We start from the raw sequence: 288,358 nt of genomic DNA on the forward strand, positions 1-288,358 counted from the left end.
CGGTTTCCGCTTCTTCAAATAAAATAATGTAAACAAAAATAAACATAAACATATCTAGAATTGCAGATTTTTGGTCACTTCATATACCTTAAAAAATTTTATAAAGTGGTAAAAAAAGTCAGATAATGGTGCAAAAAAATGAGCCTGCATACAGAAAAGTTATAGAGGTCAAAAAAGGACAATTTTAAGCACACAAATTTTCATGCAAAAAGTTTTCATTTTTTTTTATAAAAGAAAACAAAACCTATAATAATTAAGTATCATTGTAATCGTTATGAACCTACAGAATAAAGATAATGGGGGAGAGTTATCAAAACCTGTCCATAGAAAAAGTTGCTGAGTTGTCTATAGCAACCAATCAGATTGCTCCTTAATTTTTCACGGGCCTATTTTTTCTTTTGTAAAATCTCTGTGCACAGTGGAGGAGATTTATCAAAACCTGCGTAGAGGAAGAGTGGGGCAGTCACCCATAGCCACCAATTAGATAGCTTTTTTCATTTCCCAGCCCTTATTAATAAACAACCGCAGCCTGTGCCACTAGTAACCCGACACTGCTGCCTTCTCGCAATCTCAATGAGTTGACACATTAATTCATACGTGTTTTGCTTTTGGGCTTCTGCAAACGAATACCTTTTTGAGCAGCAAAATTAAGTGCTTCCATCTATTGTCATAAAGTGTTAAAACACTTCCTTTGGAGCCCCAACACAGTCGTAGGACACCAGTCAGCTTATCCTACCCTGAGCCATCAATTACTGGCCAAGTACAAAGACCTCTTATAAGACACATGCTACGGAAGAACCAACTTCTTATTGTCCATTGTTTGTTTTCCACTTTATCAAGTGACAACACCATGGTTCCTAAATATATTTTCTGCTTGAAATTGTGATCAAAAAATATTGTTATATGTTATGTATTTTTTGTTGGTATGATAAAGGTTCATATTTTTGTGTACTGTAAACAATACCTTTGGTTAAATGAAAAGAAGAAAGACTTCACAAGGAATAGCAGGACTGGAGCGGCGCTGACTGGAACCACCACATCAGAAGCAGTAAAACGATTCTTATTTCCCACATATGAATGGTTCCATCAGGCATCCAGTCCCACTATTCCTTGTGAAGTCTTTCTTGTTTTTGTGCATTACCTGTGCAGGACGGCTGCAGACCAGATTACATTTGCCTCTACACGCGATTGGCATTGTTTTGTCTGTGGTCACACAACCAATTGTGGTAAGCTGCATCCAACATTTTCCGCACCACTTTCCATGTGTTGTTACACTATGGAGTGCCTTTGTTTTCTTTTTTAGATTCCTTTTTTAGTTAGATGAAGCCCCCAGTGTCCTGCTGCTGGAACCTCCAGGGTTCAGTTTTAATCTGCGGAGGAGCCTAGAAGCAAATGTTAATTTACCATGAACCGGCACAGGAGAGATGAAGGATAACCCAGTCCTTATTGGAATCAATGTATTGTCTATGTTATCCATTAATGTGCTAGGATCTCCAGACTAATATATATTTTCTACAGCCACTTTCTCTGCCCTGCTTAATAGATCAAGGACCTAAATAAATGACCACCTCTATATAGAAAGGATCTGTGGTTTGAATTTGCAAAAAAAAAAAAGAAAAAAAAAAGAAAGGATCTGTGGGGCCATGTTTCTAACCCATTTTTATTATTGTGTTGGTATGCCCCCTGGTGTTCAAGATACAGGGCTTTTACTATTTGGTTGACTATCTGCACTTTTCCCTGAATAGTCAGATGGGTGTAAACTTAATTAAAAAAATTTGTGTAAATCATCTGCCACACAGGTCCTGCAGAGTTCCTGTCTGAAACGTGAGTGTTACAAGGAGGAGCTCTGCAAATTGATAAATCAGCTTGTGGGAAAAATTAAAGTATTAATTGTCATGTAGTGATAAAAAGTTCTGCTTATTTTTGGCTAAGTAGTCATACTGGCAGTCATAACCATTGACTGACAGTTATCTGTGATATAGTAACATGGTTTGTAAGGTTGAAAAAAAGACATCACAACATCATGGGGCAGAGAGTACCATAGTCTCACCGCTCTTTCAGTAAAGAATCTCTGTCTGTGATGATGGTGAAACCTTCTTTCCTCTAGATATAGAGGATGTCCCCTTGTCATGGTTACCGGCCTGTTACGCCGAGCGCTCCGGGTCCCTGCTCCTCCCCGGAGCGCTCACGGCGTCTCTCTCCCTGCAGCGCCCCGGTCAGACCCGCTGACCGGGAGCGCTGCACTGACATTGCCGGCGGGGATGCGATTCGCATAGCGGGACGCGCCCGCTCACGAATCGCATCCCAAGTCACTTACCCGTCCCGGTCCCCGGCTGTCATGTGCTGGCGCGCGCGGCTCCGCTCTCTAGGGCGCGCGCGCGCCAGTTCTCTGGGTGCCTGGCCCAATTAGCCTGATTAGCTTCCACCTGCTCCCTGGCTATATCACCTCACTTCCCCTGCACTCCCTTGCCGGATCTTGTTGCCTTGTGCCAGTGAAAGCGTTTAGTGTTGTCCAAAGCCTGAGTTACCAGATCTCCTGCTTTCCATATTGACTACGAACCTTGCCGCCTGCCCCGACCTTCTGCTACGTCTGACCTTGCCTCTGCCTAGTCCTTCTGTCCCACGCCTTCTCAGCAGTCAGCGAGGTTGAGCCATTGCTAGTGGATACGACCTGGTTGCTACTGCCGCAGCAAGACCATCCCGCTTTGCGGCGGGCTCTGGTGAACACCAGTAGCCTCTTAGAACCGGTCCACCAGCACGGTCCACGCCAATCCCTCGCTGACACAGTAGATTCACAACCTGTAAGCCGAATCGTGACACGGCCTGTGTATATAGTGTACATATGGAAATAGCTGTCAATCACTGAGCAAGACCGCCCAGGTGACTACTTATCCCAGAATGGTAGTTAGAGTAGCCGTATTAGTACAGTGATGTAGATGCAAAAAATTGGAATTGGACTAACAGTATTTTTTGTAATGACAGGCTGTTGGGTGTTCCCTCTTTGTCAAGTCAAATTAGCCCAGAATGAGTAGAGATATACATGAATAAATTACAAGAAATAATGGTTTTCACACAAAACTATATATCAATCTACTCTGCTCCTCCGGCTCTTTAACATTCTGCCTACCAACTGGACTGTATTTTTGATGTGACAGGTTCCCTATAACTGTATGGTGGCCCCAAAAGATTGTAACACGCAGGATAGGTAGCAATCATTGTAAGGCTTCTAATGATTACAGTTGGGTTGTTGGATGACCTTAAATGACTATATTCTTAGTCTCTAGTCACACTATTATTCTCTGTATTAAATTTGGCAACATTTATATAGTCAAAATCAACCTATTGTTATTCTAGGCATGTGGTTAGTTTTCTTTTATGATAGACGCAAATCTAGACCACACAGATAGTCTGGTCAATATAATCATGCCATCAAAATCTATAAGATTTCACAGGCCGGATGATAGAAATTGATCTTCAAGGCCAACATCTGGCCTGCTATTCCCCAACTTTGTCATGTGCCTCCCGAATTTTGAAACACATTATTCTGAGAATATTTCAACACCAAAGTCCCTCAGAAATATCTAATTCCCCACCCAGGAGACAATGCCAATGCCAGCCCCCCATTCCTTACCGTCTTTACTGTCACATCTATCCCCCACCACGTCCTCATAACACAAGACTCATTGACAAGGCCTCACATCAAAGCACACACAGCCCCATAATAAAAAGTTCACAAAAGTTCAAGTCTGACGTAGCGGAGATGGAGTAAGACTGGAGCACAAGTTAAAATATGAGGCCAAGTTCTGAGCTGGCCCTCGAATTCCTCCTCCATATAATACCATACTTTCAGCTGTCAGGAGAGGGAGAGCTGAACAGGTCACTGTGATGAATGGAAAGGATTATGGGACACCCAGAAATAATGAACTGTCAATTAGAATCTGGGCCTAACGTCAGAAAAAAGCAGATAAACTGTTGGTGGATTTTGCCTCCCCTGAGTGAACACAATACCTCTTATTGTGAACACAGAGAAGCTCAAAATTTCAGAATTTGAGAGAAAAAGAGATCTCACAGTGAATGACTCTAAAAAACAAAGCTGGGTTATAATGAGGATAAGCCGGGTCTATTGCAAGCGTCTGGTGTGTATAGAGATGTTACCAGCTTTACAAAGGTCTTTAGGTTGCTGCTTGACTTTAGAAGAAAAAAATCCCCTTAATTATCCCTGCGGACACCGGCCGACCTACTCTATGGGATTTTCTTCACCAAGAAATTATAGGATCCATTTCTACACCCAAACACTCATTACAGTGGGACTGACATAGTTACAAACCGCAGGGTCTAGTTGAATATGAGAGATGTTGGAAGATCCTTCAGTTGTAATTCTGCTATCTACATTAGAGATAATTCTTTCCAGATTAGAGTTACCTCCTTAAACCCCTAGAAAGAAGCAGATTTAATAAAGATAAAGGTGCGCCCAGCCGGAAGTGCACTATTGTATGACTTGAGTCTACCAGAGCAGAGCACGGTCCTCTACAAATTCATTGCCTAATGCCTTAAAATGGTATATGGACAGGGGTGGTCCTCATGAGACACCTGGAAAGAGAGTTTTTAAAAAACTTTTAGGCCACCTTTATTTAAAAAAAGTGAAACTCATTATTTATCACTGAAAACATAAAGGGAACAAGACTGCCATCCTGTCTTAGAAGAGAAAATGGACCCGGTGTTACGCCGAGCGCTCCGGGTCCCCGCTCCTCCCCGGAGCGCTCGCTTCTCTCTCGCTACCGCAGCGCTCCGGGCAGCTCCACTGACCCGGTGCGCTGCGATACCGTCTCCAGCCGGGATGCGATTCGCGATGCGGGTAGCGCCCGCTCGCGATGCGCATCCCGGCTCCCGTACCTGACTCGCTCTCCGTCTGTCCTGTCCCGGCGCGCGCGGCCCCGCTCCCTAGGGCGCGCGCGCGCCGGGTCTCTGCGATTTAAAGGGCCACTGCGCCGCTGATTGGCGCAGTGGTTCCAATTAGTGTGTTCACCTGTGCACTCCCTATTTATACCCCACTTCCCCTTCACTCCCTCGCCGGATCTTGTTGCCATTGTGCCAGTGAAAGCGTTTCCTTGTGTGTTCCTAGCCTGTGTTCCAGACCTCCTGCCGTTGCCCCCGACTACGATCCTTGCTGCCTGCCCCGACCTTCTGCTACGTCCGACCTTGCTTCTGTCTACTCCCTTGTACCGCGCCTATCTTCAGCAGTCAGAGAGGTTGAGCCGTTGCTAGTGGATACGACCTGGTCACTACCGCCGCAGCAAGACCATCCCGCTTTGCGGCGGGCTCTGGTGAAAACCAGTAGTGACTTAGAACCGATCCACTAGCACGGTCCACGCCAATCCCTCTCTGGCACAGAGGATCCACTACCTGCCAGCCGGCATCGTGACAGTAGATCCGGCCATGGATCCCGCTGAAGTTCCTCTGCCAGTTGTCGCCGACCTCACCACGGTGGTCGCCCAGCAGTCACAACAGATAGCGCAACAAGGCCAACAGCTGTCTCAACTGACCGTGATGCTACAGCAGCTACTACCACAGCTTCAGCAATCATCTCCTCCGCCAGCTCCTGCACCTCCTCCGCAGCGAGTGGCCGCTTCTGGTCTACGACTATCCTTGCCGGATAAATTTGATGGGGACTCTAAATTCTGCCGTGGCTTTCTTTCCCAATGTTCCCTGCACTTGGAGATGATGTCGGACCAGTTTCCTACTGAAAGGTCTAAGGTGGCTTTCGTAGTCAGCCTTCTGTCTGGAAAAGCTCTGTCTTGGGCCACACCGCTCTGGGACCGCAATGACCCCGTCACTGCCTCTATACACTCCTTCTTCTCGGAAATTCGAAGTGTCTTTGAGGAACCTGCCCGAGCCTCTTCTGCTGAGACTGCCCTGTTGAACCTGGTCCAGGGTAATTCTTCCGTTGGCGAGTACGCCGTACAATTCCGTACTCTTGCTTCAGAATTATCCTGGAATAATGAGGCCCTCTGCGCGACCTTTAAAAAAGGCCTATCCAGCAACATTAAAGATGTTCTGGCCGCACGAGAAATCCCTGCTAACCTACATGAACTCATCCATCTTGCCACTCGCATTGACATGCGTTTTTCCGAAAGGCGTCAGGAGCTCCGCCAGGATATGGACTTTGTTCGCACAAGGCGTTTTTTCTCCCCGGCTCCTCTCTCCTCTGGTCCCCTGCAATCCGTTCCTGTGCCTCCCGCCGTGGAGGCTATGCAGGTCGACCGGTCTCGCCTGACACCTCAAGAGAGGACACGACGCCGCATGGAGAATCTCTGCCTGTACTGTGCCAGTACCGAACACTTCCTGAAGGATTGTCCTATCCGTCCTCCCCGCCTGGAAAGACGTACGCTGACTCCGCACAAAGGTGAAACAGTCCTTGATGTCTACTCTGCTTCTCCACGTCTTACTGTGCCTGTGCGGATATCTGCCTCTGCCTTCTCCTTCTCTACTATGGCCTTCTTGGATTCCGGATCTGCAGGAAATTTTATTTTGGCCTCTCTCGTCAACAGGTTCAACATCCCAGTGACCAGTCTCGCCAGACCCCTCTACATCAATTGTGTAAACAATGAAAGATTGGACTGTACCATACGTTTCCGCACGGAGCCCCTTCTAATGTGCATCGGACCTCATCACGAGAAGATTGAATTTTTGGTCCTCCCCAATTGCACTTCCGAAATCCTCCTTGGACTACCCTGGCTTCAACTCCATTCCCCAACCCTGGATTGGTCCACTGGGGAGATCAAGAGTTGGGGGCCCTCTTGTTTCAAGGACTGCCTAAAACCGGTTCCCAGTACCCCTTGCCGTGACTCTGTGGTTCCCCCTGTAACCGGTCTCCCTAAGGCCTATATGGACTTTGCGGATGTTTTTTGCAAAAAACAAGCTGAGACTCTACCTCCTCACAGGCCTTATGATTGTCCTATTGACCTCCTCCCGGGCACTACTCCACCCCGGGGCAGAATCTATCCTCTGTCCGCCCCAGAGACTCTTGCTATGTCGGAGTACATCCAGGAAAATTTAAAAAAAAGGCTTTATCCGTAAATCCTCCTCTCCTGCCGGAGCCGGATTTTTCTTTGTGTCCAAAAAAGATGGCTCTCTACGTCCTTGCATTGACTACCGCGGTCTTAATAAAATCACGGTAAAAAACCGCTACCCCCTACCCCTCATCTCTGAACTCTTTGATCGCCTCCAAGGTGCCCACATCTTTACCAAACTGGACTTAAGAGGTGCTTATAATCTCATCCGCATCAGAGAGGGGGATGAATGGAAAACGGCATTTAACACTAGAGATGGACACTTTGAGTATCTGGTCATGCCCTTTGGCCTGTGCAACGCCCCTGCCGTCTTCCAAGACTTTGTTAATGAAATTTTTCGTGATCTCTTATACTCCTGTGTTGTTGTATATCTGGACGATATCCTGATTTTTTCTGCCAATCTAGAAGAACACCGCCAGCATGTCCGTATGGTTCTTCAGAGACTTCGTGACAATCAACTTTATGCCAAGATAGAGAAATGTCTGTTTGAATGCCAATCTCTTCCTTTCCTAGGATACTTGGTCTCTGGCCAGGGACTACAAATGGATCCAGACAAACTCTCTGCCGTCTTAGATTGGCCACGCCCCTCCGGACTCCGTGCTATCCAACGTTTTTTGGGGTTCGCCAATTATTACAGGCAATTTATTCCACATTTTTCTACCGTTGTGGCCCCTATCGTGGCTTTAACCAAAAAAAATGCCAATCCCAAGTCTTGGCCTCCTCAAGCGGAAGACGCCTTTAAACGGCTCAAGTCTGCCTTTTCTTCGGCTCCCGTGCTCTCCAGACCTGACCCATCTAAACCCTTCCTATTGGAGGTTGATGCCTCCTCTGTAGGAGCTGGAGCGGTCCTTCTACAAAAAAATTCTTCCGGGCATGCTGTTACTTGTGGTTTTTTTTCTAGGACCTTCTCTCCGGCGGAGAGGAACTACTCCATCGGGGATCGAGAGCTTCTAGCCATTAAATTAGCACTTGAGGAATGGAGGCATCTGCTGGAGGGATCAAGATTTCCAGTTATTATTTACACCGATCACAAGAACCTCTCCTATCTCCAGTCTGCCCAACGGCTGAATCCTCGCCAGGCCAGGTGGTCTCTGTTCTTTGCCCGATTTAATTTTGAAATTCACTTTCGGCCTGCCGATAAGAACATTAGGGCCGATGCTCTCTCTCGTTCCTCGGATGCCTCGGAAGTTGAACTCTCTCCGCAACACATCATTCCTCCTGACTGCCTGATTTCCACTTCTCCAGCCTCCATCAGGCAAACTCCTCCAGGAAAGACCTTCGTCTCTCCACGCCAACGCCTCGGAATCCTCAAATGGGGTCACTCCTCCCATCTCGCAGGTCATGCAGGCATCAAGAAATCTGTGCAACTCATCTCTCGCTTCTATTGGTGGCCGACTCTGGAGACGGATGTCGTGGACTTTGTGCGAGCCTGCACTGTCTGTGCCCGGGATAAGACTCCTCGCCAGAAGCCCGCTGGTTTTCTTCATCCTCTGCCTGTCCCCGAACAGCCTTGGTCTCTGATTGGTATGGATTTTATTACAGACCTACCCCCATCCCGTGGCAACACTGTTGTTTGGGTGGTCGTTGATCGATTCTCCAAGATGGCACATTTCATCCCTCTTCCTGGTCTTCCTTCAGCGCCTCAGTTGGCTAAACAATTTTTTGTACACATTTTTCGTCTTCACGGGTTGCCCACACAGATAGTCTCGGATAGAGGCGTCCAATTCGTGTCAAAATTCTGGAGGGCTCTCTGTAAACAACTCAAGATTAAATTAAACTTTTCTTCTGCATATCATCCTCAATCCAATGGACAAGTAGAAAGAATTAACCAGGTCTTGGGTGATTATTTACGACATTTTGTTTCCTCCCGCCAGGATGATTGGGCAGATCTTCTACCATGGGCCGAATTCTCGTATAACTTTAGAGTCTCTGAATCTTCCTCCAAATCCCCATTTTTCGTGGTGTACGGCCGTCACCCTCTTCCCCCCTCCCTACTCCCTTGCCCTCTGGTTTGCCCGCTGTAGATGAAGTGACTCGTGATCTTTCCACCATATGGAAAGAGACCCAAGATTCTCTTTTACAGGCTTCATCTCGCATGAAAAAGTTTGCCGATAAGAAAAGAAGAGCTCCCCCCATTTTTGCTCCCGGAGACAAGGTATGGCTCTCCGCTAAATATGTCCGCTTTCGTGTCCCCAGTTACAAACTGGGTCCACGCTATCTTGGTCCTTTCAAAGTCTTGTGCCAAATTAATCCTGTCTCTTACAAACTTCTTCTTCCTCCTTCTCTCCGTATTCCTAATGCCTTTCATGTCTCTCTTCTTAAACCACTCATCATCAACCGTTTCTCTCCCAAATTAGTTTCTCCCACTCCTGTCTCCGGTTCTTCTGACGTCTTCTCAGTGAAAGAGATACTGGCCTCCAAGACGGTCAGAGGAAAAAGGTTCTTTTTGGTGGATTGGGAGGGCTGTGGACCTGAAGAGAGATCCTGGGAACCTGAGGACAACATCCTAGACAAAAGTCTGCTCCTCAGGTTCTCAGGCTCTAAGAAGAGGGGGAGACCCAAGGGGGGGGGTACTGTTACGCTGAGCGCTCCGGGTCCCCGCTCCTCACCGGAGCGCTCGCTTCTCTCTCGCTACCGCAGCGCTCCGGGCAGCTCCACTGACCCGGTGCGCTGCGATACCGTCTCCAGCCGGGATGCGATTCGCGATGCGGGTAGCGCCCGCTCGCGATGCGCATCCCGGCTCCCGTACCTGACTCGCTCTCCGTCTGTCCTGTCCCGGCGCGCGCGGCCCCGCTCCCTAGGGCGCGCGCGCGCCGGGTCTCTGCGATTTAAAGGGCCACTGCGCCGCTGATTGGCGCAGTGGTTCCAATTAGTGTGTTCACCTGTGCACTCCCTATTTATACCCCACTTCCCCTTCACTCCCTCGCCGGATCTTGTTGCCATTGTGCCAGTGAAAGCGTTTCCTTGTGTGTTCCTAGCCTGTGTTCCAGACCTCCTGCCGTAGCCCCCGACTACGATCCTTGCTGCCTGCCCCGACCTTCTGCTACGTCCGACCTTGCTTCTGTCTACTCCCTTGTACCGCGCCTATCTTCAGCAGTCAGAGAGGTTGAGCCGTTGCTAGTGGATACGACCTGGTCACTACCGCCGCAGCAAGACCATCCCGCTTTGCGGCGGGCTCTGGTGAAAACCAGTAGTGACTTAGAACCGATCCACTAGCACGGTCCACGCCAATCCCTCTCTGGCACAGAGGATCCACTACCTGCCAGCCGGCATCGTGACAGTAGATCCGGCCATGGATCCCGCTGAAGTTCCTCTGCCAGTTGTCGCCGACCTCACCACGGTGGTCGCCCAGCAGTCACAACAGATAGCGCAACAAGGCCAACAGCTGTCTCAACTGACCGTGATGCTACAGCAGCTACTACCACAGCTTCAGCAATCATCTCCTCCGCCAGCTCCTGCACCTCCTCCGCAGCGAGTGGCCGCTTCTGGTCTACGACTATCCTTGCCGGATAAATTTGATGGGGACTCTAAATTCTGCCGTGGCTTTCTTTCCCAATGTTCCCTGCACTTGGAGATGATGTCGGACCAGTTTCCTACTGAAAGGTCTAAGGTGGCTTTCGTAGTCAGCCTTCTGTCTGGAAAAGCTCTGTCTTGGGCCACACCGCTCTGGGACCGCAATGACCCCGTCACTGCCTCTATACACTCCTTCTTCTCGGAAATTCGAAGTGTCTTTGAGGAACCTGCCCGAGCCTCTTCTGCTGAGACTGCCCTGTTGAACCTGGTCCAGGGTAATTCTTCCGTTGGCGAGTACGCCGTACAATTCCGTACTCTTGCTTCAGAATTATCCTGGAATAATGAGGCCCTCTGCGCGACCTTTAAAAAAGGCCTATCCAGCAACATTAAAGATGTTCTGGCCGCACGAGAAATCCCTGCTAACCTACATGAACTCATCCATCTTGCCACTCGCATTGACATGCGTTTTTCCGAAAGGCGTCAGGAGCTCCGCCAGGATATGGACTTTGTTCGCACAAGGCGTTTTTTCTCCCCGGCTCCTCTCTCCTCTGGTCCCCTGCAATCCGTTCCTGTGCCTCCCGCCGTGGAGGCTATGCAGGTCGACCGGTCTCGCCTGACACCTCAAGAGAGGACACGACGCCGCATGGAGAATCTCTGCCTGTACTGTGCCAGTACCGAACACTTCCTGAAGGATTGTCCTATCCGTCCTCCCCGCCTGGAAAGACGTACGCTGACTCCGCACAAAGGTGAAACAGTCCTTGATGTCTACTCTGCTTCTCCACGTCTTACTGTGCCTGTGCGGATATCTGCCTCTGCCTTCTCCTTCTCTACTATGGCCTTCTTGGATTCCGGATCTGCAGGAAATTTTATTTTGGCCTCTCTCGTCAACAGGTTCAACATCCCAGTGACCAGTCTCGCCAGACCCCTCTACATCAATTGTGTAAACAATGAAAGATTGGACTGTACCATACGTTTCCGCACGGAGCCCCTTCTAATGTGCATCGGACCTCATCACGAGAAGATTGAATTTTTGGTCCTCCCCAATTGCACTTCCGAAATCCTCCTTGGACTACCCTGGCTTCAACTCCATTCCCCAACCCTGGATTGGTCCACTGGGGAGATCAAGAGTTGGGGGCCCTCTTGTTTCAAGGACTGCCTAAAACCGGTTCCCAGTACCCCTTGCCGTGACTCTGTGGTTCCCCCTGTAACCGGTCTCCCTAAGGCCTATATGGACTTTGCGGATGTTTTTTGCAAAAAACAAGCTGAGACTCTACCTCCTCACAGGCCTTATGATTGTCCTATTGACCTCCTCCCGGGCACTACTCCACCCCGGGGCAGAATCTATCCTCTGTCCGCCCCAGAGACTCTTGCTATGTCGGAGTACATCCAGGAAAATTTAAAAAAAGGCTTTATCCGTAAATCCTCCTCTCCTGCCGGAGCCGGATTTTTCTTTGTGTCCAAAAAAGATGGCTCTCTACGTCCTTGCATTGACTACCGCGGTCTTAATAAAATCACGGTAAAAAACCGCTACCCCCTACCCCTCATCTCTGAACTCTTTGATCGCCTCCAAGGTGCCCACATCTTTACCAAACTGGACTTAAGAGGTGCTTATAATCTCATCCGCATCAGAGAGGGGGATGAATGGAAAACGGCATTTAACACTAGAGATGGACACTTTGAGTATCTGGTCATGCCCTTTGGCCTGTGCAACGCCCCTGCCGTCTTCCAAGACTTTGTTAATGAAATTTTTCGTGATCTCTTATACTCCTGTGTTGTTGTATATCTGGACGATATCCTGATTTTTTCTGCCAATCTAGAAGAACACCGCCAGCATGTCCGTATGGTTCTTCAGAGACTTCGTGACAATCAACTTTATGCCAAGATAGAGAAATGTCTGTTTGAATGCCAATCTCTTCCTTTCCTAGGATACTTGGTCTCTGGCCAGGGACTACAAATGGATCCAGACAAACTCTCTGCCGTCTTAGATTGGCCACGCCCCTCCGGACTCCGTGCTATCCAACGTTTTTTGGGGTTCGCCAATTATTACAGGCAATTTATTCCACATTTTTCTACCGTTGTGGCCCCTATCGTGGCTTTAACCAAAAAAAATGCCAATCCCAAGTCTTGGCCTCCTCAAGCGGAAGACGCCTTTAAACGGCTCAAGTCTGCCTTTTCTTCGGCTCCCGTGCTCTCCAGACCTGACCCATCTAAACCCTTCCTATTGGAGGTTGATGCCTCCTCTGTAGGAGCTGGAGCGGTCCTTCTACAAAAAAATTCTTCCGGGCATGCTGTTACTTGTGGTTTTTTTTCTAGGACCTTCTCTCCGGCGGAGAGGAACTACTCCATCGGGGATCGAGAGCTTCTAGCCATTAAATTAGCACTTGAGGAATGGAGGCATCTGCTGGAGGGATCAAGATTTCCAGTTATTATTTACACCGATCACAAGAACCTCTCCTATCTCCAGTCTGCCCAACGGCTGAATCCTCGCCAGGCCAGGTGGTCTCTGTTCTTTGCCCGATTTAATTTTGAAATTCACTTTCGGCCTGCCGATAAGAACATTAGGGCCGATGCTCTCTCTCGTTCCTCGGATGCCTCGGAAGTTGAACTCTCTCCGCAACACATCATTCCTCCTGACTGCCTGATTTCCACTTCTCCAGCCTCCATCAGGCAAACTCCTCCAGGAAAGACCTTCGTCTCTCCACGCCAACGCCTCGGAATCCTCAAATGGGGTCACTCCTCCCATCTCGCAGGTCATGCAGGCATCAAGAAATCTGTGCAACTCATCTCTCGCTTCTATTGGTGGCCGACTCTGGAGACGGATGTCGTGGACTTTGTGCGAGCCTGCACTGTCTGTGCCCGGGATAAGACTCCTCGCCAGAAGCCCGCTGGTTTTCTTCATCCTCTGCCTGTCCCCGAACAGCCTTGGTCTCTGATTGGTATGGATTTTATTACAGACCTACCCCCATCCCGTGGCAACACTGTTGTTTGGGTGGTCGTTGATCGATTCTCCAAGATGGCACATTTCATCCCTCTTCCTGGTCTTCCTTCAGCGCCTCAGTTGGCTAAACAATTTTTTGTACACATTTTTCGTCTTCACGGGTTGCCCACACAGATAGTCTCGGATAGAGGCGTCCAATTCGTGTCAAAATTCTGGAGGGCTCTCTGTAAACAACTCAAGATTAAATTAAACTTTTCTTCTGCATATCATCCTCAATCCAATGGACAAGTAGAAAGAATTAACCAGGTCTTGGGTGATTATTTACGACATTTTGTTTCCTCCCGCCAGGATGATTGGGCAGATCTTCTACCATGGGCCGAATTCTCGTATAACTTTAGAGTCTCTGAATCTTCCTCCAAATCCCCATTTTTCGTGGTGTACGGCCGTCACCCTCTTCCCCCCTCCCTACTCCCTTGCCCTCTGGTTTGCCCGCTGTAGATGAAGTGACTCGTGATCTTTCCACCATATGGAAAGAGACCCAAGATTCTCTTTTACAGGCTTCATCTCGCATGAAAAAGTTTGCCGATAAGAAAAGAAGAGCTCCCCCCATTTTTGCTCCCGGAGACAAGGTATGGCTCTCCGCTAAATATGTCCGCTTTCGTGTCCCCAGTTACAAACTGGGTCCACGCTATCTTGGTCCTTTCAAAGTCTTGTGCCAAATTAATCCTGTCTCTTACAAACTTCTTCTTCCTCCTTCTCTCCGTATTCCTAATGCCTTTCATGTCTCTCTTCTTAAACCACTCATCATCAACCGTTTCTCTCCCAAATTAGTTTCTCCCACTCCTGTCTCCGGTTCTTCTGACGTCTTCTCAGTGAAAGAGATACTGGCCTCCAAGACGGTCAGAGGAAAAAGGTTCTTTTTGGTGGATTGGGAGGGCTGTGGACCTGAAGAGAGATCCTGGGAACCTGAGGACAACATCCTAGACAAAAGTCTGCTCCTCAGGTTCTCAGGCTCTAAGAAGAGGGGGAGACCCAAGGGGGGGGGTACTGTTACGCTGAGCGCTCCGGGTCCCCGCTCCTCACCGGAGCGCTCGCTTCTCTCTCGCTACCGCAGCGCTCCGGGCAGCTCCACTGACCCGGTGCGCTGCGATACCGTCTCCAGCCGGGATGCGATTCGCGATGCGGGTAGCGCCCGCTCGCGATGCGCATCCCGGCTCCCGTACCTGACTCGCTCTCCGTCTGTCCTGTCCCGGCGCGCGCGGCCCCGCTCCCTAGGGCGCGCGCGCGCCGGGTCTCTGCGATTTAAAGGGCCACTGCGCCGCTGATTGGCGCAGTGGTTCCAATTAGTGTGTTCACCTGTGCACTCCCTATTTATACCCCACTTCCCCTTCACTCCCTCGCCGGATCTTGTTGCCATTGTGCCAGTGAAAGCGTTTCCTTGTGTGTTCCTAGCCTGTGTTCCAGACCTCCTGCCGTAGCCCCCGACTACGATCCTTGCTGCCTGCCCCGACCTTCTGCTACGTCCGACCTTGCTTCTGTCTACTCCCTTGTACCGCGCCTATCTTCAGCAGTCAGAGAGGTTGAGCCGTTGCTAGTGGATACGACCTGGTCACTACCGCCGCAGCAAGACCATCCCGCTTTGCGGCGGGCTCTGGTGAAAACCAGTAGTGACTTAGAACCGATCCACTAGCACGGTCCACGCCAATCCCTCTCTGGCACAGAGGATCCACTACCTGCCAGCCGGCATCGTGACAGTAGATCCGGCCATGGATCCCGCTGAAGTTCCTCTGCCAGTTGTCGCCGACCTCACCACGGTGGTCGCCCAGCAGTCACAACAGATAGCGCAACAAGGCCAACAGCTGTCTCAACTGACCGTGATGCTACAGCAGCTACTACCACAGCTTCAGCAATCATCTCCTCCGCCAGCTCCTGCACCTCCTCCGCAGCGAGTGGCCGCTTCTGGTCTACGACTATCCTTGCCGGATAAATTTGATGGGGACTCTAAATTCTGCCGTGGCTTTCTTTCCCAATGTTCCCTGCACTTGGAGATGATGTCGGACCAGTTTCCTACTGAAAGGTCTAAGGTGGCTTTCGTAGTCAGCCTTCTGTCTGGAAAAGCTCTGTCTTGGGCCACACCGCTCTGGGACCGCAATGACCCCGTCACTGCCTCTATACACTCCTTCTTCTCGGAAATTCGAAGTGTCTTTGAGGAACCTGCCCGAGCCTCTTCTGCTGAGACTGCCCTGTTGAACCTGGTCCAGGGTAATTCTTCCGTTGGCGAGTACGCCGTACAATTCCGTACTCTTGCTTCAGAATTATCCTGGAATAATGAGGCCCTCTGCGCGACCTTTAAAAAAGGCCTATCCAGCAACATTAAAGATGTTCTGGCCGCACGAGAAATCCCTGCTAACCTACATGAACTCATCCATCTTGCCACTCGCATTGACATGCGTTTTTCCGAAAGGCGTCAGGAGCTCCGCCAGGATATGGACTTTGTTCGCACAAGGCGTTTTTTCTCCCCGGCTCCTCTCTCCTCTGGTCCCCTGCAATCCGTTCCTGTGCCTCCCGCCGTGGAGGCTATGCAGGTCGACCGGTCTCGCCTGACACCTCAAGAGAGGACACGACGCCGCATGGAGAATCTCTGCCTATACTGTGCCAGTACCGAACACTTCCTGAAGGATTGTCCTATCCGTCCTCCCCGCCTGGAAAGACGTACGCTGACTCCGCACAAAGGTGAAACAGTCCTTGATGTCTACTCTGCTTCTCCACGTCTTACTGTGCCTGTGCGGATATCTGCCTCTGCCTTCTCCTTCTCTACTATGGCCTTCTTGGATTCCGGATCTGCAGGAAATTTTATTTTGGCCTCTCTCGTCAACAGGTTCAACATCCCAGTGACCAGTCTCGCCAGACCCCTCTACATCAATTGTGTAAACAATGAAAGATTGGACTGTACCATACGTTTCCGCACGGAGCCCCTTCTAATGTGCATCGGACCTCATCACGAGAAGATTGAATTTTTGGTCCTCCCCAATTGCACTTCCGAAATCCTCCTTGGACTACCCTGGCTTCAACTCCATTCCCCAACCCTGGATTGGTCCACTGGGGAGATCAAGAGTTGGGGGCCCTCTTGTTTCAAGGACTGCCTAAAACCGGTTCCCAGTACCCCTTGCCGTGACTCTGTGGTTCCCCCTGTAACCGGTCTCCCTAAGGCCTATATGGACTTTGCGGATGTTTTTTGCAAAAAACAAGCTGAGACTCTACCTCCTCACAGGCCTTATGATTGTCCTATTGACCTCCTCCCGGGCACTACTCCACCCCGGGGCAGAATCTATCCTCTGTCCGCCCCAGAGACTCTTGCTATGTCGGAGTACATCCAGGAAAATTTAAAAAAAGGCTTTATCCGTAAATCCTCCTCTCCTGCCGGAGCCGGATTTTTCTTTGTGTCCAAAAAAGATGGCTCTCTACGTCCTTGCATTGACTACCGCGGTCTTAATAAAATCACGGTAAAAAACCGCTACCCCCTACCCCTCATCTCTGAACTCTTTGATCGCCTCCAAGGTGCCCACATCTTTACCAAACTGGACTTAAGAGGTGCTTATAATCTCATCCGCATCAGAGAGGGGGATGAATGGAAAACGGCATTTAACACTAGAGATGGACACTTTGAGTATCTGGTCATGCCCTTTGGCCTGTGCAACGCCCCTGCCGTCTTCCAAGACTTTGTTAATGAAATTTTTCGTGATCTCTTATACTCCTGTGTTGTTGTATATCTGGACGATATCCTGATTTTTTCTGCCAATCTAGAAGAACACCGCCAGCATGTCCGTATGGTTCTTCAGAGACTTCGTGACAATCAACTTTATGCCAAGATAGAGAAATGTCTGTTTGAATGCCAATCTCTTCCTTTCCTAGGATACTTGGTCTCTGGCCAGGGACTACAAATGGATCCAGACAAACTCTCTGCCGTCTTAGATTGGCCACGCCCCTCCGGACTCCGTGCTATCCAACGTTTTTTGGGGTTCGCCAATTATTACAGGCAATTTATTCCACATTTTTCTACCGTTGTGGCCCCTATCGTGGCTTTAACCAAAAAAAATGCCAATCCCAAGTCTTGGCCTCCTCAAGCGGAAGACGCCTTTAAACGGCTCAAGTCTGCCTTTTCTTCGGCTCCCGTGCTCTCCAGACCTGACCCATCTAAACCCTTCCTATTGGAGGTTGATGCCTCCTCTGTAGGAGCTGGAGCGGTCCTTCTACAAAAAAATTCTTCCGGGCATGCTGTTACTTGTGGTTTTTTTTCTAGGACCTTCTCTCCGGCGGAGAGGAACTACTCCATCGGGGATCGAGAGCTTCTAGCCATTAAATTAGCACTTGAGGAATGGAGGCATCTGCTGGAGGGATCAAGATTTCCAGTTATTATTTACACCGATCACAAGAACCTCTCCTATCTCCAGTCTGCCCAACGGCTGAATCCTCGCCAGGCCAGGTGGTCTCTGTTCTTTGCCCGATTTAATTTTGAAATTCACTTTCGGCCTGCCGATAAGAACATTAGGGCCGATGCTCTCTCTCGTTCCTCGGATGCCTCGGAAGTTGAACTCTCTCCGCAACACATCATTCCTCCTGACTGCCTGATTTCCACTTCTCCAGCCTCCATCAGGCAAACTCCTCCAGGAAAGACCTTCGTCTCTCCACGCCAACGCCTCGGAATCCTCAAATGGGGTCACTCCTCCCATCTCGCAGGTCATGCAGGCATCAAGAAATCTGTGCAACTCATCTCTCGCTTCTATTGGTGGCCGACTCTGGAGACGGATGTCGTGGACTTTGTGCGAGCCTGCACTGTCTGTGCCCGGGATAAGACTCCTCGCCAGAAGCCCGCTGGTTTTCTTCATCCTCTGCCTGTCCCCGAACAGCCTTGGTCTCTGATTGGTATGGATTTTATTACAGACCTACCCCCATCCCGTGGCAACACTGTTGTTTGGGTGGTCGTTGATCGATTCTCCAAGATGGCACATTTCATCCCTCTTCCTGGTCTTCCTTCAGCGCCTCAGTTGGCTAAACAATTTTTTGTACACATTTTTCGTCTTCACGGGTTGCCCACACAGATAGTCTCGGATAGAGGCGTCCAATTCGTGTCAAAATTCTGGAGGGCTCTCTGTAAACAACTCAAGATTAAATTAAACTTTTCTTCTGCATATCATCCTCAATCCAATGGACAAGTAGAAAGAATTAACCAGGTCTTGGGTGATTATTTACGACATTTTGTTTCCTCCCGCCAGGATGATTGGGCAGATCTTCTACCATGGGCCGAATTCTCGTATAACTTTAGAGTCTCTGAATCTTCCTCCAAATCCCCATTTTTCGTGGTGTACGGCCGTCACCCTCTTCCCCCCTCCCTACTCCCTTGCCCTCTGGTTTGCCCGCTGTAGATGAAGTGACTCGTGATCTTTCCACCATATGGAAAGAGACCCAAGATTCTCTTTTACAGGCTTCATCTCGCATGAAAAAGTTTGCCGATAAGAAAAGAAGAGCTCCCCCCATTTTTGCTCCCGGAGACAAGGTATGGCTCTCCGCTAAATATGTCCGCTTTCGTGTCCCCAGTTACAAACTGGGTCCACGCTATCTTGGTCCTTTCAAAGTCTTGTGCCAAATTAATCCTGTCTCTTACAAACTTCTTCTTCCTCCTTCTCTCCGTATTCCTAATGCCTTTCATGTCTCTCTTCTTAAACCACTCATCATCAACCGTTTCTCTCCCAAATTAGTTTCTCCCACTCCTGTCTCCGGTTCTTCTGACGTCTTCTCAGTGAAAGAGATACTGGCCTCCAAGACGGTCAGAGGAAAAAGGTTCTTTTTGGTGGATTGGGAGGGCTGTGGACCTGAAGAGAGATCCTGGGAACCTGAGGACAACATCCTAGACAAAAGTCTGCTCCTCAGGTTCTCAGGCTCTAAGAAGAGGGGGAGACCCAAGGGGGGGGGGGTACTGTTACGCTGAGCGCTCCGGGTCCCCGCTCCTCACCGGAGCGCTCGCTTCTCTCTCGCTACCGCAGCGCTCCGGGCAGCTCCACTGACCCGGTGCGCTGCGATACCGTCTCCAGCCGGGATGCGATTCGCGATGCGGGTAGCGCCCGCTCGCGATGCGCATCCCGGCTCCCGTACCTGACTCGCTCTCCGTCTGTCCTGTCCCGGCGCGCGCGGCCCCGCTCCCTAGGGCGCGCGCGCGCCGGGTCTCTGCGATTTAAAGGGCCACTGCGCCGCTGATTGGCGCAGTGGTTCCAATTAGTGTGTTCACCTGTGCACTCCCTATTTATACCCCACTTCCCCTTCACTCCCTCGCCGGATCTTGTTGCCATTGTGCCAGTGAAAGCGTTTCCTTGTGTGTTCCTAGCCTGTGTTCCAGACCTCCTGCCGTTGCCCCCGACTACGATCCTTGCTGCCTGCCCCGACCTTCTGCTACGTCCGACCTTGCTTCTGTCTACTCCCTTGTACCGCGCCTATCTTCAGCAGTCAGAGAGGTTGAGCCGTTGCTAGTGGATACGACCTGGTCACTACCGCCGCAGCAAGACCATCCCGCTTTGCGGCGGGCTCTGGTGAAAACCAGTAGTGACTTAGAACTGATCCACTAGCACGGTCCACGCCAATCCCTCTCTGGCACAGAGGATCCACTACCTGCCAGCCGGCATCGTGACACCCGGGCACTCTATTCTACACATCATTGCTTTCATGTGTACATGCTTTTACAGAGAAGACCCGCACTCTTTGGGAAGGACCAGGGTCTGTTACTTGATACCTCACTTATTCATATACCTGCTGTGGTTGTTGTTCCTGAGCCCAAAACCTACTTAGATTGCACCTTTTTTGCAAATGAGGTTTTTTTCCTTTTTTTTCCCCCTCTTCTTTCTTAATGGGGTACTCTGCCGGGAAACATCTTATCCCTTATCCAAAGGATAGGGGATAAGATGCCTAATCCCAGGGGTCCTGCCGCTGGGAACTCGGCTCCGTGCAGGATAACTGGCGACCACAGCCGCCACGCCCCCTCCCTTCATGTCTATGGAAGGAGGCGTGAGGGCTATGTACTAGCCGCCAATCCCCTTCCCATAGACATGACTGGAGGGGGCGTGATGTGACATCATAAACAAGGAAGCTGCTGGCCCAGAGATTGCAGGGGTCCCCAGCGGCAGGACCTCCGTGATCAGACATCTTATCCCCTATCCTTTGGATAGGGGATAAGGTGTTTTCCGGCGGAGTACCCCTTTAATGTATCAAACTAAGTGTGCATGCACACAGCAGAGTCTGTATGGCATTATACAGAGCTTGTATGGCATTTTAGCATGAAGCGATACTGTATAATGCATTATTATATTAGCTATTGAGCAAATTCTTTCTTATGAATAGAGAGTACAATTGAACATACCACATTTTTCTGTCAATTTGTATGGAATCCCATGGGCAAAAAATTAAAAAAAAAAAAAAAAATACTGTATTTCTTCAGATTAAATGGAAGGCATACAGAGGTACAGTTTCTGCTACAGTGTAGTACAGCCATGTGTATGAGCTATAGGGTTCAGTCCTGTTTGATATAGGCTTTCAAGGGCACCTATGGTTAATTCATCACAATGACACCTGTCACGTGGCGGATCAGCAAGTGAACAGTCAGCTTGTGAAAGCAGAAAAAATGGAAGTAAAAGGCACTGAGGGACCTTAAAAATGCCTACAGGTGAAGACTGGTAGATGACTGGGTCACAGCATCACCAAAATGGCAGGTCTTGGGGTGTGTTCCCAGTGTGCATTGGTTAGCACCTTCTCAAAGTGGTCAAAGGGAGAACAATCAGTAAACTGCTGAGAAGATCAAGGGCACCCGTGGCATATTGATGTGCATGGAAGACGTACATTGGCCTGTTTTGTCTAATTGAGTACCTGGCCCACACGGGATGTCTTTAGTGGAGTATATACAGTATCTCAATGGGTTGGAGCTGTGTTGGCAGCATCATGGTGACCTCCATCATTTTAGACAGGTGGTTTTAATGTTATGGCTGATTGGTGCATATTCACAATATCCCCAGACCCCAGACATCATATCAAAGATTATAGTTAAAAAATTGTAATCATAAATAAAAGTCCCCTAGTGAAGCTTAAAAATAAAAAAAATACTTAAACTTGTTGCAACATTTGCTGCATATGACAAGTGCTGCTTGTGTACTACAGCTGGCTGATCAATAGCAACTGCACCATCTAGAAGGTTAGACACAAGGTGGCACCCACCATCACCCAATCGTGCCCGCTGATGTGATTGGAGTGTCATTGGGCTGTCATGGCTGTCAGAGGTTTAGTGCAGGCCTTCAGACCCCTCATGATTATATGTTCAACAGGAAAGTACAGTAGGGATTCAGGAAAATGACAGTACACTGCAATACATTAGTATTGCAGTGTACTGTACAAGTGCTTGATCGTATTTTCAAGCCTCCTAGGGGAGTAAAGTAGAAGGACACGACAAAATGTCTGAACCTTTAAAATATAACATATATCCTGCACAATAAATGCCATCAGAGAAATCGTACCTAGTGACAGAATTGTTGTCTTTTAGTCTCCTTGCCTTTGTAAAAACATGGATTCCGAAAAGCGATCAAAGCCACATCTAGCCTAAAAGGCTTTGATAAAATCTATATAATAAATTAGCCCGTTACACAATTAATATTTGTAAAAAAAAAATAAAAAATATGGCAACACAAAGCAAATTTTTTTTATTTTGTTTGTTTGATTTTTATTTTTTTTTATCCCCTAGAAGACTTATCGGGACTATGAAGCCAGCGCAGGAGCTGCAGGAGCTTCATAGACATTGGGTCCCGCCTGCTTTTAGTAATCGGGGACCCACCACTAATGGTGGCGGACATCAGTGATTATGGCCGCAATTAACCCTTCAGATGCCTTGAGCAATACTGATCTAAAGCACAAGGAGGCTTTGAGAGACTTATCAGACCACCCGCGGCATGATCACAGGGGTCAAATGAGTCAAGATGGCGGCCGGACTCACCAGCTCCACGCCTTCTGGCATTCCATAGAAGTAGATCAAATTAAAAAGTTTTAATAAATGTGAATAAGCCCCTCCCCCAACGAAAAATGAGACCCCCCTTTTTTCATTTTACAAAAATTTTTTTTTAAATTTCTAAACATATTTGGTCGCAGAAATTTCCAAACTATTAATATATAATATTAATGATCCTAAACTGTGAACAGCATAAACATAAAAAAAAAAAATACCAAAGTCTAAAATTTAGGGTTTTCTTTTCAATGTCCTGTCAAAAATATTTTTGGGTTGCACCATATTTTTTGGGGGGTAAAATGAAAGGTGTCATTACAAAGTACAATTGGTCCTGCAAATAACAAGCTCTCATATGGGTCTGTATGGATGGAAAAATATGAGTTATGGCTCTTAGGAGGCGAGGAGAAAAAAATAAAAACACAAAAATGAGAAGTGTCCTCAAGGTAAAAATGGGTTGTGTCTTTAACCCCTTAAGGAAGCAGCCCTTTTTCACCTTAAGGACTGAGCCCTTTTTCGCAATTCTGACCACCGTCACTTTACAAATTAATAACGCGAAAACACTTTTACCGAATATTCTGATTCTGAGATTGTTTTTTCGTGACATATTCTACTTTATTTTGGTGGTAAATTTTCGGCGTTAATTGCATCCTTTTTTGGTGAAAAATCCCAAAATTTCATGAAAATTTTGAAAATTTTTCATTTTTCTAACTTTGAAGCGCTCTACTTGTAAGGAAAATGGATATTCACAATAAATTTTATTTTTCTTCACAAATACAATATGTCCACTTTATGTTGGCATCATAAAATGGACATACTTTTGCTTTTTGAAAAAATTAGAGGGCTTCAAAGTAGAGCAGCAATTTTCAAAAATGTCATGAAAATTGCTAAATCTGAAGGGACAGATGTTACAGAACTACAACTCCCAGCATGCCTGGGCAGTCGAGGCATGCTGAGAGTTGTAGTTTGGCAACATCTGGAGGGCTACTGTTTGGGCACCACTGTAACAGTGGTCTCCAAACTGTGACCCTCCAGATGTTGCAAAACTACAACTCCCAGCATGCCCAGACAGCCTTTGGCTCTCTGGGCATGCTGGGAGTTGCAGTTTGGCCCCCCTAGTGGTTGCCACAGTAAAGATCGATTTACTTTCACTTTCAATCCCCCCCCCCCCCCCCACTGTCGATTCCCTACCTGATCAGGATCCTGCAGGCTCCAGCGAAGATCCCAGGTCCCCAGGCATCTTCTCCTGCAGGTACGGCCTCCATCTTCTTCCCAGAGCCCCTCGACATCCAGGGGCGGGCAGAACGTGGGGTTGCCATGGCAACCCCCTGTCCTGCGCTGCCATTGGTCACAACTCCGTTCTGAGTAATGGCAGGGGATAGGAGTAGATCGCAAAGCGATCTCACTCCAATCCTTTAGGCTGATCGGGGGTGTTGCTGACAACTCCGATCAGCCCTATTTTCCGGGTGATCGGGTCACCAGAGACCCGATCAGCCCGGAATTGGAGAAAATTGCATGTCTGAATTGACATGCGATTTTCTCTGATCGCCGACATGGGGGGGTCTCAGGACCCCCCTGGGCGATGTGCCAGGGTGCCTGCTGAATGTTTTCAGCAGGCATCCGGCTCCGGTCCCCAACCGGCTAGCGGTGGGGACCGGATTTCCCACGGGCGTATGGATACGCCCTCGGTCCTTAATCCCTTAAGGACCAAGGACGTACTGGTACATCCTTGGACCTGCTCTCCTGATATAACGCGGGGTTACACAGTAACCCCGCGTCATATCACGGCGGGCCCGGCGTCATAGTGAAGCCGGGTCCCGCCTCTAATAGCTCGCAGCGCCGATCGCGGCGCCGCGCGCTATTAACCCTAAAGCCGCGCGCTCAGAGCTCAACCGCACGGCTAAAAGTGAGAGTTGCCGGCTAGCTCAGTCGGGCTGTTCGGGATAGCCGCGGCTAATCGCGGCATCCCGAACAGCTGACAGGACAGCGGGAGGGCCCCTACCTGCCTCCTCGCTGTCCGATCGCCGAATGACTGCTCAGTGCCTGAGATCCAGGCCTGAGCAGTCATGCGGCAGAATCGTTGATCACTGGTTTCTTATGAGAAACCAGTGATCAATGATGAAAATCAGTGTGTGCAGTGTTATAGGTCCCCCCCCCCCCCCCCCCCCCCAAAAAAAAATAAGTAATTATTTGGTCCATAATTATTGTGGAAATCAGATTAAGTGCAAGGAACTTCTTTTTGGACGTTTTTTTTGGCACAGATTTTGGACATTTTGGGAATGTACACATCAAAAAAAAAAGATCTTGTTGTAGCCCACAAATGTCTGAAGAACATTTCATAAATAAATAAATAAATCATTATAAAAAGATAAAAAATGGTCCAATTAACAGAAAAAAAGTCCGAAACTCTTTTTGTGTTTACAAAAGGACTGAAAAAACATCCAAAATTCTCTGTGTGCATAAAGCTAAGGCAAGGAAAAAAAGATGTATGCAAAAAAAAAAAAAACTATTTACCGTATATACTCGAGTATAGGCCGAGTTTTTCAGCACGATTTTTCGTGCTGAAAACACCCCCCTCGGCTTATACTCGAGTGAACTCCCCCACCCGCAGTGGTCTTCAACCTGCGGACCTCCAGAGGTTTCAAAACTACAACTCACAGCAAGCCCGGGCAGCCATCGGCTGTCCGGGCTTGCTGGGAGTTGTAGTTTTGAAACCTCCGGAGGTCCGCAGGTTGAAGACCACTGCGGCCTTCAACATCATCCAGCCCCCTCTCACCCCCTTTAGTTCTGAGTACTCACCTCCGCTCGGCGCTGGTCCGGTCCTGCAGGACTGTCCGGTGAGGAGGTGGTCCGGTGGGATACTGGTTCCGGGCTGCTATCTTCACCGGGGAGGCCTCTTCTAAGCGCTTCGGGCCCGGCCTCAGAATAGTCACGTTGCCGTGACAACGACGCAGAGGTGCGTTCATTGCCAACGTAATTCTGGGTCATTGCCAAGGCAACGGCTCTATTCCGGGCGGAAGCGCGGAGAAGAGGCGCCCCCGGTGAAGATAGCAGCCCGGACCACCTCCCCACCGGACCACCTCCCCACCGGACCACCTCCTCACCGGACCACCTCCTCACCGGACCACCTCCTCACCGGACCACCTCCTCACCGGACAGCCCTGCAGGACCGGACCAGCGCCGAGCGGAGGTGAGTACTCAGAACTAAAGGGGGTGAGAGGGGGGCTGGATGATGTTGAAGGCCGCAGTGGTCTTCAACCTGCGGACCTCCGGAGGTTTCAAAACTACAACTCCCAGCAAGCCCGGATAGCCGATGGCTGCCCGGGCTTGCTGGGAGTTGTAGTTTTGAAACCTCTGGAGGTCCGCAGGTTGAAGACCACTGAGGGCGAATGATGAGAAGAGGATGATGAAGGGGGGGTGTGGGGATGATGAAGGGGGGGGTGTGGGATGATAAGGGGATGATGAAGGGGGGATGTGTGGGATGATAAGGGGATGATGAAGGGGGGATGTGTGGGATGATAAGGGGATGATGAAGGGGGGATGTGTGGGATGATAAGGGGATGATGAAGGGGGGATGTGTGGGATGATAAGGGGATGATGAAGGGGGGATGTGTGGGATGATAAGGGGATGATGAAGGGGGGATGTGTGGGATGATAAGGGGATGATGAAGGGGGGATGTGTGGGATGATGACAAGGGGATGATGATGAGGATGTTAATGACGGGTCTGGATGATGACAGGGGGGGATGAGGTATTTCCCACCCTAGGCTTATACTCGAGTCAATAACTTTTCCTGGGATTTTGGGTTAAAATTAGGGGTCTCGGCTTATACTCGGGTCGGCTTATACTCGAGTATATACGGTAACCGAAAAGTAAATAAATAAATTATGAAAAATGAATTTGTAAAAAAATAAACAAGTAAACAAAAACAATAAAGACAAAAATAAACAAATAAAAAAATAAAGACAAACGTTTACAGTAAATATGGCACCCATTTAGTGATAGAACACATACAATGGAGTATATATATATATATATATATATATATATATAATTACCTTTAAATTCCAAAACATCACTGCTAATCCCTCTACATTTAGACTTATAGTTGTGAAATGTTTTGTATCCTATTATTCGTCCTCTCATAATAAAGATCTGATGACCCACGATCTACATTATCGTCGTCCCTTCACTGTCAACCTCACTTTTTGTCATGTTTTGGTATTGTTGTATTTTTCTCCTTTATTTCTTTTGCCAAAACAAAAGTTTTGCACACCAACAAAAAACAAGAGACCCCCCCCCCCCTTCTTCCTCTTAATTGTCATGCGGGCTTTGAGGAGAATCTGCAAAATTTCTCTCTTTTTGTTTCCTTTTTTGTACATGTTGAATGGGGCCCTTTCACCTCGTGGACAGGAAAAAGGTTTTCATTGTGAAGGTCTTGACATAGCTGACAGGCTCCGGCCTACAGGACCGTCAAAGAGAAAGCTGCAAGTCCAGCAGAAAAAGGCATCCAAGACTGACCAAAGCACAAACCCCCCTCAGGGGGTCACAGAAATACTGGGAAAGAGGCCTCCAGGTTTGTGTAACATATACAAACAATTCCTAAGAATTTCCTTCACAGCTTCATTATTTTCACAATGTTCCCAAAATATGGGCTCTTTAAGTGGTTTGCCTGTCTAATATTTATAGCATGGATAAGCTATTTCTTTTCTGGGATCCCTACTGATTCTTAGGCTAAGTTTCTACTCGTTTTTTTTTGTTTGTTTTTTAAACGCCTATTCTGCCGCACGGCTTTTTTTCGCCCAAAATTGCTGCGGCCAGATGTTAGCTGTAAATCAATGAGAAACCGCAAAATTCTTATTCCACTTGGCGTTTTTCGCTTTGGCGTTTTTTTTTTTTTTTTAATCCTTTTGGCGTTTTTTCACTCTTTTTTGGCGTTTTTCAGCTCCTTTGGATTTGTTGGTCAAAATCTTAGCGTTTTTTCCCATAAAAGTCTATGGGAGTGAAAAAAATGCCAAGAAAAAGGATATGTGGGTTTTAACTCTGGCGTTTTTGCAGGTGTTTTTTATTCTTTGTTTGATCCAAAAAAGTGATGGAGATACCTTTTTTAATCAAATTTCGTAGGGTACCATTAAAAAAAAGGATACAGTAGTGAAAAAAATAAATCTAACAAAATGTATCTTTTTTATAACAACATTTTTATTCATTTTTAAAACAGGGATCAATTTATGTGGGCGGGTGGGGACCTAAAAATATAGCCGACAATAATAAAAATGTAGTGTGTGTGTTTTTCACTTTTTTCCTTTATTTTTTAAATTTTTTTTTTTAGGTAGTACTACTACTCCCAGCATGGAACAAACTGTTTCATGATGGGAGTAGTAGTACCTGTACTAATTGACAGATCGCCCGTTGCGATCCTCCTGTATAATGTATAGATGCAGCGGACGCTCTTCTATGGTCCCCTGCACTGCTGTATATATACACGTATTCATACTTCCCGTAGAGAGCTGTGATTGGCCAGATGGTTCCAGCCAATCACAACTCTCTGTGGGAAATATGAATAGGTGTATATATACATCAGTGCAGGGGACCATAGAAGAGCGGCCGCATCTATACATTATACAGGAGGATCACAGCGGATGTTAGGAGTGACGTTCGCTGTGATCTTTCCTTAACTGCAGGTACTACTACTCCCAACATGGAGCACACTCTGTTCCATGCTTGGAGCTGTAGTACCTGCATTAATAGACAGATCGCAGTGGGTGTCAGAAGTTACACTCGCTGCGATCTGTCTATTAATGCAGGTACTACAGCTCCCATCATGGAGCAGAGTGTGCTCCATGTTGGGAGTAGTAGTACCTGCAGGTAAGAACAGATCACAGCGGGTATCACTATTGACACCCACTGCGAGCGTCCTTTCTATTGCAGAGATGGAGCTGCTTTCTCCTGCGCTCGCATCTCTACACCATACTCCGGCCGGCCACTCACTCATTCATATTTCCCTCAGAGAGCAGTGATTGGCTGGATAGCTTTATTATGCTTGTTTTCCTTTAATGTTTACGATTTTTTACGAAACTTGGAGACAGTTTCTTCAAACTGGTTTACCTCCATATGTGTCCTAAACGTCCATTATTGCTGCTTTATCTCAGATGGACACGTGAAGATGGGACTCGATGAAAACTGTTGCCAACTGTCTTGTTTTCTTTGTTTTACTGTTCCTTTGTACTATTTGATTCTGTCTAATTTGCTGACACAATCTTTTGTGTCATTGTTTTCTCTCTTTGTTGGAAAATCTTTAAAACCTGTTTACAAAAATAAACAATTATTTTAAGAAAATAAATAATAATTAAAATTTTGTTATAAAATATATACATTTTGTTAAATAAAATGTTTTCTATCACTTCTGCATCCTTTTTAATTTTTTTTTTTTTTTTGGTATCCAACAACTTTTGGGTACCAAAAAAACTGCCAAGGTGCAATTTCCACACAAATGAAAAAACGCCAGACGCAGGAAATTGCACTGTCGTTTTTAAGTAGAAACTTAGCCTAAGATGTCTTGTCCCCTGCTCCTGGTGGACAACTTAGAGACCTTATTCTTGACTCCCCAACCTTATGCTCAGTAAGACAGTCCTGGATTCTTGGCAATATTCTTGAATGCAACACATCTGTGATTCTATCTGGCATAGAAAAGGATGCCTACATTTACATTGCTGCTATTTGGTTGATTCTTGTAAGTTCCTGGTAGAGGAGCCCAATGTGTGGTGTCCCAGTACAGGATGTTGTCCTGTTGGCTAAATGTTGCCTCAGGCACCTCTGTTTCACTGTTCTAGGCCAACTACTCTAAGGTGTTCTGTTGTTATGTAATGTGTTTTTATGCTATGTTGTAATCAATTATGTGACTGTTGCTTTAAGGAAGCCTTGCAGAGTGACCCAGGTGACCCTGATGCCCCAATGGGAGCCCCCTAACTTTGTCCTTTATATAGAGTAAGGGAGGGGAGCTGTTCAGACTGGGTTCAGTCAGGAGTTGTTGTTGGAGAGAGGAATCTCGGAGTTGGAGAGCTGAGAAACAGTGTGGAGAAGTGTGAGGAAGTCTGAGGAGAAACCTAAAACCTACAGCCATGCCATTCTCAGGAAAGACCCATCGCTAAGGTGAAGCTCAAGCCTGGAGGTAAGCACAATGCTCTGGGGGAAAAAAGACTTAACAACATTCCTGTCTCAGTAAAGATAGTTTTCCGTTACCTCACATCGGGTTCATTATTGTCCCCACGCTTGGTTCAGGAGAGCTATCTCAACCTCAGAACGTGGAGGTTAACGTTACCCTGGCGTCACAACTGTGTATTACATTATTCACCCTGTAGACACCACAAAAGGACAACGGCAGTGCTACATGTTTAACTGCCATTATTTTTATTACTACTGCTTACAATATAGGCCCTCATTTACTATTCTAAACCTGACTTGTTTTGTTGGTTTTTTTGGCGCATCTTTGTCTGCGACATGTCGTAGACATCGTGCGCCAGTCTGCGACACGATGCGACATTTTTTCCCGACGGACCCGATGTGGATTCTCCCAAACCCGAAAAAGGGGCGTAACCCGACATTTCTGAGCTTTCTTACGTATTTATAAAGGTTTCCAACCCGAATTTGTTGAATTGTTGTGGATTTTTTCCCGACAACTCAGAGGAGTTGGAAACCAAAACCAACAAAGACCACGTGCGACAAACAGGATGCGACATAATAATAAATACCAGGGGAAAAAAAGCAGTCGGGTAAGAAAGCAAGATAGACTTAGACTTAGTGGTGTACCCCAAGGTTCTGTACTGGGACCGCTGTTGTTTAATTTATTTATCAATGATATAGAGGATGGTATTAACAGCTCTTTTTCTATCTTTGCAGATGACACCAAGCTTTGTAGCACGGTACAGTCTATAGAGGATGTGCATAAGTTACAAGATGACTTGGATAGACTAAGTGTCTGGGCATCCACTTGGCAAATGAGGTTCAATGTGGATAAATGTAAAGTTATGCATCTGGGTACTAATAACCTGCATGCATCGTATGTCTTAGGGGGGATTAAACTGGCAGAGTCACTGGTAGAGAAGGATCTGGGTGACTTGTAGATCACAGACTACAGAATAGCATGCAATGTCAGGCTGCTGCTTCCAAAGCCGGCAGGATATTGTCATGTATCAAAAGAGGCATGGACTCAAGGGACAGGGACATAATACTCCCCCTTTATAAAGCATTGGTACGGCCTCACCTGGAATACGCTGTTCAGTTTTGGGCACCTGTCCATAAAAGGGACACTGCGGAGTTGGAAAGGGTGCAGAGACGCGCGACTAAACTAATATGGGGCATGGAACATCTTAGCTATGAGGAGCGATTAAAGGAGTTACAATTGTTTAGTCTTGAGAAGAGACGTTTAAGGGGGGATATGATAAACGTATATAAGTATATTAATGGACCATACACAAAATATGGAGAAAAACTGTTCCAGGTTAAACCCCCCCAAAGGACGAGGGGGCACTCCCTCCGTCTGGAGAAGAAAAAGTTTAGTCTCAAGGGGCGACACGCCTTCTTTACCGTGAGGAGTGTGAATTTATGGAACGGTCTACCTCAGGAACTGGTCACAGCAGGAACAATTAACAGCTTTAAAACAGGATTAGATACATTCCTGGAACAAAATAACATTAATGCTTATGAAGAAATATAAAATCCCATCCCTTCCCCAATATCGCGCCACACCCCTACCCCTTAATTCCCTGGTTGAACTTGATGGACATATGTCTTTTTTCGACCGTACTAACTATGACTTACAACCCGATTTTCTAAGTAAATGAGGGCCATTATGTGTATGTGGGAAGTCCTTCTATATTATTTATAGCAGGAGAGTGGATATACCGTATTTTTCGCCGTATAAGACGCACTTTTTCTTCCCCAAAACTGGGGGGAAAAAGTCAGTGCATCTTATACGGCGAATACACCCCCTATCGCGGTGGTCCCTGCGGCCATCAACGGCCGGGACCCGCGGCTAATACAGGACATCACCGATCGCGGTGATGCCCTGTATTAACCCTTCAGACGCGGCGCTCAAAGCTGACTGCCGCGTCTGAAGGGAAAGTGACACTAACCCGGCTGCTCTGTCGGGCTGTTCGGGACCGCCGCAATTTCACCCGAACAGCCCGACTGAATAGCCGGGTTAGTGCTTACAGGACACCAGGGGGGACCTTACCTGCCTCCTCGGTGTGTTCTCCGTTCAGGGATCCCCTGTATGGCCGTTGCTCTCCTTCCTCGTCATCACGTCGTCGCGTACATGCGTTGGCGTGCGTAACGACGTGATGGCGGCGACGGAGAGCGAGGATACCCGGCCGGCAGCAGAAACATTCCGGAGCGACGGGGACACGGCGACAGCGATGGAGCGACATCCAGGGCAGCAGTGACGGGTCCGGAGCGGCGGGGACACGTGAGTATTACCTCCTCCTGCAGTGGTCTTCAATCTGCGGACCTCCAGATGTTGCAAAACTACAACTCCCAGCATGCCCGGACAGCCAACGGCTGTCCGGGCATGCTGGGAGTTGTAGTTTTGCAACATCTGGAGGTCCGCAGGTTGAAGACCACTATTGGGTTCAAAATCTTTCTTTTTTTAGATCTTGCCCCTAAAAATTGGGTGCGTCTTATACGCCGGTGCGTCCTATAGGACGAAAAATACGGTATTCTGCAAGAACATTGCTTAAAGGATGACGGTGGGACATGTGCCCTTGGTGTTGACATCTCTGACTTGGCCAGGGTATTTAGACACAAGTAAAATTTACCTCAACTGATAAACGGCTAATAACTATGAACTGAGGGAAACAGTTTTAGGTAGCTCTTTTGGTTCCCTAACAATGTACTTAAGGTGTCTTTCTATGGATTCATATCTACTGTAATATTGGAATGAAAAGAGTATAAAAAGTATTCAGTACGCCTAGTTCAGGAATTGACATGGATGTTACACTATGTCTATCTACAGCACCTCTCAATTAAAGATATGATTACATGGGAATAAGATCTAGGAGAAGATTTAGAGCCTGTCCCTCAAGTTACAATATTAATTGGTTCCAGGACGACCATTGTATGTTGAAACCATTGTATGTTGAGACCAGAACTCTATGGAAACCTGGTAATCGGTTCTAAAGGCACCAAAATGTCATCCAAAAATAGGAAAAAGTGAGGATTAAAGAAAAATAAGTAGATAACTAATATAGATAAAGCAAATCCTTACATATAAAAGTAAGAAAGATCTGCTGGGAGCTGTAATAGCTGTCTATTTCAGTGTTTCCCAAGCATGGAGCCTCCAGCTGTTGCAAAACTACAACTCCCAGCATGCCCGGACAGCCATGTCCGGGCATGCTGGGAGTTGTAGTTTTGCAACAGCTGGGGGCACCCTGATTGGGAAACACTGGTCTATGTAGAGGACAGAAGCTTCTTCAGGGTCCTGTACAGAACATGCAATGTCCTAAAAAAAGTTACATGGAGTTGCCCTCACCTTGTGTCCAAAGGAGCAGCTAATCCTGGTACAGATAAAGTGTACAGAACATGTAATACCTCCCTGTACTGTAGGGGGCGCTACCAGACACCAGTCAGTGCATACGCTTCAGTAATACAGGTAAAGAGTACAGAACATGTAATACCTCCCTGTACTGTAGGGGGAGCTACCAGACACACTTTAGTAATACAGGTAAAGAGTACAGAACATGTAATACCTCCCTGTACTGTAGGGGGCGCTACCAGACACCAGTGAGTGCATACACTTCAGGAATACAGGTGTTTTACCAGTAAATTGCCCATTCTGATTGGTCAGTTCTTCCGGCCATTGACACGTTTCACAGATCTGGACTGTCCGTAGCATTGTATGTTGAGTCTGGTTTCAAGTTACAACAGTCCAGAAAAGACCATTGTATGTTGAAACTATTGTATGCTGAGGCCATTGTAAGTTGGGGGATCACTGTATATGATTTCAAAAACAAATCAAAAACACTATACTGTATTTTTTTATGACTAGTGTTTTCTTTTCCTTCTTTATCCTTTTAGTCTGAGGTGGAAGTTAACAAGAGTGGGGGTTAATAAGAGTGGGGGTTAACAAGAGTGGGGGTTAACAAGAGTGGGGGTTAATAAGAGTGGGGGTTAACAAGAGTGGGGGTTAATAAGAGTGGGGGTTAACAAGAGTGGGGGTTAATAAGAGTGGGGGTTAATAAGAGTGGGGGTTAACAAGAGTGGGGGTTAACAAGAATGGGGGTTAATAAGAGTGGGGGTTAACAAGAGTGGGGGTTAATAAGAGTGGGGGTTAACAAGAGTGGGGGTTAATAAGAATGGGGGTTAATAAGAGTGGGGGTTAATAAGAGTGGGGGTTAACAAGAGTGGGGGTTAACAAGAGTGGGGGTTAATAAGAGTGGGGGTTAACAAGAGTGTGGGTTAATAAGAATGGGGGTTAATAAGAGTGGGGGTTAACATGAGTGGGGGTTAATAAGAGTGGGGGTTAATAAGAGTGGGGGTTAACAAGAGTGGGGGTTAATAAGAATGGGGGTTAATAAGAGTGGGGGTTAACATGAGTGGGGGTTAATAAGAGTGGGGGTTAATAAGAGTGGGGTTTAATAAGTGTGGGGGTTAACAAGAGTGGGGGTTAATAAGAGTGGGGGTTAATAAGAGTGGGGGTTAACAAGAGTGGGGGTTAATAAGAGTGGGGGTTAATAAGAATGGGGGTTAATAAGAGTGGGGGTTAATAAGAGTGGGGGTTAACAAGAGTGGGGGTTAATAAGAGTGGGGGTTAATAAGAGTGGGGGTTTAGGGATGAAGGGTGTAGGCCCAGCTGCATCCATTGGGGGAGATTTATCAAAACCTGTGCAGAGGAACAGTGGTGCAGTTGCCCATAGCAACCAATCTGATTGCTTCTTTCATTTTCCACAGGCCTCTAAAGAGGCCTGTGGAAAATGAAAGAAGCAATCTGATTGGTTGCTATGGACAACTACACCCACTCTTCCTCTGCACAGGTTTTGATAAATCTCCCCCATTGTGTGTAAAGACTAATGTTTGCCTGTCTGTCCCTGCACCTTTCCTGCATCATGCTCACTGTGTTCGTTTGTGAAGCTGTTCCCACAATAATGTCCGATTGTTAAACCCTCCCTTGTGGCTTATAATGGGGAGCAGGTAAGTCATAGCCCATGCCAGACAACAGGGTGTCACATGCCATCAGCGTGACCAATAGATTCAGTCATTTCACACTCGTGTGTCGTAACAAGCTGTCTTCTCTGCAACTTATTTGACAAACCTGTAAATGGGACGTCTGCTTTTGTTAGATGGGTCTCTTCTAAAATAAGCTCGTTATATGTAGTCGGGAAGGAATTTTTACCTCTAGTATGAGGGTTTTTTGCCTTCCTCTGGATCAACTCAACTCAGTAGGGACTCATTAGGGATATAGGTTGAACTTGATGGACCTTATGAACTACCGTATTTTTCACGTATAAGACGCACTTTTTCTTCCCCAAAGTCGGTGCGTCTTATACGGCGAATACACCCCTATTGCGGCGGTCCCTGCGGCAATCAACGGCCGGGACCCGCGGCTAATACAGGACATCACCGATCGCGGTGATGCCCTGTATTAACCCTTCAGACGCGGCGATCAAAGCTGACCGCCGCGTCTGAAGGGAAAGTGACACTAACCCGGCTGTTCAGTCGGGCTGTTCAGGACCGCCGCGATTTCACCGCTGAAATGGAGCGACATCCAGGGCAGCAGTGACGGGTCCGGAGCGGCGGGGACACGTGAGTATTACCTCCTCCTGCAGTGGTCTTCAACCTGCGGACCTCCAGATGTTGCAAAACTACAACTCCCAGCATGCCCGGACAGCCAACGGCTGTCCGGGCATGCTGGGAGTTGTAGTTTTGCAACATCTGGAGGTCCGCAGGTTGAAGACCACTATTGGGTTCAAAATCTTTCTTTTTTTAGATCTTGCCCCTAAAAATTGGGTGCGTCTTATACGCCGGTGCGTCCTATAGGACGAAAAATACGGTATTCTGCAAGAACATTGCTTAAAGGATGACGGTGGGACATGTGCCCTTGGTGTTGACATCTCTGACTTGGCCAGGGTATTTAGACACAAGTAAAATTTACCTCAACTGATAAACGGCTAATAACTATGAACTGAGGGAAACAGTTTTAGGTAGCTCTTTTGGTTCCCTAACAATGTACTTAAGGTGTCTTTCTATGGATTCATATCTACTGTAATATTGGAATGAAAAGAGTATAAAAAGTATTCAGTACGCCTAGTTCAGGAATTGACATGGATGTTACACTATGTCTATCTACAGCACCTCTCAATTAAAGATATGATTACATGGGAATAAGATCTAGGAGAAGATTTAGAGCCTGTCCCTCAAGTTACAATATTAATTGGTTCCAGGACGACCATTGTATGTTGAAACCATTGTATGTTGAGACCAGAACTCTATGGAAACCTGGTAATCGGTTCTAAAGGCACCAAAATGTCATCCAAAAATAGGAAAAAGTGAGGATTAAAGAAAAATAAGTAGATAACTAATATAGATAAAGCAAATCCTTACATATAAAAGTAAGAAAGATCTGCTGGGAGCTGTAATAGCTGTCTATTTCAGTGTTTCCCAAGCATGGAGCCTCCAGCTGTTGCAAAACTACAACTCCCAGCATGCCCGGACAGCCATGTCCGGGCATGCTGGGAGTTGTAGTTTTGCAACAGCTGGGGGCACCCTGATTGGGAAACACTGGTCTATGTAGAGGACAGAAGCTTCTTCAGGGTCCTGTACAGAACATGCAATGTCCTAAAAAAAGTTACATGGAGTTGCCCTCACCTTGTGTCCAAAGGAGCAGCTAATCCTGGTACAGATAAAGTGTACAGAACATGTAATACCTCCCTGTACTGTAGGGGGCGCTACCAGACACCAGTCAGTGCATACGCTTCAGTAATACAGGTAAAGAGTACAGAACATGTAATACCTCCCTGTACTGTAGGGGGAGCTACCAGACACACTTCAGTAATACAGGTAAAGAGTACAGAACATGTAATACCTCCCTGTACTGTAGGGGGCGCTACCAGACACCAGTGAGTGCATACACTTCAGGAATACAGGTGTTTTACCAGTAAATTGCCCATTCTGATTGGTCAGTTCTTCCGGCCATTGACACGTTTCACAGATCTGGACTGTCCGTAGCATTGTATGTTGAGTCTGGTTTCAAGTTACAACAGTCCAGAAAAGACCATTGTATGTTGAAACTATTGTATGCTGAGGCCATTGTAAGTTGGGGGATCACTGTATATGATTTCAAAAACAAATCAAAAACACTATACTGTATTTTTTTATGACTAGTGTTTTCTTTTCCTTCTTTATCCTTTTAGTCTGAGGTGGAAGTTAACAAGAGTGGGGGTTAATAAGAGTGGGGGTTAACAAGAGTGGGGGTTAACAAGAGTGGGGGTTAATAAGAGTGGGGGTTAATAAGAGTGGGGGTTAACAAGAGTGGGGGTTAACAAGAGTGGGGGTTAATAAGAGTGGGGGTTAATAAGAGTGGGGGTTAACAAGAGTGGGGGTTAACAAGAATGGGGGTTAATAAGAGTGGGGGTTAACAAGAGTGGGGGTTAATAAGAGTGGGGGTTAACAAGAGTGGGGGTTAATAAGAATGGGGGTTAATAAGAGTGGGGGTTAATAAGAGTGGGGGTTAACAAGAGTGGGGGTTAACAAGAGTGGGGGTTAATAAGAGTGGGGGTTAACAAGAGTGGGGGTTAATAAGAATGGGGGTTAATAAGAGTGGGGGTTAACATGAGTGGGGGTTAATAAGAGTGGGGGTTAATAAGAGTGGGGGTTAACAAGAGTGGGGGTTAATAAGAATGGGGGTTAATAAGAGTGGGGGTTAACATGAGTGGGGGTTAATAAGAGTGGGGGTTAATAAGAGTGGGGATTAATAAGTGTGGGGGTTAACAAGAGTGGGGGTTAATAAGAGTGGGGGTTAATAAGAGTGGGGGTTAACAAGAGTGGGGGTTAATAAGAGTGGGGGTTAATAAGAATGGGGGTTAATAAGAGTGGGGGTTAATAAGAGTGGGGGTTAACAAGAGTGGGGGTTAATAAGAGTGGGGGTTAATAAGAGTGGGGGTTTAGGGATGAAGGGGGTAGGCCCAGCTGCATCCATTGGGGGAGATTTATCAAAACCTGTGCAGAGGAACAGTGGTGCAGTTGCCCATAGCAACCAATCTGATTGCTTCTTTCATTTTCCACAGGCCTCTAAAGAGGCCTGTGGAAAATGAAAGAAGCAATCTGATTGGTTGCTATGGACAACTACACCCACTCTTCCTCTGCACAGGTTTTGATAAATCTCCCCCATTGTGTGTAAAGACTAATGTTTGCCTGTCTGTCCCTGCACCTTTCCTGCATCATGCTCACTGTGTTCGTTTGTGAAGCTGTTCCCACAATAATGTCCGATTGTTAAACCCTCCCTTGTGGCTTATAATGGGGAGCAGGTAAGTCATAGCCCATGCCAGACAACAGGGTGTCACATGCCATCAGCGTGACCAATAGATTCAGTCATTTCACACTCGTGTGTCGTAACAAGCTGTCTTCTCTGCAACTTATTTGACAAACCTGTAAATGGGACGTCTGCTTTTGTTAGATGGGTCTCTTCTAAAATAAGCTCGTTATATGTAGTCGGGAAGGAATTTTTACCTCTAGTATGAGGGTTTTTTGCCTTCCTCTGGATCAACTCAACTCAGTAGGGACTCATTAGGGATATAGGTTGAACTTGATGGACCTTATGAACTACCGTATTTTTCACGTATAAGACACACTTTTTCTTCCCCAAAGTCGGTGCGTCTTATACGGCGAATACACCCCTATTGCGGCGGTCCCTGCGGCCATCAACGGCCGGGACCCGCGGCTAATACAGGACATCACCGATCGCGGTGATGCCCTGTATTAACCCTTCAGACGCGGCGATCAAAGCTGACCGCCGCGTCTGAAGGGAAAGTGACACTAACCCGGCTGTTCAGTCGGGCTGTTCAGGACCGCCGCGATTTCACCGCGGTGGTCCCGAACAGCCCGACTGAATAGCCGGGTTAGTGCTTACAGGACACCGGTGGGGACCTTATCTGCCTCCTCGGTGTCTTCTCCGTTCAGGGATCTCCTGTATGGCCGGCGCTCTCCTTCCTCGTCATCACGTCGTCGCGTACATGCGTCGGCGTGCGTAACGACGTGATGGCGGCGACGGAGAGCGAGGATACCTGGCCGGCAGCAGAGACGTTCCGGAGCGACGGGGACGCGGCGACAGCGATGGAGCGACATCCAGGGCAGCGGTGACGGGTCCGGAGCGGCGGGGGACACGTGAGTATTACCTCCTCCTGCAGTGGTCTTCAACCTGCGGACCTCCAGATGTTGCAAAACTACAACTCCCAGCATGCCCGGACAGCCAACGGCTGTCCGGGCATGCTGGGAGTTGTAGTTTTGCAACATCTGGAGGTCCGCAGGTTGAAGACCACTATTGGGTTCAGAATCTTTATTTTTTTTAGATTTTGCACCTATAAATTGGGTGCGTCTTATACGCCGATGCGTCCTATAGGGTGAAAAATATGGGTATGTTACTGTGTTACAGTATAGGTTACATACAGTAGATGAAAAGGCTGTATATTAATGGCTATGTGACCTTGCAGTGTCCCACTGGGAGACCTGCAAAGCCTGTTGCTTGGGTGTTGCACAGTAATTGAATTGTTTTATATATGTTCGTACTTTTATACTGTTTTGGGAGAAACTTACCCATGCCCAGCCTCTGTCTCTGGCCCAGGGGAAAATTAAGTTAAAGGGGTACTCCGGTGAAAACCTTTTTTCCTTTAAATCAACTGGTGGCAGAAAGTTAAACATATTTGTAAATTACTTCTATTAAAAAAGTCTTAATCCTTCCAGTACTTAATGGCTGCTGAATGCTACAGAGGAAATTCCTTTCTTTTTGGAACACTGATGACATCACAAACACAGTGCTCTCTGCTGACATCTCTGTCCATTTTAGTAACCATGCATAGCAGATATATGCTAAGGGCAGCATGGTGGCTCAGTGGTTAGCACTGCTGCCTTGCAGTGCTGGGGACTTGGGTTCAAATCCCACTAAGGACAACAATAAATGAAGTGTTATTATTATTACAATAATGTCAGGAGAGAGAACTGTGCTCGTGATGTCATCAGAGAGCATTCCAAAAAGAAAAGAATGTCCTCTGTAGTATTCAGCAGCTAATAAGTACAGGAAGGATTAAGATTTTTTAATAGAAGTAATTTACAAATACCGTATATACTCGAGTATAGGCCGAGTTTTTCAGCACGATTTTTCATGCTGAAAACACCCCCCTCGGCTTATACTCGAGTGAACTCCCCCACCCGCAGTGGTCTTCAACCTGCGGACCTCCAGAGGTTTCAAAACTACAACTCACAGCAAGCCCGGGCAGCCATCGGCTGTCCGGGCTTGCTGGGAGTTGTAGTTTTGAAACCTCCGGAGGTCCGCAGGTTGAAGACCACTGCGGCCTTCAACATCATCCAGCCCCCTCTCACCCCCTTTAGTTCTGAGTACTCACCTCCGCTCGGCGCTGGTCCGGTCCTGCAGGACTGTCCGGTGAGGAGGTGGTCCGGTGGGATACTGGTTCCGGGCTGCTATCTTCACCGGGGAGGCCTCTTCTAAGCGCTTCGGGCCCGGCCTCAGAATAGTCACGTTGCCGTGACAACGACGCAGAGGTGCGTTCATTGCCAACGTAATTCTGCGTCATTGCCAAGGCAACGGCTCTATTCCGGGCCGGAAGCGCGGAGAAGAGGCGCCCCCGGTGAAGATAGCAGCCCGGACCACCTCCCCACCGGACCACCTCCTCACCGGACCACCTCCTCACCGGACCACCTCCTCACCGGACAGCCCTGCAGGACCGGACCAGCGCCGAGCGGAGGTGAGTACTCAGAACTAAAGGGGGTGAGAGGGGGGCTAGATGATGTTGAAGGCCGCAGTGGTCTTCAACCTGCGGACCTCCGGAGGTTTCAAAACTACAACTCCCAGCAAGCCCGGACAGCCGATGGCTGCCCGGGCTTGCTGGGAGTTGTAGTTTTGAAACCTCCGGAGGTCCGCAGGTTGAAGACCACTGAGGGCGAATGATGAGAAGAGGATGATGAAGGGGGGGTGTGGGATGATAAGGGGATGATGAAGGGGGGATGTGTGGGATGATAAGGGGATGATGAAGGGGGGATGTGTGGGATGATAAGGGGATGATGAAGGGGGGATGTGTGGGATGATAAGGGGATGATGAAGGGGGGATGTGTGGGATGATAAGGGGATGATGAAGGGGGGATGTGTGGGATGATAAGGGGATGATGAAGGGGGGATGTGTGGGATGATAAGGGGATGATGAAGGGGGGATGTGTGGGATGATGACAAGGGGATGATGATGAGGATGTTAATGACGGGTCTGGATGATGACAGGGGGGGATGAGGTATTTCCCACCCTAGGCTTATACTCGAGTCAATAACTTTTCCTGGGATTTTGGGTTAAAATTAGGGGTCTCGGCTTATACTCGGGTCGGCTTATACTCGAGTATATACGGTATGTTTAACTTTCTGCCACCAGTTGATTTAAAAGAAAAAAGGTTTTCACCGGAGTACCCCTTTAAGTTAAATCTAACGGAGACTCTCAAGCTGAGAAGATTTGTTACGCTCAGTGCAGCCTCTTCTTGGGTAAGAACCTACAGAGCTATTCTAGGGTAGAGAGGAGAAGTGGGAGGAGCTACCTAATTTCCCTCCCTCTGTAAGTTCTCCTTATAACCAAGATTGTTTGGGGTTGTTATATCTCATATAGCTCCTGCATCTTAACCTGGTCATCTTATTCTGGACCCTCCAGTTTTTTTGGGGAGAAAAATCGGGAGCAACATGACTAAATCTCATTATACTTAAAGAGTGGTTGATGAGTGGAACAAACTTCCAGCAGATGTGGCTGGTAAATCCACAGTAACTCAATTTGAACATGACTAAAATAAACATATTTATCCTAAGATTAATAAAATGAAAAGGAAATAATAAATAATACAATATTCTATGCTTCTATGTTAAAAAAAATAGGGGGATTTTTATCAAAAGCTGTTGGGAGAAAGAGAGGCGCAGTTGCCCATTGCAGCCAATCAGATTGCTTTTTTCATTTTTATAAAGCCCTATGAAAAAGGATAGAAGCGATCTGATTGGTTGCTATGGAAAACTGCACCACTATCCCTCTGCACAGGTTCTGATAAATCTCCCCAGTGGAGTGGAGAAGAGAAAGAAAGTTAAAGTGGTATTCCAGGCAAAAACTTTTTTTTATATATCAACTGGCTCCGGAAAGTTAAACAGATTTGTAAATTACTTCTATTAAAAAATCTTAATCCTTCCAATAGTTATTAGCTTCTGAAGTTTTCTGTCTAACTGCTCAATGATGATGTCACGTCCCGGGAGCTGTGCATGATGGGAGAATATCCCCATAGGAGCTGGACAGCTCCCGGGACGTGAGTCATCAGAGAGCAGTTAGACAGAAAACAGCAACTCAACTTCAGAAGCTAATAACTATTGGAAGGATTAAGATTTTTTAATAGAAGTAAATTACAAATCTGTTTAACTTTCCGGAGCCAGTTGATATATATAAAAAAGTTTTTGCCTGGAATACCCCTTTAAGACAACCTAAGCCAGGCTGCATCATTGGATTTTTGATCCAGCAGCCAGAGTTCATCAGACCCTAATCCCCCACCCCCCCCCCCCGTTTACATTGCAGGGGTCCATTGTGCACCACTGACCGGCTAACCGGCATCTAACATTTTTTATTTTGGATGCCATGATCTGCATTGATCAAGGATTCTAAAGGGTTAATGACGGGCAGCAGCGGAATCTGTGTTGGAGCAAATCCCCATAGCAAACCTATCCTGCTCTGGACAGTTTCTGATATGGACAGAGGTGTCAGCAGAGAGCAATGTGGTAAGACAGAAAAAAAATATTTAAAAAGTAAATGACTTTCTCTGTGGTATACAGCAGCTGATAATTTTAAAATAAATGTAATTTACAAATCTGTTTAACTTTCTGGCACCAGTTGATTTGAAAAAGAAATGTTTTCCACCAGAGTACCCCTTTAAGTGCTTCACTGCCTAACTCACATTCATCTCCGGCTTTTCTGGACTTCCTCATTGACTTATAATGGGACTGCAGGATCAGTATACAATAAGTAATGTTATATTTGTACAAATGCGAAGGCAGAAAGGAAAAAAGAGGGGCGCTCTCTGTGATGGTGGTCTAAGGAAGAGATGGATCCAGCTCACCACCTCATCTTGGGTGTCACCGTGGTCCGCTGGAGTGTTTCAGCAAAGCAAGCAAGACCCTATAAGGGGTATAGGGTGAGTGGGATATGTGCTGCGTGCGGCTCACTTTCCCCTTTCCGTATCTCAAAGGGTACGGAAATGTAGATGCAAAATGGGCAGAGAAAAGGGGGGGAATTGGGTGGAGCGCTTCTGTTAGTGAAGGACGGGACTCAACAGCCACAGTTGCACTGGACAAGAATTTATTAGAATAGAAAATATTGGACAACGCGTTTCGGTGCCAACATGTGCCTTCCTCAGGTCCACAAAGATCAAATAAGCGCGTCCTGGTGATGTTTGCTGTGCAGTGGTGGCATGCCTGTACAAAGTAACTCCACCAGCAGAAGAATGAGCGGGCTCAAACTGTGCAACATTAGGTAATCTTTTAATCTGTTGCTAAATGCAACAGCGTTGCTGGATACTTCTGGCAGTCACCATTCTGTACTTATGATAGATAGAAAATAATGTTTCCTTATAACAATTAGAATATGAAGAAGAGAGCCCTTGTGTAAGGTCTGAGTGGCAAAGCTGAAGAGAGTTGCACTTTATTATATTGCAAAGTAGCCGCTGTGTTTATTGCACCAACGTGTTATTTTCTAATGTACTGTACAGGAATGTGTATATTATTGGATTGTTTGATCTTTTCCTGTCTATTTGACTTAGGCCGGGTTCACACTGCGTAATCTCCGGATGGACAAAATCCGGCTGCAGCTTCCGAGTGTGGGCAGCGCAATGTTTGGAATTTTTCGAGGGGATTTTCCAGGAGGAAAGTCCACCTCAAAAACTCTGCTGTGTGCACTGTACAGCGGAATCCCATTGCCAAATATGTGACTCTGCTGTACTGGAATTTCAAGACAGAATTCTACTCGGAAATTCTGTATTGTGAACCTTGCCTTAGAGTTCTACAACAAGCCAGAAGTATCAACACAAATGGGGAGATTTATCAAAACCTGTGCAGAGGAAAAGCTGACCAGTTGCCCATAGCAACCAATCAGATCGCTTCTTTTATTTTTCAGAGGCCTTTTTTAAAATAAAATAAGATTGGTTGTTATGGGCAACTGGTCAACTTTTCCTCTGCACAGGTTTTGATTAATCTCCAAAGTCTTACCCTATTGGTAAAAGAATGATATGCAGATTAGCTGTTTTCCAGAAAAAATGCATGCTCTCTGGTGCCACATTTTGAAGGTGAAACTCATGCCTGACTTCTTTAAGAAGCCTTACAACATGACTGTGAAGTTATATAGCCAGGTCACAATCTTTCCCAAAATAAAATATGGTGTCCCGGTACAGGACCTGGTCCTGTCCCTGTCTAAAGTCCCCTCAGCCAGAGTCCCTTCATTCCCATAGGGCTCTCCTGCAGGGCTTACCCCTGGTCACCTCATATAAATTGTATAATATATATATATATATATATATATAATATAAATGTATAGGATATATATGTATGGGACCTGGGTAGGGTCACGTGATCAATTATAATGGTTGTATAGATATTTAGGACCTTTCGGGGTCACGCGATGTACAGTTGTAATGTATAATTGCTTAAGGACCTTCCTGGGTCATGTGATGTACCCAGAGTTCACTGGGTTCAGGACTTACAGGTTTGCTGAGCTTATTCCAGCCCCTTATTATATAAAGTGCTGTAGCCACAAAATTTTCTCTCTCGTTCCTGCACTACATAACCAAGCATATCTCAGCAGAAATCTCAAGTCATCTAGGCCAAAGCCACTAAACCGTGAGTTACAAAGCTCAATCTATCAAATCCTGTGTGACTACTACCAGCTAAAATATTATAATTAGTAGCACAGTGGCCTGCATCAAAGCTCATTGCTTCAGAGTCCCAGCAAGACCTGTGAGGAACCTGCATTCCGGTTACCTCTTAAGAGACTGTTATGTATAGAGACTGCTGCATAAAATTTTCAAGTAAAGTTCTTCAGTTTATTCATAAAGTCTGCTGTGGACATTCCATTATTTTCCCTGCCGTTTTTGGGACGGTTGGCGGTACGACCATTAACACTAAGGAAACCTCACCCTGGCGTCACGACATCTAAGGGTTAATACCACCAGACCCTGCAATTACATCACCGCAACACCCCAGACACCACAACTCTCTTGGTTCACCACAAAAAGTTACCTGTAGACAGCTGCAGATGGAAGTGCATCTAAAAAAGTGTAAACGGGCCACATGAAAAAAGTGAATGAGGATGTGGTCCATAGCGAGCCCTTCTTTGAAAAGGAGAGAGGCCTCCTCTAGCCATTCCCTTGTCATCCGAGCCAAAAGATTCCTGCGAGGGTCAAGGATTGATGTTTGCCCTTCTTCGCTGAAGCTTGGGGGAGCCAACATGGTCCCAGCATCAACCTGAGCCTTCCAAAGTGTTAACTGGAGAGCCAAACTGGTTTGCTTCCCTCAAAATAGACCCAGGGTTGCAGAGAGGTAAAGAACCTATTGGCCACACACACCTTGTGAGCAGGGTAGCAAAGCCTTTATCATGGGAGTGAAATATAAAACAAGCAAAAGACGCTTCCTGTGTGACGCCTTCCAGTGAAAGACGGAAACGATAGGTGAGCCAAGCACTGACTTACCTGTTGTGCAATTACCAGCCCAACACGTACAAAGACAGACCAGAGGCTGCAGCAACCTCCTCACCACGCTCCAGGCGTGGGAAAATGCATATGACTCCAAACTCCACCAACAATGAGGATCCAAAGTGCGCTGCAGCACCACAGATAGAGGGTACAATACTGGACAAGGTGGTTTATTTTCTTAAAAGTGATAAAACATGCACAACGCCAAGCGGAAATTCAGAAGTGTGAACGGGTGTGCGGAATCCCATAGAAGTCTATGGGCTTTAATTTGAGGCGGAATTCCACAAGCGGAAATTCTGCCGTCTGAATAGACCCTTAGGGTACGTTCACAGGCGCGGATTTTCAGTGGATTTTACGCTGCAGATACGCTGGTGAAGGCCTGCTCTATGCTGGCTTTACATGTGCCTGCTCGTAGTGGCAGTACGCCGCTACCAGCAGGCACACTGCGATGTGCGAGTCGCAGTATACTCGCACATCGCGGGAGCTCTCTGCCTAGCTCAGAGCAGGGAGAGCGGCCGCGATGTGCGAGTACGCCGCGCACATCGCTGCAGTGTGTCTGCTCATAGCGGCGTATTGCCGCTACCAGCAGGCAAATGTAAAGCCAGCATAGAGTGGGGCCTTCACCAGCGGATCCCCAGCTAAATACGCAGCGAAAATCCGCGCGTGTGAACGTACCCTTAGGCTGGGTTCACCCTGAAAATCTCCTGCCGGAATTCCTTCAGCACTCGGCTCCATTAGACAGCAATGTTCTGACTGAATTTTTAGATCAGAATTTTCGGACATAAATTCCACCCAGAAAATTCTGAAGTGCGAATGGGTTAACGGAAAACCCATTTCACTCGCATTTTACCATCAGGTAGCGTGATCTGCAAACAAAATTTAGAAGTAGAATTCCATTCAGAAATTCCGTAGTGTGAACCCGGCCAGTAAGTAACGTAATTTAGCCCCCCTAATTCAGACACTTTCCTCACTTACATATCCTGGAGTGACTTGGCGGATGTCATATAATATAACTCTGTAGACTGGAATTGCGTCATTGCCTTCATGCTGACAGGAACCAGGAAGGAGGGCCCGCTTACACTAAGGGCCACGCTTCTCTAAGGGCCACTATGCAGTTGCAGTAAAAGTGCTGTTATCCTGGGTTCAACTAACGCCCAGGCATGTGTCCGACAGAGATCAGACTGTGGTCCCCCCGCGATAGAACATGTTGCTGCTATATGAATAATGGGATATAGTTCCCTATATTCTAGCCCCGGCCTCCATCCCCACACAGGCGTTCCAGTTTTGCGCCTGCCCAGTGTATTTGTTTGTGTAATTGAAGGTTCTTTTGTGTGTGTGGGAATGTGTTTATATCTCTGCCTTTCTCAGCAGGAGCCTCAGCCAGAGACTCATTTAGTGCGGCCATAAATCTGTCCCAGTGTTAAGCTGAAACTCCAGTAGATGCTTGTTTAACACTGGGAGCCGAGAGGAGTTTAGTAAAGCTAACAACTGCAACAGATGAAGATCAAGGCAAATGGCTGCCCTGATCTCATTCCCAGACACACAAGTTAATAGGGTTAATGGGCGATCATTACTTAGGAAACAGTTAAATGAGTTCTTCCGCCAGTCCCATATTTCTTTACCAAGTTACGGGAAATGCTGAAACTTTTATTTCCAGTCCAGTAGTTGCAGAGATTAATGTAAAACTCCACCAGACCCCATCAAACTGATGGAAATAACTTAGCAATGAATCCTGGGACCAACACCTGGGCTACATGAAGTGTCGAGCTTTGTTGGTGCCACTTCTTTACCATGTGGTTATATTCTGAATAAAGACGACTAAGGACGGTGGCAAAATGGGCACTTTTACAAGGCCTCCAAGGTCTGGACCCCCCACCAGGGACCAACCTGAGTGTGGAGCATGTAAACCATTACTGACTTGTAATACCACAGACTATACCATTAAAGGGGTACTCCGCCCATAGACATCTTATCCCCTAACCAATGGATTGGCGGTGCCCCCGCGTTCTCCCTGCTGCACCTGGAGTTTGTTTAGAACGTTGGGTGCAGCACCGGAGGCTCGTGACGTCACAACCACACCCCCTCAATGCAAGTCTAAGGGAGCCGTCACGCCCCCTCCCATAGACTTGCATTGAGGGGGGCATGGCCGTGACGTCAAGAGCGGGGCATGGCCATGACATCATGAGCCTCCGCCCCGCATCGCCAGTCATCCGGCACGGAATGAAGTTCACTCAGTGCACCGGATATCTGGGGTGCCACAGCCGAGATTGTGGGGGTCCCCAGCGGCAGGACCCCCGCGATCAGACATCTTACCCTATCGTTTGGACCCCTTTAACCCTCAATGTTTAGGCATTGTATGGCTATTTCATTTAGGCAGTGAATGGTAGTATGTAGGCAATGTATGGAAGAAATATTTGGCATATTATGGCAGAATTTGGATTCATACACTAGGGTAATTTTATATGTATCTAGGGGTGGGAGGTTTTCAATTGCTGTCGCTGTGATGTTCCTCCACTAGTAATAATTTCTATAAGTTGAACCATATAAAGCTGGCACATTTGGGAGCTCCTGTGGCAGTCACTTATGGGGCTTCTGTGGCCACCAATGTTATGGATACATCAATGGTTAGCACTTATGGGGACATATGTGGGATTTATGGGCGCTTTTGTAAAAGGATCCTATGGGAGCATCTGTCTATGTAATTTATGCCCCTGTCTGTTAACTATGGAGCGCCTGGGTCAGGGTACAAGCTCAGACAGCAGAAGACGAGCATATGAGACACAGCCACGATGTGAATGAAAACCATGTGGACATATTCTTCTGTACGCTTTTCTTATTGAATGTTAATGGCCATGTGTGTTTGTAGGCTGTCTACCAGCCAGATAAGTTTGCAGGTAAATAGCAGATTTACATGCCTTGCCATGAAACCATTACCAAGCAATAAAAGAAAACCTTGTCAAGCATTGAACACAGCACCACACCTTTCCTCAGGCTGTATTTGGTATTGAAGAGGCACTGTCATTGTGTAAAACTTTTTATATTTTGTAGTACTACTGATAAGATGACTTCTTTAAATATACATTTATTAAAAAATATATCAATTTTACAAAAAAAATTTAAAATTCAAATAGCTGCCACTAGGGGTCATCTGTCTTTATGCAGACAGACTACTCTGTATTTTGCAGCATACTGAATACCGGCTGTAAAGTGTGTTGGTATCCAGAATAGGAGATCACCATTGCACCACTGCAGCCTTCAGCTGTTCCTAAACTACAACTCCCATGATAGGAGTTGTAGCTTTGCAACAGCTGGAGGTAAAATCTTTGTAAAACTAGGTTCACACTGCGGAATCTCCGGGCAGAAAAGTTCCGCCCGGAGATTCCGAGTGCGGCCAGGACCGACAGAATCAGTTGGCGCTAGGACCTCGCAGACACTGCAGTCTCCAATACACTGCAATGTGTTCCGCGAGTATTTCCGCCTGAAGAATGAGCAACGCCATTCTTCAGGCGGAAAGTTCCAAGCAGATTTTCCGTTCACAAATTCCGCTTCACAAATTCCGAGGTGTGAATTTGTGAACGGAAGCCCATTCAATACTCTATGCATTTTAGTAAGCGGAATTTCTGCCTGCAATTTCAAAGCGGAATTGCAGGCGGAAATTCCGTAGTGTGAACCTAGCCTTAGAGCTGTGTATTCTCCAGCTGTGTGTCTCCAGCTCTTGCAAAACTACAGACAAAGGATGTGTGGGCATGCTGGGAGTTGTAGTTTTGCAACAGCTAAAGGCAATACTGCTCTAACACAGTGCTTTACAAACACTGCAGCTCCAGCTGTTGCAAAACTGCAACTCCCAGCATGCTTGAACAGCCAAACATAGTGACTGCTATGTTGATTAGCATCCAACTTTACTAGGAACAGATAGAAAATGTATGCATAAAAACTACTGTGCAGTGATTTGCAGACTACCAGGCCGCTCCCAGACTCAGAGCAGATGAGCCATCACAGTGAGGGAGAGAGATGGACACGCCTCCTCCATAAGCCAAGAAGACAAAGCAAGTGAGCAACATTTAAATGCTATTTGTTAGGGATATATAGGTCCCAGACACATACAAATTATATGTACAGGATCAGGATTAGGTACTGAATAACATATAATTTTTTTTTTTTTTTTGCACTATGGCAGGAATGCTTTAAGCTTAGCTTCCTTCACTTCAATGGATCTGAGCTGCAATACCATACACAAACTGAGGGCAAGAGTGGCACTATTTCTGGAAGAAAGCAGCCATGTTTTTTTTTTATCCTGTATAACTTGTTTAAAGTTAATGTATCACCTTTATTTTCTTTTTTCTTTACTTATTTTTTTTCGTACGGATCATATTCAGATACTAAAAGATGTTCTTTTTTTCTAATGTTTTTCTATTTTCAATTTTTTTTATTACTTTATTTAATTTTAAGTCAAAGGCTGTCCGGGCATGCTGGGAGTTGTAGTTTTGCAACAGCTGGGGCCACCCTGCTTGGAAAACACTGGTCTATGTAGAGGACAGTACACATAATGTCCCAAAAAAGTAATAGAGTCCCCCTCACCTGGTGTCCAAAGGAGCAGGTAACCCTGGTACAGGTAATGTGTACAGAACATGTAATACCTCCCTGTACTGTAGGGGGCGCTACCAGACACCAGTCAGTGCATGCACTTCAGTAAGACAGGGGTTTTACAAGTAAAATATCCATTCTGATTGGTCGGTTCTTCCAGCCATTGACACGTTTCACAGATCTGGACTGTCTGTACATTGTATGTTGAGTCTGGTTTCAACTTACGATGGTCCAGAAAAGACCATTGCATGTTGAAACTATTGTATGTTGAGGCCATTGTAAGTTGAGGGATCACTGTATTACACATTAAATCGAGCATCACAGGGGCTTAGTGGTTAGCACTGTTGCCTTGCAGCACCAGGGTCCTTGGTTCAATTCCCACCAAGGACAACATCTGCAAAGAGTTTGGATGTTCTCTCTGTATTTGTGTGGGGTTCTTTCAACACATACTGATCTTTTTAGATTGTGAGCCCCAATGGGGACAGGGACTAGTATGAGTGTACAGCGCTGTGGAATCTGTGTGCGCTATATAAATAAATAGTTATTATTAATGGTACTAGGTTCGAATCCCACCAAGGACAACATCTGCAATGAGTTTGTGTGTGCTGCTCTTGTTTGTGTGGGTTTCTCCCGCACTCCAAAAACAAACTATAAATTTAGATTGTCAGCCCCATAGGGACAGGAAATAATTTAAAGGGATACTCTGGTGAAAAACGTATTTTTTTTTTTTTTTTTTTTTTAAATCAACTGGTGCCAGAAAGTTAAACAGATTTGTAAATGACTTCTATTAAAAAAAATCTTAATCCTTACTGTACTTATTAGCTGCTGAATACTACAGTGGAAATTCTTTTCCATTTAAAACACAGAGCTCTCTGCTGACATCACGAGCACAGTGCTCTCTGCTGACATCTCTGTCCATTTTTAGAAACTGTCCAGGGTAAAAGGAAATCCCCATAGCAAACATATGCTGTTCTGGGCAGTTCCTAAAATGGACAGAGATGTCAGCAGAGAGCACTGTGTTTATGATGTCAACAGACAGCTCTGTGTTTCAAAAAGAAAAGAATTTCCGCTGTAGTATTCAGCAGCTAATAAGTACAAGAAGGATTAAGATTTTTTAATAGAAGTCATTTACAAATCTGTTTAACTTTCTGGCACCAGTTGATTTAAAAAATAAAAAAAAATAGTTTTTCACCGGAGTACCACTTTAAGTGTACAGCGCTTCATAATCTGTGTGGGCTATAGTTGTATAGTTTCTAAGGTTGAAAAAAAGACAAGCGTTCAACCTAATGTTGATCCAGAGGAAGCCCCCCCCCCCCCCACGAGGCTGATGCCAATTGCCCCATGACAAAAAAAATTTCCTTTCCAACTCCAAATATCCAAACAGAGGGGTGAGGGCCCTGCTAGCGATATCTTTAGAGATGAGCGAACTTACAGTAAATTCGATTCGTCACGATCTTCTCGGCTCGGCAGTTGATGACTTATCCTGCATAAATTAGTTCAGCTTTCAGGTGCTCTGGTGGGCTGGAAAAGGTGGATACTAGGGATGTAAGAAAAAATCGATTCTCGCGATAATCGCGATTTTTCATTTGCCGATACAGAATCGATTCAAAATATTTTTGAATCGATTCTTTTAGGGATGTGGAATTTTTAATAAAACGCACTTTTCTTACCTGCCAACGAGCCCGCGGAGCTCCGGTACAGGTGTTCGGTCTCCGGGCTGTATTCTTCTTACTTCCTGTTAGTCCGGCACGTCACATGGAGCTTCAGCCTATCACTGGCCGCAGAGATGTCCCGCCTCCGCTGGTGATAGGCTGAAGCTCCATGTGACGTGCCGGACTAACAGAAAGTAAGAAGAATACAGCACGGGGACCGAACACCTGTACCGGACTGTACCGGAGCTCCGCGGGCTCGTTGGCAGGTAAGATAAAGTGCGTTTTATTTTATTTTGCAGCCCGGACGGGATAACATGAGAAAAGTGAGCACCGGAGTACTAGATCGCCGCTGTCAAAGCTGACAGCGGCGTCTATTGGGATCTATGAATGCTCCCAGGTGGGCGATATATCGCGATGTATTGTCACCTAGACGGTATCGCGATATATCGCGATATATCGAATCGCCACACTGGTATCGCGATTCGAATCGAATCGCCAAATTCTTGGCGATTCACACCCCTAGTGGATACAGTCCTAGGAGACTCTTTCCTAGGACTGTATCCACCTTTTTCCAGCCCACCGGAGCACCGGAAAGCTGAACTCATTTACGCAGGAAAAGTCATCAACTGCCGAGCCGAGAAGTTCGTGACGAATCGAATTTACTGTAAGTTCGCTCATCTCTAGATATTTTACAGACTACAATGGCCTGTCCTAATCCCCAGAAAATCCCTGTAGCATGGCACAAAAAAAAAAAAAAAATGGCGATCAGTTTGTGTCGGCCCCCTTGGGCCTCTATCAGTTACAGACCACTGGCATTTGTCTAGGAGGGGATACAGACAACAGGAAGGTTATTTCATCCTCCCGCCTGCTGACTGTCACCGCTACCTCATTGCTCAGCCTGTAATGATACCTTAGACAGCCCCTCTTTTCATCACCCTCTTTCCCGCGACACTTTGGTTTTTCCCCGCATCCACCTGTAGAATTCCACTACCTGCAGATCTAATCTAATCTTGTCCTGGGCCTGAAAAACTCTTTCCATAAAATAAACTACTTGACACAGATAAGGAAGAGTAGGGAGACATGTTTAGAAAACCTGTGACCGGCATCTGACCCCTTTTCCCTCACCCTCCCACCAATGGAGGGGAACAGCTGGGGGTCAGTGGGGTCAAGCCGCTGCTGCAGCCTTCCTCAAAAATAATTTCTCCTGCCAGAAAGTATCAAAGTGCCGGGCATAGTGACCCTGCAAGGCGCTCCCTCCTAGTGAATAGCTGTAATGTTTGCACTGCGGTGAAGGTCACCTGAGGTTAATATAGTATTAACATGTGTGCTACAAATGTTCATTAAGTGCTTAAACAACTGAGCGAAAAAAAATCTTCCGAATTTTTTACTTGGGGTAGAGGAAAATCATAGCAGGCCTCAAAAGCGTACAGTCCGCTGTTGTACGATGAAGAATTCCAAAGCCCCTTTTATTAGTATCTATTGCCCATTATCCCTATGGAGCCGACATATTCCGCGGAGCAGTACACAAAAGACTCACAATAGAATTTTACTGGTCGGGTTCAATGAAGCCAATTGACCTAAGAATGTTTTTTGTACTCTACAAAGCGGAAAAAAGCGGGGCTCAACCCCTTACCAATATCGGGTGAGCGGGTGCTGCCTGAGCGCTGAGAAGCAAATTCAACCCAAAAAATATAAACAAAGGACAACACTAAATTAAGCGCACACCGTCGGTGTGCGCTTAATTTAGTGTTGTCCTTTGCTTATATTTTTGTTATTTTTGTAGGAGGAGGGATGAAATACCCAAAAGTATATTTAAAAAAAAAAAATGTAGGAAAGTAAAGAACAACTTGAGGGTGCGTTCACACGCTTTTTGTTTTTGCGGGTTTTCCGCTGCGTATTTGAAAGTGGGTGGGCTCTTCTCGGCTGCCCGTAGCAGATTTTCCGTGGCGGAATTTACACTGCGGAAAATCCGCCGCAGTCCCTACTGACTTCAATAGGGCTTGCGGCGGATTTTCCGCAGCGTAAATTCTTCCGTGGAAAATCTGCCGAGAAGAGCCCGCGCCCTTTCAAATACGCAGCGGAAAACCGGCAAAAACAAAGAGCGTGTGAACGCACCCTTAAAGAGATATTGGACTTTGGGCCTAGGCTTAAAGGGATACTCCGGAGGAAAACTTTATTTATTTATTTTTTTTTTTTTAATCAACTGGTGGCAGAAAGTTAAACAGATTTGTAAATGACTTCTATTAAAAAAAAATCTTAATCCTTCCAGTACCTATTAGCTGCTGAATACTACAGAGGAAGCTCTTTTCTTTTTGGAACACAGAGCTGTCTGCTGACATCATGAGCACAGTGCTCTCTGCTGACATCTCTGTCCATTTTAGGAACTGTCCAGAGCAGGATATGTTTTCTATGGGGATTTTCTCCTACTTTGGATAGTTCTTAAAATGGACAGAGGTGTCATCAGAGAGCACTGTGGTCATGATGTCAGCACAGAGCTCTGCGTTCCAAAAAGAAAAGAATTTCCTCTGTAGTATTCAGAAGCTAATAAGTACTGGAAGGATTAAGATTTTTTTTAATAGAAGTAATTTACAAATCTGTTTAACTTTCTGGCACCAGTTGATTAAAAAATGTTTTTCCCCACCGGAGTACCCCTTTAAAGGAGTTCTGTAATGTAAAATAACTTATCCCCTATACAAAGGATAGGGGACCCCGCGCGATCTCCTAAACTGGGCCCTGGCAGTTTGCTGGAAGGACATGTGCCGACCCCCGTACGGAGCGCTGGCCAACACGCCATAGAGATACATGGTGGCGGTGTGTCAGCCACGGCTTTCTGCTTGGGTCAGAAAGGCCGCTTCCGGCAGACTGCTGTGGCCTCGTTCAGGAGATCACAGGGGGTTCCAGTGCTTGTACCCCCCAGGATCTACAACTTATCCCCTATCCTTTGTATAGGGGATAAGTTATTTTTTGCCGCACTACTCCTTTAAGCAGGCCATACACATTAGACGAAAGTCGACCAAACCTGCCCATTTAGAGGGAACAAGTTGACCATCCAATGGGTATTTGGGGCTTTCCAGTTCTCCCTCGATGGAATATGTCTGGCGAGAGAAGGAGCAGTAGGATTTTAACATGTCTGATCTTTGTATTTTTGGGGGATACACCACCACAGGAGTCTGGCAGTGGCGACCTTCTATTTAGAGACCCTCCTTGGGTGTGCAACATGATATTCTGTGTTGTAGACAACAGAGACATAACTTGAAGCATCTGGACGTCGACGCACGATCTCCAGCCGGGCCCTCCATCTGACACGTCATTTATATTCCTGCCATCTTCATGTGTGGAAGAAAGACCTTTGGGCCACTGGGTTCTGTTGTCAAAGGCCGGTTTCATTGTAACCGATACAAGTCCCGGCATGACCCAGTTTCTGCATGACCCAAATTGACAGCTGTCAGTTCAGACCATCAGGTCAGAATTTGCTTCCATTATATGCACACAAAAGTGCGCATGTCAGACGCTTGTGGAAAACCGGCCTGAGGCTGGAATTCCACTGAGGTTTTTTGTTTTTGCAAAAACGCTGTAAAAAACACCAATTTTCCCGCACTGCCTTTTTTCTGTGAAAAAAACGCAGCGTCCAGATGTTAGCTGCAAGTAAATAGTAAGCTGCAAAATGCCAGATCCACTTGGCGTTTTTCAGTTTGGCTTTTTTTTTAATCCTTTTGGCGTTTTTCAGCAATTTTGGGCTCAGAGGCCGGTTTTTCAAAACGCCCGACAAAACCTAGTTTGGCGTTTTTTCAGGCGTTTTTTATTCTTTTTTGGACTTTAGCATTCTAAAAAAGTGATGGAGATACCTTTTTTTTTTTTTAATAAAAATTTCGTAGGGTATCATTAAAAAAAATTATAAAAAAAGATACAGTAGTGATGGAAAAAATTGTATTTAACGAAATTTATCTTTTTTATTACGACATTTCTTATAAATTTTTAAACAGGGATCAATTTCTGTGGGGGGGCAGGGCACTAAAAATGTAGCCGACAATAATAAAAATGTAGTGTGTGAGTGTTTCACTTTTTCCCCCAAAATTTTTTAGGTAGTACTACTACTCCCAGCATGGAACACACTGTTCCATGATGGGAGTAGTAGTACCTGTACTAATAGAAAGATCCTTCTGTATCATTTATATCAGCACTCTGGGCGGGAAATATGATGTTCTATTCACATCACTGGTCGGAGTACAGAGCAGAGATGGGAGCGCTGTATAGAGCCGCTCCACATCTCTGCTATATTATGGACGATCGCATCGGGTGTCACGACTGACACCCGGGGTGATATTTCTATTATAACAGGTACTACTTACTACTCCCAGCATGGAACAGTGTGTTCCATGCTGGGAGTAGTAGTACTACATAAAAAAAAATTTACAAAAATTTAAAAAAATAAGTTAAAAACACACAAACACTTTATAAAAAAATTATTATAGTTTAGTTATAAAAAAAAATAAAAAAAAACATTTAGTTAAATACATTTTTTTACATCCCTACTGCATCCATTTTTTTTTTTTGGTACCCAACTAATTTTGTACAAAAAACGCCAAAGGGGCCAAAAAAGGCTAATTCCACACACAGGTAAAAATGCAAGGAAAAACGCCAGAAAACAGTGGCAGTTTTTCTGGCGTTTTTAAGCACAAAACGCAGGGCAAAAACCTCAGTGTAATTCTAGCCTGAGAGTGGGTTCACACCTTGTTTATGTCTCCTTTTACTGTTTCCGCTACAGTACATTTAATTTAGCTGTATGCAAGATTGTAGTCAACTGGGCTATTGTGTATACCCAAAAAAATGTATATGTTATGATCCGTTTTTTTACATAATGTAAGTCAGTGGGAATCGGATGATGCGGTATGGCATTCAGCAGCATCAGTTTTTAGCATCTGTTAATGTTGAATCTCTTTCCTATAAAACACATACTGTACGTTACCATTATGACCTGGATGCTGCTTTGTATTCAGATTATTGACATGAGTTGTCAGCTTATGTGTATATTTATGGGCAGTGTTAGAGGAGTACTCCGACTGTTTGACCCCCCCCCCCCCCCGCAATCACTGGGACGGGACCCCTGCGCTCTCAATGAGGAGCGTGTGTCGTTAACCCCTTAAGTCCCTGGTTGAACTTGATGGACATATGTCTTTTTTCGACCGTACTAACTATGTAACTATGTAACTATGTAACTATGTAAGGACTGAGCCCTTTTTCACCTTAAGGACTCGGCCATTTTTTGCAAATCTGACCACTGTCACTTTAAACATTAATAACTCTGGAATGCTTTTAGTTATCATTCTGATTCCGAGATTGTTTTTTCGTGACATATTCTACTTTAACGTAGTGGTAATTTTTGGTAACTTGCATCCTTTCTTGGTGAAAAATCCCAAAATTTGATGAAAAATTTGAAAATTTTGCATTTTTCTAACTTTGAAGCTCTCTGCTTGTAAGGAAAATGGATATTCCAAATAATTTTTTTTTTATTCACATATCCAATATGTCTACTTTATATTTGCAACATACAATTGATGAGTTTTTACTTTTGGAAGACACCAGAGGGCTTCAAAGTTCCGCAGCAATTTTCAAATTTTTCACAAAATTTTGAAACTCGCTTTTTTTCAGGGACCAGTTCAGGTTTGAAGTGGATTTGAAGGGTCTTCATATTAGAAATACCCCATAAATGACCCATTATAAAAACTGCACCCCCGAAAGTATTCAAAATGACATTCAGTAAGCGTTTTAACCCTTTACGGGTTTCACAGGAATAGCAGCAAAGTGAAGGAGAAAATTCACAATCTTCATTTTTTACACTCGCATGTTCTTGTAGACCCAATTTTTGAATTTTTGCAAGGGGTAAAAAGGAGAAAATGTTTACTTGTATTTGAAACCCAATTTTTCTCGAGTAAGCACATACCTCATATGTCTATGTAAAGTGTTCGGCGGGCGCAGTAGAGGGCTCAGAAGGGAAGGAGCGTCAAATGGTTTTTGGGGGGCATGTCACCTTTAGGAAGCCCCTATGGTGCCAGAACAGCAAAAACCCCCACATGGCATACCATTTTGGAAACTAGACCCCTCGGGGAACGTAACAAGGGGTAATGTGAACCTTAATACCCCACAGGTGATTCACGACTTTTGCATATGTAAAAAAAAAAAAAATTTTTTTTACCTAAAATGCTTGGTTTCCCTAAAGTTTTACATTTTTAAAAAGGGTAATAGCAGAAAATACCCCCCAAAATTTGAAGCCCAATTTCTCCCGATTCAGAAAACACCCCATATGGGGGTGAAAAGTGCTCTGCTGGCGCACTACAGGTCTCAGAAGAGAAGGAGTCACATTTGGCTTTTTTGAAGGAAATTTTGCTCTGGGGGCATGCCGCATTTAGGAAGCCCCTATGGTGCCAGGACAGCAAAAAAAAAACACATGGCATACCATTTTGGAAACTAGACCCCTCAGGGAACGTAACAAGGGGTAAAGTGAACCTTAATACTCTACAGGTGTTTCACGACTTTTGCATATGTAAAAAAAAATAAAAAGATGTACCTAAAATGCTTGGTTTCCCCAAAAATTTACATTTATACAAAGGGTTAAAGCAGAAAATACCCCCCAAAATTTGAAGCCCAATTTCTCCCGATTCAGAAAACACCCCATATGGGGGTGAGAAGTGCTCTGCTGGCGCACTACAGGTCTCAGAAGAGAAGGAGTCACATTTGGCTTTTTGAAAGCAAATTTTGCTCTGGGGGCATGCCGCATTTAGGAAGCCCCTATGGTGCCAGGACCGCAAAAAAAGCCCACATGGCATACCATTTTGGAAACTAGAGCCCTTGGGGAATGTAACAAGGGGTTAAGTGAACCTTAATACCCCACAGGCGTTTCACGACTATTGCATATGTAAAAAAAATAAAAAAATTTTACCTAAAATGCTTCTTTTCCCAAAAACTTTAAATTTTTAAAAAGGGTAAAAGCAGAAAATACCCCCCAAAATTTGAAGCCCAATTTCTCCCGAGTACGGCGATACCCCATATGTGACCCTTAACTGTTGCCTTGAAATACGACAGGGCTCCAAATTGAGAGCGCCATGCGCATTTGAGGCCTAAATTAGGGATTGCATAGGGGTGGACATAGGGGTATTCTACGCCAGTGATTCCCAAACAGGGTGCCTCCAGCTGTTGCAAAACTCCCAGCATGCCTGGACAGTCAACGGCTGTCCGACAATACTGGGAGTTGTTGTTTTGCAACAGCTGGAGGCTCCGTTTTGGAAACAGTGGCGTACCAGACGCTTTAATTTTTATTGGGGAGGGGAGGGGGGCTGTGTAGGGGTATGTGTATATGTAGTGTTTTTTTACTTTTTATTTTATTTTTTGTGGTAGTGTAGTGTAGTGTTTTTAGGGTACAGTCACATGGTCGGGGGGTTCACAGTAGTTTCTCGCTGGCAGTTTGAGCTGTTGCAGAAAATTTGCTGCAGCTCAAACTTGCAGCCCGATACTTACTGTAAGCCTCCGCCCATGTGAGTGTACCCTGTACATTCACATTGGGGGGGACATCCAGCTGTTGCAAAACTACAACTCCCAGCATGCGCTGACAGACTGTACATGCTGAGAGTTTTAGTTTTGCAACAGCTGTAGGCACACTGGTTATGTATCACGGAATTTGTGACCTTACTCAGTGTTTCAAAACCAGTGTGCCTCCAGCTGTTGCAAAACTACAACTCCCAGCATGTACGGTGCATGGTGTAAGGTGACTGCTGGGAGTTGTAGTTTGCAACAGCTGGAGGCACACCGGTCGTGAAACACTGAGTTAGGTAAAAAAAAAACTCTAAATTTCACAACCAGTGTGCCTTCAGCTGTTGCAAAACTACAACTCTCAGCAGTCACCGACAGCCAACGGGCATGCTGGGAGTTGTAGTTATGCAACCAGCAGATGCACCACTACAACTCCCAGCATGCACTTTAGCTGTTTGTGCAAGCTGGGAGTTGTAGTTATACAACAGCTGAAGGTACACTTTTCCATAGAAAAAATGTGCCTGCAGCTGTTGCAAAACCATAAGTCCCAGCATGCCCATAAGGGAATGCTGGGAGTTGTGGTGGTCTGCCTCCTGCTGTTACATAACTACAGCTCCCAGCATGCCCTTTTTGCATGCTGGGAGCTGTTGCTAAGCAACAGCAGGAGGCTGTAACTCACCTCCTGCTGCTGCTTCATCACAGGACTGTCCCTCGCCGCCGCCGTCGCTCCTGGGGCCCCGATCCCAACATTGACGCCGGGGATCGGGGTCCCCAGCACCCGGGGTGCACGTCCCGCACCCGCTCACGTCCTCCGGAAGAGGGGCGGAGCGGGTGCGGGAGTGACACCCGCAGCAGGCGCCCTGATTGGTCGGCCGGTAATCCGGCCGACGAATCAGGGCGATCGTGAGGTGGCACCAGTGCCACCTCACCCCTGCAGGCTCTGGCTGTTCGGGGCCGTCAGAGACGGCCCCGAACAGCCAGTAATTCCGGGTCACCGGGTCACTGGAGACCCGATTGACCCGGAATCGCCGCAGATCGCTGGACTGAATTGTCCAGCGATCTGCGGCGATCGCCGACATGGGGGGGCATAATGACCCCCCTGGGCGATATGCCGGGATGCCTGCTGAACGATTTCAGCAGGCATCCGGCTCCGGTCCCCAACCGGCTAGCGGTGGGGACCGGAATTCCCACGGGCGTATGGATACGCCCTGCGTCCTTAAGGACTCGGGATGCAGGGCGTATCCATACGCCCTGCGTCCTTAAGAGGTTAAAGGGGTACTCCGGTGGAAAACTTTTTTTTTTTAAATCAACTGGTGCCAGAAAGTTAAACAGATTTGTAAATTACTTCTATTAAAAAATCTTAATCCTTTCAGTACTTATTAGCTGCTGAATACTACAGAGGAAAATATTTTCTTTTTGGAACACAGAGCTCTCTTAATCACGAGCACAGTGCTCTCTGATGACACCTCTGTCCATTTTAAGAACTGTCCAGAGTAGGAGAAAATCCCCATAGCAAACATATGCTGCTCTGGGCAGTTCCTAAAATGGACAGATGTGTCAGCAGAGAGCACTGTGCTCATGGTGTCAGCAGAGAGCTCTGTGTTCCAAAAAGAAAATAATTTCCTCTGTAGTATTCAGCAGCTAATAAGTACTGGAAGGATTAGGATTTTTTAATAGAAGTAATTTACAAATCTGTTCAACTTTCTGGCACCAGTTGATTTAAAGAAAAAAAAAGTTTTCCACCGGAGTACCCCTTTAATTCTGTGGCAGGGCCCAGTACCCAGTACTGTACTCAGGTCCGGTGATCGCAGGGGAGGGCCCCAGCGCTCAGATCAGCTAAGTTTGTAGTTTTTATCGTCGGAGATCTCCTTTAAATCCAAAAGCATCACAATAACATTGTGCTTTTATTTTTCTTCCTAGTATCTTTACGTCTTTAGTAAAATGGAGAAAGGAATGCACTCGCACATTGTGCCCCCATGATAAGGTGATGGATTGCTTGAAAAAAACCTAAGCACGCTGAGTAATTTCTGTGGAGAGTGAATGGACTGACATTCTGCATGTCATTGATGGTCACCGAGATGCTCAAACAAGTCTTCACTAAGATCATTCCTGACCATGAGAGTAAAATTGTCACATGGCACATGTATGTCGGCACACTGTCAAAATCGGATGATGACATATTGTATAATGTGCACGGGTTCCACTGACCTTAAAGGGATACTCCACTGGAAAAAAAAAATGTTTAAATCAACTGGTGCCAGAAAGTTAAACAGATTTGTAAATTACTTCTATTAAAAAATCTTAATCCTTCCAGTACTTATCAGCTGCTATATACTACAGAGGAAGTTCTTTTCTTTTTGAATTTCCTTTCTCCCTGACCACCGTGCTCTCTGCTGACCCCTCTGTCCATGTCAGGAACTGTCCAGAGTAGGAGCAAATCCCCATAGCAAACCTATCCTGCTCTTCCTCTGTAGTATACAGCAGCTGATAAGTACTGGAAGGATTACGATTTATTAATAGAAGAAATTTTCAAATCTGTTTAACTTTCTGGCACCAGTTGACTTAAAAAAATAATTTTTCCCAGGGGAGTACCCCTTCAATGGCTCAAATGTCGTCAACTGGGGGGCTACATATGGCTTATTTCCTGCACATAAACGTTTATTTACTTGGACTCAAAAGTGCAGACTGATAAAATACCCATATACGTGCGGGAACTAAACTGAATGTAGTCATTAGGGGTGTGAATCGGCAAGAATTTGACGATACGATACGTATCGCGATACACGTATGACGATATATCCCGATATATCCCGATTCTGTTTATGTGACGATATATATCGCGATATATCCCGATTCTGTCTCAAAAACTGTATATTGTGATTTTTACACACGCAGTGATACCAAATATGTTTATTTTTATTATGTTTACATGTTTTTATATATGAATAGGGGGTGATTTGAACTTTTAAGATGGAAGGGGTTAATGTGTGTCTTTTACACTTTTATAAAAAGTATGTTTACATGTTTTTATATATGAATAGGGGGTGATTTGAACTTTTAATATGGAAGGGGTTAATGTGTGTCTTTTACACTTTTATAAAAAATGTTTTATTTTTTTTACACTTTATTAGACATATAGGAGGAATCATTAGATTTCTCAGACAGATGAATAGAGTTCTATTGAACTTCATTGATCTGTGATCCATTGATAGAGCCTGGTCCAGCCAGGATCTATCAATGACAGAGCCACGGGACAGCAGGAAGCAGAGGTAAGTCCTCCGGCTACCTCCATAGTGGATCGCCCGCCCGCGATCGCGCTGCGGAGGGGCGATCCACCCCACTAGCCCACCAGGGAGCATTTGCAGGTCCCTTTGGATGCTGCTGTCAGCTTTGACAGCGGCGATCTAAAGGGTTAATAGCCAGCCGGGGGGATCGCCGCATGCTGGTGTGGTAGCCCTTGGGGGGGGGGGGGGGTGTATGGTAGTTGGGGTGTGGTTTCGGTAGATGATGGGTTAAGGTTAACCCTATAGTTCGTGACGCCAGGCTGAGGGCTAGTATGCTGAGGTAATTCTCCGGCCTATCGCCGCCCTTCCCAGTAACGATAGGTGCATGTAATAAAATGACTGAAGGTCCACAAAGTAGTTGAACTTGAACTTGGATAACTTTACTTAAATGCTTGCACGAGCAGGAAAAATTCACCTGCCTGGCGCCCGGAACTGCATGTCCTGGGCATCGGGAGATACGAATTCCACATTTTGAGTAGATTTTTTTCTTCCACCCCTAGTAGACTACGTTTGGATCGTTAAAGTCAATGGGTCCATGCCTATCCGCCCTTGAGTTTGCCGACCTTTATGTGATGCCACCTGTTGTGTGATGCTTTCTCCTGAGCTGGTATATCTAAGCCATTTATGATAGATAGCTGGTGTATCTATGTCTATCATGTCTGGTGTATCCAAGCCTGTCAGGTCTTATTGGGATTCTGAGCAGGTATCACTATGCCTGTCCTTTGTTATACTGTCTGCTGAGCTGCAGTGTCTTAGTCTATGACTAACCTGCGGACCTCCAGATGTTGCAAAACTACAACTCCCAGCATGCCCGGACAGCCAACGGCTGTCCGGGCATGCTGGGAGTTGTAGTTTTGCAACATCTGGAGGTCCACCAGTTGGAGACCACTGCTTTATGATGTCTGCTGAGAGTTAGAGCAAAGACTATGATATGTCTTCCTATAGTGGTGTATCTAAGCCTCTCATGTGTGATACCATAGGTGTCTGTGTATTATTTCTGCTCTATGAAGTATACTTGTTTTCTTTTCCTAAATACAGAGCCCACTGTCATAGTCCTAAGTGGAGTAAGTGGCTTCTCAGGGGTCAGATGCTTCACACAGATAACATGGCCAAGAGAACGTGTATTGTAGCCAAAGATGGGAGAAGCCCTCTGCCCTGTATACACCTCCTGCCGGGTGTCGCTTTCATTGTGTTTCCTTAGACAGTAATTACATGACACCTATTCTTGACAACACCTTACTATCCTAACAAGTTTTCTAGTCATATGCTAAGTGACTTACCCCCCTGACCAAGGTGACCCTTGAAGAGACTGCAGTGAAAGGGCTATGTAATGACACACATAAGTGGCTTCCCACCTTGGGGGGTATTTTTTTTTCACTGTTTCCATGCAAACTTGTACAGGTAACATGGCTGGGTGTATACCATATAAACATTATCTGTATACTGGCCTATTAAAGTAATAAACTAGTCATGTGTGGTGTCCCGGTACAGGACATTTCCTTTCCCTTTTGTCTGGAGTCCCTCCATGCTAATGGGCTCTCCTGAAGGGCTAACCCCTAGTCGCCTCTCAATATGTCAATATGTTGATATGCAATGTACAGTGACCTAAGATGGCCCCGACAGACGATAATTTCAACATACGATGCTTTTGTATGTCGGGGCCATCGCATAAACTGCTATCCGGCAGCGCAGACTGCTTCAGTTGCCGCCGGATAGCTGTTTACGGTGCCCCGTGTGCTCCGGTGATGGTCTCCTACCTGTCCTCGGGGCTCCGGAGCGTCATCTTCGGGATTCCCTGCATCGCCGGCGCTCTCCTTCATCGTCATCACGTCGCCGCACATGCTGTCCCGTCATCCAATAGGAGTGGCATGTGTAGTGACGTGATGGCGGCGACGGAGAGCGAGGATCCCGGGGAAGCAGAGACGTGCGGCATCAGCGATGGAGGGTGACAACCAGGGCAGTGGTGACAAGTGGTGATGGTCCGGAATGGCGGGGACAGGTGAGTACAACTTCCTATTCTTTTCATTGCACGGATCCCTCAACATACGATGGTTTCAACAAACGATGGTTCATTTGGAACGGATTATCATCGTATGTTGAGGGACCACTGTATATATTTATTCATTTAATTCAGATAGGATACCTCTGTATAGGACCTTAGAGGTCATGTGCCTTTAATTAATGTTATGCTATGGTTCAAGAACCTTTGGGTCATGTGATATACCCAGAGTTCCAGAGGTCAGGACTGACAGGTTCTGCTGACCAATGAGCTTTGTCCCGTCCCCTTAGTATATAAGGGGCTGCAGCCACTAGATTCTCTCTCTTGGCTCTTCTCTTCCTGCTGGATTATCAGAGAAAGCACAACTCATATCTCATCATCAATTCAAGCTAGGCCTGAAGCCTTATCTTCCGCAGCAACTAAAACGTGAGACATCCAGCTCAAAACTACTAAAATCCTGTGTGACTACTGCAACTCAATTATCATAAAATTAGTAGCACAGTGGCTAGCAAACCAAAGCTCATTGTATTCAGAAGTCCCAGCAAACCTGTGAGGAACCCGAACTACAGTCCTCTGTACAAAGACTGTTCCGTTATCTGCAGTTGCATAAAATATGCAGTAACGTTTATTCCGGTTTCAACAATTATCTGCTGTGGACATTCAATTATTTCTCCCTACCGTTTCTGGGCGGTTGGCGGTAGGACCATTTATCTAAGGAAATCGCATCCTGGTGTCACAACAGTTAAGGGTTAAATACCAACAGAACCTACACTATTACCTGCACCACCTAGATACCACACATGTACTTGCAATAGGGTGCTATGAGACCACTCCTGGGTCAGGTGTGTGTGCAGGGGAGAGTTCTTAAAGGCGTCAGTTTCTTTTGTCGGCGCTAGGACCGCATGTGACTCCGCCTTTTCATAGACGGTTATTCATTCCGTGCAGAACGTGTTCATTTTTTGTGCGGACACAGAAAATGGAATTTCTGTGCCGGAAACACCTGGCACAGAAATTCGACCGTGTGCACAGTGCAGAAGAATCCCTTTTAATTCAACGGGACTCTGCTGCAGTCCGATTCCAATGCAGAATCCAGCATGGAAATTCCAACGTGTGAACATGGGCTTAGAAAGCAATGCTACAACCTGTGGAGGCTGGCAATGGCTTAGGCTATGTTCACACTCCAGAAATTCTGCAGGGAAAATCTCTGTGCGGACATTCTGCAGACCTGCGGGTGCCGGCATAACATAGACATAGACGGCAATGCATTTTGAGCAGAGTCCACTGAAAGGATGGACATGTACATTCATTCCGCGGAAACCAGAATTGAAATTTCCGTTTCTGGCATGGAAATGAGTGCACAGTGCAGCAGAATCCCATTGAAATCAATTGGACTCTGCTGCTGCGGACTTTAATGGGCCAAGTTGGTTCAGCCAAGTGTTCATGTGTTACGAATGGAGAAAGGAGAGTAAGGCTATGCTCACATGTTAGGATTTTCATGCGGAATTCTGACATGTGAACATAGCCTTACTCTCCTTTCCCCATTCGTAACACATGAACACTTGGCTGAACCAACCTTGCCTATTAAAGGGGTACTCCGCCCCTGGCATCTTATCCCCTATCCAAAGGATAGGGAATAAGATGTTAGATCGCCAGATCGCCGCGGTCCTGCTATTGGGGACCCCGGGGATCGCCGCTGCGGCACCCCGCCATCATTACTGCACAGAGCGAGTTCACTCTGCACGTAATGATGGGCAATACAGGGGACGGAGCAGCGTGACGTCATGGCTCCGCCCCTCATGACATCACGGCTCATCCCCTTAATGCAAGTCTATGGCAGTGGGCGTGATGACCGCCACGCCCCCTCCCATAGACTTGTATTGACGGGGGCGGGCCGTGACATCACGAGGGGCGGAGCCGTGACGTAACGATGCTCCGGCCCCTGTATTGCCCATCATTACGTGCAGAGCGATCTCGCTCTGCGCAGTAATGATAGTGGGGTGCTGCAGCAGCGATCCCCGGGGTCCCCAGCAGCAGGACCCCGGCAATCTGACATCTTATCCCCTATCCTTTGGATAGGGGATAAGATGTCTAGAGGCGGAGTACCCCTTTAAAGTCAAAAACTAAAATACCTGCAAAAGGGGTTTTTGAAGCTGCTCCTGGGTCAGGTGTGCGTGTGGGGGAAGAGGTCTTAAGGAATGTCCCATACACATGGGATACCTGTTTGCTGAATGTAATAGGAGGGATCAGGAGAGACATTAGGCATCCAAATAAACATTTACATCCAAATGCACTCTGAGGCCACGTTCAGATGGGGAAACTTATGCCGAATTTAACTGTCTATTGACTTAAATTAATTGAATTTTCGCGTAGTAAATTCCGCATTCCACATTCCGCAAAATTTAAAGACTTGTCAATTTTGCGGAGTTGTGGGCAGAATCCCATTGAGCTCAATGGGGCTTGAATTTTTTGCAGAATTCTGGGGGTTATTTGTCATTGTGTTCTATTGCTTTGTTTGCTCTACATTTGCGAATTTTGCGTTTTCTTTGCGTTTATTTTTCCAAGTTCTAATTTTGACATTTTGGTGTTGCTAGAACATTTTTTTAAGTGACAGATGCAGTGGTCACAAATTTATTGTCTGCGTGTTTTAGATTTTTGCGCAGATTTTGCCGCAACTGGCGCAAAAAAAGCCGCAAATCTAGACCACCTCCCGACCAGGTCTAAAAAAGATTACTACTCCTGTCTGTTTGCAAATAAAAAATCATCAGGGAGAGGAAGAGGGAGAGGGAGTTAAAAATTAAAAAAAAACATGCAAATGAAAAGTAAAGCAGTTGTCCATATGAAACAATCAGACATATTTTTTTTAGGTACAAAAAGGGAATGGTAAAGATGTAAGAAACAATAAGATTGTTAGCATTGGCCAAAATCTAACAGTTTAATGTGCCCAAGTAAAAAAAAAAATATCCGACAAATGGATGATAACAAAATAAAAAAAAGTGAAAGGGGGGATATGATAAACGTATATAAGTATATTAATGGCCCATACAAAAAATATGGAGAAAAACTGTTCCAGGTTAAACCCCCACCCAAAGGACGAGGGGGCACTCCCTCCGTCTGGAGAAGAAAAGGTTTAGTCTCAAGGGGTGACACGCCTTCTTTACCATAAGAACTGTGAACTTATGGAACAGTCTACCTCAGGAACTGGTCACAGCAGGAAAATTTAATAGCTTTAAAACAGGGTTAGATACATTCCTGGAACAAAATAACATTAATGCTTATGAAGAAATATAAAATCCCATCCCTTCCCCAATATCGCGCCACACCCCACCCTTCAATTCCCTGGTTGAACTTGATGGACATATGTCTTTTTTCAACCGTACTAACTATGTAACTATGAGTAAAATAATAATAATAATAATAAATATATATATATATATATATATATATATACATATAGTGACCCCCCGACCTACGATGGCCCCGACATACGATAATTTCAACATGCGATGGCCTCTCATCGCATGTTGAAGGCAGCATCAACATACAATGCTTTTGTATGTCGGGGCCATTGCATAAACGGCTATCCGGCAGCGCACTGCTTCAGCTGCTGCCAGATAGCCATTTATGGTGTCCCGTGTGGTCCGCTGACGATCACTTACCTGTCCTCAGGGCTCCGGAGCGTCCTCTTCACGATCCCCTCCATCGCTGGCGGCGTGCATAGTGACGTGATGGCGGCAACGGAGAGCAAGGATCCCGGGAAAGCAGAGACGTCTGGAGCGTCGGGGACACCACAGGGACACGGCGACAGCGATGGAGGGCGACATCCAGGGCAACGGTGACGGGTCCGGAGCGGCGGGGACAGGTGCGCACAGCTTCCTATACTTTACATTGCACTGATCCCTCAACATACGATGGTTTCAACAAACGATGGTCCATTTGGAATGGTTTACCATCGTATGTTGAGGGACCACTGTATATACAGTGATCCCCCGACCTGCGATGGGCCCGACATATGATAATTTCAACACACGATGGCCTCTCAGAGGCCATCGCATGTTGAAGGCAGCATCAACATATGATGCTTTTGTATGTCGGGGCCATCGCATAAACGGCTATCCGGCAGCGCAGACTGCTGCAGCAGCCGCCGGATAGCCGTTTAAGGTGCCCCGTGTGGTCCAGTGATGGCCACTCACCTGTCCCCGGCTCTCTGGACCGTCCTCTTCGGGCTCCGCTGCATCGCCGGTGCTCTCCTTCGTCGTCATCACGTTGCCGCTAATGTTTGAGTTACCATTAGTCAGCTTCTTTTTCTGTCAATACAGTCTATAGGATATAGTCTAGATAAAGAAATGCATTTTATGCTTTTTCCTTAATGGACCTATTTCTACTAATTTGGTTGGATTATTTCCAGATGAACGGGATCATTTGTACCTACTTTAGTTGCAATACTATGTTTTTCCACTTCACACTGCAAGAATCCCCCCCCCCCTCTCCCCACTATAATATGAATGTAATTTTACATACATATATTAAAAAATGTCTCATTTAGGATGACTTTTTCGTACACATAATCTACATTATTTCCAGAAAATTGGAGGTGTACCCTTGTCCCTTTTTACATATCTCCTCCCCAAAAAAAGTGCAAGTATGGCCCCATATTCAATGGGCAATTCTAAAAGCAGTATCCATTGGTCCAGTGGTGGAAAGATATATGTAGGGGGCATGGTAGTGCCCTCTCCCTGACCTATAGCTAGTGTTGAGCGGCATAGGCCATATTCGAATTCGCGAATATTCGCCAATATTTGGACGAATATTCGTCATATATTCGTGAATATTCGCATATTCGTAATACCCTCGTTTTATTTTCGCATATTCGCGAATAAAATTCCCATTGCGAATATTCGCGAGCAACACTACCTATAGCATTGATACGATCTGCCCATGTATACCTGGTCTGACTAATAAATCAGTCAAAATCTAGAACTGCCATAGCATATAATATACAAAGAATAGAAAATGAGAGAACAATGGGCCAGTAATGGTAACAATCTTCAAATTTCTCGAAGAACCTAAAAGTGATATTTTCTTCCACTTGTACTGTATCTGAAACCATTTTTAAATGATAGAATTTTACTTTAAGTTGACTTTCTTTTTTTTATTCTTTTTCTATTTCTTTTGTGTGTTTTTATAATTACAACCTTAAATTTTTGCTTTGAAAGTTTTGCTACTTGGACGACTCGGGGGCAGGTTTCTTGCCCTGGTTGTCAACGAGAAGATAGTATGATGATGTCTATTATTCAGGTATTATTACACTGTTATTCATACAAATCCCTCTCTGGCCTGCAGCTGTAGTCCATGAGGATGAATAAGGAAGGTATAACATGGAGCGTTGTGCCGAATCCTGCTCCTTATCTCGCCATCAGCACAGAAACATCTCTGTGATTCCTAAGTGGGCTATTAAACAGAAATGTGTGCAACTACGTGGCCCCAACGCTTGACCTGCTTAACTTGATTTTTATTACTCTGAAGCCAAATCAGCCATAATTGGCTGACTCACACAGCCCTGGGGTCTCTGCGGAAGATCAGACACAAGGAAAGGCTGCTTCATTCTCTACTATTGTCAATGCAATGGAGTGCCCCTGGGTCAGGCAATTAAGACTAGGCAAATACGGGCACCATGATCACCCGTCCTGTGATAATGAAAGATATATAAAATTATATATATATATATATATACATATATATACCATATTTTTCGCCGTATAAGACGCACTTTTTCTTCCCCAAAACGGGGGGGGGGAAAGTCGGTGCGTCTTATACAGCGAATACACCCCCTATCGCGGCGGTCCCTGCGGCCATCAACGGCCGGGACCCGCGGCTAATACAGGACATCACCGATCGCGGTGATGCCCTGTATTAACCCTTCAGACGCGGCGATCAAAGCTGACCGCCGCGTCTGAAGGGAAAGGGACACTAACCCGGCTGTTCAGTCGGGCTGTTCGGGACCGCCGCGATTTCACCACCAACTGAATAGCCGGGTTAGTGCTTACAGGACTCCGGGAGGGACCTTACCTGCCTCCTCGGTGTCTTCTCATTTCAGGGATCCCCTGTTTGGCCGGCGCTCTCCTTCCTCGTCATCACGTCGTCGCGTACGTGCGTCGGCGTGCGTAACGACGTGATGGCGGCGATGGAGAGCGAGGATACCCGGCCGGCAGCAGAGACGTTCCGGAGTGACGGGGACACGGCGACAGCGATGTAGCGACATCCAGGGCAGCAGTGACGGGTCCGGAGCGGCGGGGACACGTGAGTATTACCTCCTATGTAGTGGTCTTCAATCTGCGGACCTCCAGATGTTGCAAAACTACAACTCCCAGCATGCCCGGACAGCCGTTGGCTGTCCGGGCATGCTGGGAGTTGTAGTTTTGCAACATCTGGAGGTCCGCAGGTTGAAGACCACTTTTGGGTTCAAAATCTTTATTTTTTTAGATTTTGCACCTATAAATTGGGTGCGTGTTATACGCCGGTGCGTCCTATAGGGCAAAAAATACGGTATATATGAAAAAGTTGGTGGACATGACAGTGCAATGTTTTTTTGTTTTTTTCAGTTGCAAATCTTTGTTTTGCGTTAGAAGTTTTTTGGGAAAATGTTTTTGTTGTGATCCTTTTATTCTATTGAGCATGATGATTAAAACTGTATGGAATAAAGCTATGTTCATATCTTGTTTTTTTTCTGTAGTCACTGGGAGTATTCCACCAGGTAAGCCTCCAAAATATGCCTTGTACAGGCCACAATATTGCGTAATTTAAAGCGAGCCCTTTACCTATTGTGTGTCTGTGCCATTATGTAGCATTATCTAGGTTTGCTTTTTATAGTCATTTTAGCTTGGATCAGCGTGGGAGCCAATAGACCTGTTGGATGGTATGTAGGGAGTACTCCCACTGTATAGCACCAGCATACCTAAAAAAACAAACAAACAAACACAATGTAGACAAAGCCTTAGGTTTTTAGGCTTGTTTCATTCCTTCATTTCTTATGAATGGTAATTTTGATTGTGGCCGACGGGATGAGGTTAACTTGTCCAAACCTTAAAGGGAATCGGTCACTAGCATCACCCATGCTAACCTGCTGGTACAGGGTAATAATGCGGGTGATATGGATTCCAGTTCTGTTTACCTTTTCATCCTACGTGGCCCCATTCACGAGTTATGACCATAAATCCAAATATGTAAATGAAGTGCTCTGGTTTATTGGGGGGGGGGGGGTGTTTCCAGCCCCTTGTTGCACTCTTCTGCCCACCCCGCTTGGCCCTGTGCAACACCCCATTCATAAATATTCATGACTCTGATCTTTGTTCTATAAAGGGAATATGCAACTCCAGATCTGCAGCGCCCACTCATGTCACGTGATATCACGACCACATGAATCCTTATCCTTTATCAGTCCGTTAGCCACATTCTCTTCAATCCTCCACTGCTGACCTTCAACCTCACTGGTCAGGAGTCACTGAGGAGCAGAGATCTCTACAACACAACAGCAGTCACAACCAGGACTTGCTCTCCATTTGCTACATACTGGAGGTGTATGATCACAATCATGGGACCATTATATGTGGGGGCTGAGCACTGCAGTGCAGGATAGAAGAGAGTGTCATTGAAGAACCTGTGATGATAGTGATCATGTGATAGAAGTGGTGGGCAAAAGAGTGCATCAAGGGAAAGGGACCACATTGGAAAAAAGCCATTGGAATCAGCGTCACCCACACTATTACCCTCTACCAGCAGGTTAGTGCCGGTAACGCTGGTGACAGATTCCCTTTAAGATAGGACATCAATTTCAGATTGGTAATCTAGTTATTAAAAACGTATTCCCTATCAACAGAACAAGAGATTGGTGTCTGATCATGAGTGGTCTGACCGCTGGGACCCCCTGCAATCTCCGGAACAGGGCCCATCTCTTACCGCTTAGAGTTCTTTCCCCCACCTTTCGAGATGTAGTAGTCCTGGCAGTGATGGGCCGCTCAGGCAATTACCTGAGTAGCCCATCACTGCCAACACCAGTTTGTTTCAGAAGGGTGGGGGGGCCGGAGTACTCAGTGATAATAGACTGACCCTGTTCTGGCGATTGCCAGGGGTCCCAGTGTTTGAACCCCGGCAATCAGACAGTTATGCCCTATACTTTGGATAGGGGATATGCTTTTAATAACTGGATTACCCATTAAAGCGGAGCCACCATATATATATATATATATATATATATATATATATTAGTTAGAAGTAGTCGTATTAGTCCAGTGATGCAAAAAGCGAAATCATCGGTAGTTGCAGTATCTTGTAATACCTTTTTTAATTGGACTAAGGGAGGAATCCCGAAAGCTTGTCTCTACATAATCTTGTTAGTCCAATTAAAAAAGGTATTACAAGATACTGCAACTACCGATGATTTTGCTATATATATATATATATATATATATATATATATATGTTGTTTACTACTTTTTTAGTCCCCCTAGGGACACATTGCCACTACTTGTACAGTACACTCCAGTTCCAGTGTCCTGTCTTTCTGTTCCTGCAGTCACCATTAAACACTGCATCTAGAGAGTTAAATGACTGGGGTCAGAGGTCCCATGCCAAGTGTCAGCCAATGAAAACAGCCTGCAACTGCCATGTATGGAGCTGAAATCATACTGAGCCCACTATATACTTCCTCAGCCTTCATATGTAGCAAATGTCACTAAGAGGTTGACTAAAAAATCATGGGTCCCAGACCAAACTGCATTTAGACCCCTACATACACACACCAGGCATTTAAATTAATTTAGACATCAAATCCGATCAAAAGATCCCTGTCTTCCTTACACACTACTCCAGTGGCTCTCCTCTCTCAGACTACTTTTAATGGTCCCTTTTTTCTCCACAAACTGGACTCTTTGCCATCTTTGCTCACAAATATCCCCCAATAGTAAGAGAGTACCTCTCTTATAGACTGTCCCCTCTGCCTCCCTTCTCACAGACTACCCCAAGGTAAACCCTCCCCCAAAAACTGGCCTTCCTGCCCCTCTCTGGGCCCTCTCTTACAGACGAACCCTTATGCCACGAAGACTTTCCATGGATGCATCTTTCCGTGTGTTGTGTTACCACTAAAGAGTAAAGTTAACCATGGTTAACAAACTTGTGAAGATCCTCATCAGCAATTTTGGTAATTTCTGAATGAGAACGTGAGTACCAGAGAGCATAGATACCAGCTTATTCATCTGCAATGCACAGTGCTTACGCACCTAAAGATTGCCAAATTAAGCAAAGCTGCTATAAAAGGGACAGTGACCAAATCTCTATTCTTTTGCCTCCAAAGTTGTAACCAACAAAGCTGTATTCAAGCATTAAAGGGGTATTTCGGGCAAAAACATTTCATCCCCTATCCAAAGGATAGGGGGTAAGATGTCTGATCGCGGGGGGCCCGCTGCTGAGACCTCCCGCGATCTCCCTGCAGCACCTGCATTCCATTCGGGTGCTAAATCTCCAGTTTCGGAAACCTCCGGGTTTCCGGGACTGGGGACGTGACGTCACGTCACGCCCCCTCAATTCATGTCTATGTCTCCCATAGACATGAATGGAGGGGGTGTGGCGTGACGTCCCCAGTCCCGGAAACCCAGAGGTTTCCGAAACTGAAGATTCAGCACCCGAATAGAAAGAGGGTGCTGTAGGGTGATCACGGGGGGTCTCAGCAGCGGCCCCCGAACCCCCCCCCCCCCCCCCCCCCGCGATCAGACATCTTATTTAGGGGATAAAATGTTTTTGCCCGGAACACCCCTTTAAAGTTTACAAAAGGTTAAAAGTAGTTTAATGGATTCCTATAGTTTAGAGGTCTTATTCCTTCACTGACAAAAGAAAAGTTGTGGGTTACAGAAAAACATCGGGTTATTACGACTCCTACAGGGCCTGTTAGAACTTCGTCAAATAGCCTTCCTGATGTACCTTTACGCAAAATTTTTGTAAAAATCTGTGTTTTTTTCAGTGATACAGCACAATTTGTGGCAAAAGTGCAAGAGGATGGCCTTGCCCAGCCCCCCAAAATGGACCTATTATAATCAAACACTAGCTCATCAAATGAATAGATGCAGTACCAGACACAACCACTACTAAAAGCAGTAGGCAGGTGCTAATAATTGGTCATCTATTCATCTGATACTAATAGGTCAGTTTTTGTTTGTAGAAGTTACCAGAAATTTGACCAAAATTTCCCATGTGGGAAAATCTAATTTTTACAATATTTAAATGTGTAGGGTATGAGTATTGGGTACATTGGCTAGTTATTTTTTTTATATATATATATATATATATATATATATATATATATATATATATGTCTATGGCTACTTGTTATCTTATTTTTAACACTATATTCCCTCTCTGATTACGAAGATACATATTGAGTTTCATTGTTCATTGCATAGTATTGTTTCAGTTATAATGCAACAGACAGATGTACTTACATCACATACCTCTACACTCCACAGAAGCTTTAAATATACACAGTTTACAAAACACATTTTAATATACTGTCCAGACTTATACCCCCCATTGAGTCACTTACCTCCCCCCATACCCAAAAACAGACAATGATGCAGCCCGCAGCCAGTGGTTCTGTTGGAATTTAGTTCTCTTTTATGGAATGTGGATTGGGGGAGGCGACATGACCCAGCATGTCATATAAAGGGCACAAAAGGTTATGACCTTTGGGTAAGGAGGGGGAGAGGAGACACAAGAAGTCCTGTTGTTTCACTTTTCCAGGAGTAGTGTCCTTCTTCAGGCTTGCTCATCATGTGATCTGTATTATAGGGGGCAGCAGGCTAGGGAGGGGCTGAAACTTTAAACAGCAGTTTTCAAAGTCATAAAAAGGTGTATTTACAGGAGACAGGACCAGGCTAGCACTTATAAAATGGATCGTAACTTTCCAAGGAAGGCTGGAGGACAAACCTTAATGAGTGGACATTACAAAGCCCTGGACACAAGACGTCTGTTAGGGTTAGCTAGTAATTTGGCATCAATGCTCATGTTAGGGTGAGGAAAGTCAAATGTAGCTGCTAGAACCATTAATGTAAATAAAGTGTGCAGTTCATTCCTTACAAGCTCTTTACCCCTCCCTTGTGAGACACTGATCTACTGAGACAGGTCTTAACTGGCCATAGACATGATGGATTTTTGCGACCCTTGGCCAGCCCTTTTAGCTATATTCTATGTTACCAAAACAGAAGAATACCATTAATTTAAACCAGATAGGACAATTTTATTTGACATTTTTTGTTTAACATTTTTTGAAAAAAAAAAAAAAACACTAAGTTGGGTTTCTCTCTGTGTCCTGTTTCACTTTTTCAGCCATCTAAACTTGTCTTTCTGCCATCATCTTATCTTTGAGTTCCATCGACTTCCCACTCATTGGAGATGACTGCTGTAATACACACACAATTTTTAATAGCCATAAGGTTTTATTAGGTCATGACCTTTATATCAAAATCTAAGGGCAATGGGGCAAATTGATGAAAACTAAAAGAAAAAACGTCTTTAAAAATCCTTCTTAGAACCCCCACCTACCAGGTTCTATTTATAATATTAGTGTCTACGTATGTTGTGTAAGGACCTGTTGGCCCCTTTAGGCACCAGGGCCTGGATGAGATCTATACTGCAACGCCACCTACAGTTATGTCCCTGTTAGGTGTCATTTGATTGTGGCATGTTATTGTTTTATCCCTGATCTGAACCTTAGGGGCAATATGGAGTAGGTCCAAATTAGGGCATCTTCCATTTCCTTAAAGACAGCTACCATTCCATTTATTATGTATTACTGTGACACTAACGTGGTAAATTTGAGTAGCCGTATTAGTCCAGTGATGCAGATGCAGATTTGCTTTGGACTTGATAAATGGAGGAATCCCAAAAACTTGTCTCTACAAAATTCTGTTTGTCCAATAAAAAAGGTATTACAAGATACTGCAACATTTTTTGATTTGCATCTGTGACACTAACAGAAGATCATTTGTATAGCTTTCTCCTAATTAAGGGTTAATTGACTATGAGAATCTGCTTTGCCCTGACTGAGGATCTAGTATGTAAGTACTTGATGTCAGGGTCTTACTTTCCTGTACACCAGTAAGGAATGATAAGAGCCATGTAGGGAATCCACATGAGGCACATTATCTTTTTTTTCTGTGACATTTCCTCAATTACAAACTATAGAAATGATCCCTGAAAGTATAGTCCTTACCTTATCTTATCTGGGAGAGATGAAGCGGTGTCTGCTCTCTCTACAGAAGGGTCATGCTCTTAAAGCTTTTAAGGACCAACATTTTGGGCAATAGATCTTGTAGAGTACTTTTGGTTAAAGGGGTCTCAGCAATTGACTCTTTCATCAAACCACTTGTACACCTGCTGAAGCAGCTCTTACAAACAATATGCCTTGTAGACATGGTCAGGCATTTATCAAGTGATTTAGTTAATTTTTTTTAACTAAAAATGTCGCACCTGCGCGATTTTTCGTGCAACATTTTGACTGGAAAGCGAGAACAGCAAGTTTTCCAAAACTTAACTACGTAGTAATAATTTTAAAATGGACTACGGGTAGTCAGGTATTTATTAACTGCGACAGTCGCAACTGCGCAAAAAAAAGTCGCAACAAGGTTAAAAATTGACAAAATTTACTCCAGCTCAAACATGGAGCAGAAAAAGTTACTACCAAAGTAAAAAAGGAAAAATTGCTTACCTGAAAGAAAATTATCAACAGGCTGAAACCGGTTGATAAATATGTCACACATAAGCAAAAAAAAATTAAGAAAAAATTACTAAAAAAAGGAATACATAAGCAAACATTGATAAATGTCCCTCATGGTGTCTACTGACGGTTTGTATTTTTTCAGAAGTTAAGTCAGTTGCAATGGCATCGAAAGGATGGCAGTCATAAGTAGGGGTGTAGCTAGGGGATGAGACATAGCTAAAAAGTCACTGTACTTTAAACAGGGTATTTCCAAGATAAAGAGAGAAAACAGGCTACATCGCAAGTCATGTCATGACCACAGTTCAGGGGGGAAAGATTGACTTAAAAAAGCTCTTTCTAGCACAAAATTGGTGTGAAATGGTCATAGGTGTTACGCCGAGCGCTCCGGGTCCCTGCTCCTCCCCGGAGCTCTTGCGGCGTTCTCCTCTCTGCAGCGCCCCGGTCAGACCCGCTGACCGGGAGCGCTGCACTGTCACTGCCGGCAGGGATGCGATCCGAGTAGCGGGACGCGCCCGCGGGTCGCATCCCAATCTACGCACCTGTCCCGTTCCCCAGCTGTCACGTCCTGCCGGCTCCGCTCTCTAGGGCGCGCGCGCCGGCTCTCTAAGATTTAAAGGGCCAGTGCACCACTAATTGATGCCTGGCCCAATCAGTGTCTATTAGCTTCCCTGCTCCACCTGTATATAAACCCACTTCCCCTTCCTGTCCTTGCCGGATCTTGTTGCCTCAGTGCCTAATGAAAGCGTTTTGTGAGTGCCCTTACCAGTGTTACCAGACCTTCTGCCGTTGCCCTTGACTACGAACCTTGCTGCCTGCCCCGACCTTCTGCTACGTCTGACCTCGCCTCTGTCTTGTCCTTGTGTACCGCGCCTGTCTCAGCAGTCAGTGAGGTTGAGCCGCTACCGGTGGACATGACCTGGTTGCTACCGCCGCAGCAAGACCATCCCGCTTTGCGGCGGGCTCTGGTGAAAACCAGTAGCAACTTAGAACCGGTCCACACCAATCCCTCTCTGACACAGAGGATCCACCATCAGCCTGCCGAATCCAGACAATAGGCTGTCTCATCCTTTGGCTTTGGCAGCACAATTAAATGTACTTAAAGAGATTATCTGTCTAAAATGTTTTATTTAAGAAAGAGATTCACCTAGTTTCTCTGCTGCCACAGTCCTTTTTGAGTCTCAAGTGCCAGCAGCTTTGGGTAGCCATACACCTGAGACTTTGATTGACACAACATGACCACTGAAAGTCCTGTGGCATCATTTATATGGCCAAAAAAAACTTAACACAGTAAATTTGCGCGCAGGGTAAAGTGATCAGCTGAATGCAGCTTAGCCAAACACAGTTTTTTGCAGTTGGCCGAAAAAATCCAGCACAGCGGATCAGACTGGCAGACATCTTGTCTGCCATCGGCTAAGGTGAAACATCAATAGTGTATTATTTGCATGATGGTTGAGAAAAAGGGCCAAAATACACCATTTTGACTGACCCTTATTTTGGATATATGGCCAGCCTTTAAATTAAAGAGCTGGGTAATACCTGGTTCCTTGGCTTATCAACCTTCAATGGAGATCAGTGGAGCAGATTTGTCAGGGTGTCCATAATTATCAGATTACTCAGATGTTCTTTTTATGTCATATTTGTCATTCTGTTCTTGGATTAGGAGAAATCGAGAGGCTTTGTAGGACTTAAACCTCATCCTTATGAGTTGTATTTAATCACTTATTGTAAAACTAAACAGAAAAAAAAATTAAAAAGTATTCATCTACTCTTGTAACCTAGATAAAGAATGTTGAAGGGATTTATAAATGGTCAAAGACTAAAGGCCAAAAACTCGATTTTTTTCTATATAGATCAATAGAAATGGCCAATTATCAAAGACAAAGGGAATGATATATATGACTCCGAAATAAAGGTGAGTACAGAATTACAATTACGAAGTGACCTCTTCATAAATTCTTTATCTTCCTGGGAAGACGAAACCCTTATCTAGCGATGTCATTGGAGGATGCATTGTCTGCACAGACACACCCGTCTTGAGATATGAATGTTTTTTGGGCAATTCCTACAAGTCACAGTAAGCTGTCTTGAAAAATGACCTGTTTCCTTGTCACCCTGAGGTTAATTGTAAGGTAGAAATATTGCATAGTCCTGCGTCACAGAGCTGGTTTTGTCAGTGCTCTCAATGACCTTCAAGGATATGCCCAACCTCCACACACACACATTTTGTTTATTTTGGCAGTTTTCTGTTAGTTGCAAAAGTCAACATGTCTCCCAGACGCCCCTCACTCGGTCTGACCATTCCAGCACCAAACTGTCCCTAAAAACTCTGTCTGGTCTGACACATTCTCCACATGAGGAATGGAGTCTACATGTAAAAAATAACAGCTGTAATGCAAACATTTGTACCACTATAATAAGACGTCATGGCGTCACGTGTGACTGAGCTCCAGAATTCAGCCTTATGCTCTGCTGTTTATACAAGCAGCATGGACGACCATATGGAGACCACAGCAAATGGTTTTTCATGCCCTTAAGATAAAGTTATAGCCTCTCTGCTTCTCCATACCTCACAGTTTCCAGCCTTTTGGCATCTATTATGGTATTTTGCCATCAACCTTTTCAACCTAGGCCTGCTGTTTTTTACATCAATTATGTGGTGAACCAATATTTAGTGACATCACTAGTTCTGCGTGATGCAACTATTGAAGAGTTACCCCCCCCCCCCCCCCACAAAAAAAAATAAAAAATAAGAAAAAAAAACAACAACCATACATGGTGGTTGTCTTCATTTGGTCCATGGAAGAGCGTGACACATCGTATGCCAAATATTGGGCTCTATTTTTTTATATGGTGCTCTGATTTTTTTTCCTGATGTTGTTCATTCCCTTTTAAAAAATTTTAAGTCTTCATTTTGCATCATTCCCTTATGGGAGACAGTTATAAGCTTGGGATTTGGCTTTATATGTGACAAACTTGCGTCAGATTTCTCAAGCACACGTGTAAAATTTGTCACATTCTAGAAGAATAATCTAAAAGTGAAAATTAAACTTTTTATACATGTTACCCAGTCTATGTGGTTCCTCCTTCTTTTTCGGGAACTCAATATTTCTACCATTCTCCCAAAAGTGGAAAGTATTTTTGTGAACACATCTAATAGATATCCTCTAGTTTTTCACTTACATTATTCATCAAATTTATGGCAATTGCATAATTATTTGATTGTTTACTTATTTGTCTGTTTAGTTATTTATTAAAGGGGTACTCCGCTGCTCAGCATTTGGGACAAACTGTTCCGAACGCTGAAGCCGGCGCCGGGAGCTTGTGATGTCATAGTCCTGCCCCCTCACACCGTCACGTCCCACCCCTCAATGCAAGTCTATGGGAGGGGGCGTGACAGCTGCCACGCCCCCTCCCATAGACTTATAGACTTACATTAAGGGGCGGGGCATGATGTCATGAGGGGGCGGGGCTATGACATCATGAGCTCCCAGCGCCGGCTCCAGCATTCGGAACAGTTTGTTCCAAATGCTGAGCAGCGGAGTACCCCTTTAATTCATTATTTATTTATTTATTTATTTTTGTAGCATCTTAAGTGGCCTTTCCCATTTCAACACCTATGGCATATCAACAAGGTATGTGATAAATGTCTTATAGATGCGGGTCCTCACGTCCTAGACCCACACCTTATCTGCTTGTGGTGACTGGAAGTGGTCAAAAACTCTCATTGACTTTAATGGGAGTTTTCTAAAGAGCGAAGCAATACTGTTTATCTAATTCAGAAGTTACAAAAACAGTGTAGCTCACAATACTAGTTTTTGGAGGCCATAAATGTCTCAGATGGGAATACCATTTTTTAAGGTCTGATAAAAGAAATACTAGTTTCTGTTTGCAAAAATAAAATTATTTTTATTTTTGCAACCAGAAGCTAGTACTCCTTCTTACATGGAAACTAGTAATTGTTATAATTTCATATAATTATATATATATATATATATATATATATATATATATATATATATATATATATATCTAAACGGGATGAGTATTTAACTCAGGGCGAGTTCACCACTCCTGGTGTGACGGAGCTTTCAAGGGCCACTCTGGGTAGGGGAATATGCAAATCAGCTCATTACATCACCTTTTCAGGTGATGTTCCCTGGTATCAGCTTAGCTCCAGTTACGGAATATAAAAAGCTAATTGGGATTAATGCCAAACCAGAACTCTCTCTCCAGAAGGATAGAGGGACCCATCTGCAGACAGCTGTTTCGGGGTTCTTGCCCCTCTTCAGTACAGAGCAGGGTGATCTGGCTTGGCTGAACTCATCCCGTTTAGTTGGTCTAAGGCCCCTCATCTCAGCCAAGCCAGATCACCCTGCTCTGTACTGACGAGGGGCAAGAACCCCGAAACAGCTGTCTGCAGATGGGTCCCTCTTTCCTTCTGGAGAGAGAGTTCTGGTTTGGCATTAATCCTGATAAGCTTTTTATATTCTGTAACTGGAGCTAAGCTGATACCAGGGAACATCACCTGAAAAGGTGATGTAATGAGCTGATTTGCATATTACCCTATATATATATATATTTTTTTTTATTCATATTTGTTTTTTCAGTTAAAACATGAAAATATAAAAATAATTGTGATTCCTTTCTTACTATAGCACCATTTAACTTACTGTTTGAAATGCTGTATCTATTTACATGCTTCATTTCGTGCTACATTTTTTTTATGCGATTACATGCCATTTAATAGTAACCCTTACACTCACGCATTGTTTTTACATGGTTTACATGGTGTGATAATTCCCTTGATTTGCAAGGGATTTACATGTTGATGTCAGGGGATGAAATAAGAGCCGAGTTTATCAGAGAGAAGACGACTTCTTTGTATGTTGTGACAGAATTCAGATCATTACATAAACACTCTGGAAGCTCTTAGAAGTATGGATCAGCGGTGAATTTATAATAACACAGGCCCTGGGTGATATTCTTCCATGTCTTTTCACTTACAACTTGGGTATTTATATCTACTGTCCAATAGGGGTCACTTCTTTCTCTACAAAAATATATTGCCAGAAAATATTTAAGAATATTCTAATAGTAACATTGGTTAGATGTCAATCAAACGTGAAAGAGCTACACTCAAGAGGCCTTAAATGCTGTGAACTCTATAAATCATACATTCTGAATTCTTTTCATTAAAGTTTTTATTAAATTTTGACTTTCAATATAGTCATATAAATAAAGAAAAAAAATTTGTTCATTACATAATAAGAGTGGAATAATTCGAACCCCCACTTTGTCCCCCTCAACCCCACTCTAGGTCTCCGAGAAAAAAACAAGAAATTAGATTGTAAATTATGTAACTGCCACTAGTTCTTCTTACCATTTTTAGGATATATTTGTCAATCTCTTAATTTCTCTATTAGTTTTTATCATAAAAAAGAATTAATATAATGCACCAACAAATAGGACATATGTCACGCTTCGGCTGGCAGGAGGTGGATCCTCTGTGCCAGAGAGGGATTGGCGTGGACCGTGCTAGTGGACCGGTTCTAAGTTACTACTGGTTTTCACCAGAGCCCGCCGCAAAGCGGGATGGTCTTGCAGCGGCGGTAGTAACCAGGTCGTATCCACTAGCAACGGCTCAACCTCTCTGACTGCTGAAGATAGGCGCGGTACAAGGGAGTAGACAAGAGCAAGGTCGGACGTAGCAGAAGGTCGGGGCAGGCAGCAAGGATCGTAGTCAGGGGCAACGGCAGGAGGTCTGGAACACAGGCTAGGAACACACAAGGGAACGCTTTCACTGGCACGATGGCAACAAGATCCGGCGAGGGAGTGCAGGGGAAGTGAGGTATACATAGGGAGTGCACAGGTGAACACACTAATTAGACCAACTGCGCCAATCAGCGGCGCAGTGGCCCTTTAAATCGCAGAGACCCGGCGCACGCGTGCCCTAGGGAGCGGGGCCGCGCGCGCCGGGACAGGACCGACGGAGAGCGAGTCAGGTACGGGAGCCGGGGTGCGCATCGCGAGCGGGCGCCACCCGCATCGCGAATCGCATCCCGGCTGGGGGCGGTATCGCAGCGCACCCGGTCAGTAGATCTGACCGGGGCGCTGCAGTAGCGAGGATGTTGCGAGCGCTCCGGGGAGGAGCGGGGACCCGGAGCGCTCGGCGTAACAGTACCCCCCCCCTTGGGTCTCCCCCTCTTCTTGGAGCCTGAGAACCTGAGGACCAGACTTTTGTCTAGGATGTTGTCCTCAGGTTCCCAGGATCTCTCTTCAGGTCCACAGCCCTCCCAATCAACCAAAAATAATTTTTTCCCTCTGACCGTCTTGGAGGCCAGTATCTCCTTCACGGAGAAGATGTCAGAAGAACCGGAAACAGGAGTGGGAGAAACAAGTTTGGGAGAGAAACGGTTGATGATGAGTGGTTTAAAGAGAGAGACATGAAAGGCATTGGGAATACGAAGAGAAGGAGGAAGAAGAAGTTTGTAAGAGACAGGATTAATTTGGCACAAGACTTTGAAAGGACCAAGATAGCGTGGTCCCAGTTTGTAACTGGGGACACGAAAGCGGACATATTTAGCGGAGAGCCATACCTTGTCTCCGGGAGCAAAAATGGGGGGAGCTCTTCTTTTCTTATCGGCAAACTTTTTCATGCGAGATGAAGCCTGTAAAAGAGAATTTTGGGTCTCTTTCCATATGGTGGAAAGATCACGAGTCACTTCATCCACAGCGGGCAAACCAGAGGGCAAGGGAATACGGAGGGGGGGAAGAGGGTGACGGCCGTACACCACGAAAAATGGGGATTTAGCAGAAGATTCAGAGACTCTGAAGTTGTACGAGAATTCGGCCCATGGTAGAAGATCTGCCCAGTCATCCTGGCGGGAGGAAACAAAATGCCGTAAATAGTCACCCAGGACCTGGTTAATTCTTTCTACTTGCCCATTGGATTGAGGATGATAAGCAGAAGAGAAGTTTAATTTAATCTTGAGTTGTTTACAGAGAGCCCTCCAGAATTTTGACACGAATTGGACGCCTCTATCCGAGACGATCTGCGTGGGCAAACCGTGAAGACGAAAAATGTGTACAAAAAATTGTTTTGCCAACTGAGGCGCTGAAGGAAGACCAGGAAGAGGAATAAAATGTGCCATCTTGGAAAATCGATCAACGACCACCCAAACAACAGTGTTGCCACGGGATGGGGGTAGGTCTGTAATAAAGTCCATACCAATCAGAGACCAAGGCTGTTCGGGGACAGGCAGAGGATGAAGGAGACCAGCAGGCTTCTGGCGAGGAGTCTTATCCCGGGCACAGACAGTACAGGCCCGCACAAAATCAACAACATCCGTCTCCAGAGTCGGCCACCAATAGAAACGAGAGATGAGTTGCAAGGACTTTTTGATGCCCGCATGGCCTGCGAGGTGGGAGGAGTGACCCCATTTAAGAATCCCGAGACGTTGGCGTGGAGAAACGAAGGTCTTCCCTGGAGGAGTTTGCCTGATGGAGGCTGGAGAAGTGGAGATCAGACAGTCAGGAGGAATGATGTGTTGCGGAGAGACCTCTACTTCCGAGGCATCCGAGGAACGAGAGAGAGCATCGGCCCTAATGTTCTTGTCGGCAGGGCGAAAATGAATTTCAAAGTTAAAACGGGCAAAGAACAACGACCACCTGGCCTGGCGAGGATTCAGCCGTTGGGCAGACTGGAGATAGGAGAGATTCTTGTGATCGGTGTAAATGATAACTGAAAATTTTGATCCCTCCAGCAGATGCCTCCATTCCTCAAGTGCCAATTTAATGGCCAGTAGTTCTCGATCCCCGATGGAGTAGTTCCTCTCCGCCGGAGAGAAGGTCCTAGAAAAAAAACCACAAGTAACAGCATGCCCGGAAGAATTTTTTTGTAGAAGGACCGCTCCAGCTCCCACTGAGGAGGCATCAACCTCCAATAGGAAGGGTTTAGATGGGTCAGGTCTGGAGAGCACGGGAGCAGAAGAAAAGGCAGACTTGAGATGTTTAAATGCGTCTTCCGCTTGGGGAGACCAGGACTTAGGATTGGCATTCTTCTTGGTTAAAGCCACGATAGGAGCCACAATAGTGGAAAAATGTGGAATAAATTGTCTGTAATAATTGGCGAACCCCAAAAAACGTTGGATAGCACGGAGTCCGGAGGGGCGTGGCCAATCTAAGACGGCAGAGAGTTTATCTGGGTCCATTTGTAGTCCCTGGCCAGAGACCAAGTATCCTAGGAAAGGAAGAGATTGACATTCAAACAGACATTTCTCCATTTTGGCATACAGTTGATTGTCTCGAAGTCTCTGAAGAACCATGCGGACATGCTGGCGATGTTCTTCTAAGTTGGCAGAAAAAATCAGAATATCGTCCAGATACACAACAACACAGGAATATAAGAGATCACGAAAAATTTCATTAACAAAGTCTTGGAAGACGACAGGGGCGTTGCACAGGCCAAAGGGCATGACCAGATACACAAAGTGTCCATCTCTGGTGTTAAATGCAGTTTTCCATTCGTCCCCCTCCCTGATGCGGATGAGATTATAAGCACCTCTTAAGTCCAGTTTGGTAAAGATGTGGGCACCTTGAAGGCGATCAAAGAGTTCTGAGATAAGAGGTAGGGGGTAGCGGTTCTTTACCGTGATTTTATTAAGTCTGCGGTAATCAATACAAGGACGTAGGGAGCCATCTTTTTTGGACACAAAGAAAAATCCAGCTCCGGCAGGAGAGGAGGATTTGCGGATAAACCCCTTTTTTAAATTTTCCTGGATGTATTCAGACATAGCAAGAGTCTCTGGGGCGGACAGAGGATAAACTCTGCCCCGGGGTGGAGTAGTGCCCGGGAGGAGGTCAATAGGACAGTCATAAGGCCTGTGAGGAGGTAAAGTCTCAGCTTGCTTTTTGCAAAATACGTCAGCATAGTCCATATAAGCCTTAGGGAGACCGGTTACAGGGGGAACCACAGGGTCACGGCAGGGAGTACTGGGAACCGGTTTAAGACAGTCCTTGAAACAAGAAGTACCCCAGCTCTTGATCTCTCCTGTGGACCAATCAAGGGTTGGGGAATGGCGTTGAAGCCACGGTAGTCCAAGGAGAATTTCGGAAGTGCAATTGGGGAGGACCAAAAACTCAATTTTTTCGTGATGAGGTCCGATGCACATTAGGAGGGGCTCCGTGCGGTAACGCACGGTACAGTCCAATCTTTCATTGTTAACACAATTGATGTAGAGGGGTCTGGCGAGACTGGTCACCGGGATGTTGAACCTGTTGATGAGAGAGGCCAAAATAAAATTTCCTGCAGATCCGGAATCCAAGAAGGCCATAGTAGAGAAGGAGAAGGTAGAGGCAGATATCCGCACAGGCACAGTAAGGCGTGGAGAAGCAGAGTTGACATCAAGAACTGTCTCACTTTTGTGCGGAGTCAGCGTACGTCTTTCCAGGCGGGGAGGACGGATAGGACAATCCTTCAGGAAGTGTTCGGTACCGACACAGTACAGGCAAAGATTCTCCATGCGGCGTCGTGTCCTCTCTTGAGGTGTCAAGCGAGACCGGTCAACTTGCATAGCCTCCACGGCGGGAGGCACAGGAACGGATTGCAGAGGACCAGAGGAGAGAGGAGCCGGGGAGAAAAAACGCCTCGTGCGAACAAAGTCCATATCCTGGCGGAGCTCCTGACGCCTTTCGGAAAAACGCATGTCAATGCGAGTGGCTAGATGAATGAGTTCATGCAGGTTAGCAGGAATTTCTCGTGCGGCCAGAACATCTTTAATGTTGCTGGATAGGCCTTTTTTAAAGGTCGGGCAGAGGGCCTCATTATTCCAGGATAATTCGGAAGCAAGAGTACGGAATTGGATGGCGTACTCGCCAACGGAAGAATTACCCTGGACCAGGTTCAGCAGGGCAGTCTCAGCAGAAGAGGCTCGGGCAGGTTCCTCAAAGACACTTCGAATTTCCGAGAAGAAGGAGTGTACAGAGGCAGTGACGGGGTCATTGCGGTCCCAGAGCGGTGTGGCCCATGACAGAGCTTTCCCAGACAGAAGGCTGACTACGAAAGCCACCTTAGACCTTTCAGTAGGAAACTGGTCCGACATCATCTCCAAGTGCAGGGAACATTGTGAAAGAAAGCCACGGCAAAACTTAGAGTCCCCATCAAATTTATCCGGCAAGGATAGTCGTAGGCCGGAAGCGGCCACTCGCTGCGGAGGAGGTGCAGGAGCTGGCGGAGGAGATGATTGCTGAAGCTGTGGTAGTAGCTGCTGTAGCATCACGGTCAGTTGAGACAGCTGGTGGCCTTGTTGCGCTATCTGTTGCGACTGCTGGGCGACCACCGTGGTGAGGTCGGCGATAACTGGCAGTGGAACTTCAGCGGGATCCATGGCCGGATCTACTGTCACGCTTCGGCTGGCAGGAGGTGGATCCTCTGTGCCAGAGAGGGATTGGCGTGGACCGTGCTAGTGGACTGGTTCTAAGTTACTACTGGTTTTCACCAGAGCCCGCCGCAAAGCGGGATGGTCTTGCAGCGGCGGTAGTAACCAGGTCGTATCCACTAGCAACGGCTCAACCTCTCTGACTGCTGAAGATAGGCACGGTACAAGGGAGTAGACAAGAGCAAGGTCGGACGTAGCAGAAGGTCGGGGCAGGCAGCAAGGATCGTAGTCAGGGGCAACGGCAGGAGGTCTGGAACACAGGCTAGGAACACACAAGGGAACGCTTTCACTGGCACGATGGCAACAAGATCCGGCGAGGGAGTGCAGGGGAAGTGAGGTATACATAGGGAGTGCACAGGTGAACACACTAATTAGACCAACTGCGCCAATCAGCGGCGCAGTGGCCCTTTAAATCGCAGAGACCCGGCGCGCGCGTGCCCTAGGGAGCGGGGCCGCGCGCGCCGGGACAGGACCGACGGAGAGCGAGTCAGGTACGGGAGCCGGGGTGCACATCGCGAGCGGGCGCCACCCGCATCGCGAATCGCATCCCGGCTGGGGGCGGTATCGCAGCGCACCCGGTCAGTAGATCTGACCGGGGCGCTGCAGTAGCGAGGATGTTGCGAGCGCTCCGGGGAGGAGCGGGGACCCGGAGCGCTCGGCGTAACAACATACAAGTCACAGTTCCGACAAATAAATGTCATAAATTGGAAATCAACAAACATTCCCTTATATTAAATTAGTCCTCAGGGGACATACCAGAGAATATATATCACAGGTGCCATTTGCACTGGAAGTTGCCGATAATCTATGAGCCACAAGGCCTTCCATAATGTAAATATGGTGAATATTCCCTAATATTTCCTCTATAGGTGGAATAGTAATAGTTTTCCCATAATTTAGCTATTGCTGTAAGGCAACAATACGATTTTAAATACCGGAACAGACAGAGTATCTAAAGTTAAAATAAAAGTGCAACTTCAGAGCTCCATGGTATAGAGAACCCATTGATAGAAGTTAGTATAGTATTGTACAACAAAAATAGAGAAACATAGCTGCACAACCACCATTTGTATTTTGATTTTGATCTAATGGTTTCTCAGCATAACTTTGAAAACTAGGTTAGGTTAGTATACATTTTCATCAAAAACTACAAGCCCACTCGCCACTTTAAGGCCACCTAGTCAGAGTGGTCCCTAATCTAACACTGGCGTGGTGCCGGACGGCGACCACTGTCTCCGAGACACCAAGCCCACAGGGGGAATGACCCAGTGGCCAGGCAGCCCAACTGCTGCCCGACCAAGCCCCTGGCTCCGTAAGTATAGTATTCATTTCTGGCCAAAACTGATGGGCATTTTCACTATTTGTAATTAAACAGGAAAATAAGGAAAGGGAAATTGAGAGGAATATCAAGACGTATTTGTCAATATCCCATAGTGGGACCAGTTACCTGAAGAAAAAATGGAAGAAGAAAGAGGAAAAAGATGGGAGGAAGAAGAAAAATAATGGAGAAGGAGGGGAATGGCAGACAAGAGCCTTGTAGGAGCCAAATGGCCCCACCCCCTAACATACTCTGTGGATTATAATGTGGAGCTGGTATGGACGATCACTTACATTCTAATCCACTTAACTGTGGAATCCAGGACACGTTCCCTGAATCCCCAGGCCAGAGAGCATCACCCTAAACTGTATACACACATATGCATACAGTTGAGAGCTGTTGGTGTAGACCACAGACAACTTCAGGCTTCGACCTACAATGAAAACAGAGCCTGAAGTCACTCATAATCAACACCTTCACCAGAGTGGCTGCTGCCCTGCATGGGAGTGGAGGTAAGTATGATTTTTTTTGTCTTTATTATTTCAGCAGGAAGGAGAGACTGATTGCATACCGGGTGTAGGGAGCAACCTACTTAGTAGAAAAAAATTGCCTACCTACTAGGAAACTGCTAGCCTACTGGGAAGCAACCTGCCTACTGTGGAAGACCTGCATACTAGGAAAACTGTCCAAAATATGCCCCGGGCCCATGGGACTATAGTTATCCCGGTGGTGTAGTCTTAAAAAAACAAGATATTGCTGGCATCCACACCATCATTGCTCCTGGCTACCATTGAGTCATGGACTTATATGTCATACAGTGCCTCTGGCAACATTAATAGTGTTCAACCAATATAAAGCCTTAGCCAAGATTCATGGAATGCTTTAGAGGCAATCACTAAACATTTAAGTTGCATATAATTATTTTTTTTGCAAAGATATTATGTAGGGGTCAAGTTGGTGAGAGGCAGTTTTGTTATGAAATTTTAATTATATGAACAGTTGCACAAAATTAGTTTTTTGTGATAACGTCTTGGAGTTGGGTGAGTGCAAAATGCTTATGAGGAGAGGGCATTCGGTCTAGAAGACGACATGACAAAATCATTAAGACCATAATCTTGAGTCTTCTAAAAGTGAGTACTGTGAAGAGCTAAGTGGGGAAGAAATTTTGGTAATGATAGGGAGCATAAGTCCTGTGAGGTCTATCAAAGAGCCACCCATTCCCAGCAGAAGTAGTGGCCAAAATATGACATATAGTCTTGAAGCGATCAGATGTGTTAGAGGTGGCGGGAGACCATGTGCATTTGTAATACTGAATTTATAATTTACCTCTGCACCCTCTATAGCTATGCCATCTCTTTCTGACATATATCAGTTATATAAAATTACAGCTGTTATAGTAAAATAGTTTAAAGGAGATGTCCGGTGCTCACTTTTCTTATTGTATCCGTTCCGGGCTGCAAAAAAAAAAAAAAAAAGCTTTCTCTTGCCTGCCTACGCTCCCCCGGAGCTCCGGTACAGGCATTCGGTCCCCGGGCTGTATTCTTCTTACTTCCTGTTAGCCCGGCACGTCACACGGAGCTTCAGCCTATCACTGGCCGAGGCGGGACATCGCTGCGGCTGGTGATAGGTTGAAGCTCCGTGTGACGTGCCGGGCTAACAGGAAGTAAGAAGAATACAGCCCGGGGACCGAATGCCTGTACTGGAGCTCCGGGGGAGCGTAGGCAGGCAAGAGAAAATTTGTTTTCTTTTATTTTTCAGCCCGGAACGGATAAAATAAGAAAAGTGAGCACCGGACATCTCCTTTAATATAAAAAAATATTTGGAAAACAAGTAAAAAAATTATGTATTTCAATTTGTTTATAGAAAATATTCGACACAAAACTCCAAATCTTCTCAATGATGTTTAATAAATGTTATGATATTTATAGGACACAAATGATTTTTCACAGAGAATGCCTTATAACTCCCGTTCAAGTCCCGTTGGACAGCTGGTACATCAACGATCAAGGTGGCAGCCATTAGAATGACATTTAAAAAAAAATAATCTTTAAAAGCTAACTTTGAATATTTCACACACCCTATCTTAGCCTTGTTTTTTCAGTGGAAGAACATGACCTCATTGATGAAAGGCATGAGGGCACAGTACAAGTAAAACATTAACACAAAGATGGACACAACACTCTAAATGGTTTAAGGAACAGAAGATTTTTTTTATTTACAATGAGTCATTTGGAAACAAAAAAGAGTACACCCAATAGTTAAAATTTATTAACATTAAATCTGTTCCAACAAAATAAACACTTTTGGATTGTGTGAAAATTTACGACGGTGTATTCTTCAGAACAGTTACATGGAAGGACACCAATAAAACATCCATCTCTTATATAAACACATTAATACTGGGTCAGGAAATTAGGATGCCAAGTGGGGGGGTGGGGGGGGGGGCTATAAATATTACAAGAAACACTTTTATTTCTTAGAATTGTAACCTTTGTGTAACTAATATAACTTTGCAATGAACTTTATTCAATTTGTTCTTGTTGTATTTAATAAACAATAAATAATATTAAATTAACTATTGTAGGATCATAGTTTAATTTGTAAATTAAAAAATTTACAAATTAATTTGTAAACTTCTATTTAAAAATCTTAATCCTCCCAGTACTTATCAGCTTTTGTATGCCACAGAGGAAGTTGTCTAGTTATTTTCTGTCTGACCACAATGCTCTCTGCTGCCACCTCTGTCCATGTCAGGAACTGTCCAGAGCAGGGGCAAATCCCCATAGTAAACCCCTCCTGCTCTGGACAGTTCCTGACATGGACAGAGGTGTCAGCAGAGAGCACTGTGGTCAGACATAAAAGAACTATACAACTTGGAGCATGCAGCAGCTGATAGGTACTGGAAGGATTAAGATTTTTAAATAGAAGTCATTTACAAATCTCGTACTTTTTGGCACGAGTTGAAAATTTTTTTTCCACCAGAGTACCCCTTTAAGTTAGCCATACGCTTTCTATAGCTTTCAGCCAAATACCTGTTCCTCTGACAGTCCTTACAAGCTCCCCATTCACATGTGCGCTCAGTTCAGCCAAGCATGCAGGTGTTGTCAATAGGGAGAGGGGAGACAGCTGCTGCTAGACACCTCAGGTGGGGGCTTATTTTCACTTAGAACACATGGATCAAGTGTCCAAATTAAACATTCTTTCCCCTAACACCATATGTCAGGGGAGAGTTGGGATACCCCTATACACATAAGATTGTGGGTTTCACGGAAGTCAGCTGACCTAAGTCTGATATGTATGGGCACCTTCAGGACAGCCGAACTTGGACAAAAAACTAATAGTGAATTGTAAGAGACCTGAACTTATGTACTCATAGATCAGTCATCTATGTTGGAAGATCCTTAGCTCTTGGTACTAAGAGGTAATGTTAGGCCCTAGAGTAGAATTTGCCCATTTTGTCAGCAAGAGAAAGTCAAGGGCCAATCTGTGTATACGTGGTGAGTAGGGATGAGTGAATCGAATCAGCCAGCCACCCCTGTGATGTCACGGCCCTATATAATTGTGGCCAGTCACTTCAGCCTTTTATTGCAGAGAGAGATAGAGAGGGACAGACAGCGCTGTGTGTTGCACAGAAAAGCATTTTTACAGCAGCGATTCATCTCCCAGTCACATCAGCGTTCTGTTGCAGAGAGAGAGAGGGACAAAGAGCAGTGTGTGTTGCACAGAAAAGCATTTTATCAGCAGCGATTCACCTCCCAGTCACTACAGCGTTCTATTGCAGAGAGCAACAGAGAGCAGTGAGTTGCACAGAAAAGCTTTTTTACAGCAGTAATTCACCCCAAGCCCAAATCCAGCCTAGAAGCACTGATGGGGAAGGGAGTGAGACTGAGAGAGAAAGTGCAATTTTGGGTGTAGTACATAAGAGCCTTGATACTTTGTAAGGCCAGGTAAAAATACAGACCTGCTGGTGTTGTAGACAAATACTGTTTTAAGTGTACTGGAGTGCATTGTCCTCCCCTCATGAGTGCATACCCCATACGTACATCTAAGTGGTGTACAATTTTGTTCCTGTTAAAGTCTTAAGGGCCTTGATACTGTGAAAGGCAAGGTAAAAATACACACCTGCTGGTGTTGTAGACAAATACTGTTTTAAGCGTAATGGAGCGCATTGTCCTCCCCTCATAAGTGCATACCACATACGTACATCTAAGTGGTGTACTATTTTGTTCCTGTTAAAGTCTTAAGCGCCAAGATACTGTGAAAGGCCAGCAGAGTACACACCTGCAGGTGTGGTAGACAAATACTGTTTTGAGCATACTGAAGCGCATTGTCCTCCCCTCAGAAGTGCATACCACATACGTACATCTAAGTGGTGTACTATTTTGTTCCTGTTAAAGTCTTAAGGGCCTAAATACTGTGAAAGGCCAGCCAAAAGTACACACCTGCTGGTGCGGTAGACAAATACTGTTTTAAGCGTAGTGCAGCGTATTGTACTCCCCTCACTACAGAGACATCCTACGTAGTCAGTTCGCACTTGGGAGACGGGTGTAGAAGGGGCTTCATCATCATAATCATCATCATCAGGAGAACAGGGTTGCACGTTGCCTGTGAGGCTGCAGCTGAGCCAGCAAGGTGGTAGCATGGTTGGCAGTGAGCATGGTGGCGGAAGTGGAAAGTCTGGAGCCAAGCGTGCCCGAGGTAGACCACCTGCATTGCGGCAGCCTGGAACAGGGGTTCCTGGAGTCGGTGGCAGTAGCAGTAAATCAGTGCGGACTGTTGATGGGAAAATCAGCTACTCGGCGGTGTGGCAGTTTTTCATAAAGCATCCGGAGGATGTTAATCTGGCCACATGCAAGATGTGTCAGCAGAAGGTGAAACATGGCCAGGGTCCAAATGTTGGCACCACGGCCCTGCGTCAACATATGCAGCGTCACCATAAAGCGGCCTGGGAGAACCGTGGCTCCGATGTGGTGGTCCAGCCTGCTGCATTGCCCAGTGGCACACCGCTCCTTATTTCAGCCAGCCAAAGCTCCACCACCTCAGCACATGCATCAATCTGGTTGTCAAGCGGTTCCTGAAGTGTTCCCCCATCTGCAAGACATCCTAACAATGGGAAGGAAATGTTGCATGCACTTTAGCCACTAGTACACGGCAAAGCACACCCTCCTTGAGCTGCAGCATCAGAACGGAATCCCCCAACATAGTCTGATTTGCGTTGGAATTCCACCCTCCATGTGTTGGACCAACTATACGAACAGAGAAAAGCTATCACCGATTTCTTGATGATCCAATGTCAACCAGTGGCAGCTCATACGTGACACCTGCCGTTTGCTCAGGCCCTTTGGGGAAGCCACATTATTAGTCAGTCACCCGGATTATGGGATGAACGACGTCATTCCACTGCTTCATCTACTACAACACATGTTGGAAACGATGGCTGGTCAGGGCACTGGAGACGTGGCGCCTACATCTCACGGCCACATGAGCCCTGTGGGGGCTGAACTGGAGGAGGAGGAAGAGGGGGCGTTGCACAGTGGAGCACAGTTTAGGTTTCACGAGATGGGTGGTTTTTCTAATCATCTGACAGGAGAGGAGGAGCAGGCGCAGCTAGAGGAGCTACAGAGTTATGAGGAAAGTGAGACAGACACACCGTGGCAGTATGCAGTGAAGATGGAGGCAGGGAGTCCCTCCGAGTCACTTGCACAAATGGCACGATGCATGCTCAGTTGATTGGGTAGTGACCGCCGAATTTTCACCATTCGGCAGCGGGATGACTTCTGGCTCTCCACCTTATTGGACCCTCGCTACCGGCACAAAATGGGGGCCTTCTTTACACCCACTGAGAGGGAGGGCAAACTGACCTACTACAGAGACATCCTACGTAGTCAGTTGGCCGATGTCATCCTCTCACAGGTCTAACTCAGGGGGCCCTCTGCACTCACCTTCCACTGCCATGGCTGCTGGGGAGGGGTGGGGTGGCAGGAGCAGTACCAGCTCCATCAGCAGCAGCCTGAGTCTACAGTCGATGATGAGTAGCTTTCTTCACCCACATAGTTAAGCAACTCATCAGCAGCATGTAGACCTGGAGCAGGACCTGAACCAGCAGATGGTGGCATACCTTGACTTGACCAAGAAAACACACCTTTAAGATCCGCTTGACTTCTGGGCAGCCAAACTTGATTTGTAGCTGCAACTAGCAGAGTTTGCCCTGGAAAAGCTGTCCTGCCTGGCCAGTAGTTTGCCATCAGAGCTGGTATTTAGTGCAGCGGGGGCCATAGTAACCCCAAGGAGAACTCGTCTGTCCACGGAAAATGGGGAGAGACTGACCTTTGTGACGATGAATCAGGCATGGATCAGCCAGGATTTCCACATTCCAATGCCTGATGCATCAGAGCAGATTGACCATGGTGCCACACCAAATCTTCACAAATATGTATAGTGCTAAACATATTTAAGGTGCTTCTCCCCAGTTACAGACATTCCTCTGCATCAGACCACAAGTAAGTATTAAGGATATGCATTATGTAAAACGTAACTTTTAATAATATTCTTAGGATAAAATATATGTAGCCAAACATTTTTTGAAATCAAACAAAAAGGAAAGGTGTGCAAAAAACACCTTGTGCCACCTACACCACCAAGTATTGATGTGATGCAAAGACCATTGTAACCAGTGAGGGTAAAAACTTCCCCTGTAAGGCCCTACTCTCGCCTTATTAATTCCCTTCTTGGTAAGTGTTACTCGCCCTAAAAAGGGCGGCCCCACACAGGAACCTCTCCCTATTTCCACTTACAAACACTGCCATTTCCCAGGGTTTTTAGGTGGAAATAGAGATTGGTTCCTGTGTGGGGCCGTCCTTTTTAAGACGGGTAACACTTTCCTTGAAAAGGTGGAGCCGCCCTTTTTAGGGTGAGTAACACTTGCCAAGGAGGGAATTAATAGGGCAAGAGTAGTGCCTTACAGGGGAAGTTTTTAACCCCACCTGTTACAATGAACAATACATTGTTCCCTTTAGCCTTTTTTTGAGGAAAGTGTTACTCGTTTTAAAGAGGACGGCCCCACACAGGAACCAATCCTTATTTTCACCTAAAAATCCTGGGAAATGGCAGTGCTTGTAGGTGGAAATAGGGAGAGGTTCCTGTGTGGGGCTGCCCTTTTTAGGGCGAGTAGGGCCTTACAGGGGAAGTTATTACCCCCACCGGATACAATGGACCATACATTGTTCCCACCTTTTAGAGGTCTTTGCATCACATCAATAATTGGTGGTGTAGGTGGCACATGGTGTCTTTTGTACACCTTTCCTTTTGTTTGGTTTAAAAAAAAAATTTGGGTCCATATATTTTATCCTAAGCACATTACTAAAAGTAAATTTTTACGTAATGCTTATCCTCAATACTTACTTGTCCACACTAACTCTTTTACAAAAGAGACCATCTTCTTCTGCTTACCTGCCTCAACTACTATTCTGATCCTGCAACCCGCCTGATGCCACACATCTGATGCCAAGTTCTCCTTTTTTCACCCACCTTCGTCACCGGTAACTTGTATTGCCACCCACCGCACCACTCTGTCACCGGGTCACTTTCAGGACTCCTGATGCTGCTGCTGCCACCTCCAGGCTGTCTAATTCTGCCACCATATGTTCTCTTCATGCTGATGTCAGCTCCAAGCTGCCTCATACTGCCTCCATATGTTTTCCTCATGATGCTGCCCCCTCCAGGCTGTGTCATTCAGCCACTATATGGTCTCCTCATGCTTCCAACTCCAGGTTGTGTCATTCAGCCACTATGTGGTCTCATCATGCTGCTGCCAACTCCAGGCTGTGTCATTCAGCCACTATATGTTCTCCTCATACTGCCGCCACCTCCACGCTGTGTAAATCAGCTACTATGTGGTCTCCTCATGTTGCTGCCACATCCATCCACGCTGTGTCATTCAGCCACTATGTGGTCTCCTCATGCTGCCGCCAACTCCAGGCTGTGTCATTCAGCCACTATATGCTGCCGTCAACTCCAGGCTGTGTCATTCAGCCACTATATGGTCTCCTCATGCTTTCGCCACCTCCGCACTGTGTCATTCGGGCCTCTATATGTTCTTCTCATGCTTCTGCCCCCTCCAGGCTGTGTCATTCAGCCATTATATGTTCTCATCATGCTGCCGCAAACTCCAGGCTGAGTAATTCAGCCACTATATGCTGCTGCAATTCCAGGCTGTGTCTCCTCATACTGATGCCCCCTCCAGGCTGTGTCATTGCGCCGCTCTGCGACAGTAATTCTAATAGTGACGCCTCTGATCTGCATGTCATACTGAATAACAGTATTATCTCACTAACCCAGCACACACCCTGTGCAAGTTAAAGCAAGGCAAAGTGTTCTACACCCCTATTGAGGCTTTCTGTAGGACAGAAATAGCCATTTTTAATAGCAATTTGCCACAAATAAATTAGGACAGAAAAAATCGTCTGAATCTAATTTTTCTAAAATTTGCTCATTTCTAGTGGTGAGTAACAACTTTATATTTAATCAGCTTTGTTCAAGACCAGTGAAATAAATGGGTTGTTGTTAAAAGACCCAGATTGTTGGGTAAGAGTGGGCAAACCAGGTGTATCCTGTGCATGTACCAATAAAGCAGGAAATAGTAGATTTAAGATGGCAGGACTTTCTAGTGCTATCTACAAGGATAGAACAACATGTCTAGTTTAGGACCTAGCTGTAAAACTACAACATGTAGGATGGGTGTCCAGCTACTGCTACTGTGTGTGTCCTTGTTCCACATAATATCTATCTGCATAACAAATACTTTACTGTCATTTTAATGTGAAACAATTCTAATTATCAGACTATTTTTGGATTGTGAAATGCCACTCTCGTTTCAACTTGTTTCCCAAGACCTCATAGCTTCACTGGCAACCATCCATACGTTTCGAGGGACAATTTTAGAACTGTTGTTTGAAGTTGGCAGGTAGGCACAAAAGTGAAATACAATGTAGCAAAATGTTAGAGATTCGAGTGGTGGAAAATGTTGGCAAAGGCAGGGTAGCAGCTGGAACCCAAATTTTTTGGCTGGTATTTATACCGTAAGGGATTTGTTTTGATAATGACGTTAAAATCTGTAATGGGCATTAACTGAGTGTGTAGGCTGGAGAAACAGGCTAAAGAAAAGAAGAGAAGAATAGTAAAAACTATTAAGTATGTAAGTGGAGAAAACTTTACTCAAAGAATCTGTCCAAAAAGATGAAGAAGTTTACCCTAGGTACCAGGCTGAAGAAAGGTCAACTTTACACTAGAAGCCCAGAAAGGTCTCAACTTTGATGATCCTTACTTTATTATACATTGCTCCAGTCCAAAACTTCAAAACACACACACACACACACATATATATATATATATATATATATATATATGATAGCATGTAGACACCAAAAATGATACGTCCTAGCAGAGTGATAGACCTAGGTTTGTAAGGGTATTGTCTAAATGATGAGCAATCCAAAGAACCTTTGAGTAGAACCAGAGTTTGGTCAGAACTTTGATAAAAGTTCGGCTTGGCTAGAACTTGAACTTCAGGCGGTTTAGTTTGGAAGAACCGTTTAAAATAACTTCATTCACATGGCAGAAAGGGGAAGAGGGAAGAAAGCAGGAAAGAGCAATAAGGGTGATGTCAGAGCCACAGAGTCTATAAGCACAAAGCTTCAGCAGCCATTTCAGAGATAGCAGATGTTAGGTGAAGATCTCTGTGAGGGACTCTAAGCAACACAAACCAGAAGTAGGAGTGTTCTGCATATGTTCCGTCAGTGCAAACTCTGTTTAAATTCTTTTTCGCTCTACACTTATTGTAAGAGCAGTGCATAGAGGGTTTTATGTCAATTTTGTGCACTTTCTAGTATGCCAAACTTGTTGCTTTGCCCCAAAATAGGAATCACTTTTACAGCTTGTAAAAAGTCACTTCACTTTCCAGACACAAACCCTGTTTCTACTCCCAAAAAGGCATACATTTTGTTTTGGACTACATGAAAAAAGCCATTGTTTCCTTTGATACATCTGTGTGCATATCAACACCGGCAGGCATCTGCCTCCAAATGGGAATTTTTGACCAAAAACATAAGTTTTTTTTTCTAGTGTAGTGCGTTATTATTCAACCTGTTAGTTACCACCAGGTACCATTTTTACCCATAGCCATGCATGATTCTGTAACTTTGAAACTAACTTTACGTGACAGCTTAGAACTGCATAGATACATTCCTAGGTGGCTTTATGGTGTTATATAGGGCTTTTAGGGTTCAATGTAATACAAACATTTTTGGCTGTTGGTAAAGTACAGATTCTGACAGAACTAGTTTAGTCAGAAGCAGAACTAGTTTAGTCAGAACCAGAACTTTTTACCAGCGTTCGGTAAACTGGCAAAACATGTACGTCCTGTGCTTGTTAAGAGACCTTAAAACAAGCTCAAGACCTGAGCTTGCTTCATTCGCACAATGAGTACCGGCTGATTTTACCAGCCAGCACTCACCGTTATTAGCCCTTTGGATGCTGTACTAAATGCATCTAAAGCCGGCCATTTCAGTGTATTCTTTTGCTCCCCAGCCGCAGCGCGGGTGTTTAAATGGAGTCCAGAGTGCCCCCCCCCTTTACTTCCTGATCATCTGCTCTTCTTATACAGTCTGCCTAAAACCAGACTGTATAAGCAGAGCACTGATATCACTGCTATACAATAGCATAGCACTGAACAGTAAAAGCAATCTAATGATTGCTTGGACTAGTCCCCTTCGATGACTTAAAAAGTGTAAAAAAATAAATGTTATTAAAAGTATAAATATCAAATGTTTACTAGTTGCCCTTCCTTGGTCCACTTTTGGTACCCCAAAAGAACAGCCATTTTGAAGACGTCAAAGTCACTCAGATCCATACGTTTTTCCATTTTGTTGTGTTTCTCCACATGTGAAGTAGCTAACAGCAGAGAGTTGTGTGCAGTCTAAGTCAATAACACGAATGTATAGATTGATTATAAGTACTTGTTTCTGCATAGTTACCTGTCACTAACACTATGCTGACAACAATGAGACAGTTACTATGCAGCCGAAGGGAATGAATGATGACTTTATGTCTAAATTTAGGTCTTCCAGCAAGATACAATGACATCTGATGACATCCATATAGAAGTCTTTTTCTTTATATACAGATCCCTCTGAGAGAGAAAGAGAGAAGCTCGTAGTTTTGATGTTCTGCCTTCCTGAGAAGACAGCAAAAGGTAAGTGATGGTCTGTTGGGGGCATTTATAATAGACCCAGGTGATACAGTAGTATAAAGATTTGTGATATTGGGCCCAAATGCCAACCTACGGTATGCTTTGTGACCGTATGCTGGGCTGTCTGTTAATTTAAATACACATTGAACCAGCTGTAGCAAAACTACAACTCCCATCATGCCCAGACAGCCAAAGGCTGTCTGGGAATGATGGGAGTTGTAGTTTTGCAACAACTGGAGAGCCGAGGATTGGTGAACAATGACGTAGGGGATGAAAAAACTTTACATGGCGGGAATATTCCTCCAGCGCCTAATTCCGCTGCAGCAGAGTCCCATTGATTTCAATGAGATTGTGCTGCAATGTGCACAAGGCGGAAATCCCGATTCCAGCATCCACAGAAAGAATAGACATGTCTATTTTTTTCTGCAGATTCCGCTTATAGAGGAGCGGTCCTAGCACCTGCCGGAACATTCACATGTGCAGAATGTCCGCTCGTGGTTACATGAGGCTGCGTTCACATCACAATTTCTCCATCCGACTTGAGTATACGATTTTATAACTAAAAATTGTATAAAATCGTATATAAGTCGGATCCATGGACCTCCATCAAAAAATCGGATTCATTACACACATCCGATTTGATCTGCATCCGATTTCACACGATTTTTGTTCGGGTCTGAAATCGGGTTTGACCACGATTTCAGACCTGAACAAAAATCGGGTGAAATCGGATGCAGATCAAATCGGATGTGTGTAATGAATCCGATTTTTTGATGGAGGTCCATGGATCCGACTTTATATACGATTTCATACGATTTTAAGTTGTAAAATCGTGTACTCAAGTCGGAGGGAGAAATCGTGATGTGAATGCAGCCTAAAACCTAAGTCTGCACAAAAGTGTGACTTTTTGTTTCTGTTCAATGGCGGGACCATTACCAAATGGCTGCAGAGGGTGTCACTTCTTGTTGTAAATTAAAAGGAGTACACCACTGACCAGCGTTCTGAACATTTAGTTCCGAACACTGTGTGTGAGCTGCGGGGGTTGGCCGTCACGCCCCCTCCCATAGACTTGTATTGGGGTGTGTGGCCTGACATCACTGGGGGGCATGGCCGACCCCCGCAGCGCACACACAGTGTTCGGAACTAATGTTCAGAATGCTGGTCAGTGGAGTACCTCTCCTTTCTTTCGGAGTCTTCACCCAGCCTTGACAACATTGGCCTTTCATTGCCATAGATATTTTCTGTCGCATGCAAAGATTTTATTAAAGGGGTTATCCAGGAAAAAAAGTTTTTTTATATATATATCAACTGGCTCCAGAAAGTTAAACAGATTTGTAAATTACTTCTATTAAAAAATCTTATTCCTTTCATTACTTATGAGCTTCTGAAGTTAAGGTTGTTCTTTTCTGTCTAAGTGCTCTCTGATGACACGTGTCTCGGGAACCTCCCAGTTTAGAAGCAAATTCCCATAGCAAACCTCTTCTAAACTGGGCTGTTCCAGAGACAGGTGTCATCAGAGAGCACTTAGACAGAAAAGAACAACCTTAACTTCAGAAGCTCATAAGTACTGAAAGGATTAAGATTTTTTAATAGAAGTAATTTACAAATCTGTTTAACTTTCTGGAGCCAGTTGATATATATAAAAAAGTTTTTTCCTGGAATACCCCTTTAATGTCTTCTTCTTCAGCATAAAAAAAAATGGAAAAATGGAGAGCCATGAGAGATTTGTCATTGCCTCTAACTCTATGTCTGACAGTGGGGGTGAAGACAAGATTTTATAATTACACAGGGCAGTTCACAAAAAGGCTAGGCTGTTCCGCAGCAGCCAAGTATGTAACTCTACAAGCTCCGAAAGTTCATTTTATTACAAGTCTCATTTGTTGCTTGTCATTTGTTTCTGGTCCCAAGTAATAAAGGAGCATTTCCACCCATTATTTAATGACACAAGAGGGTAGTAGTCAGTATCTGTGTGTAAATATAGAAGAGAGTTTATAATGAAATAAGAAAAATACTCTAGGCTATAATACTTTGGGGCAGGCTGCACAAAAAATAAGTAAATTATAAAACTTCCCATTTGGGTCTGACAGTTATAACCTTTAAGAGAACATACTGTTCCCCAGTACGTATCTGGTCCCTGGGCTTAAAAATGTTATCCAGAATAGAAAAAAAGCGAATTTCTTCCAAAAATAGCACCACAACTGTCCTCAACATGGCTCCATTCACCTCAATGAAACTGAGATGCAATACCACACACAACCCGAGGACAAGTGTGGCACGGTTTAACCCCTTAATGACCAAACCCATTTTAACCTTAAGGACCAGGCCAATTTTATTTTTGCGTTTTCGTTTTTTCCCTCTTGCCTTCTGAAATCCATAATTCTTTTATATTTCCATCTACAGACCCATATAATGGCTTTTTTTTTTGCGAGGCCAATTGTACTTTGTAATGAAACCTCTCATTTTGCCATAAAATGTACGGCGAACCCAAAAAAAAATTTTTTAGGGAGGAAATTTTAATTGAAACCACAATTTTGCACATTTGGAAGGTTTCGTTTTCACACTGTACACTTTACGGTAAAAATGACATGTATTTTTTATTCTGTGGGTCAATACGTTTAAAATGATACCCATGGCTAGATACTTTTATATTTTTGAACCGCTTAAAAAATATCTATAACTTTTTGCACAAAATCAGTAATCTAAAATTGCCCTATTTTTACCACCTATAACTTTTTCATTTTTCCGTATAAAGGGCGATATGAGGGCTCCTTTTTTGCACCGTCATCTGTACTTTTTATTGATATCACATTTAAAACATAAAACTTTTAGATAATTTTTTTAACAAAATGGGACAGAAAAAGCATTTTTACGTTTACGCTGTTCTCCGTACGGGATCATTAACATTATATTTTGATAGTTTGGACATTTACGCATGTGGCGATACCAAATATGTTTATTTTAAAAAAATTACGCTTTTTGGGGGTAAAATGGGAAAAACTGACAATTTTTATTTTTATTGGGGGAGGAGATTTTTCACTTTTTTTTTTACTTTTAATTTTTACATTTTTCAACTTTTTTTTAAACACTTTTTATGTCCCCATAGGGGACTATCTATAGTAATCATTTGATTGCTAATAATGTTTAGTGCTATGCATAGGACATAGCACTGATTAGCGTTATCAGTGAACGTCTGTTCTGGTCTGCTCGATCTAAGAGATGCCGGGAGACGGACGGAGGCAGGTGAGGGGACCTCCGTCCGCCATTACAGATGATCGGATCGCCGGGGCAGCGCTGTGGCCGATCCGATCATCTATTTTAACATGCGTATTGCCGCTGATGCCGTGATCTATAATGATCACAGAATCTGAGGGGTTAATGGCGGACATCCGCACGATCGCAGATGTTGGCCATTACCGGCGGATCCCCAGCTGCTAATAGCAGCTGGAACCTGCCGTGTATGATGCAAACACCGTTCCGATGCTCGCGGTCATACACAGGGCGTAAATGTACGTCCTAGTGCACAAAGTACCGCCAAACCAGGATGTACATTTGCGTCCGTGGTCGTTAAGGGGTTAAAAAAATATTTGCTTGGTTTTTCAAATTTTGAATAACCCTTTTAATGAAAAGTCTAAACTGCTGGGTCCCCATGGAAGTGTTTTAATGTAGGATGGATTCACCCATTCTGATGTTTATTTTTAAGAGGATCTCTCAGTTCTTCTGACGTGTTTTGTAAAAAACTAACATGTTATCTCTATTCTGTGGGGCGATACAATTAAAATGATACCCATTTACATGTACTGTACTTTCTATTACTTTCTATTACTGTACTGCTTTTATTTGCACTGCAACCTGTAATTTTTATTGGTACCACCTTTGCACCTTTATGACCTTTTGATCTTTTTATTCTATTTTTTTCTGGGATCTAATGTGACCAAAAATCACCAATTTTGGACTTTAAAACTTAAAAAAAAAAAAAAAAATGTTTTATGTTTACACCAATCAACCGCAGGATCATAGATTCTGCTCTGACATTTTTATTTATTTAAATAAACTATTGACGCGTTTCGGAAACTTTCGATTTTCGAAAGTTTCCGAAACGCGTCGATAGTTTTGTGGACTCTTCGTGCCCCCATAGTGACACCACTATCAGTTACTCACAACATCGAGCTACTTACCACGAGGACGGAAGCTGGTTGAGACGCTACCGGACGGAGCGTTCTCCCGCTATCCCTGTTTGAGGACCATCACCCCGAGAAAGTGACGTCCCCGATCAGCAACGGACATCAGGTACCTATTTCTATCAGAACGCTAATATTTTACCTGAGCGGGAGGCAACTAGGAACCTCTTTTTTATTACAATTTGCAGCGCTGGAGCACCCTCAAAACGGGCCCACTGTGGAAAAACGTCTTCATCTTGTACTCCCAGAAAGTGCCGCAATACAATTACATTCTCCAGTAATATAAAGCATATTCCATTTTAGGTACTTGAGTGGCTATTACCCATTTCATTATTTATAATAACCACTCGTTCACTTATTAAAAAATCTTTTTGTGTTCACATTCCAGAGGACCACTGCTCCAGTCCAATACCATACTACTAATTGCAATGTAGGACACTGTTCCATTCAGTCCTTTTTTCCATCTAACTACTGCTATTTTTCCTAGCGCGTACTCCTATTTTCTCTAGATTTGGAAATCACTTCTATTAAAAATCTTAATCCTTCCGGTACATATCAGCTGCCGTGTGCTCCAGAGGAAGTTCTTTTCTTTTTGAATTTCTTTTCTGTCTGACCACAGTGCTCTCTGCTGACACCTCTGTCCATGTCAGGAATTGTCCAGAGCAGGAGAGGTTTGCTATGGGGATTTGCTCCTGCTCTGGACAGTTCCTGACATGGACAGAGGTGTCAGAAGAGAGCACTGTGTTCAGACTGAAAAGAACAACTTAACTTCCTGTGTAGAATACAGCAGCTGATAAGTACTGGAAGGATTAAGATTTTTAAATGGAAGTCATTTACAAATCTGAATAACTTTCTGGATCCAGTTGATTTTAAAAAATTGTTTTCCACTGGAGTACCTCTTTAAGGAATCAGTCGGCTGATACTGGAGTTTCTCCGTCCTACCTGTTCGTACAGAAGTGCTGCTGTCAATCAAAGTTGTCCTAAAGGTGGGACGCATACAACTACTGTATATGTATAGGCCATTTTGCACTCTTACTGACAGCATCCATGCTAAGGGGTTAAATAGCTTGTCCATCTAAAACAGTTGTCCATCTAGAAGAGTGCAAAACTACAACTCCCAGCATGCCCAGACAGCCAATGGCTGTCTGGGCATGCTGGGATTTGTAGTTTGGCACCAGCTGGAGGTCCACAGTTAACTATGGTCTTGCTTAATCCTACAAAGCTAGGCCCAATGAAAGGAGTTGGTCCTTAGTGGACAATTCTTCCAATTCTCTCTTCGTAAAATGCTATTGAATATGTTTTCCCCTTACAAATAATAGTACAACAGCCTCCCCTGAGACTTCTGCCTGGGTTTGCACTTTTTTTTCTATCTTTTATTACTTTGTTCTTTCCCTTTCTCTCTACACTCCTATGTTTTCTCTTTTCGAGCTTTTTTGTATCCTATGGGATATCTTATTATTTTACACCTATTTCATGCATTATTTATTACCCCTGCGCCTACTATAGAATTCAGATCCATGGCTTGTGAATGAATGAATTGTTTATTATAAGTTACTTCTACTTTACCATATTTTCTTTTATTATCTTTTTCCCCCCCCAGTATATTAATTTGTTACATGCTGTTTTATAGCGACAGGTTTCTGTCGTAGAATATGTATGTATTCTCTTACAAATCTTCAAACAACAACTGAAGCAAACATAAATAAATAAATGAATTAATTAATTAATAAATAAATAAGCAAATAATAAACAAATAAAATAAATACATAATAAATAAATGGTATGTAGATTTAGACCCAGCTCTCTACCTCCAACACCATGCGCACGGACTGGCGTGGGCACCGACAAAAGCACAGATAGAAGAAATGGGAATGTCCAGCGCCAAATGAATCCAACGGAGCACTTTATTGATTAAATACCTCATTAGAGGTACAGGTGACGCGTTTCGGCTCGTGCAATGAGTCTTAGTCATACCATTTTAATCAATAAAGTGCTCCGTTGGATTCATTTGGCGCTGGACATTCCAATTTCTTCTATAATAAATAAATAAACAATTACATCCATAAATTAATTAATAAAAAAAAATAATAAACAAAGAACATAAATAAATACATAATAAATAAATAAACAAATAAATAAATGATGAATAAACAAATACATACATAAATAAATAAATAAACAAAGAAAAATAAATAAATACATAATAAATAAACAAATAAATAATGAATAAATAAATACATAATAAATAAATTAATTCATAATGAATAATTAAATATTTATTAAATAAATAATAAACAAACAAATAAATATTAAACACAATATAAAAAAAATGCAATAATTATATAATAACAAAATAAATAAATACATAATAAATAAATAAATTAATTAATAATAAATAATTAAATCATGGGCAGGTATTACATTAGGACTACAGAAACAGGGTGACCGGCGCTATCTACTGTATAAATATCCCATAATAAATAATTTAATATTTAGTAAATAAATAATAAACAAACAAATAAATACTAAACACAATATAAAAAAATGAAATAATTATATAAATTAAAAATAAATAAATACATAATAAATAAATGAATTAATAATAAATAATGAAATCATGGGCAGGTATTACATTAGGACTACAGAAACAGGGTGACCGGTGCTATCTACAATATAAATATCCCATAATAAATAATTAAATATTTATTAAATAAATAATAAACAAACAAATAAATACTAAACACAATATAAAAAAATGCACTAATTATATAAATAAAAAAATACATAATAAATAAATTAAATTAATTAATAATAAATAATTAAATCATGGGCAGGTATTATATTAGGACTACAGAAACAGGGTGACCGGCGCTATCTACAGTATAAATATCCCATAATAAATAATTAAATATTTATTAAACAAATAATAAACAAACAAATAAATACTAAACACAATATAAAAAATACAATAATGATATAAATAAAAAATAAATAAATACATAATAAATAAATAAATTAATTAATAATAAATAATTAAATCATGGGCAGGTATTATATTAGGACTACAGAAACAGGGTGACCGGCGCTATCTACAGTATAAATATCCCATAATAAATAATTAAATATTTATTAAATAAATAATAAACAAACAAATAAATACTAAACACAATATAAAAAAATGCAATAATTATGTAAATAAAAAATAAATAAATACATAATAAATAAAAAAATAATTAATAATAAATAATTAAATCATGGGCAGGTATTATATTAGGACTACAGAAACAGGGTGACCGGCGCTACCTACAATATAAATATCCCAAGCAGCCTTCCCAATCTCCTTGTAAAACGCTGCATCACACCGAAGGATGTTTAATTTAAAAAAAAACAATTGCTACTTTCACGCAAAGTGTCACAGCACATTTGATAATGTATCTTCAACATTACGTGACCTTTGAACTTTGTGAAAAAAAATTCCTGCCCCATCTAAGCCATTTTGTAGAAGCTGCATGAAGGAATGAGAGATCCACCATCAGAGCATATCCACATCCCCCTGCAGCTGTGTTTTTCTTTCCGTTCATCAGGAGGGATTAGAAATCTCAGCTCACGGAGCATTGCTTCCAAAGTGAAAGGGCAAAAGTTACCCCAGCCTCAAAACACAGGTGTGCAAATCCTTGACAACCGCATCGGCTGGAGACACACTCGCCCACAGCCCTACAAGAGTGACCAGGATTTTCTTAGAGGGTATAAAGTGACCATTGGTATTAGGTTATCTTTGGGATTAAAGAAGCCGAAAAGTATTCTACTGTTTATAAAATACCATAAAAGCTTCTTTTTAGTTTTTTACTTTTTAATCACTGGCCATAAATGAGCAGGTGTAGTACGTTTGTATGTACGTTTGTAGTACGTTTGTATGTCAGTTGAATAGCTTTTTAAAAAATAAAACTAAAAACATAAGTTGTTTATAGTTATTTTTTTATTTCTTTGGTAGTCCAAATTATTTTAATGTATTTAATATTTTATTATGAATTATTATTATTATGTTATACCTTTATTTTAAATATTTAGCATATTTTTATACAAATTTTTTTTAAACTGCTAAATTCATATGTATTTGTTACTTTTTGCTATTAGTTTCATTTATAGTGCTTTTCTTTCAGTCTCTTTACTTTACTTCATTAACCCCTTAAGGACCCATTTTGGCCTTAAAGACAATTTAATTTTTACGTTTTCATTTTTTCCTCCTCGCCTTCTAAAAATCATAACTCTTTTATATTTTCATCCACAGACTAGTATGAGGGCTTGTTTTTTGCGCGACCAGTTGTCCTTTGTAATGACATAACTCATTATATCATAAAATGTATGGCGCAACCAAAAAACACTATTTTTGTGGGGAAATTAAAAAGAAAAACGCAATTTTGCTAATTTTGGAAGGTTTTGTTTTCACACCGTACAATTTACGGTAAAAATGACATGTGTTCTTTATTCTTAGGGTCAATACGATTAAAATGATACCCATTATTACATACTTTTCTATTATTGTTGTGCTTAAAAAAAATCACAAACTTTTTAACCAAATTAGTACGTTTATAATCCCTTTATTTTGATGACCTCTAACTTTTTTATTTTTCCGTATAAGCGGCGGTATGAGGCCTCATTTTTTGCGCCATGATCTGTACTTTTTTTTGATACCACATTTGCATATAAAAAACTTTTAATACATTTTTTATAATTTTTTTTTTAAATAAAATGTAAAAAAAGTAGCAATTTTGAACTTTTTTTTTTTTACGTTCACGCCGTTCACCGTACGGGATCATTAACATTTTATTTTAATATTTCGGACATTTACGCACGCGGTATTACCAAATATGTCTATAAAATTTATTTTTTACGCTTTTTGGGGGTAAAATAGGAAAAAACGGACGTTTTACTTTTTTATTGGGGGAGAGAATTTTTCACTTTTTTTTTACTTTGAAATTTTTTTACATTTTTTTTACACTTGAATAGTCCCCATAGGGGACTATTCATAGCAATACCATGATTGCTAATACTGATCTGTTCTATGTATAGGACATAGAACAGATGAGTGTTATCGGCGATCTTCTGCTCTGTTCTGCTCGATCTCAGACCAGAGCAGAAGACGGCGGGAGCCGGAAGGCGGAAGGTGAGGGGACCTCCGTGCGTCATTATGAATGATCGGATCCCCGCAGCAGCGCTGCGGGCAATCCAGTCATTCATTGAAATCGCGCACTGCCACAGATGCCGGGATCTGTTTTGATCCCGGCACCTGAGGGGTTAATGGCGGACGCCCGCGAGATCGCGGGCGTCGGCCATTGCCGGCGGGTCCCTGGCTGCGATCAGCAGCCGGGATCAGCCGCGCATGACACGGGCATCGCTCCGATGCCCGCAGTTATGCACAGGACGTAAATGTACGTCCTGGTGCGTTAAGTACCAACACACCAGGACGTACATTTACGTCCTGCGTCCTTAAGGGGTTAAAGGGGTTATCCAGGAAAAAAAACACTTTTATATATATATATCAACTGGCTCCAGAAAGTTAAACAATTTTGTCAATTACTTCTATTAAAAAATCTTAATCCTTTCAGAATTTATGAGCTGCTGAAGTTGAGTTGTTCTTTGAAGTGCTCTCTGATGACACCTGTCTCGGGAACTGTCCAGAGTAGAAGCAAATCCCCATAGCAAACCTATTCTCCTCTGTGCAGTTCCCGAGACAGACAGAGATGTCAGCAGAGAGCACTGTTGTCAGACAGAAAAGAACAACTCAACTTCAGCAGCTAATAATTCTAAGAAGGATTAAGATTTTTTAATAGAAGTAATTTACAGATCTGTTTAACTTTCTGGAGCCAGTTGATACATAAAAAAACTATTTTTTCCTGGAATACCCCTTTAATCTAAATTTTTTTTTTCTCTTAACCAAAGACATCCAGTGAAGTCTCAAAAACAAGCACAGGCAACCTCCGGCACTGCAGATGATTTGGACTTTATCTCCTTTGATGCTCTTACAGCCAAAATGATGCCAAAAGCATCATGAGAAATGCAGCCCAAAATATCTAAGGTTACCCATGCCTGCTCTAAAACAAACACATTTTTTTAGAAGGAAAAAAAAAAAAAACCTTTAGGCCTCGTTGACAGAGCGGAATTTCCGAGTGTAATCCGGTGAAAAAAATTTGGCTCAAAAATGTTGTTGCAGCAGAGTCCTGTTGTTTGCAATGAGATTCTGTGCATAGTGCCCATGATGGAAACATCTGCCATGAAAATTACGATTATGCATAGTTACTGATTTCTTTGAAAAGACCACCCTTTTAGAAGATCACTTTTAAATGCTGATTTGGTGGTCTTTTTGGAAAGGTTTCACTGTATTTATTAAAGGGGTACTTCTATTAAAAAAATCTTAATCCTTCCAGTATTTATTAGCTGCTGAATACTACAGAAGAAATTCCTTTCTTTTTGGAACACAGAGCTCTCTGCTGACATCACGAGCACAGTGCTCTCTGCTGACATCTCTGTCCATTTTAAGAAATTGCCTGATGAAGCTGGTTATCCAGCGAAACGCGTTGCATGCCGGGTAAATAAACCATTTTACCTTTGAAGTCCTGTGCGCTGCCTCTATCCTGGTTTGTTCCCTGGAGGGATCCGCTTAATTTCTTCATTTTAAGAACTGTCCAGAGTAGGAGAAAATCCCCAAAGCAAACATATGCTGCTCTAGACAGTTCCTAAATGGACAGAGATGTCAGCAGAGAGCACTGTGCTCGTGATGTCAGCAGAGAGCTCTGTGTTAAAAAATAATAATAATTTCCTCTGTAGTATTCAGCAGCTAATAAGTACTGGAAGGATTAAGATTGTTTAATAGAAGTAATTTACAAATCTGTTTAACTTCCTGGCACCAGTTGATTTAAAAAAAAAAAGTTTTCCACCGGAGTACCCCTAAAGAAGCAGCATGTGGGGGTTGGCATGTCTATAGATTCCATAGTCATACATAGGAGCCATTCTGCCTCTGCTAGGGTATTTAGGCTGCTAGGTCAGCAAACTAAATCTCTGGGTGAAGGGAAGCTTAGCAATTTAAGCAGTGCTTCCCATCCAGGGTGCCTTCAGCTGTTGCAAAACTACAACTCCCAGCATGCCCGGACAGCCAAAGGCTGTCTGGGTATGCTGGGAGTTGTAGTTTTGCAACAGCTTGAGGCACCCTGGTTGGGAAACACTGTATTAAAGGTTGTTTATTGTTACTGATACAGTACCAATCATATCAACAGTTTTGCATATTAAGGTGAAAACACATGATGCATTGGAGTTAGCCATATGAAGTATATACTTCTGAAATGTCGCTGTTAAAGGGGTACTCCGGTGGAAAACTTTTTTTTTTTTTTAAATCAACTGGTGCCAGAAAGTTAAACAGATTTGTAAATGACTTCTATTAAATCCTTCCAGTACTTATTAGCTGCTGAATACTACAGAAGAAATTCTTTTCTTTTTGGAACACAGAGCTCTCTGCTGAATCACGAGCACAGTGCTCTCTGCTGACATCTCTGTCCATTTTAAGAACTGTCCAGAGTAGGAGAAAATCCCCATAGAAAATATTTGCTGCTCTGGACAGTTCCTAAAATGGACAGAGATGTCAGCAGAGAGCACTGTGCTCGTGATGTCAGCAGAGAGCACTGTGTTCCAGAAAGAAAATAATTTCCTCTGCAGTATTCAGCAGCAAATAAGTACTGGAAGGATTAAGATTTTTTAATAGAAGTCATTTACAAATCTCAGGGCAAGGAGAAGATGTGATATTCGGCACTGCTCCTACTGGCTAGACTGGATTGTACGGCGGGCGTGTGACTAGGACAAACCAATAGAGATGTGGTGGTGCTCTGACGTAGTAGCAAAGTTCATATCTTCAATACAGTAGAGAATAGAATAACATCGGCACTCACCGGTCTTCTCTTTAAAAAGGCTTCTTTATTAATACGTACTCACAACATGAAATGCAGTAAGGGAGAGGGACCCGTGCAGGGAGGGGGGTAAGTAATAGGCAACAGACTCTGTTTCACTCGTTACACAAGCTTCATCCGGCCATGGTCGGATGAAGCTCGTGTAACGAGTGAAACAGAGTCTGTTGCCTACTACTTACCCCCCCTGCACGGGTCCCTCTCCCTTACTGCATTTCATGTTGTGAGTATGTATTAATAAAGAAGCCTTTTTAAAGAGAAGACCGGTGAGTGCCGATGTTATTCTATTCTCTACATCATTTACAAATCTGTTTAACTTTCTGGCACCAGTTGATTTAAAAAAAAAAAAAAAAGTTTTCCACCGGAGTACCCCTTTAACCTGCAAGCTTTTGTTATTGATCAATAAAAGTTGAATTGCTACAATAATTGCTAAATTAAGTTATGGCTAACTGCATCACAACCGCATTGTGTGTTTTTATGATGAAAATGAGGCCAAAAGAAAATAATGAATCCAGTACTGGATATTAAAACATAAATATCAGTTTTTTTCCAGCTGTACTGGGGGAGATTTATCAAAATCTGCGCAGAGGAAAAGTTGAACAGTTGCCCATAGCAACCAATCAGATTGCTTATTTAATTTTAAAAAGGTCTCTGAAAAATAAAAGATGCTGATTGGTTGCTATGGGCAACTGCACTACTCACACAGGTTTTGATAAATCTCCCCATATATCCTCAGACACCAAGGTTTGTGATGTGTGAGAAGGCAGGAAAAATATTATTAATGGGGTATCCAGGATTATTTTTTTATTTGACTATGCTACAGGGGCTGTAAAGTTAGTGTAGTTCATAATATAATGCCTGTGTGGTGGCCCAGTACGGGAGTTGTTACCCCGTACCCTTGCTGTCCTGTCAGGCAGCCTCCCTGCAGTGTCCCCTGGGCCCCGCTGCATCTGTTCTACTGTAATTGTAAATTATCCCCTATGTAATGTATATAAGAATGTTGTATCTTTAGGACAGGTTAACATGTGATCATCACTTGTCACGTGAGTTGTCATGTGATTGTTACCCAGGAGGTATCAGTGACCAGGTGACCTAAGGGTGACCAATGGGACCCCACCAGAGGAGTCTGGGAGGAGTCTCTTCTCTCTCTCTTAGTTCCTGAATCTTTGCTGAAGTGCAGTCGAGCCTAAGAGTCTGGAGTCATAGGAGCCTCAAGTCAAGTCTGCAGCCACAAGCTACAAGTCTACAAGATAAAGTCACAGCTTAGTCTGTCCCCAGTCAAGTCAAGTCAGTCACTGTCATCTATTGTCAAGTCAATGTGGCCGGCACTAAATTGTCCAAAACCACTGCAAGTCCCAGCAAGCCCTTAAGGTCTCTGAAGTCAATGGTCACTTCCGTGGGCCCAGCTACACTGTATAGACTGTACCATCTGTCACTCCGTAAAGCTACTGTTGTCCGTAACTTGGCGTCGGAGTCATTATTGTCCCCGTGCCCAGCCTAGGATCCGGCAGAATACCTTCGGGTGGTATTGAGTATAAACCACGTCCTGGCGTCACAAATACAAAGGGTTAATGCAATCTGCCCCTAGGGTAATTCCATTTGCCCTGCATCTCACACCCCATACCACATCTGTACCTGTGCTTAATGGGGATCTTGCAATTCTTCTGGAATTTTTGCCCCTACACTTATTTTTAGCAGTATACAAAATGACTGTCATCTCAGGATTTCCCAGGTTGCAGTGTGGCTTGAGATATTTCCTTACTGGTTAGGTGTTCAGAGGGAGCCTTTCTTTGCTTTAATGGGTGGATTGACTGCTGGGTGGGAGATCATTTTGCATGAATTTGCAACAACTGGAGGCATCAGAAAACACTGGTCTATTGCATTGAAGGCAGCACAGGTGTGTTTCAATAGGTGGGATGATGTGTGGAGGAAGAAAAATGAAGTTTTTTATGACAAGAGTCCATCAAGTTCAACCTATAACCCTAATGAGTCCCTACAGAGTTGATATTGATCTAGAATCCATAACCTGTAATGTTATTATTCTCCAAAAATGCTTCCAGACCCCTTTTAAATTCTTTTACAGAGTTCACCATGACCACCTCCTCTGGCAGAGAGTTCCATAGTCTCACTGCTCTTACAGTAAAGAACCCCCGTCTGTGCTGGTGTAGAAATCTTCTTTCCTCTAGACGTAGAGGATGCCCCCTTGTTATAGATACAGTCCTGTGTATAAATAAATCATTCCCGTCTTTGAACCCTCTCCAGGTCCACTATATCTTTCTTGTACACTGGTGCCCAGTACTGTACACAGTATTCTATGTGTGGTCTGACCAGTACTGTACACAGTATTTTATGTGTGGTCTGACTAGTGATTTGTACAGCGGTAGAATTATTTCCTTTCATAGGCATCTATGCCCCTATTGATGCACCCCATGATTTTATTTGCCTTGGCAGCAGCTGCCCGACACTGGTCACTACAGCTAAATTTACTATTAACTAAGACCTCTAAGTCCTTTTCCATGTCAGTCGTCCCAAGCGTTCTCCCATTTAATACATAATCCCAGCCCGGATTTTTCCTCCCCATGTGCATTACCTTACATTTATCAGTGTGGAACCTCATCTGCCACTTCCCAGCCTAAACCTTCAACCTATCCAGATCCATTTGTAACAGTGCACTGTCCTCTATTGTGTTTACCACTTTACAGAGTTTAGTATCCTCTGCAAAGATTGCTACTTTACTAATCAACCCTTCTACAAGGTCATTAATAAATATATATAATAGAACAGGACCCAAGACTGACCCCTGTGGTCCCCAATAGTAACAGTCACCCAATCAGAATAAGTACCATTAATAACCCCCCTCTGTTTCCTATCACTGAGCCAGTTACTTACCCACTTACACACATTCTCCCCCAGCCCAATCCTTCTCATTTTATGCACCAACCTTTTTTGTGGCACCGTATCAAATGCTTTGGAAAAATCCAGATATACAACATCCAGCAATTGCCCCTGGTCCAGTCTGGAGCTCACCTCCTCATAGAAGCTGATCAGGTTAGTTTGACAGGACCGATCCCTCATAAAGCCATGCTGATACAGGGTCATACATTTATTTTTATCAATATACTCCAAAATAGCATCTCTTAGAAAACCCTCAAACAATTTACATACAAAGGAGGTTAAACTAACAGGTCTATAATTCCCGGGGTCACCTTTTGACCCCTTTTTAAATATTGGCACCACATTTGCCATGCGCCAGTCCTGCTGAACAGTCCCTGTTACTATAGAGTCGCTGAATATTAAAAATAGGGATCTGTCTATTACATTACTTAATTCCTTTAGAACACGTGGGTGAATGCCATCTGGACCTGGTGATTTGTCTATTTTGATTTTTTGTAGGCGGCACTGTACTTCTTCCTGGGTTAGAGAGGTGACCTGTACTGGGGAGTTTACCTTATCTCGCTGTATTTCACCTGGCATTTCATTTTCCTCAGTGAATACAGTGGAGAAGAATTTGTTTAATATATTTGCCTTTTCCTGATCCCCGTTTATAATTTCTTCCTCATCACTTTCATTTTTAACCTCTTTGCTATTTATATAGTTAAAAAACATTTTGGTGTTAGTTTTACTCTCTTTGGCAATGAGTCTTTCTGTCTCTATTTTTGCAGCTTTTATCTGTTTTCTTTACATATTTTACATTTTCTTTATAGCTTTTTAATGCTGCTTCACTACTTTAGTAGTTTAAATGCTTTATTTTTGTCATTTATTGCCCCCTTAACATATTAATTCATCCATATTGGTTTTCTTTTATTTCTGACCCTTTTATTCCCAAAAGGTATATGCATCTTACAGTGAGAATTTAAGATATTTTTAAAAGTATCTCATTTAGTGTCAGTGTTCTTGTTTTTGAGGACATTATCCCAATTTATATTGTTAAGGGCTTCTCTGAGTTGATCAAACTTTGCCTTCCTAAAGTTCAATGTTTTTGTGGCCCCTCGCAAGATTCCCTTATTGAAGAACAAGTTATGATGTATTATATTATGGTCACTATTTCCTAAGTGTCCTTCAACTTGCACATTAGTTACTCTGTCAGGTCTGTTGGTTAATATTAAGTCTAGTAGGGCGCCCCCTCTGGCCGGGCCCTGCACCATTTGGGACAGATAATTGTCTTTAGCTATAGTCAGAAACCTGTTTCCTTTATGAGATTCACATGTCTCAGTCTCCCAATTTATATCAGGATAGTTAAAGTCCCCCATTATTATCATCTCATTCTGATTTGCTGCCTTGTTTATTTGCCACAGTAATTGATCTTCTGCCTCTTCCATTATGTTTGGTGGCTTATAACAAACCCCTACCAGAATTTTTTATTTTTTTATCTCCATATATTTCTACCCATAATGACTCCACATTATCATTTCCCTCCTATATATCCTCCAGCAGTGCCGCCTTCAGACTCGATTTCACATAAAGACAAACTCCTCCCCCTTTCCGTTTTGTCCAATCATTCCTGAATAGACAATAACCCTGTATGTTGACCGCCCAGTCACAGGTATCGTCCAACCAAGTCTCTATTATACCCACTATGTCATAATCCTCCTCAGACATCAACCACTCCAGTTCATCAGTTTTATTGGACAGACTTCTGGCATTAGTCAACATGCAATTTAATGGTGTATGTATTTTCTTCCTATGAAGCCTATCCCTATTAACTATTCTAACCTCTCCCTCCGCTCCACCCCCAGGTACATTCATAAGTCCCCCCTCTCTATCTACACCATCTTCCCCCTCTATGTTGTAGGTTCCCTCTCCCCCAGTCCCTAGTTTAAAAACTCCTCCACCCTTCTAGCCATCTTCTCCCCAAGCACAGCTGCACCCTCCCCATTGAGGTGCAGACCGTCCCTACGGTAGAGCCGGTATCCGACCGCGAAGTCGGCCCAGTTCTCCATGAACCCAAACCCCTCCTTCCTTCACCAGCTTCTGAGCAACTTGTTTACCTCCCTAATCTCCCGCTCCCTCTCTGGTGTGGCTCGTGGTACAGGTAATATTTCAGAAAATATTACCTTGGAGATCCTTGCCTTAAGCTTGCGGCCTAAGTCCCTGAAATAATTTTTAAGGACACTCCACCTACCTCTTACTTTGTCATTGGTGACAATATATACCATGACTGCTGGGTCCTCTGAAAGCCCCACCCAACAACCTGTCAACCCGATTCGCGATGTGCCGAACTTGAGCGCCAGGAAGACAACACACTGTTCAGCGATCCTGGTCTTTGTGACAGATCGCCCTTTCGGTACCCCTAATAATTGAGTCCCCCCACTACCAGTACCTGTCTGGCCTGCCCTGCACTTCTCCCTCCCTCCTTACTACATTGTGTCATGTTTTTAAGATTTAAATAAAGATTAGAAGTTTTTAAGTCGGAGCCAAGCTGTGCTGGACATTTTACCTTATTTCTGCATTCCATATGATGGCTGTCCACATCAACCTGTGCCACTATGGATGTGAGCTGATTTAGACTTTTCTTTTCGTGAATAGAATTGTAGTCTGATTTATAAGTATAAAGTATAGCTAAATATTTTTATTTACACTGGTTGATATGTATAAGGTCATAAGGCACAGCTATAGAGTAAAATCACCTTAGAAATTTTGTTTGGTGGCACGATGACACATACACCCCAACCAGACACTGAATATGAGAATATGAAATATCTTCTGGAGGCCGCCTGCCTAAAGTATCTATTTGTGTAGACAATTTCCAAGACTTCCATGGCTGTGCTCCTTACAGGAGCCATGTTTTGTAATAATATCCCCCATCAGTATAACCTTTGCTTTATTTTAAGTTCCCAAATCTCTTGGAATTAAATGGGGTTGAAGCCAGCAGTTTCGGAGGGTTCACCTGAGAGCCACATTTTCTTGAATGAATAATGATCACTCAGTCTCTCTATCCAGATTATAAATCACCAGGAAAAGCCTGAGGAATCTCTGACCTTAAGAGAAGGATTTCACTCTAGATAAACGTAATGAATTTTACCTAAAAGGGATCCAAAACAAATTTATGTGACTGGTGAGCCCCTTGGCTCTGCTTGCAGTGAATAATGGAGGTTGGAGTGAAAGATTTTATGGGCAATTATAAGAAACAGCTTATTTACAGTCCCCTTTGACCAACCGCACAGCTTAAAAGGGTCCGAGAGATGAGTGTGTCTAGGCATTGCAGCCAGACTGTACTGAGGACCCTTCCTGTATGTGTCATCTTCTGAAACCCCACGCACCTCCTCTCACTGAGTCCCAGGAGGCTGCTGCACTGCGAATTTATGTAGTCTAATGAATATCATCATTTATGTCCATATCGCTAACATATGCCATGGTCATATGTGGATAATGTCCATCATTCAGCTTCCTGTGCTGTCCTGTACTCTAACATAGTGAACCCAGCAAGTATAGTTGAGCTATAGTTGAAATTTCCCAAAATTGGTGTATTATTAACTAGCAATGTTCACAACAAATGCAGCTCTGTATCCCCCCCCCAAAAAAAAAAACCATAAAAAATGCATGTGGCCAGTGATTCAGAATTCTGAAACTTTTAAAATACATTCCAGATGAGTGTCATACACCACTTTTCAGGGCAATCTAGATTCAGATCGAATTAGATGGAATCAAATCTGATGCACAATTCTAACAAACCGTACCCTAAATAAATTTATGGGCAAGACAAAGGTAATAACCAATAAAAAGCGCAAGGTCAGGATTAATCAGGAATAAGGGTCAGAGACACCAGGAAAGGTGATGTAGAAAGGGTATAAACTGGGGGACAAGTAATTGGGGGAAAAAAGTATGGGAACTTACCCAAGATTTCCAGCCATGCCCATACCCAACACCCTCAACCACACTTAAGCACACCCACTATGGATGGCATGGGCTCAGCTACACCCACACACTAAAATTTACAGACAGGGGTATAGCTATAGGGGGGGGACAGAGGTAGCAGTCAAACTGGGGTCCTGGTGCCTAAGAGGGCCCCAAAGCACATCTGCCCAATAAGAGACCAGTATTATGATTGGCACATAGGGCCCTGTTGCAGATTTTGCTTCAGGGCCCACAAGCTACAATTTACACCTCTGTTTATAGAACATGGAGTCCACTCTTTGGCACTGAGGGGTTAAAAAAGGAAAAAAAAAACTTTTCTTATAATGATAGCCAATGGTGGATAGAGGCTACTTTACTCTGCTTATGGTGGTACATGTTAAGGGCGTACAAATGGGATGTCTCTTAACCTCTTAAGGACGCAAGGCGTATGGATACGCCCTGCATTCCGAGTCCTTAAGGACGCAGGTCGTATCCATACGCCGGTGGGAATTCCGGTCCCCACCGCTAACCGGTTGGGGACCGGAGCCGGATGCCTGCTGAAATCATTCAGCAGGCACCCTGGCACATCGCCCAGGGGGGTCCTGAGACCCCCCCATGTCGGCGATCGGAGAAAATCGCATGTCAATTCAGACATGCGATTTTCTCCAATTCCGGGCTGATCGGTTCTCTGGTGACCCGATCACCCGGAAAATAGGGCTGATCGGAGTTGTCAGCAACAACCCCGATCAGCCTAAAGGATTGGAGTGAGATCGCAAAGCTGAGATCTACTCCTATCCCCTGCCATTACTCAATGGCAGCGCAGGACAGGGGGTTGCCATGGCAACCCCCCGTTCTGCCCGCCCCTGGATGTCGAGGGGCTCTAGGAAGAAGATGGAGGCCGTACCTGCAGAAGATGCCTGGGGACCTGGGATCTTCGCTAGAGCCTGCAGGATCCTGATCAGGTAGGGAATCGACAGTGGGGGGGGAATTGAAAGTGAAAGTAAATCGATCTTTACTGTGGCAACCACTAGGGGGGCCAAACTGCAACTCCCAGCATGCCCAGAGAGCCAAAGGCTGTCTGGGCATGCTGGGAGTTGTAGTTTTGCAACATCTGGAGGGTCACAGTTTGGAGACCACTGTTACAGTGGTGCCCAAACAGTAGCCCTCCAGATGTTGCCAAACTACAACTCTCAGCATGCCTCGACTGCCCAGGCATGCTGGGAGTTGTAGTTCTGTAACATCTGTCCCTTCAGATTTAGCAATTTTCATGACATTTTTGGAAATTGCTGCTCTACTTTGAAGCCCTCTAATTTTTTCAAAAAGCAAAAGTATGTCCATTTTATGATGCCAACATAAAGTGGTCATATTGTATTTGTGAAGAAAAATAAAATTTATTTGGAATATCCATTTTCCTTACAATTAGAGAGCTTCAAAGTTAGAAAAATGCGAAATTTTCAAAATTTTCATGAAATTTTGGGATTTTTCACCAAAAAAGGATGCAAGTAACGCCAAAAATTTACCACCAAAATAAAGTAGAATATGTCACGAAAAAACAATCTCAGAATCAGAACATTCGGTAAAAGCGTTTTAGCATTATTCATGTAAAGTGACGGTGGTCAGAATTGCGAAAAAGGGCTCAGTCCTTAAGGTGAAAAAGGGCTGCGTCCTTAAGGGGTTAATGTGTACCTTTGACCTAAGCAGATGCACTACGTGTGACCTTACTCTTAGGCTATGTTCACACGGCTATGTTTACATGGTGTAAATTCTGCTATTCCTGTAAAATTCGGTTCTGCAAAGCTTTCTGCGGAATCCTTGAAGTTTTGCGGAATTTGAGCAGAATTTCGTCAGAGTTTCTGTGTGCTCAAAACACAGAATTCTGCTGAAATTCAAAGCCCCATTGAATTCAATGGGATTCCACCCATAATTCTGCGGTGGAAATTCTGCCATGTGAATGGTATAGTAGAATCCCCATTCAATTCAATGTGCAGTAAACTTTTTGGAATTTCCAAGCTGAATTTTCCAGCCAAATTCCACACAGACATTTTGTCGTGTGAACAAACCCTTAGTAGTAAATAAGTGAATAATCTTGCAGCCACATAAGGCTATGTTTACAAGGTGGAATTCTGCACAGAAATTCTATTGTGCAAACATAGCCTTAGGGTCTATTCAAACGGCAGAATTTCCACTTGCGGAATTCCGCCTCAAATTAGAGCCCATAGACTTATATGGGATATCGCAGTCACATTCAAACTTCTGAATTTCTGCCTGTGGAATTCCGCAAGCGGAAATTCAGAAGTCTGAATGGGAGTGTGGAATCCCATAGAAGTCTATGGACTTTAATTTGAGGTGGAATTCCGCAAGCGGAAATTCTGTCGTGTGAATAGACCTTTATGGTACTGTGGTATGGCTGCAGGGTTTGAGGTGCAGGGCAGATGTTGTTACCCTAGGGGCAAATGGTATTAACCCCTTGTGTTCGTGATGCCAGGGCATGGTTTAGCCTTAATCACCCGAAGGTATACCGCTGTATCCTGGGCTAGGCACGGGGGAATGAAGACATGGACACCAAGTTATGGAGAACGGTAGCTTTACTGAGGGTAGACAGTTGTTTCAGTCTAGGCAGTACAGCCAGGGCCCAAGGAGGTGACCAGTGACACAGAGACCTCGCAGGTTTGCTGGGACTTGTAGTAGACAGGAGAATTTAGTGCAGGCCACGCTGAGTAGACAGAAGACTTGACTTAACTGACAGGATGGTGACTTCAGCTTACTTGCACTTGACTTGAGGCTGCAAGACTGGACTTGAGGCCTCCACTGCTCCGGACACACACTATAGGCACGACTTGACCTCAGCAAAGACTTGGAGCAAAAGAGAAAGAGGCTAGCTCCTCCCAGGACTTATATGGGGGGGAGCCCATTGGTCACCTTTGGGGTCAGCTGGTCACTAGTACCTCCTGGGTAACAATCACGTGGTAAAATACACAATATAATACATAATCTATTTACATGGGGGGGAGCAACTGCAGGGGGCCCTGTGGACACTTAGGAACACTGTCTGACAGGGCAGGGAAGGTACAAGGAAAAACCATACTGTACTGGGCCACCACAAACTCCCCCTCTTAATTACAGTCGCCCTTGACGCCCAGTCCTGGAGGGCGGAGGACCGAAGTGACTACTGGGGCCAGTGACAGTTCCTGGAGCATTTTTGCCCAATGTATTTTCCAGGTCTGATGAGGAACGACAAGGAGTCCATGTAGCATGGTTAATGTCTATACATGCTCTAAATGGGTGTGGAGATTTTTGACCTTGTAATTCTCTCCTGGACACTTCTGCATCAACAATACACATAACAACTTGACAAGACATGTCGGATTGGGCTGCCAGAAGCTATCTACCCAATGCCTTGGCTACTGGGGTCCCTTGGTTTGACACACTTCCCCCCAGAAATCTATGCATAGACTTTAAACATAAGGTTACATTTACATTTGGTTACCTCTGTCACCGCACGTGTGTTGTGGAGCCATCAGGAATACCTTCTGGCTAGAAAAGTATCCTGCACACTGGGACAGGAGAAAACAATAGACATACTCGCTATAGACATGGGTGGACTGGAAAATATACAAGGCTACAGTCCTAATCTAGACATGGACATTGGACTACACTAATTTAGTAATAGTGTATTGACTATACTGGACTATGTGTGGTACATAACTTGACTGTGATGCTGGAGAGATTGGTGACTGAGTTGGTGGTCTGGAAACTGGTGTATAAACCGGAGCCAATGGTGAAAGGACTGGAGATGGAGTAGAAATCAATGTTTTCTGAACCGGCGCCGATGCTAGTGAAACACAGAAGACTGCAGGCTGACTTGGGGAAAACATAGGAAAGTCCATAGATGGATGAATCCCCTCTCCTGGGACATACTCTCTTGCAGGTCTGACAGCTGGAGGAGATGGTGCAGGGAGCACTGGCAAATTTTATTTTAGACACAGTTTGATTCGGTTGCAATTAACAACTTGCGGCACATACCCAGGCTTTTGTACTTCATAAACATCAGAATCTGGATAGGGTATGGCTGTCACCGTATACGGTTCCATCTCCCAGATTGAGTCTAATTTATGGGTTCTCAGAAACTTCTGCAGCCACACTTTAGCGCCCAATTGAAGTGGTTTAGCAGAAGCATGAAGGTTATAATCTTCCTGTTGCCTCGCCCATCTTCTTGCCGACAATTTCTTAGGCTTCTTGGATTCTTCTCTGTTGGTCAGAGACCCACTCCAGGGAGGCTTGCGGAGAGTGGTTGAACAGAGCTTGGAGCCCAAATGTTCTGTCTTTAGGAGGCTGTCCATGGTGCCCCATCATCAAATAAAAAGGGGTGTACCCTGTAGAACAGTGGACTGTGTTATTATAAATCTCCAATAGTTCAGGCAGCAGTCGGGGCCACTCTACTTGTCGTGACACAGAAGCTGCTTGCAACATGTGGATAAAGACTTGGTTGATGCGCTCACAGAGCCCGTTCCCCTGGATGTAATTAACACAGTTCTTGGAAGAGTTGGGCCTTGAAGGTCGTTCCATGGTCCATTAGGACAGACTTTGGACATCCAAGGGTTTTCGCCCAATTGGAGTAGAACATCTGGGCCGCTTTCTTGGCTGTGAGTTCTTTAACCAGTACAACGACAACCCATTTGGAGTAGTGATCCACCATAGTGAGAGCATAAGTGTACCCAGACCGGGTAGGAAACAACTTGACATGGTCTAGCGCTACCAACTGGTTAGGCCTTTCACTCTGGATGGGATGGAGGGGTGCTCTGGCGTCCTTGCTGCACATTCACTGCACCATTTCTCAATGTTGCTCCGCATTCCGATCCAGTAGAATCTGCTCCGGACAGTAGCTCCTGTCTTTTGGACTCCAAAGTGTTGTGAATGATCATGGTATGCGTAGAGGATCATCGCCACGTCTCTTCGAGGAACTAGAATCTGATGAAGTCGATCACCAGAGACCGGATCCAAAGAATTTCGGTATAACAGTCCCTTGTGCAGAAACAACCGCGTCCTCTGTCACCACAGACGTTTCAGGTCATAATCACACTGGGCCCGGCGTAGACGGTTTGGTACCTTTTTTGCCAGCAGGTAGTCCAACAGATCCCCCATGATTCGACTTTCATCTTGAATAGTCTTCCACATGTATAGGTCTTCTTGGACCTTTTTCAGACCTGGGTTCACAATCCCTGGGGGCAGTCACAACATTTTGATTCACGAACCGTTGATAAAATGGGGCCATCTCCACATCTTCCCACATGTCTTCGACAGGGGGTTCTTCGTTGGGGGTCATCTGAGACAGTACATCAGCATTGACATTCGACTTGCCGCTTCTGTACTTGATGGTAAAACTATAATTGGCTAATCTTGAAGCCCAAAGTTGTTCAATGGCACCCAACTTGGCGGTGTACAGGTGGACCAACGGGTTATTATCCGTGTAGACAGTTAATGGCGTGGCAGCCAAGTAGTCTTTGAACTTTTTAGTCACGGCCCATACCAAAGCGAGAAGTTCTAATTTGAATGAGCTGTAGTTTGCATCGTTCTTCTTGGCTCCTCGCAGGTTATGGTGGCATAGGCAACTACCCGCTCCTGTCCTTCCTCAGCTTGGGACAGGACGGCTCCCAGACCTTATAAGCTGGCTTTGATATACAGCCAGAATGGCTGACTGTAGTCTGGATAAGCCAGGGTGGGTGGTTCTGTCAGCAAACGTTTAAGAGCTCAGAACGCTGTCTCTTGCTCTTCGGCCCATTCGACAGGTAGTCTTCCATTCTAGTCCTCCTTTGCCATACCCCGTAAGAGAGCTGTGAGGGGTTCTGCAATCTGGGCGAAGTGGGGAATGAAGCAGCGGTAGTAGCCAGAAAATCACAAGAAGCTCCTGACATCTTTCACTGTGCGCAGAGTAGACCAGTTCTTGACAACTTCCACCTTTTCAGGATTGGGCTGGACTCCCTCGGTGCTGACAACATGATCCAGGTACCGTACCTGAGGTTTAAGCAAGTGACACTGGGACGGCTTGATCTTCAGCCCATGCTTGATCAGGACTTGGAAAACCTCTGACAGATGACTGAGGTGCTCCTGGTAGGACTTGGAATACACAATGACATCGTCCAGATACAATAGGACACTTTGAAATTTCAGATGGCCCAGGCATCTTTCCATCAAACATTGGAATGTAGCAGGGGCATTACATAGCACAAAAGGCATACTTTTAAACTTGAATAGTCCTGTGGGTGTCACGAAGGCAGTCTTCTCCCAATCTTCCATGGCCATGGGCACTTGTTAATATCCGCTGGTTAAGTCCAGGAGGGACAAGTAAGCAGCAGACCCGAGGGTTGGGAGCGACTCCTTAATCCTTGGCAGAGGATAAGCGTCTTTATTAGTGTTGAGCGGCATAGGCCATATTCGAATTCGCGAATATTCGCGAATATATGGACGAATATTCGTCATATATTCGCAAATATTCGCATATTCGTAATATTTTCGTTTTATTTTCGCATATGCGAAAATTTGCGTATACGAAAATTACCATATGCAAAAATTTGCACATACAAAATTAGTATAAGCAAATATTCGCGTATGCGAATATTAGCATATGCAAATTTTCGCGTATGCGAAAATTCGCACACCAGTCTCACACAGTAGTACTAGAGCCTTCTTTACACCACACAAGCTGGAAGCAGAGAGGGATGATCACTGTGATGTGTACTGTGAAAAAAATAAATAAATAAATAAACGAATATTCGTAATTACGAATATATAGCGCTATATTCGCGAATATTCGCGAATTTGCGAATATGCGATATTCGAAAATAAAATTCGCATTGCGAATATTCGCGAGCAACACTAGTCTTTATGTGTGACATTGTTCAGTAGTCGACACAGAAGTGGATGATTCTGTCTTTTTTCTTGACCAGGACAAGCGGCGCCACCCAGGGACTCTGACTTTCTTGAATGATGTCTGCCTCTTTCATGTTGGCCAGCATCTTCTTGACAGTTTGATACATGCCTGGGGCGACCGGGCGGTGTCTTTCCTTGATAGGTGGGCTGTCGCCTGTGAGGATTTGGAGTTGAATCATGGACGTATGCCCGAAATCTGTGGTGTGTTTGCTAAAAGCTTCATGGTACCTTTTGGCTACATTGATGACTCCCTTGACTTGGTCCCTGGGGGTAGTGCCGTACCCAACTTGGAGTTGTGCCCACCAGGGCTCGGGAGGACTCAGACTGGATCCTTCGGCCACTTGGGCTGCACACTGTTGGGCCACCATACGTTCTATCCTTTGACTCTATGAGATACAACTGGGCTACCTGGGTTAGCATCAGACAGGTTGACTAACTGGACAGGAACTCTCCCTTTGGTAACGGGGACAAGGTTTCTCGCAGCTCGAACAAGAGGGTGGTCTTCTAGTTGTAGAGGCTCAAGCAGGCTTGGTAGTCTCTATTCTTGACTCCGGAGCGTGCATGACACAAGATGATAGTCTCTTTGTTGGGTTGCAAGGTCACCGACCTGATGTCTTGTACTCTGACTCTGCAGATTTCACCTTGCTTGTTGGCAAACTTCCGAACCTTTATGTGGTGCTGCGCAGCCCGCTGGCCTGAAGGGGACATATGGGGAAGAGAAGCATGCAAAGCATCTACTATTTCCACAAAACAGTTTTTCATGATGTTCATCCCCTATATATACTCAGCAGTCCCCTTATCTGTCACATTAGTTACAATCACTCCCTGCCCGCTAAATACATGCTCTCCCAACTGAATGGTTGGCTCCCAGTATCCATGTCTGGGGACTGGTTGCCCATTACTCACAACTACTCTGAAGTTAACATCACACAATAAACTAGCATCCCAATATTGCTGGAAAATGTTTTTAGGTATGGTAGACACTTGTCCATTGGTACATCCTCTACAATAATTTTTACATAGGGGCAGGAGGCGATATAAAGTGAGAGTCCTGATTTAGTTCCTTCTGGGATTGGACCTGATGACTGTTTTCCTGAGGGCCAGTCCGCGACCTCAGGGGAAATCCATTTAAATCTCAACTCTGCATTTTCCAATATCTGGGTTTATTACAATGGTTACAAAAGGGTCTCTGAGTCCCAGGAGGTCTACTAGGTGGAGGGTTGCAAGGATTGAAATTGCAAAAAAGTAGGGAGCAAGGGTAGGTTTTCGATGCAGGGGCAGTTCACGCTTAGGTGGAGTGGACCGGGTATGAAGTTCCTTCACAGCCTTAGTCAGTTGTTCAATATCCTGCTTAACACTCTGTAGATCCAAGGCTGCAGTGAGGGGCAAAGCAGGTGACACTAGGGTGGGGGCTGGTGATGGTGGTAGTATAGGTCTAGCTACCACCCGTAGTGGTTCTTGGACACGTGGACAAGCTCCCTCTAACTCAGTCCCAAACTCAATCATTTGGATAGCCAGTCTCTTGAAAGCAGGGTATGACATGTTGGCGTTTTGGACTGCTAACATTCTCAACTGAGCTTTGTCCCATTTTTTATGAGCCCCATCAACAAATATGTCTACCACCTGGCTTCTATCCCTTTTCATACATGGAGAATGTGACTCAAATACCGGGTACAGCCCATCAAAGATCTGCTCTACAGTTGCCTTCTTGGAGGCTGGCCAGATAAGGACTTCCTCTAAAGCTGGTCCTTGTAGTTGTCCTGTGAGCAATTGCACCTGTTGATTAGGATGGAAAGAGTAAAAGACAAACAAACTCTGGATCCTTTCTTTGAAATCCCTCACAGTAAAGGGGTCTCCTTTGTAGGTAGGGAAGACAGGGTTCCCCATAAATACCGGTTATTGACGTGGACTGCAGGCAAAACTTGCAACAGTCCGTCCGCTGGGGCAGGTGATGATCCCGCTGCTGGAGATGGAGGGGCACTGTCGCCCAGTTGATCTGGAGAGCTGGGTTCTGACATCTGGTTGGATTTTGAGTGTGCTGTCGCTTTAAGAAGAATTAGGTGCTGTCCCCTTTAAGAAAAAAGTTCTGAAGCGGCTTTAACTTGGCTAGCGGGGGTACTGTAATGGATGCCCTCTCTATTTTGCAGGCACTCGGTAGTAATTCGTCTTGGACACTGGAGGTTATTGCTGAAAACTACCCGCATCAGAGACTTGCTGCTGATATTCATTGGTGTGGGCAGAGTCTGCACTGCAGTGGGTGCTTGATAGAAGACAGTGGAGCCGGGCGCAGATGCCGAAACCTCCAATATTGCTGCACCCAGGGAACTTCCTGTTTTGGTCCGGTCAACAAAGTCTTCCCCTGTGCAACACAAGGCAGCTCTTTGTCTCCTCCTCGCTGTGCTGAAGAGACATCACCGCTGGGGACTGATGGGGTGGAGCTGTGACCACTCGCGCGCACGGGAAACACTGGACCGAATTAAACCTTTCAGGTACCGACTCTTAATACTCCACAGTAGCAAACAACAGTCTTTCTTCACTTCCCCCTCTATTTCATGAGCGCCTCAGGTAAAACACTTTCCACTGACAGAGTCCCCTACACTTTCTGGCACAAACTATAAACACATCGGCATGCGATTCTTGCAGACAATACTGGACACAGTTCAGACTGGGGGGAGGACTTGTGGCATAAGGCACAGACCCGTATCCTGTTTGTGACGCCAATAGATGTGGTATGGTGGCAGGGTGTGAGGTGCAGGACAGATGTTGTTACCCTAGGGGCAGACGGTATTAACCCCTTGTGTTTGCAATGTCAGGGCAGGGTTTAGCCTTAACCACCTGAAGGTATACCGCTGGATCCTGGGCTAGGCATGGGGGCAATGAAGACACTGACGCCAAGTTATGGACAACGGTAGCTTTACTGAGGGTAGACAGTTGTTACAGTCTAGGCAGTACAGCCAGGGCCCAAGGAGGTGACCAGTGACACAGAGACCTCAAAGGTTTGCTGTAGACAGGAGAATTTAGTGCAGGCCACACTGAGTAGACAGAAGACTTGACTTGATTGACAGGACAGTGACTTCAGCTTACTTGCACATGACTTGAGGCTGCAGGACTTGATTTGTGGCTGCAGAACTTGACTTGAGGCCTCCACTACTCTGGACACACACTATAATCACGACTTCACCTCAGCAAAGACTTGGAGCAAAAGAGAAAGAGGCTAGCTCCTCCCAGGACTTATATGGGGGAGTCTAGCAGGGAGCCCATAGGTCACCTTTGGGGTCAGCTGGTCACTAGTACCTCCTGGGTAACAATCACATGGTACCTTTATTAAAGGTACAATACACAATATAATACATAACCTATTTACATGGGGGGGGGGAACAATTGCATGGGGCACTGGGGACACTGAGGGCCACTGCCTGACAGGGCAGGGAAGGTATGGGGAAACACCATCCCGTATCGGGCCACCACAGTACCTTAAGCAGATTTCCCTGTGGTAATCCACCTTGCTAAAAGAGTTGCCTATGAAGATGTCTAGTTTAGAAACTCCATTTTGGAATACTCCATTAGGAATGTTGAGTTAATAAGAAGCCCCCCATTCAGAACCCTCATCTGTTGGCTAGAGGAGAAAAAAAACATCTCTTGCTATGAAGAAGCCACCAAGCCCTTTGCATTGCTCATTCAGCAAATGGATATCTATGTATATATATAAATATATGTATATATATATATATATATATATATATATGTGTGTGTATATATATATATATATATATATATATATATATGTAGGTGAAGGCAAGAAAATAACTTAACACAATACTCTCCTATTACAAAATAGTGATGAGCGGCAGGAGCCATATTTGAATTTGCGATATTTCACAAATATATAGACAAATATTCTTCCTATGTTCGCGAAATTCACATATTAGCATATTCGTTCCCTTTTTTCCAAGCAAAAAACGTAATGAAATTTGTATGGTGCGCATGCACGATTATATCTTTCAACTAACACTATACCCTACACTAAAACCTATCTGCTAAACTAACCTACCCTATCTAACACTAACTATCAATTCAGTATATAATTTGATTTGCTTTTTAAAACAAAAAAAGCACAGCACCGTACAGACAGTGTTCAATCTCCTCTCACAACCACATGAAACTGCAAAAAACGCTGCTGGAAGAATCTTATATAGTGAGGGGGTCGGCAACTTTCCTATTGGTTGCTAGGGATGTTGGATCTCTGACAACGGTATTTGCATCCTTCTCATTGGCCCACAAGCTGAAAGAAGGGAGGGATCAGTGTCCTCTGGAAGTGCCGATATTTGCAAATATTTCCTTATTCACATATACGAAATATTCGCGCTCCACACCAACTCACACAGTAAATAATATTGGAGCCTTCTTTGGACCACAAGTTGGAAGCAGGGAGGGATGATCACTTTTTTTTACACAGTACACATCATTGTTGTGATGTGTACTGTGAAGAAAAAAAACGAATATTCATCATTACGAATATATAGTACTATATTCTAAATATTCGTGAAATTTCAGTGCCGTTATTTGCGGAAAAAATTAGCATTTCGAATATTCGCGCTCAACACTATTACAAAAGAGATTGCCCACATTGTGCCACATCTGCACGGCACAACACCTGCTTTGCATTCCTGAGATTAATGATTTGACGCTAACCAGAAGAGTAATATCAGTCACATTCTTCCCTACACTTACTTCTGGATTATAGAAAATAGATTGTATTTTATTAGCTCTGCAGTAATAATTTCTGTGAATACTATTTCTGGTTAACACCTTTGTATTATCTATTCATCTCCAGATTGTTTCTAGTTCATTCACCATTTCGGCTTTCAGAAGCTTCAATGTCCAGATAATGAGAAGAGCATTATTCTAAAATAGAATATGCTCAGTGGTTGTATTAAAGGGTACACTGGAGATACAGTTTGTCTTATAATGAATTCAAAGCATACTTACCTTCCCTCATCCTCTACAGCAACCGTTCTGACAGTTTGTGCTGCTCACCTCAGTTCCACGCTTCCTGTGCCACGACCCTACAGGATATGACAGCTCAGCCAATCACTGGTTGCGCTGTGTAACCTTCCTTCAGGGTCAACCTATCAGAGGAAGTGGGAACCAGTGGACCAGCAGGGACCAGAAGCCTTCAGAACGATAGCTGTGGGGGAATTGGGAAGGTAAGTATGATTTTCTTCATTTTTGAAGCACCCTGAATCCATTCCATTTTTTTTTAATCATTAGAATTCCCCTTTAAAAAAGACCTGTGGCCAACCCAAAAATGTAATAGTTTAGAACATCCTAATCACACTATTTTCATGGGGTGTGAATGTTGTACATTGAAGGGGCATGTATGCATAATACACACCCCCTGACTGTAAAATCCCACCCATCACCTATTAGTCACTACCATTACTAAAAGTTTCTACCCATCTGACTAATTCCCCAATTGTCAGACAAACTATAACTTTTGAACTATGAACTTGCTTTCCTGTTGTGCTTGATTTTAGGCAATAAACAGTATTTTGTCTCTATAATGTTGTCTATAGTATTTTTCAGTTATCATATTTGCCATGTGATCTATACAATCAGAGGCAATAGCGAAGGTTTTTATCTAAATATTAGGGTTAATTTGTGGTCTTGGGTAGTTAAGGGTTTATTGTAAGAATTTCTGGTTGTTTCGAGCAGTGACGTGGTTAGTGTCAGTATAATTGGTGGTCTAAGGCAGTAAGAAGGCTCATTCAGTATCCCTGGTGGTCTATGGTGTGAAAATAAGGATCCCTGGTATCCGGTGCAGTGAAATGGTTAGTTTTAAGATCCTTGGTGCAGGGCAGTGAATTAGGGGTGTTGCCCTGGTTGGACCTCTTCCATTGGTTCAGGGGTCACTCACTTTTCTATGGTCCAGTGTTGCCCTGGCTGTTTTTTTATGATTACAGAGATGATATAGTCGCCATTTTCTGGGCTGGGATAGCTTCGGAGCTGCTTTGCTACACAACCATGCAGCTTAGAGGGAATAGTGATTGGTCATTCAGCTTAGCCCCATATCTGGCGGGTATATATTATTCTACATTATAGTTGACTTCACTATTCTATATGGAGGAATCCAGAAAAAGGTGGGATGTTTTTTTTTTAACATGGCAACCTATAGGCAATATATTCCCCTTTCTGCCTATATGATAGCATTTAGATGGCATCCCCTAACATATACCTCCAACATACATGTGCATGCACCTTAACTAGCCCAATATGTGTAAAGCGGGAACTGATATTAGTCATTGTTTTATTGTCATTGTAAATGCTGCAAAATGAGTGATCGCTATAAGCAACAGAAAAGAAATAAATAGATGAATAAATAAATGGCGACCAATTATCAAGCCTAATCGGAGACAGAGCATTCTGCATTGTTGTGGTGTATTGGACTTTCCAAAGACTAATTTGGAATTTTCTGCACAATTTCTGGGTAAGGCAGAATTCACACTGCATTTTGTGTTTACATTTCCATTGTATTACTATTATTGTTATTTTATTTTGCTGTATAGAATAGTTTAGTACTCTGCACTACTTTTGTCCACCAAACGTATATGGTGTAATGTGTGTTTTTGTTTTTTGTTCTTTATAATGTAAATGAATGGAAAACAGATCCTGCTGTATTCCATACAGCAGAATTCATTTTTTAGCATTCCATTAATTAATTATTGTTATTTTTAAATGTATAAAATGAATAAATTAAACTTAAAACACAAACACAGCGTGGACCGAGCTTTACTGTGATCATTAATATTCTTTGTAGAATATTCAGAGGCTTTTCAGAGTACGCAGAGCCCTGAGCATTTCCGGGAGAGCCTTTCCGAAGCATTTTATTGCATATTATCATTTATCAAGAATATTGCGCAGTGGTCTTTTAGTATTTTATGTGTTTTTTTTTCCACATGTTTGCTGAGCATTTCTGGTGCTTAATTTCAGGGTACACCAAACCTTTCCTTCTGAGGTTCTTGAATTCTTGCACCGTTTCTTGTTGCTTTCGCTCTGCATTGTGGTTATACCCTCCCTCTTTTATTCTTGTGTTCTTTATTATTTATTTATTTATTTTATGCTTCCAATCCAACTGTTCATTTGAGAGAAAGCCCCCTAGCAGGTGAGTGGAGAAAACAAGGCAGCATGACTTAGCCACTGTCAGTAACCAAGCCCCCCATAGCCTTCCAGCCCCCTGTATCCGTGAGCCAATAAGTGCAGCAGTATGAGGCTCATCCCAGCTCCCTGTGAAGTCATAGCACAGCCCCATATCTGCCCTGATTAGGAGATCTCCATGGACACAGTGTAAATGGGACTTACTGACAGAGTTCACTGCAGCCCAGGGACATCACACTCACAGGAGGCTCTGGAGGAGGGAAGGGGCCGGGTCTTACCAAGAGGCAAAATCTGTGTCACTTTTCAAACTTCTTTCAAGCTATTCATTAGCCTGGTGTGCAAGCTGTGGCAGCATTGTCTTCTATGGGGGACAGTCAGCATTTCTGAATAAGTGACTACGGCTCATCTATCCGTACACTCAGAAGCGAGCGGATTGCACGTAAGTAGCCGCACTTCTTCCCCATGTGTCTTTATCCATCCTTTATCTGTCAAAATGGAAACTTTGCCATTTCTCTTCTTGACAAATTTTAAGAAATTTGTTTAAAAATTTTTTTTAATTAAAAATCTCACTTCTCATTGTTCAGCGCTGTAGAATAAGTGGTGCTGTATCAACCGTGATCAATGCTATACTAATGGAATTTCTTTTGCATTGCATGTTTTTGTACAGAATTTCTGAAAATGATTTGTTTTAGCAATTTTTTAAACATTTTTTTTCTGTCTCTATTGTAGGTGGTAAGAAGCCAAGTTTTCCTTGCAGTCAGTCCCGTACACAGATTGTTGTAGGCACACATGGACATTAGTGCTGTGAGTGCATGACTAATCTCTCCCTCCCTGGAAGGAGGATCTGAAAGCACACTCAGTCTTCCTGTTTTCTTGGAGGGATATCTGGACTCTGGACACAGTGTGGGGCAGCTTGCATTTGGATCAGAGGGGGATATATACATCTATATCTTCCTAACACAACAAGGCTGCCCCTCTAAGCCCTCTTCTCTTTCATTTGCAAGTGGACTGGTTAACTCTGCAGACTTTCACGTTTGCCCTACCAGCCTGTGTCGGCGCTGCTGATTGTGGGAGCTGTGGATCTCAGCTTTTGATACAGTATTATGGCCATGGTGGTTAATCCTTGGCAGGAAGACATCCCAGGGGTGGGAGCCTCTCAGGTGAGCAATCCACCTGGGCTGTGCAATCAAGATCCTGGGGGCACACCTCAAACGCCAAGCACGCCTAAAGGAGTCGTCCCAGGTCAGGACCCTGTTCATTCAGGGGACAAAGGAGTTCCCAATGTGGACTGTATGGTGTGTGGGGACAAATCGAGTGGCAAGCACTATGGTCAGTTTACCTGTGAAGGGTGCAAGAGCTTCTTCAAGAGATCAGTGAGAAGGAACCTCACCTACACTTGTAGGGGTAACAGAGACTGTCCTATAGACCAGCATCATAGGAACCAGTGCCAGTACTGTCGCCTAAAGAAGTGCCTGAAAGTTGGCATGAGGAGAGAAGGTGAGTCCTAATATAGGCCGGGTGGGGCCATACTGGGTTAAGGCAATTACTCACTTTCTGGAGAACCTTATGATGAAGTCCAGTGTTTTAGTTTTTTTTATCTAGAGAACCAATATTGGGTAATTGTTTTATGTTTGTTTGGGGGAAATGAATGTTGCTGGTATTTTTCTTAAAATATTTTTTAGTAGGGTTGATTTTTTTAATGGAAATATTTCTGTAGTACTCAACAGAAAACGAAAAAAGTCCGAAATATGTTGTGGGTACCTAAAAAGAAAAAAAAAACTTACATTTAAAAAAAATGCTATATTTAACTATCCGCCAGTATAGTCACCAATGTATTTCAAGTATTATAAGCAAATTTAAAAAGATGCAAATATTTCACTTCAGCAAACTATACTCAATAAGGGCAACCAACATGGACCCAAAGGGGGGCATGTGGACTTACATTAAAAAATTCAAAAACATATTCATAATTCATATATATTACCCGGTTAGTTTATATTCTTGGTCTGAAAAAGAAAGTATTAATATTTTAAGATTTGTTCACCATAGATGTACCAAAGCTGCGGAAATTTCATAAAAGACGCATCGAGGTTAACGTACTGTATATAACAGACATATAGTGTTATGTTGTTGTGTATATATTTATAACAATTGTTTATGGCTTTATTGGATACATTTTTCTTTCCTTTAACTTAACATGTGTTCAATCATTGCCATGTAAAAAAATCCGTGTTATTCAGTGTTGTGGTTCCATTGATTAGAGATATCTACAAAGACATTTAAATAAAAGAATATTTTCTAAACGTTCTATTAAATATAATGGTGCACAATAAGTCAGCAATGAAGGCACAAAAAAAGAGCCTAAAACAAGTTCTACAATAAATAAATAAACTTCAGGTTAAGTTTAGTGGCTCTGGGCTCATTATAACACTTTTTCTGTTATGAATGTGGACTGTCAGGATTTAAAGTGGTAGTTTATGTAAAAAAATCCCATAAGAGGAATAACCTGGTCTGGCAACATTCCTATAGAGCTTATCAGAACTGATACATGTACACAGAGATAAGCACAAACACACACAAAGAGGCTTGTGTTGCATAACCTGAGCCTCATTAACATGCATTTATATTTTTAGTGTCGTCTATAAATCTGCACCACAACCAGAAGAAATGGATTGTGGTTGTTATGTCATAGAAAGCATCTGACCCATGGGAAATCTCAACTATCCCTGTCCATTTACTTTCCCTCAATATATCTCAACAGAGATATTTATCTTAGAGTTGTTCTTAAGTAAATCTAATCATAGCAGTAAAGGTGTAATGTTTATGGTGAAAAATGGGGGATATGGATAGAAGGCATGGATGTTGTGTTTAGATTTGTAAAGTATAATCCTATTATTTTGTCACCAATGTTGTGTTGGCTTGTTAGGAGGTAGATATATAAATAGTAGATGAAGGAGTACATATAAGACAGAAATATAATTAGGTATTTAAAAGGACATGAAATAGAACAATATGAAATAGATAGTTCATGTATACTAGATAGATAGGAAATAGATAAATAGAGATATAGAAAGATCAATTTTATATAAATGTGCGACAGATAGATAGATAGACAGATAGGAGATAGGTAGATATATATATATATATATATATATATATATATATAATATAGATTATATATGATATAGATAGATAGACAGATATATATGAGATAGATAGATATGAGATAGATATGAGATAGATAGATATGAGATAGATAGATAGATGTGAGATAGATAGATAGATAGATAGGAGATAGATAGATAGATAGGAGATAGATAGATAGATAGATAGATAGGTAGATGAGATAGACAGATAGATATATATGAGATAGATAGATATGAGATAGACAGATATATATGAGATAGATAGATAGATAGATATGAGAGAGAAAGAGAAGTTAGTCAAACAACACATAGTTATAATAAATATACATTAAATATAAATTGATCATTCAGAAAAAAGATAGATAAAAATAATAGATAAATGTTGATTGACAGATAGATAGATAAATAGATATATATGAGATAGATATAAGACAATAGATAGATATATAGGAGATAGATATGAGATAGATATGAGATAGATAGATAGATATGAGAAAGATAGATAGATAGATAGATAGATAGATATGAGATAGATAGATAGATAGATAGATAGATAGGTAGATGAGCTAGACAGATAGATATATATGAGATAGATAGATATGAGATAGACAGATAGATATATATGAGATAGATAGATAGATATGAGAGAGAAAGAGAAGTTAGTCAAACAACACATAGTTATAATAAATATACATTAAATATAAATTGATCATTCAGAAAAAAGATAGATGAAAATAATAGATAAATGTTGATTGACAGATAGATAGATAAATAGATATATATGAGATAGATATAAGACAATAGATAGATAGATATATAGGAGATAGATAGATATGAGATAGATATGAGATAGATAGATAGATATGAGAAAGATAGATAGATAGATAGATATGAGATAGATAGATATGAGATAGATAGATAGGTAGATGAGCTAGACAGATAGATATATATGAGATAGATAGATATGAGATAGACAGATAGATATATATGAGATAGATAGATAGATAGATAGATATGAGAGAGAAAGAGAAGTTAGTCAAACAACACATAGTTATAATAAATATACATTAAATATAAATTGATCATTCAGAAAAAAGATAGATAAAAATAATAGATAAATGTTGATTGACAGATAGATGGATAAATAGATATATATGAGATAGATATAAGACAATAGATAGATAGATATGAGATAGATAGATATGAGATAGAGAGATATGAGATAGAGAGAAAGATATGAATAATAGATGTGTTCTTAATGCATTTAAAACAACACTCCTTCCCCGCTTCCCATGCTTGTTCTACAAATAGTCCAAAGTATATTTATCTGTATTCAGACTGACAGCTGTTGCAGCTACTGAATTTCCATCAACATGCAGTAAAGCAGTATTGTGCTTCAGGAGGTGCTGGAACTTATGAATAAGTCATGTACACATCTAATGTAACATGTGTCTTGTGTGATTCTACATGAGAAGCCTGATCATTGTTAGAGATCTCTTATCTGGGAATCTCTCCATGTACCTCAGGTCCTCATTGGATCTTAGAGGATTTCCTCAATTCATTTTATATTGAAATGCAGAATAAAAATAATTTCTACATGAGTCATGAATACATTAATTTCCTAACCAAAACCATCCAGATTCCATTTTACTTGCTCTGTATGATATGTCTTTATTAAAATTATGTTGTGTAGTAATATATAATAATAATATCATAGTAAAAAAAATATTATTTTTATAGTATGAATTGAAACAAGGCAAATCTATACTCATATGTATATAATTTTTAAATATACTTGTTAACAAAAGTCTTAATAATCGTTAGTAAAGAAATAATAATAATACTACATATATATATGTATATATATATATATATATATATATATATATATATAGATATAGATAGATAGATATACAATCTTTATAGGAATAAGGATAACTACTTATTTAACCATGTGATTGATCATACTTCCAAAGATAAAAAAAAAAAAAAAATTCTTAACTATGGACTTACTTTTTTATTATGTTCTTAGTAATTTTATTTTTATTTTATATATTATAACATTTTCAGTTATACTGGGGGCGTTTTTTTAAATGCCCATTACATTAGGTGATATCTCCTTTTGACATATCTTAAACAAATATATAAATATATATATATATATATATATATATATATATGTGTGTGTGTGTTACAAAATGTTATTAAAATTAGTCTATCTGTAATCATTTCTTAATACTTTCTACAACATAGGTTTTGTTGAATATATCCTCTTAATTCACCATCTTACAGTTGTATTGGAATAATGTGATGTTTCTCTTTACCATCTCTGTTGTGTCGTATAGAATTTTTAAAAGGGTTTCATTTTAACCTCTATCTCTGGATTAAAAATTTAAAATTTAACCAAAAACTACTAGTTTACAAGGGGTATTGATTTTTACAACTTAAAATGATATATTTATTCTTACTTTGGCTAAAAAGTTGTTGGCATGTTGATATTTCAGGACTATACCTTTAATTGTTGCAAAATCAAAAATAAAATTAAATGATAATCTGAACTAATACATCGACCATCTACATTACACTCCATGGTTATTTTTAACTCAAAACAAACAATGGGACACAAGCTCTTGCCAGAATGACCACCTACATCTTAGCCAGTATGAAAGTTCTTGATAAAATAAAAGTTCCCTGGGAAATTTGGCTTTTTAAAAGCTCTCCCATTTCTGCTGCCAAGACACTATCTTAAAATCAAAGGCAAAGACAAAAGTGGGAGTGATTTACTATTGAGAACTCTCTCCTGTGATCCAACACGACCCATTGATGATGTGTTTACAAAATTGAGATTAAGCATCTGGAAGCATCGACAAACATCCACTAAAATTTCAAGTAATTGATGTCTCTTGTGTCACGCTGCGTCTTTGTGCTACAGAACCAAAAACATCATTAATTTAAAATATAATTTTATTATTATCATTTTTTCTATAAAAGGAGATACTGCTTCCAGAAAAGAAATAAGAAAAAATATAAAACTAAGTTAGTTAAAAATTGGAAATATTTTCTGTGTAGATTCAGTTAATAACATATAAAAAAAAAAAACACTCTTTGATACACTCTTTTTGGTAAATGGTTTCAGGTATTTGTAACATTTAGCTAAAAAAAAAAAAAAATGTTTTAGAAAGTGTTTTTTTTTCCCCAAAAAAGGGTTAACGATCCCTGTCATCTGATCCTGACTCAAAACACCTCCAATCCACAAAGGGTTAATGAGCCATGTAATCCGATCCTTACTCTAAACACCTTGCACAATGTTAGAAAGGTCAACCCTTCACAGGACACTGGCATGTCGAGAAAGTATGTTGATTGACAAGCTTTAAAAAAAAAAAAACACAGGTACACTTTTTTTTTAGACAGTTTTGTAACTTTTTTCACTTACGTTTTTGCCTGCGGTAAAATTCTTTTCATCTTACTGTGTCATTAAAATGGCAAAGTTACCAGAGGTGATCGACTCTATTTGCTGAAAGTCTTAAATTTCTCGAGACGAGCAATGTTTAATTTTGAAAGAAAGACAATGATCGAGCGATGAAAGATCAGTCATTGTGAATATTCTACACATGACAAATAGATATATATATACGACTCCAATTCAGCTGTCAAGCAACAAACACCTTTTTAAAGATGATATATTCTAGAGAACTTTAAGCACAAAAATTCGGAAAATTGTTTCACTGTAAACTATATAAACTATATACTACCTAGAACATTTTTAAAAAATCTAATTTTTAAAAATATTTGTTGATCCATTTTAACAGGGACAATATTTTCATTGATTCATGTAGAATTTAATTTAAAACTAGATTAAATTGGACACAATTAGGTCCTTGATTTCTATTTTATGAAGTTTTTTTGGTTTTAATGTGTTCATACGGGTTACCCATACCCCAGATATATTTTATACAAAAAATTATTCTCTAAAAAGTTACTTGAAGTTGTATCTTAGGGCGTGAATTAGATTGTAAGCTTAGCTAGAGCAGAGACCGATGTAATGAAAATACTTACATTAATAACTATTACGGTAAGTACCAGGTACTATACTGGTTATAAGTAGATGGTCGATTATAATCATACAAGGTCAACTAAAACATGCTAAAAAATTTTACAGAAAAGAACCACTGATATAGTTTAATCAAGCTATATACTCATATCTCCTTTAAGTCCCCTCCAGCCCACCCACCCGTACTAAGAAGAAGCTTTTAGAATATGTCAACAGAAGAATGTAGCATTAGATTTTCTGTGTAGAATCCAACAATTGTACCAAGCTTAGCTCGGCTTCTTTCTAAAGAGCTTGTCAAAATGGCACAATGGAAACTACAGTACGTATCAAAATTCCTGAGCAGCAAGAGATGAGGAAATTGCTCTTGTATAAAAACAACAGTTATGGGATGATTTTTTTTCCCCCTTTGGCATTTTTAGAGCTAATGTCTCAATTTAGTAGATTAAGGCCTTTAATAGTAATGATTATAATGTCATTTTATTGTAGGAGTTAAATCTAGACATGATTCTGACAGCTCGACCAAATTTGAATATATTCACCTTATCCACTAGCAAAATTTAAAACATATAACAAAATAATATCTATATATTATTATTATTATTATTTTTTTACCAAGGTGGAAATATTCTCTAAAAGTAGCAATTATTTTTATTTATGCACATGCAAAATCTGTGTTGGCCAAAGAGTATATTCAGATGCAGTGGTTCCTTCCTGTTGTGAAATGTATCATCTGTGTTATCTTTATATCTATATATAAATATATACTCTTTCAATTTTATGTAAGGAATATGTATATATTGCAATCCACAAACGGATTGTGATGTTTTAGTCCCATGATAAGGAAACCTTCCTCAGACATGGATTTCCATTCGGATGTTCTTGGAAGTTGCAGGCTATGCTATATGTGCTGCTTGGTACCGTGCGGCATAGCCTGCAACTTCTGAGTACTTATGAATCTGTATCTGAGGAGGTTCCACTATCTTATGACCAAAACGTCACATATCTTTATTGATTGCAATGGAAATAATGTAATATATATATATGTTTGAGGAAGAATATTTCTACTCCTACATTTAAAAACAGCTGCTATATGTATATATATATATATATATATATATATATATATATATATATCAGACTACAAGATGTATGTATATATATATATATATATATATATATATATATATATATATATATATGTTAGGGTCCATTTTAATGTTCACATAACTTTAGAGTTCTTACGATGTTCAGAAGTGCTTCATAGTTCCCATTCTCCTCTAGTACTACCATCCAAAAGTGTATAAGAAGCCAATTAGAGATGGTTTTACTGTAAACAATTACAGATATAAAGGAGTTGAAATGAGTATTAATAACTCTGATATAGTGCTTTGTTCTCAACAAGTGTTCCAATAGCCAAAAATATCAGAAAACCTAATATGTCTATGATCAGCTCCAGCTTTTGGACTAAATGCTCCAAAAACACCTGTCTCAGATGACCATATGTCAAAATGACTTTGCAACATGTTGGAAAGCCATTTCCAGAGACATCTGCTCATTTCATCAGTCAAAAGCGTCTGTTTTCACCTTTGTACCATTGCAATTATCTATACTGTTTTTAGAGTCTTTCTCTAATTTCATGAAAAAACATATATATGCAACGTTTACAGGCAAACCCGTCACACCAGATAATTACAAAGAAAGTCTTGAGACTGAAAACTTTGGCTTCCGCTGGACTTTGTGTCGAAATCAATAAGTGCTCATAAGTTTACACAAGTTTGTGTACCTGACATTTACAGACAAATTTAGGGGTCATTGCTATGAGTAGGTAGGGCTACTTTTGCCCTCCCTTTTTAACTAGCTCAGGGCTAGATAGCAGCTACTGCCACATAATATTTCTTGCCAGCTGGCATTGTTCTTTATTGATCCCATTGGCCATCATTCAGCAGCCCCACTACTCTTATATACACAATATTGTATTAGTTAGACATAGTTTAGTCTTATCTTCTTCCTCATGTCTTTGTGTTACAAATGTTAAGATTTATGGTACACCTATCGCTGAAAAAAAAATTATCAAAAATAATTTGGGCTCCAAAAAGTATGGAGGCCAAGGAATAACTTGAAACTCATTGATGCCTATGTAAATGTTGCCCTTGCTTAGGTTCCATATATAATGTTGGTGTGTTCTCGTTGCAGAGGGTCTCTGAGCCAACACTGGTGCAGGGACCTGGCTGTGACTGCATCTGTGTTACAGAATTTAGATTTTTCAATGCTGTTGCTACATGACATAGATGGGTTATAGTGAGACTATTCTGCTATTGCAACATATTTAGTTGAACTTCTAGGCAATGCTGTTTGTATCCCCATCATGTGGGAACTTAATTTCAGTCAGACGCCAGTAACTCCCAAAGAAGTTTGAATAATGCCCCATGTTGAATAAGACCATGTTGACATAGGAAGGACCTTCGGGTCTTACAGCTGATGGAGAGTTTAGAGGTAGGACTTAATATGACCTAACCTCCGTAAAACCAGTTTAATCTCATGAGAATCCAAGTTTCTCATATCAATTCTTGTTTTACAAAGCAAAAATAGAACTCTTGTAGTTTTAGATGTCATCAATTATGGGCCAGTCCTGCGCTAGTCAGACTTCTTCTGGGTGTGGTGGGTCTATCCCATGGGAAACTAAAACTGCTAACATAACAATGCATCCAAAAGAATAGGCTTACATATGAGCAGCTTGACGGAAAAAAATTCCATTCCATGATAATTTGATTTTATCGATACTTCTAATTTAGAAAGTATCAAAAACATTGGCGATTCAATCACCTTCTGCTAATGTTTCCATCAGTAGTTAATTCTCTTGCACCAAAGCATAGCAGCTAATAGGTTAAACCATTAAACCATTTGCCAACATCTCATCAGCTCACTGAGTGTCTAATATATTCAGGTCACCTGACCTTTGCGGAAAATTACCATTTTACATCAGAGGAAAGGCCTGATTTTCACTGAAAATAAGCTTCCAGAGAGGTAGAACCTGGCTGTTATATACTAAGGGTGACACAAGTGATTATTACCACCATTATGCATATAATGCTGACATATTATGCTGCATAATACAGATCATTCAGTAATTCCTGTCACACAGGAGCTTACAATCTACGCACAGATTGTGATACTGCGGCAGAACTCCCATAATCCTCTATCAATGGAATTATCTTAAGTGCATATTATCAAATATTCTTACAGAACTAAATCAAAATAGCTTCCAGAAAATAAATGTTTAATTTTAATTTCCTTATATTTGTGTCAGGAAATCTAGATGTATAGAGGTAAATTGAATTCAAAGGAAAGGGCTTTTTTTGTCTAGACACAGCACCACTCTCTTGTAAGGGCTGTGATTGGTTATACCCATCCCTGGTAATACCCTAGTATTACCCGTCTCAGCCATAACGAAAAGTGGCACTGTGTCTGGGAAAAAATTTCCTTTTCCATCTAATCTCATACAACTCCTTCGAAAAGAATAAGAATTTCCAAGATAAGAATATTGTTGGCCTATCCTAAGATTAGGCTACCAATATCAGATCTGTTGGGAGTCAACTATGAATGGGACAAGGCTACAATATCATGCACTGCCGCTTGGCATACAAGGAAATGGTCTGTGTAAAGGAAAAAGAGGCCATTGCATTCCCCCAAGTGTGCACGTTTTCTTTTAAAGCTGATCAGCAGGGTACCACGAGTTGGTCTATCTGATCCTGAGGATAGGCCATCAATATACTTATAGTGGAAAGCCCCTTTAATTTCCCTGCAGTGGTGATCAGTCTTTGAAGCAAGGAGTTACTATCTTCTCTACCCTGTAGCGTGTCTTGTATGTATACTCTTTAAAGGCCATAACTTCAACTAGTGCTGTCAACCTAAGGCATTAAATAGCTATGCCCTACAATAATCTAGCCAAAACTAAGCAACAGATTAAAGCAATGAATATAATTCCTGTTATATCAAATCATAACTGCACAATGATGGAACACTTGAGCAGATTGCTTACCCCATGGGTATAAACATGGCTGGTTGTACTGAAGGTCCACATGCACCTACATTACAATAGACAGCCATGGTGGTGGCTCCCCATTTTCTACATAACACTAGAGGAGGGTGGGCGGAAAACTATAATTTAAAAAAGAAAAAAGATTTCAAAAAAGTGCGTTGCCTTTGAATTGAAGAGAGAGCTGTAAACGGAATGAGTTAATTACCATTAATTTCACAGCGACCCGGGCCATTTCTCTCCAGGTCCCCTCGCCTGTTATGACACGTTGTAGAATTATGATCAATTCTCCTCTGTAATTAAATGGTCCAGCAGATGTGGCTACTGCACTTAAAACCAAGTGGCCATTATTGTAATGGTTTAACCTCGCACTATAAACAGCGCAATTTAAAAAAAAATTTTTGTTTCTTATTCAAACCGTAAAGATGATCTTATTCTCCTCGGAGACAGCAGTATGCCCGTAGTATATTGGTCCCTTCAGGAGACATGGGGGCTCTCGCATTTAAGAGACAATAAGCGGGTGCGTGAAGAAGACAGAGACAGGGCTATCTGGAGGGGCCTATTAGATAATGCAGAAATGTTTATCAAGATGAAAGAGATAAAAAAAAAACATTACATTTATGGGGGTTCTATATATGCATAGGCATGGCGCGGAGGTCAGAAAAGGGGCTCTAAGTTAAGCAGTACTTACGTTGGGTGCTTATGTCTAGCTATAATATTAATCCAATTTATCAGAAAAAAAAAGAAAAGAAAAAAAAAGCTCTTTAAAAAGGGAACATTTTAAAATGTGCAGAATTTTTTTTCTTTTATTAAAGACATATTGAAAGACGGCATGGGGTGATGTTTTTTCAGCCTGTTTTTCTTTTTCTGTGTTCCCACATCTGGCAGCTGCACTTTCTTTTCCATTTCAATTTTTGTACCTTTTTCTTTGCCTTAGGTAAAACAAAATCATAATGGCAAGAAATTGCTAAATTTGTTTATTTTCCATATATATCTATATATATATATATATATATATATACATATATATACAGATGAAACTCGGAAAATTTGAATATCGTGCAAAAGTTTTTTTTTTTCAGTATTGCAACTCGTCTGCAGAAGGAAGCATGAAGTGCTCCAAAATTTTCACCTGTATATATATATATATATATATATATATATATATATATATATAGTTTTTGTACACTTTGTAAGCATAGTCTACAATGGGAGCATAAAGGAGATACGCTCCCTTGTACCCAAAAAAGAAATGTATCCTGCAGTCTTTTGTTGGAGGTATATTTTGGGGACATTCTACCATCATCTATGGCCCCGTTCACACCTGAGTTTCATATTATTGTATTTGCGCTAAGGAACCACTTCTAGTTTTGACTTTAAAAATAGAAGTCAAATTCAGACAGAATAAGCAAGTATGAATAAGGCCTTATGGAGCCTTACAGAAACTGCATTAAACTAGCTTGGCCTAAAAAGTTCACTTACCATTAAGTGTTTTTTTTTTCAGTTTTTTTTTTTGTACAACTTAACTTATCAAAAAAAGAATAAAATAAATAAATACAATTTAACCTAATCCACTGAAGTAAAAAGGGATTTGTCTTTATAAATACGGTCCTAAGCATATTTAATTGTAAAGAGATGTGAAATATGTTGGCTCTGTATAAAGATTATTATTACACTGTTAAGCTAATTTTAGTATTTGTTTTACCTTGGTCACAATTATCCTTTTTGATGGAATTGTTATTTTTTTTAATTGTCTATATTTATGTGAACGCTTATGACATACTTCATTTATTTCCTTGTGGGATACTATCATCATTATTATATAATTATTCCCTTTATTATAATTATATTTATATTATATTATTTTCAATTTTTTGGTTTTGTAAATGATGGGACTCCCCCTAGTGGTGTTCCAAAGCACTGTCCCCTCTGAAATAAAATTTAAAAAAAGTACCGTAACTATTAAAAGATTCCAGAGCACTTGCTTCTTTCAAGCTAAATTCAACCAATTTAGGTAAAAATCCCTGTAATACTTGTCATGGTCACCTACAGTCACCTACATCTGAGATTAAACTCAGTATAATTTTTTTTCATTATTTTTGAAGGAAATTTTTTATTTGTGCCAACAATCCTCACACCTTTATTTTTTCCCCATCTTTGGGGAAAGCAGATATTGTTTCCTGTCACAGGATTTCATGGCTTTGGTAGGTCATGTGAATACGGTTCAGTTGGTATTTCAAGCCTATAGCTATGAACTTAGTTCAACTTGAGGGTTTATAGGCTGGTTATGAAATGTGCCCTTTCCGTGCCCCGGTGAGATTTAGCATAGGTTAATTTAAACATGTGAAGGTTATGGATTACAGTCAGAACGTAAAAATCAAGGATTCCATTTGTAGAATGTGTAACTTTTTGTTCCGTTCCACTAAAGCTTTGTAGGCTTCATACATTTATCGATCCTTCATGCAGAACTCGAATAGTAATACATACTTTATCCTCTCTTTGTAGCAGTCCAGCGTGGCAGAATGTCGCACCCCCAGACCAGCCCTGGCCAGTATGCTCTGAACAACGTTGATCCTTACAATGGTCACTCTTACTTAACGGGATTCATCTCCTTGCTCCTCCGTGCAGAACCATACCCAACATCTCGATATAGTGCCCAGTGCCTACAGCCCAACAACATCATGGGAATCGAGAACATCTGTGAATTGGCTGCCCGTCTGCTCTTCAGTGCCATTGAGTGGGCCAAGAACATTCCCTTCTTTCCCGACTTCCAGCTCTCTGACCAAGTCTCACTTCTTCGCATGACTTGGAGTGAGCTTTTCGTTCTCAATGCTGCTCAGTGTTCCATGCCTCTTCATGTGGCGCCATTGCTAGCGGCAGCCGGCCTCCATGCCTCTCCCATGTCTGCTGATCGAGTTGTGGCTTTCATGGACCATATCCGAGTCTTTCAAGAACAGGTGGAAAAGTTGAAGGCACTTCATGTTGATTCTGCTGAGTACTCCTGCCTGAAAGCTATTGCATTGTTTACACCTGGTGAGTAATATTTATTGCAAGTATCTTTTTCTTCTTCAGGTTATGCCCACGAGGCTTTAAGAAGCTAAAGGCTTGTTCAAATGGCAATGTGCTTACGTGGCATGTATATAATGGCAAACTGTCAAAATGGGATGCCGATAAATATGTGCACAGGCAGACACAGGCTCAAATGGTCTGAGTGCAGTCAACTAGCGACCCAGATTAAATATTGTGGCTTTTTTCACCATATTTAAAGGGGTACTCTGTTGGAAAACATTTTTTTTTAATCAACTGGTGCCAGAAAGTTAAACAGATTTGTAAATTACCTCTATAAAAAAAACTTTACCATTCCAGTACTTATTAGCAGCTGTATGCTACAGAGGAAATTCTTTTCTTTTTGAATTTCTCTTTTGTCTTGTCCACAGTGATCTCTGCTGACACCTGATGCCCGTATCAGGAACTGTCCAGAGCAGGAGAAAACCCTGATAGCAAACCTATGCTGCTCTGGACTGTTCCTGACATGGACAGAGGTGTCAGCAGAGAGCACTGTGGACAAGACAAAAAAGTGTAGAATACAGCTGCTAATAAGCATGCTCTGTAGCATACAGCTGCTAATAAGTACTGAAAGGATTAAGATTTTAGAATAGAAGTAATTTACAAATCTGTTTAACTTTTGGTCACCAGTTCATTTAAAAAAAAATAAAAAATTCCACCGGAGTACCCCTTTAAGGCTAAAGGCTATGTTCACATGGCAGAATCTCTGCACTGAATTCTACATGAAAATTCTGCATTCCTCCATGGAATTCCTGCTGCAGAAATTCTGCTGTGTGAATGGGACAGCGGAATCTCATTGAAGTGTATTGGCTATAAATTCATGCAGAATTCAGTGCAGAAATTCTGCCATCTGAAACCGGCCTTACTCATTTGGTCATGTCTGGGGAAAATTGTGGCACACCAATAGAAGATGGCACATTGAACTTCAATCGGATTTAAACAAACCATTAACAGCAAAAATTATAATACAGAATGAAAAACCACAGTCATTTTCCTTATTTACACAATTCTGTTGGATTTCCCCGGTCACTTTAAGATTTGTGAAAAAGGCTTTAACATAATCAGGTTAAAATGTAAACGAAAACCTAAGGATCCATTCACACTATGGATTTTTCTAGCTAAATTCTGCAAGGGATTTTTTAGGCAGAATTCTGCTATGGAATTCCACTTGGAATATACGGTGCAGCAGCCTTTCATTGTTCTCAATGGGATTCTGCTGCACCATTCACACTACGGAATTTCTGTTTGGACGTTTTTCCTCGATAATTCCAGACTCCACTAACTGAATGAGCATGTTTATTCCTTCGATGAAATCTGCTCTGAAATACATTGCCGTCTATTCACACAGCGCATTTCCAAATGAGGCAAAATCTCCAGATAGAACCCGCTTGAAATATCTCCAGGTGGAGATTCCGTAGTGTGAATGAGCTCTTAGATTTATGATGCCGCTTGCAAGGTCCTGTTTATGGAAAGTTGCCTTGAGTTTTATAACAATAAGGCTGGGTTCACACTGCAGAATTTTCTGGGCAGAATTTCTGCCAGAGATCGAGCCGGCGGCGCTCGGACTGAGCAGACTGCATTGCCGTCCCCATAGACTGCAATGCATTTCTGGGTGGATCTTTTGGGAGACCTGCTCAGAAATGCATTGACATCTGTGGGGACGGCAATGCAGTCCGTGCGGTCCTAGTGCCGCCGTCTTGATCTCCGGCGGAAATTCTGCCCAGAAATTCCACAGTGTGAACCTAGCCTAACAGCTCGAGGTACCCTGGTTGGGAAACACATAGGCTTAACTGACTCCCAGATGATATCTGGCCACAGTGTTTTGACCCCCCCCCTCTCGATTCTACCCTTATAGACGTAATGATTTCACATTTTGTATGACAGGCTTAGTTGTCATCACTTTAGATTATAGTTGTTCCATTTATTTTACCAAATCAATCTGATATCTGTTTATTTATTTATTTTTGTTTAGTTTTTTTTTTTTTTTTAGCTTTTTTTAATATCAGGAACCTTTGTAAAGTTTATAGTAAATATTTAAATCTAAGTTATTTATTAAATGATATAGCTATCCTTCATGAGTAGCACAAACTGCATCCCTTTGGGATCTTTATTTATGGGGCATACAACGGAGCCGGGAGGAAAAGAAGCTTTGGACAACTAGGGGTAAACAAATGAGTTGGAAAATTGTTTTTTAGTATAGTAAAGATCTAAATCTATGTTACTTAGGGTGGGTTCACACCACGTTTTTTCAATACAGTTTTTTTTCAGGTTTTTGATAAAAAAAACGGATTCCTCAAAACCTGACTAAACTGTATCAAAACGCGTGTACAAAGTTTTATCTGTATACGGTTTGAAAAGTGATGTCCGGTTGCATCCGTTTTTTAAGAAAAAAAAACGCATGCGTTTTGAACTTTTCACTCCATTATGAATAAAGTTTCACTTGTTTGATTGAAATTCCAAGAAAAAAAACTGTGCAAAGTCAAAAACCGTATGGAACCGTACGCACATACAGTTCTGTACAGTTTCCATTGACTCCCATGTTAAAAAAAAAACGTATACGGGTCAATACGGTTTTTCACCTGGACCAAGAACCGTGGTAGGCCATGGTTTTCTGTCCAGAAAAAAAAAAGTAAAAAAACGTGTGGTGTGAAAAACGGAGACAACCGTATGCAATATGCATACGGTTTTGAATGGAAAGTCTATGGCCACGGTTTTCTGTACAGTTGCATACGGTTTAAAAAAAAAAAAAAAAACTATCCAAAAACTGCATAGAAAATCGTGGTGTGAACCCACCCTTAAATGGGCACTGTCACCTTTTTTTTTTTTTATGTTGTAGTACTACAACATATCTCTAATATAGTTTCATAATTTTTTTATTTTACATTTGAAAACTGGCCACTAGGGGTCTCCCGCCGGCCGGGCAATTGGTCCTAATTCAGTCAGCCTGCGCTCGCTCCCTGCCTGTCAATCAGACAGGCGGGAGCGAGCTCTGAGAACACAGAGGATGCGCGCATTGGCTCGCACGCCGGCCCCGCCTACCAGCATACACACGCCGCTGCTGCTAGGTCCTGCACTCTACTCCTGCACTTGGGTATGTCTTTTTTGGGATGGGGGGGGAACGGGTTGCGCGGCGGGGTTCATTGGTGCAATTAAGACCTCATTTGCATTTTGCAAGATTGGGCTATAACCCGGAAGCAGCTGAACAATTAGGATAAGAAATACATCACTTTACTCAGGAACACCCGCAATTACCACCGGTATATTCAGGTTAGCGGGGTTGATCCATCTGCCCATTCCCCTTTAAATAATGTATCGATTCCTTAAGGGAACCACAAAGTGGATATCATTGGGTTATCATTTTTCAGTTGCATGGCTTCTAGAACATTGGCCCAAGTTCAGAAAACTCAGCACAGGTTTCAGCCAATAAGCTGTCCACTTTCCCCAGACCAACTTGAGATATCGTACTTGCCAGTATCTGATTGGTTGTTTGCTATTTTAGAACACATTTGACCCTTGTACTATGTGCGCTAACAGGTTCTTAAAAACTGAACTGACCCTGGTATGTCTGGGAGCCCACACGCATTGCATTATGGGAGGCAAGTGAGCAATTGGTGACAACTGTGATGGCGGAGAAGGCATGTGAGATGTTTCACCTGTTCTGACCTTTCAAAACCCTAGAGTAAATATTGTGCTTCGTTTTTATTGGCTACAATAAATGACCAAGCACAAGATAAAAAAAAAGCCAAGCCGGCCTAGTACGTGGAATGTGGGGCCTGCGGTTTAGGGGCTCCGGGGACGTTTCTTGCCCTATGGTGTCAGTGTGAGCGCAAGTCTCCCGTGTCATGTTGGAGACAACAATGTCAGTAACTGATGCTGAACCGCAAGGGTAACAATCAGTGCGGATGATTTATTATAGGCAAGGAGGCTGCTGGCAGAGAAGGGTGCCTACCAGGTCACATGTATAATGTCAGGCCCCCATATAGCGGCCCCTTAGTGACATTTCTAGTTGACCTTCAGAGCTCCCAGTGATCATAGCTGAGACGCTCAGTCTTGACGGGTGTCACTGCTAAATCAGCCGTGCCCACCTGCTACCCTTGCACAAGTGCCGGGCAATTGCAGGCATAGCTTAACCTTCCACCATTTTTTTTTTTTTTTGTTAACCCTTTCCGAACCAGACACGTCTTACCCAGTTGTTTTATGTTTTGTTTAGTCTGTTGACTTTCCAAAGAAGATTATATTCCTGAGAAGAAGTGTAACCATATTCCTTCTGACCCCGTAATTCCTGAACGATCACACTTGATACCGGAATTGATGAAAATATGTTTTCTTACAGGAAATCTTACCTCGTAGTTACACCCATGGGTGAATCAGCTTGAATGTCTCAAGTGGAACTCACACACGATTTGCTCATTTTGAATGGGGGTGTTTTAACCCTGGACACCCTAAACAACATTACAGAGATTATTGTGGCTACATAAAATCATAACAACTACGTAAAAAAAAAAAGAGACAGCCCTGTGTATTTTATTTCCCAATCCAATGCAGTCTACTGTCTCTCTGTCTCTCTACCATAAAGCTCGGGGGGGTATAGGTCTCGTTTCTTTGGTATACAAACAACACTTTTTGCTTTATGTCAATATCAGATACACCAAATTTATCATATTGATGTATGATCTGTGATGAACTAAGTCATTTTTTTTTGTTCAAATGACGTTTCCTTCTTCTGAATTTCTAAGCCACCCATTGAGTTAACTGAGATTTTGCAAAACCTATGCGGCTTTTTCAAAAAGGTTGCAAATAATAACTGTCTCTAAAATTGTTACTTGTGCTAAGTCACAGTCAGAAAGAAAAACTAGTACCGTATTTTTCGCCCTATAGGACGCACCGGCGTATAAGACGCACCCAATTTATAGGTGCAAAATCTAAAAAAATAAAGATTTTGAACCCAATAGTGGTCTTCAACCTGCGGACCTCCAGATGTTGCAAAACTACAACTCCCAGCGTGCCCGGACAGCCGTTGTGCAACATCTGGTGGTCCGCAGATTGAAGACCACTGCATAGGAGGTAATACTCACGTGTCCCCGCCGCTCCGGACCCGTCACCGCTGCCCTGCATGTCGCTCCATCGCTGTCGCCGTTTCCCCGTCGCTCCAGAACGTCTCTGCTGCCGACCGGGTATCCTCGCTCTCCGTCGCCGCCATCACGTCGTTACGCACGCCGATGCACGTACGCGACGACGTGATGATGTGGAAGGAGAGCGCCGGCCATACAGGGGATCCCTGAACGGAGAAGACACCGAGGAGGCAGGTAAGGTCCCTCCCGGTGTCCTGTAAGCACTAACCCGGCTATTCAGTCGGGCTGTTCGCGACCGCCGCAGTGAAATCGCAGTGGTCCCGAACAGCCCGACTGAACAGCCGGGTTAGTGTCACTTTCCCTTCAGACGCAGCGGTCAGCTTTGATCGCCGCGTCTGAAGGGTTAATACAGGGCATCACCGCGACCGGTGATGTCCTGTATTAGCCGCGGTCTCCCGGCCGTTGATGGCCGCAGGGACCGCCGCAATAGGGGTGTATTCGCCGTATAAAACGCACCAACTTTTTCCCCCCAGAAAAAGTGCGTCTTATACGGCGAAAAATACGTGTAAGTGAAAATGTGCCCACAAATGGCGTGAATGCAGAATACATATGCCAAAAAGAAAATGGTTATGAAATAATGGTGCCAGTTAACATAAGATATTGACACAAGTACAATGATAAAATTCCCCTTATGGTTCTACCATGGTGGATGAGGCAGCAGGGAAAAAGGGGTCTCCCTACGTCAAATAGATACTTTTGAAATATTATTTTAGGGCATTGTTATCATATGTTCACATGGGCAAAAATTGTGCCAAAAAACACACCAAAAATGCCCAAACGTTTTCCATTTCTCTATTGATGGAGAATGTTCAAAAAAACATGATTTAAAATAAAATTTTAACTTTTTCATAGTTAAAGGAGTACTCCGCCCCTAGACATCTTATCCCTTATCCAAAGGATAGGGGATAAGATGTCTGACTGCAGAGGTCCCACCCTGGGGACTGCCACGATCTCCCTGCAGCACCCCAGACATCCGGTGCACGGAACGAACATTGCTCCATGCCGGATGACTGGCGATGCGGGGCTGAGGCTCGTGATGTCACAGCCCCACCCCCTCAATGCAAGTCTATGGGAGGGGGCATCACGGCCGTCACGCCCCCTCCCATAGACTTGCATTGAGGGGGCTTAGCCATGATGTTACGAGCCTCTGGCGCTGCAGCCGATACTCTAAACCAACGTTGGGTGCAGCAGGAAGATTGCGGGGGTCCCCAGCGGCAGGACCCTACGATCAGACATCTTATCCCCTATCCTTTGGATAGGGGATAAGATGTCTAGGGGCGGAGTACCCCTTTAAGCTCACATTGAGCCTGAAAAGCCACATAAAAACCTCAAAACATCAAAATTGGGTCCAGAAACGGCACAGAAAACTCCCCACTGATTTTGTGGTGTCTCTTTTAGAGCCATGTATCCCGTGTAAACATACACTTAGCGAACTTTGTGAAAAGAGGACTTGCTAGAGAAAGATGGCAAAGGTCGACCTCTAGATCTTCATTTATGGGGGATTGATAAATGTACTGACCATAGGCATACGATAGAGAAGGGATTGATAGATGCTTCCGGACTCCTGGGGGTCAAAAAAAAAATGAGTTGGACAAAAAGAATCCAGGGTGAGATAGTGAGTCCTCTTTATGTATGAAGAGCTTTCACTAGAACATCAAAGATCTCTTCTCCTATCATAACTTCAGATGAAGGTCCTCTGCTGGAGCGGATCTGAAGGGTCACTCTTCCTGCTAACAATGAGACATATAAGCCCCCCTGTCATCTTACAGATGGGGAAGGGTGATGAAGTCAGTGGTTGAACCTCCTTGTAAGTGTTATCCCTCAATCAACACCGGTGCTGTGGAAACTATGATTTGTGGCTACAGCCTGACATCTGTCAACACAGCCGGTTCCGTGTGCGCTTTCTTAAGACATTAATGAGGTCAGGAGTCAATTAATAAACATATGTGACACATGCGATCTGCCCGTCTGCATTAATAATTCTGCTACTATACTATAGGCCATATTAAACACATGCAAGTATGTAACGCATTCCTCCCCACTAAAGGGCTAAACGCTGTAATCTTTATGCCAAGGACATTGCTCTTTCTGTATAGACTTTGTGAATGCCGAACTGTAAATGCCACATAGGACATTGACTTTGGAGTGCCATTGTTACTAACATTTCTGTGAGATGACTATGACGCAGCTTAGCACCTGTAGATTAGTCTGTGATTCCACCTCCAGCAAATCATTAACCAGGATCCATGCTGCTCACCTAAGGCAGCACTCCGACATACATATTAATATCTTCTGTTCAATGTGGGATTTTTATTTCATCTCTACTTTATATGGAATGAATGAGGCTTGTAGTCTAACAGGGGCCACATGCAGGAACACAGAAATGCAGTACAGTCTATGGTCTTAATTTACACCTTATCTTAGATATGATTAATATCTTTGATCCATAGTAAGTTTGCCTATTGTGCAGCCCATTCTCAGCCCATTCCCATTCTCCATAATCTTAATGGGGTTGTCAAGTTTAGAAAACATGTTTTTATATACCCTTTTTGGGAATTCTGAGTTATTATTGGAAGTTCCCATGTTCAGAATTTCCATCTTTCGCCAAGGGTAGACCGTAGTTATATTGAGGACCTGACCTGGCCTGCATTATAGAGACGACCCACTGCTTTCAATGGACACCATGTGATGTCTAATTCCCCTCCAGTGGTGCTGCAGTACAATTTGACACTAATGCTGGCCATACTTATTTCATAGCTGTCGAAACGAATGAGCATTCTATTTCTTGTGAACATTTTGCATATACATGCATGTCTGGTTCAGCTGAGTGGGTCTAAATAGAAGGCAAGCTGCTACTAGACCGTGTTCCTCTAGAACTAACGGAAAGGGTGTATTTAAATCTAACCATTTAAAGGGGTTCTCCAGCCATTTAAAGGGGTATTCCAGGAAAAACCTTTATATATATATATATATATATATATATATATATATATATATCAACTGGCTCCAGAAAGTTAAACAGATTTGTAAATTACTTCTATTAAAAAATCTTAATCCTTTCAGTACTTATGAGCTTCTGAAGTTAAGGTTGTTCTTTTCTGTCTAAATCCTCTCTGATGACACGTGTCTCGGGAAACGCCCAGTTTAGAAGCAAATCCCCATAGCAAACCTCTTCTAAACTGGGAGTTTCCCGAGACAGGTGTCATCAGAGAGGATTTAGACAGAAAAGAACAACCTTAACTTCAGAAGCTCATAAGTACTGAAATGATTAAGATTTTTTAATAGAAGTAATTTACAAATCTCTTTAACTTTCTGGAGCCAGTTGATATATATATATAAAAAGTTTTTTCCTGGAATACCCCTTTAAATCAACTGGCATCAGTAAATTATAGATTTGTAAATTACTTCTATTAAAAAAATATTAATCCTTCCAGTACTTATCAGTTGCTATATGCTCCACAGGAAGTTGAGTTGTTCTTTTCTGTCTGACCACAGTGCTCTCTGCTGAAACCTCTGTCCATGTCAGGAACTGTCTGGAGTAGAAGGGGTTTGCTCTGGGGATTTGCTCCTACTCTGGACAGTTCCTGACATGGAAAGAGGTGTCAGCAGAGAGCACTGTGGTCAGAAAGAAAAGAACAACTCAACTTCCTCTGTAATATACAGCAGCTGATAGGTACTGGAAGGATTAAGATTTTTCAGTAGAAGTAATTTACAAATCTAACAAGATATATAAGAAAGAAGTGGGTGGGCACTGCTAGACAACCACTATGCAGACATCTCAATCAATGCTCACGGTTGTATGGCTGGATATGGTGCTGGACATGCACAGGAGGCAGTCCTGAATATACTATAGCGAAGAGAAGGAAAATATGTCCGCACTCACCACGCCGTAAACAACGAATATGCTTTATTGAAGTCTTCAGAATTCCATATAAAAGCAGTATCAAAAACACCCGGGTGCAGGGAGGGGGAGCTGCTCCTGGCAAGGAGACTGGGAGCGGCTGTCAGGAACAACAGCACCGTTTTGCGTTATCCACGCATCTTCCGGTTCCAGGAACCGGAAGATGCGTGGATAACGCAAAACGGTGCTAGTTGGAGCTAGTTGATATGAATTTTTTAGAGGGCATTTTGTGATCAGCTCATTGTCATGGGACCCTTTTTTCAAAAATATTCTGCAAAACCCATTAAACAGGTTGTCCGTCCACCATTACAAGTTATCCCCTATACACAGAATATGGATAATTATATGATTGGGGGGGGGGGGGGGGGGGGTAACTGCTATTTGACATTGATCTCAACTGATTGTTACAATGTTGTTACAAAATATAAGACAAGGTTTATCCAGGAACACTTTGAATAGTGCCCTTATTGGCCAAACTGGCCAGGTGAGGGTTACAATAATTATTGGCTTTTACATGTGCTTGTTTTATGTTGACCGAATATTGCATCATTGTTTGTGATGGAAAATTCATAATATTTAATGATGTCCTGTTGTTTTTATAGATGCAGTGGGATTGTCTGATATTGGCCATGTGGAAAGCATTCAGGAGAAATCCCAATGTGCCCTAGAAGAGTATGTTCGAAACCAGTATCCTACCCAGCCGACGCGGTTTGGTCGCCTTCTACTCCGCCTGCCATCATTGCGTATTGTCTCAGCACCAGTTATAGAACAACTCTTCTTTGTGCGTCTAGTTGGAAAGACACCCATTGAGACTCTTATTCGGGACATGCTCTTGTCTGGCTCCAGCTTTAACTGGCCTTACATGTCTATGCAGTAAAGAGGTTCTTTCGAAACCCTTGGACTTCTAATGTCCGATGAACCAGTTTGCTTTCCACCAACCACTTTGGCCAATGATTCCAGAAGACCATGGAGCCAAAAATTGTGTTGGTTTACCAGAATTGGTTTGACATTCAGTAGGACATACACTGCTATTCCTGAAGGATTACAGCTTTTGTATCATCATTTCATACTTACTGTCAACATTTAAGGGCCCAATTGGTGGGTTTCACTCATATCAACAAAAACTAAGAAACAAGTCATGTTCCTCAAGATGATCAGTGTCAATTTATGTCTTTATATGATCATTGGAACATCTTGGAAACACAATGGCTCCATTCAGACCATGTTGTCCATGGTAAATATTTGCGCCCGTTACTCGACCTGGTCCAGAAAGGGTTCTGCCAAGAGGATGTGCACTTTTTTTTATAAGAGTTTGCAGACTTTTTGAAAACATTCAATGTTTGACAAGTTGAGAACTGGTCCATCTATAGACTTTATTGAAACGATTAAAAAACAAAAGACTATAACAAATTTACACTTGTAAGATATCTACGTGATGTCAAAGACTGGCTAGCACTGCAATCCACAACATAAAGCACTGAAGAAGCCTTGGCCCCTGTAGGGATGTTTATCAAGAGACTATTTATAATAGGAAAAATGGGGACTGCCTGCTTTTTTCAATAAATTTATGTGTATATTCCCGCCCTTATCCCCCCCCCCCCTCCTTCCTCTTTGTTTTTCCCTATATAAGTATGTTTGTAAGATATTTTTGGTGTGTGAATTGTGGTATTTTTTGGTAACCTGGCGGCAAAATCTTGTTTATTTTGCTGGTTGATCTGGCTAATTATTAAATACAGTATCAATTATTAATTTGGAGTATTTGTGTTATTTTAGTTTTTTCTAATACCTAATGCTAAATTTAGGATTCAACTACAACTCAGTGGCTAGAAGGACAAATACATAGATTTACAGATACAGAGACATAGATTGAAACTTGTGGGTGCCAATACATTATAGTTCTGGCGTCCTCATATAAAGGCCGAGGGACCTTTTAGGCCCTCGTCAAACCACAAAGTCAAAGTGGGACTTCAAGCTCTGCACCCTATATAGTTAAATACTTGTGCAGATATATCAATTGGTAGAAATAAAATTATGTAGATGTATAATAAATTACAGATAAGGCCGGGTTCATACAAACTGAATCTTAGGACAGAATTCTGTCTGAGCAGTAGGCGCTAGGACCATGGGGACTGCATTGCCATCCCCATAGACTGATTATAGAGCGGCAATGCAGTCCAAGTGGTCCTAGCACCGACTGCTGTCAGCACAGGCATACTGATTACTGGACATCTTCTCATTCCCCGATGAGGTGACAACAAATTTTTAAACCACCTTTTCCACCACACTTTCCAAAAGACATCAAGTTTGACCTCTAGCAAAATGGGACAAGGGCTGTCAATGAAAGACAGGCAAGACCAGAAGTCACCCCAAAGCAAACCCATACAACTGTTAAATTAACTATACATTGCAGCATATTGTCCAAAAATGTCACATATTACTAATACAGCTACAAAATAAGCAACCATTGGGACATCAGTGAAATTGATATGTCATGGAACAGTACACCCGGACGCCGCTTCAGCGCAGTGGAGTCCTGATATCAGCGGGGAGCAGAGGGAGATGATGAGGGAGAACATGAATATTCATAAGTCGGGCGGTGCTTTGGGCTGGGCGGTGGTTACATCACAGTGCCAGATCAAGGCAGTAACTCCGCCTGTGCCAGTTAGCAGCTAGTTTAGAAGTAAGAAGATAACGGGCAAACGGCACGGCAGATCCAGGAATGGTAAGCATCAAACTGATCAGCGTCCCCGCACTAACAGCCAGTACCACTGGTTAGTGCGGGGGGAGCAAGCTGACAGTTTTCCTTTCAAGTCAGTTGTAAAAAAAATGGTCCAGTTCTAGTCCTAGTTCATTGGACAGTAGGTCGCCTTTGGAACATGAATAGCTGAAGTTAAATATCTCATAAAGAGCTGATCATACTATGTACACAGGTAAACCTAACCCACGCTCACCATAAAAATAAGTCATGAGTGAACTGTGTACTTTGCGTAAAAGAATCCTTATACAGATCAGAACCTCATATAGGATTCCAAGTCATAGGTTGCCATAGGGAGTGCAGAAGGAGCGCAGCTACCTTGCCCCTATTTTTAGTTGAATGTTATGAATCCATTCATAAACAACATTCTGTATTATTGGTAAACCATACAAAGTATGATAGGTTACTATGACAGCCATTAAAAATGTACATATGGATACAATGTTATATGCTCTAAAAGGCTTCATCACACAAGCATATAGATGTTCGGTTACGACAGCAATGTATAGAAAAAAGAAATAGGGGTGCTATGTAAGTGCTTTGCTTGTCAGCAAATATACCTGGCAGTGTTGTGCTACAGGCATAACACTGTTGATAGCATGTACTTATCGTAAGACCTCATGGCAGCCAGTATCTAAAACCAAACTCCAAGTGGGGACATGGGTTCACAGCAGGCACAATGGGGGAATTCTGGATCATATGGATTCTCTCCCCTATTCTACCTTCAGTAATGACTGGGTTTCTTATCTATAAATGGTCTACTTAAAAGGGATACTCCATTGGAAACATCTTATCCCCTATCCAAAGGGGGCGATCTCCGAGCCATCTGTGGTGGTGTCCGGAGCATAGAAGCTTGCAGCTTCTGCGTTCGTGACGCCACGCCATGCCCCCTTCATTCATGTCTATGGGAGGTGGCGTGACAGGAAGTACAAAGCCGTCACGCTTCCTCCCATACAGGCTTGCATCGCCAGTCATCAGGCACGTAGCGGAGTTTGCTCCCTGCACCGAATGAAGGGGTGCCACAGCAGAGGGACCCCGGAGATCTAACATCTTATCCCCTATCCTTTGTATAGGGCATAAGATGTTTTCAACGGTGTTACCTGTAAGGGCTACAGGTGAGCAACACTAGAATAACAACATTGATATCTGGATAATAATCAAGGATTTAATTGTTCATATATCACAGAATGCAAGGGTAAGCTGCACTACTACCTCTCAACACAGGGAACAACATAGAAAAATAATCATATTGGAAATGGGACCTAGGGAATGATGTTTATACTTAGAAACTTATAGGTCATTCATGCTCCACTGGGGATCTGGGAAAAAGGATATACAAAGGTGGCACCATAGAGCTTCTTTGTATTTCCTACATTGCAAATTAGAAGACCGGGTTACTTTTAGATATTCCCGGACTCACAAATGTTATTAATGTCTCAGATTTATAGATCTTTTAAGTAGAAATAACTACTGTTTGATAGTTTTACAAAAGATCTTTTGTTCATGAAATATGTTTTGTTTAGGAATGATCTTTCATTGAAAGGACATTACAAGTAAGATTATTTTCCCTTCACCGAGTAGCTTTAAAAATGTATTGTCCGTCTGAAGGACTATAATGGCCGTAAAGGACTATACTATGTATGGTTAAAGGGGTAGTCCAGTGGTGAAAAACGTATCCCCTATCCTAAGGATAGGGGATGAGTTGCAGATCGCGGGGGGTCCGACTGCTGGGACCCCCTGCGATCTCTCTGTACGGGGGCCAGGCTCTCCGGCCAGATAGCGGTTGTCGACCCCCGCACGAAGCGGCGGCTGACACACCCCCTCAATACATCTCTATGGCAGAGCCGGAGATTGCCGAAGGCAGTGCTCCGGCTCTGCCATAGAGTTGTATTGAGGGGGCGTGTTGGCCGCCGCTTCGTGCGGGGGTCGACACGCCCCCTTCGCGCGGGCTGTCGGGGCCCCGTACAGGAGATCGCGGGGGGCCCCAGCGGTCGGACCCCCCACGATCTGCAACTTATTCCCTATCCTTAGGATAGGGGATAAGTTGTTCACCACTTGTTCACTACTGGACTACTCCTTTAAGACACCAAATCGATAGTTCACCAAACTATTTTTTGTTCCCTCATTGGTTGTATGGTTACCTTTGGTGGGTGCAGATGGTGGCAATGGGAACCAGAGGTCTTAGATCTGTAGTGCAGGGTATTATACCTGTGATCAGTAGGCCCAGTCTATTCCCATAGTGGGACAATAAAGTAGAAATAAAAAAATAAAACAAAAAAAGTAACAAAACACAATAAATAAAAATAATAAATAAATAAAATAAAAATAGCCTTAGCATATGTTGGTAATTTTTTTTAAAACAAAAAAACTGTTTTGGGCAGTTTTTAAAACAAGGCGATTCATTTGGGTTTATCATATACAGGCCAGCCTCTAAAAATCCACTTCAGAACTGAACTAGTCCCTAAAATTTTCTTGACAATTTGGAAGATTATTAAATTTAGATGCTCTCTTTCTAGAGATTTTCTAATTTTCTAAAAGGAACAAATAATGCTTAAAAGGGTACTCCAGTGGAATATATATATATATTTTTTTATCAACTGGTGCGAGAAAGTTAAACAGATTTGTAAATTACCGTATTTTTTGCCGTATAAGACCCACTTTTTCATCCCCAAAACTGGGGGGGAAAAGTCGGTGCGTCTTATACGGCGAATACACCCCTATCGCGGTGGTCCCTGCGGCCATCAACGGCTGGGACCCGCGGCTAAGACAGGACATCACCGATATTGGTGATGCTCTGTATTAACTCTTCAGACGCGGCGATCAAAGCTGACCGCCGCGTCTGAAGGGAAAGTGACACTAACCTGGCTGTTCAGTCGGGCTGTTCGGGACCGCCGCGATTTCACCGCGGCGGTCCCGAACAGCTCGACTGAATAGCCGGGTTAGTGCTTACAGGACACCGGTGGGGACCTTACCTGCCTCCTCGGTGTCTCCGTTCAGGGATCCCCTGTATGGCCGGTGCTCTCCTTCCTCGTCATCGCGTACGTGCGTCGGCGTGCGTAACGACGTAATGGTGGCGATGGAGAGCGAGGATACCCGGCTGGCAGCAGAGACGTTCCGGAGCGACGGGGACACGGCGACAGCGATGGAGCGACATCCAGGGCAGCGGTGACGGGTCCGGTGCGGCGGGGACACGTGAGTATTACCTCCTATGCAGTGGTCTTCAATCTGCGGACCTCCAGATGTTGCAAAAATACAACTCCCAGCATGCCCGGACAGCCAACGGCTGTCTGGGCATGCTGGGAGTTGTAGTTTTGCAACATCTGGAGGTCCGCAGGTTGAAGACCACTATTGGGTTCAAAATCTTTATTTTTTTAGATTTTGCACCTATAAATTGGGTGCGTCTTATACGCCGGAGCGTCCTATAGGACGAAAAATACGGTACTTCTTTTTAAAAATCGTAATCCTTCCAGTAGTTATCAGTTGCTGTATACTACAGAGGAAGTGAAGTAGAATGACTTCTTCTTTTCTTTTTTATCCCCTTAACCCCTTAAGGACTCAGGGTTTTTCGGTTTTTGCACTTTCGTTTTTTCCTCCTCATCTTTTAAAAATCATGACCCTTTCAATTTTGCACCTAAAAATTCATATGATGGCTTATTTTTTGCACCACCAATTCTACTTTGCAGTGACATCAATCATTTTACCCAAAAATCTACAGCGAAACGGGGAAAAAAAATCATTGAGCGACGAAATTGAAGCTAAAACGCCATTTTGTAACTTTTGGGGGCTTCCGTTTCTATGCAGTACATTTTTCAGTAAAAATGACACCTGATCTTTATTCTGTAGGTTCATACGATTAAAATGATCCCCTACTTATATAGGTTTCATTTTGTCGCACTTCTGGAAAAAATCATAACTACATGCACGGAAATGTATACGTTTAAAATTGTCATCTTCTGACCCCTATAACTTTTTTATTTTTCCGCGTATGGGGCGGTATGTGGACTCATTTTTTGCGCCGTGATCTGACGTTTTTAGTGGTACCATTTTTGTACTGATCGGACTCTTTTTATCACTTTTTATTCATTTTTTCATGATATAAAAAAGTGACCAAAAATATGCTATTTTGGACTTTGGAATTTTTTTGCGCGTACGCCATTGACCGTGCGGTTTAATTAATGATATATTTTTATAATTCTGACATTTCCGCATGCGGCGATACCACATATGTTTATTTTTATTACACAGTTTTTTTTTTATGAGAAAAGGGGGGTGATTCAAACTTTTATTAGAGATGGGGTTAAATGATCTTTTTTAACTTTTTTCCCACTTTTTTGGGGCCATGTTATAGCTCCCATAGGGGACTTTAACACTGCACACACTCATCTTTTACATTGATCATTGTTATCTCATAGGATAACATAGATCAATGATTCTGCCGCTTGACTGCTCATGCCTGGAGGCAGGTAAGGGGACCCTCCTTGTGTCCTACAGCTGTTTGGGATGCCACGATTTCACAGCGGTGGTCCCGTACAGCCCACTGGGCTATCCGGGGGTAGATAAGTTTCTCTTTAGATGTGGCGATCAACTTTTGATGCCGCGTCTAAAGGGTTAGTAGCACGCGGCACCGCGATCAGTGCCACGCTTTATTAGCCACGGGTCCCGCCTGTTGTCCAGGCCCGACCCTCCATGACGTGGGGCCACCCCGTGGCCCCTCTTTATAGAAAGGGAGTGGACTCAGGGCGTACAGGTACGACCTTGTTCCTTAACAGGTTAAGTTATTTTCTGTTGACCACAGTGCTCTCAGCTGACACCTCTGTCCATGTGAGGAACTGTCCAGAGCAGGATAAAATCCCCATAGCAAACTTCTCCTGCTCTAGACAGTTCCTGACATGGACAGAGGTGTCAGCAGAGAGCACTGTGGTCAGACAGAGAATAAATTCAAAAATAAAATAACTTCCTCTGTATTGTATAGCAGCTAAGTACTGGAAGGATTAAGATTTTTAAATAGAAGTAATTTACAAATCTCTTTAACTCTCTGGCACCAGTTGATAAAAAAAAAAAAAATTTCCACCGAAGTAACACTTTAAGAAATGATGTCAACATAAAGTAGATAGATTGTTAATGTTAATAAATAACTAGTTCATGTGACATGACTATCTTTCGTACAATCACGATTTCTAATTTTACAAAAAATGCTGAATGCATTAACAAATATTTACCACTAACATAAAGTACAATATGTCATAAAAAAAAACTCTCTCTGAATAATTTAGATAGGAAAATGTGTTATAAAATTATAACCACATAAATTTACTTGTGTCCGATTTTAAAGAGAGGGCTCTGGGTGTTAGGGCAAAAACTGGCAGCGACAGCAAGGGGTTAAGGTGGGATTTTTTTTTTCCGTGAAACTATTGCACAAGTTTAATAAAAAAAACAATCTGATTTAAAATAAAAAAGAATAGAAGCTGTCCGTGTATGACATTTTCAGGCCACAATTGGACGAAGTAACTTTTATCCACTGGCAATCTTTTGGGAAAGTATATAACCAGAATTTTCCAAAAAAGATCATTGGTCCACAGTGTCATTGATCATATATAGCCTGGGTTCTCAACCTGGGGTACGCGTACCCTTAGGGGTACGCCAGGGGATGCTTCGGGGTACGCGAAATCGCTGACAAATATCGGCCATGCACTGGCCAGTATTTGGAAGCTCATAGCCGCGGCAGCTCACTGTACAGTAGCGCGGCCTGAGCTGCGGCTACTGTAAGTGCGTGGTTGCCGGGGAGATGTGTGACCTCCCCTGAAGTTGCGCGGAGTTGCCACACAGCATAGGAGGACGTCACACGTCAGTGCGGCCCCACCAAACGGGATGCGCTGCGTGAAGGAGCACCTAACAGGTGACCGCACGACGCCAGGTAAAAAAAAAAAGTTAAAAACAACTGTATGGGACGGAGGGGGGACTGTATGGGATAGAGGAGGGATGTATGGGATGGAGCACAAGACATTAAGATGGAAATGGGGCAAAATGTAAAATGTAATGCCTTGTGCTTTATTACTCCCCACCCCCCCCCCCCACCCCCCTCCGCCATTATCCCTCTCCCCTTCCATCTTAATCCCCTTGCACCATTCCCTCTCCCTCTGATCCCCTTTTGCCATATCGGATAATAATGGCACAAGGGGATTAAGATGGATGGGGGGGGGGGGGGTGATTATTCCCCCCTCAATCTTAATCCCCTTGTGCCATTATTCACCCTCCATCTTAATCCCCTTTGCCATTATTCCCCCTCCCTCTGATCCCCTTTTGGCATTTTTCCCCCCTCCAACTTTATCCCCTTGTGCTATTATTATCCAATATGGCAAAAGGGGATCAAAGGGAGGGGGAATAATGGCACAAGGGGATTAAGATGAAGGGGGGAATAATGGCAAAGGGGATCAGAGGGAGGGGGGAATTGTCAACCCCCTCCCTCCATATTAATCCCCTTGTGTCATTATTCCCCCCTCCTTCATATTAATCCCCTTATGTGATTTCCCCTCCCTCCCTCTGATCCCCTTTTGCCATCCCTCCATCTTAATCCCCTTGTGCTATTATTATCAGATATGGTTAAAGGGTTATCAGAGGAAGGGGGAATAGTGCAAGGGGATTAAGATGGAAGTGGGAAAATGGCGCAAGAGGATCAGAGTGAGGGAGGAATAATGGCACAAGAGATTAGGTTGATTATCCTCCACCCCCTCCATCTTAATCCCCTTTTGCCATATTGGATAATAATAGCACAAGGGGATTAAGATGGAGGGACAATGCATTAGTATAAAGGTAAGAACACACCTTTTGTCCGTAGGTACCCCTCGCGTGCAAGTTCAGCGTGAGGGAGTACCCGCGGACATACTTTCAGGCCTTGGGGGTACGGTCGCCGAAAAGGTTGAGAACCACTGATATATAGGATGTTTGAAAAACTTTAAAGATAGGTTCACACATTGTAAAAATGTTTAAAAACATATTTTTTTATGTAATAATAAGCTTTATGAAAGTCTTTGGAAGAGCAGCCATTTATGCATACATATGATCAAAAAATAATAATATAATTCCATTGATAAAGAAAACACAAACAGAAAATAGAGCGCTCCATTGTGTGGTACCTTTTATTAAGGCGGGTAATGGCTGAAACCAAAACAAACTCACCTATCTGAGTTGTGCAATTGTGGATGTAACTTACATTAAGCAGGTTGATAAATTATAGATCCCACCAAGCTTCTACTTCTCCCCAAATGCTCCATGCATATTCAGAATCCAATTACGCCACAATTCTTCTCAGGGATAAATGGGTGCTGCCAGAAATATTCATAAGACCAACAGGATAAAATGTAATACTTGTGCACACGTTTCCAGGCCAGTACGACCCCTTCATCAGGTATGAAAGACCTGAATCGTCCCAGAAATGCATCATATGTGAATAAAAAATATTCCATTTTATCCTGTTGGTCACATGAATACTGCTGTCAGGGACAGTTTCTCTCTAAGGAGGAGTATGGAGGTTTTGGAATCTGAATAATTCCAATGTTGGAATTGTGGACCTTTTTTTTTTAAACATTGTCTATGCTGCCATTCACTTTTCCATAGATTTTACTACAATAAAGGGATATATCAGGGAACTAATCCGGTTATTTACATGTCCTCGACGTGTACTGGCCCCCACCTTCCTGAATGGATGCAAATACCGACCTGCTCAGCCGGTCACCTGCCGTAGCTTTGTCCCGCTTCAGTCGATGATTGGCTACGCAGGCCGTCATCTAGAAAGCTAGGGGCCAGAGGGCCCTGAGAACGTGTAAGTAGCCAGGGCCCCGTACAGAAGATTGCAGGACATCGCAACATTTGCACCCCCCCCCCCCCCGTGATCAGAAACTTATCCTTTATCCTGTGAAAGTTTAGTTTCATGTAGTACCCCTTTATGTAAAAATGTGCTCCTTGAGAGTCTATGGAAAAGTGACTGTAAGTGTTTTTTATACCTATTTTACAGCCGTAGTTTTCATGTAGTTTTACAATGTGTGAACCCAGCCTAACAGCCAATATGGACTAAAATGAATTGTTGACCAGATAATCTTTCGTTCAACAGTTGTTCAAAAATCTATGTACTTCTATCTTATGTGTATGACCACTAATAGGAAGGATCGTCTAAATATTTGTTTCAACACGGGGGAAACTGGCTGTGAGATAATGGTTTGCACAGAAAAGACTGTCTATTGGGTAATGGTCATCATGAAATAAGGACTCTCCACAAGATACCAGTTCTATCATCGTTACGATTGCCCTTCAGGTACTGAAGTCATTATCTATGAGGTAGGACTTAACCTTCAGGTGACGGTTTTGTTCGGCTTCATTTTTCTGGGTCTGGACACGAGTAATGTGGCTCTGTAGAGTGACTATGTTGTAATGGTTCTACTGGATTTCTAATTATGTCCTTTACACAAGGCTCCGTACTTGCATCGTTTCCTACGTTCTACCATCTTCAATGGATTTCTTGTATGGACAAGAGGTTGATCAGGAATGAAATAACAATAACGAATTGGTGGAAAGGAATATTGGATTGGACTCCTGAGCACAGGACATTAAGAGTTAATTTATATAGCAGCATGGAAATGTTTCTGGCACCCACTCTTCTCCTGGTATATGTTAACATACGTTTTAGTCAGAATTTATTGTCATAGACAGAAGGTGCATAAAATGACTCCAGTGACAGAATGGACAGAAGAAGAGGAGGGGAGGGTTGAGGGAGGTGTGAAAGGTCCTTATTAGTGAAATGGACCGAGTGGAGGTCATTGGTGAACTAACCCCATCGTTTAATTGGGGATATGCTTGCAACAGCCATGTGAATGGGCCCCATATGCATACAGAGAGGTTAGCATCAGTGAGGCTGGTGTCACTGGGTCATCCTTATGTGTGATCAGTCTGAGGAGGGTGGAGTGGGACTCAAGGAGCCTGGGTGGACTTGTTTGGTTGCTAGGAGACGGTAGCGCTAAGTGGTCTCACTCTGGGCAAAGAGATGACCTTGATGTAGTCCTCCTGTCAGGTGCAGAAAGACTAGTTTGATTCACTGACACGTTGCCAAATGAGGTCCCATCGTCTCTGGGAAAGGGTGTCTAGAAGGGGAGGAACACAGGAGAAATCACAGAAAAAAATTCAATTAAAAAATAATATATATATATATGTATATTTAAATGCATACATTGACATATAATTTACTATTATACTTTTTAATTACCGTATTTTTCGCCCTATAGGACGCACCGGCGTATAAGACGCACCCTATTTTTTGGTGCAAAATCTAGAAAATTAAAGATTTTGAACCCAATAGTGGTCTTCAACCTGCGGACCTCCAGATGTTGCAAAACTACAACTCCCAGCATGCCCGGACAGCCGTTGGCTGTCCGGGCATGCTGGGAGTTGTAGTTTTTCAACATCTGGAGGTCTGCAGGTTGAAGACCACTGCATAGGAGGTAATACTCACGTGTCCCCGCCGCTCCGGACCCGTCACCGCTGCCCTGGATGTCGCTCCATCGCTGTCGCCGTGTCCCCGTCGCTCCGGAACGTCTCTGCTGCCGGACGGGTATCCTCGCTCTCCGTCGCCGTCATCACGTCATTACGCACGCCGACGCACGTACGCGACGACGTGATGACGAGGAAGGAGAGCGCCGGCCATACAGGGGATCCCTGAACGGAGAAGACACCGAGGAGGCAGGTAAGGTCCCTCACGGTGTCCTGTAAGCACTAACCCGGCTATTCAGTCGGCTGTTCGGGACCGCCGCAGTGAAATCGCGGCAGTCCCGAACAGCCCGACTGAACAGCCGGGTTAGTGTCACTTTCCCTTCAGACGCGGCGGTCAGCTTTGATCGCCGCGTCTGAAGGGTTAATACAGGGCATCACCGCGATCGGTGATGTCCTGTATTAGCCACGGGACCCGGCCGTTGATGGCCGCAGGGACCACCGCGATAGGGGTGTATTCGCCGTATAAGACGCACCGGCTTTTCCCCCCCAGTTTTGGGGAAGAAAAAGTGCGTCTTATACGGCGAAAAATACGGTATATTAGAATACTATAATTATATTACAATTATTGTATAATATGTTGTAGAAAAATTCATTCATTAATTACATGCACACACACACACATATATATATATATATATATATACATATGTATATATACATACATATATATATATATATATATACAGCAAAAGGTTTTCTTTCTCGACAGTTTCAAAAATCTCCCCTAGTGATCTATTATATTATTATTATTTTTATTATTATTATCTTGTGTGATTTGAACCAGCCAAAAATGCTGTGTCAATAATGGCATCCACAGAAATCTGCTTAAACAGCAGGGAACATATTCAAAAACCTGTGTCATTTATGTTACAGTAAATTTATTCTCACTATTTTCCCCCCATTTTTCCTTTTTATCATTTCATGACAATATTAATAATTTTGGCACCAATTTAACATCCCAAAAATAAATGCATGAAAATGCATGAGATTGTGGAAGGGTCCAGAAGTAGAGTTAAGTGTACTTTTTAAAAGTTCGGCTTGGCACTGCTAGGGTCATCTAGAAATGTATTATAATGATTTTCTAATCTTTTTTTTTTTTTTTTTTATGATTTTGTATGCTTTTTAGCACTAAAATAAAGGTGTTAAATGGGCACTGTCAGAGCCAAAAACTAAATTAAAAATGAAAGCCCTTTTGTAATATGGTTGTTTAACATGTTTTGAATATTTAATATACAAAAAATTGCTCCTGAAAATCCCACCACTAGGGGTCCCCATACCTACTGGGACACTTACCAGTCCTGCAGCAGCATCAGGCTTGTCTATGAGTCATGGACAAGAGATGACTCATGGACAAGGCTACATGAGCAGACACACCAATCACCTCCCACCACCACAAGGAGGGACACGCCCCCTTCCCCTGAGAGGATTTCTAACACTGTGAGCTAATGAAAAGAGGGATTTTTATAATAAATATAGGTGATAGAGACATAAAAATTACATGATCAGGGTTAGGCATTGAGTAACACGTTATTATTTTTTGGTGTAATCTGAAGGTATGGTTTAAAATGCGCTTGGAGGCATTGGAAGATGCAAGGCTTTTTCCAAGCGTTTAAAAAATTCTCCCTTTTTGGGAGTAGCAACAGGTTTTGAGTCTGGCAAGTTAAGACGCCATGGATTTTTTAATGCATTAGTTGCCTGTTAATTGCCTAAAGGCCTTGGAGTCAACAAGGTGGTGTTTGCACCACCAACAACTTGGTCAGGTGCAAATTAAAGCGCACTACAACAGGGTGACTGGGCGAATACTGTTGTCCGTATGACATAGATTCCCCAATAGATAACTGACGGGATAGAGAAGGAGGACACAACACTGATGAGGACAAGACCGAGAATACGCTACCTGTGGACCAGGCCTGGCTGCTAGACAGATGACAGGGGTCTGGAGCAGCAGCAGCAGGGGCTAGGCTTTCTTCACATTGTGGGGCATCTTGACTGTCCCACGCGGCCTTGTGATGCTGTCTATGTAGACAAACTGTATATCATTCCTATACTCGTACCCTAGCCACGGCTTACAGCGACATAGTTCCATGTTTTCTGCATCTGGTAAGGTAGAATACAATATTCACACAACACAATACCAGACAGCGATTTTGGTCATTTCCCATGAGAACACAGCAAAAGCATGTGTGGTACCATGACAGTACTGCAAAACAGCAAAGCCTCCAGTTCAAATGAAGCCACACCAGATGACATGTTTGGACCCCATTTAAAGGAGTACTCTAGCAAAAGTTAACTTATGCCCTATCCACAAGATCCAGCGGTTCCAGCGATCTCCGGGACAGGACCCTGGTTCTCTCACTGAGGAGCGCGTGTCATCTACTGGTAGACGGCATTTGCACCATTCATTTCTATGAGATGCCCGTGTGCTGCGCTCAGGTCTTTTCGGCATTCCCATGGAAATTATTAGAGGGTGTGCCATCTGCAACACGCACTCCTGACTGAGCGCCGGGTCTTGTCCCAGAGATCGCGAGTGGCCCCAGTGGTCGGATCCCCTGCGATCAGCTACTTATCCCCTGTGGATTGGGGATAAGTTCATGTATATACCGTATACATGAATTGTCATCCTCAGTGTATACAGTATATACCATATACATGAATTGTCATCCTCAGTGTATATATATATATATATATATATATATATACAACATACATGAATTGTCATCCTCAGTGTATACATTATATACAATATACATGAATTGTCATCCTCAGTGTATACAGTATATACAATATACATGAATGTTCATCCTCAGTGTATATATACAACATACATGAATGGTCATCCTCAGTGTATACAGTATATACAACATACATGAATGGTCATCCTCAGTGAATAAAGTATATACAATATACATGAATGGTCATCCTCAGTGTATATATACAACATACATGAATGGTCATCCTCAGTGTATACAGTATATACAATATACATGAATGGTCATCCTCAGTGTATACAGTATACACAATATACATGAATGTTCATCCTCAGAGTATACAGTATATACAATATACATGAATAGTCATCCTCAGTGTATATATACAACATACATGAATGGTCATCCTCAGTGTATACAGTATATACAATATACATGAATGTTCATCCTCAGTGTATACAGTATATACAATATACATGAATGGTCATCCTCAGTTTATACAGTATATACAATATACATGAATGGTCATCCGCAGTGTATACAGTATATACAACATACATGAATGGTCATCCTCAGTGTATACAGTATATACAACATACATGAATGGTCATCCTCAGTCTATACAATATACATGAATGGTCATCCTCAGTGTATACAGTATATACAATATACATGAATGGTCATCCTCAGTCTATACAATATACATGAATTGTCATCCTCAGTGTATACATAATATACATGAATGGTCATCCTCAGTGTATACAGTATATACAATATACATGAATTGTCATCCTCAGTGTATACATAATATACATGAATTGTCATCCTTAGTGTATATATACAACATACATGAATTGTCATCCTGGGTGTATACATAATATACATGAATTGTCATCCTTAGTGTATATATACATCATACATGAATTGTCCTCCTGGGTGTATACATACAATATATAACTATCATTGTACATGGTGGAAAAATTTCCATTAAATGCGGTTTACAAGATAAGGAAAACATAAACCTTTTTTTTATGGCATTGTCACTTTTCAGCTACCTCTCGACTTTACTAGGTGGAGTTGCCCTTTAAATGCCCTATAATACCTATTCTTTAAAATGACATATTGTCCTGTCTCTTGGCTCGCTCCTCTTCATGTGTGTAGGTGTCCATAGACTTTAATACTGTCAGGAATGAACTTTATAACAGCTGCAGCCGGCAGCGACTTGAGATTTATAATATCTCTGTGAGTTCCGATAAATGGGCTAACAATTCTCATCTGTCAGATGTCTGATTCATCACTGTTGTCTTCCCACATCTTCATCTAAGCCAAGGAGTCCACATTGACTTAAACAGTGTGAATCAGCGGTGATTAATGGCCACGTTATAGCCCAGGCTGGCTCCATCTGTAATTTAGGGGGCAGTCACATTGTGCTGAATACTGTTTTTGCGGTGATACTATATAGTACATTATGAAGTCATTTATTCAGGACAAGGATATTGATGGTCCTAGCTGAAATGCTTCCACATGCACTAGTATGGCAGGATTCAGATTGCATGGTCCATACTACAAGTCTGGACCATTTTAACAAGAGGGCAAAGGGGGCAATTGCCTTGGGCCCATCAGGACAAGGGGCGCCTCTTAATAATAGGATCTGTAGTTCTATCTCAGATCCCTGGTGTCACAGGAAGACAATAGGCCTCTTGTTTTGGGAAGAATAGTTCCCTTTGTCAAGTAAAATGCATAGTTAAACAGTTTAAGTCAAGAAGTAAATACTGGACTCAAAGTTATGACCTAAATAGTGATGTGTAAACTGGCCTTTCCACTGCTTGATTTACATCATGGGGGTAAAGGGGCGCTGGACAAGACCTGTTGGTAATAGGGTACTGATATATGATAGTTCTGTGTGACTATAGTTCTTCTATGGCTTTGTTCACACAGAAGAATGTCCGTGCAGAAATCCACATAAATATTCCGTATGGACATTCTGCATGAATATTCCACATGGACATTCAGAAGACCTGTTAGTAATAGGGTACTAATATATGATAGTTCTGTGTGACTATAGTTCTTCCATGGCTATGTTCACACAGCAGAATGTCCGTGCAGAAATCCACATGAATATTCTGCATGGACATTCCGCATGAATATTCCACATGGACATTCAGAAGACCTGTTGGTAATAGGGTACTAATATATGATAGTTCTGTGTGACTATAGTTCTTCTATGGCTATGTTCACACAGAAGAATGTCCATGCAGAAATCCACATAAATATTCCGCATGGACATTCCGCATGAATATTCCACATGGACATTCAGAAGACCTGTTAGTAATAGGGTACTAATATATGATAGTTCTGTGTGACTATAGTTCTTCTATGGCTATGTTCACACAGAAGAATGTCCATGCAGAAATCCACATAAATATTCCGCATGGACATTCCGCATGAATATTCCACATGGACATTCAGAAGACCTGTTAGTAATAGGGTACTGATATATGATAGTACTGTGTGACTATAGTTCTTCTATGGCTATGTTCACACAGCAGAATGTCCGTGCAGAAATCCACATAAATATTCCGCATGGACATTCCGCATGAATATTCAGCATGGACATTTCAATGGGATTCTGCTGCACTGTTCACATGGCAGAAAGTCTATTCTTTCTCTAGACACCGGAATCTGAATTTCCATTCCAGAGATTTCTGACACGAAAATTCAGGCTCGTCTATTATTTCTGCAGAATCCGCAAGGAAATGCATTGCCATCTATGAGGCGGCGCATTTCCGAGCAGACCTAGCGCCTGACAGTTAGTCAAACGTCCAGAATGTGCGCACTTGTTTTCCGTAGAGCAGACTCTGGGCCTAATTTCGCCATTAAAGGGGTACTCCACTCCCCAGTGCTAGGAACATTTAGTTCTGAATGCTGGCTGCGGGCTTTGGAGGTCGCCACGCCCCCCCGAGACATCATGCCGATCCCCCTCAATGCAAGTCTATGGGAGGGGGCGTGACGGCTGTCACGCCCCCTCCCATAGACTTGCATTGAGGGGGCGGGGCGTGAAATCACAAGGGGGCATGGCGACCCCTGAAGCCCACACCAGGCGCTCGGAACTAAATGTTCCGAACTTTAGGGAGTGGAGTACCCAGGGCTCAAGTCCTGCAGGAACTCATGGGAATGGAGTTCCTGCACTTTTTCCACAGCAGGAACACAGTTCCCATTAGCAGGAGTCCTGCAGGACCAGCCCTTAAAGGGGTACTCCGCCCCTAGACATCGTATCCCCTATCCAAAGTATAGGGTATAAGATGTCTGATCACGGGGGTCCTGCTGCTGGGGAGCCCCGTGATTTCGGCTGCGGCACCCTTGACATCCGGTGAACGGAGCAAGCTTCGCTCCATGCCGTATAACTGGTGATGTGGGGCAGAGGCTCATGATGTCACAGTAATTCCCCCTCAATACAATTCTATGGAAAGGGGCGTGACGGCCGTCACGCCCCCTCCCATAGACTTGCATTGAGGGGCCATGACGTCACGAGCCTCCGGCGCTGCACCCAACCCTCTAAACGAACGCCGGGTGCAGCAGGGAGAACGTGGTGGTCCCCAGCAGCGGATAGGGTATAAGATGTCTAGTACCCCTTTAAGTGGAAATCTTGGGTGAGTTCCCACACTTTATTTTCCAGGACTTGACCCATGGGAGTACCCCTTTAACAGGTCGGTCCTTTTTTAATGGAAACCCCTTTCTGGAAGACATGAAAACTAGCTATACATGGGTGGTCCCTTGCAGTACTTCCCCCTATGGGTGATGACTTTGTAGCGCAATCATTGGAGAAGCTACCCCTCAAAGTGAACAACTGCTAGTATAGACATGGATTTTACAAACCAGTGGAACCTGGTTATACACGTAGGTAAAGTTTACTTTTAAGTACACCTCTGCAGGAATTTAGGATTTATGACCCTTTTTTCGCCAAACCATCTACTAATTACTAGTGACAATAGTGGCGCGGATTTAGTCAGCATCGTAGCTCTAGTTAGTCATGCTGAAGCCTTGTAAGGATTAAGCTGCCAGTTGAATGTTCTTCCCCTCTTTGAGGCTGATTGATACAGCTGCCTGCTAAGATTTATATGAAATTAAACTAGATATAAATCAGACTTAAGTAATACAGAAGTCGTCCCGCCAGCTGTTCCCTTTAAAATGATAACATCCACCCAATCCATCTTTATAGGGTATTATCTCAGGTCCCATCTAGGCAGCTCTCACATCAGCCCCCAGTTCCCAGGGAGCATTATAATATTCAGCATTAAGTGACATAGGCTGGAGAGTTGGTCGCTGGAAGAGGCAGAAATGGTGATGGCCTTTTGTGGTATTAGCTATGTTAATGGGTAAGTGAAGGATTAGCGAGCAGGGGATTCTAGTCCATTAGTAGATTAGTGACTCCATAATGGAGTTTATAAATTAAACGGTGTCAGTGGCTACATTAAGGGGGGAAGAGATGAGGGTGGGAGGGGTATTTTCCAAAGCACTGAGAAATAGGGCATAGTCCACATGGGTTAAAATTCAGTGGCCAGTAAAGTTAAGTGTCTACAGTGAAACACATAGGGGGAGATTTATCAAAACCTGTCCAGAGGAAAAGTTGTCCAGTTGCCCATAGCAACCAATCAGATCGCTTCTTTCGTTTTTGAAAAGGCCTCTGAAAAATGAAAGAAGGGATCTGATTGGTTGCTATGGGCAACTTATCAACTTTTCCTCTGGACAGGTTTTGATAAATCTCCCCCATAATTCTTATAGTTCGGACCTGTAGACACATGGGGGGAGATTTATCAAAACCTGTGCAGAGGAAAAGTTGTCCAGTTGCCCATAGCAACCAATCAGATCGCTTCTTTCATTTTTGAAAAGGCCTCTGAAAAATGAAAGAAGTGATCTGATTGGTTGCTATGGGCAACTTATCAACTTTTCCTCTGGACAGGTTTTGATAAATCTCCCCCATAATTCTTATGGGTCAGACCCATAGACACATGGGGAGAGATTTATCAAAACCTGTGCAGAGGAAAAGTTGTCCAGTTGCCCATAGCAACCAATCAGATCGCTTCTTTCATTTTTCACAGGCCTTCATGAAAATGAAAGAAGCAAGCTGATTGGTTGCTATGGGCAACTGGGCAAGTTTTTCTCCGCACAGGTTTTAATAAATCTCCCCCTTTGTGTGCCACCTTATGGTGACTCCCTAAGGCACTATATTCTATTCTAGAAGCAATGCTTGTAGGGGACAAAAGCTCCTGGACAGAATATGCCAATATGTTTTTTGTCTCATGGATTCGGACAGAGCATCAAATGTTTAATTCCATAGAAACATTGTTAAGTAAACATCAATGGGGAGATTTATAAAAACCCGTGCAGAGGAAAAGTTGCCCAGTTGCCCATAGCAACCAATCGGATCACTTCTTTCATTTTTCAGAGGCCTTTTGAAAAATGATAGAAGCGATCTGATTGGTTGCTATGGGCAACTGGGTAACTTTTCCTCTGCACAGGTTTTGATGAATCTCCCCCCAAATGTGTAACGTTACAACACTGGTGTCCAGAAGTACAGAGTATAAGGGCCTTGATTTTCACACTTAAAGGGTACTCTGCCCCTAGACATCTTATCCCCATCCAAAGTAAGGGGATAAGATGTCTGATCGTGGGGGTCCCCAGCGGCGGGGGTCCCCTGCGATCTTGCCTGCGGCACCCCAGACATCCAGTGCATGGAGCGAACTTTGATAACTGGCAATGCGGGGCAGAGGCTCGTGATGTCACAACAAGTCTATGGGAGGGGGCGTAGTGGCCTTCATGCTTGCTCCGGTAGACTTGCATTGAGGGGGCTGGGCCGTGACGAGCGGGGCGTGACCGTGATGTAACGAGCCTCCAGCGCTGCACCCAACACTCTAAACAAATTCTGGGTACAGCAGGGAGATCGTGGGAGTCCCCAGAGGCGGGACCCCCACGATCAGACATCTCATCCCCTATTCCTTGGAGTACCCCTTTAATTGCTGTGTGGAGGTTGGGACTTCAGGGTATCCTTAGGTCGCAGTACCCAGAACAGTCACCAGTTGGCAGCTGGATGCTGTAGCCATCACAGGACAGAAAGAACTAAAATGTGGCCACAGGAATGGTGGCAGACAGAACAGACTTGACACATGACACCTAATGAATGTTCTGGTTGGCAAAAAAAATCTCACAAAGCGGTAGGGAAAAAATAGACATAAAGCCCTCCTTGTGTATAACCGCAACATGAAAATGGTGTAGTTTCCTCAGCAGGGGTCACCCCAGTTGATAAGCACTTACTTGGTTTTGTTGTGCAACATGAGGCACGGCACACTCTCGCTTGGATTATCATAGCCTCTGGTCAAGATGCCGCCTTCAATCCATCCGGTATCGCTCCGGATAATGGGTGGTAAAACTATTGTACTCTGACGTGAGAGTCTATTTTTCACATAACAAAGTGGATTGTTGTAAGGGTTCTATGCCTATGAATAAAGTGGCTCATGCCAGTCTCTCCACTCTATTTGTTATTATTGAGTATAATAAAAAGTAAAACATCATATATAATACTGTAATGTCCCAGTACAGAACATAGTCCTGTACTACACTTAGGCCCTGTCAGGTTGAGTTTCTCAGTGACCTGGGGGCTCTCCTGCAGTGTCTCCCCTCCTGTTGCTACAATGTTATTTATTGTAATAGGTATATAGTCATTAGGCTAATGTATAGACAGTATAAAGGACCTTTGGAGGACTAATGTAATTGTCTAAAGGACCTTTGAGATGTCACATGTTATGTTTATGTTACCCAGAGAGTCACCAGCTGAACACATGACCCGCAGTTTGACCTATGAGCTTCTAGTTCAGCCCCCTTTATAAGGAAGGGAGGTGCTGTAATCTCTTTTCTTTTTTGTCTCTCTTTTGCTGCTGAGGAACAGAGAGACCAGATGTCTCAGTGCTAGTGTCCAGCTACTCGGAAGGCCTCAAATCTACAGTCACTTCCAGTAAGTCAAGTCTATGTCTGCTGTCACTACCTACAGTCCAGCCAAACCTAAAGTCCATTCCAAAGTCAAGTCTATCCGTTCCTAGCCACCTCTCTGGGATTCTGGCCTAGCTGTGGAGACTATAACAACTGTCTGACCTCAGTAAAGCCTCCGTCAAACCATAACCTGGTCGTGGACTCTCATTTCACTGCCTAGCCATTGGGATAAAGGAGATATCATTTGGGTGGTTCCCGATTATTACAAACATTAGGGGTTAATACCATCTTGCCTCTGGGGTTAATACCATCTGCCCCATTCACCTACACCACTACACCCTGTGGTCCCGCCATTCACTGTGGCTCACCACAATCTAATAAAATAAAAATCTGTGTCTGGATTGGACTGATCAGGGATGATATAGTTATTACTATAGATCACAGCACATAAGAAGCTGACAAATATACTCTCAAGGCAGAAAGGCGTGGACACAGCCCAAGGAATCCAAAGAAGCATAACATTCAGCATGGCTGCTTGCAGGTTCATATTTGTTAATGACATCAGCAACATTTACCAATCATCTAGCTACACAGCACAACCACCGTGAAGACAGAAGAGTACTATGGTGGAGCAGGATTTGGTGAGTACCAGCATTTTTTTCTGACTTGAGGCTCCCCCAGAGTAAACTCAGGACACATGGGCTGGTATAGCAGAACATTGTCATTGGAACCAGATGTAACTTTAGGTGGAACAAGATCTTCTAGACTAGAATAGTTTAAGAGTGGTAGGAAAAATCATCAGTTTGACAACTTTTATTGGTAGAGACTCCTGCCACAGCAGAGGCGAGACTTAAAGCTGGGGGAATGTTGATGAAGTTGTGGATCAATTAAGCAATATATCAAAAAATTGGGCACATCCCCCAAAATGCCTGGAAGAGAGGTAGATTGTAGGATCAGGGAAGCATCTTCTTCATGCTGAAACTGGGAAACTTGTTGGGAACTAGTGGCATCGTAGAACCAGAAGGTGTTGATGCGTTACTGAGAACTGTCACACCTGGAAAATGATGAGACTGCTGCTTCTTGTGAATACTCTGTCTAAAGGCTGACATCACACTGGCTGGGCCTTAGACTACCACTGCAATGTTACGATGCTGGTTCTGGCTTTAATAAAGTATGTTTAGTCACATGACAGGGAGGGTCCAAAACAATGCAGATAGTGTAAACATTAAAAGACGCTGGAGTGAGAAGGCTTCATTTGTTGTGGGAACTGCAACAGGACCCTGACTCTTCCCATTGGACGTTTCACAGAACTATTCATTCTCTATGGGAGTGACGGAGATCCCTGAGGGTGGTCCTTATGTATCTTTGGTGCTCCTATAGACAATGTATGGTGCGCATGCTCATCCTGTGTACCGTGCAGCGGGAAGACTCAGGGCCCTATTCTGGAAATCCCAATTAGACCATTATCCCCTATCGATAGGTCGTAAGTGCTGGAATGCTCCTCCATTTTTTTTATTTTTATTAACTGGTGCCAGATTTTACTTCTATTTAAAAATCTTATCCCTTCCAGTACTTGTCTGCTGCTGTATGCTCGCCACAAGAAGTTCTTTACTTTTTAAATGTCTTTTTTTGTCTGACCACAGTGCCCTCTGCTGACTCCTCTGTCCATGTCAGGAAATGTCCAGAGCAGGATAGGTTTGCTATGGGGATTTGCTCCTACTCTGGACAGTTCCTGACATGGACAGAGGTGTCAGCAGAGAGCACTGTGATCAGACAGAAAAGAAACCTAAAAAGAAAAGAACTTCCTGTGGAGCATACAGCAGCTGATAACTACTGGAAGGATTAAGATTTGTAAATAGAAGTCATTTACAAATCTGTTTAACTTTCTAGCATCAGTTGATTAAAAAAAAAACATTTTTTTTCACCGAAGTACCCTTTTTAACCCCTTAAGGACCAAGGGCGTACAGGTACGCCTTTGCTCCCTGGTACTTAAGGACCAAGGGCGTACCTGTACGCCAGTGGGAATTTCGGTCCCCGCCGCGCGCGGGGCGGGGATCGCGCCGGGGTGACTGCTGATATCTATCAGCAGGCACCCCGCGCAAATGCCCAGGGGGGTCATTAGACCCCCCCATGTCGGCGATCGGCGCAAATCGCAAGTGAATTCACACTTGCGATTTGCGCCGATTACGGGTCATGCGGGTCTATGGTGACCCGGTGACCCGGAATAGAAGGGGGATCGCGGGTGTCCTAGACACCCACGATCCCCCTGTAGCGATAGGAGTGAGGTGGCAGGGTTGCCACCCCTCCTATCTCTGCTATTGGTGGTCTAGACGCGACCACCAATAGCAGATCGGGGGCGGAGGGGTTTACTTTCGGTTTCCCCGTCCTGCCCACCCACAATAGGCGGGGCAGGACGGGGAAACCGACAGGGACCGGCGCCGAAGATCCACTTACCCATCGGCGGCGGCAGCGGGCGACGATCGGCGGAAGAAGAGGACCGCGACGCAGCTTCCTGGATCCAACGGAAGCCGGTGAGTTACTTAGCAACATCTGGAGGGCTACAGTCTGAGACCACTATAGTGGTCTCTAAACTGTAACCCTCCAGATGTTGCAAAACTACAACTCCCAGCATGCCCAGAGAGCTGTTTAGGCTTGCTGGGAGTTGCAGTTTTGCAACAGCTGGAGGTCTACAGTTTGAGACCACTGCAAAGTGATCTCTATACTGTGCACCTCCAGATCTTGCAAAACTACAACTCCCAGCATGCCCAGACAGCAGTTTGCTGTCTGGGCATGCTGGGAGTTGTAGTTTTGCAACATCTGGAGGTCCACAGTTTGGAGACCACTATGCAGTGGTCTCTAAACTATAGCTCAACAGATGTTGCAAAACTGCAACTCCCAGCAAGCCTATACAGCAAACAGCTGTCTCTGCATGCTGGGAGTTGTAGTTGCGATCCCTCCAGCTGTTGCATAACTACATCTCCCAGCATGCCTTTCGGCGATCAGTACATGCTGGGAGTTGAAGTTTTGCAACAGCTGGAGGCACACTGGTTGGAAAATACTGAGTTAGGTAACAGAACCTAACTGAAGGTTTTCCAACCAGTGTGCCTCCAGCTGTTGCAAAAGTACAACTCCCAGCATGCACGGTCTGTCAGTACATGCTAGGAGTTGTAGTTTTGAAACAGCTGGAGGTTTGCCCCCCCATGTGAACGTACAGGGTACATTCACACTGGCGGGTTTACAGTAAGTTTTCTGCTTCAAGTTTGGGCTGTGGCAAATTTTTCACCGCAGCGCAAACTCCTAGCGGTAAATTCACTGTAAACCCGCCAGTGTGAATGTACCCTAAAAACACTACACTTACACATAATAAAGAGTAAAACAGTACATATACACCCCCTTACACTGTCCCCCTAATAAAAAATTTAAAACGTATTGTACGGCAGTGTTTCCAAAACAGAGCCTCCAGCTGTTGCAAAACAACAACTCCCAGCATTTACGGACAGCCACTGACTGTCCAGGCATGCTGGGAGTTTAGCAACAGCTGGAGGCACCCTGTTTGGGAATCACTGGCGTAGAATACCCCTATGTCCACCCCTGTGCAATCCCTAATTTAGTCCTCAAATGCGCATGGTGCTCTCTCACTTCGGAGCCCTGTCGTATTTCAAGGAAACAGTTTAGTGCCACATATGGGGTATCTCCGAACTCGGGAGAAATTGCGTTACTAATTTTGGGGGCTTTTTTTCCTTTTACCCCTTATGAAAAAGAAAAGTTGGGGTCTACACCAGCCTGTTAGTGTAAAAAAAAAATTTTTTTTACACTAACATGCTGGTGTTGTCCTTTACTTTTTATTTTCACGGGAGGTAAAAGGAAAAAAAGACACCCAAAATTTGTAACTCAATTTCTCCTGAGTACAGAGATACCCCATATGTGGGCGTAAAATGCTCTGCGGACGCACAACAAGGCTCAGGAGTGAGAGCGCACCAAGTACATTTGAGGCCTAAATTGGTGATTTGCACAGGGGTGGCTGATTTTACAGTGGTTCTGACATAAACACAAAACAATAAATACAGACATGTGAAAAAAGCCCCCCAAAATTTGTAACCCAATTTCTTCTGAGTAAGAGCATACCCCATATGTGAATGTAAAGTGCTCTATGGGTGCACTACAATGCTCAGAAGAGAAGGAGCGCCATTGGGATTTTGAAGAGAAAATTTGTCCGGAATTGAAGGCCACTTGTGTTTACAAAGCCCCCATGGTACCAGAACAATGGACCCCCCCCATATGTGACCCCATTTTGGAAACTACACCCCTCATGTAATGTAATAAGGGGCGCAGTGAGCATTTATGCCCCACAGGTGTCTGACAGATTTTTGGAACAGTGATCCGTGAAAATGAAAAATGTAATTTTCCATTTGCACAGCCCACTGTCCCAAAGATCTGTCAAATGCCAGTGGGGTGTAAATGCTCACTGCACCACTTATTAAATTCTGTGAGGGGTGTAGTTTCCAAAATGGGGTCACATGTGGGGGGGTCCACTGTTCTGGCACCACGGGGGGGGGGCTTTGTAAATGCACATGGCCCCTGACTACCATTCCAAACGAATTCTCTTTCCAAAAGCTCAATGGTGCGCCTCCTCTTCTGAGCATTGTAGTTCGCACGTAGTGCACTTCAGGTCCACTTATGGAGTACCTCCATACTCAGAAGAGATGGGGTTACAAATTTTGGGGGGTATTTTCTGCTATTAACCCTTGCAAAAATGTGAAATTTGGGGGGAAACACACATTTTAGTGAAAAAAAAATATATATTTTTTTACATATGCAAAAGTCGTGAAACCCGTGTGGGGTATTAAGGCTCACTTTATTCCTTGTTACGTTCCTCAAGGGGTCTAGTTTCCAAAATGGTATGCCATGTGTTTTTTTTTTTGCTGTTCTGGCACCATAGGGGCTTCCTAAATGCGACATGCCCCCCGAGCAAAATTTGCTCTCAAAAAGTCAAATATCACTCCTTCTCTTCGGAGCATTGTAGTTCGCCCGTAATGCACTTCATGCCAACTTATGGGGTACCTCCATACTCAGAAGAGATGCGGTTACAAATTTTGGGGGGTATTTTCTGCTATTAACCCTTGAAAAAATGTGAAATTTGGGGGGAAACACACATTTTAGTGAAAAAAAAATATTTTTTTTACATATGCAAAAGTTGTGAAACACCTGTGGGGTATTAAGGCTCACTTTATTCCTTGTTACGTTCCCCAAGGGGTCTAGTTTCCAAAATGGTATGCCATGTGGGTTATTTTTGCTGTTCTGGCACCATAGGGGCTTCCTAAATGCAACATGCCCCCCAAAAACCATTTCTGAAAAACGTACTCTCCAAAATCCCCTTGTCGCTCCTTCGCTTCTGAGCCCTCTAATGCGCCCGCTGAACACTTTACATAGACATATGAGGTATGTGCTTACTTGAGAGAAATTGGGCTACAAATATAAGTATACATTTTCTCCTTTTACCCCTTGTAAAAATTCAAAAATTGGGTTTACAAGAACATGCGAGTGTAAAAAATAAAGATTGTGAATTTTCTCCTTCACTTTGCTGCTATTCCTGTGAAACACCTAAAGGGTTAAAACACTTACTGATTGTCATTTTGAATACTTTGGGGGGTGTAGTTTTTATAATGGGGTCATTTGTGGGGTATTTCTAATGGGAAGACCCTTCAAATCCACTTCAAACCTGAACTGGTCTCTGAAAAAAAGCAAGGTTCAAAATTTTGTGAAAAATTGGAAAATTGCTGCTGAACTTTGAAGCCCTCTGGTGTCTTCCAAAAGTAAAAACACGTCAATTTTATGATGCAAACATAAAGTAGACATATTGGAAATGTGAATAAAATAAAAAAATATTTTGAATATCCATTTTCCTTACAAGCAGAGAGCTTCAAAGTTAGAAAAATGCAAAATTTTCAAATTTTTCATCAAATTTTGGGATTTTTCACCAAGAAAGAATGCAAGTTACCACAAAATTTTACCACTATGTTAAAGTAGAATATGTCACGAAAAAACAATCTCGGAATCAGATTGATAACTAAAAGCATTCCAGAGTTATTAATGTTTAAAGTGACAGTGGTCAGATGTGCAAAAAACGCTCTGGTCCTAAGGTGTAAAATGGCCTGGTCCTTAAGGGGTTAAACAAGATGCAACAGGACACAAAAATGATGCAGGTACTTTTATTCTGTCTTAGACTGGTTCATATCAATGTTTTGCATTCTGTTAAAAGGTCCTAATTTGTGTATACCTAAAAAACACGATTCGCCTGGATCCTGTACTTCACCCTTCATCCTGTACTTCACCCTCTAGCCAACAGCACCATTTCCTATAGATATATGTCTTTATTGGAACATTTATGAAAGAATCAGATGTGTTTACAGCATGCTGCCTTGTACTGAGCAATGCCACAGGCAGAGGAGCAGACAGAGAATGAATACAGCAGCTGCAAACTGTTTTACCGTGTTATGCAATGTTGTACAGCTGCTCTGCGTGGGGAACTGGGAGGAGTGCTGTGGGATAAAAGTAAGCAGGATGAGGATGAAAGGGCTGGGATGGAGAATTGAGCTGGATGAAAAGCTATGCAGTCTGGGAATGGTAGTACTAAGCAACTGCTTAACTAAGGAGTTAGAAGTTTTACCTGATACCAGAGTACCCATTTAATAGCCTGGGACTCTAGTCACTCTCAGTCTCCCCCTGCTGGTGTTAGCGATAGCCAACCTATCAAGGACTAAACATGCTCGAATCTCATTTAAAGCAACAAAAAATAGACCAAGCAAATTATTTTCAAAAACTTTCTTAGCACACGTCACAAAAGTAGAAGAACTTGTACAATTAGTCACGAACTTCAAAAGCTTTGCGATAAAATAAAGAGGTGACGTCCCGCCACCCCCTCCTCTCCCCCTCAAGAGTCAGCCACACTGAAGGCAGCGGCTCGGATGTGCTAATTGTGTGAAGCCCATGCACCTGTGCTGCAGAATGCGGCTGCATGTTTTTTCTTTGTAACAGTTGAGTGAGCTTCTTTCTTTACTTCCTTCCTAATTAGTATTTTTCCACCTCCACAGATCATTGTTGAATAACTTTCTGTTTGATCTCCCAATTAATGAGCAGGCAGCCCGACAATTAGTCTGTGGCTACATTTGATGGAATTAATGAGAGGTCCGTGCTCTTACCAAGTAACAGATGTAGCCCAGTGCTGGTGCGCTGATCTGTAATTCTTGCAGAAATCAGTCTGCCACTATAAGATGGCATCTGAATACGATACAGGGGAATGCTTTCTAACACCTGCCAGATCTGGTATAGCCGCCCAACCTGACAAGGTTGTCACCACTGATTAGCCTTCAAGTGCTAATTGTCCAGCTGTGCGAGAATAATCTTACTGAGCATCAGACTGACGGGGATGAAACGCAACAGATCCTTAGGGTTGTTTGGGTCCGGCGGGTAATTGCTTCTAGGTGTCGGCCTTTGGTCCAATTTCTAAGATCTACCTCGAATGACCTTCTTGTGGACAGTAGCTTAGAAGGTTCGTGCTGGACTTCTACAGTTCTCTGTAAAAATATCATAAGAAAAATAACAGCTCCTTACACATGTTTTTATGTCTTTTTATATGCTGGTTTTCCTGTGTGGTGTCCCAGTACCGGAGTGTGTCCTGTCAGGTAAACAATGCTTCAGGTGCCTGACCTAGGCCCTGCTGCTGAGGTGATACCGTGATATTCTTTGTAATATTTGTTCTGTCAATTTATATTATGTTGTGCTGTACCTTTAAGGAATGTTCTGGATATCTGTGAGGAGGTATGATACAGAGAACCCATGTGACCCTGATTGCCCAATGGGAACAACCCAAACTACCCTGTACATAGAGTGATGGAGGAGGAGCTATTCAGTTTAGTTTCAGTTTCTGCTGTGTGCAGAGCACCATGTTAGCTGCAGTGTGGAAAGGAGTTGGAAGAAGTGTGAGGTGTTTCTAAGAGAAGCCTAAAAAAATCTCTTGTTAAATCAACCCCGCCATTCTGCAAGTGTTGTCCACACAGGAGATGGCGAGTCATACCCTGGCGGTGTCAGTAAATTGGACCTTAGCAGAACCCTAGTTAGTTAATTTTTTTTCAGCTGATGACCCAAAGGAGCAGAAGTGAAACATGCGTTGGGGCACTTGTTCTCATTACTAGTTCTAGTCCAGTTCCCATTTGGTTTGTACCTGCTTTTATTTTCATTTTGTTTGATCCTTAGTTACTATATTCTTATTTTTCCATCAGCTTTTTGTGTATTTACACTAATGTATGGTGTTTTATTATCTTTAAGGCAGAAGTTTTATACAGCACTCATATATAAACATGTTTAAAGGGGTACTCCATTGGAAAGTTAAACAGATTTGTAAATGACTTCTATTAAAAGAAAGAAGAAATTATTTTCTTTTTGAATTTCTTTTCAGTCTGACCACAGTGCTCTCTGCTGACAGCTCTGTCCATTTTAGGAACTGTCCAGAGTAGAAGCAAATCCCCATAGAAAACCTCTCCTGCTCTGGACAGTTCCTAAAATGGACAGAGGTGTCAGCAGAGAGCACTGTGGTCAGAAAGAAGGGAAATTAAAAAGAAAAGAACTTCCTGTGGATCATACAGCAGCTCATAAGTACTGGAAGGATTAAACCTTTTTTAAATAGAAGTAATTTTCAAATCTGTTAAACTTTCTGGCACCAGTTGATTTAACCCCTTAACGACAATGGACGTTAAAGTACGTCATGGTGACGTGGTACTTAGCACACCATGATGTACATTTACGCGCCGCCATGATCCGGGGCTCGCGTCATGCGTGGCAGGTTCCGGCTGCTATCAGCAGCCAGGGACCCGCCGGTAATGACGGACATCCGCGATTGCACGGATGTCCGCCATTAACCCCTCAGATGTCGTGATCAATACAGATCACGGCATCTGTGGCAGTGCGGTACTTTGAATGGATGATCGGATCGCCCGAAGCGCTGATCCGATCATCCAGCATGGCGGCCGGAGGTCCCCTCACCTGTCTCCGGCTGTTTCCCGGGGTCTTCTGCTCTGGTCTGAGATCGAGCAGACCAGAATAGAAGATCACCGATAATACTGATCAGTATTAGCAATTAACTAATTTCTATGAATAGTCCCCTATGGGGACATAAAAAGTGTAAAAAAAAAAAAAAAAAAGTAAAAAAAAATGTAAAATAAAAAAGTTAAAAAATTGGAAAAATTCCCTCCCCCAATAAAAAAGTAAAACGTCTGTTTTTCCCATTTTACCCCCCAAAAAGCGTAAAAAAAATTATTTATACTCACATTTGGTATCACTGCATGCGTAAAAGTCTGAACTATTAAACTATATTGTTAATTATCCCGTACGGTGAACAGCGTAAACGTAAATAAAAAGTCCAAAATTGCTGCTTTTTTGTCACATTCCCAAAAAAATTTATAAAAAATGTATAAAAAGTAAAACCTAAGCAAAAGTGGTACTGAAAAAATGAGCCCTCATATCGCCCCATATACGTAAAAATTAGAAGGTTATAGGGCAATTTCTAACATACTAATTTTGTTAAAATGGTTTGAGATTTTTTTTAAGCGGTACAATTATAGAAAAGCATATAAGATGGGTATCATTTTAATTGTATTGGGCCACAGAATAAAGAAAACATGTACATTTTACCGGAAAGTGCACAGTGTGAAAACAAACCTTCCAAAATTTGCTAAATTGTGGTTTTCTTTTCAATTTTCCCACATAAATAATATTTGTTTGGTTGCGCCGTACATTTTATGGTAAAATAAGTGATGTAATTACAAAATACATTTGGTGACGCAAAAAACAAGCCCTCATATGGGTCTGTGGATGGAAATATAAAAGAGTTATGATTTTTAGAAAGCGAGGAGGAAAAAACAAAAATGCAAAAACAAAATTGGTCTGGTCCTTAAAGGGGTACTACCTTGCTGACAATTTATCCCCTAACTTAAGTATAGGGGATAAGTTGCCTGATTGCGCGGGGTCCCACAGCTGGGGACCCCCGTGATCTCGCACGCAGCACCCCGCTCTCATCAGGCCCCGGAGCGAACATCGCTCTGGGTCTGATGACTGCCGATCACGGAGCCAGAGTATCGCGCTGTCACGGCTCCACCCCTCAATGTAAGTCTCTGGCAGGGGGCGAGACAGCTGTGACGTTACACGGGGGGGGGGGGGGGGGGGGGGGAGCTGTGACAATCACTGGCCCCGGCATCAGACCCGGAGCGGATGTTACCTCCAGGGCCTTATGAGAGCGGGGTGCTGCGTGCGAGATCGCTGGGGTCCCCAGCGGCGGGACCCCGCACGATCAGGCAACTTATCCCCTATCCTTTAGATAGGGGATAAGTTGTCAGCACGGTAGTACCCCTTTAAGGCCAAAATGGGCCTGGTCCTTAAGGGGTTAAGAAAAAAATGTTTTCAGGCAGAGTACCCCTTTAACAGAGGTTGTTGTGGGCCTGGGATTTTTACCAGTAAGGGGAACATCTTTGTGGTTTATGGGCCCAAAAAATTGGCAAAAAACATGTGTGGCGTCCCGGTGCCGCATCCTGTCCGGTACCTTTGTGTGTAGGTTCCCATAGCCAGAGTCCCTAGGACGTCGGGGTTCTTCTTAACTAGCCCGCCCCTAGTCACCTCTCACCTAGGTATTAGTTATCTAATGGTTCTTCAGGATTTGTATATATATAGGATTGTACAAGTGTATATAAATGGTTAATTACCTGGGCGTGGTGTGGCAGGACCTGCAGATCACGTGACCGGGTGGACTCTGTGGTTTTGTGCTTGAGGACCTTTGGAGGTTCCTGTGACATTTACCTCCTATCACTCCTTGTAACAGTGAGTGAGAGTTGATTGGACCAGTAAAAGCATCCCTGCCCATATAAGGGAGCGGCGGCGATTGCTCACTCTCTTTCCTCGTGGGCTGTTGATGGAGAAGGATCTGCGCTGCTGTCATCAGTGAGTTTAGGCCTGAGCCTTGCGGCGACGGCTGATATCTGCTAAATTGTGAGTGTGTCAATCTCTAAATACTCTGCAAGATCACCGGACCTTATCTATCCCCTAAATCCGGACGGATCTTCGTAATATTCCCTAATTCAGAGACTTTTATGAGAAGTCAAGGTCTGCAACAACTGTCAGTCATTGCAATAGATAGAGACTATATTCCTGAGACTGTTACTGTTCATTGGATGTACTGCAAGCATTTAAGTAAAGTTATCCAAGTTCAAGTTCAAGTACCTTGTGGACCTTCAGTCATTTTATGCATGCACCTATCGTTACTGGGAAGGGCGGCGATAGGCCGGAGAATTACCTCAGCACACTAGCCCTCAGCCTGGCGTCACGAACTATAGGGTTAACCTTAACTCCTCATCTACCGAAACAACACCCCAACTACCATAAACCCCCCAAGGGCTACCACAAAGCCTTTTTGGCGTTGCACGAACAGGATTCGGGTGTGTGCCTACTACAGTCGCCACTAGTGAAAGTGTACTCCCCCCAGAAAAAGAACTTTATTCATGTGCTGTAAACCGTGTTGCTGTGTCCGTGGTGCACCATACAAGGGGGCCACGAGAAAAGTAAGGGGGGAGGTGAAGATTTATCTACAACTGATATGTGTAAACTGCGCAATGAGTTCATGCTGCGATTCTCTGGTCCGATCGGCACAGGCGGAGCCGAACTGCTGCCGTAAAAGCGCGCAAAGAAAGCCTGTGCCACGCCCCCGGGCGTGGCCACCAAGTTGCAGTGTCGCAGCCAAAAGGGAACTCAGAGATACAGGAGTCATTTATGGAGGGACCGGAAGTCGGGGCTGCAGCGATAGTGTCCTTCCTGCCGGGCGCCATTTTGGAGAAGCCCACTATAAAAAAACGCCACACACAGCAACCTCTTCAGTCTGCCCGGAAAGCCGGAGAGTACAGACATGGTGGAGAGCAGCGTTCCACGTGGTAAAGTTGGCAAAATGGCACCGGAAAAGTGGAAAGTTGTGGCAGTCACAGCCCGACTTTTCCAAGAACTTGCTGACTGTCTGTAGCGGTTGTCATTAGACGAAGAGGGGGCCTGCAATCTTCCCCTACTGCCTGATGATGATGACGATTGGCCAGAGACACCTCCAGTGGAGAGCGCAGGGACACCTGGAGGTGCATCACCGGTGAGATTGTCCCCTCACCACAGAACCTGGGGCTCGTGGGCCGAGATTCCGTCGGAGGAGTCTACTGTGAGTACCCCGCCAGAGGTAAGCTTGATCGAGGTATGACTTCAGGGCTGGAGGAGGAAGAATAGGCATTCTTCCTCCTCCAGCCCTGAAGTCATACCTCGATCAAGCTTACCAAGTGCACAACCGTGCTCACCAAAATTGCCGCAATGGGTGTTCGGAGACGAGCCGGATCTGATCGAGTACATGCACAGAGTACTTCAACCACTACCTGGGAAGCCACTCCCACCAATCCCAACTGCAGAAAGGGAAAGGGCCCGTCAAGAAGCCGAGCTGGCCGAATTGATGGAAAAACTAAAGGCCCGACACAAAGAACTCTATGCCCCCAAGCACGTGCATTTGCCTTATGAAGAAAAAGTGCGGTATCAAAAAAATACCAAAGAAATGGAGGTATTGTACATACGCAAATGGGACCACCCCCGAGAAGGGGAGGAGCCATTAGAAAGAAGAAGAGCAACTGTGGCCAAGTTCGACAAGGTCAGAGGTTCTGGGATACTCCTTGACTGCCACACTGGGCAGACCATCCTTGTAAACCGGCGAGCAGTGCAAAGGCCATATCTCCATAAGAAGTTCTACACCTTGGAGGTGGGTGAAATTGTGGAGTACACCGCCGTCCAGAGCCTTCGTGGAGAATGGGCTGCAGCGGTCACCAGACCAACAGCCCCAACACAGCTTCCTTTCAAGTATTTCCCGTCAACGGATTGGGAGTCCGACCCCTTCAACTTGAGGCCGAAAAGGTCCGCTCTTAAAGCCTCCACCAGCGTACCCAAGGAGGAGGAGCTTCAACAGTCAAGTTCATCATCTTCTATGTACAGCAAAGAGTCAAGTTCATCATCTTCTATCTACAGCAAAGAGTCAAGTTCTTCATCTTCTACATACCGTCGAGAGTCAAGTCCTGCTCAAGTTCAGGAAAGCAAGCCCAAATTGCAGGCACCAAAGACCGTACCTAGACCCTCTCGGAGCAATGAGAGTTTGCCTCCTGCACAGCTACCAATGTATGTACCAAGGCCCTTTTCTGACATGGAGAGTTTGCCTGCTTCCAGGGTACCAACAAAAGAGTCATGGGTCCATCCTAGTTTGGAGATGGTACTCAAGCCCTATTGCCCCACTTTGATCCCAGCTAGTAAGCCTATAACCCCTGCTAATGCTGCTTTCCACCACTCCATCCCCACCAATGTGGTGTGGCAAAGCTATGTCAAATCTAATCCTGCCCCTGATGTTGGCAGATACAGAGGAACCCAGAGAGGCACTAGAAGAGTAAAGAAGAATGTTCTTTAAAGAGACTCTAAAGTAATGTCCTATTGTTTCTTGTGTTAACCACTTTTATTTTACAGCAACCAAGTTCAAGAATTGGGCCTAGCAGGACTGTGCTAAGATTGGTCCAGTTCAAAGTTCAGCAACGTAACCACTAAGCTTGTGCCTGACTATTAAGTCAAGAGACTCCTAGCCTGTAGGAGATTAATTAAGGACTGTACCCGGCTGAGTTGTGGTTAAAGCCGTGTTTACCTTTCCATGGACTCTTAGTGTAGGTGGACTGCTGATCCTTACACGCCACTTTGTATATTTCCCTTTAATTGGACTCATAGTGTAGGCGGACTGCTGATCCTTACACATCTATTTTATCTATATACCAGCAGCTTCATAAGAACTCTTATGCTAAATGTATCACTTATCAGGTGAATGCGCCTGAACCATGTTGGAATGTTGATAATTGTGTAAGTCTGTATAGTAAATATGTATATGGTTCTTGTACACAGGAAGGTATCCTCGTGTCTGTGTACATAAAAAATAGGTAAGATTGGTACATAGAAAAATAGTCCAATGTCTATGTACATAAAAAGTGAGTTAGAGCTGTACACAGAAAATATCGACGTGCTGACCGTGTACACTCAACACTAAAAACATGAATAATTCTTGTACATACAAATGTATAGAATGCTAAAGGTGTTTAGTAGGTAACTCAACAGGTGACACCCCGGCTTCCCCGTGGGTAGTATTATTGCTGTCGCCCATCGCTAGCACCTGTCCCAACAAAAATAATCGGGAAGATTGCCCTTAAAATAGTACTTACACACATAGTACTTTAACTTACTGACTTAAATGTACTACCTCAAGTTTCTCTAGTACATACAACAAAGTAAATATCTCACTCAAGAAAACACTTTAGGCATTGTAACATATTGATACCCACTGTTCCTGCCACTGTTAGGTACACTTCTTCTTCTCCTTCTTTGCGTGTGTGAGATGCTCTGCCTGGCCAGTAGGTGCTCTTGCGAATATAGAATTAAACACGTAATTCCTAGAATAACCTAGTTAGGTTGTTTTGAAAGTGCGCTAGGGGTAAGTAGCGTGTAACTGATAGACCCTAGCAGCCATCCTAAAATGTGTGAGATAATAAAAATGTCTAGTCAGCTTGAAACTAAAAGTATAGAGAGCTGTACTAATGTTTAGTTAGCCTCATAAAAATGTGTAGAGCGCTAATAAAAATGTCTTAGGAGCTAGTAACTAGATGTCAGTTAGCTTCCTAATTGTATAGTAAGCCTAATAGAATGTTTAAGAAGCTAGAAACTAAAGGTTAGATATCTTCGTTAATGTCTAGATAGCATTAATGTCTAGATAGCACCAATGTCTAGATAGCTTTCTATTGTCTAGTCCAGATACTAGTGAGAGTATCAGAGAATGTAAATGTGTTCAATGTTTATTTAGGATGTATAGCAAATGCAAATTTATAGATCATCCTGTTCTAGTCCTAGTCCCTCTGTCTTAGGGGACAGGCGTCGAGGTCGACTTATCTTAAGTAAGGGGGTTTGTGGTGTCCCGGTGCCGCATCCTATCCGGTACCTTTGTGTGTAGGTCCCCATAGCCAGAGTCCCTAGGACGTCGGGGTACTTCTTAACTAGCCCGCCCCTAGTCACCTCTCACCTAGGTATGAGTTATCTAATAGTTCTTCAGGATTTGTATATATATAGGATTGTACAAGTGTATATAAATGGTTAATTACCTGGGCGTGGCGTGGCAGGACCTGCGGATCACGTGACTGGGTGGACTCTGTGGTTTTGTACTTGAGGACCTTTGGAGGTTCCTGTGACATTTATCTCCCATCACTCCTTGTAACGGTGAGTGACAGTTGATTGGACCAGTAAAAGCGGCCCTGCCCATATAAGGGAGCGGCGGCCATTGCTCACTCTCTTTTCCTCGTGGGCTGTTGATGGAAAAGGATCTGCACTGCTGTCATCTGTGACTTTAGGCCTGAGCCTTGCGGCGACGGCTGATATCTGCTAAATTGTGAGTGTGTCAATCACTAAACACTCTGCAAGATCACCGGACCGGATCTTCGCAATATTCCCTAATTCAGAGACTTTATGAGATGTCAAGGTCCGCAACAACTGTCAGTCATTGCAATAGATAGAGACTGTATTCCTGAGACTGTTACTGTTCATTGGATGTACTGCAAGCATTTAAGTAAAGTTATCCAAGTTCAAGTTCAAGTACCTTGTGGACCTTCAGTCATTTTATGCATGCACCTATCGTTACTGGGAAGGGTGGTGATAGGCCGGATAATTACCTCAGCACACTAGCCCTCAGCCTGGCGTCACGAACTATAGGGTTAACCTTAACCCCTCATCTACCGAAACAACACCCCAACTACCATACACCCCCCAAGGGCTACCACACATGTAAACATTGCCTTAGACTGCTATTAAATTTACAGGGCTACAGTGCAATATCTTAATACCAATTTGCTATTTCAACACTAGGCAACTTTTCCAATCAGTGGCATTGTGGACCGCAGCAGGTGACACCCCTAAGCAGGGTGACACCACAAGGGTTAAGATCAGCTAGTTCTCTGCTGAGCTGTGCCACCTGCCCTGCGTGACAGGGATGTACTTCTTACCTAGCAGCTGCTGTCACCAGGCTGCAGTACAGGGCCGGGTAATGGGGGCAGCACAGAGCAGAGACTGAAGATTGGTGGCATGACCTGAGCAGGAAAGACGTGTATGCAGCACAGAGAGTCCTTTGCTGAGTGTATCTGTGCCCTGACAGTGAGCAACTGCAGCCTATAGAGCTATTCTGAATCCATAAGAGTCTAAGAGAGGAACAGAGGGGTCTGTAAGGCAGAGACAGGGGGGTCTGTAAGGGATAGACAGAGAGGTCTGTAAGGGAGAAACAGGGCGGTCTGTAAGGGAGAGACAGGGGGGTCTGTAAGGGAGAGACAGAGGGGTCTGTAAGGGAGAGACATAGGGGTCTGTAAGGGAGAGACAGGGGGGTCTGTCAGGGAGAGACAGAGGGGTCTGTAAGGGAGAGACAAAGAGGTCTGTCAGGGAGAGACAGAGGGGTCTGTAAGGGAGAGACAGAGGGGTCTGTCAGGGAGAGACGGGGGGGTCTGTAAGGGAGAAACAGGGCGGTCTGTAAGGGAGAGACAGGGGGGTCTGTAAGGGAGAGACAGAGGGGTCTGTCAGGGAGAGAGAGAGAGGGGTCTGTAAGGGAGAGACAGAGGGGCCTGTCAGGGAGAGACAGGGGGGGTCTGTAAGGGAGAGACAGGGGGGTCAGTAAGGGAGAGACAGAGGGGTCTGTCAGGGAGAGACAGAGGGGTCTGTCAGGGAGAGACAGAGGGGTCTGTCAGGGAGAGACAGAGGGGTCTGTCAGGGAGAGACAGAGGGGTCTGTAAGGGAGAGACAGTGGGGTCTGTAAGGGAGAGACAGAGGGGTCTGTAATGGATAGACAGAGGGGTCTGTAAGGGAGAGACAGGGGGGTCTGTAAGGGAGAGACAGAGGGGTCTGTCAGGGAGAGACAGAGGGGTCTGTCAGGGAGAGACAGAGGGGTCTGTAAGGGAGAGACAGTGGGGTCTGTAAGGGAGAGACAGAGGGGTCTGTAAGGGATAGACAGAGGGGGCTGTAAGGGAGAGACAGGGGGGTCTATAAGGGAGAGACAGGGGTCTGTAAGGGAGAGACAGAGGGGTCTGTAAGGGAGAGACAGAGGGGTCTGTATGGGAGAGACAGAGGGGTCTGTAAGGGAGAGACAGAGGGGTCTGTATGGGAGAGACAGAGGGGTGTGGGGGGAGACAGAGAGGTCTGGAGGGGGCATAGGGGTCTATAAGGGGGAGACAGATGGGTGTGGGGGGTACAAAGGAGTCTAAAAGGGGAGACAAAGGGAAGTAGACAAGAGGGTTATGGGGGAACAGAAGAGTCTTTAAGGGGGAGATAGAGGGGTGTGAGGGGGACATAGGGAGTCTGTATAGGAAAACAGAGATCCTCATACTGCTTTATAGGGTATCCCATAAAATTGTACCCTTTGGCTTATTCATTCTAGCAGTATGCAAAACTCCCATCATGTCCTAACACCCTTCAGCACTCAGGGGATAATAACCGTCGTAGTTTTGCTACAGCTGTAAAGCTACTGGTTGGGAAACAGTGACTTATAGGGTGTCCCATAAATATCTTTATTTAAAGGAGTCCTAGAGGAGCCAAAGGCTGTCAGGGCAGGATGAGAATTGTAGTTTTGCAACAGCTGAAGAGCCACAGGTTGGTGAACATTACTATAAAGCTTATAGGTACAATATTATAGGATACCCAATAAGCAGTATTTCTCAACCAGGGCTGGTGCAAGGTTTTTTGCCACCCTAGGCAAAAGCTAATTTTGTAGTCTCCTTGACTCCGCCCATTGGCCTGCCTTTGACAAGCCCCACCTTACTACTGGGGTGACACACTGTAACAAACCTCCTCATGCTGTTGCCCGAGTGAGTCGTTCGGATGCTGGTTGTCTAACTTTCTTGTGGCAGACAGAGCAGCGCCCCCCCCCCCCCCCCATCAAGGTGGTTGCCTATTTGGCCTATAGGCAGAGCTGGCCCTGTTCTTAACATGCGGCTCTGCAGCTGTTGCAAAACTGCAACTTCTATCGTACTCTGACAATCTTAATTTTACAACAGTTGGAGACCAACATGTTGGGGAATACTGCTTAAAGGGGTACTCCGTCCCTAGACATCTTATCCCCTATCCAAGGATAGGGGATAAGATGTCTGATCGCGGGTCCCGTTGCTGGGGACCCCTGTGATCTCTCCTGCAGCCCCCCGAGTCATCAGCTGTACAGAGCTAAGTTTGCTGATGACTCATGATACAGGGGCTTTACAGGTCTGTGACTTCACAGCTCCGCCCCTCGTGATGTTACACCCAGCCCCCTTAATGCAAGTCTATGGGAGGAGCCACCTCCCATAGACTTGCATTAAGGGGGCGGGGCATGACATCACAAGGGGGCAGAGCCATGATGTCAGGAACCTGTAACGCCCCTGTATCATGAGTCATCAGCCACGGAGCAAACTTAGCTCTGTACAGCTGATGACTCGGGGTGCTGCAGGAGAGATCACAGGGGTCCCCAGCAACGGGACCCCCGCAATCAGACATTTTATCCCCTATCCTTGGATAGGGGATAAGATGTCGACGGGGTGGAGTACCCCTTTAACCCCTTAAGGACGATGGGTGACTATGCTACAGGGGCTGTAAAGTTAGTGTAGTTCATAATATAGTGTCTGTACCTGTGTGTAACGGTTTTCCCACAATTCTTCTGTGATTATCGCCCCAATATTTATTTTTAACCGCATCCAAAATTACTCAGGTCTCGGGATTTCCCAGGTTGCAGTGCGTCGAGACCTGACATCATCAGGTGATCAGAGGGAGCCTGTCCTGCTTCGGGCTCCCAACAGCTGTAGGTCCCCTGATTAGAAAACACTGTGTTTCAATGGGTGTGATGGCTGATGTGTGGGAGGGAGGAAAGCGACCTCACACTTACAAGCATGGAACTGTGGGATGTGTAATTTAGAAAACAAAATCCAACAGGAAATACTCAGTTCAGTACTAATCACCTTTTGGTGGATAAACCCTTTAAATGGGCACTCATTAAAACCAATGTTTGTTATTAAAACTAATTTTGTTTAATGTACTTTGTTTAACAAAATGATCTTTTCTATGTTTTATTTGTGTTTAAAAAAGCTGGAACTAGGTATCCCTACTTGTCCAGAGCACATTTCCCCCCATCTTTTGTATGGCTTTATGGCTGTATGGCTTCACGCCTGCTGGGGAACGCCCCTTCCCAGTCTGTGCATCTGCAGAAAATACAGAACAATATCAAGGTAGAATACGAAAAGATAATAAAAATAAAGGGGGTGGTTTATCATGATTGGGGTAGTGAACTGGGAGGATTTAACAAGATCATGAGAGGTACTCTTTAAGGACCAGGGGCATACCTGTACACCCTCCGGTTTTCCAGTCACTGCCGTGCGCAGGGCTGTGATCAGAATGGGATGACTGCTGACATCTGTGTACGAGTTGTTCATTTGGAAGCCCAGATCCTTGATCTAGAGGAGCCACTGGCAACCCTGAGACGCAATGCCAACTTGGAGAGGAGTCTCCTGTTCACTGAGCAAGTACTCTCTGGGGTAGAGGTGGGGGAGGATAGTGGGACGGAGGTGCAGGACAGTCAGGCAGTTAGCTGGGTTACAGTTAGAAAACGAGGTAGAGGGAAAAGTGTCAGGGAGGCTAGTCCTGATCCCGTTTGGCAAATGAGGAGGATGCCATTTCAGAGCTAGCAGTACTGCAGCAGGAATCTGCCTCTGACCGCCAGGGGGGTGTCTGCTCCAGTAAGGAGGGAAGGAGGAGTGCAGGGCAGGCCAGACAGGTACTAGTAGTGGGGGACTCATTTATTTGGAGGACAGACAGGGCGATCTGTCACAAAGACCAGGATCGCCAAAACAGTGTGTTGTCTTCCTGGCACTCGAGTTCGGCACATCGTGGATCGGGTTGACTGGTTGCTGGGTAGGGCTGGAGAAGACCCAGCGGTCATGGTACATATTGGCACCAATGACAAAGTAAGAGGAAGGTAGAGTAATCTTAAAAATGATTTCAGGCACTTAGGCAAGGACCTCCAAGGTAATATTTTCTGAAATATTACCTGTAGCATGAGCCACACCAGAGATTAGGGAGGAAAACAAGTGGCTCAGAAGCTGGTGTAGGTAGGAGGGGTTTGGGTTCATGGAGGACTGGGCCAACTTCACTGTCGGATGCCGGCTCTACCGTAGGGATGGGCTGCACCTCAATGGGGAGGCTGCAGTTGTGCTTGGGGAGAAGATGGCTAGAAGGGTGGAGGAGTGTTTAAACTAGGGACTGGGGGGAGGAAACCTACAACATAGAGGGGGAAGATAGTGTAGATAGAGAGGGGAAAAAAACATACACCTTTGACTTGCCTGTTGACTAATGCCAGAAGTCTGACCAATAAAACTGATGAACTGGAGTGATTGATGTCTGAGGAGAATTATGACATAGTGGGTATAATAGAGACTTAGTTGAACAAGAGCTGTGACTGGGCGGTCAACATACAGGGTTATAGTCTATTCAGGAAGGATCGGACAAAACGGAAATGGGGAGGAGTCTGTCTTTATGTAAAGTCCAGTCTGAAGGCCGCACTGTGGGAGGATATACGGGAGGGAAAAGATAATGTGGAGTCATTATTGGTGGAAATTTATGGAGATAAGAATAGAAAAATTCTGATAGGGGTTTGCTATAAGCCACCAAACATAATGGAAGAGGCAGAAGATGAATTACTGAGGTAAATAAACAAGGCAGCAAATCAGAATGAGGTGATAATAATGGGGGACTTTAACTATCCTGATATGAACTGGGAGACTGAGACCTGTGAATCTCATAAAGGAAACAGGTTTCTGACTATAGCTAAACACAATTATCTGTCCCAAATGGTGCAGGGCCCGACACCTAGGAAATAGTGACCATAATATAATACATTATAACTTGTTCTTCAATAAGGGAATCTTGCGAGGGGCCACAAAAACATTGAACTTTAGGAAGGCAAAGTTTGATCAACTCAGAGAAGCGCTTAACAATATAAATTGGGATAATGTCCTCAAAAATATGAATACTGACACTAAATGGGAGACCTTTAAAAATATCTTAAATTCTCACTGTAAGATGTATATACCTTATGGGAATAAAAGGGTCAGGAACAAAAGAAAACCTATGTGGATGAATAAAAATGTTAAGGGGGTAATAAATGACAAAAAGAAAGCATTTAAACTACTATAACAGGATGACAGAATCCGATTTGTAATATTCAGGGACTCTATAGTAACAGGGACTGTTCCCCAGGACTGGCGCATGGCAAATGTGGTGCCAATATTTAAAAATGGGTCAAAAGGTGACCCAGGAATTATAGACCTGTTAGTTTAACCTCTGTTGTATGTAAATTGTTTGAGGGTTTCCTAAGAGATGCTATTTTGGAGTATCTTGATACAAATAAATGTATGACTCCATATCAGCATGGCTTTATGAGGGATCGGTCCTGTCAAACTAACCTGATCAGCTATTATGAGGAGGTGAGCTCCAGACTGGACCAGGGGGAAATCGCTGGATGTCGTATATTTTGATTTTTCCAAAGCATTTGATACGGTGCCACATAAAAGATTGGGCATAAAATGAGAAGGATTGGGCTGGGGGAGAATGTGTGTAAGTGGGTAAGTAACTGGCTCAGTGATAGGAAACAGAGGGTGGTTATTAATGGTACTTATTCTGATTGGGTGACTGTTACTAGTGGGGACCACAGGGGTCCGTCTTGGGTCCTGTTCTATTTAATATATTTATAGTAAAGTAGCAACCTTTCCAGATGATACTAAACTCTGTAAAGCAGTAAACACTACAGAGGACAGTGCACTGTTACAAATGGATCTGGATAGGTTGGAGTTTGGGCTGCGAAGTGGCAGATGAGGTTCAACACTGATAAATGTAAGGTAATGCACATGGGGAAGAAAAATCTGGGCTGGGATTATATATTTAATGGGAGAACACTTGGGACGACTGATGTAGAAAAGGACTTAGGAGTCTTAGTTAACAGTAAATTTAGCTGTAGTGACCAGTGTCGGGCAGCTGCTGCCAAGGAAAATAAAATCATGGGGGGCATCAATAGGGGCATAGATGCCCACAACTAAGAAATAATTCTATCACTGTACAAATCACTAGTCAGACCACACATAGAATACTGTGTACAGTACTGGGCACCAGTGTACAAGAAAGATATAGTGGAGCTGGAGAGGGTTCAAAGACGGGCCACTAGAGATATACGGGGAATGGGAGGACTACAGTACCCAGAAAGATTATCAGAATTAGGGTTATTTAGTTTAGAAAAAAGAAGGGTCAGGGGAGACCTAATAACTATGTATAAATATATCAGGGGACTGTACAGAGATCGCTCCCATGATCTATTTATACCCAGGACTGTATCTATAACAAGGGGGCATCCTCTATGTTAAGAGGAAAGAAGGTTTCTACACCACCACAGACGGGGGTTCTTTACAGTAAGAGCAGTGAGACTGTGGAATTATCTGCCTGAGGGTACGTTCACACTACGGAATCTCTGCTCGCTGAATTACGCGAGCAGATATTCCGCCTGGCGGCCGCCACTGGAGATAGTTCGGCGCTAGGGCCGCGGGGCACTGAGCCGTCATCATTGACGGCTATGCAGTGCTTGCGGAATCCGCGCAAAGAATGAACATGTTCTTTCTTTGTGCGGAACAATTTGAGCGGCGGAATTGTCGCGGAGACCCATTCACACTAATGTTAAGTTCACACCATGGAATTCCGCTCGTGGAATTCCACGAGAATTCCGTAGTGTGAACATGACCTTAGGAGGTGGTCATGGTGAACTCTGTAAACGAGTTCAAAAGGGGTCTGGATGCATTTTTGGAGAATAATAACATTACAGGTTATGGATTCTAGATTTATAGGGACAGAACGTTGATCCAGGGATTTATTCTGAATGCCATATTGGAGTCGGGAAGGAATTTTTACCTCTAGTATGAGGGTTTTTTGCCTTCCTCTGGATCAACTCAGTAGGGACTCATTAGGGTTATAGGTTGAACTTGATGGACTCTGGTCTTTTTTCAACCTTATGAACCATGTTACTATCCCCTTGTCCAAGACAGCACCAATCACCCTTGACAAGCAGGAGGGAGGTGGCACTACATATACTCACACTCTTACACAAATACTCGTACAGCACTGCTTCCTAAATGGCCAAACTGCCATTGAATGTCCAGGCATTCTGGAAGTTTTGCAACAGCTGGAGGCACCCTGTTTTGGAAACACTGCCGTAAGGTAGTTTTGGTGGAGGAGGCAAGTGTAATGCTTGCATCCGGGTCCGTCCCTATGCAAATCCTTAATTTAGGCCTCAAATGCGCATGGTGCTCTCTCCCTCCTGAGCCCTTTCGTATTTCAAGGCAACAGTTTAGTGTCACATACAGGGTATTTCTATACTCGGGAGAAATTGGGTTGCAAATTTTTTTTTTTTGGGGGGGGGGGCTTTTACTCCTTTTACCCCTTGTGGAAAAAAAATAGTTGGGGACTACACCAGCATGTTAATGTAAAAAAAATGTCATGTTGCTCCATACTTCATTTTCTCAAGAGGTAAAAGGAGAAGAAAAAAAACCTACAATTTCTCCCGAGTACGGATATACCCCATATGTGGATGCAAAGTGCTCTGCGGGCGCATAAAAGGGCTCAGGAGTGAGAAAGCACCATGTACATTTGAGGCCTAAATTGGTGATTTGCACGGGGTGGCTGATAGTTTCAGCGGTTCTGACATAAACATGACCTCTGAGGAACATCCGGTGTTGCTTAAATCCCCAATGTTTAAGTTTTTACATATGTATACTACACCACATGGGTGACACCATTTTCTACCGCCCCAGGTGACAATAACCCTAGTTACACCACTGTATCCAATATATTCTATAATCACTTCACAAGTAGAGAGTTACATTTAGTTGTCAGCATTGCTATTTGATAAGGCTTTGACTATCATGAACGATCATTCCCAACAAGTACTACTGGTCAATTTATATGGAAATATTTACGACCCCCCCGTTGACCCTTAGGCACTGTTCACATGTAGTTTTTTGATCAGTATTTTAACCAAAACCTGGAGTGGCTGTAAACAACAAAAAAAAAGGTACAAATCTTTCCATTATAGTTTTTTTTTTGTTGGTTTCACTCCCGGTTTTGGCTAAAAGTACTGACCAAAATACTGACGGAAATACTGTGTGTGAACGTAGCCCTAGAGAGATGAAATGGTTAATTAGATTGGATTCACAGCAATCTGCTCCACTGTGTGATCTCCTTAAATTCCGTTTAAGTCCTGAATAGTGAGGAATCAATACTCTATCGGGCCATTGTGTTCTCGTGTTTCTTTAAGTGGTTCCCATGTGGGGAAACTGTGCAATGCCCCGGGGTTAAGACCAGAGGCCGCAGAAGATCCTTCTGATAAGTTCTAATGTTTAACCCCTCTCCTTCCAGGCAGCAGTTCAGACAGGAGGTAGTTAATGGCACATTCACTTCATAAATGGATAAAGAGATTTGCGGAATTCTCCTTAAGGGGATTTACAGAACTAATTAGAAAGACACAAACTGGTCTGTTTGGCAATGTATAAATGGTGAGATAATGGCGGAATTATGACGTTTCTCAGCTGTAATGCATCAAATTCTCCCATATTATAAAAAAAGGGAAAATCAGCAATACAGTTATTCTCTATTTTTCTTATTGTGATTTGAGGAAGGTGTAATCTGCTCCATGAATTCTCAGTAATGGTCTCCTTCTTGCATTGGCTTCAGTAGTAGTGTTGCTCTGTTTGGAGGCACATCCCTAGAATCAGTCCTGGTGCAAGGATTTTTGCATCTCTAGGCAAAAACTAATTTTGACGTCCCTTGACCCCACCCATTGCCTCCTCCCTATGTATGGAGGTGCGCACGATGTCAGGATGTTGGAAGGACATGACCTTAGTGATCGCCCCTGCCTGCCTTGGAGGTGGCGCTGCGCTCCTCCAGCAGGCTGAAAAAAGCTGATGTTTATAGTACGTGGGGTGGGGGTAGCGTGGCAGGGTTTTGCTTGATGGGCGGGTGCTTCGGATGCTGGCTAACTTTATTGCAGCAGGCAGAGTGGCGCCCCCATCAAGAGGGCAAAATAGGCGGCTGACTATTTTTCCTATAGGCAGAGCCGGCCCTGGCTAGAATATTAGGCAACTGCACAAACATCATTATTATAAATGGAAGGCCACATCCAATATACATAGGACAATTGACGGAGGAATATAGGTTACTGAAGGAAATTAATCTGGATAATAAAAAGGGAATTTACTTTCCATGCAATTTCCTAAAATTCAACTAAACATTTTATTTGCATGATCTGTACCCAGGGTCAGGTCAAGGTCCATGGGGCTTGAAAGACACATGGATTTTTTTTTAATGAAGTTGGGAAAGTGCTGCAGCCCTAGGATTAAATGGGTACTCCACCTCTAGACATCTTGTTTCCTATCCCGCTGCTGGGACCCCCACGATCTCTGTGCAGCGCTTAGCGTTCATTTAGAACGCTGGGTGCGGGCAGCGTGGGTCGTGACGTCACATCCACACCCCCTTGTGATGTCATGGCCACCCCCCCTCAGTGCAAGTCTATGGGAGGGGGCGTGGCACAAAAAGTTCTGAACGCTATGGCAGCGGAGTACCCTCTTAAATATGCAGTGCCCAGAGTTCCAGTGTGTGGTACTGAGATGATAGTGCCGTACTCACAGTAATGTTTTTAGTGCTTGCAGGGGATCCACCTGTTCTCCTCCATTCCCATAGGGTGGCAGAGTGAAGGGGGGGGGGGCAGCACCAAAGGTTACACGGCCTTTTGGCTAAGATCAAGTGTAGTAGTCTGTTTTTATCAGTTTAGTGCTGGTGGCAGGCAACACCAGTAAGGAGCTGGTGGGGATGGGTGCTGCATGGTAGGGAGCAGGTGTACCAGGGCGTTCCGGGGCTAGTTCTGAGGAATCAGCTCGACGGCTGCCCCCATGTGACCTGCTTCCTCCGGGTCTCGCCTTGTGTTAGAGGGGTGTAGAGCCGAGGTACTTCTTTGCCTCGGGGAGTGGTAACGCTGAGGTGCCGAAACTCACTGGGTGTTAACTCACTGAGTGAACGCACTGCACCATATACTCTTCACCTTTGGCACTCACCCTTTGTATCCCGGCCTTCTGGCTAGGATCAGGGCAATTTTTATAGATCCGGCCGGATGACCGGGCAGTAATCTGCACTCGTCCACTTATTTTTATTTTTTTTATTGTTTGTCACTGTGCCACGTTTGTGTCTTTATTTGTACACAGGATTGTCAGGATGCGGTAGCCCTTCTGGGTGTCCCTCCTTGCGGTCTAGGGGAGGTGTGTGTGGCCATTAGGTTCCTCACCTCCCTGCAACCCCTTGGCTCTGGTCAAGATGCCACCAGTATACGGCTCCTTGGCTGATACCTTGGCTAACGCCTAGGTTGAAGCCAGGAGCCTTTTCGGCCCCTTAGTAGCTTCGGCGAAAAGGGGCATCGAACCTGGATCCTTGCAGATGCCTTTTGGCCCGGAGGTGAAGGGTAGGTTTGTTGGGGGGTCTCTCTCCTGTCGGAGAAGGGCTTAGCGATAGACCGCATCCTTTGTGCACGTTTTTTTTTGTGTGACACGTTTGCACTTTTTCTTGCACTTTGGGTGATAGAGAGCACTTGCCTCGGCTCTTAATAAAATTTTTTTATAAAAACACGGCAGTAAGGCGCTTAATTACGGGTAAGCTCAGAGGTGGCTTCCAACATCTACTGTATGTTTATCCCATTAATGGGGTGAATTCTGTAGACTCCTTCACTACTCTCCACCTCTGTCACCAAATTGGACTAGTAAGGGGGATTCCTTAGAATTTTGGCAGGAAAACACTTCAACGCCAAGCTGGTTCAGTATTCTCTCAAGCTTTAGGCCTTTAACGTCAGATGAGTATATTTCAGCCTAGAAGTAAGATAGTAAGGAACAGGCTTCATATTTTACGGTACATTAAATGGTCTTTTTTTACATTCCACTTAAAGGAATGTTCGTTCACATGTTTGTATTGTTGTGTGGCTGAGAAAAGTATGACTAACCCATCACTACATAAGATATTTGCTGACACTTCATTGTACTTGTTGTATTGTTTCTTCCCCAGATAACCACTTCAAGGTATTGCACATAAAAAATAAGCCTTGTCCTAGGAAAAGGAGCAGTGCCACCGTCACCTCCATGTGACCTTCATAAATGAGACATTGAAAAGAACTTTTAGTGGTGAGAACTAATCGTAACATTTGTGCGTTGCTGCTCCGCCGGGATCTGTAGGAGGATCTGTCAATGTTATGACCTATATAACATTCTAACAAGAAGTCCAGGCGTTTCCCAGACAAAGAACCCTCTTCATCCCAGCAGAATTCCTGTTTTCTGGATATGACCTCAATTATGGAAGGTGCTCGGTGACTTTGTATCTTAATAACAGCCTCTTGTTTCTGCTTATTAGAAGACAAGATAACAAAGAAAAAAGTATCATTATATTGTAGTTTAATATGTGACTGAAATATACAGTGTCTCCCATTAGTGAGTCCACCCTCACATTTTTGTAACTATTTTATTATCTTTTCATGTGACAACAATGAAGAAACGACCAAAGGATAGGGGATAAGATGTCTGATCGCGGGGGTCCTGCTGCTGGGGACCCCCACAATCTCCGGGCCGGCAGTGACGGTGTCTGGAACACGGAAGCTTGGAGCTTCCGTGTTCTGGACGTCACGCCATGCTCCCTCCATTCATGTCTACGGGAGGGGGCGTGACGGCTACGTAGTAGACATGAATGGAGGGGGCGTGGTGGCTTTAGTCGATAGTCATCCGGCACTGAGCATAGTTCGCTCCGTGCACGGATGACAGGGGTGCCGCGCCAGAGAACCCGGGGGTCCCCAGCGGTGGGACCCCCGCGAGCAGACATCTTATGCCCTATCCTTCAGCTAGGGGATAAGGTGTTTTTCGCTGGAGTACCCCTTTAATGTCTAAACCTTGGCAACAAAAGTGAGTACACCCCTAAGGGGAAATGTCCTTATTGGCCATTTTTCCTTTCCGGTATCATGTGACTCATTAGAGTTTCAGGGGCTTTATTTTCCCCCTCAATCTTATTATACTGCCTGTATGGCCATTCTCCTATCCTTTTGGATCCAAAAATATACTCTATGTAGTAAATAACAGAACAAATTAGTATCATATTTATATAGCGTTCTATTGAATCCTATTATGGCCTTTCTGTTTTGATGATATAACACAATAAAATATATCTCCTACCACCAATATTTTCTTTGTCTTATTGCAGCACAGTATGATCCTAAATATCACAATGAATACCATGATGCTCCTGTTCCTTTTGGCCGGCCTGGTCACTTGATATTCGGAACTTCGAGCTAAGCATCCTTCACTAAGAGCTGGGGCTCTGCCATGGAACAATGCAAACCTGGAGTGGGGCATTCCATTTAGCCATCTCAATAGACCAAATGATTCACACTTACCCAATCTACAGGAAACCCTACATAAAACCAACCAAACTAACACAATTATTTATGAAGTGTCTATTAAAGGCGTACTCCGATGCTCCAGCATTCTGAACATTTTGTTCAGAACACTCTGAGCCAGAGGCCATGATCGTGATGTCATGGCTATGCCCCTAATGGCTTCACACCACACCCCCTCCATTCATGTCTATGGGAAGGGGCGTGTCGGCCGACACGCTCCCTTACGATAGACATGAATGAAGGGGACATGGCGGTGACATGGGTTCCTGAGGCATCACAACGACTGCCTCAGGAACCCTGTGTTTGTTTAGAACGCCGGGTGCTGCGTGAAATCGCAGGGGGGCCAGCAGCGGGACCCCCCCTTGAATAGACCTCCCCTATCCTTTGAATAGGTGATAAGATGTCTAGTAGCAGAGTACCCCTTTAATGTATAAGTAACCCCAATTAGAAACACCACAACAAAATATATACAAAATCGAAATCTTTATAAAAAATCCATATTTATTCACAAATGAATAAATTAATGGCACTAAAAATAATTCCCTCAGGAGCACATACAAGAGACAGGGTATAATAGTAATCGAAAAGTAAACAGAGAACCACTATTCAGTAAAAGAGCCTTACAATCAAAAGGCAAAGTGCATGTAAAATTGCAAGTAACATGCACACCACGTTTTGCAATACCGTTCAAAACCGTATACGGGTTGAAAAATGATGTCCTGTTGCATCTCGTATACGTTTTTAACTTTTCACTCCATTTTGAATAAAGTTTCACTTATTTGATCGAAATTCCAAGAAAGAAACTGTGCAAAGTCAAAAACCGTATGGTAAAAACCGGAAGGAACCGTACGCACATAAGGTTATGTATGGTTCCCATTGATTCCCATGTTAAAAAAAACATATATAGGGTTTAATACGGTTTTTCACCCGGACAAAAAAACCTGTTAGTCTACAGTTTGGGTACGGGTAAAAAAAAAAACATTGAAAGGGCGTGGCCGTGACGTCACAAGCCTCTGGCGCTGCACCTGACGCTGCACCTGATGCTCTAAACGAACGCCTAGTGGCAGGAGCCCCGCGATCAGACATCTTATCCCTATCCTTATCCCCTATCCTTTTGGGAAAAGATGTCTAGGGGCGAAGTTCCCCTTTAAAGCTTCGTTCCGGCAGTTCTGTTCACTGAATACTTTGTAATGACCGGACATGAGCAGAGAAAAATAAACTGCAATTCTGTTTTTTTATACTCAAATCCTGCAAAGCAGCAGACACCAAGCAGACAGACCCCATTAAAAGTCAATGGGACCAGTTGATGCAGTGAACCGTTTAGCTCAGTTTTTTTCCAGAATTAACAGAATTTTTGATTGACCTCCTAAATGGAGCTACAATGCTAGTGTAAACTAAGCCTTATATTTCCAGCTCCCACCTTGTGGCTCCTTCTCTTTCTGTGATGTCATTATGCTGCTTATGCCTGCCATGATGCCACATATTTGTCACGATGCCGGCTGGCAGGAGGTGGATCCTCTGTGCCAGAGAGGGATAGCGAGGACCGTGCTAGTGGACCGGTTCTAAGACACTACAGGTTTTCACCAGAGCCCGCCGCAAAGCGGGATGGTCTTGCTGCGGCGGTAGTGACCAGGTCGTATCCACTAGCAACGGCTCACCTCTCTGGCTGCTGAAGATAGGCGAGGTACAAGGGAGTAGGCAGAAGCAAAGTCGGACGTAGCAGAAGGTCGGGGGCAGGCGGCAAGGTTCGTAGTCAGGGGAGATAGCAAAGTTCTGGTACACAGGGTATAAACACACAAAAACGCTTTCACTAGGCTCTAGGGCAACAAGATCCGGCAAGGAAGTGCAAGGGAGGAGACTAGATATAGCCAGGAAACAGATGGGAACCAATTAAGCTAATTGGGCCAGGCACCAATCATTGGTGCACTGGCCCTTTAAGTCTCAGGGAGCTGGCGCGCGCGCGCCCTAGAGAGCGGAGCCGCGCGCGCCAGCACATGACCGCAGGAGACGGGAACGGGTAAGTGACCTGGGATGCGATTCGCGAGCGGGCGCGTCCCGCTGTGCGAATCGCATCCCCAACGGCCATGACAGGGCAGCGCTCCCGGTCAGCGCTGACCGGGGAGCTGCAGGGAGAAAGGCGCCGTGAGCGCTCCGGGGAGGAGCGGGGACCCGGAGCGCTAGGCGTAACAGTACCCCCCCCCTTAGGTCTCCCCTTCTCTTTATCGGGTAACTGCCTCCCCTGGGATGAGGACACCGGGAAAGGAAGGAGGGATTCCTCAACGGCAGGCAGAACCGCAGGAGTAGGAATGGGGAGAGAGGGCAGAGGGCGAGACCTGGCACGGGGCAGTGTGACACCAGGACGAGGGCCATGAGGGGACACAGAAGCTTGCCTGGGAGGGGGGGAGGGGCATTTCCTGTGGCAGGCAGAGTCCTTAATGACCTTAGGGGGACCGGATACAGGAGGAACCACAGAGTTACGGCAAGGGTTACTGGGAACCGGTTTTAGACAGTTCTTGGCACAAGAGGACCCCCAACTCTTGATCTCCCCAGTGGACCAATCCAGGGTTGGGGAATGAAGTTGAAGCCAGGGAAGTCCAAGGAGAATTTCCGAGGTGCAATTGGGGAGGACCAAAAGTTCAATCCTCTCGTGATGAGATCCGATGCTCATAAGAAGGGACTCCGTGCGGAAACGTATGGTACAGTCCAACCTGGCTCCGTTGACCGCGGAGATGCGGAGTGGCTTGACAAGACGGGTCACCGGAATATGGAATTTATTCACAAAGGACTCCCGAATAAAATTCCCAGAAGCTCCAGAGTCCAGACAGGCCACGGCTGAGAGGGGAGAGCTGGCTGAAGTGGAAATCCGAACAGGTACCTTGAGACGTGGAGAAGCCGACTTGGCATCAAGAGACGCCACACCCACGAGAGCTGAGTGTGAGCGTGCGTTTCCCAAACGTGGAGGACGGATTGGGCAATCCACCAGAAAATGTTCAGTACTGGCACAGTACAAACAAAGATTCTCTTCCTTACGGCGATTCCTCTCTTCCAGGGTCAGGCGAGACCGATCCACTTGCATGGCCTCCTCGGCGGGAGGCCTAGGCGCAGATTGCAGTGGAGACTGTGGGAGAGGTGGCCAGAGATCTAAGTCTTTTTCCTGGCGGAGCTCTTGATGCCTCTCAGAAAAACGCATGTCAATGCGAGTGGCTAGATGAATGAGTTCATGCAGGCTAGCAGGAGTCTCTCGTGCGGCCAGAACATCTTTAATGTTGCTGGATAGGCCTTTTTTAAAGGTCGCGCAGAGAGCCTCATTATTCCAGGAAAGTTCAGAAGCAAGAGTACGGAATTGTATGGCGTACTCGCCAACGGAGGAATTACCCTGGACCAGGTTCAGCAGGGCAGTCTCAGCAGAAGAGGCTCGGGCAGGTTCCTCAAAGACACTTCGAATTTCCGAGAAGAAGGAGTGTACAGAGGCAGTGACGGGGTCATCACGGTCCCAGAGCGGTGTGGCCCATGACAGGGCTTTTCCAGACAGAAGGCTGACTACGAAAGCCACCTTAGACCTTTCAGTAGGAAACTGATCCGACATCATCTCCAGATGCAGGGAACATTGGGAAAGAAAGCCACGGCAAAACTTAGAGTCCCCATTAAATTTGTCCGGCAAAGACAGGCGGAGGCTAGGAGTGGCCACTCGCTGCGGAAGAGGTGCAGGAGCTGGCGGAGGAGATGGTTGCTGCTGCTGTAGCTGAGACTGAATCTGCTGTAGCTGCGACTGGAGTTGCTGAGTCATGGTGGTCAAGTACGACAGCTGGTGATCTTGTTGGGCAATCTGTCGGGCTTGCTGGGCGACCAGTGTGGGGAGGTCGGCGACAACAGGCAGAGGAACTTCAGCGGGATCCATGGCCGGATCTACTGTCACGATGCCGGCTGGCAGGAGGTGGATCCTCTGTGCCAGAGAGGGATAGCGAGGACCGTGCTAGTGGACCGGTTCTAAGACACTACAGGTTTTCACCAGAGCCCGCCGCAAAGCGGGATGGTCTTGCTGCGGCGGTAGTGACCAGGTCGTATCCACTAGCAACGGCTCACCTCTCTGGCTGCTGAAGATAGGCGAGGTACAAGGGAGTAGGCAGAAGCAAAGTCGGACGTAGCAGAAGGTCGGGGGCAGGCGGCAAGGTTCGTAGTCAGGGGAGATAGCAAAGTTCTGGTACACAGGGTATAAACACACAAAAACGCTTTCACTAGGCTCTAGGGCAACAAGATCCGGCAAGGAAGTGCAAGGGAGGAGACTAGATATAGCCAGGAAACAGATGGGAACCAATTAAGCTAATTGGGCCAGGCACCAATCATTGGTGCACTGGCCCTTTAAGTCTCAGGGAGCTGGCGCGCGCGCGCCCTAGAGAGCGGAGCCGCGCGCGCCAGCACATGACCGCAGGAGACGGGAACGGGTAAGTGACCTGGGATGCGATTCGCGAGCGGGCGCGTCCCGCTGTGCGAATCGCATCCCCAACGGCCATGACAGGGCAGCGCTCCCGGTCAGCGCTGACCGGGGAGCTGCAGGGAGAAAGGCGCCGTGAGCGCTCCGGGGAGGAGCGGGGACCCGGAGCGCTAGGCGTAACAATATTCTGCTACTCCAGTTCCCTTTTAGGCCGCAGCAACATGGCCATTAGTGAGGCCATCACAAATACGACACACCAAAATGAGACTGTAATTACTCACCCAACAACTGGATTAACACCTAACTTTTAATAATATTCCTATTAATCATCACACAAAATTCCACCCATATGGTGTACACCAATGGTTACTGTAATCATTGCATTAAGTCAAGTAAGGGTAAGTAAGATAATACTGGTGACTGGTAGGCATGGTAGTATTGTATATACTACTTTTAATGCCCACACCTTTACAAGGACACTAACGCTAGGCCACTATCCCTCTCCTGATGCATCCCCAAAAGGCCTCTATTTGGAAAGGGGGAAAGAAATACAAAGTCCCTAACTTAAAATGGTGAACGACCACCACCGCTACTTCGGAGCCCATGGAGGGAACGGCCAAGAGGCAGAGAAGCCCCGATAGTGCTTGACCTAGCCCCCTGCACCCCACTGACACTGCAATGATGGCCACCGCACAGCACTACACTATGTGAACAGATGGTAAAGTTCACACACCATATATAGATTTCAGGATAAAACGTACCAGTAAAGGTTAAAGGACTCTAACGAGAAGAAAGGACATAGTTGTATATTGGAGGAGCAAAGGTTTATGCAGTAATATGAGTAAGTATTGCTTTACTGAGAGAGTAGTGCATGCATGGGATAGGTATAAGGCTATCCTTCATATAAGATAGGGCCAGGGACTATTCATAGTATCTGTCCGCACATTCCATGTTTCCATAATATAGAAAACATAGCTGGTGTTATAACACATTAACAATTGTAAACAAAGAGTTTACATGAGTCCTTATTCCAGTTTTTAGCAAAGCTTCATAATAGTGTTTTCCCTCCTCCTTAAGAAAATCCTGCATAAATCCCTGGAACTCATTACGATACCCATCAGACAGGACCAATTGTCAATGTCTTCCATTTCTCATACGCTCTTGAAAAGCAGGAAAATGTTCTGTAGGTATTGTAACACTTACGTTTCAGTAGACAGGACACAGGTGGTAGTGGATCCGTTGGACCTGTGTGGCAGATGACACGGACCGTACTAGGGAGCCCCTGGCACGGCTCTACCACACAGGTGGCTGGGGAAGCTCAAGGCACAGGTAGGATAAGGCTACTCGTGGTCAGGAAAGTAGGAGGTCAGGGCAGGCGGCACAGTAGCAAAGTCAGGGACGTAGCAGATGGTCAGTAGGCCGACGACAAAGGAGCAAGGTCAGGTCACAGAACAAGGGTATGATACACGGCAAGGTAATACTCTGGAACGCTTTGACTGGGTTAATATTAACCCCTCATATACCAACATCATACCATCCCTACCACACACCCTCCAAGGGCTACCACAGGGACATGCGTGCTGGAGCACAGAAGCCAAGGAGAGTGCAGGAGGAGCAGGTGGTGAGTGACGGGCAGGGATTCACATGCGAGCGTGTCCCGCAATGTGAATCCCAGCCCCGCCGATGGCAGCAGGAGACGGGGCCATGCCCTTACGGCCAACGTGTGCACCTCCCTTTGGTCTCCCCCCTCTTTTTACGGATCAGAAAACTCCTGAGGTCACAGTCCAGAATATTCTCCCCTGGCTCCCAAGATCTCTCCTCAGGACCGTAACCCTCCCAGCCAACCAGAAAAAATTGTTTATCTCTCACGGTCTTTGTGGCAAGAATCTCTTTAACCTTGTAGACTTCAGAAGAGCTGGATACAGGCGTGGAGACAAGATTCTTTTGAGAAAACCGGTTTATGACAAGAGTCTTCAGGAGTGAGACGTGGAAGGAATTGGGAATATGTAATGTAACAGGCAGACGGAGTTTGTAGGAGACAGGATAGATTTTATGCAGAACCTGAAAGTGAGCAAGCTAGCGAGGACTAAGCTTATAGCAGGGAATCTTGAAGCAGATGTACTTGGAGGAAAGCCACATCGTGTCACCAGGAGAGAAGGACGGAGGAGGTCTTCTACTCTTATCAGCTTGCACCTTCATGCGTGAGGAAGCCTGAGATAACGACTGACGAGTTTGTTGCCAGATGGTGGAGAAGTCACGGACCAGCTCATCAACAGCAGGCACACCAAAGGAAACTCAGTGTGGAAGAGGAGAACGGGGATGGTGTCCGTAGACAACAAAGAAGGGAGACGACCTCGTGGACTCGGAATCGATATGATTATATGAGAATTCTGCCCAGGGGAGGACGTCGACCCAATCGTCTTGGCGAGCTGAAATAAAATGCCTAAGATAGGTCTCTAGGATTTGATTAACCCTCTCCACCTTACCGTTGGACTGAGAGTGGTAGGCCGAGGAGAAGTTTAGATTGATGTCCAGACGGGTACATAGGACTTAAAGAGAAACTGCACTCCATGATCTCAAGATTGGGCCACCAGTAGTGCCGAGAGATTAGTAGTAGAGTATTACATATTTCAGGATGACCTGCAGTAAAGGAAGAATTACCCAATTTCAGTACCTTGCATCTCACAAAGGATTTTCCAGGAGGAACTTGCTGAATTTCAGCAGGAGCGGCAGAAATCAAACGGTCAGGAGGAATAGTATGCCTAGGCGTGGAGTCCAAACCAATGACGTCAGAGGACCAAAAGAGAGCATCTGCCCTAATGTTCTTGTCTGCTGGACGGAAGTGAATGAAGAAGTTAAACCTAGAAAAGAACAGAGACCAACTTGCCTGGTGGGGGTTCAAACACTGAGCAGACTGGTGGTATAGAAGATTCTTATGATCAGAGTAGATGCTGACCGGATGAGAAGATCCTTCCAATAGATGTCACCATTCCCCCAAAGCTAGCTTGATAGTGAGGAGTTCACAATCTCCAATGGAGTAATTCCTCTTAGCAGGAGAGAAGGTCTTGGAGAAGAACCCACAAGTTACAGTCTTGACCTTGGCGTTTTTCTGAGTAAGAATGGCACCAACTCCAACAGATGAGGCATCAACCTCCAGTAGACCAGAAGGACGAGGCCAATCCAATACCCCAGACAATTTATCTGAATCCATCTGCAGGCCTTGATGAGAGACAATGTAGCCAAGAAAAGGAAGACTAGATTTCTCGAATAGGCATTTCTCCAGTTTGGCATAGAGATGATTCTTCCATAGACGCTGTAGAACCAGACGAACATGAGTTCAGTGCTCCTCTAAGTTGGTAGAGAAGATCAGGATGTCATTGGGTAAATGACAACACAGGTGTAGAGAAGATCACGGAAGATATCATTGACAAACTCTTGAAAAATTTCTGGAGCATTGCAGAGACCAAAACTCATTATGAGATACTCAAAATGTCCATCACAAGTATTGAAGGCCATTTTCCATTTATCTCCCTTTCGGATACGAATGAGGTTATACGCTCCATGTAAGTCCAACTTGGAGAAGACCATGGCACCACGGAGACAATCAAAAAGTAAAGATATAAAAAGGTAATGGGTAACGATTCTTGACCGTGATTTTAAGTTCCCTGTAGTCAATGCATGGATGGAGTGAGCCATCCTTCTTCCCTACAAAGAAGAAACCAGCTCCAGCCGGAGAAGAGGACATATGGAAAAATCCCTTTTGGAGATTCTCCTAGATATACTCAGGGCTTTGATGTCCACCAAGGTGAGACACAGTCTCTGAAAGTGAGGGGAATAGAAAGGGTAAAAAAAAGATACGTGGAGGAGATCTAAGGCGATTTCTCTTTAATAGGGAATCGTATTGAATCTTTCTTCTAGGTACGAGACAACCAGATGGTTTGAATTTGTGCCATGACCTGATTCTCACATATTAAGAGAATGATGCAGTTATATAAAAGTAGTGCCATGTGTGAATAGAGTTGTATTAACATAGAAATTGCAATAAGGATGGATAATTTGCTCTTTTCCATATGGCGTTATCTACGTTTACCTGTATATGATTTATTGCTGTGACCATTAGTTTACCTATCTATGTTAACCTATTTAATCTATTCTTACATTATTTGTATATAATAGTTTATTTATTTCTCTATATAGTTTGGTTAAGTTGCATGACAATGTATTATGCGTACCAGGCAAAAGATCTATAGGGCCGTCGTAAGGACGATGTGGAGGCAGAGACTCAGCCAGCTTCTTGCAGAATACGTCAGAAAAATCTTGGTGAGGTGGCGGCAGGCCAAGAAAAGGGGGAAGACGAGAAACAACTTTAGACTGAACTGGTTGGAGGCAAAGATTTTGGCAGAATTGTCCCCAGTGAAGAACTTCTCCAGTTCTCCAATCCAGTTGCGGAGAATGATGTCGTAGCCAGGGAAGGCCAAGAAGAAGCTCAGAAGTACAGTGACGAAGAACATAGCATTCTATCCTTCCTTTGTGCAAGACTCCCACTTGCACGACGAGAGATTTGGTACGGAAGTGCACCATAAAGTCTAGATTTTGTCCAACTGAGGAGAAGAACAAGGGCTTGGCAAGCCGAGTAACAGGAAGGTGATATTTGTGAACCAAAGAAGCATCAATAAAGTCACCCGAGGATCCAGAATCGAAGAAGGCTGTAACGCTGAAAGGAAGACTTGGCAGAAGCAAAGACTTGTACAGTAATGGTTAAGCGAGGAGAGGTAGTATTCACACCTAGAGATGCCTCTCCCACGTACCCTAGGTGCGAGCATTTCCTGGACGCTGAGGACTAACAGTACAGTCCATGAGGAAGTGCTCTGGGCTATCACAATATAGGCACAAATTCTCACTGCTTTGTCGTGATCTCTCCTGTTGTGTCAAGCAAGAACGATCCACTTGCATAGCCTCTCCAGCAAGAGGCTCAGGGGAATGTAGAGGAGGACTTGGAACACGGGTGCCAGTTGAGGATATCGACTTGTACGGACAGGTTTTCTCTCCAAGCGAAGTTCCTCCTGTCTTTCAGCAAAACACGCATCAATATGTGTAGCCAGGTGGATACGTTCGGACAAGGAAGACGGAGGAACACATTCTGCGAGAGCACCTTTTATCCTGCTAGACAGTCCATTCTTGAAAGTAGCACACAAGGCCTCATCATTCCATGCCAGTTCAGAGGCTAGGGTGCGGAATTGAACCGCATAGTCACCAACGGAGGAATTTCCCTGGGATTCGCATGCAGGCGGCAGCTGACGGGCTGGGATTCGCATGCAGGCGGCAGCTGACGGGCTGGGATTCGCATGCAGGCGGCAGCAAGAGATGGGGCCATGCGCTCACGGCCAGCTTGTGCGGCAGGAGCGCTAAACATGACAGGTATTTCTGAAGCTATCAATGGCTCACTGAAAAGCAAAGGCGGGTGTATTAAGAATCCTTCATGTCTCCCTGCCAGCTGGTACACTAGGGTGCATTTAGTTTAACTGCACCTGCTAGCTTTATTGGAGTAAGTATGAGAGTAGCCAGCACTATGCTGGGACTTTTAGTTCTAAGGTGGGCCCTCTTCTTCTTTTGAGGTCCAAAAGCAGAAGAAAAAATCCAGGTAAAGAGCTTTATTTAAGGGGTACTCCGGCGAAAAACATCTTATCCCCTACGTATTAGCTGTCACGTCCCCTCCCATAGAGATGAATGGAGGGGGCATGGCATGACATCCCGAACATGGAATCTCCAAGCTTCCATGACCAGAATGCCGTCGCTGCCGGCACAGAGATCGCGGGGGTCCCCAGCAGCGTGACCCCTGCAATCGGGGATAAGATGTTTTTCGCCAGAATACCCCTTTAACCATAAGTGTCAATGTTTTAAACCCACAACAGATTCTTACGCAATAGAGTAATGTCAACTACCTAGCAGGTGCTGCCCACAATGATACTCTGGGAGGGGAAGGAGATCCAAAAAAAGGTGTAATGACATTTTAAAGAACCTCCGCCCATGACCTTGTATATATTAGATGTGTGCTGTATCGGATCTTTGCTGCTCGGATGCCAGATAAAGTTATAATAGCGCCAAAAGTTCTCATAACATAGGATGCTATGCAGGTTAAGGCGGCCCTGGTCGGATTTCATTAACCGTTTATGTGCTGCAAGCACCTTGTGTCTTTGTTCATCCCAGAATGGGTTAACAACGACTTGCAATTAATTATTCAACCAACGAGCCTTTGTCTATGTGTCTAGAAATTATAGTCTATGATAAAAAAAAATAGCGGTGATGAGAAGACTACAAATTAGCCGTGCATTTTTCTATCGGAGACGGCATCTGAATTTTTTTTTCAAATGCTATTCTGTCTTAGATAATTGCATAGTAAGCACCTCCATTCAACACACAAAATGCCCACTGGAAAAAAATATGAGGACTTGGTAAAAATCTAATTGACAAGGAGAATAATAGGACGGCACTGGCAAGCTGTTAGGAGGGGGCTACATAATTCAGCAGAGGGGTCTGCTATATGGAGGAATAGACAATAGAACAATCAGATTGCAGATCTTTTATGTTTTTTACCCAAACAAACTCTGATAAAGCAGAACTAACTATGAATAATAAGGAGGGGAGATGGCGCAGAAAGATTTGGGGGGAGGGGCTGCTAGGGATAAATGAGACATAATAGACATGAAGTAAATTTGAGAAATGGATGGATATTCGTACATGGTAAGACTAATTCACTGTCACACTTGTATGGCAGATTCATTAAATATGACCAGTTTTATCCTATAGGTGATTGACCACTGGGGCAATGCTCCAAAGCCTGTAGTTAAAGGGGTATTCTGGGCAAAAATATTTATCCCCTATCCAAAGGATAGGGGATAAGATGTCTCATTGCGGGGGGCCCGCCGCTGGAACCCCCCGCGATCTCCGATAGCCGTTTAAGGTGCCCCATGTGGTCCGGTGATGGTCACTCACCTGCCCCCGACGTTCCGGACCATCCTCTTCGTGCTCCGCTGTATCGCCGTCGCTCTCCTTCGTCGTCATCACGTTGCCGCGCACGCCGTCCCGTCATCCAATAGGAGCGATGTGCGTAGAGACATGATGACGGCGATGAATAGCGACGATCCAGGCCTGCAGAGACGGTCCGGAGAGGCGGGGACACCCCGGGCATGCCGCGTCACGCCATGCCCCCTCCATTCATGTCTATGGGAGGGGGCGTGGTGCCGTCACGCCCCCTCCCATAGACATGAATGGAGGGGGCGTGGCGTGAAGTCACGTCCCCAGTCCTGCAAACCTGGAGGTTTCTGAAACTGGAGATTCAGCACCCGCATAGGGTGCTACAGGGAGATCACAGGGGATCAGACACCTTTGGATAGGGGATAAAATAGTTTTGCCCGTAATACCCCTTTAAGGCTTACAGGTTAAAAGGGGGATGGTGGATCAGTTCAAGGCTTTGAATCAGTCTCTACTCACCAAAAAATATGGGTGGGGGGGGCCTCTTCTAGGATGGATTCTCATAAATTAATTAAAAGGGAAGAACTCTCTGACTCCAGAAATAGCAGGAAAATCACCTGTGGGAGTTTTGGTGAGCTCATCGGGCTAAGTAGTCAAGTGGTCTGTCCTACTCAGTGATTGGCACCTGTATATACATGCACCTATAGAGCGAGCTGTCAATCACAAAGCAGGACCGCCTATGTGACTACTTAGCCCAGAATAAGCAGATATTTACATGAATAAATGACAAGTTATCCTGGAACTTTTTCCACAAAACTATATATCCATCTGCTCAGCTCCTGCTGCCCTATATCCTGGCACCTGCGGACTGGACTGCATTTTGACAGGTTCCCTTCAATGGAGGATACTTTCTGGATAGCTCTGTTTATGGAGGCGACGTGCTTGGTGTTATGGGAAAGTGACCTCTATATTGGGCTCACCTCCGCAAATAAAAAGTTCCTGTCTGCGCGTCTGATCTAAAATGTTCCTCAAACCATTCTTCAAGGCTGTTAATGGTAACTTTTATATGGCAAATGGATAATGTATGGTTAGTAGCACCCAGAGTTGGAATTGTTTGGGTAGTGGGACAGGATTAGTACTGACAGTGAATTACAGTAGCATCTAGGTTTTCCACCTTTCTTGCAAAAAAAGTTACTGGCCACGCCAATTTGCATAATTAATTATATATGCGTGACATCACAGCATACACAGGATCAGGGAAATTTTTATAGAACCAGCCAGATGACCGGGCAGTATATCTGCACTCGTCCACTTATTTATTATTTTTTTTGTTTGTCACTGTGCCACTTTTATGTGTCTGTTTTTGTACACAGGATTGTCAGGATGCGGTAGCCCTTCTGGGTGTCCCTCCTGGCGGTCTAGGTGAGGTGTGTGTGTGGCCATTTGGTTCCTCACCTCCCTGCAACCCCTGGGAATCTTGGCTTCAGTCAAGATGCCATCAGTATACGGCTCCTCAGCTGATACCTTGGTTAACACCTAGGTTGAAGCCAGGAGCATTTTCAGCCCCTTAGTAGCTTCGGCAAAAAGGGGCATCGAACCTGGATCCTTGCAGGTGCCTTTTGGCCCAGAGGTGAAGGGTAGGTTTGTTGAGGGGCCTCTCTCCTGTTGGAGAAGGTAAAAAGGAGATAAAAAGCAACAGGAGGTGCGCACCTAGTGAGGACCGTCTAAATAGATGGTACAAAGTAAAAGCAAAATGGGTCCTTACCCTTGGGTGTTGCGCTTAGAGCACAACACCTACAGTAGCGTCTGGGATGGATGAATGAATGGCCGGACAGCTGCCACGAGGAACTTCACGGATTGACGTCAGTCTAACCGGTAACGAGGCATAGATAGAAAATTGAAAAGGTGTTCCCCTCAATGACGGCGCTAGTCTATGGGCAGATAGATATGCATTTATTGGAACATCAAAGGCAACGCGTTTCAACCCCGGACAGGGGTCTTCATCAGGCCTGATGAAGACCCCTGTCCGGGGTTGAAACGCGTTGCCTTTGATGTTTCAATAAATGCATATCTATCTGCCCATGGACTAGCGCCGTCATTGAGGGGAACACCTTTTCAATTTTCCTGTCGGAGAAGGGCTTAGCAATAGACCTCATCCTTTGTGCACGTTTTAATGTGACACGTTTGCACTTTTTCTTGCACTTTGGGTGATAGAGAGCACTTGCCTCGGCTCTTAAAAGAAAAAAAAAAGAAAGAAAAAATCACAGCATACACGTATGCGGGGGAAATTTTGTCCTATTCTGAACCCTATAGCTTTTTTATTTCTCCTTATACGGGGGTGTGTGAGTGCTCATTTTTTGTGCCCCGATCTTTAGTTTTTAACAGTACCATTTTTGTTTTGTTGTGACTTTTTGATCGCTTTTTATTTTTTATTTTTAACCAAATTTGGGAGTTGCAGTTAGTTACTAACTACAACTCCCAGCATGCCCTGATACAGTCTGTAAGCTGCCCCCCCCCCCAAAAAAAAAAAAAAACTGCAACTCCCACCATGTTGGACAACATAGTAGTATATAGTATAGGTCCATGTTTCCCAATCAGAGGTGCCTCCAGCTGTTGCAAAACTACAACTCCCACCATGTTGGACTATATAGTAGTATATAGTATTGGTCAGTGTTTCCCAACCAGGGGTGCATCCAGCTGTTGCAAAACTACAACTCCCAGCATGTTGGACTATATAGTAGTATATAGTATAGGTCAGAGTTTCCCAACCAGGGGTGCCTCCAGCTGTTGCAAAACTACAACTCCCAGCATGTTGAACTATATAGTAGTATATAGTATAGGTCAGTGTTTCCCAACCAGGTGTGCCTCCAGCAGTTGCAAAACTACAACTCCCACCATGTTGGACTATATAGTAGTATATAGTATGGATCAGTGTTTCCCAACCACGGGTGCCTCCAGCTGTTGCAAAACTACAACTCCCACCATGTTGGACTATATAGTAGTATATAGTATAGGTCAGAGTTTCCCAACCAGGGGTGCCTCCAGCTGTTGCAAAACTACAACTCCCACCATGTTGGACTATATAGTAGTATATAGTATTGGTCAGTGTTTCCCAACCAGGGGGGCCTCCAGCTGTTGCAAAACTACAACTCCCAGTATGTTGGACTATATAGTATTATATAGTATTGTTCAGTGTTTCCCAACCAGTGGTGCCTCCAGCAGTCGCAAAACTACAACTCCCACCATGTTGGACTATATAGTAGTATATAGTATGGATCAGTGTTTCCCAACCAGGGGTGTCTCCAGCTGTTGCAAAACTACAAGTCCCAGCATGTTGAACTATATAGTAGTATTATAAACATCAAAGAAAAACCAAGGTATTCTGGGACACAAAATTCAATCTTTACTGTTTACCAAAAAAGACATACATTTAAAAACATAAAAAAAAAAAAAAGAAAGCCACAAATTACCAAGATGGTCCTACAAATACACAACCGGAGGTCCATAGAACAAGGGGTTGATCCCCAAAAATACCCGTATATACAGATAGCTAAAAGAGCCTACTTTGTAGTAACAAAGTGTCGCAACTAGTGTGTCTCCAGCTGTTGCAAAACTACAACTCCCAGCATGTTGGACCATATAACAGTATATAGTATGGATCAGTGTTTCCCAACCAGGTGTGCCTCCAGCTGTTGCAAAACTACAACTCCCACCATGTTGGACTATATAGTAGTATATAGCACGGATCAGTGTTTCCCAATCAGGGGTGCCTCCAGCTGTTGCAAAACTACAACTCCCACCATGTTGGACTATATAGTAGTATATAGTATTGGTCAGTGTTTCCCAACCAGGTGTGTCTCCAGCTGTTGCAAAACTACAACTCCCAGCATGTTGGACCATATAATAGTGTATAGTATGGATCAGTGTTTCCCAACCAGGGGTGCCTCCAGCAGTTACAAAATTACAACTCCCACCATGTTGGACTATATAGTAGTATATAGCATGGATCAGTGTTTCCCAATCAGGGGTGCCTCCAGCTGTTGCAAAACTACAACTCCCACCATGTTGGACTATATATTAGTATATAGTATTGGTCAGTGTTTCCCAACCAGGTGTGTCTCCAGCTGTTGCAAAACTACAACTCCCAGCATGTTGGACTATATAATAGTATATAGTATGGATCAGTGTTTCCCAACCAGGGGTGCCTCCAGCAGTTACAAAACTACAACTCCCACCATGTTGGACTATATAGTAGTATATAGCATGGATCAGTGTTTCCCAACCAGGGGTGCCTCCAGCTGTTGCAAAACTACAACTCTCACCATGTTGGACTATATAGTATTATATACTATTGGTCAGTGTTTCCCAACCAGTGGTGCCTCCAGCTGTTGCAAAACTACAACTCCCAGCATGTTGGACTATATAGTAGTGTATAGTATTGGTCAGTGTTTCCCAACCAGGTGTGTCTCCAGCTGTTGCAAAACTACAACTCCCAGCATGTTGGACCATATAATAGTATATAGTATGGATCAGTGTTTCCCAACCAGGGGTGCCTCCAGCAGTTACAAAACTACAACTCCCACCATGTTGGACTATATAGTAGTATATAGTATGGATCAGTGTTTCCCAACCAGGGGTGCCTCCAGCTGTTGCAAAACTACAACTCCCACCATGTTGGACTATATAGTAGTATTATAAACATCAAAGAAAAACCAAGGTATTCTGGGACACAAAATTCAATCTTTATTGTTTACCAAAAAAGACATACATTTAAAAACATAAAAAAAAAAAAAGAAAGCCACAAATTACCAAGATGGTCCTACAAATACACAACCGGAGGTCCATAGAACAAGGGGTTGATCCCCAAAAATACCCGTATATACAGATAGCTAAAAGAGCCTACTTTGTAGTAACAAAGTGTCCCAACTAGTGTGTCTCCAGCTGTCGCAAAACTACAACTCCCAGCATGTTGGACCACATAACAGTATATAGTATGGATCAATGTTTCCCAACCAGGGGTGCCTCCAGCAGTTACAAAATTACAACTCCCACCATGTTGGACTATATAGTAGTATATAGCATGGATCAGTGTTTCCCAACCAGTGGTGCCTCCAGCTGTTGCAAAACTACAACTCCCACCATGTTGGACTATATAGTAGTATATAGTATTGGTCAGTGTTTCCCAACCAGGTGTGTCTCCAGCTGTTGCAAAACTACAACTCCCAGCATGTTTGACTATATAGTAGTATATAGTATGGATCAGTGTTTCCCAACCAGGGGTGCCTCCAGCAGTTACAAAACTACAACTCCCACCATGTTGGACTATATAGTAGTATATAGCATGGATCAGTGTTTCCCAACCAGGGGTGCCTCCAGCTGTTGCAAAACTACAACTCCCACCATGTTGGACTATATAGTATTATATACTATTGGTCAGTGTTTCCCAACCAGTGGTGCCTCCAGCTGTTGCAAAACTACAACTCCCAGCATGTTGGACTATATAGTAGTGTATAGTATTGGTCAGTGTTTCCCAACCAGGTGTGTCTCCAGCTGTTGCAAAACTGCAACTCCCACCATGTTGGACTATATAGTAGTATACAGTATAGGTCAGTGTTTCCCAACCAGGGGTGCCTCCAGCAGTTGCAAAACTACAACTCCCACCATGTTGGACTATATTGTAGTATATAGTATGGGTCAGTGTTTCCCAACCAGTGGTGCCTCCAGCTGTTGCAAAACTACAACTCCCAGCATGTTGGACTATATAGTAGTATATAGTATAGGTCAGAGTTTCCCAACCAGGGGTGCCTCCAGCTGTTGCAAAACTACAACTCCCACCATGTTGGACTATATAGTAGTATATAGTATGGATCAATGTTTCCCAACCAGGGGTGCCTCCAGCTGTTGCAAAACTACAACTCCCAGCATGTTGGACTATATAGTAGTATATAGTATAGGTCAGAGTTTCCCAACCAGGGGTGCCTCCAGCTGTTGCAAAACTACAACTCCCACCATGTTGGACTATATAGTAGTATATAGTATTGGTCAGTGTTTCCCAACCAGGGGTGCCTCCAGCTGTTGCAAAACTACAACTCCCAGCATGCTGGGAGTTGTAGTTTTGCAAAAGCTGGAGGGGCTCTGGTTGGGAAGCACTGGTATAGTATATGGTGCAACATTCCGGGAGTTGGAGGATTGGTTGGATAAATACCGGCCATTCCATAGCCGGTATTTTTAAGATAAAAAATACCGGCTGTGTCTGTAAAATACCCGCCAGAGGGCAACCCTAGTAGCAGGTGATCAGATCGGCTTATCATGTTTTGTCTTCCTCACCCAAATAAACTAACTGCTGGTACCCATATTGTAGCAGAGGAGCCCCAGTATTACTATCTGACATCCAGCAAGGGGTTCTCTTCTGTCTCCAGGTGACTCTCCTCCGACCAACAGGAAAAGCAGAAAGATGGGCAAAGATCACTCTCCGTCTCCGATTCTGTGCTTGAGAATAAATCCAGATACTACAATGCCCAGAGATAGTTGTAGGAATCCCCATCCTTGAATAGGAAACAGTGATGTCTGACTTGGGACATATAGAGGGAGATTTATCAACACCCGTCCAGAGGAAAAGTTGCCCAGTTGCCCATAGCAACCAATCAGATCGCTTCTTTCATTTTGCAGAGGTCTTGTTAAAAATGAAAGTAGTGATCTGATTGGTTGCTATGGGCAACTCTGCAACGTTTCCTCTGGACAGGTTTTGGTAAATCTCCCGCATAATGGTTAAAAATGGCTGAGTTCTAGTGAGCTCAATAGTAAAATGTCCATTCATTTTTACGTATTTCCATTTTACATGATTGTTAGGGTGCGTTCACACCACGTTTTGTTAAATACGGTTCCCGAATACGGTTGGGAGGAGGGGGGCGGGGCTTAATCGCGGCAGCCGTATTCGGGAACCATATTTAATGTTTGTCTATGAGCCGACCGGAGGGAACCGCAGCCTCCGGTCGGCTGCGTTTTCGTCCGTATGCGGTTTCCCGACCGCAGGCAAAAACGTGGTCAACCCAACCCTCCAGTCTGCTCCTAGACATGCATTAAATACGGTTCCCGAATACGGCTGAGTGCGGGCGCCGCGATTAAGCCCCGCCCCCCTCCTCCCAACCGTATTCGGGAACCGTAAGTACAAAACGTGGTGTGAAAGCACCCTACCACGGTTTTTGGTCCAGGTGAAAAACCGTATAGACCCGTATACGTTGTTTTTTTTAAACATGGGAGTCAATGGGAACCGTACAGAACTGTATGTGCGTACGGTTCCATCCAGTTTTTACCATACGGTTTTGGACTTTGCACAGTTTTTTTTCTTGGAATTTCAATCAAACAAGTGAAACTTTATTCATAATGGAGTGAAAAGTTCAAAACGAATGCGTTTTTTTTCTGAAAAAACGGATGCAACCGGACATCACTCTTCAAACCGTATACAGATAAAACTTTGTACACACGTTTTGATACAGTTTAGTCAGGTTTTGAGGAATCCGTTTTTTTATTAAAAACCTGAAGAAAAAAACTGTGGTGTGAACCTACCCTTATGGTTATAAAAGTAAATGTAGACGCAGTGAGCATAGAGCCAAAATACATCCCACATAAAAAAAATTATAAAAATAAATTTGTGTGTGTGTGTGTTTTTGGCTGTATTCACACAGCTTAAAGAACATCCCAAAAACAAAAGCAAAAAAAAAAAGTCTGAAAATGTAAGAAAAAAAAAAATTATATATATATATATATATATATATATATATATATATATATATATTATTTTATTTTATTTATTTTTTTAAACACATAGCCTAAGTGTAAGTATCCATTGCCATGCATTAGGCTTTAAGCCCAGACAATAGGGACAACAGAATCAAGCCTGGGATTTTTTAGGATAGATGGCCTCGGGGCCTGGAAGAGACCAGTAGCCTCCAGATGGGAATACAAGAAGCATGGAGTGGGCCCGGACATAAGGTAAAGCTACAATACAGCACAGAGATTACCGAGGCATGCTGTTGGATCAACAGGAGTTAAGCTTATTACTACTTATGAGAGAATTCCTTTTATCACTGGGGAAGGCCATTGATTTTTCTCCATTTTGCAGCTGATCTCTCGCTTAGATACCTCTGTGCCTCCGAGACTGAGGGGCTATTAATCTGTTTTGTTTTTAACTCTTCCATTCCTACATTTTTACAGGGACAGTCTCCTTGTTATTTTCTTTAAATCGCCAATAAATGTGAGTCTTCCTCTACTGATAGGGCGATAGGCCCCTAGGCGATGTCCTGGAATGGCTGCTGATAGTTATTAGGGCTCATTTTTTGCGCCGTGATCTGTACTTTTTATTGATATCATATTTGCTTATATAAAACTTTTTATACTTTTTTTATTAATTTTTTGGGGGAATAAAATGTTATAAAAAAGCAGCTACTTTGGACTTTTTTTTTTACGTTCACGCCGTTCACCGTACGGTATCATTAACATTTTATTTTAATAGTTGGGATATTTACGCACGCGGCGATACCAAATATGTATATAAATATTTTATTTTTTTTTACACTTTTTGGGGATGAAATAGGGAAAATGGGACAGCAGAGAGCACTGTGGTCAGACAGAAAGGAAATTCAAAAAGAAAAGAACTTCTTGTAGAGCATATAGCAGCTGATAAGTACTGGAAGTATTAAGATTTTTAAATAGAAGTAATTTACAATCTGTTTAACTTTCTTGCACCAGTTGATAAAAAAAAAAAAAAAAAAATGGTTTCCAGGGGAGTACCCCTTTAATCTTAAACTAAATCTGTTTCTGAAAAATATGTGATACCAACCTCACATCTATTAGTGCAACTTCTACTTATCCAGGCTTCTGAATGGCAACTCTGCTACAACTGCAGTGTCTTATTGTGCACGTGAATGGCCCTGTGAGTTGGGTGCCTAAGGCTAGGTTCATACTACGGAATCTGAAATATTCCAGCCGGAGATTCTGAGGGCGGCCAGCGCCAATTGATTCAGTAGGAGTGCACGAGCATTGCAATCCTCACAGACTACAATGTGTTCTCGTGGATTCTGCTAAAAAAAAAAAATGAGCAAGATCATTCTTTTGGCGGCAGAATTTTAGCAGCAGAAGTTACGCCGCTGACATTCCGTAGTGTGCACTGTGCAGCAGAATCCTATTGACAGCAATGGGGCTCTGCTCCACTGGAATTTCTGAGTTAAATTTCATTGTGGAATTCCCCCCCCCCACAGAAGTTCTGCAGTGTGAACCCAGCCTTATTGTCATGTGTTTAATAATTTACCCTGTTCTTTGGCTGTCAGTTAAGGGTTAGCCCCTACACTTTACATAGACCCTTAAAGGGGTACTCCGCTGCTCAGCCGGTGCCGGGAGCTTGTGATGTCATAGCCCCGCCCCTGTGATGTCATAGCCCTACCAAAGCTGTCATGCCCCCACCCATAGACTTGCATTGAGGGGGCGGGGTGTGACATGAGGGGGCGGGGCTATGATGTCACGAGCTCCCGATGCCGGCTCCAGGGTTCGGAACTGTTTGTTCCAAACGCTGAGCAGCAGAGTACTCCTTTAAACTTTTGTGGTGCGCCACTATAGTGAGTAGTAGCAGGGCCACGGGTGGTGCAATGAGTGGTGGGATCAGATGTTATTAACCCCTATGTGTTCGTGATGCCAGTGTGGTTTTCGGGTTCCGGAACACCACACGCCCGGATTCTCCGCTATCCCACGGGCTAGTAGTGAATAAAGAGTCCACAACCAGTTGCAGGTAAACGGAGGCTTTACTGAATAGAAGACAGGTGTAATTATCTTCACTGCTATGGCCAGATTGTCCCAGAGAGGTGACCAGGAGGACCCAGAGGACCTCGCGGCTTGTTGGACCAATACTTGGAATAGACTTGACTTGGACTTGTAATTTAGACTTGACTGTTATTAGACTGGACTTGACTATCTGCAGGACTTGACTTACTTCAGTGACCGCAGACATAGACTTGAGACTTACTGGAGAGTTGTAGCTTTGTGGTACTCCAGACGCTGAACACTGTCCTGAGAGTCTCTGGTGGCTGCTTCAGCAAAGACTTAGATGGAAAAGTGACTGAACTAAAGATGGCTGCCCCTTATATAGTGAGGGGGCTGGACTATAGCCCATTGGTCAAGTTGTGGGTCATAGGTTAAAGCTGGTGCTCTCTGGGATTACATATTGCAACAAATCATATAACAGTATGACATAACATGTGATCAGCTTACTCACACAGGTCCTTGGAGTCCTCCAAAGGTCCTGTATACTATCTATACATTAGAATCCTATCTATGGTCTTAAGGTAACATACACCACATTTAAGAAACTAGCCAGATGACACAAGGAGTCCCTGCAGGAGAGCCCCCAGGTCACAGAGGGACTCTACCTGACAGGGCCTACAGGTAACACAGTACTATGTACCTGTAGTGGGACACCACACTTTGCATTTGGGAACATTCTAGAGTGGAAAGGAGTCACTCTAAGACCAGCTCTACTGAGTGGAGGCAGAAGTTAGTCTTAGACAATGTTTACATGATAGAATTTCCCATGCAGAATATGGCAGAAGAATTTTGCTCGGACAATCCACAGAAGCAGAGTCCCATTCATTTTAATTGGATTCTTCTGCACTATTCACATTGTAGAAATGCAGATCCCAGCATCTGCAGAAAGAATAGTCATGTCTATTCATTCTGCGGAGTCTGTCTATGAGATGGCACATTTCCGAGCAGTCCTAGCACCGATCCTAGGTCCACGCAGACCATCCGAACATAGCCTAAATCAGCTTCTCAGGAAATGGAGATGGCCTGCTAACAATATCTTTAACCCCTTAAGGACCAGGCCATTTTACACCTTAGGACCAGAGCGTTTTTTTTGCACATTTGACCACCGTCACTTTAAGCATTAATAACTCTAAGATGCTTTTACTAAATATTCTGATTCTGAGATTGTTTTTTTCGTGACATATTCTACTTTATTTTGGTGGTAAATTTTCGGCGTTAATTGCATCCTTTTTTTGTGAAAAATTCCAAAATTTCATGAAAATGTTGAAAATGTAGCATTTTTCTAACTTTGAAGCTCTCTACTTGTAAGGAAAATGGATATTCCAAATAAATTTTATTTTTATTCACAAATACAATATGTCCACTTTATGTTGGCATCATAAAATGGACATATTTTTACTTTTTGAAAAAATTAGAGGGCTTCAAAGTAGAGCAGCATTTTTCAAAAATGTCATGAAAATTGCAAAATCGGAAGGGACAGATGTTACAGAACTACAACTCCCAGCATGCCTGGGCAGTCTAGGCATGCTGAGAGTTGTAGTTCGGCAACATCTGGAGGGCTACAGTTCGGGCACCACTGTAACAGTGGTCCCCAAACTGTGACCCTCCAGATGTTGCCAAACTACAACTCCCAGCATGTCCAGACAGCCTTTGGCTGTCTGGGCATGCTGGGAGTTGCAGTTTGGCCTTCCTAGTGGTTGCCACAGTAAAGATCACTTTACTTTCAGTTTCATTTCTCCCCCCCACCGTCTATTCCCTACCTGAGCCGGGATCTCCGGTGAATATCTGCGATGGTTGCCGGGCCCCACGAGTCTTCTCCTCCAGGTACCAGCCTCCATGTTCTCCCCCCGTTCTGCCTGACATCCAGGGGTGGGCAGAACGGGGGGTTTCCATGGCAACCCACCGTCCAGCTCTGCCATTGGTCAGAATCAGTTCTGACCAATGGCAGGGGATGGGAGGAGATCGCAGCATTGCCACCTCACTCCTACCCTGCAGGATGCTGGGGCCTGTCACTCACAGGTCCGAGCATCCCTATTTTCCGGGTGATCGGGTCACCAGAGACCTGATCAGCCCGGAATAGGAGAAAATCGCATGTCTGAATTGACATGCGATTTTCTGCGATCGCCAACATGCGGGTGTCCCGGGACCCCCCTCGGCATTTGCACAGCATGCCTGCTGAAAGATTTCAGCAGACATGCCGTTCCGATCTCTGCCCGGCGCGCGGCAGAGACAGGAAATACAACAGGACATTCTCTAACGTCCTTGGGCATTACAGCCCAGGTAGCGGGGATATTCCAGAACGTCCTATGTCCTTAAAAGGTTAAAGGGGTACTCTGGTGGAAAACTTCTTTTTTTTAATCAACTGGTACCAGAAAGTTAAACAGATTTGTATTTTACTTCTATTAAAAAAATCTTAATCCTTCCAGTACTTATTAGTGGCTGTATACTACAGAGGAAATTCTTTTCTTTTGGGATTTCTTTTCTGCCATGACCACAATGCTCTCTGCTGACACCTCTGTCCATGTCAGGAACTGTCCAGAGCAGGTGAAAATCCCCATAGCAAACATATGCTGCTCTGGACAGTTCCTAAAATGGACAGAGGTGTCAGCAGAGAGCACTGTGGTCGTGACAGAAAATAAATCCCCAAAGAAAAGAACTTCCTGTGGAACATACAGCAGCTGATATGTACTGAAAGGATTAAGAATTTTTAATAGAAGTAATTTACAAATCTTTCTGGCACCATTTGATTTAAAAAAAAAAGTTTTCCACCGGAGTACCCCTTTAAGCATCAAACTAACAAAGTTAGCACTTTTTGGGAATTCACTGTAATCTAACCAGTTTCAGTCCCTGAAGGAAAGGGAATTCAGCAATAAAGCTAACCTGTGGGCTATAGCAAAGTGAAGGAGTTCCTGGTACCCCAACATTTTACCTCACCACCAGAAGGGTGACCCCCTCCCTTAGTCATACCTGTTTGTTGTTACCAAGAGACTGTGCATCTCATATTGTGGAACTGTTTTCTGTTTCATCATCCACATCTGGCACAACATCATGGGCATCCCACATGCCAGCCAGACAGACACTTGACAAGGTGTGCCCAGGGGAACTATCTACTTACACACCCACTGCGCAGCACACAGAACAGGTGACAGCCTAGTCCTAGTCCTAGTCAGCAGGTTTCCACCTTGCTGCACTCCCTCTTGCTTTCTATACCACCTTCAGTTTCTTATTATGGAGCTGAGGATTCTTGGAAAGCTGGGTGATGTAGGTGGTGTTACAATAGCAGCAGGGGTCAAGTCCTGGGGAAAAAAAGTGTGGGAACTCACCCAAGATTTTCACTTAGAGGGGTACTCTGCCCCTATACATCTTATCCCTTATCCAAAGGATAGGAGATAAGATGTCTGTTCGTGGGGGTCCGGCCGGTGGTGACCCCGCGTTCTCCCTGCTGCACCCGGTGTTCGTTTAGAGTGTTGGGTGACGCGGCGAAGGCTTGGGACATCACGGCCGTCTATGGGATGGGGAGCGATGGACGTCATGCCGCCCTCCCATAGACTTGCATTGAGGGGGCATGGCAGTGACGTCAGGCGCCTCTGCCCCCCTTCGCCAGTCATTCGGCACTGAGCGAAGTTCACTCTATCACACCGAATGTCTGGGGTGCCACAGTCAAGATCACGGTGTGGCTCCTGCGATCAGACATCTTATCCCCTAAACTTTGGATAGGGGATAAGATGTCTAGGGGCAGAGTACCCTTTAAGGGCTGGTCCTGCAGGACTCCTACTAATAGGAACTGCGTTCCTGCTGTGGAAAAAGTGCAGGAACTCTGTGAGTTCCTGCAGGACTTGAGCCCTGAAAAGCAGGCAGTAGAACTTGATCTTTAATATTCTATCTCAAATTCCTAAGCACACAACTCCTTTTCTAAAATCCCATCTTTTCTATGGACCTCACCGTTTAGAATAAAAGGGTCTTTTCTTCAATACTGTTGTGGCCATTGTACCTTTTAGATTTAAAGTATAGATATTTTTTTTGCCTTTTTACCTATACTTCTCCACATGAACAGGATATGTGCTCAGGGGGCAATGCCCAGTTGTGTTAAAAAAAAAGTCCCTGTTAACCCCTTAGGGACTAAGCCCATTTTCACCTTAAAGGGGTACTCCACTGAAAAACTTTTTTTTTTTAATCAACTGGTTACAGAAAGTTAAACATATTTGTAAATTACTTCTATTAAAAAATATGAATCTTTTCAGTACTTATTAGCTGCTATTTGCTCCACAGGAAGTTCTTTTCTTTTTGAATTTCCTTTCTGTCTGACCACAATGCTCTCTGCTGAAACCATTTTAGGAACTGTCCAGAGTAGGAGAAAATCCTCATAGCAAACCTATCCTGCTCTGGATAGTTCCTAAAATGGACAGAGGTGTCAGCATAGAGCACTGTAGTTAGTCAGAAAGGAAATTCAAAAAGAAAAGAACTTCCTGTGGAGCATATAGCAGCTGATAAGTACTGGAAGGATTACAATTTTTTAATAGAAGTAATTTACAAATCTGTTTAACTTTCTGGCACCAGTTGATTTAAAAAAAAATGTTTTCCAGTGGAGTACCCCTTTAAGGACTCAGCCCATTTTTGCAATTCTGACTACTGTCACTTTATGCATTAATAACTCTGAGATGCTTTTACCGTTTATTCTGATTCCGAGATAGTTTTTTCGTGACATATTCTACTTTAACATAGTGGTAAATTTTCGTCATTTCTTGCATCCTTTCTTGGTGAAAAAATCCCCAATTTCATGAAAATTTTGAAAATATAGAATTTTTCTAACTTTGAAACTTTCTGCTTATAAGGAAAATAGACATTCCAAATAAATTATATATTGATTCACAAATACAATATGTCTACTTTATATTTGCATCATGAAGTTGACTTGTTTTTACTTTTTGAAGACATTAGAGGGCTTCAAAGTTCAGCAGCAATTTTCACGAAAAATTCTAAATCTGAATTTTTCAGTGACCAGTTAAGTTTGAATTGGATTTGAGAGACCTCTCTGTGAGAAATACCCCATTTATAAAAACTGCACCCTTCAAAGTATTTAAAATGTTTTGATTTGAGGGGTCTTCATTTTAGAAATACCCCATAAATTACCCAATTATAAAAACTGTACCCCTCAAAGAATTCAAAATGACAAAGTTTGTTAACCCTTTAGGTGTCTCACAGGAATAGCAGCAAAGTGAAGGAGAAAATACAAAATCTTCATTTTTTACACTCGCATGTTCTTGTAGAGATATTTATTTTTAATTTTTACAAGGGGTAAATGGACAGAAATCCCCCCCAAAATTTGTAACCCAATTTCTCTTGAGTAAGGAAATACCTCATATGTGTATGTAAAGTGTTCGGCGAGCGCAGTAGAGGGCACAGAAGGGAAGGAGTGACAATGGGATTTTGGAGAGGGAATTTTGCTGAAATGATTTTTGGGGGGCATGTCATATTTAGGAAGCCCCTATGGTGCCATAACAGCAAAAAAAAAAAAAAAAAAGACGGCATACTATTTTGGAAACTACACCCCTCAAGGCACGTAACAAGGGGTGCAGTGAGCCTTAACACCCCACAGGTGTTTGACGACTTTTCGTTAAAGTCGGATGTGTAAATGAATTTTTTTTTCTCACTAAAATGCTGATTTTTCCACAATTTTTACGTTTTTACAAGGGGTAATAGGAGAAAATGCCCCCCAAAATTTGTAACCGCATTTCTTCTGAGTATGGAAATACTCCATGTGTGGACGTCAAGTGCTCTGCTGGCGCACTACAATGCTCAGAAGAGAAGGAGTCACATTTGGCTTTTGGAAAGTACATTTTGCTGAAATGGTTTTTGGGGGCATGTCACATTTAGGAAGCCCCTATGGTGCTAGAACAGCAAAAGAACAAAACAAAACACTAGTGTCGCAATGCGAATTTTATTCGCGAATATTCGCGAATATGGCACTATATATTCGTAATTACGAATATTCGTTTTTTTTTTCCACAGTACACATCACAGTGATCATCCCTCTCTGCTTCCAGCTTGTGTGTAAAGAAGGCTCTAATACTACTGTGTGAGACTGGTGTGTGAATTTTTGCATATGCAAATTTTCACTTATGCTAATTTTTTATATGCTAATTTTCGCATGTGCAAATTTTCGCATACACGAATTTTCGCATATGCGAAAACAAAATGCGAATATTACGAATATGCGAATTTAGCAAATATTCGTCCATATATTCGTGAATATTCGCAAATTCGAATATGGCCTATGCCGCTCAACACTACAAAACACATGGCATACTATTTTGGAAACTACACCCCCCACAAGTGTTTGACGACTTTTTGTTAAAGTCGGATTTGTAAATGGAATTTTTTTTCACAAAAAGGCAGTTTTTCCCCAAAATTTTTACAAGGGGTAATAGGAGAAAATGCCCCCCCAAAATTTGTAACCCCATTTCTTCTGAATGTGGAAATACCCCATATGTGGATGTAAAGAGCTCTTCAGGCGAACTGCAATGCTCAGAAGAGGAGGGGCGCCATTGAGCTTTTGGAGAGAGAATTTGGAATGGAAGTCGGGGGCCATGTGCATTTACAAAGCCCCCCGTGGTGCCAGAACAGTGAACCCCCCCCCCTACCCATTTTGGAAACTACACCCCTCTCAGAATTTAATAAGGGGTGCAGTGAGCATTTACGCCCCACTGGCATTTACGCCCCACTGGCGTTTGACAGATCTTTGGAACAGTGGGCTGTGCAAATGAAAAATTTAATTTTTCATTTTCACCCACCACTGTTCCAAAAATGTGTCAGACACCTGTGGAGTGTAAATGTTCACTGTACCCCTATTACATTACATGAGGGGTGTAGTTTCCAAATTTGAGGTCACATGTGGGGGGGTCCATTTTTCTGGCACTATGGGGGCTTTGTAAACACACGGGGCCTTCAACTCCAGACAAATTTTCTCTCCAAAAGCCCAATGGTGCTCCTTCTCTTCTGAGCATTGTAGTTCGCCCGCAGAGCACTTAACATCCACGTATGGGGTATGTTCTTACTCAGAATAAATGGGGTAACACCAGCATTTTAGTGAAATTTTTTTTTTCATTTTCCCATTCAACTTTAATGAAAATTCGTCAAACACCTGTGGGGTGTTAAGGCTCACTATACCCCTTGTTACATTCTGTGAGGGGTGCAGTTTCCAAAATGGGGTCACACGTGGGTGTTTTTTTTTTTGCATTTATGTCAGAACCGCTGTAACTATCAGCCACCCCTGTGCAAATCACCAATTTAGGCTCAACTGTACATGGCGGTCTCACTCCTGAGCCTTGTTGTGCGCCCAGAGATCACTTTACACACACATATGGGGTATTTCCATACTCAGGAGAAATTGTGTTACAAATTTTGGGGGTCTTTTTCCTTTTACCTCTTGTGAAAATTTAAATTATGGGGCAACACCAGCATGTTAGTTTAAAAAAATGAATTTGTTTACACTAACATGCTGGTGCAGACCCCAACTTTACCTTTTCATAAGGGGTAAAAGGAGAAAAGCCCCTCAAAATTTGTAGTGCAATTTCTTCCGAGTACGGAAATACCCCATATGTGGCCCTAAACTGTTTCCTTGAAATACGACAGGGCTCCGGAGTGAGAGAGCGCCATGCACATTTGAGGCGTAAATTAGGGATTTGGATAGGGACGGACCCGGATGGCACTTGCCTCCTCCACCAAAAATACTGTACGGCAGTGTTCCCCAAACAGGGTGCCCCTAGCTGTTGCAAAACTCTCAGTATGCCTGGACAATTAAGTAGCTGTCCAGCAATACTGGGAGTTATTTTGCAACAGATGGAGGCTCCGTTTTGGAAACAGTGTCGTACGAGACATTTTTATTTTGGGGGGGGGGGCAGTGTTAGGGTTTATGTATTGTATTTTTTTACCCTTTAGTTTGTGTAGGTGTAGTGTAGTGTAGTGTTTTTAGGGTACATTCATACAGGTGGGGGTTTACAACGAGTTTCGCGCTGGGAGTTTCAGCTGCCGCAGCTCAGACTTATTCCTAGATACTTGCTGTAAACCCCCGCCTGTGTGAGTGTACCCTGTACATTCACTTGGGGGGGAGCAAACCTTCAGCTGTTGCAAAACTACAACTCCCAGCATGCCCTTCGGCTGTCCAGGCATGCTGGGAGTTGTAGTTTTGCAACAACTGGTGGCACACTGGTTGGGAAACACTGTCTGTTTCCTAAGTCAGTGTTTCCCAACCCATGTGCCTCCAGCTGTTGCAAAACTATAACTCCCAGCATGCACTGACAGACCATGCATGCTGGGAGTTGTAGTTTTGCAACAGCTGGAGGTACACTAGTGCGGAAACACTGTGGTAGTCTGTTACCTAACTCAGTGTTTCCCAACCAGTGGGTAGAAGTAGTGGGAGTCCGCACTCGTCACCTTGGCGTGGTTCTCATGGACAGGTAGGCAATAATTAAGTAGAAGAAATCCCACGTGACCTTCATCAACTGATCTACCTGTACATAGGAAATGGTAGGTATATATGGGGAGGAAGCCATCCCCTTCTGGGTCAAAGATAAAAACACCTGTATTGAAGACCGGAAGGTATCTTCTCTGTACAAGTGTTACATATAAATAACCAACACCAAATAATAATGAAAGTCAAAAACAAACATCAAATAAAAGAAACAAAAGCAGTACAAAGCATAAACAATGACATTAGAGATACAACCTGATCTGAGGCTATATAGAGATTCCAGAGGAATCATTCTGACCGTGCTCTATGCTCGTGGTTGACAGTGATATCAACGGTGAATCTAAAAGAGAAAACGTTAAGAATAATTCATCAGGTCATTATCAACAAAGGTATAAAATAAGATCTGATTAAGTTCATAGTCACGGTTAAGGCCCCTGGGTTCTAATGTATTGATCCAACGGCCTCTTTTCTAAGTAATCATTTCTTGATATCACCCCCCCCCCCCCCCCCCACGTGGTCTCTTAACATCGTCTATCACTTGGAATCTCAATTGAGAGATGTTGTGGCCCATTCGGTCAAAGTGATGTGGGATTGGACAGAGTAAATTCTGGCAACGGATGGTTGATTTATGACGGCTAATGCGGTCTCCTACACGCTGGGTGGTTTCCCCCATGTATAGGAAGCCGCATGGACACTTGATGGAATATATTACATTTTTTGAATCGCATGTGTAGAAGGATTTTATTTTAATGGTTTAACCTCTATGGGGATGTTGGAGGGTATCGCCCTTTATGATGTGACTGCATTGGGCACAATGCAGACAGGGGTATATCCCATACCTGATGAAGCTGCTTAGGCAGCGAAACGCGTTGCATTCTGGGTAAATAAACACCTTGTCTATCACCTACCTGCTTGGTCCTTGTCCAGCTCCACGTTGAGCCGGCGTCTCCATTGAAGCTGCTTACTCGTTATATAACTAGGCCAACAGTGATACATCTCTTCCAGACAGTCAGGTAGCTGCTTATCTCCATGACAAAAAAAGAAAAAGGCCATAGAAGTCCATGTCGGACTGACCCATACACATTAGATGGTTGTCTTACTAGGAAGTAGACATCATTGAGCGAAAAGAGGAGATTATTCTTGCATAGAGGAGAAATTCCCATTTAGTGGTAACAAATAGTGTTGAGCGCGAATATTCGAAATTCGAATTTTTACCGCGAATATCGGCACTTTGCGAATATTTGGAATATAATGATGTATATTCGTAATGACGAATATTGTTTTTTTGCGAATATATGCGAATATGTATATATTCGCGAATATCGGCACTTTCAGGAGAGGACACTGATCCCTTGCTTTTAGGTGAAAGATATTCGCACATGCACACTATGCGAATTTCATTGTGAATTTTCGCATGAAAAAAAAGAAGAGAAAGAACATAGCGAATATGTGAATTTCGCGCATATATTCGTCCATATATTCGCTAAATATCTTAAATTCTAATATGGCCCCTGCCGCTCATCACTAGTAACAAACTGTAAATATACCCAACTCGTGCCATTTATGGATGGATTACTGTATGCAATATGAGAGACTACCAATATGAGGAGGTAATAACAATATTAATGCCCCCTAGTGACTGTATTTATTTGGAAAAAATATTCAATTAATAAGCTAACCATGGGAGGAATGAGAGTTATGTTTTGCCGTGGGGGGCTCTACCCCACCTAAACCTTATGTGTTCTGAATTAGATGAGTTCTATTTTAATAAATGATAATGCCATCCACTCTAGGAACTCAGCCAGTGTTTCCTAACCAGTGTGCCTCCAGCTGTTGCAAAACTACAACCCCCAACATGCACTGACAGATCATGCATGCTGGGAGTTGTAGTTTTGCAACAGCTGGAGGCACACAGGTGCAGAAACACTGTGGTAATCTGTTACCTACCTCAGTGTTTCCCAACCAGTGTGCCTCCAGCTGTTGCATAACTACAACTCCCAGCATGTGCGGTCTGTCAGTGCATGCAGGGAGTTGTAGTTTTGCAACAGCTGATGGTACAGGGTACACTCACACGGTTTACAGCGAGTATCCCGGCATAAGTTTGATATGCGGCAGCTGAAATTACCAGCAGGAAACTCACTGTAAACCCCCATGAAAGAGCTTATTCGTCATTCAGTTGTCATTACAAATCATGCAATAAATTACAATCGCACAAAGCATGACAGTACAATAAACAGCACAGGTTCCCTAAGCTATACACCATACCACATGCTACACTAACACTCCGCTCCATCACTCAATATCGGGGAAACAAAGTAAAAAAACAACAACATATTACAGAGTATACAAAAAAAGAAGATTGCAGAAGCACACTTGGTCAAAAAATGGAGGCTCTTAGTGCACTTTTTGATCAAAATGTGTCCCCCCATTCACCACGCGGAGGTGGCCTCATTTCAGATAGGACCCTAACACACATTCTGAGCCTAACACTCACCTTTGCTGGGCATATAGCCTCTGACTGGGTGACATGCTGGATCCATTATCAATTTTGCGTGCACCCGTGTATTAGGTAGTTGTGCTGGCTATTTTTCTTTTTGTTTGTTTGAACAACATATTACAGTCTGTGATCGGGGAGGGGTGTGGGAACAATGGGGTAGGGGGGAGGGCAGATGACAGGTGTCAAAATACTAGGCAAACGTATGGGGAGGTAGGCGAAGCAGAGGGGCGTTAGTCCTCTTCTTCATCGACGTTCGGACGATCCAAGATGCAATAGTCTCTACGCCGGGTGTGGACCAGCCTGGGGCAGTCCTGGATGGACATGTCCTCCCGGTTGTACATGAGCCGATTCCTGGCCAGCCATATAGCCTCCTTAAAACAGTTCATAAGGCGCCAGGCCTCCTGGATGGCCTCCACGTCGTGAACCCCAGGAAAAAGTCCATAAAGCACCGAATGGTACAATAGGTAGTTCCTGGGCGTTCAATAGGCCCTTCGCAAAGGGGCACTGCCAAAAGACATGCATAGATGTTTCCTCCACATAGGGGCACCTGGGGCAGTACCTGGTTTTGCACAGGCCACGGACATGAATGAATGACCTCAGAGATAGTCCCCCCTGAATGGCCATCCACGACAAGTCCTTGTGTCCATTGATTAGCTGTAAACCCCCATGGGCATGCTGGGAGTTGTAGTTTTGCAACAGCTGGAGGAACACTGTTTGGGAAACACTGCACTGAGCATTAAATAGCCATGTAGCTCCTCTAGCTGTGAGCTATTCCATGCAAGCAAAGCTTCTTTATATGCAAAACATGCCTGAGGGGGAAAGGTGTCAACACCAGACCATCAATGAGAGCTAAGAGAGTCCATTCGGCATCCAACTGCATGAATTATTGTGTGTATATTGCTTTAAAATAAATAACCTCTTAGTATAGTATCACTTTAAGCCTTCCCTCATTTCTTGCAATAATTTCTTAATGCCTTCTGGCAAATCCTGGGCTATTCTTTTATCCCTCACTTAATAAGAAGAGACAATCGGTACCGATCGATATAAGATTATTTCATTAACCTGTCGTGCCAGTCAGTCAGGCTATATAAACCATTATATCTGTGTCATTAATATGCAATCGCATTCTGGCACGAGATCTGCAGCCCCATAATTCAGAGGCACTTAATAAGTAATACAGCTCCGAGAAGACAAATACCAAGGACCAAAGTTAGTCACACGTGGTGTTAGAGCTGGGTGTTATGAGCAAAAACGTGTATCACTGTATTTTTGTAAGTGATGGCATTTCCACGGTATTTAATTGTATTCCCCCCCCCCCCCCCTATGTGTCCTGGGCGCCGCTTCTCTTCCAACACCTCCCCCCCCCCGCCCCAATGAATTATCAGCTGCGCTGTCCCCACATCATGTCACCGCAAGCGCTCCTCTGCTCATCCTCCTATGAGCCGGCACTAGAAATCTGTACTGTACTACAATTAACGTTTCCAGGGCTCTGGTACCATCTTCACTGTCCTGCGCTGCGGTCCTCCTGCTGTTTCCTTGGGACGGGAAAGTCACAGAGCCGCCAGCCTAACATCGGCCGGGGCGGGACATTGCTGCGGCCGATGATAGGCTGAGCGCACTGTCATGTATGAAGCCGGCCTGCTCCTTACAGGACAGTGGGCACAGCCTATCAGCGATCGAGGCGGGACATCGCTGCGGCCGATGATAGGCTCAGCGCACTGTCATGTATGAAGCCGGCCTGCTCCTTACAGGACAGTGGGCACAGCCTATCAGCGGTCGAGGCGGGACATCGCTGCGGCCGGTGATAGGCTGACGGCTCTGTGATGTTCCCATCCCCAGGACCGCAGCGGAGGGACCGTGAGGCCAGTAACGGGGAACGTCGGAAGGTGAGTTAAAGTTTAATTTGTTTATTTTTGCAGCCCGGGCAACGTTATTTGTAGTACAGTACAGATTTCTAGCACCGGCGGCCCGCAACTCATAGGAGGATGAGCAGAGGAGCACATGCGGGTGACATGATTTGGGGACAGATGTGGGAACAGCGCAGCTGATTATTCCACGGGGGGTAGAAGAAAAGTAGAAAAGCGCTCGCGGGTCACATATGATCAGTTCCCTGATGTGGGGACAGCGCGCTGCGGCAGATAATTCACTCATTCAAGGGGGGGAGGGGCCCAACCGGTATTGTGGTATGGGCAAAATTCATATTGTGCAGGAAAAAATTTCGGTATGAACCAGTATACCGCCCAGCACTACATGGTGTCATATAGAGGAAAGGACTGCGTTGCATTTCTCTTAAGTGTTAAAAATATTAGGGGGTTGCATTATGAGCATTTGTCTAATAAATGTTTATTGCCTGAAGGGCTCCCTTTACAAGGCAGATTTATCATATCAGTCTAGCTTTGGATATTGTCAAGAACATCCACGAGGAAAGCATGAGGAAAGCATTCTTCTTGCAAGCTTTATTTTCAGAAAGGGGGGCAACTACTCATACCATGAGAGTAAGAGACTGGCGTAACTTAAAGAGGTACTCCACCCCTAGGCATCTTATCCCCTATCCAAAGGATAGGGGATAAGATGTCTGATTGCGGGGTTCCTGCCACTAGGGACCCCTGCGATCTCCTTGCTGCACCAAGCATTTAGAGTGTCGGGAGCAGCTTGTGACGTCATGGCCACGCCCCCTCCCATAGACTTGCATAGATGGGGCATGGCCGTGACGTCTCGAGCCTCTGCCCCACATCGCCAGTCATCCTGCACATAGTGAAGTTCGTTCTGTGCACTGGATGTCTGGGTTGCCGCAGCCGAGATCGGGGGCGGTCCCCAGCGGTGGGACCCCCGTGATCAGACATCTTATCCCCTATCCTTTGGATGACATAAGATGTCTAGGGGCGGAGTTCCCTTTAAACATATGGGGCCCCAATGCAAAATCTTTGGCAGGGCTCCAAACTATATTGCTTCATTTATAATTTTGGTCTCCTCATATAGGAATGAGAGACCTGATGGCTGCCCTCAGCCCCCAGGTGTAACCACACCCTCTGAACCACCTACAGATATGCCCCTTAATGCTACCATGAGGATTATACCCCCATCTGTATCTAAAATTTAATAAAACAGGGTGAATACTGGTGCAGGTTGAGACTAAGAATGCCATGGTTTGGTTGTTGCCATGAGGTTTAGTCTGTGTCCACTATTGTGCCAACCCCCATGGTTGCTATGAGTCAGGCATAGTGAGTAGTCCGAAACTCAGCTTGGCTATATCACCTCATCCAATGTTCCCATCGCCATAGGTTTTGCAATATAGGAAAATATTAGATTGGTAAAATTGCCAGAGCTATGTGGTGAGCTTGTAGGGATGTAGGGTAGGTAGGGTGTAGCTGTGCAGTGATTAAAGAGTGTTGGATTAACCCTTAACTGTCGTGACGCCAGGGTGCAGGTTCTTCCTCTATATATATATATATATATATATATATATATATATATATATATATATATATATTCTTCCACCACCAGTCCCAGGAACGATAAGGATTGTCCACAACCAGAGGTTTAGTAAACTGGAGATAACTTTACTGCAACTTTTATGTAGGTTAACAGTAGTAACAATCTTTACAGAGGACCGGACTTTAGGTTCCTCACAGTTGGTTGGGACCTTGTAGGGAAATAAGCTCTGAGGCTTGCTTTACGCTGTTCTACTGTATTTAGGGTTTGGTTTTAGGTTCAGTAGTCACATAGATTTAGGATTGAGTTTAGTTGAAGTCACGGTTTTGTATTCGGCTGAAGTTAGCACCCTCCCCCCCCCCCCCCCCCTCCCTCATAAATGGATACCAGTCACAGAGAGCCTCATTCAAAGTTCACTTTAAAGGGGTACTCCGCCCCTAGACATCTTATCCCCTATCCAAAGGATAGGGGATAAGATGTCAGATCGCCGCGGTGCCGCTGCTGGGGAGCCCCGGGATCCCCGTTGCGGCACTGCGCTATCATTACAGCACAGAGCGAGTTCGCTCTGCATGTAATGACGCGCAATACAGGGGCCGGAGCATCGTTATGTCACGGCTCCGCCCCTCGTGACATCACGGTGCGCCCCTTTCAATACAAGTCTATGGGAGGGGGCGCGGTGGTCGTCACGCCCCCTGCCATAGACTTGCATTAAGGGGACAGGCCGTGATGTCACGAGGGGCGGAGCCATGACGTTACGCGGCTCCGTCCCCTGTATCACCCGTCATTACGCACAGAGCGAACTCGCTCTGTGCTGTAATGACAGCGCAGTGCCGCAGCGGGGTCCCAGGGCTCCCCAGCAGCGGGACCGCGGCGATCTGACATCTTATCCCCTATCCTTTGGATAGGGGATAAGATGTCTAGGGGCGGAGTACCCCTTTAAGCTTTATGTAGCATCACACAGAGTAGAGGAGAACAATGTTGGAATGCAATTTTCCTCTCAGGTCCTGGGACCAGTGTTTAAGGCCCAGTTGATCTGATGGGTTTTCTTTAGGGCCCATTCCCACTTGGCGTATATGCAGCGTATTTCACGCTGTGCAAAATCTGCCGTGTGCCGGCGTGCCTGTGATGCGCGCCTCCGCCTCCAAAACTCACTGCACGTGCCCTTAAACAGAATTTTACTTTATTCTTTGTCTCAATAAGGAAATTAAGGCAGAGGTCCTTTGTTAGTTTGGAAAACTTAATATACTGTCTTAGGTTACTTTCAAACAGGACAGAAATGCTGAAGATTGTCTGAAGTGGAAACTGTGAAGCATCTCCGCATGTAATTCCGCAGTGGTAAATCTGCACCAAATGGTACAGATTTGTGGTGGAAATGAAGATGTGGACTTGGGAGCAGATTATGTTAAATGGGTACTCCGCCCCTAGACATCTTATCCCCTCTCCAAAGAAGAGGGGATAAGGTGTCTGATTGCGGGGGTCCCGCTGCTGGGGACCCCTGTGATCTCCCTGCTGCAACCGGCATTCGTTTAGAGCGCCGGGTGCAGCACCAGAGGCTCGTGACGTTCCGGCCATCACGACCACACCCCCTCAATGCAAGGCTATGGGAGGGGGCGTGGCGACCGCCACGCCCCCTCCCATAGACTTGCATTGAGGGGGCGTGGCTGTGATGTCACAAGCCTCCGCTCCGCATCGCCAGTCATCCTGGTACAGAGCAAAGTTCGCTCCGTGGACTGGATGTCTGGGGTGCCGTAGCCAAGATCACAGGGGTCCCCAGTGGCGGGACCCCCATGATCAGACATCTTATCATCCCCTATTCTTTGGATAGGGGATAACATGTCTAGGGGCCGAGTACCCCGTTAATGCTTTAAAAAAGATCAACTTTGATCTTTCCATGGGGCCCCTCTCTCCATAGTAAAAGACAATTCAAAGCAAAGTCGCACCTACCTGCTTCGAAAGGTTTCCCTGAGGCCTGAGAAGTGCAGCGTAAGACAATGTAGGAGGCTATACCAGAAGAAGCAGCCTGTAATCCATCCACGTAGGGGACCCTATTGCATCTGGTCATTGTGTTCATTACGATGCAAATCGTACATCGTCCTTTTGCAGGTCTGTCTGACGGTTATCAGGAAATGGACTCCGGGAAGCTGACAAATGTCTTCTTCCTTCAGCCAAAAAAAAAAAAACCTTTATATCAAGCAGGCATCACTCACGCTAACAATGAAATTTGGCCAGGAGTCCATTAGGTTGTCCTGGCAGTGGATTTTATGAACAATGTTTTAAGAAAGGGCTTTATGACCCATTTGCAGACATTTTGGCGGCTGTTATGTAGGTGAAAGTGGTGGAAAGTCTTGTCGTCCATAAATGCAGACGTAAGGGTGCCATTATTTCATCTACGACACTGTTAGGAGAGGCCGGGTGACAGTGACTAATGGCTGCATTACACAGCCCATAAGTGTGGTCAACTAACTTTCCATGGATCCTGCATGGCATATACATTTTTTTTCCTGTGCAAAGTTATATTTTCCATTTGACCTTTTTCTTATGCAATGCAAAAGTATTTGTCAGTCTTTACTGCAGCCCTAGCATCATATTTGTGGTGGCCTGGTACGGGATGGTGTTCCTCAGTACCTTCCTGCCCTGTCAGGCACTGTCCCTCCATGTCCCCAGGGCCCCCTGCAGTTGTATCCCCATGTATATAAGTTGTATATTTTATTGTATATTTTATTGTGTATTAATAAATTTACCATGTGATTGTTACCCAGTAGGTACTAGTGACAATCTGACCCCAAAGGTGACCTATGGGCTCCCTGCTAGACTCCCCATATAAGCCCTGGGTGGAGCTAGCTCACTCTCTTGTTCCTGAGGTCCAATGCAGTCAAGACATCTCAGAGTGTGTGTCCAGAGCATTGTAGTCCTCAAGTCAAGTCCTGCATCCACAAGTCAAGTCATGCATCAAGTCAAGTCCTGCATCCACAAGTCAAGTCATGCATCAAGTCAAGTCCTGCATCCACAAGTCAAGTCCTGCATCCACAAGTAAAGTCCTGCATCCACAAGTCAAGTCCTGCATCCAAAAGTCAAGTCCTGCATCCACAAGTCAAGTCCTGCAGCCACAAGTCAAGTCCTGCAGCCACAAGTCAAGTCCTGCAGCCACAAGTCAAGTGCACAGTAAGCTGAAGTCATAGCCCTGTCAGTCAAGTCAAGTCTGTTGACTATCCAGCGTGGTCTGCACTAAATTCTCCCGTCCACTATAAGTCCCAGCAATCCTGCAAAGTCTCTGTGTCACTGGTCACCTCCTTGGGCCCTGGCTGTGCTGCATAGACTGTAACAACTGTCTACCCTCAGTAAAGCTGCCATTGTTTTGTAACTTGGCGTTGGTGTCTTCATTTCCCCCGTGCCTAACCCAGGATCCAGCGGTATACCTTAGGGTGGTTAAGGCTAAACCATGCCCTGGTGTCACGAACACAAGGGGTTAATACCATCTGCCCCTAGGTTAATAACATCTGCCCTGCACCTCACACCCTGCCGCCATTCCACATATTTATGTCACTCTGTTTTTAACCTGATAACGACCATGGACGTCTATGCTCGTCCAATGGCCGTTACCGGGGTAGGACGCGGGCTCCCAACTCGAGCCCGCGTCATAACGGCCGGCCCCCAGCTGATTCTTGTAGCTGGGGGCGGGCGTTAATAGCCGACATGCGGCCACTGCTGCGGATGGCTATTAACCCTTTAGTCTAAAGGTGGCTGTATCCCGTCCCTGGTGGTCCAGTGGGGTGGATCGCCCTCTCCCAGCGACCTCTCCTGAGGGCTTACCTCTCCTGCTGGGGCAGCTCCGGGGCTCTGAATGATACAGCCTGGCAGGGCCAGGCTTTATCAATCGAGCACAGAGCACACAGATCATTGTGGTTTTATGAAACTACAATGATCTGTATGAGGAATCTAATGATTCCTTCTAAAAGTGTTAAAAAAAAGTTTTCAAAAAGTTTAAAAACACACACATTAACCCCTTTTTAAAAGTTAAAATCACCCCCTTTTCCCAAATTCAATATTAAAAATATGTAACCATAATAAAAATACACATATGTGGTATCGCCGCGTGCGTAAATGTCCGAACTATAAAAATATATAATTAATTAAACCGCACGGTCAATGGCGTACACGCAAAAAAATTCCAAAGTCCAAAATAGCGTATTTTTGGTCACTCTTCATACCATAAAGAAAGGAATAAAAAGCGATTAAGAAGTCCGATCAAAATAAAAATGGTCCCAATTAAAACTTCAGATCACGGCGCAAGAAATAAGCCCTCAAACCAACCTGTATGTATAAAAATAAAAAAGTTATAGGGGTCAGAAGAGGACAATTTTAAATGTATAAATTTTCGTGCATGTAGTTATGATTTTTTCCAGAAGTACAACGAAATCAAACCTATATAAGTAGGGGATCATTTTAATCGTATGGACCTACAGAATAAAGATAAAGTGTCATTTTTACTGAAAAATTTACAGCGTAGAAACACAAGCCCCCAAAATTTATAAAATGGTGTTTTTTCTTCAATTTTGTCGCACAATGATTTTTTTTTCCGTTTCGCCATAAATTTTTGTGTAAAATAACTGATGTCATTACAAAGTAGAATTGGTGGCGCAAAAAATAAGCCATCATATGGATTTTTAGGTGCAAAATTGAAAGGGTTATGATTTTTAAAAGGTAAGGAGGAAAAAACGAAAGTGTAAAAACAGAAAAATGCTTGGTCCTTAAGGGGTTAAAACCAAGGGAGGGTCTGAGTCAAGGTGGGGGGGGGGGGGATAAAAGAGGGTGATAGAGGGGTTTTGCTTCTCATTGAGCAGGTGTGCTCTCCTCACCTGCGACTTTAGGGCTGTCTTGAGACACCTAAAGTTGCAAAAATATACACACCTCAATATGTGGAGTCTGTTTCTGTATCAAGCTCAACTTTAGGACCGATTATGGGTGGACCGTTACTTATGTCCCCAAAATGTTTTTTCAAAACACTACATTTCATAAGCAAATACAAGTTACTTACTGATGTTCTGCCCCTGTCACTGCAATTTGTTATTATACTTTATGTGTGGCGCTCAAGTTGACATATATGGAGGGATTTGTAGCTGTAATGCTGTTATAAAGACATGTCTGGATGACAAAATGCTATAGAGGGTCTATGGAATATACCCTGTTATGGGAGGTATGTAAATAACACAATGTTATGGGGGTATCTTTGCATGATACTGTGGTGGCCCAGTACAGGAGTTGCACCCCTGTACCCTTACTGCCCTGTCAGGCAGACTCTACTCAGTGACCCTGGCCCAAAACCTCTCCACCCCACCCCCGTACCTATGTTACGTGAATAGTGTTCAATGTCTATGATAATGAATGTAAAGTGTATATAGTGTTGTGTACCTTTAAGTAATGTTGCTATGCGTTGTAACCAAGGAAGGTACCAGTGACCATGTGACCTACAGGGTGACCTATGGGACCCCTCATGAGTCTCCCCCATTTAAACCCTGGGTGGAGCTAGTTCAGTCTCTTTGAGTCTTTGCTGAGATTCATTACTGTCAAGTCCTGAGAGATTGTCTGGTGTCCTGAGGAGACATAAAGCCTACCACGCAGCCATTCATACACAAGTCCACTACCCCACAGGTGAACATCAAAACCTGGATACGGGTTAAAGTCTGTCTAGTCAGTCCCAGTAAAGTCAGTGAAGATTAATCTGTGTCAAGTTAGCGTGGCCCTGCATCAAATTGTCCAAGTCTCTGAAGTCACTGGTCACCTCCTTGGGCCTGGCTAAGCTGTTAAGTCTATTACACCTGTCTAACTCAGTAAAGCTGCCGTTGTTCAGTAACTTGGCGTCTGAGTCATTATTTGCCTAGCCCAGGATCCAGCGGTATACCTTCGGGTGGTGAAGAGGTAAAACCATGTCCTGGCGTCACAAACACAAGGGGTTAATGCCATCTGCCCCTAGGGTAATAACATCTACCCTCCATCCCACCCTCACCACAATGCACTGTTATGGGGATCTGTGGATGATGCACTCTTATTGGGGATATGTGGATAACACACTGTTATGTGGGATCTGTGGATGATGCACCGTAAAGGGGAACCTGTGAGTGACACACTGTTAGGGGGGATCTGTGGCTGACACAATAATATGGGGGATTTGTGGATGACACATTGTTATGGGGGTTCTGTGGATGATGCACCATTATGGATGGCCTCTGCACACTGTTACGAGGGATTTTTAGATTACAGACTGTTATGGAGGGCCTGTGCACACTGTTATGGGGGATCTGTCGAATGCAAACTGTTATGAAGGGCCTGTGCACACTGTTATGGGGATTTGTGGATTGCACACTGTGATGGAGGGCCTGTGCACACTGTTATGGGGATTTGTGGATTGCACACTGTGATGGAGGGCCTGTGCACACTGTTATGGGGATTTGTGGATTGCACACTGTGATGGAGGACCTGTGCACACTGTTATGGGGAATTTGTGGATTGCACACTGTGATGGAGGGCCTGTGCACACTGTTATGGGGGATTTGTGGATTGCACTCTGTGATGGAGGGCCTGTGCACACTGTTATGGGGATTTGTGGATTGCACACTGTGATGGAGGACCTGTGCACACTGTTATGGGGATTTGTGGATTGCACACTGTGATGGAGGGCCTCTGCACACTGTTTTTCGGGATTTGTGGATTGCACACTGTGATGGAGGGCCTGTGCACACTGTTATGGGGGATTTGTGGATTGCACACTGTGATGGAGGACCTGTGCACACTGTTATGGGGATTTGTGGATTGCACACTGTGATGGAGGGCCTGTGCACACTGTTATGGGGATTTGTGGATTGCACACTGTGATGGAGGGCCTGTGCACACTGTTATGGGGATTTGTGGATTGCACACTGTGATGGAGGGCCTGTGCACACTTTTATGTGGGGATTTGTGGATTGCACACTGTGATGGAGGGCCTGTTCACACTGTTTTTCGGGATTTGTGGATTGAACACTTTGATGAAGGGCCTGTGCACACTGTTATGGGGGATTTGTGGATTGCACACTGTGATGGAGGGCCTGTGCACACTGTTATGGGGGATTTGTGGATTGCACACTGTGATGGAGGGCCTGTGCACACTGTTATGGGGGATTTGTGGATTGCACACTGTGATGGAGGGCCTGTGCACACTGTTATGGGGATTTGTGGATTGCACACTGTGATGGAGGGCCTGTGCACACTGTTATGGGGATTTGTGGATTGCACACTGTGATGGAGGGCCTGTGCACACTTTTATGTGGGGATTTGTGGATTGCACACTGTGATGGAGGGCCTGTCCACACTGTTTTTCGGGATTTGTGGATTGCACACTGTGATGAAGGGCCTGTGCACACTGTTATGGGGGATTTGTGGATTGCACACTGTGATGGAGGGCCTGTGCACACTGTTTTTCGGGATTTGTGGATTGCACACTGTGATGGAGGGCCTGTGCACACTGTTATGTGGGGATTTGTGGATTGCACACTGTGATGGAGGGCCTGTGCACACTGTTATGGGGGATTTGTGGATTGCACACTGTGATGGAGGGCCTGTGCACACTGTTATGGGGGATTTGTGGATTGCACACTGTGATGGAGGGCCTGTGCACACTGTTATGGGGGATTTGTGGATTGCACACTGTGATGGAGGGCTTGTGCACACTGTTAGGGGGGATTTGTGGATTGCACACTGTGATGGAGGGCCTGTGCACACTGTTATGTGGGGATTTGTGGATTGCACACTGTGATGGAGGGCCTGTGCACACTGTTATGGGGGATTTGTGGATTGCACACTGTGATGGAGGGCCTGTGCACACTGTTTTTCGGGATTTGTGGATTGCACACTGTGATGGAGGGCCTGTGCACACTGTTATGGGGGATCTGTGGATTGCACACTGTGATGGAGGGCCTGTGCACACTGTTATGGGGGATCTGTGGATTGCACACTGTGATGGAGGGTCTGTGCACACTGTTATGGGGGATTTGTGGATTGCACACTGTGATGGAGAGCCTGTGCACACTGTTATGGGGGGATTTGTGGATCTCACACTGTGATGGAGGGCCTGTCCACACTGTTTTTCAGGATTTGTGGATTGCACACTGTGATGGAGGGCCTGTGCACACTGTTATGGGGGATTTGTGGATTGCACACTGTGATGGAGGGCCTGTGCACACTGTTATGGGGATTTGTGGATTGCACACTGTGATGGAGGGCCTGTGCACACTGTTATGGGGGATTTGTGGCTCTCACACTGTGATGGAGGGCCTGTCCACACTGTTTTTTCGGGATTTGTGTATTGCACACTGTGATGGAGGGCATGTGCACACTGTTATGGGGGATTTGTGGATTGCACACTGTGATGGAGGGCCTGTGCACACTGTTATGGGGGATTTGTGTATTGCACACTGTGATGGAGGGCATGTGCACACTGTTATGGGGGATTTGTGGATTGCACACTGTGATGGAGGGCATGTGCACACTGTTATGTGGGGATTTGTGGATTACACACTGTGATGGAGGGCCTGTGCACACTGTTTTTCGGGATTTGTGGATTGCACACTGTGATGGAGGGCCTGTGCACACTGTTATGTGGGGATTTGTGGATTGCACACTGTGATGGAGGGCCTGTGCACACTGTTATGGGGGATTTGTGGATTGCACACTGTGATGGAGGGCCTGTGCACACTGTTATGGGGGATTTGTGGATTGCACACTGTGATGGAGGGCCTGTGCACACTGTTAGGGGGGATTTGTGGATTGCACACTGTGATGGAGGGCCTGTGCACACTGTTATGTGGGGATTTGTGGATTGCACACTGTGATGGAGGGCATGTGCACACTGTTATGGGGGATTTGTGGATTGCACACTGTGATGGAGGGCCTGTGCACACTGTTATGGGGGATTTGTGGATTGCACACTGTGATGGAGGGCCTGTGCACACTGTTTTTCGGGATTTGTGGATTGCACACTGTGATGGAGGGCCTGTGCACACTGTTATGGGGGATCTGTGGATTGCACACTGTGATGGAGGGCCTGTGCACACTGTTATGGGGGATCTGTGGATTGCACACTGTGATGGAGGGTCTGTGCACACTGTTATGGGGGATTTGTGGATTGCACACTGTGATGGAGAGCCTGTGCACACTGTTATGGGGGATTTGTGGATCTCACACTGTGATGGAGGGCCTGTCCACACTGTTTTTCAGGATTTGTGGATTGCACACTGTGATGGAGGGCCTGTGCACACTGTTATGGGGGATTTGTGGATTGCACACTGTGATGGAGGACCTGTGCACACTGTTATGGGGGATTTGTGGCTCTCACACTGTGATGGAGGGCCTGTGCACACTGTTATGGGGGATTTGTGGATTGCACACTGTGATGGAGGGCCTGTGCACACTGTTATGGGGGATTTGTGGCTCTCACACTGTGATGGAGGGCCTGTCCACACTGTTATGGGGGATTTGTGGATTGCACACTGTGATGGAGGGCCTGTCCACACTGTTTTTCGGGATTTGTGTATTGCACACTGTGATGGAGGGCCTGTGCACACTGTTATGGGGGATCTGTGGATTGCACACTGTGATGGAGGGCATGTGCCCACTGTTATGGGGGATTTGTGTATTGCACACTGTGATGGAGGGCATGTGCCCACTGTTATGGGGGATTTGTGGATTGCACACTGTGATGGAGGGCCTGTGCACACTGTTATGGGGGATTTGTGGATTGCACACTGTGATGGAGGGTCTGTGCACACTGTTATGGGGATTTGTGGATTGCACACTGTGATGGAGGCACATTTTGTTCTCAACCCTGGAATTTGTTTTCTGTGTACTATATACCCCTAATGTCAACAAGCAGATGGTTCTTATTCCATCTCCAGAGTTATTTAAGGTAATTGAACAGAAGAATAGAGAGATAAAGCCCACAGGGCTCTTTACAGGCTTGTCACCCCTGTGTTCTGACCTCTGCAACCATCTTGTACCCATTTCCATGTTAGGCAGGTTGACTGAAAAGACCCAGAGTGACGTCTCCTTTCACTGGTTACTGCTTTTCCTATTGCTGCAAAAAGCCTTCACATGTGACCTAACAGGACACCTCCTTCCTCTGTCAATGAGCACTGACAAGCAGCTGACACTTGCTTTGTCCCTGCTGGGCCGCCCTTCCATAAGTGTTCGCTGACCCCGTAGCTTCCTCTGCACTTTCATTGTCTTGTTCCTGTCCAAGAAAATAAAGATGAGAAAAAGAAAGGAGCTTAATGTTGTCGCCGGTCACACACGGCCTGATGCACAGACAGGATTGTCCTAATGAAGCATCCATTATAGAGATAGGGAGATCATCTATCTGATAAACCTCCAGGATAAATATCTTCTCTGGCCTTAAGGCTTCTAGGTCATGTGGCTCATCCGGAATTTTATACCTGACTTTCTAATATTCTTTGTGTTTCAATTTCATTTTCAATCTCTACTTTCTATGGTTGAATAGAAATATCCTTGTATACAACCAACCAAAGGCTTAAAACCTGTCCTGGCCTAGTCCTAGTCCTGTGCTAGTTCTTGCTCAGGGGTTGTCCACTCTACATAGTGTCGGAAATCCTCTGTGAACTTCCTCAGAAATTATCCAGAATTGGTGCCAGAAGATCAGTGACTCTGACTGGCGTGCGGGCAGCATGAGATCCTGCGGCAATGTCGGGCAGCTCCTGGAACTTACCAGCAGTGAACAGCTTCGGAGACTGGCAGATCACCATTCAATTCTCTTGCTGCCCGACATCACTGTAGCATTAGGAGCCAACCGACTGCCCACATGCCAATCAGAGCTGCCTCTGCAGGGCACTTCAGATGTGTGCCAAGAGCTGCCCTCGGCATGCACTACCACCAACATCATACGTCGGCCCCACTGACTTTAGAGGGGTACTCCAGTGGAAAACCTTTTTTTTTTTTTTTTAATCAACTGGTGCCAGAAAGTTAAACAGATTTGTAAATTACTTCTATATAAAAATCTTGATCCTTCCAGTACTTATTAGCTTCTGAATACTACAGAGGAAATTCTTTTTTTTTTTTTTTTTTTTGGAACACAGTGCTCTCTGCTGACATCATGACCACAATGCTCTCTGCTGTCCAGAACAGCATATGTTTGCTATGGGGATTTTCTCCTACTCTGGGCAGTTCCTAAAATGGACAGAGATGTCAGCAGAGAGCACTGTGGTCATGATGTCAACAGAGAGCTCTGTGTTCCAAAAAGAAAAGAATTTCCTCTGTAGCATTCAGCAGCTAATAAGTACTGGGAAGATTAAGATTTTTTAATAGAAGTAATTTACAAATCTGTTTAACTTTCTGGCACCAGTTGATTACAAAAAAAAGTTTTCTACCGGAGTACCCCTTTAAAGGAAATCTGTCACCAGTGTCACCTGTACTAATTGTCGGTACAGACAGGTAGTGCAGCTGACACTAAAGACAACGGTACCTTATCCCGTTCCGTGCAGTCGTTCTTCGGTAATCTCCTCCAGTTTCTTCAGCTCTGGGCCCGGCTTGGAGCATAGGCGGAGCTTAGTGACATCACTGCTGCTGTTCCCTAGCAGCGGGATCCCACAGAGAACAGCAGCGGTGATGTCACTAAGCTCCGCCCATGCTCCATGCCGGGTCCAGAGCTGAAGAAACCGGAGGAGAGTACAACTGCACGGAACGGGACAAGGTAAGTACCGTTGTCATCAGTGTCACCTGCACTACCTGTTTTTTCTTCAAAAAACGGCACCATACTTGTCCTCAGGTTGTGTGTGGTATTGCAGCACAGTTCCATTAAACAGAATGGTGAGCCAAGTTGTAAAACCACACACAGCCTGATGACAGGGTTGGTGCTGTTTTTGGAAGAAATTAGCTCTGTTTTTCTATTCCTGGATAACCCATTTAATGGCTGAACACAGTTACCTTGAGACTGTTGCCCAGAGTAACTATTGATGTAGCATTTTTCCCTGCTGGGCCAGATTTAATTATTTGGCCAATGTCTCGGAAAAATTGAGGCACACCACTAGAATAGTAGCACAACTGGTTTTAAAGGGGTACTCTGCTGCTCAGAATTTGGAACATTTTGTTCCAAACGCTTAGAGCTGGCTCCGGGGCTCATGATGTCACGGCCCTGCAACCTTGTGATGTCACACCCCTCCCCCTCAACGCAAGTCTATGGGAGGGGGTGTGACTGCCGTCACGCCCCCTCCCGTAGACTTGCATTGAGGGGGGGTGGCGTGATGTCATGAGGGGGCGGGGAAGTGACACCACGAGCCCTGTTCCGAACGTCGAGCAACGGAGTACCCCTTTAAGCAAATCGTTAAAAGAAAAATTATCATACAAAAAAACTGTTTTATTGAATTTATCTTAAAGGGGTACTCCGGTGAAAAACTTTTCTTTTTTTTAAATCAACTGGTGCCAGAAAGTTAAACAGATTTGTAAATTACTTCTATTAAAAAATCTTAATTCTTCCTGTACTTATTAGCTGCTGAATACTACAGCGGAAATTCTTTTCTTTTTGAAACACAGAGCTATCTGCTGACATCACGAGCACAGTGCTCTCTGCTGACACCTCTGTCCATTTTAGGAACTGTCCAGAACAGCATATGTTTGCTATGGGGATTTCCTTTTACCCTGGACAGTTCCTAAAATGGACAGAGATGTCAGCAGAGAGCACTGTGCTCGTGATGTCAGCAGAGAGCTCTGTGTTCCAAACGGAAAAGAATTTCCACTGTAGTATTTAGCAGCTAATAAGTACAGGAAGGATTAAGATTTTTTAATAGAAGTAATTTACAAATCTGTTTAACTTTCTGGCACCAGTTGATTTAAAAAAAAAAAAGTTTTTCCCCGGAGTACCCCTTTAAAGATTTGTAGAATTTTTTTTTGTGTGTGTGTAGGTTTAAATAATAAAACTGTAAGGTTTAGCGGAAAACACATCAGGTTAAAAATACAACATGATATATCAGTAAACACTATATGGGACTTGATGCACAGATTATATGTATTTGATTAATTGTATAGATTCGTACCTGTATATTATTGCAAATAAAGTGCAGCATATATATATATATATATATATATATATATATATATATAAGATAAACGTGGTATGTACTTCAGTGTAGAAAAAAAAAACTACGGATAAAAGAACAAGGGAAAAAGATGTCGTGATTAATAACTAAATTAATATATGTACGGACATGCAAAAATTAGGTGAAAAAAAGTGTACCTGTGCATCTATAGAATGGTAATGCTCGTGCACAAAACTGAATGCGGTGCGGTATTATGGTTCACATGAAGGGAACATGTACTGAAAAAAAGAGAGGAAACAGAGACCTAATGATACAAATAACCTATTTGAGGTCCGTTACGATCTATTTGTCTGTCTTTTTGTACTTGCGGTTTTGATGCGATTCTTGTGCGGTAGAATGAGGAAAGAAGCTTGTGACCTGGAGAACGGGAGTTAACGGGAGAACGCCCCGGCTGGGAAGGCATACCTTTAGTTAAAGGAGTATTCCAGGAAAAAAGTTTTTTATTTTATATCATCTGGCTCCAGAAAGTTAAACAGATTGGTAAATTACTTCTATAAAAAAAAAATCTTAATCCTTTCAATAATTATCAGCTGCTGAAGTTGAGTTGTTGTTTTCTGTCTGGCAACAAGGCTCTCTGCTGACATCTCTGCTTGTCTCGGGAACTGCACAGAGTAGAAGAGGTTTGCTATGGGGATTTGCTTCTAAACTGGGCGGTTCCAGAGACACGTGTCGTCAGAGAGCAGAAAACAGAAAACAACAACTCAACTTCAGCAGCTCATAAGTACTGAATGGATTAAGATTTTTTAATAGAAGTCATTTACAAATCTGTTTAACTTTCTGGAGCCAGTTGATATATAAAAAAAAAAGTTTTTTCCTGGATAACCCCTTTAAGCAGCACAATTGGGCACATCACCACATCCACATTATAATGCTACTGTTATCTAGTATTGATTTAGGTTAAAAATACAATTTGTGGTTTTGTTCGGGTAAAGTGTCCTGGGGTTCTTCTTCTCGTAAAGTGTCATAGTTTGCAAAAATTTTGGCACATGAAAATGTGTACCAAAACTGTTTCACAAAAGCCGACACTACACTGTTGGGATGGGTAAAAGCAAAACTGGGCCTATGGTCAGGTCATTTCCAGAACATATATGTGTATTTTCCAGAGTATAAAAGTGCGGTGGGCTACGCCAGTACGGGCATGTTACATCAGCATCCCAATTTGAACGCTTGACAACTTACATGTGCAACACACAGTCAAATCATGATGTGAACTTGATGGAATACCAACGCCTAGGACAGGTCCTCCGCAGTCAGAGATGTTATTTGTGCTATTTCCTCTCCACTACAGTCAAGAGATGAGGTTCCTGAACAGAGGATCTTAATCAATTTACCCAACTAATTCCTTATTAGTCCAAATGAATATAGGTTTTCTAAATCCCAGCCCTTTAAAGGGGTACTCCGCCCCTAGACATCTTATCCCTATGCATAGGATGGGGGATAAGATGTCTGATCGTGGGGGTTCCGGCGCTGGGGACCCCCACGATCTCGGCTGTGGCACCCCAGACATCTGGTGCATGGAGCGAACTTCACTCCGTGCCGGATGACTGTGGATGCGGGGCATTTGTAAATCCAGTCTAACCTAGATGTTAAATGGGCACTGTCAGATACAAACACTTTTGTTATGTTGTAAAGCCTGTATAACCAATAGGTTTAGCAATTGCTTTCATTAGAAAATGTTCAGTATTTCATACAGAAAAAGCCAGTCAAACAACTGCCGCCCCCCCCCCCCCCCCCCCCCCCCCCGCCTGCTTGGACACATTCTAGTCCTGCTGTGTCCATGCGTCATCACCTATGTCATGGACACACTTCCTTGATTGACAGCTGTGAGTGCAGGGATCAGAGCTGGAGGAAAAATCCTCCCACTGTCATCTTGTGTCCGGCTACTGTCAGTGAGGACAAGCTGGGAGTTGTAGTTTTGCTAATGCTAGGGGAGATGTGAGCAGACAGAATACTGAGGGAGGGGGCGGAGACCTGTACAGTGAGGCCACGCCCCCTCCCTTTGAGAGGAATTCAGAATAGTGAGCTAAATTAAAAGTGTAATAAAAAATAAAACAAATTAGATGTACATGGTCAGGATTAGGTACCGAGTGATATATATATTAAAAAAAAAAAAAATTTTGTTGGATCTGATGGGTATGCTTTAAAGTGGTTATCCAGGAAAAAAACTTTTTTTTATATATCAACTGGCTCCAGAAAGTTAAACAGATTTGTAAATTACTTCTATTAAAAAATCTTAATCCTTTCAGTACTTATGAGCTGCTGAAATTGAGTTGTTTTTTTTCTGTCTAAGTGCTCTCTGATGACACGTGTCTCGGGAACCGCCCAGTTTAGAAGCAAATCCCCATAGCAAACCTCTTCTACTCTGTGCAGTTCCCGCGACAAGCAGAGATGTCAGCAGAGAGCACTGTTGCCAGACAGAAAAAAAAAGCTGATAATTATTGAAAGGATTAAGATTTTTTAATAGAAGTAATTTACAAATCTGTTTAACTTTCTGGAGCCAGTTGATATATATAAAAAAAATTTTTTTCCTGGAATACCCCTTTAACCCCTTCCCGACCTATGACATACCTGTACGTCATGGGTGGCAAGGTGTTCCTGACCCATGACATACAGGTACGTCATGGACATTACTGCCGCTACTCGCGGCATCCCGCAGCGCCCGGAAAGATGGTGGCTATCACTGATAGCCAGCCATCTTACCGTGCGACCACGGGGGGTTTCATCCCCCCCCCCCCCCCCCCCCCAGCGATCGCTGCTATCAGCTGGTCAAATCTGACTAGCTGATAGCAGCGTTTCGCTATGAAAATACTTAGCAGCGCGGTGTGTGAGTCCCGATCACGGGGATCAGGACACACACCGCTCTGCTAAGTGTCCCTGACCCGTCCCCCGGCGTCACTTACCCGTCCGAGCGGTGTCCCGAGCGGTCCCGGCGTCCTCCATGCGGTCCTGGCTGCGCTGCGTCCCGGAGGTGAGTTTCCGGCAGCAGTGCGGCATCTTCATTGGCAGCAGTGAGATCGCCGTAAAGCGATCTCACTGCTGCCTCTGAGAGTTTCAAAACTGCAACTCCCAGCATGCCCAGACAGCCTTTGGCTTTCTGGGCATGCTGGGAGTTGTAGTTTTGCAACATCTGGAGGTCCACAGTTTGGAGACCACTGTATAATGGTCTCCAATCTGTGCTCTTCCAGATGTTGCAAAACTACAAATATCAGCATGCTCAGTCTGTCCAGGCATGCTGGGAGTTGTAGTTCTCTAACATCTGGAAGAGCACAGATTGGAGACCATTATACAGTGGTCTCCAAACTGTGGACCTCCAGATGTTGCAAAACTACAACTCCCAGCATGCCCAGACTGCCCAAGCATGCTGGAAGTTGTAGTTCGGCAACATCTGATCCTTCAGATATTGCCGAACTACAACTTCCAGCATGCCTTGGCAGTCTGGGCATGCTGGGAGTTGTAGTTTTGCAACATCTGGAGGCACACTAGTTGGGAAACATTGTCCGTTTCCTACCTCAGTGCCTCCAGCTGTTGCAATTGTTGCAAAACTATAACTCCCAGCATGCACTGACAGACCATGCATGCTGGGAGTTGTAGTTTTGCAACAGCTGGAGGCACACTGGTTTGGAAACACTAAGTTTGGTTGCAAAACACTTGAAAGTTTATTACTTAACTTAGTGTTTCCAAACCAGTGTTCCTCCAGCTGTTGCAAAACTACAACTCCCAGCATGCACGGACAGCCAAAGGGCATGCTCGGAGTTTGCAACAGCTGGATGTTTGCCCCCTCCCCCCAATGTGAATGTACAGGGTACACTCACATGGGCGGAGGTTTACAGTGAGTGCTGCAAGTTTGAGATGGCGCAAATTTTGCGCTGCAGCTCAAACTTCCAGCGGCAAACTTGCTGTGAACCTCTGCCCATGTGACTGTACCCTAAAAACACTACACTACACTGACACTAACCTAAAATAAAAAGTAAAAACACTACATATACACATACCCCTACACAGCCCCCCCTCCCCCCAAAAAATGAAAAACGTCTGGTACGCTACTGTTTCCAAAACGGAGCCTCCAGCTGTTGCAAAATAATAACTCCCAGTATTGCCGGACAGCCATTGACTGTCCAGGCATGCTGGGAGTTTTGCAACAGCTGGAGGCACCCTGTTTGGGAATCACTGGCGTAGAATACCCCTATGTCCACCCCTATGCAAATCCCTAATTCAGGCCTCAAATGCGCATGGCGCTCTCTCACTTTGGAGCCCTGTCGTATTTCAGGGCAACAGTTTTGGGACACATATGGGGTATCGCCGTACTCGGGAGAAATTGCCTTACAAATTTTGGGGGGCTTTTTCTTCTTTAACCCCTTATGAAAAGGTGAAGTTGGGGTCTACACCAGCATGTTAGTGTAAAAAAATAAATTTTTTACACTGACATGCTGGTGTTGCCCCATACTTTTCATTTTCACAAGAGGTAAAAGGGAAAAAAGACCCCCAAAATTTGTAGCACAATTTCTCCTGAGTACGGAGATACCCAATATGTGGGCGCAAAGTGCTCTGGGGGCGCACAACAAGGCCCAGAAGGGAGAGTGCACCATGTACATTTGAGGCGATTTGCACAGGGGTGGCTGATTGTTACAGCAGTTATGACAAACGCAAAACAATAAATATCCATATGTGACCCCATTTTGGAAACTACACCCCTCACGGAATGTAATAAGGGGTGCAGTGAGCATTTACACCCCACTGGTGTATGACAGATTTTTGGAACAGTGGTCTGTGAAAATGAAAAATAAAATTTTTGATTTGCACAGTCCACCGTTTCAAATATCTGTCAAACGCCAGTGGGGTGTAAATACTCACTGCACCCCTTATTACATTCCATGAGGGGTATAGTTTCCAAAATGGGGTCACATGTGGGGGGGTCCACTGTTCTGGCACCATAGGGGCTTCCTAAATGGGACATGCCCCCCAAAAACCCTTTCAGAAAAACTCACTCTCCAAAATCCCATTGTCGCTCCTTCCCTTCTGAGCCCTCTACTGCGTCCACCGAACATTTTACATACGCATATGAGGTATTTCCTTACTCGAGAGAAATTGGGTTACAAATTTTAGGGTGATTTCTCTCCTTTTACCCCTTGTAAAAATTAAAAAATTGGGTCTACAAGAAAATGCGAGTGTAAAAAATGAAGATTTAGAATTTTCTCCTTCACTTTGCTGCTATTCCTGTGAAACACCTAAAGGGTTAAAACACTTACTGAATGTCATTTTGAATACTTTGGGGGGTGCAGTTTTTATAATGGGGTCATTTATGGGGTATTTCTAATATGAAGATCCTTAAAATCCACTTCCAACCTGAACTGAGCCCTGAAAAATTACGATTTTGAAAATCTTGAGAAAAATTGGAAAATTGCTGCGGAACTTTGAAGCCCTCTGATGTCTTCCAAAAGTAAAAACTTGTCAATTTTTTAATGCAAACACAAAGTAGACATATTGTATATGTGAATCAATATGTAATTTATTTGGAATATCCATTTTCCTTTCAAGCAGAGACTTTCAAAGTTAGAAAAATGCTAAATTTTCTAAATTTTCATGAAATTTTTTGATTTTTTACCAAGAAAGGATACAAATATCAGTGAAATTTTACCGATAAAATAAAGTAGAATATGTCATGAAAAAACAATCTCGGAATCAGAATGATAAGTAAAAGCATTCCAAAGTTATTAATGTTTAAAGTGACAGTGGTCAGATTTTCAAAAAATGCCCAGGTCATGAAGGTGAAAATGGGCTGGGTCATGAAGGGGTTAAGTCCTTCATTTATTGTATACTTTTATACCTATTATTGCATAGCTCGGTATTCCCAAAGAACTAAAAAAAACATAAAATGAAAAAATAAAGTTTAAATACTACTACTGCTACTATTAATAATAATTATTATTATCATTATCATATGCATTATAATTATTATACGTAACGCAATTTACATAGTAATTTATCATATTTAAAAAAATGATTTACTTATTTTTAAATATAATAAAATTAAATTATGTAAAACCAAATAAGAATGTAAACTTTCAGCAGTGAAGTAAATATGTAGTGATTTTTATAGCCTTCTTGGCAGCTGGCATCCAACAATCCCACGTTGGCTGTCTACATGGATCTCATTTTACTAATTGGCTGTATTATCTCTAACATCAGTACAGGGTAAAGGGGCACCAAGTGACCCCCAGTGTACCAGAGATGCAAGGAGAAGCCTAAATGGGTATTAAGAAGGAAACAGTTCGATCTACAAAATAAAGACCCCCTTTTCTAAGTCTTAAAAGGAGAGTTGGATAGTGGGCTGTGCCAACAGAACGGGGCTAAGATGCCTCAGCTTGAAAACTAGATCCCGATGGAAAGTGGGAGTAAAAGGATACTACAGCTGTACAGTACTCAGATCTATAGGGCCACTGTTTTCTGGGTGACCCTAAAGGTCAAAGGTGAAGGGTTTCCCAGGAACGTCTTTGATGGGGGACGTCTTTGATGAGAAAGGAGTCTCTGTACAGATGTCCCAAAATTAGCATGAGAATGTGGAGCACATGCTCGAAAAGTGTAGCAGAGACGGAGAGCTTTAATGGAATTTAATTAAAACTGCCACATTCTTTTACTTTCCATTTTTATCAGCCTCACACCTCACACACACTAGTACCACCTTGTTTTCTGCGCTCCCCTCCATCAAATCTCACACTCCCAGTAACCTTGCTAGGGATGGTGACCCGTGCCAGTTGTGCCATAGAGAATACCACATATATGCCACCCCAGAACTTCGCATCCCCCATGCAAATTTGGAAATAATGGAAAATAATAAAAAAAAAAAAACTTATCTACTATATCTATCTATCATCTATCTATAATCAATCTATCTTTTTGTAGAGATAATACATGATGAATAAATAGATAGATAGATAATGAATGACAGATAGATAATACAAAGAAAGATAATACATGATTAATAAATACAGATAGATAGAAAATAAGAAGATAAATAGATGGATCATAAATGATAGATAGATAGATATGAGATAGATAAGTAGAAAAATAATAAATGATAGATAATAAATAATATATAGATAATAAATGACAGATAGATAATACAAAGAAAGATAATACATGATTAATAAATAAAGTAGATAGATAGAAAATAAGAAGATAAATAGAAAAATAATAAATGATAGATACCGTAATAAATAATATATAGATAATAAATGATTGATAGATATAGATAAATAAATAAATAGGAAATAGATAAATAAATACATAGGAGATAGATAGATAGATAGACAGACAGACAGACAGATAGATAGATAGATAGATAGATAGATACATAATACAAAGAAAGATAATATGTGATTGATAAATAGATAGATAGAAAATAGGAAGATAAATAGATGGATAATAAATGATAGATATATAGGTACCGTAGATAGATAAATAATACATGATAGATAGATAAAAAATAATAGATATATAGATAATAAATGATTGATAGATACAGATAGATAAATAATGAGAAAGAAAGAGGATAAATAGATAGATAAATAGATAGATATGAGATAGATCAATGGATAGATATAAGATAGATAGATAGATAGATATGAGATAGACAGATAACAAGAAGATGTACAGCAGCAAGAATGAAAATTTTAATTGTGGTTTTATTTATCACAGAATGTCAGTGGTGCTTTTCCAAAAAATGGACGGATAGCATTATAGATAGATAGATATGAGATAAATAGAAAGATAGACATATGATAGATAATTATGATAGATTAATGACTTATGGATAGATAGATATTTATACATACATACACAGATGATAAATAGATTGGTATAAGATAGGGCAGGAACTATTGATATTATTCAGAAAGTTGAGAATATTTTTTAGAATATTGTGCAAAGATGTCCAAAGATGGGCTGAATGATTCTTATGTGCTGACACATTCTATGTTTAGATAAATAGATAGGAGATAGATAGATAGCTAGATAGATAGATAGATTTGATAGATTATAGGAGATAAATAGATAGATAGATAGATAGATAGATAGATAGATAGATGGGATAGATAGATGATAGGGGATAGATAAATAGATAGATAGATAGGAGATGATAGGAGATAGATAGATAGATAGATAGATAGATAGATAGATAGGAGATGATAGGAGATAAATACATATGAGATAGATGGATAGATAGATAGATATGAGATAGATAGATAGATAGAAATGAGATAGATAGATAGATAGATGATAGGAGATAGATATGAGATAGATTTGATAGATAGATGATAGGAGATAGATATGAGATAGATAAGAGATAGATAGATATGAGATAGATTTGATAGATAGATGATAGGAGATAGATAGATAGATAGATAGATGGGATAGATAGATGATAGGGGATAGATAAATAGATAGATAGATAGATAGGAGATGATAGGAGATAGATAGATAGATAGATAGATAGATAGATAGATAGATAGATAGGAGATGATAGGAGATAAATACATGTGAGATAGATGGATAGATAGATAGATATGAGATAGATTTGATAGATAGATGATAGGAGATAGATAGATACAAGAAAGAGCAGTCAATGTCCACAGTGATGCGGGTGCAAGCGTGCCCAATCGCAGCCCGGGTCAGTGGCGGCAGTAGTAGATAAGATAAATAATGTATCTCACAGCACTTCAGCTCAAGTGAAAAAACGTGAAGGTTTATTTCCTCATAAGAAGTGATGCAATGTTTCCACCGTCTGCACAGTCTTTATCAAGCATGATAAAGACTGTGCAGACGGTCGAAACGTTGCATCACCTCTTATGAGGAAATAAACCTTCACGTTTTTTCACTTGAGTTGAAGTGCTGTGAGATACATTATTTATCCTAAATAGATAGATAGATAGACAGATACATAGATGAAAGATATATAAAAAAAATAATAGATAGATAGATAGATATAGATAGACAGATAGACAGATTATAGAAATATAATAAATAATAGATAGATGGATTATAGATATAAAATAAATAATAGATTGTTAGCTCTCGCTCCTCTTGTTTTAATAATTGGTGTGTAATTATATGATAGAAGATGGCGGTGTCCTCATTTCTTGGATCCCCATAACTTTGTTATAAGCCTATTCATGGAATGGCGTGTTTTGTCTCACCTGCAGGGCAGTACAAAATACATGAACATTGACATTATGATGAGTTCACAGATTTATCAAAACCTGTCCAGAGGAAAAGTTGCCCATAGCAACCAATCAGATCGCTTCTTTCATTTTAAACAAGGCTTCTGCAAAATGAAAGAGGGAGAATGGGTAGATAAAGATGGGGAATTGTGTAGAGCGCTCCTGCTGTCAAAGGACGGACTCAAAACGCCACGGTAGCACAGGACAATTTATTGAAAGGTTTTCAAAGGACAACGCGTTTCTGCGCTCACAATCGCCTTCATCAGGTCACAAGAGAATACTAGCAATGCGTCCTGAAGTGCCGGCTGTGTTGGAGTGGCTATGCCAAAAATGAAAGAAGGGATCTGATTGGTTGCTATGGGCAACAGGTTCCTTTGCACAGGTTCCTTTGATAAATCCCCCCCCCCCCCCCATAGAGTCCTTGGCAACGGAAAGCCAACCAATCAGATGTAAGTTTAGGGATATAAGAAGGATCTAACAACTTTAAACAGCATTGCCAACTTTTTAGTGTGTTTTTGTTTGTCCTCTGTTGGAATAAGCCCCATCATGATATGACAAAGGAGACAGCGGCAGCCATTCCCGGCCTCCCTTTCTTCCTATGATCATTACTGATGATGAGGTAGTCTTTGTTACTACACGGGACTCACTTGACTCCGCAATTAGCAGCAATTAGACAGAGCGTTATCACAGCTTTCCAATGAGGGATTAGTGCTACATGTGTAATGACCACACATGAGCCGTGTGGCCTGTGAATTGGTGAGATGCGGGCGCAAAGGTTTATTCTCTAGGTGGCCTAAAAAAAAACAAAAAGCAGTTGTCTCAATCTGGGTAAGAGGGATAATGATGGAGCAGCATACATTACAATTATGGACCAAATGTCTTTGTCTTGTGTAGATGGAAATGTACAATATAGAAAGGATAGACATCATAAATTGTTTGGACAATAGAAAGCGAGAAACAGACAACCTGGCACTGCTATTTCACACACCTGTATGAATCCTCTTAAACAGACACTATGCTGCAGTGATATCATCCAAACACAGATTGCGGTGGTGCTGAACTTGCAAGAGTAAAGACGTATGTCATAACCAGCCGAAGAAAAAACACAAGAGCACTCACCACGTTAGTTGAGTCTTCTGTGTTCTTTATTTCATATCAAACATTGACATAGTGCAGGGAGACGACATCGGGAGGAGGTGTATGTGGGCTACGGAACCGTCTCGTGCTACAAGCGCTTTGTAAGGCCTCTTTCATAGTGCAGGGAGACGATATCGGGAGGAGGTGTATGTGGGCTACGGAACCGTCTCGTGCTACAAGCGCTTCGTAAGGCCCCTTTCATAGTGCAGGGAGACGACATCGAGAGGAGGTGTATGTGGGCTACGGAACCGTCTCGTGCTACAAGCACTTCGTAAGGCCCCTTTCATAGTGCAGGGAGACGACATCGGGAGGAGGTGTATGTGGGCTACGGAACCAACTCGTGCTGCAAGTGCTTCGTAAGGCCCCTTTCATAGTGCAGGGAGACGACATCGGGAGGAGGTGTATGTGGGTTACGGAACCGTCTCGCGCTACAAGCGCTTCGTAAGGCCCCTGAAAGGGGCCTTACGAAGCGCTTGTAGTGTGAGACGGTTCCGTAGCCCACATACACATCCTCCCGATGTCGTCTCCCTGCACTATGTCAATGTTTAATATGAAGAACACAGAAGACTCAACTAACGTGGTGAGTGCTCTTGTGTTTTTTCTTCGGCTGGTTATAAATTGTTTGGATATTTTGTCCTGCAGCAAAAGAGATTCCCCAGAGCACTGAAGTTTTCTTTTCTGCCTTTTGTATGAAGGATACCCAGCGTTAAAATGACCACAGGGACTTTGGTTCTTGAGATTCTTACTAATCAGCAATGATCGGTGATAAAACTGGTAAGAAAATGTTTCATATACTTGCAGCTCCACCCCAGGGGAAAAGAGGTACTACACAGCTGTCTTCATAATGTAACAGGATGTTAGGTGCTCCAGAGTAAGGCTAAGGCTTCACACACCAGAATTTCCACATGGAAATTCTGCAGGATTTTATAGCCTTATTAACTTCAATGGGATTCCGCAGTCCCATTCACATTGCATAATTCTCGCTGCAGACGTTTCGCAGCTAAAATTCAGCAAAAATGTAAGGTGATTTTAGTACATACCTGCCACAACTGGGTATTTCCTGTTGGATTTTGTTCTCTAAACTACACATCCCATAGTTCCATGCTTGCAAGTATGAGGTCACTTTCCTCCATTCCACAAATCAGCAACCCACCCATTGAAACACAGTGTTTTCTAACCAGAGCACCTAAATCTGTTGCAAAATTGAAGCAGGACTGGATCCCTCTCATCATCTGACTAGTGATGTCAGGTCTCGACATACTGCAACCTGGGAAATCCCGAGACATGAGTAATTTTGTAGGCCGTTAAAAATAAATATTGGGACGATAATCACAGAAACAAAAGAATTGTGAGACCAACGTCACACACTGGTGCACACACTATATTATGAACGACATTAACTTTACAGCCCCTGTAGCATAGTCAAATAAAAAAAAAATCCTGGAATACCCCTTTAAGTCATGTCTCTACTCTGACTCATTGGGGTCATTCACTAGTATCATCCCAACTGATTTTACTCGGGTTTTGTGCCCAAATTGTGTCACATGCTTTTTGCTCCAGAATTAGTAACCAAACAAATCCAAAAAGCCCGACCAACTCCCCTTTTTACGTAGAAAACCCAGAAAAGGGGCGTGGCCCTGACAGTTTCGAAAAAATCCCAACAAATCTATTAATGTTGCCACATTAAATGTGGTGGATCTGAGATCTGGAAAACCCCACAGCTCAGAGCAGTTGTTAAAAAAAAAAAGCAATATGTAGGGAAACACTTTGTAAATACCTGTCAGGAAAAACCCACAAAGAAAACTCCACTCCACTCTAAGTAAATGACGCCCATTGTGTTGATCCCATTTTCCAGTTGAAGGTCTACCAGGATCAAGTTGAGCAAGAAGGACTAAATGCTCCACCAATCTTCTGGGTATGCGAAAAGCATAACATGGTGCCCAATGAAATCTGTGGTATCAACTGGCATGGATGGTGATGGTCCTTTATAGCCTACCAGCATGCCCTAACACATTACCTCTACAAATGTCAATGCTACATTGTGTCACAGGCTGGACCACAGGATGCTACCGATGGCTATGGCCAATTTCTTATTTTCATTGTTACACAGCCTGAAGGGAGCACATAACCATAAGGCCTCCCTCACCCAGTTTTTTTCTTTTTGCCATTTTTCCATTGCCATTTACTTAAGTTCTTTGGTTGTATTATTTTCTGTGGTATAATTCCCATTGCAAATCATTTGATTCATAGATCTTTTAAACCAGTGCTTTCTATGTGAATTATGATTTGCAGTGTGAAATGACTAGGGGTGTGAATCACCAAGAATTTGGCGATACGATTCGAATCGCGATACCAATGTGGCAGCTTTGACAGCGGCGATCTAGTAGTCCAACGGGCACTTTTCTCGTTTTATCCCGTCCGGGCTGCAAAATAAAAGAAAACACACTTTCTCTTACCTGCCAACGAGCCCCCGGAGCTCCGGTACACTCCGGTACAGGTGTTCGGTCCCCGGGCTGTATTCTTCTTACTTCCTGTTAGCCCGGCACGTCACACGGAGCTTCAGCCTATCACCAGCCGGGGCGGGACATCGCTGCGGCCGGTGATAGGCTGAAGCTCCGTGTGACGTGCCGGGCTAACAGGAAGTAAGAAGAATACAGCCCGAGGACCGAACACCTGTACCGGAGTGTACCGGAGCTCCGGGGGCTCGTTGGCAGGTAAGAGAAAGTGCGTTTTCTTTTATTTTGCAGCCCGGACGGGATAAAACGAGAAAAGTGCGCGCCGGAGTACTCCTTTAATAGCCAGCCACGGCGATCGCATGCTGGATACTAGCGGCGGTGATGCATCAGCGGCCCCCGGCTACTGAAATCAGCCGGGGGTCGCAGAGTACGGAGCGGGCACGAGTCGGAGCCCGCTCCGTACACCCAGAGCGCCAGATACGGCCTGCCTGGCTCCACAAATGTGGAACTTGTATCTCCTGATGCCCGGGACATGCTGTTCCGGGCGTTAGGAGATACAAATTCCACATCCCTAAAAGAATCTATTCAAAAATATTTTGAATCGATTCAGTATCGCCAAATGAAAAAATCGCGATAATCGATTTTTTCTTACATCCCTAGAAATGACACCATAAAAACAAACCAATAAAGAAATACATGGAGGTCTATGAGAGAGAAATCCCTGCACACTGCCAGAATTGGCCGTGATTGGCTCAGACAGCGTTTCCTGCATGTTTATCCAAAAGCAGGAGGTGCTGCTCAGCAGAGATTGCTGGGATGGACGGACGCAAACGGGGATGAGGGCAGGGGAGTATAACATTTTTAAGAACATTTTAACCCCACCTATTTACCAGATCTATAATAAATGTATCATTGCTGGTGGTTCAATTACTCTGGATAGGTGACAAACATTCATGGTCCAACTCTTTTATAGCCTTCAGAACATTTGTACATCACTTAAGCAACGGTGCAATGACTAAGCTGTAGTGAGTTTTTAGCCATACCAAACCATAATTTTTTTAGAAAAATATTTGCCAATTCTGTATTTCCCATAGCAGCTAAAACAGCTAATACTTTCCATATTATATAATAATATAGGGGGACATTTATCAATATTTGCTTATGTATTCTTTTTGTTAAAACCCCTTATCCCCTATTGAAAGGATATCGGATAAGATGTCTGAACTTTTTTCCTTTTTTTGCTTAGCGAGCTTGAAGATCAAAAAGTCGAAGAAAAAAAAGAAGAGTCGCAGGTGTGACTTTTTGTGACAATTATAAGAAAAAAAAGACACTAAATTCATTAATACCGTATTTTTCCGCGAATACACCCCTATCGCGGCGGTCCCTGCGGCCATCAACGGCCAGGACCCGCGGCTAATACAGGACATCACCGATCGCGGTGATGCCCTGTATTAACCCTTCAGACGCGGCGATCAAAGCTGACCGCCGCGTCTGAAGCGAAAGTGACACTAACCCGGCTGTTCAGTCGGGCTGTTCGGGACCGCCGCGATTTCACCGCGGCGGTCCCAAACAGCCCGACTGAATAGCTGGGTTAGTGCTTACAGGACACCAGGAGGGACCTTGCCTGCCTCCTCGGTGTCTTCTCCGTTCAGGGATCCCCTGTATGGCCGGCGTTCTCCTTCCTCGTCATCACGTCGTCGCGTATGTGCGTCGGCGTGCGTAACGACGTGATGGCGGCGACGGAGAGCGAGGATACCCGGCCGGCAGCAGAGACGTTCCGGAGCGACGGGGACACGGCAACAGCGATGGAGCGACATCCAGGGCAGCGGTGACGGGTCCGGAGCGGCGGGGACACGTGGGTATTACCTCCTATGCAGTGGTCTTCAACCTGCGGACCTCCAGATGTTGCAAAACTACAACTCCCAGCATGCCCGGACAGCCAACGGCTGTCCGGGCATGCTGGGAGTTGTAGTTTTGCAACATCTGGAGGTCCGCAGGATGAAGACCACTATTGGGTTCAAAATCTTAAATTTTTTAGATTTTGCACCTAAAAATAGGGTGCGTCTTATATGCCGGTGCGTCCTATAGGGCGAAAAATACGGTAAATATCTCTCATAGAATTTATAAAAACTCAAATACTACCTCTAACTACGGTGAAGCCAGCATTGATCTTCACTGTTGTTAGGAGTGTTGTAGGCCATTTATGGATGAGTTCCCAAAAACCAAACCTCACTTTACAAACCGTGGGACTCTCCGGGCTGAGTGTTTTGTATTTTCATGTCTCTACATGTGAAACAAAAGCTCAGCTAGCTTCATACTGGCTGCGCCCATGCATGCATAATGCTTTATTACAGCCAATAGACCATGAGATATTGACCCAGGTAGCTTCTGAGATCCCACCATAGAGAATGCCAGTTTATGGCTTGTAGTGGACATGTTGCAGTTTTTCCGAAACCCTCTACCACACAAATCAATGTGACCTCACGCCCAGGCTGGCCCATCTGTAAGTACAAAATTCCCAGGATAAGGAGATGGGAGCGTCTTCCGTACTCTTTCCCATCCTTGCAAGGAGCCACCTCAATGAAGACAGTAGCCTTTCTCTGGACACAATTGAGGTAATAACCCCCATTCAACAAATGGCTTGCAAAGTGGTTATTGGGGGTCATTAGCGGGCAGCCATTGTGTGACCTCCTCCTGTTTAATGTTTTGTTGACCATAAATGTGAGCTAACACTTCTGTGTGTACAGTGGCCTAATTACCAGCAAAGCTCCTGACTTGATATATTGACATAACTATTTAATGCTGACCCACCATACAGGCCCACAATTCACACCTAATGGTCAGTTGGTTTAAGGCAGGCGGTCAGCCATGTGTTTCCAAATTTCATTGGATATCCGGGTCCTGGGAATCTAAGCACATTGCTTTCCATCAGGCTGGACACCATAGAGAAGTAATAATAGAGAACTATTAAAAAAAATATATATATATATATATATATATATATATATATAAATGATAAAAAAATTTTTTATTTAAAGTGTTTTTAGGAGAAAAATATAGGTTTATATCATTATTATTATTATCATAGGGCGCATTCACATCCTGATTTTGCTATACGGTTTCCGTGCACATTTTTCTATTCAAAAACCGTATACAACCGTATAGCAAACCATATCCATTGACCTCCCATACAAAAACTTACACAACTAGATGTATATGGTTGTGTAAGTTTTTGTACTGGTACGGTTTTTCTGTGCACAAAACCTTAGTCAACCAGGATTGTGAGCACCGTTCTGTCCTGTTTTTTAAACTTTCCTCCACAGCGGCCCAGGACTCCTGCAGTGCTGCGGTACTACTACTACACCCATCATGAAACAGACTTTTTTCCATGATAGGAGTAGTAGCTCTCCCTGGCTCCCCGGGAGTTTGCGGGTGGCTGTGGTGACTAGTCTGACAGAGTCTGTTCCATGTTAAGGGTAATAGTACAGGGCTGAGGGACCGATTGCATCAGGTCTCACTTCTGAGACTTGCTGTGATCCTAACAAAGTAAATAACTCTCATATACCTGGGAGCCGGCCGGAAAAAGGAGCTCAATGCCGCCTGCTTCCACTGCAGGAGCCGTCCCTCCTACTACTGCCAACCTCATGGAACAGTTTCAACTATGTAACCAGAACGTTTCTCTGCACAATCTGCGCTGCTGTGAGTCCAGTGCTGAGGTGACTAAAGCTCATCTGATCTTACATGGGGGAGATTTATCAAAACCTGTCCAGAGGAAAAGTTGCTGAGTTGCCCATAGCAACCAATCAGATTACTACTTTCATTTTGTAGAGGCCTTTTCAAAAATGAAAGTAGTGATCTGATTGGTTGCTATGGACAACTCAGCAAATTTCCCTCTGGACAGGTTTTGATAAATCTCCCCCTATATAGTGAGTAAAGTCCAACCTTATCACTGCTATACTGAACATACCAGTGAATTGAGAATGTCATCAGATTAAAGAAAAACAATAACATTGCTTGCTCATAGAGTCAAATCACAGCCATTTTTGACCCTATCACATGCCTAGTTTCAGCAGACTAGAAGATCACAGATCTTTCGTCAGTCAGTAGTCAGCTGTCAGCCATCACAAACCTTTCAACCAATTGATCATACACAGACTGTCATCTTATGTGTATGGACAGGTTTGCATATATGAAAAATGCTGCCCATATCTGCCCGACCGCCCGTACAAAACCCCACTTCCCTGCCGTGTGCTCCACATCGCTAACAACATCAATGCCCCAGATTACCACTAAGGCTGGGTTCCCACTAGAATTTCTGCTGGAGATCGAGAAGACGGTGCTAGGACCGAACAGACTGCGTTGCTGCCCCCATAGACTGCAATGCATTTCTGGGTGGATCTTTTGGGAGATCTGCTCAGAAATGCATTGCCGTCTATGGGGATGGCAATGTAGTCTCCGCGGTCCTAGTGCTGCCGGCTCGATCTCCGGGAGAAATTCTACCCAGAAATTCCACAGTGTGAACCTAGCCTAAGGCAGAGAATTAGAACATGTTCTATATTCGAAAACATAGACTAAGGGTCTGTTCACACGGCAGAATTTCCGCTTGCAGAATTCTGCCTCAAATGAAAGCCCATAGACTCCTATGGGATTCCGCACTCCCATTCACACTTCTGAATTTTCTCTTGCGAGTGTGGAATCCCATAGAAGTCTATAGGCTTTCACTTGAGGCAGAATTCCGCAAGCGGAAATTCTGCCATGTAAATAGACCCTAAGGCTGGGTTCACACTGCGAAATCTCCAGGCAGAATTTCTGCCGGAGATCGAGCCGGCGGCACTAGGACTGCATGGACTGCATTGCGGTCCCCATAGATGGCAATTCATTTCTGATCAGATCTCTCAAAAGATCCACTCAGAAATGCATTGCCGTCTATGGGGACGGCAATGCAGTCCGCATGGTCCTAGTGCCGCTGGCTCGATCTCCGGCAGAAACTCTGCTTGGAGATTCCGCAGTGTGAACCCAGCTTAACAGTCTTTGATTTTGCATACCAGTGGCTTCTTCTCAACTATGCCCAGGTATATGCAGGTGCCCCATACCAGCTGTTATAATTGACTATAATCACATGAATTATATATAACACCGACATGTCCAAAACTATTGTCATAAAGCACAAATAGAAGTTTCTTAAGATGTCATCATAGTAATAGCTGCTCCTCTTAAATCCTGCACCTTATGCGCCGCATGTATGAAGCTCGATTTTTGCCAGTGAATCTAGTACGAGAGGATTGGGTGTTATTTATTCTGACGTATTATTTACATCAGGATGTACCGTATTTTTCGCCGTATAAGACGCACTTTTTCTTCCCCAAAACTGGGGGGGAAAAGCCGGTGCGTCTTATACGGCGAATACACCCCTATCGCTGCGGTCCCTGCAGCCATCAACGGCCAGGACCCGCGGCTAATTCAGGACATCACCGATCGCGGTGATGCCCTGTATTAACCCTTCAGATGCGGCGATCAAAGCTGACCACTGTGTCTGAAGGGAAAGTGACACTAACCCGGCTGTTCAGTCGGGCTGTTCGGGACCGCCGCGGCGGTCCCGAACAGCCCGACTGAATAGCCAGGTTAGTGCTTACAGGACACCGGGAGGGACCTTACCTGCCTCCACAGTGTCTTCTCTGTTCAGGGATCACCTGTATGGCCGGTGCTCTCCTTCCTCGTCATCACGTCGTCGCGTATGTACGTACGTGCGTCGGCGTGCGTAACGACGTGATGACGGCGACAGAGAGTGAGTATACCCGGCCGGCAACAGAGACGTTCCGGAGCGACGGGGACACGGCGACAGCGATGGAACGACATCCAGGGCAGCGGTGACGGGTTCCGGAGCGGCGGGGACACGTGAGTATTACCTCCTATGCAGTGGTCTTAAATCTGCGGCCCTCCAGATGTTGCAAAACTACAACTCCCAGCATGCCCAGACAGCCAACGGCTGTCCGGGTATCCTGGGAGTTGTAGTTTTGCAACATCTGGAGGTCCGCAGGTTGAAGACCACTATTGGGTTCAAAATCTTAAATTTTTTAGATTTTGCACCCAAAAATAGCGTGCGTCTTATACGCCGGTGCGTCCTATAGGGCGAAAAATACGGTAATTGCCCCATGTAATAGGGTCCTTAGGCTCTGTTCACTGTATTGTGCTATAAATGGTATCTATAATGCAGTGTTGTACATGTCATATGATGGGCTCCAATGTATAAAACGCCAATAAACGCCAATAAAAAAAGCCCATGGCCAGATGTTAGCTGCAAGTCAATAGGGAACTGCAAAATGCCACTCTGTGTTTTTCTGTTTGGCGTTTTTTTTTTTTTTTTATCTTTTTGAGACCTCTTGTTGAGACTTTGGCATTTTTTTAAGGAAAATCTTGGCGTTTTCCTCCCGCAGAAGTCTATGGGAGTGAAAAAAACGCCATGTGGGTGTTAACTTTGGCGTTTTGGTTGCTGGTGTTTTGGTTGCCAGTGATGGAAAAAAATGTATTTAATGTATTTAATCTTTTTTATAACTAATTTTTTATAAATTTTTAAACAGAGATCAATTTATGTCTGTGGGCAGGGCACTAAAAATGTAGCCGCCAATAATAAAAATGTAGTGTGTGTGTTTTTCACTTTTTTGCAACCATCCGGTAATCCCCACTTCTGGGCGGAAAATATCAATGATTGAGGTGAATATCTATTCACATCACTGGCCGGAGTACAGAGCAGAGATGCGAGCGCTGTATAGAGCCGCTCCGCATCTCTGCAATAGATAGGACAATCGCATCGGGTGTCAGGAGTGACACCTGGGGCGATCTTTCTATTAGTACAGGTACTAATACTCCCATCATGGAACAGTATGTTTCATGCTGGAAGTAGTACTACTACCTAGAAAAAAAAAAGTGAAACACATACACACACTTTATAAATAATTTATTAAAATTTTGCTATAAAAATTTTTCATTTTGTTAAATCATTTTTTTACCATCCCTACTGCATCTTTTTTTTTATTTTATTTTGGTACCCAACAAATTTAGAAAAAAATGCCAAAGGGGCCAAAAATGCAATTTCCACTCAAAGGCAAAAACTGCCAAAACGTAGGAAAAACCTGTGGCAGTTTTTCTGACGTTTTTGCTGGCGTTTTTTTTAAGTGTAAAGACAAAAACCAAGTGGAAACCTAGCCTCACAGAGACTGGGATAAATGTGTGCACAAAGCCTCGTGTTACTATACTGGTTGTAAAAAAATAAAAAATAAAAATAAAAATTGTAATTAAAGCTACTAAGTACAAAAAAAAAGCTACAATTTGATTATTATTAAAATATTCACATAGCTGGATAATTTAAAAGATTGTAAAAATAAAAAATCTACATAAACATAAATTAAAAAAAAATGATAAAACAAAAACATCCAGATGAAAATGTTTATAATTATAAATATAGGAAAATAATTAAATTAAATATATATATATATATATACATATATATATATATATATATATATATATATATATATATTACAGAGATATAAATAAATATCTTAAGAACAATTACTCCGTATTAATATCAGTGCTGAACCTGAGTGTCAACAAAATCCATGGCGCCCTGTTGGGTCTGTTAAACATGTGTTCTATCTATGTCAGTATAGAATTCTCATTGAAGGAAAATAAAATAGCGAAGAGACTCTGCTTCTCACATATAATAGCCCACCCAATAAGTGTGAAGAATTTAACCCACCGCCTTTGAAATCTTTGCTTTGAGAGGCTGTGCCAAGCTTGTAATTGGCAGCTTTGTTGGACAAAGCGTTACTGTTCCTATAAATAATAATGCAGGGGGGGGGGAATAAAAAAATGCAAAAATATTGATATTTAGTGGTTTCCGGACAAATTTGAAAATTTTCGATATGCTGGTAAACTGTATTGAACAACAACAGGGCCTTTATCTGGCGGCGTCTTGGTTGCTGGGAATATGTCCCTGTGTTCTTCAGCGTTGGACTCTCTCTGGGCTGACCGGCATTGTGCTTGGACTCTATCGGAAACACTTTCCCTGTGCTAATTACCATACTGTAAGCCGCTAGGTGATAAGAATCTTCATAAATTTTGCAGTTGTCATAACATCTCCAAGCACTTAAGCATGTAATCTTGTTAATGAGGGTCAAGGACATTTTCTAATATAGTCCCGGAATTCTTTTCTTACTGTTAACCCTTGAAGTTAGCTCTCGTTTTTTATAATTTTTTTTTTTTTGGGACGGCTACTTAGTAACAGGTGATTAGATGTTCTCAATTATTCATGTCCGTTTTCCACACGGGATTTATCGTAAAAATTGAGTATTATGAAAAATATTGACTTGTTTTCAAAATCCCGAAAGAGAAGAAAAACATATACATGACCAAGAAATATATAATAAAAAAAAAAAAAAGAATTATTTTGCATATATTTCCCTTATTGAGCTATTATGTAAAATGAACATTTAAAATAAAATTACAGATATTTAATTTTTTTTAGCAGGAAATATACATATTCCAAATTTCCATGTTTTGGTATATTACACCTAAAGAAAGTTTCCAAATAAAATAACCCATCTGATCACTGTTGTACCATAGGGAAAGTAAGTATACAATTTATATCATTGGATTGGTGTGAATAAATGTGTTAACTCTTTACGAGTGATAAGCAGCAGGGGCCATATTCGAATTCACTATATTTCACGAATATATTGATGATTATTCGTCTTATGTTCGCGAAATTCGCATATTCGCCATGTTCATTCACTTTTTTTTTCCATGCAAAAATTTGCATGGAAAATACGCATAAGAATTTGCATAAAATTTGCATGTGAAAAAAAAACAAAAATTTGCATGGGAAATTCGCATAAAAATTTGCATGTGAAAAAAAACACACCAAAAAAAAAAAAAATGAATATTCGTCATTACGAATACATAGTACTATATTCTAAATATTCATGAAATCGCGAATTGCCGATATTCGTGATAAAAATTCGCATTACGAATATTCATGCTCAACACTACTCTTTACCATATTTTAAGGACTATGCTTCGATGCTTGGTCAAAAATGCAGTGCCTTATATGTCCCTAGGGAATGTCTCTACCCATAAACACTATGGGGGAATTTATTAAGGCTTATCCTCCTGAAAACTGGTATATAAAAATCACAAATTTTTGCCTAAGCCTCATTGTGCAAATCTAAAAAGTGAGTGGCAGATTTCCTAGCATTTATGCCAGGAATTTGCATAAATTATGATAGAAATCTACACGGTGGGCCATTTATATAGATACACCTTAATAAAATGGGAATGGGTGGTGATATTAACTTCCTGTTTGTGGCACATAGTATATGTGAGGGGGGAAACTTTTCAAGATGGGTGGTGACCATGGTGGCCATTTTGGAGTCGGCCATTTTGAATCCAACTTTTGTTTTTTCAATAGGAAGAGGGTCATGTGACACATCAAAGTTATTGGGAATTTCACAAGAAAAACAATGATGTGCTTGGTTTTAACATAACTTTATTCTTTCATGAGTTATTTACAAGTTTCTCTTGGTTTACAGCCACTGACATGATGTTGAGGTTAACACGTGAGGAGCAGATAGAAATTGTGCTGATGTCTGGTGAACACAGTAACCGGGTCATTGCAGCAGATTTCAATGCAAGACACCCTACGAGACCACCCATCTCCCATGCTACAGTTAGCAAACTAATGAAGAAACATCAGTGGCTGTCCTAGCTTCATTCAGCAAGAGCCCACAGCGTAGCACTCGCCGCATGTCACTGGAGAGTGGCATTAGTCGAACATCTATTCGGCAGATATTAGCTACTCACAAATGGCACCCTTACAAACTCCAGCTACTGCAGCATCTCAACGAGGATGACCCAGATCGGCGCACTGAATTTGCGGAATGGGCAAAACAAAAATTGGAACATAACCCTCAGTTTACGCAGAAGATTTTGTTCAGTGATGAGGCAAACTTTTATGTGAATGGTGAAGTTAACAAACAAAACCACCGGTATTGGTCTGACACTAACCCACATTGGATAGATCCCTCCAAGAATGTTGGAACACAAAAATTGATGGAATGGTGTGGTATATGGGGTACAAAGATAGTGGATCCATTCTTCATCAATGGAAACCTCAAGGCCACTGGATATGCGAAATTGCTACATGATGTGTTTCCCTCTTTATGCACTGAAGCTGGTACGTTCCCTGAGTTTTTCCAGCAAGATGGTGCACCACCACCTTTTGGGTGTCAGGTCTGAGCATTCCTATGTGAACAGTTTCCTGGAAAGTGGATTGGTCATCGTGGGCCAGTTGAATGGCCCCAAGGTCTCCCGATCTGACCCCCTTAGACTTTTATCTTTGGGGTCATCTGAAGGCAATTGTCTATGCTGTGAAGATACGAGATGTGCAGCACCTGAAACTACGGATACTGGAAGCCTGTGCTAGCATTTCTCCTGCAGTGTTGCTATCAGTGTGTAAAGAGTGGGAGAAGAGGACAATGGGCAGCACATTGAACACATTTTATAAGTGGTCAGAAACTTGTAAATAACTCATGAAAGAATAAAGTTACGTTAAAACCAAGCACATCATTGTTTTTCTTGTGAATTCCCAATAAGTTTGACGTGTCACATGACCCTCTTCCTATTGAAAAAACTAAATGGCCGCCATGGTCACCACCCACCTTGAAAAGTCCCCCCCCCCTCACATATACTAATGTGCCACAAACAGGAAGTTAATATCACCAACCATTCCCATTTTATTAAGGTGTATCCATATAAATGGCCCAACCTGTACAACATAGCTGGCATAGATTTCAGTCTGAGGGTGCACAAATAGCTGAATGTGCCCAATGTATGGCATGTGTCTGGTAATACCTCTAGAACATCTTGCCCCACCATTGCTTTTTAAAAGAGATAATTACAAAAACAGTACCACACCTTTATTCAGGTTTTGTGTGGTATTACAACTTTGGTCTATTCACTTCGATGGAACTGAGCTACAATACCACTCACAACCTGTGGACAGATATGGTGCTATTCTTGGAAGAAATAACCTCTGTTTTTCTAATCCTGGATATCCTATGTAAAACTTGGTTCATTTTATAACATTAGATTTTTGATACAGAAGGGGGGATACAAAGCCCTTTTACATAGATAGATTATCATTCTGTGTAATAGGACCAGTGATCAGCCGATGAACAAGTAGATGCTTGTTTGTTTGCTGATGGTTTTCTTCTAACCTACATTGGCCGCACATTTAGTGCCATTGAATGATGGCAGCAAAGGGCCACACAAACGATTCAGCTATAGTTCGTGTAGCCCTCCTGATAAGATGGTTGAGCCAAGTAATATGTTTAGTAAACGAACAATAATGAAAAAAATCGACCCTCATTTACAGCGCATGTCAGGCCATGTAATATGGCTCTTAGAGGAAGGAACTTTGAGAAGCCAGGTGAGAAGCCATTTTGGAGAGATCATGAGTTCCCGGTGTCAAAGTGAGGGGTGAGTGACTAAATGAAATAGTTTTTCCTCTGGTAGCACCATAGATTTTTGTCTCCCTGTAGTGTGTGGGAATACCTAAATTCCTGACAACAAACCTAAGGAGAGCAAAAGGGATGAGCTCACAGTGTATACAATTCTAGGACCTCTGAGAAAGGGAAGTTCCCTGACCCCAGTTTGTCAGCAAAAGTGTGTGAAAATCTACCAGTCATGTGGGGTGTCCCTATTTTAATCATAGCAGGCCCTGAATTCACACCCCTTCTTTCCACTATACAATGAGGTCTTTAGTTTTCATGGTGGTACCATACTATGATTCCCTTGTCAATGCCATAGTCATGTCAGACAGGAACATCCACTTAAACTCCCATCCTGTCAAATTGTAAAGGGGGTGATTGATCTTTTAAGGGATTCAAGAGGAAAAATTTCAAAAAATGAGCCACGTTGTAAACAAATAATATCATAACCTGCTCTAATATCACAGACACTCAGACAATGGGAACGTGCATCCTATTCGTCATATCGTCATCAGAAGGTCAGCTGTGGCTAGTTAGTTATCATTAGCCAGAGCCAATTTAATCTTTGCAATTGCTCATAAATCAACCTAGACACTGAGAGGCCACCCGGTGCCCTTGCACACACCCAGTACTGAAAGGCTGGCAATTCACATCTACTCTTTACCCTCAGATTGCATCCCTCCCCTGCCTGGATCTGCCTGGATCTGGCTTCTCCTGCGGCGTATGCATTTCAGTCTACTCTAGAAATATTAAGTGATGTCATAAATCACAACGACTGGGACATCCATCACCGTGTCAGGCTGAAGATCAGGGTCACGGGGAAAAAAGATCAGGGGTCAAGCAGAAATAGAGGTCAAAACAGTCATGCATTTCTTAAAACAACTTATTTTATTTTGGTTACAAGACAAGACAAGACTAGAGGGAGAGATCCAAGAAGAATGCTTATTAAAGGAACAGGTGGCCAAGGTGACAGGTTGTCAATACCAAAGCGGGCCAAAGAGGGCCCAAAGAAAGAGAGTGTATATTCCACCACCATGATGTGTGCACACACAAATGAATCTGCTACGTGGGCCAAAAGCATAAGGTAAATATCTCCTATAGACAGTAAATAGACAGATTATATAGATACTTAAGAACATCCTTAAGAACTTACCCTGCCACATGTCTTTCCCAGATGCCTGAACGACAAATCAGCCTAGGAACTCACTGATTTGAAAAAGAACTGAACTCTATGCCATCAGCTTGATAGAAAAGGGCAATTCAATGACTCTCAATGAGAGGGTTACAGGGTTAACCCCCTATTCTCTTCAAGTACCCTAAATGAGGTCCATACTCATTAACCTGCTGTACACTAAAACTAGTGATATTAATAAGGCACTGCTTAGTATTGTGTGATTATACTGTATGTTGGCAGTGTGGGAAGTAATAAGATCTACCTGGATCACTGGTGGCATTACTGTTTGTCATCATAGGAACACTGTATGGCACTGTATGTATGCACCAAGGATGTGCACAATGTATTTCACTAATTGGGCACTGTTTTTGCACATGAATATATATATATATATATATATATATATATATATATATATATATATATATATATATGTATGTATATAATATATATATATATATATATATATATATATATATATATATATATATGGGAATATGCAAAGCAGCTCATTACACAACCTTTTCAGGTAGTGTTCCCTGGTATCAGCTTAGCTCCTGTTAAGGAATATAAAAAGCTGAACGGGATATATGCCAAGCCAGACTACTCCCCAAAAGGGAAGTTTCGAGCCATCTGCAGACAGCTGTTTCGGGGTTTTTGCCCCTCGTCAGTACAGAGCAGGGTGATCTGGCTTGGCTGTGGTGAGAGGCCTGAGGCTTTGCATATTCCCCTACCCAGAATGCCTGCGGAGTGCTAAATGGCCTAACCTGAATCTCCGTTACACCTGAAGAGGTGTCCTCTCCCTGAGGAAAGTACTGACCCCTTTTATATCTATATATATATATATATATATATATATATATATATATATATATATAGATAGATAGATATCTATCTATCTATAGATAGATATATATCTATATATAGATAGATATATATCTATATATAGATAGATATATATATCTATATATAGATAGATATATATCTATATATAGATAGATATATATATCTATATATAGATAGATATATATCTATATATAGATAGATATATATCTATATATAGATAGATATATAGATATATATATATATATATATATATATATATATATATATATATATAGATTAGTTAGGAGTAGCCGTGTTAGTCCAGTGATGCAAAAAGCAAAATCATCGGTAGTTGCAGTATCTTGTAATACCTTTTTTATTGGACTAACAAGATTATGTAGAGACAAGCTTTCGGGATTCCTCCCTCCTTTTATTCCTCCCTTGATAAAGGGAGGAATCCCGAAAGCTTGTCTCTACATAATCTTGTTAGTCCAATAAAAAAGGTATTACAAGATACTGCAACTACCGATGATTTTGCTTTATCTATATATATATATAGATATATATATATATATATATATGTATATATATAGACACGTAGTTCATAAGATTGAAAAAAAAAAGACAAAATCATCAAGTTCAAGTTCACCCTATAATAATATGCCTTTAGAGATAAAGTTCAAGTTCACCCTATAATAATATGCCTTTAGAGATAAGCAAAAGCCCTTATGAGGATTGCCCCATAATGGAGAGATAAGGAAAAATTCCTTCTAAACATGGTAATCAGAATAAATCTCTGGATCAATGTTGTGTTTGCAAAAATGTAGTACATATAACTTATATTATGTTATAAGTAAAGATGAGTACATTTTTTTTAAAATTTGATTCGGCCAATTTGCCGAATTAAATATTTTTTTTTATTTCAGTCTGAATTTATTTGCAGCGAATCGCAATTAAAAATGGCTATTTCTGGCCTACAGAGAGCCTCAATAGGGGTGAAGAACACTTTGCCTTGCTGTAACATGCATAGTTTGTGTGCTGGGTAAGTGAAATAATACTGTTATTCAGTATGACATGCAGATCAGAGGCGTGGCTATTAAAATCACTGTCAAAGAGCGGCACAATGACAGAACCTGGAGGTGGCATCAGTATGAGGAGACCATATACAGTAGTGGCTGAATGACACAGCGTGGAAGTGGCGTCAGCATCAGGAGACCATATAGTGGCTGAATGACACAGTGTGGAGGTGGCGGTAGCATAAGGAGACCACATAGTGGCTGAATGACACAACGTCGAGGTGGCGGCAGCATGAGGAGAACATAGAGTGGCTGAATGACACAGCCTGGAGTTGGCAGCAGCATGTGGAGACCACATAGTGGCTGAAAGACACAGCCTGGAGTTGGCGGCAGCATATAGTGGCTGAATGGCACAGCCTGGAGTTTGCAGCAGCATGAGGAGAACATATAGTGGCTGAATGCCACAGCCTGGAGGTGGCAGAAGCATGAGGAGACCATATAGTGGCTTAATGACACAGCCTGGAGATGGCGGCAGCATGAGGAGAACATATAGTGGCTGAATGACAGAGCCTGGAGGTAGCAGGAGCATGAGGAAACGATATAGTGGCTGAATGACACAGCGTGGAGGTGGCAGCAGAATGAGGAGAACATATAGTGGCTGAATGACACACCCTGGAGGTGGCCGAAGCATGAGGAGACCATATAGTGGCTGAATGACACAGCCTGAAGGTGGCAGCAGCATGAGGAGAACATATGGTGGCAGTATGAGACAGCTTAGAACTGGCATCAGCATAAGGAGAACATATTGTGGCAGAATGAGACAGCCTGGAACTGGCATCAGCATGAGGAGAACATATGGTGGCTGAATGAGACAGCCTGGAGGTAACAGCAGCAGCATCAGGAGTCCTGAAAGTGAACCGGTGACAGAGTGGTGCGGTGGGTGGCAATATCAGTACCTGGTGGGTGAAAAAAGGAGAACTTGGCATCAGATGTGTGGCATGAAGCGGGTGGCAGGATCAGAATAGTAGCTGAGGCAGGTAGGCAGAAGAAAATGGTCTCTTTTGTAAAAGTGTTAGTGTGCACAAGTAAGTATTGAGGATATGCATTACGTAAAACTTAACTTTTAATAATATGCTTAAAGGGTAGCTCCCACCATCATGATTTTTTTTTTCTGTCCCTGCCTATTGCCCTTCTATCCCTAACATCCTCCCTGCCTTTATTTATTTTTTTTACTATTTTTAAAATGGCATTTAGTCTGCCTGGTAGTGTGCTCACTACCAGGCAGACTTCCCCAGCAGGCACCACGTCACTGATGCCTGCTGGGGGGGGACTTCCGCCCTTAGTTCTCCCAACAGGGTGCCTCCAGCTGTTTCACCACTACAACTCCCAGCATGCCCTGACATCTATTGGCTGTCAGGGCATGCTGGGAGTTGTAGTGGTAAAACAACTGGAGGCACCCAGGACAGGAGTTTCATGGGGGAAGGAGTGAGCCAGGAGCCGATGCGGGAGGGACGGATGCGGGAGAGACTCTTCCTGCCGCTCGGTAAGTAAACCCAAACAACCCCCATCCCCCCCCCCCCCCCGTACCTTGCAGCAGCGCTCCCCATCCTCCCCCGTACCTTGCAGCAGCGCCCCCCATCCCGCTCGTACCTTACAGCAGCGCCCCCCATCCCCCCGCACCTTGCAGCAGCGCCCCCCATCCCCCCGCACCTTGCAGCAGCGCCCCCCATCCCCCCCGTACCTTAGAGCAGCACTCCACGCACCTTGCTGTAGCAGCCAACCCCCCCGCGCCGCCCGCACCTTGCAGCAGGGCCGTCAGCCGATGCGGAGCCCTGGCTGTTACTGCGCCTGCGCAAAATTTCGACTGATGCCCTGCCGGAATCAGTCGGAATTTTGCTGTGACGTCACTCTGCACTGCATTCGGCCAATAGGAGGGCGCCCCCTAGTGGCCGAATTTCAAATTGCTTTTAAAACGTTTTAAAAGCATTTTTTTAAATAAAAGTATATTAGAGATATGTTGTAGTACTTGAGTACTACAACATATCAAAAATTATTTTTCATGACAGTGCCCATTTAAGATAAAATATATGGACCCAAAGTTTTTTTTGTAAATCAAACAAAAGGAAAGGTGTGCAAAAAACACCATGTGCCACCTACACCACCAAGTATTGATGTGATGCAAAGACCTCTAAAAAGATGGAAGGGAACAACGTATGGTCCATTGTAACAGGTGGGGGTAAAAACTTCCCCTTTAAGGCCCTACTCTCGAATTATTAATTCCCTTCTTGGCAAGTGTTACTCGCCCTAAAAAGAGCGGCCCCACACAGGAACCTCTCCCTATTTCCACCTACAAACACTGCCATTTCCCAGGGTTTTTAGGTGGAAATAGGGATTGGATCCTGTGTGGGGCCACCCTTTTTAAGACGAGTAACACTATCCTTGAAAAGGTGGAAGGGAACAACGTATTGTCCATTGTAGCAGGTGGGGGTAAAAACTTTCCTGTAAGGCCCTACTCTCGCTCTATTAATTCCCTTCTTGGCAATTGTTACTCACCCTAAAAAGGGCGGCCCCACACAGGAAACTCTCTCTATTTCCACCTAAAAACCCTGGGAAATGGCAGTGTTTGTGGGGGGAAATAGAGATAGGTTCCTGTGTGAGGACGCCCTTTTTAGGGCGTGTAACACTTTCCCCGAAAAGGTGGAAGGGAACAACGTATTGTCCATTGTAGCAGGTGGGGGTAAAAGCTTCCCCTGTAAGGCCCTACTATCGCCCTATTAATTCCCTTCTTGTCAAGTGTTACTCACCCTAAAAAGGGCGGCACCACACAGGAAACTCTCTCTATTTCCACCTAAAAACCCTGGGAAATGGTAGTGTTTTGTAGGGGGAAATAGGGAGAGTTTCCTGTATGGGGACGCCCTTTTTAGGGCAAGCAACACTTGCAAAAGAATTAATAATGCAAGAGTAGGGCCTTACAGGGGAAGTTTTTACCCCCTCCGGTTACAATGCACCAAACGTTGTTCCCTTCCACCTTTTAGAGGTCTTTGCATGACATCAATACTTGGTGGTGTAGGTGGCACATGGTGTTTTTTGCACACCTTTCCTTTTGTTTGATTTAAAAAAAAAACATTTGGGTACATATATTTTATCCTAAGAATATTATTAAAAGTTAAGTTTTATGTAATGCATATCCTCAATTCTTACTTGTGGTCTCATGCAGAGGAATGTCTGTAACTGGGGAGAAGCGCCTTAAATATGTTGAGCACTATCCATATTTGTGAAGTGTTGGTGTGGCACCATGGTTAATTTACTCTGATGCATCAGGCATTGGTGGTGGAAATCCTGGCTGACACATGCCTGATTCATCTTCACAAAGGTCAGTCTCTCCACATTTTTTGTGGACATACGAGTTCTCCTTGGGGTTACTATGGCCCCCACTGCACTAAACACCTGCTCTGATGGCACACTACTTTCCGGGCAGGACAGCTTTTCCAGGGCAAACTCTGCTAGTTGCGCCAAAAATCAAATTTGGCTGCCCAGAAGTCCAGCGGTTCTTCAAGGTGTGTTGGCATGGTCATGTCAAGGTATTCCACCACTTGTTGGTTCAGGTCCAGCTCCAGGTCTATCTGCTGCTGATGAGTTGCTTCACTATGCAGGTGAAGAAAGCTAATCATCAGCGACTGTAGACTCAGGCTGCTGCTCATGGAGCTGGTACTGCTCCTGCCACCCCACCCCTCCCCAGCAGCCATGGCAGTGGAAGGTAAGCACAGAGGGCCCCCCAAGTCAGATCTGCGAGAGGATGGACGATGGCGCAGATAGGCATTGGCCAACTGACTACGTAGGATGTCTCTGTAGTAGGTCAGCTCAAGGAGGGTGTGAATTGCGGTCTAGGAGTGGCTGAAGTGCATGCAAAGTTTCCTTTCCATTGTTAGGTTGTCTTAAAGATGGGGGAAACACTTCAGGAACCGTTTGACATCCAGACTGAACAGGTGTGCTATGCAGGGGCATGCCACAGACTTCCTTGTCGCAGCGCAGAAAATATGTTCTTCCCATTGTTGGTCACCATGGTTCCCATTTCCAGATTTCGTGGAGTAAGCCATGATCCAATTTCTTCATGAATTACTTTTAGCAGTTCCTCCCCTGTGTGACTCTGTTCGCCATGGCAAACCATGTGGAGAACAGCGTGACACTACCGTGCCCTGCACACATGGTATGTTGGAGGGGCACTGGGACTTGACCGTGCAGTGGAGGCTGAGGACACGGTGAAGGATGAGGAGGCAGAGTCGTACACTGTCACAGGACCAACGGCCTGAGAGTGTAGAGGAGGAAGCGGCGTGACCTGTCCAAGTTGTTGTTGTGGCTGTGCAGGAACCACATTCACCCAGTGGGCCGTAAAGGACATGTATTGTCCTTCACCGTAGTTACAGCTGCACACGTCTGCACTGCCGTGCACTTTGGTACACACCAACAGGCTCAAGGACTGGCCCACCTTCTGTTCCACCAAATTGAGCAGGGCTGATACTGCCTTCTTCGCAAAGAAATTACGGCTTGGGACGCCCCACCTCGGCTCAGCACAAGCCATCAGTTCTCTGAAAGGTGCAGAGTCCACTTCTTGAAAAGGGAGGAACTGCAGCACCAGCAACCTGGACAGGAGCACATTCAGCTTCTGCGCCATTGGATGAGTGGGCGCATACTGTTGTCTCTTGGACATGGCTTCGCCTATGGATTGCTGGTGGAATTACTGACTCGAAGTAGGAGAAGCAGGAGCATCTGAAGCGACAGAAGATGGGTATGACACACAGCTCCCTTCGGCTGAGGTGGTGGAGCCTTGGCTGGTTGAAACAGGGAGTGGCGTGTCACTGGGCGATGCAGCAGGCTGGACCACCACATCGGGGCCACGGTTCTCCCAGGCCACTT

General features: G+C 43.9%; 1 protein-coding gene across 5 annotated transcripts; it reads left to right on the plus strand.

Moving 5' to 3' along the window:
• Nucleotides 1-37,958: 37,958 nt before the first annotated feature.
• LOC130295337 (nuclear receptor subfamily 2 group F member 5-like) lies at nt 37,959-158,455 on the plus strand. Of its 5 annotated transcripts, none has more exons than XM_056545986.1 (4): nt 37,959-38,064; nt 100,254-100,322; nt 147,104-147,631; nt 157,300-158,455. In XM_056545986.1, exons 2-4 carry the CDS (start codon nt 100,292-100,294, stop codon nt 157,572-157,574), a joined length of 834 nt encoding a protein of 277 aa, XP_056401961.1. In that variant the 5' UTR covers nt 37,959-38,064; nt 100,254-100,291; the 3' UTR covers nt 157,575-158,455. The 5 variants fall into 5 exon arrangements, with proteins under 5 accessions (XP_056401961.1, XP_056401960.1, XP_056401958.1 ...); XM_056545985.1 differs by lacking the exon at nt 37,959-38,064 and adding an exon at nt 73,245-73,769; XM_056545983.1 differs by lacking the exon at nt 37,959-38,064 and adding an exon at nt 134,095-134,862 and having other exon boundaries at nt 100,256-100,322; nt 157,300-158,454.
• Nucleotides 158,456-288,358: the final 129,903 nt, after the last annotated feature.

Source organism: Hyla sarda, chromosome 11 (genome assembly GCF_029499605.1).
Source record: "Hyla sarda isolate aHylSar1 chromosome 11, aHylSar1.hap1, whole genome shotgun sequence".
Lineage (NCBI taxonomy): Eukaryota > Metazoa > Chordata > Amphibia > Anura > Hylidae > Hyla > Hyla sarda.

Bases quoted from the DNA above. Each gene is read 5' to 3' on its own strand.
- LOC130295337 (XM_056545983.1), top strand. From the start codon at position 134,469: ATGGCCATGGTGGTTAATCCTTGGCAGGAAGACATCCCAGGGGTGGGA. The intron at 134,863-147,103 runs GTGAGTCCTAAT...CTCTCTTTGTAG, and splicing joins AGTTGGCATGAGGAGAGAAG to CAGTCCAGCGTGGCAGAATG. The intron at 147,632-157,299 runs GTGAGTAATATT...TTGTTTTTATAG, and splicing joins TATTGCATTGTTTACACCTG to ATGCAGTGGGATTGTCTGAT.